Below are 221,294 nucleotides of genomic sequence, written 5' to 3' on the forward strand. Positions count from 1 at the left end.
ACAAACTGTCACACAATGTCGAGAGAACGAGACAGAATCCGGAAATTTCCATCAGGGGATGAAAAAAGAAAAAAAACTAAAGAAAATGGAAGAGTTTAATGCCTCTCTGAAAGGCTTGTTTGATAAATTTGTTCACCGATCCGACCGGGTCTCAAGCAGCCGTGGGGCCCCGCGTCGAGGCAAGCCAAATGATGATGAGGCAGGGGAAGGTATCCAGTATTTTGCTAATTGGAGAGTTAAAATTGGGCAAATAGACACCTGATCCGACCCGAAAAACCCAAAAAATTTTGCACGCGCTCCCCCCGCTCACGCGCGAGGGCTCCCCCCAGCCATTTCGCACAGGGCCTCGCAAATCTCCCAGGCGGCTCTGGTTGTATGTACAGGTGACTGGAAGTGGATAGTTGTCTTAATGTATCTTTCTCTGATTGAATTGTCTATTAAGTAATACATAGATTGTAGTGCTCCACGGGTGGCTAGTTTATCGATTTTTTTTTTCTTTTTTTTATTCAGAATTTTCTAAAGAACTCTAAAATAAATACATAAGTTTACTCATGAAGTTTGTGTAGGACAAATGTTCAAAGTCCTTTGGTAAAAAAGACGCAGTCCAAGACATAGCACTTCTATTAGATAACCCCAAAAATACAAAAATATCTATCTATCAGAGGAGTAAGTGATGGGTTTCTAAGAGAATGCCAAAGAACTGAATTGGGAATTCCCTGTTTCCCCACATCCTCTTAGTTAGACTTTGTATCTTAACCTCTGTTTCCAGGGAGGTTAAAGCTAAACATGGTTGTTAAGACTGAACAGGAGCCAGCAGGAGACCAGAGTGAGTGCTTTAATGCAAGGGCTTGTATCATTTGTTCACATTGTCCTTTACAGAATGCTTTGAGCGGTGAATCTTTGTTGAATGGGTCCAGAGTGGACATCTGGTTCTGCATCAGCTGAGTGCATGAGTGGGCCAGATCAGTCACTTATAAGCTCTGGTAATAGGGCCCAAATCGAGACACAGTGTTAGACGCTTTTAAAGTTTCTGGGAAACAAAGGACAAAGGAGCAGACTGGTGATCCAAGCCCTGAATGATGTGCAGGGAGGCAAGTAGACACAAAGACAGGCAGAGACACTGGCCGGGAAGCCGCAGCAGGTGACCTGAGGCCCAGACAACAAATGGTAAACATGTTGACAGAAACACAAGAATATATGGATGGATCAGGTAGAGGCTTGGGTGTGACTGAGGTGGCAGAGACAACAATATGGCTATGAAAGGAGACATGACCTGGGAAGATGATGGATCGTAGCTGTACATGATTATTGCCAGGAAACCGGACTGTCACGCCCAGAGACTCCAACAGAGACAGGGAGACGGGGGATAAACATTTATCCATTTATGAAGGAATTGGGGGAAAGGGGAGTCGGGAAGGGAAAAATAGCCTTGCAAACTCCTGCGGTCATGATAGGACAGAGGGATAATTCAGAAGAATGGCATGTGCATCTCCAGGCTGTTTGTCAAAGCTTATAGTGCAGATGGTGCTTATAAACCCAGGGTTAAAAATTGTAGAAATTACAGACTTTGCTGCATTATTATACTCAAATTATTCTCACTCGATTAATATGAATGATTAAAGTACTAGTTTTGCAAAGCACTTATGTAAAAAGGGGATCCTTCAATGTAATCACCTGCAAGGCATCGTCAACTATCAGAGCATTTATCATTACCACGTAAGTTGTTATGATTTGATCAAATTAAGCCCACATGTTTGGCAACATTTATCTAATATGTAAGCACAGTGTCAATGTTGGAGACACCTTTATTAAGCAAAATAACACACATGCTACTATTACTACCAGGTATCGGTTATACAGTTTTTTATTTGTTGGAATTGTTGGATGATTTAGTTGCTCAAATGTTGGTCCTTAGCTTTTACATATCTGCTTTGGTGATGGGAGGGTGCACAATGCCTTGCAACAGCTATGAAATAAAGTAGCCCCAACACTGCTGTGAGCAAGTATTTATCTATAAAGCCTGACATTTCGGTGGTACAAACATTCAAAAATGAAGACCAGCGCTCAATTTTTTTCATCTTGAACAAAATATAATTTCATGCTGGATTAACTACATATTGACCAGAAGTAAGAAAAAAAACAATATTCTGTGGGCAAAAATTGAAGACTGGAGGCTAAAAGATGTTCATCAATCCAGTGTGTTCCAACACTAGTGAAGGAGAAAAGAGGAAGAAGCAGAGAGCTGAAGGAAAGTGAGTCTAATTTTGACTTGTGACCTGAGGGGTGTCACATGCTTAATCTGGAGACATTACTTCTGACACTGCAGTCTACATTGGCGCACACATCTGCGATTAAATTCCTCTACTTTACATTTTAATTGCTTTAGTACCATGATAGTTCTGCATGTAGGAAAGACTTGTAGGTTTATGATAGTGGGAAAACCCAGCATAAACCGTATTATGAAAGTCTGAATATGGCTACAGCGAGGCCATGAACATAAACCAGCAATCATTCAAGCATTCAAAAGTGCATTGGAGTGGTCAACAAGTACAGAGCTGACTCAAGATCCTTGCAAGGCCATTCTCACCGAAATGTTTGTAATTCAAGTCAACCTTTCACAGACTTGACACTTCATCTGCTTTGCAACTGAGACAAAGGCGATGGCGAGAATTGATTGCCTGGGACATTAAATATCTTTAAGCAGTGTTTTTTCTTTTTTCAATCCAGGCCCTTAGCACCCACTGCCCTGGGACATACAGGGCTACTCCACCACACCTGGGTCAAATGAATTAGTGATTGGCAAACGTGCAGACCTTGATGGTAAGCCGATAGTAAGTCAGTCATTTGAATCAGGTGTGTAGGTGCAGATTCATAAAACATGCAGAGAAGTAGGTCCTTAGGACTGGCATTGAAGAGCACAATGTCATAAAGTGCTGTATATGCAGTTTTAGCACTTTCACCGATGGATAAAACATTTATATTTTAATGGGGAATGGCATGTAATAGCTTTTTGGAGCTTAAAAAGTGGTTCCATACACATAATTGGAAATCAGCTCTAAATTTCCATGTGATGCAGTATGTACACCACTCCTTATACCATACAGTGATTGCTGGCTCTGAAGCGTCTTGAAGTCTGACATTTATTGTTTTTACGAAGCCAAAATGTGAATTATTATAGTTCATTTCTTCATCCTGCCTTTGATTTTTTTTGTCCAAGACGAATCATTGAAAATGATGACCTCAGTATGAAAAGTGTATTGGGTGTTTTATCTTTGCACACTAAGCAAAGCGAATAAAAGGTATGAAATTATGAATAATTCAGAAGTGGAATGCTTGCCTGTTCACATGGTGTGAGACAAGAATTTGGGCATAAAATAGTCTGTTTCTGACAACAAAAAAATCACACTTGGGGAAGAAAAGATTGGGTCAATATTAGGTGGAGATGATTTTGTGTTTCCTTTATTCTAGAAAAAGAAGAGAAAACAAATTGCCTGAACATATCCCAGTATCCGGATGAAAAGAGATGATGGTGAGTTGCACTGCTTGGTTCATGAGCTCAAACTGCACTACAGTTGTTATAAGGAAGACTTCAGGATATCGGCTGGACAGCATGGTAAAGGAATCTCTATACTGTGTGTGTGTGTGTGTGTGTGTGTGTGTGTGTGTGTGTGTGTGTATATATAATATATAATATATATATATATATATATATATATATATATATATATATATATATATGTATGTGTGTGTGTGTGTGTGTACATATAATCATTATCAACAATTTTGGCTTATTCCCATAGTTTGCACATTGATTAAGCCTGATTTTGCACCGGATGCCCTTCCTGACGCAACCCTGCATGCACGGGGAGAAAATACATACATATATAATTCATTGTCTAAAAGTCCAATCAATTTTGTAAACAGTTGTGCACTGTGTGTCTTTGGTTCATACATTTTACTTGATAGGAGGGTGACCTTGGTCATATTGATTAGATTTGTTTCTTTTTAAAGTGAACCTTTGGAATAATCTACCTCCATTCATGACAAAAATGCAATAGCAGCCAGTGAAATTATGTTGTTATGATAGCTTGCATTCAATTGATATAGGTTTGGAAAATAACTATTAACTAATTCCTTCATGATACAAAGCAAACAAACAAAAAGGAGTGGTGTGAAAAGGACTCAGTGGTAAACAAAATAATATACAAATTGGTCTTAGCCTTGTTAATAGCGTATATATGCTTGACAGATTCATTATTTAAATCCCAAAAACAAGATTTTATATGGCACCCCTCTCCATCAGCAATTTACATACGCTTACAAAAGAAATCGAAAAGCATTGTGGTTGTTTTTTACCATAGTCTTTGATTTAAAATATAACATGTCACCCAATTTACATGCTCAACACATTACAAATAAATACAAAAAAGAAAGAAGTGGATAAATAAGTATAATTAAGAATAGTAATATATTATAACTAGAACAATCAACATCAAAATTAAATAGCCACACAGTTTGCACACAATAACTATATACATAAGCACATTTACATCGTGCAACTATGTACAAAACTATGTACAAAAAAGGCATTGTGCAGACCTTTAGTGGTGCTCTTTATTACTGCATCCACTAGAGTTGTATTTGCCTGATACTTTTATTGCACCCGGTAAAATCATTTGTAGTAATAATAATTGGGCATTGCCGTACATTTAAATCTATGTTGGCTTTTCCATTTCAAAAGTTAATGATAATGACTAGTTAAATTATATTGAATGTACATTTTTTCAGACTTTGTGGTAATTAGCATTTGTCTATATTGCATAATGGGCCGGCCGGCTCTGGCCCTACACACAACTACACGACTGCCAAAACGGTTCACGTTTCACTTGTATAAAAAGAAGTTGATCTCTGCAATCAAAAATAACACATCAGTTACATTCAACATTTTTGTTAACACCCCTTCTATTCATATAAAAAAAAATAAGTAAACTCATGTTCTTTGAAGAAAGTGTGCCATGCTCACTGTAGATAAATGTAGCAAAGTTAATGGTGATACATGAGTCTTCTCTTATTGCAGAGTAACATCCGTATACCTGTTCTGAATGAGGCTGTGCATGTCTTTGTCAGATGAATGTTCACATATAACCATTTTTTATATTCGCTGGATAGATTATTGACCATGATTGCCATGAGATGTTTTTAGCCTTGTAGCCATGAGATGTTATTGGTCTCGCTGTCCACTTTAATATCGGGGCACAGGGCGAGTATAACTGCTGTGGGATGGGACTGCAGCCAAAACCGGTGGAGCGTCATGGCTGTTTCACATCTCAAAAGGACATGTTTCGTTCTGAATAAGGGTCTTCAGAAAAAAATAAATAAATAAAACCTGTGTTGGGAAGTAAACCATGAGTCACTGATACAATCTTCCCGCTGTTTCCCAAACAGATGGAACAACACCATGGACCTTTTTTGCCCATTAGAAATATAATAAGGTTTACTTTCAGTATTTAGAGAAAATGACCTTAATTAAAAAGAATGCTTTTCCATTAATGATGAAAAACATGATGTTCTGAAATGCTAATCTTAAAAGGAAAGCATCTTACTAAGCTATGAACTCAATGTTTGTTGTGATCAACATCAAAGTTAGATTTGATAGAACACAAACTGAAATTAGTACTGGCTAAAAGAAATTAAAGGTGTTCTGATGTCCCATTTATCACACAGATTGTATGTGTTCTCTGAGGTAATCTCTAGATGCAGAGAATTAAAGTTCTAAGTTTTGTAAACTTTTTGTTAACAGTAAACTTGTAATTCCAAACAGGATAACATTGGAGCTTTCTATTTATCCGTCAGGGGCTTTGGCTCCTGTATATTAAGGTATAAGTACATTTAGTAATTTTCACTCAACACCACAAGGACAGAAGATAATCATTTCTCAGTTTCAGGACATAGACGAAATTAGACCTTTTTTATTGTGGGAGCTCCCAGCCAGCAGAACCATGTTTCCAGAACAAGGCATACATTTTTGACTATTCTCTAAGTCCTTTCTTCAAATGCAACATCTGTCCCTTTGCTTTTACTTGAACAGCTTTTAATTATTCATGCTTAGATTTAAGGTTGTGCGCACAGAGAGCTGACTGAATGCAAAATGTTCAAAATGACTGAATAAGCATACTAACTCTGAAGAAACATTCTTACTGAGCTGTCACTTTGCCAATCAGAAGGGGTGACCGTGATGACGGACTCAAACATTGTGGGATCTACTCAATTCATACATTTTAAACATTGGTGAGCTGGTGTTGAGTATAACCTCAGTTCTTAAAAAGTTGGGACGACATTAGAGGAGCCAACACATGTAACGAAGTGAAATGCTCAGCCTTTGCTATTTAGACAGGGTTCTTCTGTTACGGCTTTTAAGTGTCATCTCCTCAGCTTGGCCTGTGACACCTTATGAGTTGTTGACTTTTTCTATTGTTGTATTTTATATTTATTAGACATTTTAATCATATTTAATCCGATCTGATTTTATTGCTTTTTCATTATGTCTTATTATTTTGTCTGTTTTTATGTGTTTTGGTCCACTGTGGCTCTTTTAATGTGCGTTGGGACGACATTTGAGGGGAAATAAAATTTGGATAAAAATAAAGTTTGCCTGGATTTGATTGGACATGTAAAATAAATATTAATACAGAATGTGATCATTTTCAACTCTCATAAACCACACATTTTAATCATAACAAAACGTATCAAATGCTTAAAAGCTAATCGTTTATATGAAAACTATTAGTTTGTGTTGAATTTGATAGCGGCAACATAACTCAAAAAGGTTTGGACATGGATCATCGTTTACACGAGAAGCCAAAGAGCACTAAAGGGACTTACAATAACGTGGGGATGGAAGGCAACGTCTAAAACATGGAGGACAGGGGTCCTGAGGACCAGGGTCGAAGACCACTCGTTTAAGGTTTCTGTTGTTTTCGGCTTTCTTCTCTTTTTGTTCTCTTTTTGCTCCTCTGGTTTAGTTTGGTTTTATTATTTCCTGTTTTATTTTTTATTTACTTCCCTTGAAGAATCTTCCTGATCAATCGCAGCTGAGTCCCGTCGATGCCTGTAAGTGTGTGTGTATATTTGTCCTTCCTGTCCTCTCTGTTAGTTTGGATGTCAGCCCTTTGCTATTTGTTTGTTCTGATTAGTTCTTATGTTCATGTTGTTTTTGTTTTTTGAAATTCCTGCCTTCCACTGTCTTTTCTTTTTTTTTTTCAGATTAAAATCTGGTAAGACTTAATGGCATCTGTGGGAAGTAACCCCAGACCACAGAGACCCCATGCTGCAAGCAACGGGGTTTAAACTACATATTCATGTTCAGGACACCCTCAGGTGTTCTTTGTTCAGACCTTGGCTGGACTGAGCCTTTCGAAGCAAAAGGATGACCATCTCAGTATTAAGGAGGTGGTCATACGGTCATGGCTGATTGGTGTGTCCATATAAACGGGATGAATATATATGTGTCTTTATATTCAAAATGAAAGGAAGAAGACAAAAAGGTTTTGCTTGAAGGGTCTCAAAGGGAATCACAGAACTAAACCAAGCTTAGTTTTCTTTTTAAAGATCCCTAATAAATAGAATATAACACACTTACCTCCTCTAAATAACTGAGCAAATCAGAGTGTACTGCAACTCTCCACAAGTGTAAGACAATTTCAGCTTTCTTTTTATTTATTTAGGTACAATCTTTTTTTTCTCTCCATGTACTCCATGTTACTAGATTGATGTTCTCACAAAAATCTTTTTGATGGATTGCTGTCCTTCAGACGTCATGGACATAGCTCGATAATGACTTGACACATAGACATATAAAGACAGACACCATCACTTAACACAGTCTGAACGTGGCATCTGCTGCGTGTTAGCATGTTCACTTGTTCAGTTTGAGTCCCATGAATGTTGTAAGCCACAGTGGCAGTGCAGGGCCGCGTGCCCTCTGACTGCTCCTCGTTACCCCCTGGTTTCTACGGAGCTGACAGGCCAGATGGCCAGGGCTCTGAGTCGGGGCTTGGAGCTCACAAGGCCACGTCCAGAACTGCCACACAATGATAATAAAATGGAGGATTTATTAATAGCCTTCCCATCAAAGCTACGTCCAGTCAGCAGAATTTCATGTCCTCATCTTAATATCATTATCTTAAGCTAGAAGACCAGGCATATGTTTGAGCCCAGCTATTTATTCTTAGTGAACTGGCAGATTTCCAGATACTTGACTCGTACTACATATTAATACCTACAGTTTAGGAGGGTGTTTTGTTTTTTTTTTGTCGAAATTTTATGTCTTTTTAATCTCTCGCCCTTTTTTAAGAAGATTCAGGAAGCCAATCTTTTATCAGATACATTTTATAGTGGATAAGATAAATTTAGTTAGCTGTTTTTACTATCAGCCTGAGCTATTATTCATGTCTGTGGTTGCTCCATAGTTGTAAATGTCTTAAAGAGGCAATAACAGGTAAAGATGGTCAAATTTATGACGCTGTCACGTAGAGGTCACTGCTAGAGTTTGGGTTATAATCAAGCCTTTAAAGAGCATAAGCATTTAGTCTTAAGTTAAAGTTTTACTGTACGAAACACCATGTATACAGTCCACATATTCAGTTCTAACAATTTATCTTTAAATATTTTAAACATGTAGATCTTTTTTAGATTAAAAGGGGCACAGTGCGTCAGAAGTGAGTATATTATTGGAGCTATAAGTTATTAATTGAACCTGAAGTGAGCATAATTTTGGCAAACTCAATGTCACTCACGAGCTTCAAAACAGAGTTTTCCACTCAGATGCATCAATAATTGAAGACCTATACAAAAACTCCCCTTCATGTCTCCAGAGACGGGAGACAGCTTACCTTGAAATGAAGGGAATCATTGGCATGTAGCAGCCCCAGGTCAAACTCCATACGCACCACATTAATGAAGGGGAAGCCGATTGCTAATCACAATGTCCTTGACGCATGCACATCAACTTAAGGTATCTGTCTTCAGACAATTTAAAGAGAGATTCACAACCCAGCTGCCAGTTCGGTGAAGCTGTCTTTGGATTTTCTATTGCTTTTTTTTTGTTTTTTCTTCACTCTACCCCTTCCTGTTTGTACCATTCAGATGTTGATTTTCTGCTGTGGGGCAGTATTCAAAGCTAAAATCTTGGCTCATGGGGGAAAAAAAAACTGTTCCCAAATGTTCTAGCCACAAAATTGCAAGTTGATGTTCAATTTCACACTACATTAACATCTAGATATTGTATATGTGTTCAAGCTGGTTTGGATTTGAGCACAAAGTACTTTTTGAACCACCAGAGGTGTGACCATGTAGCAGTGTCAGTGCGAGGTGTATCTGGCCCATCCTTGTGGTGGAGAGTGAAATGTATATCATAGCTACTCAAAGTATTGCCATGATGTTTTTTTGTAGATACAGTACTTTTGGTCCCCTATGAATGCATATAAAATATAACTTATACCCCTACATTTTTATCACTCTGATATTTTGTACCATTAGTAAGTCAAAATGTTAGCTGATATATTATTGTATATACTTTAGTGATCAACAAATTATATTAAAGAGCTGGTTCCTCTCAGGTTTCATCATAAGATTAGTAGAGTTGCAACAATAGAAGGAAACCTATAAAAAACGCAGAATTGAAGCTGTTTCACAATGATACTGTAGGTGGATGGATTGCATCTGTCTTTGTTACACAAAAGGCCCACAGCGACTACTAAAAGCAAACATTTGCATATCTTTGCATAGCTTTGCAACTTACAAATTACATAGGACGTAACTTTCAGTAACTAAAACTGTCCATCTTTTCATTGGTTTTAACTTTTCTTCGGTTCTTTTCTTTTCACTTTTTTATCTTTTCATTCAGAAATCCCACAGAACAGAACAGGACACTCGACATGTTCCTGAGTGCAGCTCAGGACCCATTTTTATGATACCTCTGGGCTGTTTATCCATGTGCGTGCGTGTGTGTGTGCATGTGTGTGCATGTGTGTGCATGTGTGTGTGAGGAATGGCCATTTCTGAAGAGCCACTCTGAGGATTCTCTGTGCTGAGGATCAAGGGGGTGTGTGATATCTCCCTGAGGTATTTTTGCCAGAGCTAATATTACACTCAAGGTTCATCCTTCATCCCCAAACCAAAACAACCAAACATCCCAACAAGCAATCAAGACTGTGGGGGAAAGATGGGTGCACCTCTCTGTTGGTGTCCTTGTTGAAAATGTGGTGGTCAATATGCCACGATGCAGCGTTGATGTGAGAAGAGCCCAGTGTGGTGAACCACAGTATTTGATGCTTGCACCATACAGGGAACAGACCTTGTGTTGACTCTTTAGACTATCAAGACTTGGGAAATACCACAGCACTCTATAATACCATACACATCCAAATATAAGCATTATCTATCATTTTAGCTGCAACCATGTGTTATTTAACCTTATTTGCACAGATTGCTATATTCCATCCATCCATTTTCTCTGTTTGCTTTTTTGCTTCAGAATTGAGGGGTATGTTGTCAATAAAAACTGATTAAAGGTTTTTGGCACTCATGTCATCGGTCACATTGATGGTAGAGAATAAAGCCTCAGTCATTTTAAAAGACCCAATTTGAGTGCGCTTGTGTCTCATGCTTTATAATTTATATACTGTATGTCCGCGTGCAGTATAAAGAAACAGAATAAAACATGTGAAAATGTGACAGATGGCCTGGTCTCTTAGTTTGTTTAAATTCCCTCAGGCATGTTACATGTCCTCATGTCAATGGCCTCTGAGGAAGTTAAAGTCTTAAAGCGACACTACGTAACTTTTCCGCCTTAATATCATATTTCCAGAATCATTGTGATGGTACATCCACTTACAACAGGTTTAATGACACCTCTGTCATGGTCTGGGGGGGTCTGTATCGCCTTCACTGGCACTATGTAACTTTGAGGAGGATGATAGGAGCCCTGCCACACTAAAAAACTACAAATCTTTACGGCCTTGACTATTTTACGGCATACGTCACTTCCCCCTCCTTCCCGATTCGCAGTCGAGACGAAAATGGGCGGGGCGTGGAGCGAGAGCTCAGGAGAAGCTGGTAACCCGTTGCTGTGTTGTGGCTGCAGCAGCTCCACACAACAGACGTGGGGAAAAGATCGCTAATGGTTTAACTTTTCACCGGTTTCCTGCTCGGAGGCAGAACCACGCAGGCCAAGTATCTGATATAACAAAGTAAAAGAGTGAAAGAGTCGTCGGCTCGCTTGGATTGCGGCTGTAACGACCAAACATCTTCCACACAGTATCACAAACACTCACACAGACCGGGTCGGATCAAAACACGGGTTTTATTCGCCACTTCGCCAGCTAAACGCAGTTGCTAGCCAGCTCTCTGCGGTGCAATTAACCCCAATCTTCAGATAAAACTAGTTTGTTGAGGAAAAAATATTAACTCTTATTTGTAGCTGCAGAGGAAAAAAATTATCTCACGAGGAAAACAAAAATATTGCTCACGCCTCGGAGCCTCTTCAACATAATATAGCAGTCAAAAAAAAAGAAAAGAGAAGTAAGAGGGATACAAAACATGTACTGTATGTTGTACTATTATACAAATTTATTGAAACACATGGCGAGTCAAACATTTACCAAAGCAGCTCCCAAACACTCCTAAACAAGGTAGCCGGAGACGGTGGTTCTGCAGAACTGCGGCAGTAATCCCTTATAAAGAGTGGCGCTCCGACGAGGAGCTTCATTCTTTAGTAGGGATTTCATATGGATCCAGACCGTTAATAATCATTATTTTCTCCATATACCGCTCCCTGGCTTCCTTGTTTAAGGTATCCCGGTAAATTCCAGTTCCTTTCCAGCAGTTTAACATCTTTTTTTTGCGTTCCGTCTGTTCACTTGGTGAAACAGAAAAGCGTCCCGTCTTCTCTCATCAAAACAAATGCACGCGACGGGACAGGAGTTTTCCGGCAGTACGCGCTGGTGCTCATGGGAAACGTAGTGTTCTTTCTGGTAAAACACTACCGCTTTTGTCCAAAAGATGCCGCCAAACTCAGAAAAGCTGAAAGTTACGTTGTGCTGCTTTAATACCTCAAGAAAGTTCAAGTCTTTGGTTGAAGTCTTTTTACATTTCGTAAGCTGTGTTGCATGATGATTTATGGAGAGCATCTCTACAGATTTGACTATATGTGTCCTGGATATGTATATGAATCTCAAATATGAGAGGTGAGATCTACGTCTGCTCTGTTTTATGTTCATGAGTTTGACATCTGTTACGCGTTTTTTTTTACTCCACAAGTTTGAAGCACTGCTCCATATGTGTGGGGGTTTTTTTCTCTCTCCCCCATAATCCACTAAATAAGCCACATTGCGTCAGGTTCATTTTATTTATTTATGTATTTTCGTTTTATCTTTTTACCTTAAGCAGAATCCTTTTGCAGAGTTCAATCCTATTTTTTTAAATTTCAACTGCATTTTTTTTATCACTCTCCTTTTCATACAAAGAAAATTGTGTTTTATTGTTGTTTATTATTATTTATTTTGTTATGAAGTAACTATACGAAAACATGAGACGGAATGAAATCGGGAGGAAAAATGGACAAAGAAAACAAGACTAAGAGATGAGGGAGGATTAATCACTGCTGCCCCGCGGTCTTTTTTTCTAAACACTGAGTGTTTAATCTCCTGCGTCTGCCTTGCTGTAGTCGAGCCAAGATTAGAGCACTCTGTTTGCATTTCACCCAAACCCACGCAACATCACAGACCTCTCCCTAAAGCACATCAAAGTCAGAGTCTGAAGGATTTTAGTATCTCTTCAATATCTTGCTCACATAAACAAAACTGGCCTACGGTAGAAAGTTCATGATGTGTTGCTAGATATTTTAAATGATGAGGTAACTGAGTCAATGCACTAATAGAGCATTTCTGTACATTTAATATTTATTCACAGAATTGTTTTGGTCAGCTCAAGAATTGCTCACGTTTTTTGTTTTGTTTGGCGTTAACCTGTGTATTAAGTCTGACATGAGAGTAAACGGTAAATCACCCTCCATTATATTATGGGCAGTGTAAAACAGACTGCAGTAGGTTGAAATTGTCAAGTGTTCCATTAAACTGTAGATGAAGAGGGATTTTAGCAGCTTTTTCTTTTTTGTTACTGCTTACTTTTTAACAGAAAGTGCTTTATATTAGCTGAAACATATGACCATATGTTGAGTTACCGTGACTTCGTCTTGCCTGCAGGCCCTGGAAAATCTGTGGCAACTTAAATCCTTGAACTGCCTTTGCCTGAATCCAAATTTAATTGAGCAAATTATAGTCCCCTTTCAAGTAAAATTATGTAGCCTCATGTGGTTCACATTATTGTTTATACCAGCTCCAAAAACAGTTACTGCTCCATTCCAAAGCAAAGCTTTTTATGTTTCTGTTCAAGCAGCAGTCAAGGTCACTTCTGCATCTATTTAATGGCTTGTGGGAACCTTTTTTTAAAAACATTCACCTATAGTCAAGTATGAAATTATTTTAGTTATTGTGGCCAAAAGCTGCTGTGTCCTTGTATCAGTTCTTTTAAAGGTGATAAAAGCGTCTGCTAAATGTAGTGATCCATCAGAAACACCTGTACATATACTGGTGTCAAATGGACTGAAACTGTGTATTTTACAACTGATCATATTCACTGTTATAGAGGATTCATACTGGAACTTATATTCTGCCCTGTCAGGACAATGATGTGTCTATTTAAAAACAGCACAAAAGCAGAGACCGCCTTTGTTGTGACTACATAAGTTTGGACAGAGATTGACTGGACACTGGATCTTAAAGGCAGAGTTAACAAGTCTTAACAGTTTCTTACCCAGAATAGTATTTGTCACAATCAGTGAATATACCCTGACCTTCTGCTAGGTCTCTGCAAGTCTTCATATACAGCCTAATGTACTACCGCACCATTTCCAACTTCTAGCCTAACAGCCTTTTTCTTTGGCACATCAATCTCACAATCTAAACATTTGTTTTTCTCAAAAGCAAGATGAAAAGTGGACTCTTCTAACCACGGAACAGGTGTCCCCCGACTTGACGTTTATCTTTAAATGTTTGCCCAAACACCTGCCAGTAAACCATAAGTACTGTGTAAATATCGTTTGTCTTCCTCAGACTCCTCCAAAAGAGCTCCGACCAGTTAGGATGTTGACAAAGAACCTCTGAAGGAAGGTGCTGGGACATTTTTAGCCGATCCTCGTGTCACCATGGGAAGGTCTCTGTGGATTGGGCTTGCTTTAACTGCAGATTAGTATCAGGAGAGTTCGAAAGCCATGTGGACTCCTTACTGTGTTCTTGGAGCCTTTGTGAGCCATGATACAGGGCTCACTTCTGTTCTACTGGAGAAGGCTGATGCTGTAAGGGAGTGCTGTTGCCATATGGAACGTGATTTGGTCTTTAAAGCTGTTAATGCGAAATGTAAAGTTGTGAAAGCCAGGTTTTCCGTGTAGAATTTTCTTTGTTTGACAAGATGAGCAGTTACTCATTTCATTCGTGATTGGCGTTAATGTTAAGGCTGATTGATACAGCTTTTTCCTTCCGAAAGACAGTTTCAGGGTAATATTCTGGCTTCAGCAATGAAGCAGTGTTGAGTGTCAATGGTTTTCCAAAGTACTCCGGACTCCAGTAGCTATATATTGATCACTCTGGCATAATGGTTTCTCATGCAGTTCTAAATGAGGGCTCAAAGGTCATGTGCCTCCACAAGCGTTTTTCGGCCTTGGCTCTAATGCAGTGAGACTTCTTCATATTCTGTCAGCCTTTTTTTTTCCCATTTTATGCTGCACTACTCACATCTCTGCAGCAGGAGACTTTAGTATTTATTATGTTTAAATGAGTGCATTTCCCAAAATAGTTTTCGGCAGCTATTACTGTACCTGTCCCACCCAATGAACAGATTGTAGGAAACCTTGATGCATATGAATTAAAAGTTTGCATGTAAAGGTGCCATTGGCTTCCTAATTTCATGTTGACTTAGTTCAACGTTAGTGTAGCACTGGATGTAGAAAATAATTGATTACTGGTACACACCAGCTTAACCTTTTTCATCTTTTCATAAGCCTGTTTGAGAAAACCAAACTAGGCTGTAAATGTGGCAGATAGGGGTTGGCTGGTTGTGTCACTACCAGCTCTGAAAAGCAAACCTGTGCCCTTGGGTTTTGCATGAACAGACACCCAGAGACATTATCTGAATACTAATAATATATCACGGTTGGCCCAGGGACCACAATGGATAATGTCTCCTTGGTGAGGTCAACCTACTTGATAATAAAAACCTGCGATTCAATAATTAAATATATTTTGAAAACAATAAATCTAGAAATATAATTAAGATAGTGCCTTGGAATGTGACCATCAGCTGATCATAAATGAGGCTAAGGTTAGCCTAATATGACAATGAGAGTCTGTCAGTAATGACAATCTTAACCTTGATGTGCTCTTCTTAAAGTTAAATCAAGTCTGTGTGATTGCTCATATTGTAACCATATGTTAATCAGTTTCCGCTCTCTCTGCTTCTAGTTTTTCCTGCTCTGCCTGACATATAAAGGACAGTCTATTTTGAATCACACTGTATGGAATCACAACGTTATAAATGGTCATTTCTATTTATTTTAAGCACATTAGTACATTCCCCACTATTCTCCCAGGTGTTTATGTAAGCAGCTTAGGTGGTGTTCTCTCAGTTATTGCAGTTGTAATGCAGGAGGATCTACCTTAGCAGCTTATTGCTGTGAACTGGAGAAAACAAGTATTGGTTTCTTTGAAAAATGTTCCTCCTCGAAGAGAACTGGTTGTTGGCTGAGTTTTATCTTGCCTGTCATGATTGATGGGCTTCCTTTGTTACTTTCGTTAAAACCTCTGTTCTCTTTAGTTTTTTGGTTAATGTTCCAGAGATTATTTACCAATTGTTTTGTTAAATCTTAGATAATTCCATCCCTCTATCCATTTTCTATACCCTCTTTATCCTTTGCAGGGTCACGGGGGTTTGCCGGAGACTATCCCACAGGTGAGAGGCAGGGGTTCACCCTGGACAGGCCCCCTGTCTATCACAGGGCCACATATATCCAAACAACCAAACAAACTCACACCTACAGGCAATTTAGAACCACCAATTAAACTACTACGCATGTTTTTGGACTGTGGGAGGAAGCCGGAGTACCCGGAGGGAACCCACGCAAGCACAGGGAGAACATACAAACTACACACAGAAAGACCCTCCCGGGCCAGGGAGTCAAACCGGGAACCGTCTCGCTGTGAGGCAACAGTGCTAACCACCAAGCCACCGTGCTGCCCACATATAATTCCATGTATAGTGTTTCCAGTGAAACTTTGAGAAACATTTTTCCAATTTTTAATTTTGACAAATTCCAGTTTGGCTTTTCTATGATTTGCTTTCATTGATGGAGTCCTACTTGCGTCTTTGGTTCACCTCCTTTAAGTCCACCTCGGGTCAAACAGCGAAGGATACTGCAATCTGGCACTGACGTACATTGACCTTGGACTTCACCTCCAAGATCAAAGTGAGGATCAACCTTTACATAGTAATCATGAACTCCTTATATGGTGGCCCCTCGGTGGGGGATTACGCTAATTAATGGGAAGCATGAGCATGTTGCTAATTTCCACGTGACTGGCATTTTTGAATGTACTCACATGCAATCAAGCCTAAGTTTTATATTACCTTTGTGAATCCAGAATAGCTTTTTAGAAACGTTGTGTATATGCACTCAGACTTACAAAAATCTCACAAATGAGGCCCACTTTTGCAGAACTATTTAGTCATATCTAGCAGCTATTCCCAGCATTCCTTCCCAACTGCGTTGTGGGAACTACAGTGGTGACTAAAACTGCACAAAACTTTTTCAAGAACAATAGTTTGGTTATTCTGTCTTGTGCTCCAACATAAAAACTGCCCATGCAACATGATATACCCTGAGGGGAAAAAAAGGAGCCTGGATGGTCTGAATAGATAAATTGCTTGTATTAAGGTAAAGACACGACTATTTTTTATTTTCACACCATTCTACACTGACAAAACCATGGTTAAGGTCGTTCTATTGCAAATTTGCAAACACATACCCGTAAAGGCTACATGAGATAAACTTTAGGTTTTTGCAAAACTTTTAACTTCCGTTATCAAAAGATGACCTGACAGCATGTCAAAGAGCTTATGTCATGTCAGGAATCGTTGGTTCCCTATGTCCATAAGTTGTAATGGGTTTTAATTTAAGAGAGAAATGATGAAAGCTCATGACAATCAGCATTTTTTACATTGTGTTTGTTTTTTTTAACACTTTTAGTTTTTAGGTTTTTTGATGATACAAAAACAGAGGCCAAAACATGTCTCCAAGGGATCAAGTGGCACGTTTTCTTCCACAGTTGTATCTGTGCAGGTAATTTCCTTGTAGCCAAGCATTCCCACCACTTAATACATTTGGCACACTGAAGTGTTGGCCATACATGATTATGTTAATGCCATACATTTGAAACGTGGATTTTCATCTGTATTAAATGTTGCCAAGTGTCAGCCCACGCAAAAATGTTCCCCCTTGAGAAGGCTGTGTGTCTGTTCTGTCCCTGAAACAATCCACAGCCATCTCCTTCGTTTTCCCATCATAGTCAACACTGAAACCTTACAAGTTAAAATAATGACATGTTCTCCTTAGCAGGTTATGAAATAATGCCATTATTTCTGAGCCCATGGCATCTCTTAGGCTAAAGGTGTTCTTTGGTATTGGTACCTTGATGTTGTGGCCTGGCGGTGACACTAGAAGCTGCTGACAACAAATGTCCTTCTGCGAACAAGCAGCACTGATGTCGTAAATGGCCAGAGGGAAAGAGGCAGAAAGTCACAGGACTTAGAAATGTTAGATTTGGGTTTGAGATTAGTTTTGACTGCTCTTTTTTTTTCTTTCGTTTGGTTAGGTTAAACAGCAGAACACTATGATTAGGATTAGGCAACATGTAGAAAACTGACGCTATAGACATCCCATCAAGGTTTCTACACAGGAAACCAGTATGTACTGTAAGAGTGAAAATGAGCCCGATTGCACTTGAAATAAAGATTCAAATGACATAAATAACTAATTGCTAATATTTAAATATACAACTAAACTCTTCCACTTTTGGCTTTATTCTCATCCTGAGCTGAGATCTCCACAGTGGATCATTTGTTTCTGTCTTATCCTGCCTCTGCAGCATCCTCTTTCACCTCATCCAGAATTTCCTCTATGGACTTCCCCTTTTTTTGCCTTCCGGGCACCTTCATCTCAATGATCCTTCTACCGTACCAATGTATTCTCTCCGTCCCATTTATGTGTCCAAATCATCTTGATGTAGCCTCTCTTACTGTAATTTATCGCCAAGGTGTCCAACCCTGGCTGACTCTCTGATGTGCTCATTCCTGTTCATTCTACTATCTACTTCCTCTAATGCATTGATTTTCAGAGGAAAATAGTGGACTCTTTACCTTGTGTCATTTAGGTTTTTAGGTATTTAGGTACTATTTTATTTTTCTAAATATTAAAAAATGATTAAATAAAATAATGTTAATAATTGATAACAAATTTATAGAAAATAATTTCACAAATCTTTTTACAGAAGTAAGCTCAAATATTGTTTTTTTAGTAGTAATAATCATGACTTTTCAGTTTTACTGCAGTTTCTTTCATTACGTCTTTTCAGTTACAGGTTTAGACAAAGCACAACAATGTGACTGGATCTCAGTTTATTTCTATGTCTGAATCGACTGAGACAACTAAAAGTGATCATTATATGTCGCTGCCTGACACCTTGAGCTCCACTTCTATAAATTACTACAACCAAAAAAGTCATACTGTACATCTGGTAAAGTTACATGCATTTTGTAAAAGTCACAAAGGACAATTTTCAAAGTGGAGCATGTGAAGAAGTACTGCTTCAGTGAAAACCTTTCAGTCACATTCAAACTTGCTGACAGTGAGGATATTGTTAAATTCAGCAGTTTATCTCTGCAATCTCTCATATTAATGTGAGAAATAAAAAGGCAAAACTTTTAAGCAATCGAAAGTTTGATTTCTTTTTGGTGCAAAACCCATGACAGTGTTACATGAATGCACAGGGTTGCGTATTACTGTTTCTTACTAAGAAAACACTACTTCTAAACCTGGGAAAGAAAACTCAGTTGACTAATCACACATGCATATATACCACTGGTGCAATTTTGACCACAAAGTAGAAACTGTGCTTCAGATTTCCTTTTGGTTGGTGGGGCACTGCTGTTTCTGCATTTTTTGTCAGTTTATCTAATCGCTGCGCAGCAGCCATATATAAAACAGACACATGCAGTCCATTCTTTGCACACTTGATTTAGATTTTTTTATCTTATTTTTTCTTCCCCATTCTTAATAGTACTACTTTATCTGCCTAAATGGATGAGCTGCCACTGGCTGAGGCGTGCAGGGTAATCCCGGAAGGTGTGCAGTGTTTACAGTGCCTCATGCTGCAATTGAATATTACTAACATATCTTGACAAATAGATTTAAACCAGCAGGAAAATTGACCAGTAAACCTTAAGAGGTAAATTGAAATTGAAAGCAAATGAAGCAGACGAGCAAAAAAGCCCTCACTTCTCATGCTCGAGCTTGATGGCATCTTCTCCCTGTAGAGTAAATGCCTGAATGTTTGAGGCTCCACATAACCGAGTTTGTAACGATAACATCTGAACATCTGTTGTCATTTGTACTCTACGAGTGAAGTGCCATCATCATGACAATTTCAATGTTATATTTGCAGGGATCTCAAGTCTCCCCTGGAGCTGTGGCAGATATTATACAGCTGTTTGTGCAGCCTCCTGAGCAAAAAATGAAAATTGGTGAAGTTCTCCTTTAACTTTAAAAGTCACATTTAAATAAAGTGAATATCTTACGATGAGAAATAATTACAGGTGTGAGAGCTTTTTATTTAAAGGACATACTTTCGCTCTGTCATATAGATGGGTAACACTATGTTTTGCACATAATCATTACTCTTCAGCTCAAAGTTGCACAATAGAATTTATCTGCATGTGCACAAAACTAGCAGGAGAGATACGGTTTAGCTGATTCGCACACACCAGATAGCCTTGCTAGGACAGTCTCTGGGACTTTTCTTTATAATCCAATGAGAGTGAAGGACTCTAGGGAAAAGAAAAGAAACACAAATGCAAGTAAAAAATTGTGAAACTGCTGAAAATCGGGGTTGATGGGGGAAGGGTGGCATCCATTTCCAAACCGGGCCTGTTATTACCATCGGTGTCAAAATAGGATAGATTGGTTGGTGTGGAATGGAGAAGGCACAGGACAGCGTCATGCATGTTTCCATTCCCATCACTTTTCCATGCTTGTTTCATGCCGCACACCGGCTCAAACCCATCAGTGCATTATCATTCGAGTAGCTGCGGTCTGAGTCAAGGACGTGGGCTTATCAAGAGAATGAATTCCCAGCTTACAGCAATGAAACACAGATATGTTTCACCATCACCTTTCACAATAATCCATTATTTTAAATGTGTCACAAGGTTTTCCTAGCGCTTTCAGACGAAAAACTGGAGAACGGCACGCTCAGTGGAAAGAACATCAAAGTTATTTATGCACATGTACCTGCAATAATGTTGGGGGGGGGGGGGGGGGGGTCAGCATTTACATGGATGCAGATTTGGTAATGCAAAACGCAATTTTTATTTGATCATCTTGCTGGAGAGAGGTTGTTTGATGTAAGATGTATATTGGGTGCACTGGCGTTCCAGCTCTGTGGGTGGGAAATGCGTGTCTCTGCTTGCAACCAGTTTCACTCTGCAACAAGGCCCCCCCGCGCTATTAGACATGTAAATGTAAATTGCAGGTAGGTGGTTATGCTTTCCTGCCTCTCTAGCTGCGCCTGGTCCATATTGGAAGACTAGTGCCACCTAGTGCCTTCAAAGCCAAACTTTATCAACATGAGTATTTCATCTTACCAAAACTTATTTTCCTACTGGTAAATAGAATTTTTAATAGTACATGCTGCATTAATCACAGTATTCTACATTATAGTGCATATTTGCAGCTAATATATGTTTTCTGAATTACTGAAAAATGACCAGTTCATAAAGAGAGACAGAGTAGGTGTTGTACTTGCTTATGGTGCTAAATAAGCAGTAATGTCCGGGGTCATTGCTTCAGGTCTTGCATCCCTTCTGTCTTTATTTCTACCCAGACGTACAACAATTAGCTTGCTGTAAAGTTCATCCTTTTCATATTTGTGAGGTGAAGAAACCACTCAGCCATTCAGGGTTCGTCAGAGTAATTATGTTTTGGTGTACTCGCAGAAGTGACTCAAGAAAGAACAGCTGTATGCACCGTGGTGCAACTCAAGCACACTGAGCACATACAACTGCTCATTTAGAGTCCCTCTTCAAGTTACACTGGCTAAAATCAGAAGCTAAGACAGCTCACTGAAAAATTTGCAAAACCAATCCAGAAAAAGTTGGGATGATGTGAAAAATGGAGAAAGAAGTGCAATGATTGTTACACTTAAATCTCCAACTTTATTTCATTTGATAATGTACATCCATTTTTGCATTTCAGGCCTCCGGCACATTCCAACCGGTGCATCAAAACATTTCACCGCATTGAAATGCTGTCGTCCCTTCTCACAAAAGGCCTTCCAGCATGTGATGATGCGTTTCAGTTTTTTCTTAGAAACATGTCTAAAGCTGTGCAACACTAAGCTGCATTTTTGGTTTCAGGATTCTCCACACATTCTCTGTTGGGGACAGGTCAGGACTGCTGTCAGCGCCTCTCCAGTACGTCCTGTACCCTTCTGTTCCTCCTCAGCCATACATGTACCTGTGTCAAGTGTGCAGAATGTGGTTTTGCATTGTGTTGGTGTAGAATACAAAACCCTGGAAAGCATATCGTCTTGGAGGAAACAGTTGTTGCTCTAAAAGTTCTCTAAAATCTCGGTCTTCATTAGGCTCATGCTCATATAACAGACTTGTAAATTAATGAGCTCCATATATCATATTTCCACTATGTGATGGTCTATTCCAGATTCCTCTTCGTCAGGAGATACTGACGTCACCATTTCTGAGCTTAGTTCTTCCCTGCAAATCTGCAAAGGATTCCCTGTTGTAGCCTGTTGCACATGTGGTGATGCCAGCTGTTTCTTGATGATGATGAGGCACTGAAGCTATGGGTGTCCACTTCAGGCTGGGCCCAAGCCTTTATGCATGGAAACTGCTCCAGATTCCTTGAATCATTAAACGATTCCCCGAATTATTTAATAATCAGTCTTTCATTGAGGAAACAGTCTTCCTCATACTTTTTTTGACAAAGTGGAGATTCTCTGCTCATCTTTGCTCTTCGAAGACTTCATCACAACATCAACTTTTTTTTTATTTCACCTCCTTACTATCAATAAATTGCCCCTTGCCAGATAGATGTTTATTATCATTTTTATGTAAAAAAAAAAAGTTCAATATAGGTTCTAGTTTGCTTGTGGACATGTATCAAAAAATGAATTCAAGTATCTTTAAAAAGCTTCAAGATTGGGCAGAATTCAGAGGGGTTTTGTTACAGGACTGAATTATATGTGAATTAAATCCATTACTTATTGTTCAATCAAATAAAAGATTGAATTGTGCTTCTCGATGTCCACCAAGTTTAGATATTAAAAGTTTCAAATAATGTCCTTTTATGATAGAGCTTCGTAGCAATTCATCATTTTGCTCCAAAGGTTCCAGCCTGAAAACTCCTGAGTTGGTTTTGACAGAAACTATGGAGTACCATCCCTCCTCTGACTCCATCTCTCCCTCTTTCCATGTTTCTTATCATTCTCTTCAGCACACACTATAGCTGATGATGAATGGCTATGTTGCTGGAAGCCAAGATGGGTTTTTGCTGAGACCACACGAGTGCCACACTTTCAATATCTCTCCAGAAAGATTCATTACAGTAATTAAAGTTCTGTTTTTCTCACATTCTTCCACAGAAGTCGGTCCTCACAATCATCCCAGACTGGCAACAGAAGCTGAGCCTGCTGTAGTTCTGTTGGCACTGGGAGTGGGCGGCTAGACGGGTTTTCTATTTTTATCTAAGTGGACATCAGCAGCTTGGATAATCAACTCTGCCAGATTGCTCTGTGAGAAACAAATTGCTTCATTTAAGCACGAAAATTATTGAGCAAAAGGATGACAAACACAGCAGAGTGCATTTATCAAAGCTGTTTACATGAAACACAAATCACGGCTGCTGGATCCACTTGAAAAATTGCTTTGTTATAGTTACAATTTATCATAGACATGTTGTATTTACTAAAAGGAGAAAAAGGTTTGTCAGATGGTAGCCAAGATGGATTCAGTAAGTCAATTATTAAGCCTGAATGAAATTTCCTCACATGCGTCATGTGTCAAAGTATAATCAGACTCCCTGAATGTTGTGACCCGAACTAAAAAACAGCCTTTGCCTTTGTACCGCTTGATATACATTCAGATTCAATGTGTTATGTATTTGCAACCTGTTACTCGTACCAGCAGGCGACAAATTAAAATAATCTAAACAAAACGCTTGTTGAGGGATTTCTTCAGTTTTAAGAGGGAAAATCGTTTATAACGGCAGAATCACAAAATCGCAGATAGAATATATAGTGAATGTCACCAAAAGTATAAATGACAGAAAGAAAAATACTAACATTTGCAAGAAGATAAAGCTCACCAGAATGTCTCGGAGTGAACTGCAGTTAAATGAATAAAATTCCTTGCAAACGGTGGAGAGACAACCACTTTTTTATGCACGTGCAAGCACAAAGCTGCACCAGTCCAATGCAAGGCTTTAAAATAAAACCAAAACAGGTCCAGTGTGATCGCTTATTCCATTATGGCTGCTTGAAGTTCCATTAACCACACAATATGCGACTATCCCGGTATACCGGCACCATGACAATTGCTCGAAGCCATCTCAAATCAAAGATGATGGTTTAATCAGAGGCGCGTTTAGCATGCAACCCAATCTTACACAACTTCTCTATTCGTATTTTATGCACTTGGGAGATGATTATAAAACAAGTGAGAGGCTTTCGGTTTCTTCTACCTGCAACTGTCCTTGAGATTTTCCACAGGCTTTAACCCACAGCCCACACAGATTAGCACCCCGGAGCCTGAATCTATAAGACTGTACAGAGCAGGCTCAGGCGGCGGTAGAGACGCTGATGAAAGGAGACTGGAGGTCGAATGACAACTGAGCTGTGGACAATCTGATTTGGGTGCAGAGTTTCCTGATAGTTTGAAACAGTTCAACAAAAACTTAAACCTACAGTTTCCAATCAAACAAAATCACATCACTGTGCCTGGCTAACACTGAACAAAGTTCAGGCTCATGTGGAGAATATTTATGTTTACCAGTTATAAAACTCAACACTGACTGTGCGCTCCAGTATTTACCGAGAGAAGCAAACCGTTAGGGAATCGAATTCAAAGTTAAACATGAATGTGACGCAGTTAGCTCTCTCATATAACAGACATTTCTTAGGAGTTTCCCGCCATACTCTTCTCAGTGAGATTCCCATAAATTTTTTGGTTTTTTGGAGGTTTTTTTCCCCCCAAACAAAGGCTTACAGAATTGGCAAAAAGATGAAAGAATGAAGTCTGTGATTCACAGAGTGGTGTGTATGCTTGAGATTTCCACAGAAGTCGCTTCATTTCCCTGGAAGCAACATTAAATCCTATTCAGCCAGACCAGCCTTATTTTTTGAGGGATTTTAGTCCAAACTGGAACTTGGAACGAGCTCAGTTGTCCTTATCAGGATTTATTGGTTCTCTGCTTCATAGTTTTAAGGTGTAAGATGATAATCTTCTCATAAAAATCCAATTCATCATTCCAGCCTTCCCCAGATGGCACTAAATACACACTGTGCCAGTTCCGTACATACATATACTGTATTTCAGCCCGGCTTCCCTTTAGGATTGACGTGTTTTGGGATCTGCGTGGGAATGGAGTGGTTAATAAGATCCATATCGTTCCAGTTGTATTTGTGTTAAATTTTCACAAGAGAGAGCAATAATGCTGTTTGATAGCAGTCAAGCAGTCAGGCTGCCATGACAACCAGGTCTCACGGCAGTTCATAATACCGTCAAGATGTTTTATCGGTTGGATTGTGAGCACCAACATGAAAGTCCCAACAACACAACTGAGTGACAAATGCTTTTTAACCGGTGATGTCTTTAATGCCATGCCGGGACTGTATCCCAAACTGCTATCACAATGGGTTTGAAAATGAACATCTGTGTCCATGAAGAAGAGTCACCTGACTGCAAGTAGGGGCAGATTATTCAATACTGTAATATCGTATTAATGCATGATGTACTTTTTCAGTGGAACAATAGACATTATTGCAATAAATAAATAAATACCATCCAAATCTTCGTACCTCTCATGAACAAAACAAAAGTAGAACTGGTTATGAGATATTTAGGGCATGTATTCACAGTTTATGATCTCACCTGCGGGTTGTGACTGCAGCCCAGGTCCTCAAGCACGACTTTACCACTTGTGTGTCCGTTTCTGAGCTTCTCAAAACTTTCAATCCGTATAAAAGCAACTTGTTTTCATCAAAGTGTTATGGGCCTAAGGTGGGTACCAGCCTGACACAGCACAATTTGTCTCAGAAAATATTTGACACTCGGTAAGATTCTGTATCTCTCAGACCTGAGTTGGCTTTTCTATAAATTGCTTTTTGTGAGACAAGCTCAAAGCTCCATTACCCCCGGTGGAAAACCATCTCATAGAAGGAGTTGTCACCTCGAGGCTGATGTGCTCTCACGATCCACTGACAGCATTCACTCTCTCTTTCTCTCTGTCTCTGTTCTTCTATCTCCATTTTCCATCTCTGCGACCCTTTCCTTCTGCAGCCCGTTTATATCAAACTGCTCCAGCAGGCGTTTGTGGGTTTCAATCGATTTCAGGCGCATCTCTTCCCGTGGTTGTCAGCCCGTCAGTCCTTAGAGCACCCACTGCTGGAGGGAGAAGAGGCTGAATCCATTAGGGACACAAACTGATAGAATATCAAATTTTACATACAAGCCTGAGAAATACTCCATGACTGCAGCAGCAACTTCTCCTCATTGCTATTTTAAGAAAATACAAAAAACTCAGTTGACAGATCAAAAACTAAAACACACGACAAATGGTAAAAGAAGGTCAGTCAAGTTATTTCTTGCATAATATGTGACAATAAAAATGTAGTAATATCCAGCTTTATGTATTTGGTGGTGAAAGTCATGTGTGCTTGAAGCGTTGCACATGACTTTCATTTCTGAGAAACTGCTGAAATACAAAAAGTTACAAAGTTGTTGAAGCACTGTTGAATCCAAATGAAAAGTATTCTTAGTAGGCTGATAAGTTGGAAAAGAAAAACATTTCAGAAATCAATATTTTTTGAACATTTTTTTTTTGCTTTCTTTTGGTTTGAGTGGCAGATGTCATCCTTGAGTAACATTGACAAGCTAAACAATTGTAAACATCTTGCTTGAAAATAACTAATATGGCAGAAAATGGTAGAAAAAAGGAGTCTGCAGGTCATCTTGGTTCTCTCACAGCAAAGCAAGTCGGCCATGAATATCTGCAAAAGTGACGATCTGACACACCGTTCAAACTCACCAAGTATTGTCAGAGCTCAGCATTCCCAATCAGAGAGTCTTCCTGACAACCTTAGCTTTAATCCAGCATACTTTATATACCGGTGATACTTTATAAAAAACCAAAATCGAGACGTCAAATAACATTTTACAATTACAGCTTCTCCCTGTTGTGCTGAGTGTGCAGGCGATTAAAGGAAATAACCACATTTCCGCAGGATGGTTAACATTTTGCAATGTAAACACACTGAAGCTAATATTGAGCTATCACCGTGCTCATGCTATGAATTTTGGATGGTTGTTTTTGGAAAGAGTTGTCAGAGTTGTTAGCTCCTTAGTCAGCCAGAATCGGTGTCTCGTTAATAAAGCCCCAGAGGTAAACAAATACATTTTCTACTCTCATTAGGCCTGTTTCCACGCTGGTAGAGCAGGAGGATGCTGTTGGGTGAGGACATGTAGATCTCAAGGCAATAAATTAGACACAAGCTAACAATTAACAAGCCCTAGTGTTTAATGGACAGAATGCCATAATTTGAGCGCAGTCGGAGCGCTTGGTGAAAATGCAATTTAAATGCTGAAATTATGAATATTTGTAATAAGTGCTGTGGATTGTAGATGAACAATCAGTGGCAAAATCATAATTAGTGTGTAAGGTCAGAGAAATCAAACTGTTAACCGAGATGGAAAAAGGTGTTTGGCTAATCAGCAACTGATGAAAGTGGGAGAAAATGCTGCAAAAAAATCACGTGGAGGATTATATGCACGATGCCCCAACCCTTTCATTTGTTCAGTTGGTGCAGAGAAGCTTGAGATTTTCGGTTTGATTAGAGGATTATAACTAAAGGAGAGGGATCATGAAATGTATCCTTTGTAATTGGGTCCATTGGGTGAATGTTTCTAGAACAATAAACTAAGGTGGAAGAAGAAGTCAGGGTTACTGGGTGTAGATGTAAACCAAAGAGGAAAAGCCGCTCACACAATGGACAAACTGCATTTTACATGTTGCAGAAACAATATTAATGACCAAGAATCAATTCCACAAAGGATCCCCACCCTATATCTACCTATCTCTTGTAACGAGCAGGAAGTTAGAAAGTGTGATTCCCATTCTCTGTTCAGTCTGTCACCTCTCATTCTGCTGTCTGCTCTGAACGAGGCATCATTTCTTAAACATTTGTGTCTCTTTAAGTGTCTCCTGTTACTTTGCTTTGGTTTCTATATCTTCACCCTGGCCTCTCCTGTGTCGTGTCTGCTTTCCTATTGAAGCAAGATAAAGAGCAAAGTGGCCACATATGAAGCAGCAGCTGCAGTCTTGTCAGCCTGAATATGTTGTCTATGACCGTCCACTGGAGGCTGCATGACCTCTCTGAATGCAGGCTTTTCGCCAGTGTGAATGCACGGTGGACATGCTCTCCTTTATGTTGTTAGCCTGCACTGCCTCCTCCATTCACCTGACCGTGGCGTGCGGTTACAAGCACCTGATAGACAGAAGAGCATGAAGGAGCAGCCCCCGGGAATGTTAGGTGGTCACATGGGTCACAAGGACCTCGATGACCTCATTTATTTCTCTGTCATCAATGACGAAATTTTAATGGTCTTCTTTTGAGTAAGCTAGGTTTTTTTCTTTTTTTTTTTTTCGCGGCAGCATGAAAAGGGAGTTTTGTATCAAGATGTTATTAAATGTACAAACAGACTTGTAAAACTTTCCATTAGCTCATAAAATTAGGAATGTATTTATACACAAATTTGAAAGAAAGTAATTTTTCCCCCCAATAACTTCTGGAATTGGTTTTAAGGCTGACTTCAAATGCAAAGCTGTCTGTCAGCAACGGTTTAAAGACCTTTCCTCCCTGCACTCACCATGAAAGAACAAAAACCGCAGTGTGTGTAGTCCCAGTTCTGACTGTTCACACTCAAGGTGTCACAAGAATGTGCGTACTTTGATTACATCACCTCTGCACCATTAAAGTAGATGCAGATGGAGACTTGCGTTGATGTACAGCGCTGTGCAAAAGTCTCAGGCATCCCTAGTTGTTGTTTTCCCACAGTTTAAGTGACCAGACATATTCGACTTAAAATGACTTCAGGATAAAATGTGGTGATAATACTAGAGGTAGACACTCAGTTGCTGTGTTCACGCTGGGAAAAATAAATGAAGATGACTTTTTTTTTGTTTTAATCACTTAAAAATTATATTTTTAATCAAAGCAGTAGAGTTAGCTGTAATGTAACCTTTACACTATCGCTTTTGGATAGATTTTTTTTGGCACACTGTGGTCTAAGTATGCAAAAGCACTGTACACAACAAATACCAGCATCCTAAAACAAGGACAACAATTAACAAGAAAACAGCTCACGGATACTGCAAGCACAATGCCAACGGAAAAAGAACAAGTCAATTGAATTCACTTGCCAAACTACCAAAACACAAAATGAGAACTTGATTGACACGTTTTTGCCCACAAATGTGGACTGACGGGTTTAGGAGCTCATTTAAAGCCCCTGGACATCAGATTGGACATTAGTCTCAGTGCGATGTAGCTTGTTTGGAAGATGATCAATGATCAAAAAAATGATAAAAACAACACATAACAAGTCAGCTACATTATTAACATTATTGATTAATGCTGCTGAGTTCAGCATCGGCCTTCAGCATCTAGTTTCTCTTCATAGATCTCACCAGCAAATAAAAGCCCAGCTAAACTTAGCTCGGTCGTCTGCTTGATCCCTTCCTTCTTCCTTGTTCCTCCAGCCTGCTCATCTTTGGTTTCCTCTGCAGCGCTGCCCCAATGAGAGTAGCAACAGTGAGCCTGCTGGCTTCTTGTATGCAGGCAGAGGTGTCGACATTGGTGCGTCATTGTCGTAGAGTGAACCAGGTTGGACTACTAAGTCATGTTGTGCGCATTCAGCTGTGTAAGTGGTAGAGGCTTCATTCACCTTAATGTAAGTCAATGACTGTCATTTTAATTACAAGAATGACTAACTATGTGTACACTTTTTTATTTATGCTCTGGGAGCGAACCCTTCCTGCTGATGGTGCACCTCTGAGCTAGATGATGGTCACAAATGTGTGTTTACTTTACAGTCTGATAATGCTGCTTTGTATGATTAAAGAAGAACCGGCTGCGTGTCTGTCGCTGCTACGATGTAACCCCAGCAACCATTTACAGGAAAACAACTCAACCCAGTCAAACAAGTAGCGACATGAAACCTCACTAATGAGGAACTAGATGCACACATTTTAGGATTACCTCAGGGTGTGTTCATTTGTGCAATCTACAACTGAAAATGTATTATCAGGCTAACACCCATGAAAAAGAACTCATTTCAAACACATTTGATATTAATACGCTTTAATGCTGTGAACTAAAACACAAACAAACAGGAAATAAGCATATCATAGAAGGTGTTATTTAAGTTCTGCACATGCACATTTATATGTTTATCATGGAGTGAATGTTGGTCAGGCTGTTGTTCATTTACTTCAAAGTATCCTGGAGAAAAATGTCCCACTTATCTGGAATGAATGTGTCAAAGTTGCTCTGCAGTAGCACAGTATGGATGTGTGGGTTTCCAGCTGCAACACAGATCCAGCTTGGTGGTCATACAGTGACATCTAGTGTTCAATTTATGTACACATAAGTGGCTTTTGATATCAAATATTAAGTTAAATACCTCACAAAATTTAAGTTGTTCACATTTCCCCAATTGCATGAACTCCAGTTTTACATTATTTCTGTGTTCTATGAAGCTAATAACATCAAACCTGCTACACAGCCTGTGATCAGAGTGGATTTGATCTCTCTGGAGCTGTGAGAATAAGACATGGTAATTACAACTAAAGCTGTTACAGCAGCAATAAGGGGAGCTATAAACAGTTCATAAAAGAATGGTGGTGATTAAAATGAGGCTGAAGTCAAATATGAGATCTGTGCGATCAACTCATCGCTGGTAAGTCTTCAGGCCAGTTGGTGGTGCTGTCTGCCCACATTTGAAACCACTGCTTACAGTAAATCATGAATGACTGAATAATATCCATTAATCTTCCTGATAGATTCTGTTAGAAGGATGCAGCACTGGGTAATGAATATGCATATTTATGAGCTTCTTCACTCATGACTTAGATAATCCAGGCAATATAAATTGTGCATTTCCGTGCAGCCCGCTTGCCTGCCTTTCCTGGATTCCTCTGCAGGTCACCCTCAGCATGGAGCTCCGACTGCAAGACCTTTGACCCTGGTAATTTCCCACGGGGCTGTTCCAGCACAGAAGAGCGTACGGTATAGAAAATGGTAATTACCCGCGTCTCAGACAACCCACATATTATATTAACTACATCAACTGCAATTAACATATCACTGAAATAGTCTGGCGCTTTTGTGTTGTGGATTACTTATGTAACACGGTTTTATTGCAACTGAGAACACAAGAAATGGGAAAAAAGAGTGATGGCCTCTGGCAAAATAATGAAAAGTTAACATGATAGGCTGTATGCAAATTTTCCAAACATTTTTTATACATATGTTATCAATTATTTGAACAGTCTGTTAATCATTTATAATATAATGCCATGCTGGTTTTAAGGATACTACTTCTTTTAATATATAATTTGCAGCTTGTTCTGCCTGCTAAGCAAAACACAAAAACTGCAACCCCAGTTCAGTGTAAAGCATGACAGTTTGTGCGGTAAACAATACAGAAGTATCTTTGGACATTTTATGATTGTTGAATTTTTGACTCAGTAGGAATAAACTTTATTATGTATTTGTATTAATTGGATTATAAATGACTTTGTTGTGAGTTGGCACTAGTGAGTGAAGTGAACTGAATTTTATTCAACTTAATAGAAGATAAAGTTTTCTTATTTTCTGTGTTTTAAATGTTCATTTAATGATCCCAGTCTTATGACTGGTAATGCTTAAAGATGCTCTGTCTGATCCAGGTAGTAAAAGGTTTTATTTAAATCAGTTCATATACAGTATCTGATGATTTAAGAAGATTTGACAGTTCAACTTATGGAACAATAAAAAGTGACGACTGTAAATGAGTTCTGTGTCACACAAACATACAACTGTGGTCTATATTGCTGAGTGTATTTACGATCTTTGAATTTTAATATCAGGGTTTTCAGAAAGGAATAAAAACATGGTACGTGGACATGTCCTCTGATTGATCTATGATGACCTTTATATGATGGGATATCTGAACTATTCTCACACTGGTTTCCCCCAAGTCTAAACACGCCGTAACGATCTGCGTCTGCAGTCAGCCGTGTTAAATGCTTCTCTAGCTAGCGCAAAAGTCTGAATCCTCACGAGGTGCATTTCTTTCCTACACGCTCACAATCAGGCACATTGTGTAAAATAACTAACTTGAAGGGAGCTATATTTCATGGATGCGGTGGTTGAATTTTGTGTGCGTCATGTCTTTGCTATCATTCACCGTGTTGTGCAAAGTAACCTTTTTCATTGCATAGACACATTCTTATGTAAATATATAACATTTTTTTTTCCATGTAGGAAATTATATAAGATCTTTCCTTGAATCAAAGAATCACTTCAGTCTGCAGCAAGTGTCTTCAGTTGCCTAGCAACTCCAGCCCTGGTACGGACTAGAGCTGTGTGTAGCGTGGAGGTAAATCGGGGGGGCAATCTGATTTCAAAATAGGTTCAGTGTAGGCGTGGGGTCAAACTTTGTTGTAGCTTAAGGAGAGTTTTGTTTGTTGTTGTTTGTTTTTATTCTTCATGTGATGTTTGTCTTCGAGAAAATAATAAATAAATGCAGCTCAAAAAGGGAACTGTGCTTCAAAGTCTAAGGTCAACAAATCCGATCGTATCTAGAGAGGAGAAAGTAACGTTTCGCTGCCTTCCAAGTAAGTTGAGGCTCACAAATTCTCCCGAACAGTGAAATTATCCATGCTTGCCACCTGAGCTGCCAAGTCCCCAGGCAAGCTGTGGCTCTGTTGAAAACATGGAAATTTGCTTTGTGGACTGCAGCCATGTCCTTAGTCAGTGGTATGTATAATTGCAATGGTGGCTACACTCACATGTGAAATGCAAACGCCCACAGCAATTGTTCTTCTTCTCCCAGGTTTCCTGCTTCTTGTCCGTTACGCTTCACTAAAACAGCTCCACTTTGCCTTCAGCAAATCATCTTCTTTTTTGCACTGTTCCTTCTATTATTTATATATGTATGTGTATGTATATATATATATATATATATATATTTATCTATATACATATATATATATTCATACGTGTTTTCAATTAAGTTTCATGCGAGATTTCTACTCTGATAACTTATGAACATTGCATGTCAGGCTTCTAGAGGCAGGTTGGTTTGAACAGGAGTCCACATCCTGTACAAAAGCAATTTATTTTAAAAGTCTTATAACAACTTTTGAATCATTTTAACACCACGAATAGACAGAGAGTCGGGTTCAGACTCATGCAACCCCTCCACTGGAGATGATATGGGAATTTCCATAGGTTGTTGTGGTGTGCATCTCATTTCCTCCTAACAGGCTGCGATTTCTAGTCCTATGCAGTCTGTGAGACGGCATCTCAGGGTTTTGATAAAGAGAATAAAGAATGAGGGATTTTACTTTTACACTCATTCACCAAATATGTGGTCACAATATCTGTGCTGATGTCTTATCAAAAAATTACTGAATTTAAATGCTACCAGATATACTAAACCTTGTTATAAGGGGTTCGTTATGAGCATAGTTACATTTTGTAAAAGAATATTATTGCATAGTTGTACAACACTTCTGCTTCAATATTTCGAAAGGAAGTTATAAGTGATTTATCTGAATAATAATAATTCAAAAAAAATTAAAAAGCGCCATAAAGAAAATGCAAACTGAACACAGAACAGGCTCAGTTTGGCAGGCTTTTCTTTCAGCTACGCAGGGCTCCACTCTCCCACTGTGACGTAAAGTTAGAGCAGTAGGAAACAATTAGATGAAATGTACTGGTGTTTGTAGTGAAGCTTGACAGGTTAAGTCATTTGGTGTCATTAAACTGGGCCTCTTTTTTTGCTTTCTAAATTTCCTTTTCTTTCTGTCTTTTTTTTTTTTAAACTAAAGCTTTTTTCATGCATTTACGCTACTCTTCTCTTGCCCAGAAAAATCACTTTGTCACATAGTGACGCATCATTTCACTTGCTGAATTTTTAAAAAACTGGAACTGGAAATCCTTTCTCAGCATGCAATATCCATTAGGGAGAAAATTATTAATATGCATGCCATGAATTATGTATCGCTTAATGAAGAGAAATATGTGCCACTCCGGCCCTCACTGTTGTTACCAGACGATACTTTTTCTCTCAAGATTCCAGGTGTCTTTACAGCCTTCCGCATGGATAAGCTATAGTGGGAATATTTGATCACCCACAGTTGTGAAAGTGCCTTCATTCCCTCAGCTCTTGAAGATTCACGTCACAGTAGCCCCAGAAATCTTCTTCACAGACTTTGCTGAGATCGACATTGTTGCCTATTATTTCACTTCTTTTTTTTTCTCTGAAGGTTTCTTTTCTTCTTTTCTTTTTTTAAGTCTTTGAGCAGACACACATGAATAACTGATATCAAACCAAAACCTACAATCCATTTCTTTCCTCTTCTTGCCGCACCATGTCTTACTGAGGCGCCGCAGACAGCCAGTTCCAGGGGTTGAGAAACAATTTAAAACACAAGCAAAATGTAATCTGAAAAGACAGAAAACTATCATAGTGGACCAACAAATGCATTTATTCTATAGACGCTGAAAGTAACTCCAAAACATCAAGGGCATATATGTTTCTGTCAAATACAAACTGACATAGGTTATAACAGTCAAGGTTGGCTTTCCTGGGTCTTAGGTTATGAGTTTGTTTGTTGATGTGTTGTGCAGGAGGAGCAGATGGAGACTTTGCAGGTGGGAGAAAGCGGCTTCTGTTCCGTGTGGAAGCTGGGAGAGGAGGAGCTCTACGTCCGCTGCTCATATCCCATCCTCTACAGGGTTGCTAATATCGCAGTACTTAGGGTGATAAATGGACCTGCAAAGGGGACGCTAACCACGTTCATGGTTCAATGATTTGGTCACTCGGTTTTCTTCTCTTGTTAAACAGAATGGATGATAATTCTGGCAGGGATCACCGACAAAGTGGTGCTGACAAATCCTAGCGTATGTTTGTGTGGATGCAAGACACTTAGTGCGTGGCTTAATCTTTACTAAATTGCTTTTTAGCAGTATAAACAAAGGACTGTGCGTGTTTATTATCCATACTTTATATGATCTGATACACTATATGCAGTATTAAATGCCTACAGACGCGCAGATGCTGCCCTGTTACCACGGATAAAAGTAGATATTTATGCAGCTGGTTCTCTCTAACCGGCAGCTTTTATGGGGCACAAGGAGCACATAAATATGCACACATGTACATATGACTTTAATGCTTTTGGCTGTAGTGTTGTAAATATTTTTAACTTGATTGTACAATCTGCTGAAGTTTCATTCTGTGTCAGTATTACTCATATTCTGTCTTGGAGGACAATAAGTCATGGATTTTGTGTCTGAGCTGGCGTCATTTCATCCCGTCCTTTTTCTTATCCCCGCACCATCCTGCAAACCCTCACCTCGGTTTACTCATCTGCCTCTCTGTATTTTTTTTCCTCGCTTTGATAAATAATTGAGACACTACTCTTCTTCTGTATGTACTTTAATGCAATTTTTTTTACCAGCCTCGTAAATAAAATCTTCTCTCATAACGCTCCCTTCCTGCTGAGTTCAGAGTGCACAACACCACAGACACGGATTTCATGGCGATTCAATATTTATATAGAGTTCAAACATTATTTTCATAAAGTAGAAAATACAACTAGTGTGCCTAGCGTGACGCCCGTATTGCTAATTTTCAAAAACAACACAGTGGCTTTTTCTTCCTCTTCTTTTTGCACCTGATACATCCATTATTTTCAGACCAAAGCTTTTTAATGTGTTTTTTTTGCGTGGGATGTTGTTAAACAACACAGTGCACACCTACAACTCACAACATTTAGTGTAGTGTCTTGTTGGCAAAAGTTACCGCCTGCTCACCGGAGCCTCATTTATCGTACGCTCCAGGCAAGGAGCATTTCAAAGAGAGAGATTGTATTTGTAAGACACTTTTGCTGTGGCAAGTGTTAAATCTTTATTAGATTTGCACGGTATACATATAGTGTATATTCAAAACCTCTTCAAGAAAGGTATAAACTGCATCCCTTTAAATATTTAAACCCCCTCATCATAAATCACATTAAAGTTATTTGTATTATTTATGTGATATCTCAGTGTGCAGTCATTCAGTATTCAAAATGAATCCAATGTAGCTGGACAAGTTTGCTATTCTGTGACTTTTTTTTCTTTTTTTTTTGAGAAAGTACACAATTTAAACAAAAAAAGAAAAAGAGGGGGAAAAAAAGAAGAAAAAAAAAAAGCATAAAAAACCTCCTCAACCTTGTATGCTCTCATCTGGTCACAGCCCAGACATGAGACAACGTGCTAATTAGCTCCCTCTGTTAGGGGGGAGGGTGCCAAGAGTCCCCCGCTGTCATTACTACCAATAATAAAGGGAATATGACTGAGCTCTACAGTCATTTCTACAAACAACGCGATGACAATTATGCTACGGATGTCTGAATATCAGTGACTCCTGCCTGTGGTTCCTGTCATTTAGTGTTAAATCAGGAGTGAAATGCATGAAACCCCTACTTCAGACACCCCAGGAAATTCCCACAAGTACCCACAACGCCAATTCTCAGCAAAATTCTAGGAAGAAAGATTTGAAGAGGGGGGAATTTTTTTTTTTTACTTTTTTCTGCTTATTACAACTCAATGAAGACAATTTGACACAAAAGTGATTATGCATCCAGGCTTGGAAATGTGAAATGGGGGCACCAGTGGGACGAAGATAAACAGCCAGTGAAAAGTGATATTCTGTTGAAATTCAAATTCTGTGAGGGTTTTGTTCCAGAAGCATGCAGGGTGAAATTGGCCTTTAAACACATTGGCATACTAATGTCCTGAGGTGCCTCCACCCTCGGCCCGTTTACAATAACCATGGCATTAGAATTGACTCGTTGTTCACATGGCAATGCATACATTTGGATCTAATACACTTATCTATGCTCTAGTGTATCTGGGAGTGTGTGTAGGCTGCATGCACACGTGCCTTTGTCTGCGGATATGGACACAAAACACAGTGATTGATTTGATATGCACATAGTTTTTTTCCTCTTCTTTTCTTTCCCCTTTGATTGCCCCCCCAGTGAGGGACACACACATAAAATAAGACATAAATAAAACCTTAAGTGGTTAAAGCAAACACGCATGTGTATACGTATACACACATACAAGCTTAATTGAAAAAAACAGATGTGTCGGATACTTCATGCTGGAAGTGTTGATTTGGATCCCAGGATCTGTATGTGAAGCTTTGCATGCTAAATTTTCAACGGACTCATTTGTTCACTCTGACATTAACATCCATACCTTTTGATATATTTGCTATTTTACACCCAAGAGAAAAATTATAAATTAGATTAGCTAAAAAGAGTGCAAGTCAATGCTTTATACCCCGCAGTTCCACTAGACCAAACAGTCAAGCTGCGGTACATAAATGCAAATAAGTGACATTCATCAGTTGTGAGAATGTAATCACACGGTAAATAATGTGCAGTGCAGAAGTGATGCAGTGTAAACATCCACAATGTGGTGGTCAGTTGTTTTAGACAGTGAAGCTTCATTCTTTTTTGTCCTTATTTTTAGTAGCCACTGCAGAAGCTCGGTTTATCACAAATGAACTGTTCTCTTTTGCAGCTAAGACACTGACTTACCTGCAGTCTCGTCTGAAGTATTACAGGTGCTACACTTTCAACCTTCCAATAATAGTAATAATATAATCTAAATAAAAATGGTGTTGAGTTTCAAAGGGTAGATAACACCACTTAAATTGAAACACGCTGTTGCATTTCTTAAAATTCGGTGTATTTTATTATCTAGGAGAATGTAGAGGCAAGTATGCACTCACTGCTCCAGTTAATACTTTAATACTTAAAAAACTATTTTTTTCCCTTCATTTTCACAAGGAGGATGACCAGTTTCACACGATGCTAATCCACATGTTGAAACAGTTTATTTAGCTATTACTCCAGTATGTGTATATTTTGTATATTGCTTTTTCCAGTTATTTTTCTAGATAATTCAAATTTTGTCTTTTTATTTCTATTTTTATTTCATCAATTCTAAGAAATTCTAATTATGTTCTATCAATTAATGTTATTAAATCAAATATTTGCTTTGAAAGTTGTTCAATGAGCTGTTTCACAGCTTTAGCTCTGACACGGTGAGGTACTTAATATGTACTATAATATTTTGCTTTAAACAGTATATATATAAATCAATCAGGTGTCATACAGAACAGGATCTGTTGCTGGGTTTACGCTGCAGAGGCATACTTGTCTCAATGAGTCAGCTCTACGATTGGCATTTAGTTGAACTCCCTGCAGGATTTCAAGCAATAAATATGGAAATCCGAGCATGAGAGCCAAGCTCTTGTCTAGCGGTTTTTTGCCCATTGCACAGTTTACTCAAGTATCACTTTAGCACAAACAGACTAATAGCAAACAGTGAGATTGGGGTTTTCATGACTGGCAACTATACAACATGATTACTTGGCAAACATTTTAGACATAACAATTAAACCTTTCCAATTGGCACAGGCCATGTTTCACAGACTACTTTGTTTTTCGGTAATTATACATTACAAAAATGATAATTGGAACAATAAAATAACGTATGCACAACAGATTTTCCATATTAGAATTAGTTGTTCTTTTTAAAATACTTTTATCAGAGAAAGCCCATCAGAACCTGGGGAAATTGTTACAAGCATATCTGCACATCCCTTCGCCCAGCCTGCGGAGAGATAAAGGCCGTGACCAACCCTTTTCCATGATAATTGCATTAAAATGAATGCAATACGGCAAGGCCACAATGAAAACATTAGTATTAAAGGCATGCGTCTGCAGCTTGATTTAAACTCTATTTGCTTGACTCCCATGGGGAGCACCTGATTTTTGAGACCACAGGAGAAGATACGAAGTCGCAATCAGCCTCTGTCTGAGACCCAGCCGGCACAAGTTGGAAGGGTCTCAATATACCATAACTTTGTTCTGAGAGACAAACCTCAGATGTTTCTGATAATCTTATATGACAATATCTATCAATAACTGTGCAAAATATATCATTCTTTTCATTATTCGTTTTGTTGGCAGTTATGTATACATTTTGTACTTCTGTTTTAAATCCACCACGTTTCAAATGATGCACTCAGCCATGTCAATCTTGACTATTCTGATTTCAAAAATTGACATTCTGTGTGCGTACACTTTATTAAACGTCCTCTAGAATAAAAATCTGAAAATATTGAACTAAATGGGATATTAATGAAGTACAAGGTTATATCATTCTTCATCGTGTCAACGTTAGATCAGGCTGTAATTTGGCCTCGGTTCCAGGAGTTCACCTTTATGCAGTGCGTACATCTGCCCTATCTTTCTTTGTCGTCTGATCTACATGGGGTGAAATGACATGAAACATGCAAAGGAAGCGCTGAGTCGAGTTCTGCCAGTCTCTCTGGAGTAATCCTACAATTAGAGCAGTAATCAAGCTGGTAATGACTCAAAACGAAGCAGGAATTGCACCGGACATCTGTTACAGACAGAGCTGGCACAAGCATCCAACCGTAAACAACAGAAGCAAAACAGAAGATCCTGTAAAAGGTTTATCACAAAGTAACGATGTCAGTTTTGAATATCCCCCTTTCCTCTTTCGTGTGCATATGTATCGTTTCTCTGTAACTGACAATGTTCAGATTTCATGCAGTGAAACTGAACATTTTGTTATGTAACCTGTTTTTCTGCATGTATGTAATGTGAAAGAGAAGATAGGTGTGCAGCTGTTCATGATATGCCCAGAGTGCACGTTGACTGCATGCCTTTGTTTGCAAGAAGACATCTGGCCTGGGCATCCCGGCAAAGAGCAGCACATAAAAATAATAACATAAGCGGCCAAGATGTCAGACTTGACACATGGAACCAGAATCCATTAAAGATGATGGAGAGTCTTTGTGTCTTACTTTATCTTTAATATTACAAAGGAGGAGAAATGGGATGCAGTAGAGTTTATGTTTAGAGTCCACTCTGTCACAGTTCAGAATTTGAGGGCCATCAATTCCAAGCCACATTTTCTCCATCGCATCTGTTCATTTGAATACAATTCAAATGTTGCTATTGAAGTAAACATGGAAACACAGGTCAAAGACTCCCCTTTCCAGCAATATGTCCCGCAGACTCGCAGCAAGCAGTTTGAGCAAGACTTGGCTTGTTTTTGTGCATGACTATGATCGGATAATTTTGAGCTTGCATCCATGATCAAAGCGCAGATATCCTTTTATGAGATAGACCGGTGTGATTATGACTGTACCCTTCTGAAGAGGTAGGAATATATTTTGCATGCAGACTCCGGGCCACAGGAGGCAAGATGTCAACACAACACGGTTATAAAGCTCTCATTAGGTCAGGATCAATTGTGTTGCTGATAGAAAATGCAAGTCCTCACAAGCCCTCAGATCTGCATGACCTTACAGATCATTTTTGATATGGAAGTAGAAAAATAAAAAGGTGCTAATACACGGTGTGCTTTCAACCATGCAGAGTAAGTCAGGGACCAGACAACACATAACAGCAGCTGACTTTTCTCCATTTTCTGGTCAACATGATCAGATATACAAATACATACCCTCTACAGTAAGTGTGTGTATGTTTCGTTTAGAATGATTTGGAAATCTCATGAACCTGTATTTTAGTTGCAATAAAACATGTGAAAACATATAACATATTAAAAGTGAAGGGGTGTATAAATAGAGCAAAAAGGGTATTTTGAGTTTGATGGCAGCAACACATCTGAAAACTTCATGATGATGTTTACCATTGTTGTCCCGTTTATGTCTCATGTACGATTGGTGGCGCTCAACAATCCTGTAAATGTGATATTTGCATTTCACGATGGCCCGAATGTTTTCACTTGGTGAAAGGTCCTCGTTCAAAGAACAATACGGGGTTTAAAAAAGCCCAGATCTATTATTAGATGCTAAGGACTGTCAACTTTTTTGAAAGACCAAAACAATGGTACGTGAAGTACTTTCGACACACAGTGGAATACACTTGCAACAAAATAGCAATAAATTAGCCCTAGCAAACCTACTTAATAGGAGGGAGCTGAACTATATTAAAATCAATTGCTATTTTAAGCCTCAAAACTTAATATTGTTTTTCCACTTAATTAATTGTGTGGGTAGGATCCCTACAGACAAACCAAGGTTATTTTAACGTCGTATGTGGACTAAAAGTGTAGAAAAGCCCTGTTTATACAGGCATTTCTATCCAATTACTCTTATGCTATCATAAGTCTGTTCAAGTCGATACCAATGTCACACATAACGACTATCAACGGACCCAAAAGAAACCAAATTCATGGCCTCTGCTTCCACAGAAGTGGATCAGTACTTAGATATGTTTGACCTAAATAGGCAAATGAACCAAATTTACACTCTGTAGCATCTGGTAATAGACCGCGGTTTGTTTGAAGCATGTAACATTCCTTTAACCTGGATTTGTGGATGGTACTGCCAACTGTGGTCTTGGGATTTTCCCTAAGTGTTTCTGAGTCCGGGCAGTGATTTCTTTTATAGAATCACACCTGTTTTTGATATAGCGCTGCCTCAAGCATGACGATAACAGGCGTCCAATATTGATTTTTGGCCTTGTCCCATGAGCCCAGAAATATCTCAGGATACTGTAAATCTTTTGATGAGATCATGTATTATTCATTATTAGATGTTCAAAGTCCTTATGATATTACACAGAGGAATGTTTCACAATTTGTAGATGCAGTTTTTACAGATTGGTCAAACACTGTCCCTCTTTATTTCTAAAACTGTCTCACTAAGGTGCTCTTTTAAAACCCAGTCATGTCACTGATCTATCGCCAATTAACCTGATGAGTTCCAAGACACCCCTCCAGGTGTTTCCGCTTGGTATCATTTATCTTTCCAAGCTGTTCAGGACATCCCTTTATTTATTTATATATATATACATACATATATATATACATACATGTGTGTGTGTGTGTGTGTGTGTGTGTGTGTGTGTGTGTGTGTGTGTGTAGGGGAGGGTTGCCATTGAAATGTATCACAATTAACATTTCATGTTTTCTATTGGGAATAAAATATGGGTTCTGCATATTATTGCTGTTTTTATTTCCAGTCTCCCAGCTTTTTTTGACATTCCTGTTATAGATGCTCCAAAAGTACAGGGTTTATTTAAAGCCCTTAGCATCACAGCGGGAGTCACAAGGCGGTTGTTAGAATAACAAATGCCATTTTAAACTTTGCGTAAAATAGCTGAAGGCCTATTAATACAACACAAGAACACAAGTGCACTCTTAAAGGTAAAGCAGTAGGAGTTAAATAGTCTGAAAATAGTTAGAAAACACAAGTAGAAGTAAAGAAAGAGAAAAAAATGCTGATGTCTAGTAAACCAAGACAGGTAAAATTAGTCAACCAAATATTCTGATCTTAATCCAGACTGCATTTAAAAAAAAAAAAAAACAAAGCCTGCTCTCCAACCATCACTTTTCTTCAAATATGCTGTTGTATTTTCGGGGGTTCTGATATGGATAAAGGCTCTGAATTCAAATTAAATTGAAACAAAGCTGAGAGCACTGGATAGCGTAAAACACGCTTTGCCAAAATTCACTTTGCTTTCAATGATAATTCATCAACAACGTAATAAACGTCAGATGAACAGCCCCACTCTTACAATAAAACATGCTTCTAATAATTAGGAGATAGCAGAGTGCAGCGTGTTGCTTTTCTGTCTCGTGGTTTCCTCAGCAGGAGCTGTGTCTCTGCTGATTCGCCCCTCAGACTCCGACAGTGGGCATTATCAGGCTCTTCTGTCAACAAAAATTGTTTTTATAGTTTGATGGATTTCTTCAAGTAATTATATGTGGACTGAAAACTCACAGCAGTATTTTGGTAACATAATCACATGAGCAGAGATCCATTTTGATTAGAAAAAAAAATATCCATATACCAGAACATTTGGTGGTAGATTCATATTCTTTTGAGTTTTCTGAGCACTATTGCTTCTACAGGAAATTATTATTTTGCGTTTTGACATGAGGGTATTTAATTAATTGTTTGATATCAGTGTATAAAGAAAATTTCAGGTTTTTCAACAAAACATACTTGAGAAAAAGACCAACAGTTCAATAGCGCTGCCTAAGAGATCGATCAGCAGGTCAGGATTAGATGAAATCCGAAAACTATTTCACTTTCTAAGTACATTTTTCTCCTGCGACTAAACAATTTAGATAATATAGACTGATTGTGACAACATATTATGACTGCAGCAGAAGCAGACGCTGACTCATGAATACAAATCGTGCGCACGTGTGTAATACAAAAAGGTTTAAAAGCTTGATGTGTTGTGCAGGTATAATACTGCTCATAATACATTCACAATTATATTAGTTAATTCTGCAAATACCTGCAGTGGGAAAAGCCAAGGTTCATGTAGAGTAAACCATAAACAATAAGAGAACTCAAGATACAATTGAATACTAAGGGATATCAGGTTATTACCCTGCGTATCATCTTTTCTCATCTGTGTTTTCCCTCCCAGAGTCAGTGGATGAGATCCTTTACAAAGACGCTATCAAGGCGATACAAGCATATCTGCACTACCCCTAAAATGTATGATTCCTTTTGTTTGCTGCTGATATTATACTTTGTGGATATATAGCCATCAGAATGTCAGCTGTCCCTTTTCCCTGCGCCGCTGAGTCTCATATCCCACTGGCCTGTCTTGTTTATTTGTCCTTTCCATCTTGCATCTCCTATCCGACTATACAATATTTGACAGACTTTTGTTTTTCTGTGCATATTCTCCTTCACAGCTGTGCTTTTCCGCTGCTCTCCGCACTCTGTGGCCTGCAGTTAATGTTATGTTTCATGACTAATGTCATTATGTTTTAACGTGCATCATTTTATTGGAAAGTACAACGTCTCATCATGAACAGCGAGGGAGAGTGACTCAGTTTACATTTCATGTAAATACTGTTTCTCAGCTTGCTCTTTCTAAGGGGATAAAAGTATCCAAACATATGAGCAGTTTAGCCACAATACTACAAGATAATCAGCTTTTTAAAGATGTTTTATTTATCATAAAGTTTGTATGGGTACATCTAAAATCCCATACCAGTCCCAAGAAGCCTTTATACTTTTAAAATTTTAGATCATCCACAGTCTGCTGCTCTAATCATCATTCGTCTTCTTTCCATTCTTATATGTTCAAACCGATGTCATATTACTTTGCTTTTGCCAGTTTTCCCTGCTTTTGCACTTGTAATTATGAATCTGGTGAATCGAGATATTGCAAGCTTGAATAGTGTTTCGTCTGCTGAGATATTAATTTAGGCACCACTCACTGATTTGAGACTGTGATGCTCGCACTGACTCGTAACGCAAACACATGATCCCCAAGCATGCTTTTGAAGTAACCCATCGAGTTGCCTCAGGCACAACATTCCTCTATTTGTGAAAAAAGTTGCTAGCGAGGGCAGAAAAAAAACAACTTGTCCTTGCCACAACTAGAAATGGCTCTACTTGCACACCTAAGGACTCCACAAACATTGCATGGTTTGTTTGTGCACCTCGACAAGGGGAAGGCCACTGTCGAATACAGACGCGTTTTCAATCGTTTCGTGTCTGTGCGTCGTTCCGCACACCACATGATGAAATAAAATTAGCAGCGTATCATGTTTGAATGCCTTGCTCAAACTCAGCATGTGTTGCTCTCCATTCCCTTTTATATTTTCCACAGTGTGAGTTTTGAATGTCAGTCTGAAAAAATATGGTCTCAACTCCTTGCTGTTCAATAATTTAAAGATCTCGGCTCACAAGAGAAGCATTAACAGTCCTATTGATGCTGCTTTCTGTTCCAGGGGAAAACAATCTGATTTCAGCGATCATAAATAAAAATAAAATATATGGGAGGCTGCTGCTATTGCTAATTCTGAGTACTCTATTATACCTGTGCTAATTACTTACCATTACTTTTATTGTCACTACTTTCATCCCTTAATGTGTTGTTATTGCTCTTAAACAATCCAGAATTGCATTCTAGACATTTGGCGTGTAAATAGCTTTACTTCTACTGTGTCCCAATAGAACCCCCCACCCCCCATGTTACTTCAATTTGATGTCAGTTTTGACATCTATATTTACTGACAAATGTCTCACTTATAGATGAATAGTGCAGCTTAGAAAAGATGCATATAGTTTTTGAATTAGTATAAACATTAGTATAAACTATACTAGTACTATTAGTACTAACTATAATTAGTATAAACAAGTACAAAAACATTAAACCAGTATTTTTTCACAACAAAATGAATAGAGAATCAAAATACAGTATGAGGAGGGACTTCCCTCAGAAGCGAGCTCAGATGTAGGTCTTGTTAAATCCGATGTTTCCAATAATATCTACTCAGATTCCCTTATATTTAGCTCTAAGAGACGCAGGTTCCTGGATTTTCTGCTTGTATCTAAAAAGGGACTTGAAAAATATGAAGGTCATTAAAGTTTTGATTAAACAAGAAGACTAGGGGTGCTTACTGCGTGTGTATTACAAAATGTTGGCAGAGGGAACAGAAATTTGTGAAGGGGATAAACTATTTCATTTATTCACACGCTTTAGAGATGTATTCATTACAGCGTTTTCCATAATGCATTTTGATACCAAGCAATTCACAGACATTGGAGTCTGAGATGCATAACAAGATGTAAATGTTGGTTAGAATGTGCTTATTCCATATATCTGCTTGTCTGGCCACAGAGTATTTACATTGTGAAAGGATTTGAGATCATAGCTTTGAAAAGGAAAACAAGTTTTTTTCCCCCTGACTGTAATACTCTGTCTTGGCAGGCAGAACCAAAGCTCAACACCTGTGCTAGTGATACTGTATTCTGAGTGTTGCCCTTAAGGAAATACATGTGGAATAACCATGCTGAAGGTAAATGTAAATTATCCATCAGGGTGATTTAATATCCTTGCTTCCACATTATTCATCCATTTATTCATTTTTTTAAATAAATAAGTCAAGAAGTTTATGTTTAGCTCTAAATTAACCCACAACAGTGAAGCTCCATGACAGAAACTATGCTTTCAAAAGCTAAGGGTCGTTTAAAGATATGGGGCTCATTCTGTAATACAAAAGTAAGTATAAAGGAAAGCTAATTATATTAGGTCAGACAGGGACCTGGCATTTCTGGATCTCATTTGGACTGAATTGATATGAACGACTATACCTCCCAGCCAGCATGTCCGTGTGGCCCCATCTGGGTTAAAAGTGGGCTATTTAGGTACAGAGTGGAATTTGGCTAAGCCATGTTTTATTATTATGGGCCCCAAATGGGAAGCCTCTGTGGGGCTCATATATTGGCCCCATAAATGGATTGAATGGGCAATTTGGTAAGAGGGGGAATTGTGCAGGTCCCTAGTTTATTGTAACATACAAAGTCTTCATTTAAATGAACCACCTACAGTAGACACCAGGTAGACCCCACCACACAATCATATTTGAAGCCCACTACGGGGTCCACATAGTTTATAAAATCTGGTTGGGCTTGTTTCGTATTTTGTCTTTTTTTTTTTTCTTCTCTCAATCGGTGCGTCTGAAATGCCATACTAAACAGTATACCGGTATACTAAAAAGTATACTTAAGTTCGGCACACTTTTGAGTAAATATCAATAGTGTGCATTAATTTGGACGTACTATTCAGAGCGCACACGGCACTTCCTGCCGTTGGGAGGAAGTGACATGTCACAGCAGCAGTAGCAGCACCGCTCCACTATTTCCCGTTTATCCTGGCCAAAACAAGATGACATTATATAATATTATTATATACGAATATTATAATATTAATATTATATAATAATATTATTTAGTGTGGATTGATGGACACTAGCTAAGCAGAAATTTCCCACAATGCAATGCAGCGGTGTTTGGTTGCTAAGTGATACATTATGTCATAAGTATAATAATATTATTATATAATATTAATATTATAATATTCGTATATAATAATATTATATAATGTAAAGGAGCGGTGCTGCTACCGCTGCTGTGTCACGCCACTTCCTCCCAACGGCAGGAAGTGACGTGTGCGCTCTGAGTAGTACGTCCAAATTAATGCATACTACTGATATTTACTCAAAAGTGTGCCGAATTTAAGTATACTTTGTAGCATATACTGTTTAGTATGGCATTTCGGACGCACCGATATACGTATCACTTAGCAACCAAACACCGCTGCATTGCATTGTGGGAAGTTTCTGCTTAGCTAGTGTCCATCAATCCACACTAATACATTTCTCCGGATTGAGTATGGATAGCGCATACTATTGAGTACGTACTAATGTTTCGGACACACTAAAAAATCTCACATACTGTTTTTGCTACTCATTAGGGTGGAAGTATGAAATTTCGGATGCAGCCAAAGACTCCATTGAACAAGGAAACTAAATAAAAGCAATGGGTTCACTCACATTTGTGTCATATTATGTCACAATCCCACAAAATATATTGTTATAATTGCTCCTAAGTCGCTGCTCCACCTGTGAGGAAGTCGCCTCCTCCTCCTCACTCGTTAATTCTCTCCAGTCCTGTGGAAAAATCCCGAGGCTGCTCTCAGCTGTGATCTTTGTAAGCATCTCAACAGAATTTAATCCTCGTTTTTAAACTGTAGGTCCTAATATGATTAGTCTTTTTTTTTTTTAGACACAGTGGGAAAGGACAGTGAAGGATGTAATAAAATAATGTTATTTTTCTGGATAGTCAGAGAAGGCAGAGCAGATGGGCAGGACGGAGTTGGAAGGCATAAATCGCCAGCTCCTCTTCATGTGTGATGCGTGCGCCCTTGGTTACCTAGTAACTCTTCTCTCCATCTCCAGTCGGCGCTCACGAATACATCCACTCGGGATAGCGCGGCGCGCACCCGCGGAGCTCGCGTTGAGCCCAACAAGAGTCAAGGCAAAAGCGTCAAAACAGCACCAGGACGACAAGGAGAGCCTCCCCCTGGAAAAAAACACAGTAATAATACTAAAACGCGTGGGAGAAAAATCCGTGAATATGCCAGCGGAGAAAGGATAATGAGAGACCTTATTATCGCTGCAAAGGAGAACCATTCCCGAAAAAAAACCATACATGCAGCGTCCAGACCACACGGATATTTGGAGTACATAGGCTACAATCCAGACTGCAAGTGAAGAACACCCCCGAGGTGGCCAAACGTTGCCCCTGCTTTTTTTTTTTAATTTTTTTTTAATTTTTTTATTAATTTCCAGAAAGGCATGGGGGGATTTACACCTCGACAAGGCAGGTGAGTCATTTCATGATACTTGAGGCTGAGCAGCTCGGGAGGATGCGGGAGGATTGGACACATAGGCTTACTTGGATTGAAATTGGATGACTTGTGCTCGTGTTTTACCTTGAAAGATAAAGAGCTGTGTGTGTGCTGTAATGCAAAACTGACGCAGCGCTGCAACACTGTCCGGAACACTTTGGAAACGCGCTCGGATCGGAAGCGACTTGTGAACGGACTGGCCCGAGTCTGCTGGGCACAATGCGCTTTTGGATGCACATCTTTCTTTTTCTTTCTTGGACCCATATCGACATGTGGATCTTTTGAAAAAAAAAAAAAATTAAATAAATAAAAAAAATACCCCTGCGTCGCGAGCGTCCATGCAGCGGCCCCAAATGCCTCCGATAAATGTTCAGGACACTTGTTACTTGTTGAATTATGGTTCTGCGTTAAATCGACGCGTGCCCTACGCCGTAGGATTACGCGCACCGTGCAGTACGCATCGCCGCGTCCCCTACGCCGTAGGCTCTGCGTTGGTGTAACGCGGAACCATAAATCACCCTTCACTTGACCATAAAGACATCTTGTGTGGAGCAGTGACGCGCGGGCTCTCCGTCATCGCTCTCCCCCCGTAAGCAAGATGAAATAGGATGACTTGTTCGAGAAGCGGCAAGCCTGAAAGATCGGGAGAAATTTCTCGCGCAAGGTTGGGAAATAAATCCCCGCTTTTCTGAAAGGCGGTCATGCACCGCCAGTTTGTCTCCATCTGTGATGAGGAGCAGCAGGATAATCTGCCACAGGCATGGCCGATGTAGGAACTGCCCACCCCCTCCTTCTTTTCAAGTTTTGCCTCATGCACTAATGAGTAAATAATTTCCCTGCTCAATTTAAACCCTCAGCTAGTACGAGTAGGGTGTCTGCTTTCTTGTTAATTCCAAGATTGAGTCAATTCAAGAAGATTTGTATTCTTTTGAGTCATCAATCATTACCGTGCACATCTTTAACTGAAAACCGTGACTCCTAAAACATGGAGCTCTTCTCAATTCACAAGGACAGGGATCTTTTGACTTCCTCCATCTCTTTTGTTGTATATGGCTTCCACTTTTCGGGTCTTTAATCCCTCTAAAAGCTGCACAAATTGCTTTGAAGAGGAGTGTATTAATCACTGTAATGATCCCGCAGGCCTCATATATATGTCTGCTCGCCGACAATGTGACATTCCTGGGCACAAGGCGCAGCTTAGAAATGAGTGGTTTCATTGTAGTCGATGCAAGAAAGAATATTTAACAGACAGAGTTGAATTCCAAAGAGAAAAGAGGGAGTGAAAATGTCAAGCAAGAGTTGTCATAGTGATAAGTTGAATAAGCAATGTGCCTCCTGAGCCCCGAGCATTTATAGGAAATGATCTGACCTTTTTATTTGCCCTGTAGCACATATTTGATAAAAGAGGTTCTTAATTGAGGATAATAAAACACACATACGGACTTCCTTGGTTCTTCTTTGGCACACATTTAAAAATGAATTCATTAAACTTGATTAAGACTCCCTGTGTCTTTTGATTTTACAAACAAATGGTGTTAATGCAAATTATATGTGGCTCCACGGCATCATGTGAGGGATTATGCATGCTGCTGCTGTTGCTACTTGTTAATTCTCTCTCCGGCCCCTCCATGTTTGTATTCCAGCACTGCAAAATGCTATTTTTCAAGTTCCCTGCTGTTTTATTATCCACTCATCGCTCTTTTTCTGACATTTTTCTCAGATGCACTTGAGCTGCGTAACAATTATGGCGGCTTCATTTACAGCAAAACTGAGCTCTCGGTTTGAGCTGTGGGAGAGTAATTACAGAGAGCGCTTCTAGTTTAAAGTGTTCATTTGCTAGCCAGCTTATCTTGGAAATTTTGGGTCATCGAGAGGTGGTCAACACGCCGCCACTGACTCAGAGGCCTCCGAACACACGCGTCCATTTAATAACTGCAGTAGTCTGTTGTTTACCCATGTAAGTCTCCGAGCTGCTCAAGAAAAAGCTCCATGAGACTCTCTGTCTGCTGCAAAGGTCAGCGAGGCTTCATCCTGACCTGAAACGAATACACTGGAGTATGTCTTGGCCCAACTTAACATGGATAAGCCACTCATTGGTCTCTGGCCTGAGAGGCCTCTTGTTCTTTAGCCTTCAGCATCTCTTTCAGCACGCTCTTGTTATTGTTCTCCCAACCAGACACACAAAGAGAGGTTTGCGAGGGTGCCTGATCCTCTCTGTATATGCAGAAGTGGAGGCTGTGAAAGGTTATATGTGTTTTCTCATATTCTTTTCTGCGTTTGATGTGTTCTCGTGACGCAGCAGGGGCAAGAACTGAATAATTCCCAAAACGGTTACCTCTGACCTTCGAAAGAATATGTCCAATCACTGCCTATTTCTCCGGTGGAGGCAGAGCCGGCTGTCATTAACGCGCACCGCTTTCACCAATTGCAAAAGCCACAGGTACACAAAGAAGGGAGCGAGCAAGATAAAGGAAGCTTACAAACATCCACTCAAACCCACTTCTTTTAAATCATTCCAAGACCAGAGGTTTGTTAAGATTACACATTCTGTCTTTCACGTTTTGCCTCTTAAAATGTAAATAATTCAGAGCCGCTCAGGCTTTTTTTTTTTGGTTCCTTTAATACCGCTTCGTGTTAGCTGTGGTGTGGAGCTCTGAACAAGGACGAGGCGACAAGGAAACAGAATTCCAACTATGAATTAATGGTGATGAAACAACTGAACACTGGGGAGGTGCTTGATTGTGGCAAAGAATAAAAAAAAGTCACAGTCATGTATGTGTTGTTCAGTGCAGAAATCGCAATTGTTTAACGCGACCATCTCTGACTCTGGATGCATAACGCAGCGCTTTCCAGAAGTCTCCCGTTTGCTCTGCTTTCTTGGACTGAGAGAGGTTTTCCAACAGGTGAATTGGTTTTACCTTTCTTGTTGACCAAAGGCCCTTTTTCCATTATTTTAGTTCGAGTTGAACTCAACACAGAGTCCAGTCTCAAGAGAGAATGTGTTGCAGGATCTTTTGTTCACAGCTACAATACCTATTAATGTCACAGTCAATAATTATAAAGATGGAGGCAACAGATGCTGCAATTGTTGTCGTCTGCACGTCGGCGCTCATGTGAGGTTATGAGGACTGTGACGTCTGAATAATGAAATATGCAACTACCACGTCAGATATATTTTTTATCCCTGATCATGTGTATTTAAGTATCAAAGTGAAGAACTGCGACTGAAACGCAAGTAAAAAAAAAAAAAAGAGAGCATGGAATGGGTATTCAAGCTGCCTCTTGGGTGGAGGTGTCTGCACCTCCTTTGAACATGTAAACATTGTCATGTTCGCCATGTTTAAAAACCTCAACGTAATGACAGATCCAGCAAGATGGCAGCATGTAGGAATTCCTTTCACGATGTAGAACATCAAAGCTGTATATCATTAAGGAACTCAGTAAGGAAAACATATTTTTTAAGGCAAAACTGCCCTGTTTTGAACTGAGGACCAGTGCAGCTGCTTTATGTTCAGAGCTGGAGCTCAAACGTTCCACGAACAGGCAGGCAGTGGGGTTTGGCTTTTAAAGAGGAAAAGTTGTGACGCCAAAACAAGAGCATGATTGTAAAATAGTTTTCCTAATCTTTGAAGGCTTAAAATCAATTGAAGATTCAAATTCGAGTAGTTGCACAGCTGGGCTGAGCTCCCCAGTTGGCTCTCGCAGACGCGGTTGTGCTGCGACTAATGAAGGAGGATCAACTTGTCTCCTGATATTTACACACGAGGATGCACTTTGATCATCATTAAATCACACCTTTTGTGCCAACATCGCTCCCCCAAAAAAACGCCCAAAAACAGTCGAGACTGACAATTCTCTTGGTCACACCACTGTTATTTTGATAATGAAATTTAAAAATGGATATGGCATATTTGTTCAATCTGTAAAAGAGAAAAAAAAAGATAAAAGAGTCTTTGTGTAACTAACAAAGTGATATTGGCCCCAAGCACAAAGACATCCCTCAAGTGTACTTCACATAACATATTTAACAGACATATTACGTTGTTCGTGGCCCAAAAACATCTCCCCTGACTCGCAGGTTTCTCTGCCAAAGACCAATGTCTGCTTAGTAAACAAGATTCTTTTGGACATCACCATTCTAACTACAAAGCAGATGCCACACAGTATGTCTCCCCTCACTATCTGCCAGAAGTTATCCACTTATTAATTATTTATTAATTAGGCCATTTGCAGTCACAAACGCACCGTTGAAGCAAGCTGAGTTCAAACCAGAGGTTCAACCAAACTCTCGACAGCAGCGAGAGGATATTTCTTAATAGTTTTCCCTTCTTGAAGGAGACTTTTAAAAAAAAAAAAAAAGGAATCTCATGCAGCGAGGCATGGGGAGTAGAGGGAGGGATGCAGTCATAACAGGGGCCGACACAGCCTCACAAAGGCAAAGCTGCACTCCAGGCTTTACTGGCGCTTCATCTTGGGATATAGCTGATCTTGTTTCATTTGTGTTAAACATTATAACAACAAAAAAGATGAGCTGCAAGTTTCAGTCCACTGATCCAGTCTGAGACCCGTGTTTGTGTGCATAACTTTACTTTGGAAGCAGTTGCAGCTCCTTGTGAAGTTGAGACTGACTCGAGTCAGCGTCCGTGGGCTTGAGGTGTAACAATCTGCTGTCTGCGGTGTCTTGGGTTATGCGTAGGGCGGCCTTTCATGCTGGTTACATCACGGGAGGGGGGGGGTCATTTATTTGTGGGGAAGCAAAGAGGCCTCATAAGGTTTGTGAGCTGGTGGACTTAAATGGCCGTTGCATTTAACTCACGTTTGTTTTGTTTTCCATTCCCTGTTTCTTTACTTTACAAACACTGATTACCGATGACTGGTGTTATGATTTGCTCATAGCTGTTGTGAGATACACCTCTTCATCTCATTAACCCGGCTCCTTGGAAAATGCGCGGCGCCACTTACAGTCACATAAACGGGACGCTATGAGAAGTAAGCATCCTCTAAACGCCTATACATTAGACCTGCCGCCTCAATTCCCTTTTAAAATCAAAAAACATTGGCGGTAAACCTCATTCTCTTCTTACTGACTAAAGCTGAAAGGAGAACGCTCTGTCTGTTTGTTTTCAAAAAGTGCACCTTAATCCGCATGAGTCAAATTGCAATTTTTTCTTTCTTAATCCATCTTTAAAGTAAAATAAGTCACGGGGAGTCTACGCTTTTTAGTGACGATCGCCCAGAGAACTTTTATGTAAAATTCCCCCGTCAATTTTTTTTCTCTCTCCCCATTTTCTGAACATGGAATGAGTATCGTGTGGGTCCAGTAGTTCACGGAGACGAGGGGCCGTCTAATTCATGGGGTAAATTAGCAGAGATAAGGCCTGAGTCAGTACCTTCAGCCCACTACGGATCCCCTGGGGCGGGCTCTTAAGGAGCTTAGCGAAAGCCTGTCGTATGAAGACATGACATGGAGCCGTCTAAATGGGCTACGTTGGAGTGTCTTCCATCAACCTAATATTTACATGCGGGTCACTGTCGTTCAAGCTTTAATCCCATTCAGTTTATTCACTCTTGGTTATTAAATCAGTTTTAATGCAGCAATTGTGCATAAGAAAAGTAAACGATGGTGTATTTGTAAGTCGTGCACCAAACTGTCACAACACTCTGTAGACTCTTCTGTATAAAACCATGAGTCTGCGCCACCAAATCAATAATAAATGCTGGTTTACCCGTAGTAAAAGAACAAGGAAGAGCTCCTCCAGAGTCACTGGGTCACATTCACTGGGGAAACAATTAAAGGCTTCTTTGCGCTTCACACTGCTGCAGCTTTTTTTCCCCTTCTTCTCTTTTCGGCTTCATGCATTTCCCTTAATTTTTCCCCAGAGTACAGCAGCTTGTCTGTTCCGCTGTTGAAAAATTACAGACACCGGCCGCAAAGTCTTTTGCAGCCAGGACGACAAAAGGCCGTGTCAGGTCCTCGTGATGGATGCGGGGCCATGTGAAGTGGAAAGCAAAATGACGGATAGGACTCCAGTCTTGCGGGTGTGTGTTAACCTCATAATGCTGACAGATTACAGATTTAAATATTTTAAATCTCACAGAGCACATGCTGCTGGTGATGAAGAGAGTGGAAATGACTGCAGTAATGCGAGAGATTAATAGCGATCCTTCCTCGCTATCCCTCACGTGCAAATAGATTAACACACACTAACTTTACTTTGCTACCAGTTGCCCATCCTGGCCTCGCACACCTTCGCTCCACAAGTAGGTCTTCATCTTGAATTGCAGTTGCTTTGTTTTGTTTTGGAAATGGTATTTATTCAGATTTTTGTCTCTTTTCTTGTTAATTTTACTTTCTCCCCACTATATATACATGTGGAAAGTACACAGAGGACTTTAGGCATAGATTTGAGTTGGTTAAAGCTCTATTGCCTATTGAGGAGTGAGCCGCTGAGAAGTCTGAAGAATACCACATTGTGCGAGCTGCTGGTTTGACCCTGTATGGATTTTTCCTCTTTGTTAATTCTCTTTTTTCCCTTAGTTTTGAGGTTATGTAAGCTGGAGTGTTTCTTAATGCATTTTTAAAGCCTTCTCTCCGAAGACAGGGATATCATTCTGGAATAGGAGAAGTATAAAAACCTTTGTAATTTATAATTGTGTTTTTATGTGAAATAATAAAACACAAGCTCCTCCTTCAGGTCATTAAATCCCTCCGAGTCCCTCAACAGTATCACCGTGGAGATGTCCTTTGTGTCTTAGATTGTTGCTTTGTCTCTGCCGTTCCTGCTACATCCCCCATCACGTTGGCTGGAGGGATGTGAGTGAGTGAGTGAGTGAGTGAGTGAGTGAGTGAGTGAGTGAGTGAGTGAGTGAGTATCTGTGGTTCAGAACTGTGATGCATGTGCAAAGTGTCCCACTTAGGTGGGTGTGTCCACTCATCTTTTCAGGGTTACAGTTTGCATGCATGGCCCACATCAGGTGTAAGTCAGTGGTCAAATTCCTTTCTGTTTGTGTGTACTTGAAAGACGTCAATGCCATATCAAAAACAATTACCCAAGTCACTGCCACGTCAGAAACTCACATAACAGACAGCCGTGTCTTCGTTTGTGTTGAAAAGGGAGCTTTTGTTCTTTCTCTCTGTGGAGATGCGACTAAAGAATGTTACAAACATTTCAGTCAGAGCTCAGGAAATTGTCTTATCTTTTGAAAAGAGAAAAGAGGCAGAACATGTCCCCTTTAAGACCAAAACAACTTGATGAAAGAGTCAGTAAACAGGAAACAAATAAATCACATCTGATTTTTCGGTAGCACAGAATTTTGCGATGAGGAATCTTGTAAGATTTGTCTTTAAGAGAGCGAAAAACCCTCCACCTTAATACGTTGATAGTACCCTCATTAAGATTGGTTTATTTTGGTGCTTACATGGAGCCCTGCTCCCGACTCTTGTCTATTTATAACTCTTGCCAGCTTGGCAAAGCTTCCTGATAGCCGTTGAGAACAGAGAAATTCCTCCATCAAGCTCAGAGCCCATCTGTGCCCATATTTCTCCCAAAAGGAGCCATCCTCCACAATTACAGCTTTCTTCCAATGATACCATCATCATGCCATCCCTCTTTGTAAGAACAGGCTCCAGGAAATTGGCTTGATATTAATCTGACAAAATTATCAAGAAAGGACATTAGACTGAGGAACTTTTTGTGCATCGATTGTTTTAAAGGGAAGATGCAAACTTCTTCATGTTTATGTGACAGAAGATTTAGTTTAATGGTCAGATGAAATGTTGGGGGACATCTGGTGAACATTTACCACATAGAATTAGGATGAAAAGAAAGAGTATGGTGTATTTGACCTAATATACTCACTTTGATTTGCTGCAGCTCATTACAATGACACGGATCCAGAGTCACCTGAAAATCTGGGTCATTACAGAAATAGTCCTGTGACCATCCTCCCAGGATGGCAGCTCTTGATGAATTCATGGCTGTAGGTCACAATAAGAGTGAAAACATGAAGCAAAAGGAAGAGATTTTGGTTAGTTTCTCGATTTTAGCTTCTAAATTTAATACAAAATATATTATGACGACGTTAACGGGGAGTTTGGTTGTGTGGGTGAACACATGACTAGAGGTATCCCCGAGGCACTTTTCTGATCCTTTAAGTAGCACAGATTTGAGGGTTTTGCTAAAATGCCACAAATTATATGTTCCAAAGCTCATAATCTCATATTATTTGTTGAAAAACGCAACTATGTGGGATGTTAGTTGAACCTATCATTATATTAATGAGCTAAAAGTCACAGTCTCTTAATGATTATTATTTCTTCCAGTGGGAATGTGGACAGTCAGATGTGTGTTGCGGCTCACAGATCATTACAACAGGACGGCAGATTGGGAACAGAGTTGTCATCTTCCTTGTCGGCCCAGTCACCCGGGTCCTCTGTGAATTTCAGCACTGATTAGCCACAGGTGCTGACTGGCATAAGAGCGGCGGGCAGCGCAGTCGTGAAGCTGACGACTGAAATGATAGGATAGGAATGGTTTCCTAAGAGCAGTAGGACTGGAGAGGGGATCATGGAGGATGAGAGCAAGGACAGAAGGAAGAGGTTAGATTGAAAAGAAACAAGAAGAAAGTGGCCGGGGTTGGGGAAGGTAAGCTCAGATAAGCCGTCTGACAACTCAGCCCTGGGTTGGAGAAAGCCAGTTGAACAAAAAAAAAAAAATCTGCCAAGTTTGTTTTATTCATGTTTTCAACAACTACAGCTTTACTGTCTATTTTTTTTAAACCAATACGCCAACAACAAGTAGAATACAAATGCTGTTGAAGTGTATGTTAGAGTTCGTCTGCGCCCCCTCTTTTATGTGAAGATGTTTGACTGAAGCAGATCTCTGTGCCATATTGGAAGTTAGTAAATGATTCAACATTCTGGAAAAAAAAACAGAATTTACTGGCATTTTCTCTTCTCTTATGCTCTTTAATCACATGCCTTTTTGAATTCGAACCTGCTTCACACACATTTGATGCATCTAAAATTCAACAGAATGCCTATGGTGACAATAAACAATTGTTGCTGAAACTTTTTAGTTGCCTGGCACACAAGAGTTATTTGTGGCTGAAAAATAGCAATTTAACGGGATATTGAATTTCATTCTTTGAGACTCTTCTTAAAGACCGTGCGATTTCCAAAGTTTGAAATGAATTGTTTAAGCACAGCATAAGTTTGGGTGTTTCTACAGGCCACAAGGCATCAGAGCATGGAATATTTGAGGAGCTCTCACAGACAGGTCGCGCTATGTGACTGGATGTCGAAAAAATACCTAAAGGAAAGCTCACACAAACAAACATGCACACACACACACACTTTATCACCCAGAGACTCCTCGGGGTTGATTCTAATGATACCCATGTGATTTATGCAGCAGATCTGCCAACAGTGTGTAAAAAGTGACTCAAGTACTGACCTAATAAGCCATATCTTTGCCTTTGTTTCCAACCGTGCCTTTTTGAAAGAAGCACAAATGAGGAAACCTTATCACAAAGGATGTTGGAAATGTGACATATTTCCTCGGGCATGACTGTGTTGTGTCTCTATGGCCCACATTTCCTTCATATTGATGCTTTGCTGCACATGAATGACAAACAGCTTCATCACACGCAAAGCTCCTTGTTGTCAAATCCATTAGCAAAAGTCCAGAGAAGCCAAATGTACCTCTTTACGGTGCGAGAGAACTTGACGAAGTGAGTAAAATGAGAATTACGTTGTTGCCTTCTGAAACTTTTCACCCATGTAAAAACAAAATACTGCTAAAAATAAAAAGTGACCAAAACCACAAAGCGTGGATATACTGGTGAATGGCTCACAGAGGATATTTACGTAATCTTAGGGCACCAGGGCTGACTCAAACCAAATTCAAAGCTGCTGCTGAAAAGAGAGGCCCAAGGACAGTAGCACATTTTGTAAATCCCTGGTAGACACAGAAAGTTAAGACAAACAGTATTGCAATAAAACAAAACCCAACCCATTTATCTGAACATCCCACACAACCCCTGGCCCAGATTTACTGCCTTGGGCATCTGGAGGTCCCAAATCTTCTGGCAGCCATTGCTTCAGATATTGATAGTAAGAGCAAGAATCCCACCAAGGAATTCTGAGCTGGAGGGGCCTGTTTCCTAAAGCAGGAGCTGTCCCTGGAAGGATACGATATAAAACCTTATGAGCTATAATCGCATTACAAATTGGAATGCATTTTTTCTCATTGATTTTGTACTTTTTCTTTGAACTTGTCTTGCAACTATCTCCTGCTATATGGCATTAAGAGGTTATGGATTGCTTGACAAAGCCAGGTCTTTGATGAGCATTTGTACCCTCCGGAGACAGAATACAGCGGCTATTCCATTAAGAGTGAAATGCCTGCTTGGAAACAAATAAAAACAGGGCCTTTCTCATCATTAGATTTAAAGCGTTTAATCCTGCACAAAGGCATGGCTGCTTTAAAATGGAAAACCTGTTTTATTGTATCCATCACGTATGGATTTTCCTCCTGTAGTGTGTTTGCATGCCAGGTTGCTGATGCTGACCTCTGGAATTAGAGGCCAATCTTTGACATCATGCAGCTCTGTCGGGTATTGTAAGGGCAGATAAAAAAAAGTGATTTATGGACTCGAGGATTAGGTTTTGAAAGAGGTCCAGCACATAGATAGAAAAGAGCATTAATTGTTGTAAAAAAAAAAAAAAAAAAAGCTTTTTATTCTAGAAACCTACAGAATTGTTGTTTTGTGACGTCACGCAAGTGAGCTTTGAATGAAAGCTGGATCATGAAATTCTCCAAGACCTTATGAAACACTCCCACACCCAAACACGCACATATACACAAATAGACTCTTCAACACCTTCTGAGCTGCTGTTCACCACAGGCGTAAATATTGGTCATGTGGTGAAATGCCATTTTGGTTCAAAAAAGCTTTCAGTCTGTAAGGAAACATTCAGGAAGACCTTGTAGTCACACGACAGCTTACAGCTGACATGAAGGGGTTTTCATCGTCGTGCGTGCTCCTCGCACGAGCTTCAAGGCTCCTCAGCTACACAACAACAGCCTCGTTGTTCTGTCTCCTTTACATCCTTGCCTCATACAAGGAACATACAACCATACCATCTGTGAGACCCTGCTAGCTGCATTTGTGTCTGCGCAGTGCAGGCACAGAGGAATAGTTTTCTAAGTGTCACCGTTTAGGGCATGGCTTGGATTTCAGCAGAGCAATGAATAAATAATGCCCCCTCAAGTCTCATTTGATGTAGCGGGATCTGATCTGATATGACTTTTCATCCGAGCTATACCTCACATCCAGATGTTGAAGGAAGACCCCTTTCTTCCCTCAGGTTGCTAGCGCAACACGGAATGGGAGCTGTTTACACTTGTTCTGACAAAAATATTAAGGAGGGGTTTGAAAAGAGGCAGATAGGACAGATTGCTTTATGAGAGAAAGGAAAATGATTTGGAAAGGCTGCATTATGTGTGTGCAGATGCACGATGTGAAGTACGGGAGCGGATTCATCGCTCTGGGCTTTGTTGCTGCAAAGTGGGCACAGAATAGGAAGTGAGATTCCGTTGTAGCTCGCAGTGTGTGTTGTGTGCAGTTTTTGAGGAAGCGCAGACAACTCGAGGACAAATTTGCCCACAGTGTTTGGACATGGCCTACTTCTAAGTGTGCAGTCATTAATGCGCTCCTCTACTCTGCTTTAAGTACACAAATGAGATTTTAATTTATACCCATAGTCCTGTAGAGGATCAGTTCTGTGTTTTCATGCGAGTCCTGCTAAATACACATAAGATGCTGATTAAAATATCTCAGATTTTAGAAAATGGGGGCATGATGCTACATGCAAATGTATACGTGTGGGCTGCTGCCGTGTTCAGTCTTGAGTACCATCAATGAGATACAGTGTCTGAGGACCTACGTGTTTGATATGTATGCGGCCCACTCTTGTCATTTGGACTTTGTAGTGCCCGTGCGTGCTTGAGTAATGTCCTCCAGGAGACACTCTAAGTGCAACCTCATAGGGCTCAGGCGTCAGCAGTAATATCAAGGCGAACGCTTCTCTCCTCTTTTCTCCTCTGTGGGCAATGGCGTGGGGATATTACAGCATTAGAACGCATGAATTATAACCATATTGCTTGGTCAATGTCAGGGGACGTAGTCGAGCTCCCGGTATCGCTGTGGCATCGCTCACCAGCTACAAAAGAGGGCAAGGAGGATAATGAAACGTGTCTTTTGCACGCTGTCTGGTGACATATTTAAAACTGTTTAACCAAATAATAGTGTGGTGAATTATAATGCAACATTTTTCACAAACTGCTTCCAGTTTAACAAGGCCCTCGAGTTTGCTGTTGAGGCTACCGTGACTTCATAAAGTCAGGTACGGCTGAGTATTTTGTATCACAGTAAAAGGATCTGTGCCTTTTTCAAAGACGTGTGTGTGTGTGTGTGTGTGTGTGTGTGTGTGTGTGTGTGTGTGTGTGTGCGTGCGTGTGTGTGTGAAGGGGGAGAACCAACCAGTACAATAACAAAGAATGCATTACCTAATAGATTTGGCAGAAATGGAGAGTTCAGGGTGGTCTGATAAAGCTGGGTTATAGTACTTTAATCAATCGCGAAGAACACGAGCCAATTTAGGAAGAAGGCTGACATTCAAGATAGGCTTTCAGACAGGATTAGAAATGGTGAATAGAGAGTAAAACATATCTGCCAGGACGAGCTGAAAGGACTACTGCCAGGGGACAGTGTTCCCTCCTCCATGTGTGATATTGAGGCATGTCTCCCCTCTCCCCCCCTCCACAACCAACCCACCCCACCTATTTCCAGTGAATGCAGATGAGCACTCGTAACAAGACAGCAATGGTCGCTCCCATTGTTTACTCTTGCGTCAAGAAAGGGGCCCTGTCATTTAAAACGTCCCTCGGAGCTTATTCTCGTCTGTACTCTCAGGACTGGCTAATAATATCCAGAAAGTCAAAGTGAACAGACAACGAGCAAAGCAAGGGATCCGCGTTTCTAAACAGACAACTGCCACTGGTGGAAAAAGAGTTTGCTTGCTCCTCCCGTCTTCGTCAGATCTGTGTTATTAGGCCACGCTACATCTATTACGCCTGTTCATCACTGTGAGAGCTGAGACCTTGTTTGAATTTTGAAAGTGATTAGAATTTACAGGATATTTTACTCAAACCTTGCATCTTTTCTCCTCCCCCGTTGTTTAATGGCTTCCTGACGGGGAGAGCAGCTGTTGCTGTAGCTCCAGTCCCTCAGCTGGTACGGGATCAATGAGCAAAGCAGTCAGGGATTGCGATGGTGCTTGATAAGGGGATGGTTCAACTGTGGCGATTGATATCACCTCACTAATCCCTCTACATCTCCTCTAAATCCACCTGGCTCCGAATGAGCCTGTAATGTGATAAATTAAGGTTTAAATGCTCTAACCATATTTACATCTCCAAATGTAGATTATATTTGCAGTTAAGTGAAAGCAGTCAGGATTTATTCTAATATTTAGACAGCTTTCATTTGCATTCGTCTGTGTTCAGACTTGTTTGTGAGGCTGTAAGTACATTTCCTTTTGACCTTCTTCAGATCTGATCTTTTTCCCTGGAAAAACAGGCTTTCTCTGAAACGTCAAAGACTCCGCGTTATACTCCTTCTGAATATTAAAGTATGATTAATTTCTTAAACAGCCCTTATTAAGGGCTGATAAAGGCCATGCAGCACAGTGTGGGACTGTTTGCTCTTTGTTTATGCTGGAGATGAAGGTCACCCGCTCATTAGTGCAGCAGCATCTTTTTTGATGTTGTGATATACATAGTAATCAAATGTGGCTCACATCGCTAGTTAATGATGACCTTTAGTTAAAAGCACATCAAAGTTGGACTCTTTCAAAACTTAATAATGCTCCAATTAAATCCCTGGCTCCATGTACAATGGACAGAATTTATTTAATCTGCTGTCATTAAGCTACAGTGCCCTGTATATACCCTTTGTAATAGGACGCTCATCATCACAATCATGGGTCCATTAGTCTCTGATTTATACTGCTGCATGTGTACATGTCTTTTTAACATATATTTAACAGATGCTGTCTTGTTTTTTCCATTTTGTTGTGACCGAGGCAGACTTCTGTACATCCTGCCTTGCAGCTTTGTCTTCAGAAACCCTGCCTGTCACACAACAATACACTTTGGCACCTCTCACTTTTCTGCAACTCGCAGGCATTTGCATGTTAATAAGATCATTCCACCGCAGTGCTTTTAGCATTTGTGGAAAATCTGCAAGGAAGCCAAGTAGTACAATTCTTTGAAAGGAAACGTCAAAAAAGCTGTTGTCATGTGCATTGCTGCTCTTATGAACATGTGATTTTGGAAAATTGAAGAAAAAAAAAGAAAAGAAATCTTGGCTCATTTGTTTTTGTTTGTCAGTCACAATTACAGACTCTCAGGCAGATGAATCAGGACTGGTTAAAAAGTACAAGTAACATTTAAGTGCTCGTCTCAAGGGAAAAGTTGATGCTGCACATGATGAAGCGGATTTCTGTTACATAAACTACACGCTGTGATACTTTTAGATCTGAGCGATTTGATTAATTTATGTTCTTTTAGGATGTCCAGAGTCCCAGAACCACATTTTGCTTGAAAGTGGAATATCTCTCAGTGTGCATATTTCCGCTGTAAACATTAAGGCACCATTATTGGGCCATGAATTTTACAGGCAGCATTTGAGTCATGTCTCGGCTTCACATACGGAGGATTCTGTGAACCCTCCCATAGAGCTGATCTTTAAATTTTCACTAAGAACTGCAGCCTACTTCCCCAAAATTAAAGCTGTTATTTGATTAACAGCTACTGAGGTCATGGAAAGGCTCATGTCCTTCCTCGCAGTATTTGTCGTGCATGTGCACACCTATATTTACATGCACAGAGGCTACGCTTCACAGGTAAGCCTCGAAAAGTAATTTTATAGTAAATACATGAAAAAAAAAACTGAATTTTAACCTCTTTCATCAGAAAACATAACTCAGAATGCAGAAGAGAAAAGTGGTGAATTATGTTTCTCTGTTTCTGTAGGAAAAGGTGCATAGCAAGGCATTTTCCACAAGATGGTCAGCTCTTCAAAAATCCCTCCACTGAAGGGCTTTTGATGGTATCTTTATTTTTTAGTGTATTCTGTGGGAGATGCTGAATGTCTGAGCCAGTTGCAATATTTTTTTTCTTGCATCTCTCCTATGAAATATGAAGCTGACCATAGACACCAGTGCATTGTAAATTACCCATATAATCCTATTCTTTAGATGCGTATTGTAGGAAATTAATTTTAAATCACATTATCAATAGAAGTGCTCTTGCTTTTTTCTCAGTGGAAAAGCTTTTTAAAGCTCTATTTAAGCAAAATGAGTTACTCTAAATGCGTATCTGTATTTGATACTGGCCCTGCAGTTTTTAGACCAACAACTACATGGTTGCTTTAACCCAGAAGAGAAAAGTCAATAGTAGCCATATGAGCTGATTTTATAATGTGGTGTCAGTGAACTTGGAACTAAGACTGTGAGAGATCAACTCCCTTTTGTAATTACCAGCCAGACCTCAATTAACTCAGAGCAAACCTCCAGTTCAACTCTATACGTTTGTTAAGTGTTAATAGCTGCTTTAAGAAAAATGTTTCCCCACTCCCACATACCCTCGTTGATTCACAGCAATCAATGTTCAATATTTTTTATAGGGTCTTATACATTAATCTCAATGAAATAGTTCAAGCATTTTACTACAGAGTTTGAATATGAAATAGATTTATCCAAACAGATATCCTCAAAAATATAATCAATCACTGTAGATGTGTTTTCCAGCTGCCAGAGGGCTTCATTTAAAGCAACACTGAGACCAAAGCAAGCTGCAGGATTAATCGGCGATTCACCATTCAGGTGGTTGTCATAACCCCTGAAATATTTAAAAAATGTATTTCTATGCCGGTCCTGTTCAGGTTTTCTTGCACTTATCTGAATTTTATTAGGGACGTATCCCAGAAGGCTGAAAATCTATCCTCCTTTCCTCAGTAAGCCAGAAATTGATGTTTGTGCTGCCATGTTATACATGCTATCCTCACCGTGGAGCAGATGAGGGGGGCTGCATTACATATCGGCTCAATTCTCCTTGGTATGCTTGAGTGTATCCTACTCACCAGGTCCGAACAAGTAAACGCCCCCTTTAGTGGTGGAGCAAGACTTGACGAACAACCTGGGATGTTCAGTGAAGTTTGCATTTGTCACACGTGTCATGTTCTGCACAATTCTGATTGTCCCTGATACTCGACGAAATCATTGTTTTTAGCAGATATTTATGCAGCCCAGAGACTAGCTGTAAATCAAGTAAAAGCTGTGGAGAGGGGTTAGTTAGTTAGTTAGTTAGTTAGTTAGTTAGTTAGTTAGTTAGTTAGTTAGTTAGTTAGTTAGTTAGTTAGTTAGTTAGTTAGTTGGTTATCTTGGCTGATGGGGTTTGTTTTCAAGTCATGTGCTGCTCCAGTTTTGGTAAATGTTGATTTTGTTTTTCAAAGAACCATAATCAAATGAATAAAAAATACTTTTTTTCTTTTTTTTATTAAAAATGCAACATTCAACTGTATTGGAAAAAAATCAACATTGACCTTGCATATCGTTTGCAGTTTCTCCAAAACAGCAGCAACTCTGAAAAATAATTTGGCCCAGGTTGCTGGGTTGCTGTTTTTGATTAGAATCTCGTGAATTCTGTCTGCAGCATTTGGACTTCTTTCATTGACTGTGTTTACATGCAGTCAATAACCCTTTTAAAACCGGAATATCAGCAATAACTCGGTTTTGAACGGCCATGTAAACAGCAATAACCCCTTTGAATAACCCGAATTTGCTCATATTCCGGTTTTTAAAAACCCGAATATGACCCCTGGGTTACTCCTTTTATAACCCGAATATTCGGTCATGTATAGCCTAACGGGATATCCCGATCAAAAGGAACATGAATTTGTTTTCTGCGCATGTTCCACCGGCACGCACCTTTCATGACACCACGTGCATTCCGGTGACAGGCAGAGAGACGAGAGAATTAGGCTGATCTCCCCCACTTCATAACTCTCCCATCAGGGTCGCTACAATATGAACGTTTTGGCATTTGTAGACGGTAGAAAGTACCGGGATAGCGAGTCCCAAAAAGGTGAGCGAAAATTCATTTGGGGCAATAAAAAACCTAGGATCAGTCTAATGACCCTAATGAAACCAGAATCCATGGGAGGTCTTGGCCTCCCCAATCTCCAATATTATTTTTGGGCAGCCCAGTTAAGGAATCTGGTATCTTGGGCATTGGGGAGACAAGAGTCTCGGTGGGTCCAAATGGAGGCAAAGTTTTTCAAACCCCTGCCACTGGTCTCTCTTATATTTATGAATAAGTTTGAAAAAATAAAAAACATAGACAAATGTTTCTCTGTTTTTAATACCCTGTTAGCATGGAGAGATTGTAGGAAAAAAAAAAACAGTATTACCACCTGTACTTCAATTCATTCCACTATTTATCAAAATCCAGATCTGAATATTAAACATATCAACATAGGTGAATGGGCAAACTCTGCTTTAAAACAGTTTAAGGATTTATTTAATTTGAACATGCAATTAAAATCATTTATTGACTTAAAATCAGAATACAACATCCCTGACAAACACTTTTTTAAATATTTACAAATACGGAGCATTGTTCAATCACTTATCAAAGCAAATAAAATTCGACTTGGACTATCTGAAATAGAGGACATATTTATAACTTCAGACACAATTAAAGGAAAGATCAGTGAGTTTTATAATATTTTATCACAAGGAGGTTTGTCATCTTTCCAAACTTTAGTGAAGATATGGGAGAAGGAGTTGGGGATGGTCTTTGAAGAAAATACTTGGTTAAATATATGTGAAAATATACATTTTCCTTTTACTAGTAATACAATTAAAGAGGCTAATTTTAAATTTATTCACAAACTGTATTTAACTCCAATTAAAATGCATCTGCCGTGCTGCTGTTATTGTTGTTTGTTTTGAATTTGGATACAGGAAGAAGAAGTGGAAATGACGGGAATTGCGTCATGATGTTCTCTGTGTGTCGCTGTTTGATCGAGATATCCCAATTGATTAATTACCATGTATACAGGGATAACCCTGTTTGCTCACGCATGGAAACGGAATATTCCGAATGTTTCAGTAACCGGAATATTAGCAATAACCCGAATTTTGACTGCATGTAAACGTAGTCAATGCTAACGCCAGTGAGCAAATGCTGCTCGCTGAACCTTTGTTCTCAATGTCAGTATCTTTGATTTTTACCACTTTGCTTGTGTTAGCATAATCGAGTTAGATATTTTCAGTAAAGTGATAGTTTGTTAGAGTCGGATTATGTTTTTTGCCATATAGGTTTTGGTTGTTGTTTCTCCAAGGCCAGTTTCAACCTTGAAAGCTCAAATCTCACAGTGAATACAAGCTTTTCTGGTGGTACTGTGTTTAGCTATCTAGTAGCTGTGTTATAATGTGTTTACTGACCAGAAAAAGTTTTCACAACTGAAAATATGCGCCACTCACTGGTCACAGCTGATCAAACTCAGTGTGGTTACATGCACATCTAAATCAAGCTATGGGCAACAATCTAGCTACGGATTAAACTGGAGGTTCAGAGAGATCCAAGTATACATGCGTGAGAAGAGAATCAATTATTGAGTGAGGTGCGTTCGACTCCACAATGCTAGGTGGCTCCACAGGCACTTTTGCGTTCTTCCGGTTAGTTCTTAGTTGTTCGTTTTCTTCTTCTCCTACTATGTTGATATTCTGGTTTTCGCAGCTCGTCACTTCTAGAAGGTGGAGTCCTGGGCAGTCACTAGTTCGGCTAAGCGTGGGTTGCATATACATGCCGGAATAACTTGAATTAGGAATTAGGCACTAAAAGCTCAATCTCAAGAACTTCAATTTGGCCCGGCTAAGGTGTATACATGGCCTTTAAAACTTCGATATCAGTCGGATTGAGGCAAGAATTTCGACTTTCTGTTAGTGCATGAAAACGTACTGACTGATTAATTTCATATTTTGGTGGCGCATACCTAATTATTTTTATAACTCTGCGTCCTTATAAAATATATTTATGAGCTTTATCAGTCCTTGAATTACTTTGACACGTGGGTACACCGACATCTGCAGTTAAACGTAAACATCACCACGGTCATCATGGTGTATACGTTTTGACAGGTCTATGTTCTCTCACATCGCAGATAGGATGGTTGAACACTTACTGGAATCTGTGATCGCGGCAGCATATGTTTGAATCTGGGATTTGAATTTCTGCCCCATAACAGTGAGGTCTCTCCCTGCTGCGGGAATACATTTCTGCTTCTACACTACTCTGCCAACACAGAGCAGAGCAATATCTCTACATCTTACAGTCTCAATTAAGGGACCGTTTGGTGTGGGCTCTGTGAATGGACCATTTCACTCTGCACTATTGGTGTATTAATACTCTGAGAAGACTTTGAGAAGTTTTAATGGAGCGTTTGCAGTATTCTGCTAAATTATAGCAGGCTTTGAAAGTTTGCTGCCAGTTTACGAGGTCTTAAAGTCTCTGTGGTACTAATTTACTTGTTGTAGACTAAAAGCCGGTCACAAAATTGTTATATTTAATTTTGCAAATCTAATGTCAAACTGACACAATGACACATACCAGCTGACTGTTACGATATTGCTGTGAGCAAGATAGTGACATGGGCTCATGAGTATCGTGGAAGATCACTGTCACTCAACACAGTCTGTCAGCGCTTCCAGACATGTAACCTGAGACTGTATTACTCAACTTATAAATCAAATCTCACCAGAGACTGCTGAGTTATCGGCACACTAACTCATCTCAGATGTGCTGAAAGCAAGTGGAGACGTGTACTGTGGTCACAAACATCCATGTTTCAGCTTTCTTGGGAAAACAAATAATGGGTTCTATGTCCCGTCCAGAATGTATCCCGCTTCCCACTCAGCGACGGCTGGGAATAGATGAAGAGGATGGATGGATGGATGGATGGATGGATGGATGGATGGATGGATGGATGGATGGATGGATGGATGGATGGATGGATGGATGGATGGATGGATGGATGGATGGATGGATGGATGGATGGATGGATGGGTGGGTGGGTGGGTGTGTTGGTGGGTTGTGGGCACCAAAGATGAAAAAGCCATCCACACTGTCTTGCACATGTGTGACGATACTGCTGATGCAGAGGGAAATGTATGTATTAAGGCAACTACAAACGCATGGAGTGCTGCTGGGTGTAAAAAAAGAGTATACTTCAGGTGCTCTTCGGCATGGGGATCCAAAAGATTCAAAAACAAATTAGAAAAACCGAGGCACTCAAGAAGTTAGAAAAATATAAAAGGCCTTTATTAAATGCCGGCATTTTAACTTTTTCTAGGCATTTTAACTTTTTCTAAGCCATGATCTAATAAATCTTCTAATTTGAAAAAAAAAATGTTCCTCTTAACCTTGCATTTGTCTCCTTGTGGCCCTTGTTGGAGGGATGTTACAGTTACAGAACATACATGAATAGAATGTGTTGCTTTTTAGAAAACTTCACAACTATTCAGGATGTGGTGTTTTTTAACTAAATAAAAAGGCTGGGTGTAGCTGAAGTATGCACTAATCAATGCCACTGGAAAAGATGAATGTTCGAACCATTTAGCCGTTGTCATTTATTATATATTTCAAAGGAGACCAGAGTGGTGAAATTACCATTTATTTAAAAAAAGACTGAGTAATTCTTCAGAATTCCTAACAGTACCACATTTCTGTAATAACGTTGACATCCAGTGAAAATGTGTAATAAATCATGTAAAATGTGTAACACCAACCACTCCTAAAATTTGAATTAGGCTTGTTTTATGGTAAGTGAGTTAGTCCTTTCTGAATGCTTCCCAGAAGGCATACTCACCTCCTGCCCTTTGGTTAGCTCCTTTTTGGAGTTTCATTGGCACTTTGATAGAGACTCTACCAAGAGAACAAAATCCCACACCGCACACGGCATATGTGGGAGCGTCGATCATGAGTGTGCCATGTGTAAAGCCCTCATTTGTTTACATATGCCTCGATCAGAGATGAACCCAATACTGGCCCCTGTGGTTTCTAAAAGAATCCCTGTGGGCTACTTGAGTGATTAGCTGCTCTGAGTGTTTTTTTTCCAGTGGAAGTGTGTAGTGGGACTCTGGATGGATCAATATGAGTTAGGATGATGAACTGTCAGGGGCATTTTTTATATGCGAGATCCTTTGGTGCTTTTTCCATTTAAACAAGTCAGCTGGCTTTGATTAATATGCTAGTAAACTTACATATTGTTTCCCGCATCGTACTGTTTCCCAAATTGGATCAGACACTCAGAGGCATGCACACACATTCAGTAAAAATGGAGACAATATATAGATATAAGAATGGGGCCAGCAGCCTCTCCTTGCAGCTTTAAGGCTTCTAGATCAAATCTGTCCCTATCATTTTAGTCACAAAGAGCAAACAGTTGTTTCAAGCACTGTCAGCAGTTAAAAGAGAGGCCATTATTTATTTGCTGTGCAGCCACAGAATTCATCTCAACATGTACTCACCTGGAATCTGTCTTTATTTGGCCTGCCAAGCTTACCTCCCTGGGTTTTCTTGGCCAGTAATGATACCCATGACAGCCTTTATCCAGCGGCCAAAAGATGGGACGGAGACACATGGCTTAGCAGGCGGCCACAGCAGCAGTGTCATCATCATTGCTCACTATTTCCTCTTTTGCCTTTTTGAATATGTGTCAGCCGCGCCACTGTAATTAGTTCTTAGAAAGTGCTGCTTCTCTTCTTGTCCTTGATTTATTGCCAAATCTTTTAAGAAATAATGACTGCATACGCTCCGTGTCTGATGAAATAACCAAAAGAAAGGACGAGTAGACCTTCGTTCCTCACTGTTTCAGTGACATAGCCTCTCAAAAGGGCTCCTTATGGAGTTTGGCGTTGATATTATTTAAATTCTTATTTCTAAAACATGCCAATCGCCTTGATCTAATATGGTATAGTATTGTTTATCAAGCTCAGGAGCTTATGGGAATAATGTGGCTTGAAGGGCTGATGTACGTATGCGCGTACATTCCCTATTGATTTTGCTGAATGGAGGTACATTATTTCCTGTTTGAAATAACCATTTATAAGCGTGCAATTTACAGACGTGTTTCTCATATTATTTAGTGGTACACAGGCACCAGAGGGCCGTTGTCTCATAAGCAAAGCTTGCCTCAAAATGGAGGCTCTGCATTGATATAGATGGGTGTTTTTCCAGAGCACAACTGGGGGCTGAAGACATCAAATTAAATTTTTCCCTCAGCCTCTTACATTTAAATCAGCACAGTATGTGACTGAGTACATTGCTTTTTTTTTTTTTTTTCATTTCAGTTTTTGAGCTGTTTTTTTTTCTTCTCCAGCTTCATGTCTCATATCCTCTCTGATAATGATGCATTCTGTCCTGGTAAGAGTGTAACAGGCCCAGACTCAGCTGCATTCAGTGATTACACTCTCAGGTCAGGATGTCCTGCTTCTTTTGAAGTTCCATGTTCCCGAGGACTAATGCAGTTTTGTGAATGCTTTTGTTGCAGACTTGTTACTATAATAACAGAGTGTGGAGAGTCAGATGCTACATCTGCTCAGAACTCTTATTGGTTGCTATTTTTTATATCAGAGTCCATTCAGCCTCTCTCTAAGGGACGTTGGGGGTGTGGGAGTACATTTGGCTCTGTGCTCTGACTTTTATTGCAGTGCAGAGATCTCTCTTCTGTGGGAGAACAAAGGTTCATGTAAGTATGACATAGGCTTGGGCTGAAATAAGGAGGAATGGAACTCATGTGTTCTATGGAATCAATAAGGAAACAACTCACGTGTTTCTCTGGTGGGGTCATTTTAAATAATGATGAATAAGAACTGGATTAACAAAATTTAACATGTCCCATTAATCAGAGCCAACAGAATTGAGGAGGAGGATGTTTAATGGCATGTACATGGTGGAGTGCCGTCCTGCATTAAGGCCTAATAACCTGACTTAGAGTCAGCACAGTGCCTCTCTCTCCTCCTCCCTCCCCATCCCCAGCTTCTATCACCCCAGTTGTATTTATTATGGGCTGCAAGGCCACGGTGATGAGACAATCAATATTTCTGGGATGATGAGGGAGAACTCATGCGGTCTCTCCCTCTCGCTGTTCCTCCCTTGGCAATGCTTCAGCAGGTAGAGAGATCAAAGCAGAGAGGACCTCTGAGATGGTGCTGGAGAATAGACTGATGAAGTCCTCTGTGCCGCATGTCCTCTAAACACACACACTCCATCACAATGCCTTATGTCCTTGGTATGTCCTGATTAAAAAAGTTTGACCGACGTATTTTATCTTGAGTGGGATTAGCGTTATCGCATGCACGTTGCTGCTGTTGCTGTAGATCTGAACAGAAATTATATCATTTAAAGCTATAATGGAACACCAAGCGTATATAAACTTGTATATTTATAGATTCATCGTGGAAATATATGAAGACCCACATCTTTTACTGTTCAGAGGATCAATATTTGGAGCTCCCAACATTCAGAATTCATAAAGCTCAAGTGTGATAGAGTTTTATTGGACTTGAAACTGTTTTGGAAAAGTGCTGGCCTCACCCCTTGGTGTTTTCTAGGTTTGGTCAGGATACTATTTTATGGGATATGGGATGGGTGGCATTTACAACTGACTACAGCAAACTAGATTACGCAGCGCAGCAGGTTCTGGTCCTGTCAGATTTGGACTTGCATAGCAATGTAAAAGCATGTTTCTAGGAACTCTTAACTATTACATTTACTACATTTAATTACATTACTCCTAAGCCAACAAGAGAGTCAGTGTTTGCTACGACTGTTTTACGTGGCAACTGAAGCAGCGTTAGTGTGCCAGCTAGCTGTTTGTTTACACTGTTCCTGATAGCATTGAAGTAGCTTATTGGGTTGAACTGATTTTCAATTTGATGCAGTTGTGCTGCCATGCTAGGTGAGATTACAAGGGCCTGTTTGCCAGACTGACTTTGTCTTCTCATCTCTCAATTTAAAGTGTTTTCACATAGCAGAGGTTTTTGGCATTTTTTTCTTCATCGCAGTCTTTCAGCTGAAGTAAACCGGAGCATTAGCATAGGTGATGTACTGGTGCCTGAGAGTGTTATCTGCTCGTGGCATGCTGAGATTATATTATGTGATTATGTCGGCATTGTAATTCTCTAATAAAAAACAGAATTGCAAATCAGTAAATGGTCATTTACTTACACATAATAGCTGTTTTGTTTCAGATGGTTACTTATATTTTTGTTTTATTAAGAAAGGTTTCCAGTGATTGTTCCTGACATATAACACAATAAGTCCTTATGGGCAAAATATGACCCAAGCTTAGTGTCCCTACAGGCAGCTAAGGAAATATATCACATCTCAGATTTAAATGGCCATGTAGGTTATATGCCTATAGCTTGATATGCATCCCCATTAATCCTTTAACGGTAACTACTGATTCCTATTCAGGGCCCCAGGGATCTGCTGGAGCTAAGTTCTCATCGGACAGGGATACACTCTGGACAGGTCATGAGCAGGGCCAAACAGAGACAAACAACCACATACACTGACCCTGGTTTCACATCCTACATCTAGAAAGGTGTAGGGTTTTGAAACAAGCCATAGGGCCTCCCAGTTCAAAGTTGCTTATTAAACTGCTATTTCACGCAGTTGGTTAGCGCTACGTCCAATCAGAGCAACAAATAAGGTGAAATATTCAGAGATAACATGTCACTGGGAGAGTGTGTTGTGTAGACGAGTAAATCAAACTTTTGCCTTAGCCTGTCAGCAAAACAGCAAATACTATGCATCTTTGCAAAGGAATGATTTAAGTGTTGTCTTCTGTTTAGTTTTCCAAGAAAAAGTCAGGATCTTTTACTGTCAACACCAAAACCGATTCAAATGGCCATTATTTCTGAGCTGCAGCCTTCCCATGACTTGTGGGCATATTTAATGAGCTCTAACGGATGGTGGGTAGATATACCTGCGATGCAATTTAAATTTGCCAGCGGTATGTTAAGATTTCTTGGCTAACACACACGTGTTTGGACTGTGGGAGCAAGCCAATTTCCCAAATTATTGGAATGCTGACAACATACCAAAGTCAAAAACAATGATTGTTTTTCAGATTGTTTTTGAGACGTTTTTCAAAAAAAATTGCGACAGGAAATCGTTTCACATCTGTGTTGCAACAACTTTGGAAGTGTTGGAAGCTGAGCTGACTAATTGGTGCAGCTTTGAAATCAAATTGATTTGTCGTTCTTGATTTATATAAAATTGAGCTGCCCCATGGCTCAGGGCCATTTTTGTCTCTTTTGTCCTGTCATAATGGACCACATGTTTTTAGGTGACGGGTCTGAGTAGCACTCAGACGCCGACAAGGAGCCATGCTTTTTTAAGTTGTGCAGAATGATGTTTGGCATTGGCTTCTTGAACTAATCAATGGCATCTCTGAAAAATACATTATTTAGATGGCAGAAAATGTTGCTCTAACAACAGTATATATCATTCAGCATTAATCATACCTTCACAGAAATTGAAGTTATTCATGTGCTAATGCACTCCCCTCACCATCACAGATGCTAGTTTTTGAACTGTGAGCTGATAACAAATGTGATGGTTCCTCTTCTCTTTAGCCTGGAGGAAGTTGCTTTTTCCTCAAAGAATTTCAATTTTTGATTTATCAAACCCCAGGAGATATTTCTCCTTTGCCTCAGCCCTTCCTAACTGAGCTCGAGACCAGAGAAGATAGAGCATGTCTGGATTTTATTAATATATGCCTTTTTATTTGCATATTAGAGATTTTTACCTGCATTTGTGATGACAGTATTCACTGATGATAATTTTCAGAAGTGGTCTTGAGCCTTTGCAGTGATTTCCAATACAGAATAAGGATGTTTTTAATATAGCATAGCCTAAGGGAATGCAAGACCAACATTCAGTATTGGTTTCCTGCCGCTTCTCTAAGTTGTGAATATACATTTCTATGAATTATCTTAGTCATTTAGTTAGATTATGTACTATTGACAGTTAAATCCCCACTTAATTTCAATTGTGCATTAAGAAACCCCTTTCTCAAGTTGTTGAAGTGTTTGGCCATGCTGCCTGTGACGGATTGTTTTGGCCCTCCATATTTCTATTCCTGAAAGACACGGGCTCTGTGGAATGTTCTGTTTTTGATGACAAATTACTGACCTTCTTCCAATTTAAGTCAATTAAATGTGGAATTTTCCACCAGAGGATTATTTCTTTATATAATATACAGCAATATATTAATATATAATTGATTTATATCTGACAGTGTTACAGAAGGGACAGGCTGCAAAGACCCTTTGAAATGTCTACAGATTGTTTTGACTTTTCAGAGTCCCGTAAAATTGAGCTCACAATTTTTTATACCAATCTTGAAAAGCTCTGAAATGTAGATGTTTAAAGGAAGCAACGTTATCAAACAAACAAGAAAAAAAAAACATCAGAAAAGGACTGAAGGCTGTCCGTCCATTGTCTACACCTGCTCATTCCTATTTAGGGTCACGAGGATCTGCTGGAGCATGTCCCAGTTCTCTTTGGGCAAAAGGCAGGGGTTAACCCAGTGCAAGTCAGCATTCTATTGCAGGGCCCCTCAGACAAACAACCACTCACACTCACAATTAGAGCCATCATTTAATCTGATGTTTGTTTGCAGGAGGAAGCCACATCTTCCATGCAAGCATGAGGCAACGTACCAAATACACAGAAAGGCCCTCGCTGGCATTTGAACCATGAACCTTTTTGTTGTGAGGCAACAATGTTAGCCGCTACCAACTGGGATAATTGATTTTTTATTAGTTATTATTTATAGCTTTAGTAGCACAGTATTGTTAGTTATTACTTAATAGTTAATGACATAACTGATATATTAGTTAATGATATAACTTTTTAATAATATAATACATTATCTGATTAACATACATTACATTTCCATTGTGTAATTGACAAAAATGGTGTTGAATGAAATCCTGACATTTCTGAGACATCAACCTAGTTTATTTTATTTTTTTGGTTGCAGTTTTTGAGCTATAGCTTACTGTCTAGCTTTATTCAACAGTCAGATCAGAAGGTCGATCAGCTATCTGCTCAACCAGAGGGTTGATAGTTTGATCACTGGACTACTCATTTGCATCTGTGTTCTGAGTTAATATGACTTGTAGTGTAAAAGGGCTGTGAGTGGCCAACAAGACTCAAAAAGTACCTTTTAAATGTGGATAATTCGCCATTTTAAAGAATAAACCCAGCTCAAATGTGGCATTAAAGTTGCTATGTGATTTTCTAACGTCTAAACATTAAGATGAATATCAGCAATTTATATTCTGTAAAGATAACACAATTCCTCATTGCCTTTCCTTGGACCAGTCACTCAGCCATCTTTGTCTTTTGTGCACGTCTGAATAGCAAGAGCCTGAGCTTGCCAACACACGCTGTAATTAACAGAGAACAGTGGTCTGGACGTGTGCAGAGGTGTGGATATGTTCTTGTGTGGTGTAGAATACAAGGGCAATAAATCAATAGGGAAATCAAGACTTATTTCTTCAGCTTTTTCTACTTTTTTCTAAACTGCTTTTCTTCTGTGATTCACACTGTAAGACCTATAAACACGGCACTTGAACTGAAGAGAGATTCAAGATAGGGCTGCAACTAACGACTATTTTAATAGTCGACTAGTCACCGACTATTGAAATAATTAGTCGACTATTTGGATAATTAGTAATTTTTTTTAAATTTAGTATGAGGTTTCTTTAATTATGTGGCAAATGATAATAAACACAAGAAAGATGGGTACTAGAGCCCTGCACGTTTTCTTCATCCTGCTCCTGCCCGCTCCCGCTGCATTTCTGACCATTACCGCCTGCACCCGCAACGTTTATATCCCCTCCCGCCCGCTCCTGCAAAACTCAGAGAATTTATGCCCGCACGTCGCACAATAACAGAGTATGTAGTATGTCCTTTTCAAGCCTTGTGGCCCATAGAGCCGGTGTTTATCTCCGGTTTCTGTGGCGCAAACGAACAGGTGGTAACCACCCCCAGGATAGGACGCTAGTCTATAGCTGGATACTTCCCCTAGCAAAGCTAGGTACCCATTCATACACCTGGGTGAATGAGGAAAGCCGAGAGTAAAGCATCTTTCCCAAGGATGCACAAAGTGACGAACCCACAACCTTCGGATCATGAGCCCGAAGCCCCAACCACTAGGCCACTCCGCTCACTCGCACAATAACAGAGATGCATTGATTTTGTGTCTTCTCCCATCCCGCAATAGAAATGTCCCAGACAAATTTATCTGATTTAACATTAACATGATCATTGTGGAGCTTGATGGATAATTGACAGTTCATAGGCCACCTGACCGAAAGTTAGATGCAAATCCATCATTGTCATCATCACACAAGCTTTTTCGCCTTTCGCGCACGCATCAATTATGATTGAGGTTATGCCAACGAGAGTAGGCTGTGAGTGGCTCAAATAACACTAATAAATAACATGAAATAAACAAAGTTAACGAATGAAACAAATTAATTTAGCAAATGAATCGCTTGGCCATTACATTGCTGTGGAGGGAGAGAATGTTGCTGACCGACTGCGGTCCCAATCCCGTGTCTCTCTTCTAAGATTAATTTGAAATACTTTTGTCAGGCACAGTCGGGCATAACGTTAAAGCTCTCTTTTAAAGCCAAAATAAGCTTAATATCTTACCAAGGCGAGTCCGTTTCGTTCAACACTCCAACGTGCATTCTCTTCAAATGCTCGTGCATTACCGACGTCCTCCCGTGAAAAGCAAGGTCGGCTTTGCAAACTTTGCAAGTAATCTTTTTATTCGCCGTATCAAGGCTAAAATGCTCCCAAACTTTTGAAGTTTTATTATGTGCAGCTGCTGTACAGGACGCCATCGTGTTTTACCCACTACCGCTCAGCAGAGATGCTATTGTGCATGCGCAACTCTCGGCAAAGATTGTATTGAAGTGAGATGTCTCACTCCATTGGAAAAACAAGTCTGGCAACAATTGTTGCCAGACAATTCCATTGTCGACAATTTTGATTATCGATTTTTGTCAACAACGTTGACTAATCGTTGCAGCCCTAATTCAAGATCCAGGGTTGTATCTGTAAGCAGTCTTCAAAAATTGTGCCTTTGTTGGCCTTTTAAGGTCAAATCTACATTGTGCAGATGTGGAGATTTTAGCACCGTCTCTAAAATGAGCACACATCTTTTTAAGGGACTCGTTTTTATGCCATTATGAATTATGCCTTTAATAGGGTTGAAATATTTTCAAACATTGTATTCACTTTTCACCTTATTTGAAAAATGGAACAACATAATATTTATGTTGGTGGTAATTAATGTCAGGCTTTTGCATTAATGGCAGCGACTTTGAGTGTAGGGTTTTGAGGGTCTTATCTTAATTAAGCTATGTTCTCATTAAGTGTTTTCACTTTAGCAAAGCATAGAAATGCTGTTTTATTGGGTATGTTATGTGCATTTAATGTACAAAGATAGGAAGAAATGAAATATAATTCCTAATACCTTTGAACAAGAGGATGTGGCAGCAAAGTCTGAGGATTTTTGGGCTCTGCTACAGGAATCCCACTGAGCAGATCCCTGGGAGCTCTGTCAGTTTGACTTCTCTGAATCCTTTGCCAGCCTTTGGCCCCCAGCAATTCATGCCTTTTAGTCCCTAGATTGGATATGGGTATTTTTTCATGTACTGTAACGTAGCAGCTCCAGGAGTCTCTTAGCAGTGCTGTTCACCTTAAATATTCCATTTACTCACGTATCCCTGAAGTTGAGCTCATCTGCAGTGCTAACAAAATATATGAATGCACTGTATATGAAATGAGGGCTTTGATGCCCAACTAAGCTCATATATTCCACCAGCAGGTAATCTGCTGATCCAGAGCTGCAGCAGATCAGAATAGCTGTTTTGCGATAACAGCCCCTCCAGGAACGTCAGGATTGCTTTCTCTCACTGGTTAGGGGCTCTCCAACGGCTGTTGATACATTATAAATCATTTACACAGTCATTTTGGAATGCAATATCCTCCCCCAAATGCAGCCCTTTCTTCTCCAAAGTTATTAGAGCAAGAGCTGCAGTAGGCATACCAGGCAGAGCCTAAGCCACAGAAATTGAAAATTGATCAGGCAGTATGGGAGGTGTTGTTCCTGGCACCACCGATTCACCCTGAGATTGTTGATTAGCATTTACTGTAGAGAACTGTCAGGGAAGGCACCTGTGCAGCCTGCAGCTACATCTCCCTCGGCCCGCTCTCCTGTTCATCCCAGAGTGTGATTGCTCGTAAGAGCAAAGACGACAGATGAAATTTAATTTCCAACATGTTCATTTTTACACCAAAGGGGGATGAAGGACAAATGACCCATGACATCGAACAGGACATGAAATTCATAACGTGTTATTATGGTTCTGTGAGCTACTTCTGCAGCATGGTTTAAGTGCTGCATTGCCTGTAAATACATGTATTGCTATTCCATCACTGATAATATAAACATCAGCCATTAAAGCAGAGAATAATTACCTGCTGACAGTTGATGCCTTTTCCATTTCAATTGTCCTATTAGCATCATTAGGCACATCTTGAGAAGATGCTCTACAGTTAATTGCGGTACAGATTGATGATAGCACTGAGAGCTCTGTCATGTTTATGTGAGCTGCTTTATGTCATGACAGAAAAGGACTCCACTAGTCAATAAAAATGACTGACGAAAAATGGTGGGTTGTCAAGGAACTGTCATTAATTTTCCTGTCCTCTTCCTTTGCAGCACTGGATAGGAGATCTGACAAGCGCAGAGAGGACAGTGAGTGAGGACCTTGCTGCAGAGAGGACTCGGGCGACTGTCACTGTTTCGGCTGGTGGGCTTCAATATCACAGCTGATGACTGTCCCTCAGGAAGCCAGAGTACAGGGCTTAGTGGCAAGCCTGCGTGTTTGCTGAGGGGCGTGCCCCGGCTTGTATGTTGGTCACCTGCACTCGCTCTCGCTCACAGGGACCATGTGGTTTTCTCCAAGGAGAAACCGTTTCCCTTCACAGAACTGCCACGGCATCCACAAGTGCACGAGTTTCAGCGTGTCTTTGTGGGTGTTGAGTTTTTGCTGGTGCTTTTTGGCGGGGAGAGGTCAACACTACCACCCCACTGTGAACACGCAGTATGGGAAACTCCGAGGGGTTAGAGTGCCCCTGCCCAGTGAGATCCTGGGGCCGGTCGACCAGTATCTGGGGGTCCCGTACGCGGCCCCACCTGTGGGAGAGAAACGCTTCATGCCCCCGGAGCCTCCTTCTTCCTGGTCAGGGATCAAGAACGCCACCCACTTTGCTCCCGTCTGCCCCCAAAATATACACAATGCTGTGCCAGAGATCATGATGCCAATCTGGTTCACCTTCAACCTGGATATAGTTACCACATACATACAGGATCAACATGAGGATTGTCTTTACCTAAACATCTATGTTCCAACAGAGGATGGTGAGTGTGTCGCGTATGAAGGAAAACCTCTTCTCCTCTCTTCTCCTGTCTCTGCTTCCCACTCCTGTCTTTTCTCTAAAACTTTGTGTCATTTTTGTTTTTTGCGCAGAGCATGACCTGTTGTCTGGAGCATGCTGTGTCCGTGTCCTTCATCTCAACCTTCCATCTAGTCTAGAACTTTCATTTAGTCTTTTCATCAACTCTCCCCTTCCATGCCACTGTTAGAAGTTCCTCTTTTGATGAAATAACTTCCTAATAAGGTTCAATAAAAAAAAACACAAAAAAAAACAAAAACAAATGAAATCTCATCCTGCAAGAGACAAATTGGAAATACTTGGCGCACCTTTCTACCCTCACTGTCTTGACTGTTCTGGGGATTTTAGCGATAGTAGCCTGCCTCATAAGTGAATGATCTCCTGTAGGGTTGGTGAAATATTCTGTCTGGTACATGAGAGGCCTGTGGCTTCAGCCTGACCTATGTAAGACCCTTTACTCTTCCTTCTTTATTCAGTTTGTCTTGCACAAAATGCAATAATAGACCAGGTTTTGTGCAAAAGACAAATTCAGATTGGCTTTATGGAGATTAATAGTCCTCAAAGTTTTGGATTTCTTAATATTGACTCTTTAAATGCCCCCACTTTAAGAAAAGCCACACAGGAAAATTGGGGTTGAAATGTTGAGTGCTCCAAAATTCTTAAGAGCAACGTCAAGTAACAATTTATTTTATATATATATATGTATATATATATGTGTATATATATATATATATATATATAACAAAAATCAAAATCTAACCTTTCTGTGTGGCTATAATGGGTCTTAAATAGAAGTGCATGTGAATATGGGCTTCTTGTGTCTCAAGGTGCAGCAAATTCATTCCACCATCCTGGAATATTTCTGCAGCAACACCCCAGATACTTACTCAACAGGTCCTCTGTTGTTCTTGTTGTTGATGAAGACTGGGAGGGTGGGAGGAGGTGGGAAAAAAGGAGAAGATGGGGTCTGACTCAGTCTCAGCTGTTGCATGTCACATTGGATTTCTTCCAGAGCGCTCTGTTATTTTGTAGTTTTTTCATTCATTTTACAGTCAAAAGAATATCCAAGGAATGTGCGAGGAAACCCAACAAGAAAATATGTAGAAAAGGAGGTATGTAAAAAAAAAAGAGAAAAGAGTGCCAACATGGAGCGAAAGGGAAGGATTTGAAAGAGTGAAAGAGTGAAGTGAGAGATGGGATGCTTCCTTCCAAAGCCGCCAATATCACCATCCACCAACTCCAAAATCAAACTGCTAATTGGGATGATTATGGGACTTGTGAGATCGACCATGACGTAAGCGTGAGAAATGAGTGAGTGCAGTGTTATGGCATGTGTGTCTCCGTGTGTGTGTATGCGAGTGTGTGTACATGCTGTAATATTGTTTTACAGAGAACATTCAAGTCAAGGGGTGACAAAGCAAGTCCTTGAATAAATAATGGAAAAATAGATTTTAATGTCTGTGGTGAGATTTTTAACAACATTGTGTCGATTGTTCACATATATATATATATTTTTCTTTATTTAAAGTAAGACAATTATTGATTAAGTCAGAAGCACGAGTACTACTTCGAACAAAGTAACATTTTCCTTGATATACAAAAGTATGTTTCATCCTGCTTTAAAAGCTGTTGCGCCAGCAGCTCATTGAGAGCAATTATGAAATACAAACGCTGAAAGTGCCAAGGCCTGAACCTTTGATCTAACTTAAACTGAAAAACCTGGATGCCAGGCTGTCTCGCAAATTTCTAACTCCTTATTGTTCAGATTATAGGTTGGAGAGATTTTATTCGAATAGCAACTTTCATCCGTACAGAAATTTCTCAAGCGCAAGCTAGTTTCATTAGCAACAGACAAATCACCAGGACTAACCAAAGAAGGTTAATTTTCTGTGTGCCTGAAGGCAACTGTAATTTTTAAGATTATGATCCTGAGCGAGTCTCGTGTCACAGTAAAGAATCATTTTTAGTTGGTAGACCTCTGCTGTTGATTTCCACAGAGGCAAGAGGCAACGATTGCCCTCGCTATGTAAATCTGTACCTTCTGCTTTGGTAAACCAATTTTGTTTGAGACAGACTGGCCCTTCAGGCACTTCTGCTTCTGAATTAGTCCCAGATGTGGAATATGCACAGAAATATCTATTTAATATTCCCCTCCCAGCTGGAATTTTTCAATTATCTTTCTAAGGTTTTGTAATGAGAAAATGGTTTATCATGAGTTTCATATGTTGGTTTTCTGACATGTTATTGTGAAGAGGTTGCTCCGTAGCTTCTCTGTTACTGTAAATTCAAAGTTGTTTTATTTTCCTTTTATTTTTTGCACTTTTTTAAGTGTTCTGCTAATCATGGCTTATGTTAAGTTATTTTTCCTCTGAAGCAACATGTGGAAGCAGTATGTGGAAAAACTAAGTATACCCTTAAAGCGGTTCCATAGCAATTAAGAAGTTAAGTATCAGCCATATGCTGCCAATCAAATATACTTGATTAATTAATCCTCAGCAGGTGTGAGCACATGTTAAAAAAAGGGGGAAAAAAGGCAAGCTCTTGAAGAACTTGGGTTTGTGTTAACACAATCCCAAAGAGGAAAGACATCAGCAATGATCTTAGAGAAGCAACTGCTGCTGCCTATAGATGTGGGAGTTATGAGGCCATTTTTTAAGAATTTGGTGCATACCAATCTGTTTTTCCAAAAAGTAGACATTCTAGCAAGGTTACCTGAGAGTCAAACTGTTCAATATTCAGAAAACTAAAATAAGGAGGAAGAAGAAAAGAAAATGTAACATGTTAAATGTCAAGTTTCTGACAGCAAAGTTAAAAAAGGACGTCAAAAGTATAGCTTGTTTGGAAGGATTGCCATAAGAAAGCATCCTTTTAAAAAGAACATGGCAGTAAGGTTTGGGTCTGCGAGGTTTCCTCTGAACATGACTTCTGGAAAAATGTTCTTGGGACATAAGAGGTTATAATGCAGAGTGTTACATTTGGTGAAAGTGAGACACATCAGCAGAAACACTTCAGTCCAACCATCAAGTTAAATGTGGGATAATTTGTCTGATGGCAAAAGCTTGGCTGAGATTGGGTTATGCAATAATACTACGATCCTAAACATACCATCAAATCTACAACATAATACCTGAGGAAGAGAAGAATGGAGGTGGTCCAATGTCCCACTCCAAGTGCAACCCTGTAGTGAGACCGTAATAGTGCCGTGCATAAGTGAATACATCAATTAACTGAAGCAGCATTGTAAAGAAAATCAGGTCAGAAGTCCTCCAGGACAACATGAGAGTCATACAGCAAAACTATTAAATCAAGTTATTCACGCTAAAATGGGTTGTACGAGTCATGGGATGAACTTAGTCTTTCACACATTCCTTCTGCATGTTGCCTTAGTTTTTGTTAAATACATAATAGGATAATGTGTCATGTGTATACCTGAGGTGTAAGACCTGGTAAGATGTTTTTTTTGTCTTTGTTTCAGAGTGTCCCTTTTTACAACTGTACCCAGTGTGTGTGTGTGTGTGTGTGTGTGTGTGTGTGTGTGTGTGTGTGTGTGTGTGTGTGTGTGTGTGTGTGTGTGTGTGTGTGTGTGTGTGTGTGTGTGTGTGTATACATGTGTTTGTGTCTGTATCACACATACAGACTGGTGACAGGTTTAACAACCTTAAGTTAAGGTTAGAGGTTACCGTATGCACCTTATTAGCTTCAAGACACTTTGGCGTCAAATTCTACGGCATTACTTCATAAGGTTCCCTTAGTGAGGGGTTTGATTACGGCTGTTGAGAACGATCCAAAATCATTATAGGCAGCATTTGGTGTAGGATTATTGTGTGCTCCAAAACATTATACGTATGTCATATTTTTGCTTCATAATAAAGTCCATGAAATTCTAAATCATTTCGTGACCCCTTGTGCACTATTGACGGGGACATTTACACACTGGTCAAGACAGAAATGTCAAATCAAAGTTCATGGGGAATCACTTACCCATGGAGAACAAATAAATCCAAACCATTCTGGTAACAGCCTTCTCACAGCACAGCAGATTCAACAGTAGATCTGCTCTCGGCTTAAACTGGTATTTTGATTTGTCACCTATCTGTATAACATGTAGACACACAAGGTGGTGTTTTTTTCTTTTCTTGTTTGTTTATAATTTCAACCTGTATAACGCAGAGTCATCCACACTGTGCATATTCAGTGCAAATATCAACTGTATTAACTAGTTTTAAAGTCAGTAAACTGGTAAAGTTACAGATTATCTTTATTTCTTCATAAAGATCTGGCAGGATTGTTGCTCAACAACTTTTTGCAGTTGTGACCGAAGCAGACATGCACATTTGTTGCAGGATGTGGCCAAATAAATTAGTACATTTAATGAATGCAGATAAATAAATGCACCCACACACAACACATATATATTTTTTTGCATTTATATACAGTATATCAAGAATCTTAATGTTCTGTTGTTTTTTACTGAATAGATTCAGTAGCGATTATGTCCACTATAGCAAAAAATGTTATTCAAAGACAAGTGACCTATTCTTTTGCTTATGTCCCATCACCTACCCGTGATCTCCCAGCATTTAGTGGTCAAGGTCATAGGATCTAAAGTGCAACATCAGCATCGCTGCCCGCTACTCTGTCCCTACAAGGTGGCCGTCCAGCAAGAACATAGAGCATGGAGTAGTGTCAGAGCTGGAGACACTGGAGCCTTGGTTATATCACTCAGGCTTTTTCTCTGCTCTGAGTGAATGGAGTGAAGAGAGGAGTAATGATGTGCAGGGGCTCAGCTAAGCACTACTCAGCCTTAGAGTGCTAGATTGGCTCAAGATGGGTCAATTCTTTACAGGACAAACCCATTCTGGGTTAGTCTTTCTCTTTAAAAGAGGTTTACATTGTTAAATTGACTGACTAACTTTAAAAACAATCAGTGAAATCCCATCCTTTTGATGAGACTGTCACTGAGGGAGAATTTGGTGATAATATGCACTCAGTGCAGCGCATGCATCCTGTTTATATAATATGAACATCGCTTTCTGCAGGGTTTTACAGCATGTCTCTTTCACTGCTTGTAACTTGCTTGTAAAACCTGTCCTTAGAGACCCTCTCACTGATCTCGCTGAGTAACAGTGCTTCTGAGAGACACTCCGAGATCGACCTTCCTGCCTCCTAAATTCATCCCTCATCATGAGTCTATTTGAGATAAGTGCAGCAGAATCTCTTGTATGTTTTGGCTTGATTTGGACTTCTCAACTATCATTCCCATGCAGCCCTCACAGGCAGCGGGCTGCCGTTTATTACGCAGCTCAGTGCCAGTGCTGAACGTACCCATCAGCTGCCAAACCTTTAGATTAACTTACGCCAGCAGAAACACTGGACATATTTGCTTCTTTCCACGTGACCTCCAGATGTTAGAGAGCTGTGAAAACCTCAGAAGAGTCCCAATCCTGGTTAGACTGTGTCAGGGCCATGGCAGACAGTAACACACCATGCTAATCCCGTTGGTTGGCCGACTCAGCTCTGCCTCGGGGAGGGAGGGGCCGCTCCCCGACTGCTGCAGAGGAAATCTGTACGCCAAGCAGACAGGGGCTAAAACTTTCCAAGAAAACAAGAACAACAAGTGGAATATGTGATTTGAAAACAGAGCAGGTCCCCCATACAGCCACCACCAACCTTTTTATTTTACGGAAAATTATTCCTAGCATCCCATTCTATTATTTTTTTCTGGGACCACGGTGAGGAAAGGCCTTAGCAGGCAGATCTAATCACACTGACTTGACATGCAAGACGTGACCAAAGCAGGAAGTTCCCATTCATCTATTCAGAGGGCTCCTGCTGCTACGCTGTCCAGCCTCCACGGTCAGTTCAATCAATCTGTTCCCTTCTTTGTTTATCCCAAATTAAAAGGAATGGTGGACGCAGCTTGTGGAGTTCGGAAGCCCGTTTAATGAGGAAAACACAATTTGTCACTTATCTCTTGTTCAAAAACCACTGGTTTCTTCAGACCCTTAAGTTTCCCTTTCCATAGAATACTTTTTTTTTTTTACATCTGTGTGCATGCTTTGCTGCATGATGTACACTTTCTCTAAAAAAAATCAAAATAAAAAAAAATCACCCTGTCGTATTTGATATCTTAAAAAATAAAGAACATTTATTTGACACTTGTCATACATTTGGATTAATGCACCTGTCAGTGGGTTTTCAGAGATAAAGAGGTTAAGTGTACCCTGTGGACTCTCCTTGTCAGCAAGCATTTCTCACAAAAAATTCTAACTTATATCCTAGAGATCTAAGAAGCTTTTTTTTCTTATAAAACATTTGTAAATCAGATTCCAAAATATTTTAAAATCCTGCGGTGTTTGAATGTCTGTGGTTGCGATCTTTGGCGTTGCTGCTATTGCCGGTGCTCCATCACACTTTTCAGTCCGTTGTCACCAAAAACTGCCACCGGAACCGGTGTGTTTGGTTCCCTCAGTTGTCAGGAGCCTGCAGCTTCTGGTAAATTGTCTCTCCGTTATCAAGCAAAGGGCACACTGAAAGGCAACTTGACTGCATTTTATTTTTATTTTTTACGTTGGGAACAGCTGAAGCGCAGTGTGAGTTTTGGCTGTCCTTTACTGCGGGATTACAGCCTCCTTAACCTTTTAGCTACTTTCTCCACCATTCTCTCATGTGCCTCTCCCAAGCTGTTTCTTAACCTCTGTGCTGGGAGACAGATTGAGAGAGATGAGGACGGACAGACAGACAGAAAGACACAGAGGAGAGAGAAGAACTCAAAGACTCAGGACAAAATCCAGACACTGAAAAAAAGAGAAATGGCCACCGGAGTATCAGAGACTGAATATAACAGCTCTAAATTGTCAAGGCTGCAACATTTCACATTTCACCAAGTCCCTTTCCACATCCTGACCTTTCTGATATTTAACTCCAAGGCCCATCTATTGTCAGAGAACCTTTTTCCAGCAAAAGGAAAGGCAGTTAACATTCAACCCTTCCACAATGTATTGAGTGAAATGTGGATTCAGTCAAGAATCCTCTGGAGTCGGAAGCACTCTGCATGTATTTATGTGCGTGTGAGAGTTTGGTTTCCCGTCTACGTCTGTTTATTCATGTAAAGCTCTACAGCCTACTACAAGAATGTATTCTGTTTGAAACTTCATCCTAGTGAAATGTTCAGTTCAATACTGTTTACGTAACAAATGAGTCAAAAGGTCCTGGTTTAAATTGCTGTGTGGAGTTAGTACATTTTGCCCATGTCTTCGTGGGTTTTCTTCGGGTACTCCGGTATCCTCCCCACACTTTGAAAACTGGCATATCAGGTTAATTGATGATTCTAAATTGACTCTAGGAGTGATTGTCCAGGGTTGTTTTTCTGCCTCTGTGTGGCTCTGTGATGAACTGGAGACCCAACCAAGGCGTTCCCGACCACCCCTTTTCACCAGAAGACAACTGGGATAACTCCAACCCTGACCCTGAACAGGATGGAGTGAATGGATGAATGTTGCCCATCACTTTATAATGAGCCTATTGATTCATTGTCCAAATCTCTAACTGGGCTCATTTATACCACAGTTATCATTTTGCTGTGCCGAAGAAAAACAAAACTGGCAATTATTATTATTTCAATTTTGAAAGAATGCATAAAACCCTTTTTTGTGTAACAAAGTCAAAGAAATATTTAAAAATTAAATTATATAATCTTAAAACTATTTTTCACTTTTGCATAAGCTGCGGTTTACAATTATTTTACCTTTTTCCAATAACTGATGCAATGACTAAATATGCAGCCTTGCAAACCAATAAGCTCTTATTTAAAACAAAAAATATGAATCTAAGCTTCAAATCTTCACAGACACGAAATTGTGTTTGCATCCGCAGCTCATATTGCATTGCATGTTCTGTAAACTGCATTATTCATTGTAATGCAGAACTGATGAACAGACCGAACAAGGTCACTGTACTCACCGCGTCATAAAAAAATATTCAAAATGCTTCTCCACTTCAGAAAATAAATGTACTCAGTAAATGTCATGACACTGTGCCTTTTACATTATGCATTCCAGTGTATTGCATCTACCATATCAATTAACAGGAAGGCAGAGGAGAAGGGAGGTTAGGAAAAGAGGGAATCAGAAGTGAACAGATGGATTCATGCACACATTAGAATAAAGCATCAGCATACACGGCACATATACAATATAAGATACATCCAGATAGTGCATGATGCATGGAAGACTGACAGTGGATAAAATGGAGGGAGACAAGATTCAAAGTGTTTACTGTATTACAGCTTAGTTGGCATGCTGTGTGCGCACAAGGTTATAATAGAAAGGAGATCAGTGGGGCAGAAAACTATGTCTGCCTAAAAAATATGCTACTTAACACCCTCATTTGTAATTATTAGAAAATCCCTACTGATCATGAATCCTCGGGCCGTTAAATTCCTTAAAAAATAAGATCATAATATGCTCGAGGATAGTAGCCTAAGTGAGGGGAGATCTTTAAATGTCTAATATGGACTGAGAGCAGAGGTTCCACGAGAAAACTATGTTTAATTGTCTTTTAATTGGCGCTAGTAGCAGTGATTTTGATATCAGACAAAGGCCAGACCTATCTCTGTTAATAAAACACTATCCTGGGAAGACATCTCATCCTGTTGTAATAATGGATGAATTGGTAAGTTCCTCGTTACTTAGTCTTATGTGATTCGCTATTGATTCACATTCATACTGGCTTAGTGATTGCACAAGAGGAAAAGTCAACCTAAAGCATGAAATGCTGTTCAAGACGGAAATCTGAAGTGACAGGGCGCTAGATATACGTATAGCGAATAACTGCAAAAATACCACACTTCCTTACAGACTTGTCCGAAGATGATAGTTGGTTGAGCAGCTGGATTGATCAACCTGCTAACTAGTATTGATGTATCTATATCTCAAGACCTTTAGGCTGCCCTAGGGCAATAAAAGCACACGCACACAAACAAAAAAACGATGTAAAAAGGAAAGTTGGTGAAGAAAGACTGTAGAGATGTTGTGTGAAATGTAACTAATTTACTTCTCAGCTGCTCTGAATTTGTTATTATATTGGGAGATAAGCTACATATTTGACAGCTAATTCACGTAATTACAAACACTTCTTGTTCAGTCTGAGTTCACCGTCTTACACTTGTTAGTGCTGACCTTAGATCTGCACTGGCCTCGGTGCTCAACTCACATTGCACTTTATCTGGTGTTATGAATAATGCCATTATGTGAGCTCCTGCTACAATTAGCTGAGCCTTGTGAAAACCTTACGGTGTTAAACTTATCTCTGCCTGCAGCTTCAGACAGCGGCCCTATTGTTCAGAAAATACAGAACACGTTATAGGCATGGTCCTCTTAAGACTAAAAATATGTATCAAAACATTAATCATTAGTGGTTCTCAAGACAGCTGTGACACTCAGTCTACTAACTACTGTCTCCATTTTTATGCAATCTAAGCAGTGTAGTTATGTTAATATTATATAATTACAATAATTGCTCAGTGGATTTCAGTTATGGCATCCATATAGACCTTTTTTTTTATCTTTTTTATTTTATATTTGAGATTCTGCAAACAGCCACAATCATTTTTGCCAGCATGTTATCATTTTGATCTCATCACAAACATGCGGTAATGATTTTATTATACAAGCGCTGCCTCACCTCAAGAACGTGGCGCACTCTCTCACCCACACAGGTGGCCGTGACTCTCAGAATTGCACGTTTGCCAGCTTGACTCTGCGTCAGCAGCGTGATACGATTATTTAGGAAGCGTTTCATCAGGGTAGGCACCAATGTGCTGCAAACTTTTTATGGATTTTTTTGCACTTAGATTGGAGAGTAAAGCCATTTTCTGCTCAAACTCAGCAGAGTTTGGTTATTAGGTATTTCTTTCAACATTAGTACTTCATTACCCAACCTCTCTGGTGCAGGTTAACACTCAGCACCAGTACCAGTTCATCCTTGTGTGCATATTACATTTATTTATAGTACTACCCTTGCTGGAACACATGGATGCACTTACTACTATAAAGGACCAAAACACTATGCAAGGGCAACATATTCCCTCCGGTTAGGGGCAAACAAGCAGACACAATGTTGGTGATTTATATATATCTGACATCACTGACGTTATACACAATCTTGAAATGTATTCATTTACATAAGGCTCCCTGGAATTCAGCGTCCTTCATTTGTATTTGTGTGTAGTTTAAATCCTATATGTATGTTATATTTTCAAGACCTTCTTAAAAAAAGTGTCAGAAATGACTATTATATATTTCAGTATTTATTATTATTAACTGGCTATACATTTATATGGGTTTTTTCATTGTCTCATTAATTGACTCACAAGACATGAATCTTTTATTGTAAGGGTAACATTTTAAATACAATAACACAATTCATAAAATCTTGCTTCAAAACACAATAAATCCCAAGGACCAGCTCCAGAAGTCACAGTAATATGCTTTGACTGTTACTATTTGCAACAATCCTCAAGCACTTGCATTTTTTTTCCCTTGATGAATCAGAAAGTGTTTTCTGAAAATGTCACTGGTGTATGACTCTGCCTCCAATTTGCAAAAATAAGTTAATTCCTGCTAGCTGATCCCCCTCCCCCTTTTTTTTAAGTGTTTTTTTAGGTTGTTCCATGTATGTGCTGTTCTAATGATTTTTGTCTCTGTTATTGTTAATCTGGCTGTGTGCAAATATGAAATTTTGTTATGAAAATGTATTCAGATGAACTTTATTTTTCTTAAACTCACATGTGGTTTTAATTACTGCTCTCATTTGAATGACTCTTTTCCCATCTGTTTTGCCCAACATGCTATTTTGAATTGTCCTGCTCCTCTCTATGTCTCTCCTTGCTTCAATAACAGGGGCCCATGCAAAAAAACAGGGCGAGGAGTTATCGGATAACGACGGTGATGAAGATGAAGGTATTTTCCGTGGTGAACAGAGATGGTGCATGATTTACTTCTAAAAACATCACTGTTTTATGGCCATTTATGGATTTTGTTTGACCTTTGATTTTTCCAATTACAAATGCAATCATCAAGCATCCTTGTCTCATCACAGTCCTATAAGAGCAATGTTTCAAAAAGCATGTGAGTTAATGTGATCACCACTGTTCCTACAGACATCTACATTCAGTGGATGAAGAGTTTTTGACTTAAGAACAAAATGACACCTGTTATCTGTTAAGATAACCACGTCTAGATTGAATCAGTTTTTATCTCATACACTGGCTGGAGGAAGTGTCACTACAAGGGCAGGGGCAGTAGTCAAAGCTCCTTTTTAAGGTGTGGCCGGCAACTGTGTTGGTGGCGATAATGGCAGAGGGAAGGAGAAGCAGCAGTGTAATATCAGCCTGTTCACCAGGTCTGCTGGCAGATTTAGATGAGCAGCGGCAGTTCAGGAGTGCTGCTGAAGAGGATTAGAGATGAGAGGTGTAGAAAATGAGAAGTTGCTGCTCAGCAATCGCATTGTTCACTTTCCATATTTATCTTGGGATATTCCTGGCTCAGGGTGGATCTCTGCCGAGATTAGAAAGAGAGACGCTTCTTGTGCTGCAACAGAAACGGCTTAACTCCCTGAATCTAAATCAAACCCTTGATATCGCCCCGCCCTTATCTTCTTTCGCAACCGTAGGGCAGGTGATGCAAGTATGATGTTAGGTATCTAGATAACTCAATTTTTGCTGCCTTTGTTTATTATAGACATATTGGATTTTCACATTATGTGTACAAGATTTAATTGCATGTCTGGCACAAACAAGGATATATGAGATTTTCATGTAGTAGGCGAGCCTAAGCTTGACAGTAAATGTTACTTGTCTTATGTGCTAGTCCAAATTGTTTTTGTTCCTGTTTTTGTGTCTTAAAACCTAACAATTTACTGGATTTTATTAGAAAAACCTTAAACCATAATAGTTTCTTTACAATTTTTCAAGCGCTTGTTGGGAAGCCCCACTCCTTTTTGCCAGTGGGCGCTTGTCTTAAAAAGAAGCCTCATGTTGCCCTTGATCACAGACCAGGAAGTGTTGCCATGACACCACTTTGACACACAGGTGTTTCCTTATTCAAGCCCAAGGCAAGGTGTTGCAACTAAAGGCAAACTGCCTTCAGTCCCTGACTCGACCGTGTCCCTGTGTGCAGGTTTGTCCTCCTCCAAGCAAGCTCTTGTGCGTCAATATGTTGCCCCTAAGTCCGTTTAAAATTGCTGACAAGTGCCAATCCTGTTGTCTGGCGAGATTTTGCATGCATACACAGTGGCTCGGTCTCCAAGCTGTTGTGCTAGACGAGCCTCAGTGAAAATGTGACAAGTCTATTCTTTACTGAGCGCAACTAATGCTGTTTACAGAGCATCACCGAAGAAGCACATTACAGTCCCAGCAGCATCTCTGCCACAGCACTGTAGCTAATGCATGTGTGACAGCATTGGCCATCAGTTGCTAAACATGATCCAGAAGATTTTCATTGTTCTGGGGAATCTGTTTAACTGTTATGGTGAGAAATTTCATACCCCTTTCTTCTGCATTTCCCCCAACAGAGAGCTTTTACCTCAGCGAAAAAGAAAAAAGGAAATCTTTTTCTCACTGAAGGATGTTCACTGCATGATGCAACTATTGTTTTCACAAGTAGCTGTACTATTACTGCAGATGATAGCAATCACCCTGTCTGTAGTAAATGAACTGCATGCATCACCAATGAAAGTTAAAGGACAAATCAATCCCAAGCATGAGCAATATATGCTTCCCACCTTCCCCCCTTTAGCTGGTGCACTTCTTATCCACATATCCCCACTCAGATTGGAGAGCTATACGGTCTTGTCTAGTTTCTCTGCGTAACCCCCTGCATCTCTCAGTCTGTTCATCCCAGAATTACCATGCTGTCTCTGTTGGCTGTCTGTCTATCCTTGGCTAATTTGCTCCCTACGTCCAATACATATCAACTGCCGTCCTCCCTGGTGTAACCTCCCAGACACAGCCTTACATTCTAATCCCAATAAATATTGCGTCAATAGAAGGCTCCTATTGTTGCCAAGGATATGCAGCATAAGTAATCGAGGGGTGATAAGTAAATTAACAATAAAAAGGTTTGGGGAACGAACAATAAAAACATTCAACTTAGACAAAAACAAGCTAAATATAAATGAGAAGGAATAAAATATTTTTCCATTTTGTATATGCCTTAATGCTCCTGAGGCGCTGCCTCTTTGACTTTGTGTGTCTCGCTGTCTGTCCCTTTGTGTGCGCTCCTGTCTGTCTGAGCAACAGTCGAGCCCCCGGCACCCCAGAGAGCATTCAGATTCCACACAACGTTCTCTCAAGCAATACAGTCGTGTGGGCCAAGTTGCTGTGATTTACACCAGCCCACAATCAAGACTCAATTTTACAGACGCCGTTGTTGCACTGTAAAAGCGAGTTCAAGCTTTCAATCACCTTCCTGCCATTTTCAGATAAAAGTGGGCATGTAAATAGCGGAAGGGAGTCTGCGTAGGAGCTAAATCTCCCAGGTGGAACATGGCGGTGGTGTTGTGGTACTGTGCCCGGTGATAGGCAGTGAGAAGCAGCCAACCACACTCCACCTCCAGAGTGTCTCGCACCACTTGCTGGCCCAGCCCACTTCCACTGATGAAAAATAGATGCCTGTGCGCGTCTGCCGTTTGGCATTTGGAGTCTCTAAGAAATGCTTTCACCCAGTACGAGTGTGCTCTTGCACACGCATGTTCGCATACAAAATGTCTGTTTCCAGGCTTTAGAAGCAAGCATGAAGAAAACACACACACACACACATACCCACACAGACTTACCCCCACCCTCAGAAACACTTTCCATCGTTGCCGTGCCAGAGAGCAGAGCTGTGCTCCACCTGCCCGGGTATTACCATTAATTCCATTGCGCAGGCCTGGCTGGATCCCTATCCAGCAAAGCCCTTAGCTCAGACGGCCAGCCCGGTGAGTGGTAAATCGACAGCGGGGGCAATTCATACACCATCCTCTCCCTTCTGCCACTACTCTATTCTCTGTGATGTGGCAGAAATGAGGAACCATGCCCCCTCAAAGCCCGTTTATTCAGAGATCCTTGGGATGCTGCAACCCTACTTCTTTCCAAGATAAGCATTTCTGCTAATGACTCAGTCACCCAGCATCATTTTAGCAATTTCAAAGGATAGGAGAGTAAGTCTCTCACTGTCTTCAATTATTTTTTCTCCTGTGCCCTCTATGTTTGAGTGGCATGAAATAATTGGGAGAAAAAATTGTTAAACAAACGACTTGTAGAAAATCTAGGAAATGGAGCAGGAAAGTGCTTTGCTGTGATATTTCAAATCTTGCTATATACAATGTAACAGCATGTCTTCAGGCTTTTGGGTTTGTCGGTGTGCTCCCGTTAACCCCTTGAGGGGTTTTGCACACTGTAACATCAGCCTTTGTGAACTGATTAGCAAGCGTTCAAAAGAGTATAAAGGGGTTTTCCTCTTTCAGGAATCAAGATGCTGTCTATGAATCTCAGGGATGACAGCATCTCTCTAACGGCCTTGTGTCTTACCTCTCATCCAACTCAGCCAGTGGCTATCCACATCCCTCTCTCCTCTATAGCCTCACAAACACACTGTCTGCCCTGCTGCCAGCATCATATTTAACACACTAACACAGCAGCCAAGGAGCAAGAAGTCCCCTTCTTTCAAAGGTTATTCCTCTCATTACATTTACTGTAGCGATGTCTGTATTCATGAATGCCCACAGATCTCACTTTTATACGTTATGCCCACCTGCATACTCTGATTTTCTTAAATACAGGCAGAGCTGACATACCTCAGTTACTCAGAAGTGTCAGGTCTGCAGGGGATCACTGTGGAGTCTGACATACTTCAGCTGTAGAGCACTCTTTTTTTTCTGTACATGCTTTCACTTCTGATGAGGTGTAGGCTTCTCCTGTACACTGCTCTGACTAAAAGATTCCATATAAAAAATACATAATAAGATAGCATCAAATAATTATTGGTGACGTGACAATACTGGAAACTCTCAGCATTCTTACCAAATAAAGGAGACACATTACAACTAAGGTTGTGTCGTTCCATGCTTTTGAACTCTACACTTCATACATGTCAGTGTAGGTTACTGCTTTCAAAGCTGTTAGCTGTCCTTCCATTTATAAAACACCAAATGACAGACCTAGCGCTACAGTACATTTTAAAAGGGAGATGGTCCAGTATTATGTCGGGCTCTTAGCTGTCAGCTGCTTTTAAGATTCTTCCCTCGCTAAAGAAACCAGCTTCCTTCACTAAAACCTCCTCAGACAAAGGAGATTGGCAATGCTGCTCTGGGTTTTTCAGGATGTAAAAGGGCTCCAAGTTGGTTTTTCACTTTGCTTTTTGGCGTGACGTAAGATGTTGGTGCCTGTGTGGGCAGCGATCTTGGAAACTGCTGAGAAAGGAACATAGTTGATGATTGAGTGAGATATTTGTTTATTATCGTCCATCATGGACAATCAGAGCAACTAAGTTGAACCACATAATGACCTCAAATGCTTAATTAAGCCAGTTGGGAAAGAGAGTGATACCATAGCAACACCTATCTTTTTTATTAGTTTTCACACCATAGCTGCCTGTATACTGTAGCACGCTGCCTGGTTGCCATTGCCACAAACACAGCTTGATGCCCAGCTTGAAGCCTGGCAGAAGGGTTTTTTCTTATTGTTATCTTGAGAATCTTGCAAGAATCCAGCTGCTTCACAAGGTAAGTGCTTGGTGGTTCTGAATGTCTATGCCAAACTTTTAATACATAAAAACTGCTATGCAATAGCTTTGCTAATTTCTTTGCTTCGCCTTTTGACTTTGAAAGTTTTATTCTTTGAAATAGATGTTTTGTTTCTGTGTTTCCCTCTCTTTTTTGTATTTTACACTATAATGCCTTGCCATACAGTGCAAGTTTATTTGTCCATGCATTAAAGGAATATCAAGCAGACATTCAGATGGATGCTGTGATTCAGTCTCCAATATGATTTGCTCTAGTCACACTGCCTGTTTTATAAGGGTCTCTTCATATAAATGATATGCACTTCTTAAATATGAATATAGCCGGTAATGGACTTATCATGAGTGAACTGTGAAGCTTGGCTTGACGCAAGCACTAAAGTGGGATGCATGTCACGTCCTGACACTTCAGGACATTGTCACCCTTCCTCCCCCACCTCAGACCTCACTGATAGCTGCTGACAGCCACCATGTTTCCCCAAGTGTTGACACAGTGAATGCCACTGACACTTATCTCCACTCGCTTTTGTCCTGTCCCACTTCGCAGTGTCAAGGCCGGTTCTGGGGCACTCAATGTCAGATATATGACTGACTGCCTTCAATGCAGTAAAAGGCAAAGGGCAAAAATAAAAAAAAGGTGGAGGTACAGGTGAAGAGAGAAATAAGAAAGTGGAGGAGCGAGGGAGCGCTCCAAGCCCTCCTGGTTGGATTCACTTGCAGCAGCAACCCTTAGGGTCTCAGCTCAGGCTTGAATTATGCCTCCCTCTGACACTCCAATCAGTCCAGAGGCACTGGGAGGCACTTTTGAAAGGTTGTGCCCCTCAGTCCTTTCAAAAATTTATGTCCTGTGATATATTTGTAGGTCTGACTGTCCCCAATGTCCAAACTAAAATCATCTGATTTATTTATTCACTGGGCTGTTGTCTGTTAATTTTTTCTTATTGCAATGCTGTTATTTGCTCCTTGTAGAATAAGGTCTGGGAGCGTATGAGCGTTTGTCACTGTATAACAGGTGCTGCATGATCCCATTAGTCTGTCTCTGAGAAAAAAGTATGGGAAAGAGCTAATGTGGTAATGCCTGTCAACTTTTTTTATGCTCAGCTCATTCCTCTTTGCACATCACTTTGCATTTGCACTTCCATCATTCACAGTTTAATGTATTGTTTCTCTGCAAAACATACAAGTTTGTCATGTTTATATACATTCAACTCATTCTGCATGTTGTTTAAATGAAGATATACACATTTCTGAATTAATAAATGTATTTCTGTTTTTTTTCCACCACAATTTTGTGCTGAACCTCGACTATAAATACATGTGTTGATGTAATGATGTTTTTGCCTCAGGGAAGTAGTGAATCAGGAAGCAAGTTTCGAGCTAGCAACTTAGTCACCTGTTTCGTCAGATTAAGCCACACAGTTAATTATTAAGCACCAATCTGATTTCTTGCCGCCCAGATGCAGACGAAGAAAAATACATATTTTTTCTCCGTCGGCCAAAATCCAATTGGACTATGTTGCATGTACACCTTCATCAAACAACACAATAAGTGTCAGTGGAAACTGTACATCATATCTGTGTGATGCCTCCCACATCAGACTGACTCAGTAAATAGATTAGAACAAGTGGAGCTACAGTGTTTTGTATCTCTCTCCCAAAGGGTTTTAACTGTTGTCATGGCGACACAATGTGAATCAACAAAAGAGGTGACTGATAACATTGACATGACTAATCTCTTTTTTTTTCTTATTTCTGCCCCCTGTTCCTCGGTCTCTCTTCCTCTCTGCCATTCTCTTTGTATCTGTGGCCCATTTGTTTGAATAGCTTCCGTAGGGTATCGTTTTGCTGCCTACCCGCCCATCAATCCCCACTCCCCCCAGCCCTCCACTCCCCCAGACTGTACTTTTCATCCACTCTCACCCCATGCACCCCCTCCTCTTGTCTAAGATAAGTGTGTGCTGTATAGAGAAGTGTCAGCTTTAAATCACATCTCACTGTGTAGCCTCCTCAGATACCAGCCAGATAAAGGAAGTCATAAATAAGTCCACATCATATACAAGTTATTGCTATGCTTTTAAACCTAACTGGGCTATGAATAATAAAGGGATTTTTTTTTTTTTTTAAAACGAACCCTTTACTATCCGGGTTACAGGAAAAGGTGTGCTTACAAACTGCATTCACATTGCTGTCCTTTATATGGCAGCGGGATATACTGTATGATGAGGCCTATGAAGTGTGTTGCTTATTATTAACTGTTGTTGGGGATTTTGAATTTTTGGCTCTCAGTCACCATAGCGACCATGACACAATGCCACTCTTTTAAATCTGAGCTCACTGCTTTCTTCATCTTTTTTCCCTGCTCTTTTATATTTTTTCTTCTCTGTCTTTATTCATGTATTGCCTTTTCATGTTTCCTCCTTCCTCCATCCCTTCCCACCTTACATCCTTTATATCTATCTCTTTTTCTCTGTCTTCCATAACTCTACCTCCTCCTACCCCTTCTCATTCTCACCACTCTCGGGGTTTAGGATGTACCAACAGGGAGTTGGACAGAGATGGAGGGAAGGCAGGAGAGAAACAGGGAGAGACAGGAGAGAGTCTGTGAGTGAAAGGGATACAAAGTGAGGGGAGGAGGCGAGAAGCTACTCAGAACGCAGGGGAGCAGTAGTGAAAATGAGAGAGAGAGTTTCTTGTCTTGTCTCCTAGCTTGAGCTAGCCAGTCAGTAATTCAGTATATTCCTCAGACAGAGGCTTTTTTCTTCCCCCTACCTCTGTATGTGCTTTATCTGGCTGGAGTGTCGCCCCAGCTGGGTATCAAACCATGCTCAGCAGTAAAATAAACAACACTTTTACCAAAACTGAAACAGAAATCCAAGTCCAAGCAGGACTGTGCAAATAGATTGTTTCAGCATGATAGGATGGCGTGAAAAGGAAGTGCAAAGTAGCATTGGGTAATTAGCTAGTGTGCTTTCCCCTATCACTGTCAGGCCAGATTAGCCTTTTCCCTGTTAGGGATGTGTCAGAGTACCTCTCTCTTTATTCCCCCTAATGGTTTTCTGTGTGTCTATATTAGGAAGAGGCTCTGCTCCTAGGAGGCAACTAGATACAACCCTAACAGTTTGGTGAATGTGAGATAAATGATCAGCCACATTTTCGGCTGTAATGACCTATTACTGTTATACAATTGAACTAGAGTGGACATTAATTTGTGTCTCATAGAGCAGATTTCATAGAATAATCCATCCCTTTCCATGGGTAGGCCAGCAGGCTGTATGATTACAGCTGGTATCTGGGAGGAGATTGTCACCTTGTCTGTTTGTTGCCACCATGTGCTGTAACTGCTGTATGTGAATCTGAGCTGACCATTGATTCGAGTGGGTGGACGACAATGTGAATGTGTTAATGATGGCCACTCTTACAGACATACGAGACACTGGAGCCAAGCCGGTGATGGTCTACATCCATGGAGGATCCTATATGGAGGGGACAGGCAACATGATCGATGGGAGCGTCCTGGCCAGCTATGGAAATGTCATCGTTATCACTCTCAACTACCGTGTTGGAGTCCTCGGTAGGCGTATTTTCCTCTTTTCTCTTTTTTCCCTTCAATTACTCCTTCAAGGACATTTTTCTGGGCCATTTTTATAGGGCACCTGGGTTTAATGAGCACAGCTGATTGCCACATCCACTTTAAATAGGGCAAATGGAAAAGACAAGACTGCAAAAAGATGGGCTGGTTCTGTTCCTTCTTGATGATGCAGCGCTCGCATATGCAGTTTATGGGTGCTCAAGTATCAAAATCACAGTAATTGAGTCTGCTGCATGTGGGCTTGTTGTTGTGGCTGGCATTTGGAATAAATTGAAAAATTATTGTAATGAAGTTTAAAAAATGATGAGATGGGCGTGATGCTGGAGAGACAGAGGGGAGATGAAGGGTCTGTTACTGAGACTGAGAGGTTCTTCCTCAGTTGCGGTCGGTTGCAGATTGACTCCCACAGCTGAATCTTCTTTTAGACATGCGTGTGTGTGTGTGTGTGTGTGTGTGTGTGTGTGTGTGTGTGTGTGTGTGTGTGTGTGTGTGTGTGTGTGTGTGTGTGTGTGTGTGTGTGTGTGTGTGTGTGTGTGTGTGTGTGTGATTGGGTGGGTGTAGGGGAGTCAGGGGGAGGGGTGTGCAGAGAAGGAAAGAAAGAGAGTGCAAAAGTGAGCGACAGAGCTCCATGGAAACAGCTGCAGTAACACAAAATGGAGTTTGTTGGTGCTTTATCCCGGCTTTATACCTTTTCCATCCATCTCTGTGACACAGTTGTTCTCCCTCCATACTTCTCTTTTATATTTAGAGTGGTTAAGGACAAATGACGTAGTTTGAATAAAAAAATAAATACATTTGACCTTGATCATTGACGGTTTGGATGTTACTTCAGTTTCAACCCAGTTTGTTCATAGCTGTTAACATAAAGGATAACTAGATTTATTCTGTGTTTCTTAAGACATAATAAACCTTGTAAAAAGCAGCAGTTTTGTTGGGGTTTCGTGTCCTTTTTCAAGTACTTCTCAGTCAACTGGTTAATTGTCTGCAATTTGAGGACCTTTTTAACCCTGTCCAAATTGTACAAAGAGCTTTACAATGTGCTTTTACTGTAGTCACCCATTCACACAAATGGTTCAATTTATATAAATGCAATCTAATCTATACATATTACAAAAGGATGGCAATTTGGGTTTCATCAACATGTGTCTAGTTGAAAGACATTGTGTAAATATACACCCCCCCCCCCCCCGTACTCACTGTACAGTTCAGTGCACTACTACTTAGTCTCTATATAGGGGGGTTCTAAGTTGGGAATAATAAACAGAACTAATCAGCAGATGCTTCTAGGTTTTATCACCATGAAAATAAATTGTATATCGCCACCAACAGATGTACTAACTATCAGCTGTATGCAATTTTTTATAACACTTTGTCGGATATATTATATAGAGGATTTACAATTGTCACTTCATACGTAGGTCACATAACTGGACTGCCTGCATGGCACATTATCCAACTTTCTTTTTTTTTTTTTTTTTAATTTTGCATGAGTACAGTGCCTCTGTGCCTGTACTTGGCCCAATAACCAGTACTCTGCCTGTCTGTGGCTGTGATTTCTAGAGCTCTGCTAATCTGTGTCTAGACTTGGATCGGTTCAATGGTCTTCCCTCTTCTCAGAATTGCTGTGATCTTATTAAAAGGGAGTGTCATTTAGCATTCATTTGAACACCCCCATATTCATAAAGCTGTTGACAACCAGTGATCGTCCATTTCCAAAGCCTAGTTACAGATCCACTTGACACACTGAGAACAAATGCTCACAGTCAATCATAAATTATGCTTTAGTCAACAGAGGTATTTGTGCAATTATGGAACACTTAAAATTTATAGTACAAAAATATATCAAGTTAAGAGGAATAAAGATGACAAACTGGCTAATCATGGTAGATGCATAAAAAAAATCCAATCCAAGTTTGTAAAGAAGATAGAATCAGTTGCACAAAAAGAAACTGTCACCCAACCCCCCTGAGGTTGAGAACTATCCATCGGTCTCCCTTCTACACTTCCTCTCCAAGGCTACCGAACAGGGGTCTCAAACGTCCTCAAACAAAATTTCCATCTCGATTTCAGCCAGTCTGGTTTCAGAAGTGGCCACTTTGCTGAGACATCTTTATTGTCTTGGACAGAACCACCACAAGAGCAATGAGAACTCAGTGCTTAACCTTCTGGACCTATCAGCTGTCTTTGTTATATTTAACAACAGCATATTGCTATCTATAGTTTCAAATATGGGTATTGCTGACATATCACATTCTTGGTTCTGATCCTACCTCCGTTAAAGTGTTATGGCAAGGACAAATGTCCTCATCCCATTGCCTCTCCACAGGTGGGCCCCAAAAGTGGGTGCTTGGGCCACTTCTCTGCACACCACATCACTGGACTATCGCTGCTATGCTGATGATACGCAATTGTATGCAATTATTAGTGCTGTCAAACGATTAAAATGCAGTCCTAGCCATTTACATCCACTTGGACATTCGCCAGCCTCTCTGTCACAGACGTGCGCATGTGTGGGCTGCTCTCCTCAAGTTTGTTTGGGGAAGAGTGTTGCTGTGGCAACATAAATTGCTAACATCTTTGCTGCCAACGTTAGCTGTGGCTGCCCTTGCAACCGGGTGTTTGCGTTTATGTGGCTAAACTTGAGCTGCTTCAGTGGTAAGCAAAGTCCTTACCAAAAAGAACTAGGGATGCAAATTATCGATTATTTCATTAATTGATAGTTGATAACCTTATCGATCGATCATCGATTAGTTGATAAGCGGCGTTTTTCCCCCATCTGAGATACAAACATAATTTTTTTTGCTTATATAAAATACAAAGGACATTTTAATGTATTCCTTAATCAAATATTTATTTGATACAAAAGTAACAAAAAGACATTTTTGTACCACAAGGAATATAATATAAAGTGCACTTCAAGGCTATTAGTAGTAGCAGCAGCCATAATAGTGTAATTTGTGTCAAGCAAATTTTAAGTTCTAGTTACGTTTTAAGTTAGAGTTTTGGCAGTGTTCAAAATAAAATTATGAGACCTGCTGTATTGGAGCACATTTTCTTTTAGTTAAAACTGTAGCGGGGACGGATGTTTAGAGAAACCTATGTATGTACCGGGTGAAGGCTGATTTATGGTTCCGCGTTACAACGACGCAGCATACCGGAGAACAACCAGAAGAATATAGAGTGGATTAAAAATAAAAGTTAAGCACAGAGCTACATGTGTCTCCCGTCTGGGCCATTGCAGACTCATTGCCTGAGCATGATATTACTAAAACCAAACATATCCGCCGTCTCTTTCTTCTGTGCGCGCCGCGGCGGCAGCGTGTTGTGTCGCATTAAATGTGGTCCGGGCGTAATACCAGCTGGTGAAATTAAACGAAAAAAAAAAATAAATAAATAAATAGATTAATTGTAATCGTTAATTTTAATCGGGTAATTTCATAACGGCAATTAATCGAAAATCGATTAATTATTAACATCCCTAAAAAGAACACAAATAATTCTAGCTTTATGAATCGTGCCGTCGGGGCGTTTTATAAATCTAAATTCCCCATTCACTGGACCAACAACTTTCACATGCTCCTCCATTTTCACCTCTCTTCTCCGCTACTCCCCGTTCCTCCTGATGCCTGTCCAGCTACATTAGAGTCTACCAGCGGATGCTAAACACGCCCAAACGCAGCGACAGCGAATCAATGTCCACTTCAAGGTGTGACTGACCATTGTTTTCCACCCCTAATAACTCAAGGACAATAAACCCGCCGCACAAACACAGATTTCAAAATAAAGGCAACTCGCAAACAGAAAAAGTAGAGTTAGAGAAAATAGTTTAAGTGATTAAAAAACATAATGCACTAAATATGCCTGGAATTAATTAATTGCAATTAACGTGCTTATTTGAGACCCCTAGCAATTATACCTGTCATTCCTGCCAGATGACTCCATTGTCCCGTTGTTCTGCCAATCCTTGCTCCCTGCCGTGAAATGCTACTTTGTGGTTCTGCGCATGCGCACAGTCGATTTTCAAAGTTTGCATCATTTCTTGCACGATGTAAATTTGATAATATGGGATGTTGAGTATTTGATCCTTCAAAATACACTACCCATGACATGAATTGCATTACACTTTGTGAACATTATACGATAAAGAGAAAAAAACAACAATTCTATTGCTTTATTTGATATTGATTCAGTCATTGGCCTTTATTTAACCAGGCAGGTCATTAAGAACACATTCTTATTTACGATGACGGCCTGGCAAGGGACAAGGATCACTGGGGAAAAGGAAGTGGGCTATGGAGTAAAACACAGTAAAATTGTAGCTCTACAAAGGTAGAAAACCATTAGGTAGCATATTTTGGCAAAGCAGCAGAAATTGGCAGAACACCGGCACAAATCTCAGCTTGCCTCTCCAACTTATCTGCATGGATGAAGGAACACTACTTTCATCTTAGCTTATCTAAAACTAAACTTCTGGTTATTCCTGCTTATCATTTGCTCAACCACAATATCAACATAAATATTGCCTCTACTGCCGTTGCTCCTACCCTGGTAGCAAAAAACATGAATGTGATTAAAGATTGTCATTTATCGTTCTCTGGCCACATTGCCGCTGACTCCGCTCAGTAGCGTATTTTTCTTCTAAAGCCCGCGGCGCAGGTGTGTTTTTTCGAGAGAAGAACATAGTTATGAGTAGTTGTTATCACTCTTTTTTCTTCTGGAAAAGATTCTTATAAACCGACATGCCACCATCGATTATATTTGAGAACTGTAGCGGGGAGACTGTTTCAATAAGAATGCAAAACACAATGCACAATGCAAATCCGTGAAGCAGCGAGACCATGAAAGGTGAACCACGTTATAGCAAGGGATTACTGTATCTACACAAAGGCCAGTATGCAGTGGCTGATCTGGTCTTTAATCAACCCGAGAGGGCACATGTCTGCTTGGACCATCACTGGCTAAGTGTGTCTGCTTTAATCAAATAAAAATTGCTGACACTTGCTCACGAAGTGACTTCAGAATCCACACCGGCTTATCTAAACTCAATTTTAAAGGCTTGTGCCCCTTCTTAGGCCTTGCGCTTGTAGGTGCCATATACATAATTGATGTAACATCTGGTATTTCCGTTTGGTGGTGTTTCAATTTTTAATCTTTACATGGTTATTGTATTTTGGTCATGCCATGTTTAGTCGCTAATAAGAGCCTGCACCTTTAAGAAAGTAATCAGAATGGAGAGGAGCTCACAATTTTTCTGACTGTGTCAGGTGTGTTTAAAGTGTTTATGACTTCGACGAACTGAGGAAAAAGGTCTGCCTGTTTGGAAAGCAGTGTACGATAGGACGTACTTTATCCTTTTTGTATTTTGTGTTCAATAAAGCACAAAAGACGAACTTCCGTTGAGAACACTTTTATTTTGGAACGCGCATTAACCATAAGCTCTGGTGGAATCAGGTTTTATTAGAGAGTCTGCAATAGCGCTCATCACAAAAAGATCAACGGGCTTTGTCCTGTCCCTCATACAAGGTGATCTCAGGCAACACTGTTGTCTGTGGTTACCCAATGGTGAAACAAACTACCAGTTGCTACAAAAGCAGGATCTTCCCTCTTTCTTTTAAAGAAGCTCTTGAAAAGCCTCCTTGTCCAAGAACAACTCCTATCCTAGCGGCTATATCTCACTATCCTTTTAGCACACATCTGCAAGCTCTCTTAACTGCACTTACTCTGCAATTTACTGTGTTTACGATAGCTTGATTGTTTTCTTCAGCTGTAAGTCACTTTGAACAAAAGCACCTGCTAAGTGTATTGTAAAGTAACATCATGAAATATAACTGCTTTTGCACAAATATTTACAGAAGCTGGATGGTTTTGTACTGACTCAGGTCTGATAAATAACTTGCATTAATGCCTTTTGTTATTTGTGGTGGGAAATGCGTAAAAGGGTGCTGAAGTGTCAGAAGTTTATTTAAAAGTGCCAATAAATGTATTACCTGTGGCTACATTTTTAAAGGGCCAGCAGTCGGTCAGCAATTACAAATGACTGAGCTACATCTGGTTTTAGTTAAACAGATAAAGTATTTAGTAGAAGTAATTGATTGTCAATATGTGTATTTTTATGGGATTTGTTTGCAGCATAAAGAATATTGAATAGCTCCAGATTCATCCTTAAAAGAGCAACCTGCCACATCTTACGGCTCAGACAGCTCCACAGGGCAAGCGTAAGAGGGTGACTGAAGAGTGCTGCTTCATCCTCCAGGACATTGAGATGATTGCTGTGGGTGAATGGCAGAGGCACAACTACATTCATCCTTGCACTCTCTTTTTGATGGAGATGAGAGTGCTACGGCCTATCGATTTTGTCATTAGGACTGCTTGCGTTGAATACGTTGTGTTTTCCTCTGTCATTTTTTTTGTGGAGTATCCTTTTGAATGTTTGAGTCGGTTTCAGGGTGGGAAAATAGTCAGAGGACTGGCTGAGCAGGCTGCCTCCTGCTCCTGCTGCGGGTTTAAAGCCGAGCATAAGAGCGTAATGCAGATTCATGGCCATATTTCTTTCATGGCACTTCAATTATGAGTCAGATGTTTCCTCTCGGCTGCCACGTTTTGCCAAATGTCATTCTACATGCATGCAAACACACCGACAAACACCACATTCCAATGCAGTGAGCACTTCAACACAAGCACACTAAGATTCACATCTATGGGCAGAGTCAGTGAAATGAAGCAAAAACGAGTCAAACACGTAATACACACACCCAGACACGCACAAATGCACACACTCAAACATATGCACACTCAAAGGCACAAATACAGTTCACAAAGCAGCTCATGTGGTGAGATCCCCAGCAGTCATTCTGACCAATGAGCAGCGAAGACGTGATGCATGTACTTGAGTGATAATGTCCATCGCTCTTGCACGGTCTGATAATCTCCCCACGGTACGACTTTAAACTGTTATTAAACCAAAAAAAAATAAAAAATCAAAGCCAGAGAGAAAACAGACCACGATGTTCCAATAAACACAAAACTGTGTGAAGCTGTGAACCGAAGAAATATGACAAAATTGGCATTTTATGTTTTCATTTTATAACTGTGGTTATTATTTTTGATTGATAATGTCTGTCTGCATCAGTGTCTGGATTAATCTAGTCCAAACAGAATTAAGTAGGCTAGATTAAGTGTTTGTAGTGGCTGCATTCAGCTGAATTCAGCTCCACATGCATAATATTACATCACAAGACATCCAGATGAGAGTAATACCCTCAGGTTTGCTTCTCTTTACAACATCTCTACAGATTCTGTGCAGAAAAAGAAAAATCTGTTTCATGTAGAAATATGGAAATAACACATAAATAGATTAATATTAATGAAATAATGAAAGCCTGTTTAATTAGGCTGCTTAAAGGGATGAGGGAATAATGGAGACAGAGAATTAGACAAGATAATGAGTTTAAAGTGAAAGCAGACAAGGCAACTCAAACTATGCTTTCTGACACTAATGTAGCACTCCCACCATCCCCGGGCAATCTGGATATCTCATTATTATTGCAGTAAACACATTTGAAATACATACAACACTGAATATTTAACTAATCTCACAGAAACAATTGGCCTAGACTATTAGACAACAGCAGCTCAGCTTGACGAATCTGCTGTGTTGCTTTAACATGGAGACTTAGAAACATTTCTTCAATAAATTTGCACTACCAAAATAGAACCAATCGGCAATTATCATAAATTATGAAGAATGTTCTGTCTTATTTGTTGATTTAGTTTTCATGATACCATCTTTGCTACAATATACACTGCCATCAAGTTTAATAACACCTATATTTCCTATATATGTCCTATAATTTTTACATAAAAGTAAGCTATCCATGTCCAGTGAATGACCCGCAATAGCACAAAGTTAAGTGTTTAACTGCCAGAAGTCAAAAATAAAAAAGTTTAGATCATCAAAAACTGAAAAGGGATGTACATTTCAAAATATTACAAAAAATGGCTTTTACAGGGAATACGATATGGGTTAACCAATTACAGCAATGGAAATTAAAATGGACATGTTTCAGTGTTTTTGATTTTATCTGAAGTGCTGAAACAATTAATTCTTGCCTTAGAGACAATCATAAACTCAAAAAAACAGATGGATGTGTTGTTGTATTTAGATGCAAAATAGACACTGCATGCCCAAGTGTTGCAAACTCTGTGGTCCGACACTTTCTTTTTATAATATTTTTATCCCCTGATTTTTTTCCCCATTTTATCACCCAGTGCTCCTACCTAAGTCAGTCCTGGGCATTGCTCCCTCTACCAACCCAGGGAGGGCCCTGCACTGAGCTTAGGTCTCCTCCTTAAAGGGAAAGTTCGGTTTTTTACAACCTGGACCTTATTTCTGGCATTTTTTATGGTTGTATACTCACCCAGAGGTGTTTGGTGTCATTTGGAGTCCTTCGGAAGATATTAGGAGTTTTTTGCGAGCCGCTTCTCCATATAACGGTAGTGCATAGGGCACTCGCGGGACACAGACGATGCAGCGTCTAAATAACACATGATTGCCGCGAAACTCTTCATTTCTTTTATGAATCACTAGATCTGCTTCCAGGACCTGTTGTAACATTGTGGCGCTGTCTGTGTAATAAATAAAATAAATAAATCCGTTTGTAAACAAGACCTCTGAACTCATGACGTCATCTCTGTGCGCGCGTCCCAGACACAGCTCCGTGTACAGCTGGAGTTCGCTACTGTTAGTTTACTGATAGTTATTTGAAACATGTCTGAATATTTGTCAAATTCTGAGGTTGTGGACGACGACTTCGAATATGATGGACGTCCTTACCGTTTTGAGCCGGAGTATACGGCTGAAGAGCTCACTGAACGGAGGACAGAGTGCGCGCACAGAGATGACGTCATGAGTTCAGAGGTCTTGTTTACAAACGATTTATTTATTTTATTTATTACACAGACAGCGCCACAATGTTACAACAGGTCCTGGAAGCAGATCTAGTGATTCATAAAAGAAATGAAGAGTTTCGCGGCAATCATGTGTTATTTAGACGCTGCATCGTCTGTGTCCCGCTAGTGCCCTATGCGCTACCGTTATATGGAGAAGCGGCTCGCAAAAAACTCCTAATATCTTCCGAAGGACTCCAAATGACACCAAACCCCTCTGGGTGAGTATACAACCATAAAAAATGCCAGAAATAAGGTCCAGGTTGTAAAAAACCGAACTTTCCCTTTAACCTGAGGAGTGAGCAGGCTTCTTTTCCCCAGACAGGGTGGGGCTTCTCTGGCCGGATGTAGCACGTGGAAGGATCACATTATTCCGGCCAGATCCTCCCCACCCCATCTAGCGCCCCGGTTGGCCAGAGGGGGCATGTATAGCCCAGGACTGTTGCATGTTTTTGTGAGGGTAGCTCACATTAGCTACCCAAGGGAACACGGGGAGAACATGCAAACTCTACACAGAAAGGCCCTTTCGCCAACCCCACCCACAGTGTGGGTGCTGAAATCATGGGGGAACTAAACATGCACTCAGCACCCACAACCCAGGACCTTCTTGCTGTGAGACGGCTGCATGGTCTGAGACTTTCTTTTGGGATTTCAAATACCCACGTCGTACGTAGGGATTGCCTTTGATTGGTTAGTCTGCCGTAGACTAAAGGGGCTGCACATGTTCATGAGGACGACAGGTCATGATGCCACCACCCAAACCAATGGAAAACTACAAAATATACACGGTATAGTGAAAAGATTACTGCATAGACACCATGTTCATTTTAAAACAAAGGTTTCCAACTGACAACTTTCATTAGGGCTTGATCATGCGTGGCTTGATTTCTGGGCTTGTCATTCTTGAAATCAATAAGCTTTGTTTATTGTAGCTTGGTTCGGCACTTTCAGGAGAAACCCCTGTCCTCCATGGACAGCTTGTAGAAATACAACCTATCAGAAGACGCTTAAGACTAAAGCTGATGTTGAAGTAATCTCGAGAAGACAAAATTGGCTGAAAAAAGGCTATCTGATTGAAACCTGAAGCTAACAATGCCAACAGGTGTTCCAGTGTCTGCTGAGCTCTCACATAAACTCTTTGTAAAATAAGTGTTGCAAAATACTGTGTTGCTATACCCACGTAAGCATTCTTTGGACAGCATTGTACTGCTATTATAAAGGTGAAATAATTATCAGTCGAAACCAAGCAGACTGTTATAGCCCTTGAAAGTGGAAGGAATCTCCAACAGAGAAATTAAAAAGACTGTCAAAAAATCAACCAGTGCAGATTCCTAAACCATCAAAAAGTACTTGGAAACTGGAGGTCACTGACTTTAAGAAGTCTGACAGACTCAAAGCCACAACACAATCAGAAAACACGTTTCTGAGACTCAACAGCACAGGACAATGGCTTCAAGCACACCTATACACTGCTTCCAGTAAACAACTCTCAGTTCCAATTGTTAGCAGAAGAACGAGAACTGCAGTTACTATCGATTAACAAAAAAATGTTAAGTGGTAGTAAGAAAATCACTTTCTAAAATGTCAAAATAAGAAAAAGTGTCCTGTCTGGTCCCACCAAGCATCCCCCAGTGGACTTCTGGAGACTCAAAGATTTGTGGACTGATTAAAGGTATAGTCTGCAATCGTATTCAAAAACATTTATTGTTATACTGGGTGAAATGGTCCTTCCATCCTGAGAGTAGCCAGTGAATAATGTGTTCAGAAAAAGGAAATCAAAAAATCTGACCTCTCTGACAGCTTTAATACTGTAAAAACTCTAACCAATCGGTTTATTTGCGCTCCGAATGGCACGGATTGGTCAGAGGACCAGAGGCTTGGCAGGGGGGAAAGAACCAATCAGATGCCTTCATTTTAAGTCCTGCCCACGCCCCCCTCCGTCCCATGCGCGCACTCGTCACGTCTCTCTGCTTCAAGCCTGCCTCCAGCCCCAGTGTCCGCTTCCCACGGGTCGTCCTCGGCTCAGAGTGTCCCAGTGTAACCCCCCCCCCCCTGTGGCAGACCCCCAGTAGCGGAGCGCCGGTGCGGGTTGCGGTGGCTGCGGTGCTGCGGTGCCCTGCAGGCTCTGGAGGCACTGCTACGCCGTAGGGTACAGCGTAGCCTACGGCGTAGTGTACGCGGCGACGCGCACCATTCTGCGTTGGTGGAACGTGGAACCATAAATCAGCCTATGCCGTAGGCTCTGCGTTGGTGTAACGCGGAACCATAAATCAGCCTTCAGTGTGTGCTCTGTGTGCTGTTCTGAACTTCTCTGTTGTGCTCATTTTGCTGGGACGTCGGGTCACAACTTTTGTGGTATGCGTTCATTGTTGTGTCTAAAAATGATGCGCAGTGCCCACCCAATCAGAAACGGTACATATATTCTGTGATATTTTTTTATATTTATAAAAAAATAAAATTATAAAAAAATAAAGGATCCCCATAACTTTGATTGGGTGGGCAGGACGCACGTTTGGGTGGGCACAGCCCACCCCTGCCCCCTCCCTAAAACCGACCTCGCTTACAGGTGAATGAGACATGGGGTAGTTTTGTTGAAAATGTGCTGTCCAAAATGTCCTGGAAAACTCGACTCCTGCAAATGCGCGTTTCCCAAAGTTTGTGGGGGCGTGGCTTTGGACGGAGCGCTGACGGGAGGGCGAGGAGGGGGTGGGGCTTAGAGGAGGTGCCATTTTCAAATCTTGCTAGCTCTCCAAAATCAGGGACCATACATTTAAATAGAATCATACAGTTAAAAACTTGAGATTTTTGTACACCATCAAACTGGGGAAAAGATTACCAGTCAGTGTGGGACGCCAACTTTCAAACATGGAGCAGTAGGCGATCGTTTGGAGTTGGTTGGTTGCTCAATAATGACCCAAAACCCAGTTGCAAGACTAGTCTTTTTTTCCCCATATTGTCTCACATTTTTCCTATATAATGAATTTTTAATTTACCATTTGTTTGTTGCCAATTTTGTCAGGACAGGAGAAAGTGTATCTTGTCTATTATATATTTAAGTTCAGTTGTATTAAGATGTTGGACATGTGAACACAAGTACACAGAAAGGAAGAGAGGGAAGTTGAAGCTCAGGTGAAATTCTAAGGAGATAAGGAGGTGCACATGAAGGAGAGGCGTACAGACTGTGTTCAAGGACTCTGATGTGTCGAATCACCGGCACTCACGTTCCAATTAAATAGGAGTCTTCTTTCTTATCTAGTGCAGTTCTATCACCCCCTGCAGCTCTTAGCCCTATGCTGCTGTGATGGTAATTATTGCTTCAAAGGTTGGACCTCAATTTTCCTCAGGCCCATTTGCAAACTTTAATATTTCAGCCTCTCTAGATGAATGAGAATTCATTTCAGATCTTATCTTTAATTACATATTGACCCACCACAGTAAGATTATTGCCAGATGAAAAACTGAGTGCAGAGTTTTACTCCATCCAGACTGTCCTGTTAGGACTCGTCTGACTCTGCTCGGGTCAGCGGCCTGACGGGCCGGTTTTGTTTACCAAAAACAAACAGCGTTTGGATTTCTGCTCATTGATCTGTGTGCAGGCATGTGCACCCGATGTGCGTGCACGTGCCTCGTTTCTGGACCTCTCTAATGATGTGTAATGAGTCCCAGTCAGAGGGGAGTATCTTGTATCACTGCTCTTTACAAATATAATTACTCACTGACTCTCCAGAGCATGTCAATTTCTCGATCCATTGGGGGGGCGAGGGGGTGGGGGGTGGGGACTTAATTAGTAGTTTCCAAATGCATTAGAAATTAACAAAGGCTGCCTCACTTGCCAAAACCCAAGGTGAGACTCTTCCTTTAGCCAATCACGCTATAGAGGAGAATGGTTAGGAACAGTTTGTACTTGTGGAGAGTTTCTCTTCTGACGGGGTTTGTTTGTGACCTTTGATGTTTATCTTCCATATCTCGCCAATCACAGCCTTTTTATGGTGCAGTCATCACAGCTGTGGACCGCCCAAACACTCTGCTCAAGTTATCCAGGCCTCAAAAAGAATAGTTTTAGATCCAATCTAAATAACCTCAACCACTCTACGGGCATATGTGAAAGCAGCACCTTCATCGCTGAAGCGGCAGTGCAAGTGATTTAGCATTGATTTGTTCAATTGCCTGTTATTTTGTGTGCTGTATGCAACTCTGTCCTTGTCTGTTATGCCTCTCTCTTCAACTTAAGTTAATGTGTGTTCGTAAATTCAGCCTAGAACTTGGAATGAGAAGTTATTTCAAGCTTTATTTGACCAACATTATAAGGTAAAATGTGGTCTACAGCTCAACTTTGTGTAAATGTTTTCACTGCAGAATGACAGCTGAACTCCATTGAGGGTTGAGCTGCACCTTTATTCTTGGTATCCTGACCCCAACACTATACTTTGCTGTATGTTAGTTCAATAGTAATACTGTAAGATTTTATATATCTGCTATAAAGCCTTATAGTACACTCACACTCATAGTGCAGCTACAACAAAAGTGTGATTTTTTTTTTTTATTATTACACTTATGAGATTTTACTGTTGATACAGAAATATGCAATATATATTTTGATAAATTGGTTGGGTGATTTTATATGCTGTTTATTTTGTTCACATTGAAAAGCTACAACATCAAAACAACAACCCTGACCCGTTTTGTCATGGATGGAAGACCTTTTTGGGGGTGTCCTGCGATGTTGGAGGCTATAGTGTTTCCAGCAGATCGACGGGTGGTGAGATGGGATTTTCCTTGGATCAGTTAGTTTTTGTAATTTTTTTTTTGAGTAAATAAGGATCTAAAGAGTTTGAGGATTCAGTCAACACCTCTATTTTTTTTTGTTGTTCTCCTTGAAATGTCCTCAGGCTGCTTGCACAATTGCATTGCATGCTTCTGCTGCTCTTGGGGAATCTTGGGTATGAAATTGACAGTTTAAACAAAAACTCTGTCTGCTTGGTTTAGTCTGTCAGTTTGCGTCTTATTTGTTATATCAGATGTCTGGGATGTCAAGTCTTTCGGAGTTACTACGGAGTGCAATTCAACATGACAACCTCCTGTGTGGCGGGGGTAAGTTGACTTAAAATAAACCCTTCCCATAACACGAGCCTCCCTGGGTATGTGTTCCTAGACTCAGTCCTTTTGGTTAGCATCTGATGCATGCGCTCTGCACAGAGCAAATTCTCAAACAGTAAGTGGAAGAAAAACAAAGACAGCAAAGTGAGTGCTGTTTGTCTTTTATTATCAGGAGGGGAGTTGAGATAGATATTTACATCTTTTCATTGCCAATTGGATAAATTCATCCAAATTAAGCAGAGAACAACACATTTATTCATCCTATTAATGTCAGGGAGTGAGGAATTGAAGTAATGGTTTTCATGCTCCAGTCTGCAGCTTGTTGATGCCATTCTTCTACAAATCACTGCCAGGAAATTGACTCTTAAGGCACAGTGTTAGACACACCGCTATAAACGTCTTATTCTGCAAAACAGGGCCAAGAAAGGGCACATTGTTTCTAGGTGTCTGGATTTTCCGTTTTCACAAGAGGATGTTTGTTCTCTTGCATGACATTCTTGAAGTATTGATGTAAACTGAAAAGGGATCATGCAGAGTGGGGCTAAGCTCACAACAAATGTGGGAATGTTTGATGTCAAGCAGCATTTTTACAACAGGTGGATCACCTTTTTTTATGATGATTTCGAGATTTTTAATTGTTAAGTGAAAGGTTTTGACATCACTGACCATTTCTGCTGTACTTTTGAAATCTAAGTTGAAGCACAGCACTAAATTTGATTGGTACATATATTAAAAGTGTCACATACACTCACCAGGCACTTTATTAGTTACACCTGCCCAACTGCTCGTTAACTCAAATTTTTAATCAGCCAATCACATGGCAGCAACTCAATTTAGGCATGTAGACATGGTCAATACGATCTGCTGCAGTTCAAACCAGGCATCAGAACGGGGAAGAAAGGTTATTTAAGTGACTTTGAACGTGGCATGGTTGTTAGTGCAAGACGAGCTGGTTGAGTATTTCAGAAAATGCCGATATACTGGGATTTTCACATGCACAAATGCCTTGTTAGTGCCAGAGGTCAGAGGAAACGGACCAGACTGGTTTGAGCTCATAAAAAGGCAACAGAAACTAAAATAACCACTTGTTAACTTACGACAGAGACATGCAGAAGAGCATCTCTGAAGTCTGAACGTACAACACGTCGAACCTTGAGGCGGATGGGCTACAGCAGCAGAAGAGCACACTCCTGTCAGCTAAGAACAGGAAACTGAGGCTACAGTTCACAAAGGCTCACCAAAACTGGACAACAGCAGATTGGAAAAACGTTGCCTGGTCTGATGAGTCTCGATTTCTGCTGTGACATTCGGAGGGTAGGGTCAGAATTTGGCGTCAGCAACATGAAAGCATGAATCCACCCTGCCTTGTATCAATGGTTCAGGCAGGTAGTGGTGGTGTAATGGTGTGGGGGATATTTTCCTGGCACACTTTGGGGCCGTTAGTACCAATTGATCATGCCGCTGAATGTAGTCTAGTAGTGGAGGATTTAATCACATTCCGCTGTTTCCTTTAAACCATTCCTTTCATCCAATATTTTGCTGGAGTATAATATGAGACGGATATCACACAATAGACACTGTCTCACACTTACAGTTTAAAACCCTGTTTCACAGCAGGAATCTTGTTTTTTATAGCTTGAAAAAGACAAGCTTAATAGATTTAGATGAGAACCTCTGACTCACTGCTTAACTCACTGAATGTGAGTCATAATTTCCAAAATTTGCAGCATTGGACTTCTATAACGACAAGTCAAAATGTCTGTGTTCACATTTTTATACAATTGCACAAATAGATACTTATACAAAAAAGGAAGTCGAGTTGAAAGGATGAAGAAATGTTCAGGTGAAATCTCTTGATTAAAGGTTTTTAAAACACCATGAGACATTTCAAGTTCATCTACTTAAAAGGAGGCCTACTTTCCCTAACCGATTTGTCTTCAACACCTAAGCTTAGCCTTTTGATTTATGTACCTAAACCTAATCAAACAATAGACAAAAAGCAAAAATATAAAAGGTACTGGATTCAATGGGAAACAAATTACAAATTACTGCTTTGCTAAAAGTCCCACAAACTGCTCTTAAACTAAAGTCCTATATCTAATTAATCTAATCAGTATATCTAGATGTTTTCCTGTCCCAGGATATAAATAAATACATTTTTATTTCTATTCAGTAAGACTTTATTATTCCCTTAAGGGAAATTACATACAATTGAAGATAATGTTTACTGGCAGTTTGAATAACTGCCATGAAACAATGTTGTAAATTCCTACTGGTCCCGGAAAATTACATAAAGAATTTAAGTGTATAATAATTAACATTTACATATTTTAACATGTAATCAATGTTCCATATTTGTGTAGCTAATCACAAATGTCAAATGTGAAACATGTGAAAACTGCACACATAAGTGAACATATATGAAGGGTGGCACAATCCTGAGGTGGCTGGCATCAGGAAAGCCCTCAGGTGTGTGTTCTCACGATACTTACAGTATGTGGGTTTTCTTTGTGTACACTAGCTTCCTCCCAGAGTCCTAAAGCATGCTTAGATTGATAAGTGATTCTAAAAACCTGTGCAGAACATACCCCGCCTATCTCCCTATATCCCATCCCTTCCTTACTCCCTTTGTGGTGTGGAAACGTAACATCTTCTGATCAACTTAACTATGGGTGGACTCCACTTTTGTCAGCTAAGAAAGGGTCTGTAGACAGCTGGGTAGCCCTTTATGGGTTGTGAGGGACCCAAGCATCAATTGTAACTTCCGTCTGGACTTGAACCAGGAACAAACAAAAATTGCAGTTTATTGTCTGACCACTGGGGGCTGGCCCCAAAAATGGCTCAATCTCATATTTATAAACTAGGGGCTTGGATAGTTGACTGGTGGCCAGTTTATGGGCTCAAATTAATGCCATAAGTATTTTGTATCTGTAAATAAACCTTGTACTTGTAGAAATATTTTGTGCGTGTGCAAAAAATGTTTGTACTTGCAAAAAATATTTGTACTTGTAGAAATATTTTGTGCGTGTGCAAAAAATATTTGTACTTGCAAAACATATTTTTACTTTTTACAAAGCTACAAACTTTTTTTACAAAGCTACAAACTTTTTACAAAGCTACAAACTTTTTTTTTACAAACGCTACAAACTTTTTTTTCAAAAGCTACAAACTTTTTTTACAACTACGAGTTATGGCACTGTTTTGACGTGCCAAAACTAAGAGCCAATCAGCGATCTTTGGCACGGGTTTCAAAGCGTTTCTGGATAACCAATCAGATCATTGCATCGCCTACTGACGTCGCCGCCATATTGGTTGTGGCAAGACTGGGCTGCAAACTAATACAAGTAAATGGACTTATTTTCATAAAGCACCTTTCTACAAAGAAATTTACGTTTTACGTCTCATTTACTCATTAACACACGCACTAATATACTTGGGAAACAGTTAGGCACCAAATATGATATATTTAATTTTCTCAGACGGCAAAAATAAGAACTTTATTGATCCCACATAGGAGTAATTCATGTTATATCAGCTATAGAGAACAAGGTAGTGCCGAAAAACAATATATATCCCCCCTCACAAAAATAGAGACATATTTTTTTATCAACAAAACAAATAAAAAAAATTCAAATAACAAAGTAACACATTTGAACCATTTTTCAGACAATAAAATAACAATAAAATGTAATGTAACGTGTAAAAATGTAAAATATGCTTTGTTAATGAGAAAATATGTTTCTCTATTTTTCTTATTTTTGTGAGGGGGGAATATATATTGTTTTTCGGCACTACCTTGTTCTCTATAGCTGATATAACATGAATTACTCCTATGTGGGATCAATAAAGTTCTTATTTTTGCCGTCTGAGAAAATTAAATATATTATATTTGGTGCCTAACTGTTTCCCAAGTATATTAGTGCGTGTGTGAATGAATAAATGAGACGTAAAACGTAAATTTCTTTGTGGAAAGGTGCTTTATGAAAATAAGTCCATTTACTTTACTTTACTTTACAAAGATCGCTGATTGGCTCTTAGTTTTGGCACGTCAAAACAGTGCCATAACTCGTAGTTGTAAAAAAAGTTTGTAGCTTTTGAAAAAAAGTTTGTACCGTTTGTAAAAAAAGTTTGTAGCTTTGTAAAAAAAGTTTGTAGCTTTGTAAAAGGTTTGTAGCTTTGTATCTACAAGTACAAATACGTTTTGCAAGTACAAATATATTTTGCAAGTACAAATATATTTTGCACACGCACAAAATATTTCTACAAGTACAAATATTTTTTTCACACGCACAAAATATTTTTACAAGTACAAATATTTTTTGCAAGTACAAATATTTTTTGCACACGCACAAAATATTTCTACAAGTACAAAGTTTATTTACAGATACAAAATACTTATGGCATTAATTTGAGCCCATACCAGTTTAGCCAATGGCTAGCTATCATCACTTCCTCCTCAGTCATCTTGGCTCAGCAGCCGGCATTTGTGCTAACCCAGCATCAGCTAAACACAGTCGTTATTTCTGCTGCAAACGTTCACTGCCAACTCCACAGCTCCACTGGCGTGCATCATTTGAAGGAGTCCGGGAGCCATAGCTAACCATGATTGACATGAGGTGGGCATATACAACCCATTTGCAAATATAGAGCTTCACTGTATGATGAAAAAGAGGCTTCTTCTTGAGAAAATCTGGGTGATTTCACGGAAAGTTTGTCCAGTCTTTGGAGTCTAGGAAGGACCACAAAAGGAGGAATGACTTTCAGATGCTGTTGTGCCACATTTCCAAATTGTATACTTTTGCGCAGTTTGAAGCAAACAGTTATTAAGAAACATTTCCAAAATGCATAGTTGTTGTGTTGCCATGCTTTTCAGTTGTTCGTTTCAGACCATTAGTCCTGCAAACATGATGCCCTGCCAACACTGATATGAATTAATGACAGCACTGACTGTTGTCACATAACTTGGTGGTGCTGCGTTTGGGATAGAGTGAAAAAACCAACTGTGAACACAATTGAAAAATGATTCACCACAGGTGTGCACCAACAGATGAAAAAAATGACCTGAAACAATGTAGATAGCTCAAAACTGCTTATTCGAAACCAGACATGCAGGATTGCAATCATAGATGTAATCAAACTCTGAAAGCTACAGACTGGATATCACAGGTATAAATATATATTTATATTCTTTTTTTCCTTTTAACACCCACCATCTGATTACTTTTTAGCTCACAGTTTTAGAGAATTAATTTGTTTTAATCTGGTCTCATTACTGCATGTGGCTCAAAATCACGAATTCAAAAAGTTACCTGCTTCTTTAGTGCAATGTCTGCTTTTCAGCTGCTCTTTGAGTATCACCTCTGACCACACTATAACAATTAGTTGTACTATGATTTATAACTGAAAACACTGGACACAATATTTCTTTCTTTATTTCCACGTGGCTCCTTTTAAACCAGCTTTCTGATTTTGCCGCCCATCCAAAATAGATGAAATACAGTTAACTGGTTGATATATGGACTACTGTTTTCTTTTTCTTTTTTTTTTTCAAAGTCTAGCCACCTGCTCAGAATCATCATAACAAGCGTGTACGCAGATGTTCTACACTAAATTAACAAGTTTCCCCTTGCTGATGTGACTTGAACTCAGAAATGCTTGTGCATTGGTAATGAGAGTTTGCCCTTGCCCTTCACCCCAGAACAAGTGGAAGCAGGAAAAAAAAGCTCATTATGTTCCATAAGCCTTGCATTTTGGAAAACGGTGACATTAAGAATTAATTTGTATAGTAGAGAAGTGGTTTTCACTATGTAAAAGAAGGCCTAGCTGTAACACTGTTTAGAGATGAAAACAAGGTGGGATGATTGCAGTATTTTCACCAAAACAGTAAATATGCATTACAAAGACATCAAAGTGGTAACCTGACAATTGCTTTCATCTGGTCAAGGGGTCCGCACTAGCATCTCATGTAAAAATGGAGCACTTCACACGAAGAAGGCAAAATGAAATGCACAGATGGAGCAACAGCTCACCGAGGGAAAATGTCAACCTCGTGTCAGTGTTTGTGGCTGAGATGCTTTATTGCTTAAAGTCTGACCTTTACCGTTACTGATGGAAGATGTGCTTCTTATAAAGCTTTCATTTGCAGACGAAACATGAATAAACATTATTCCTATTCAGTTAAATATGGCACAAAAAATATTATTTAAAAAGAAAAAATAAATTCTCCTCCAAAATGTCACGTCAGTCATACAGTTAACTAGTAAGATATGAAATTTGCATGTGCACTTCTGTACATCAGATTTAATATTGATGCTAAGACTGATGAAACTTTTATTTTCATGTTTTCAATCCATCCATCCATCCATATACCGCTTATCCGTTACCGGGGGACAGCAGTCTTAGCAGAAAGGCCCAGACTTCCCTAACCCCAGACACTTCCTCCAGCTCTTCCCAGGCCAGCCGAGAGACATAGTCTCTCCAGCGTGTCCTGGGTCTTCCCCAGGTCTACTCCCGGTGGGACATGCCTGGAAAACCTCTCTAGGGAGGCATCCGGGAGGATCCGATACAGATGCCAAAGCCACCTCAGCTGACTCCTCTCGAGCAGCGGCTCGACTCCGAGCTCCTCCCGAGTGACCGAGCTTCTCTCTAAGGGAGCGTCCAGCCACGCTCCGGAGGAAACTCACCTCGGCCGCTTGTATTGGCGATCTTGTCCTTTCGGTATCTCAGGGTCTTGTTCATGTTTTCAAGTTGTTCTTAATTTCACTATATATTTTGGCAGGAACAAAGGGTAAAATAGGTCGCCCACATCCAGTAGCTCAACAGGTGCTGGTCTCAAAGCACAGATCCAGGAAAAAACAAGAGAGGAGACCGCACACTTGAGGGTGAAGAATAGCAAAATGCGCTTGAAACGTTACGACGTATTGATGTGCTAAATAAATCTGCACTAGGGAGCAAAAGTGTGCGGTCTCCTCACTTGTTTTTTCCTACTATATATTTTGGCAACATTAAATCACACTAATTACCACTCCAGCTACTTATCTCTTATGCACTACAAGTGCAGCATTATGTGTTTCTAATATTGTGATTCCGCTGATCCTTAACCTGTGGTTTGCCGGCCTGAGACAATAAACCCATGAATCCCAGGCTTCCCCCTTTGCTTTCAAGGCAAGATGCCCTCTTGACAGCCATATCAGTAAATCCCAGAATATATTCACATCAACTGGTGCCTTTGCTTGACCTGCTAGTCTTTGACTTGTTTAGGCTGGTTTATTGCTCGGTGCTTGGAAAATAACCTTGGTTTCTCATGGATATAAATTGAAGGTCTCCTCAACCTTTAATGTCATTGCATAGCATATTATCGACATAACATGCTCTGGAATGTGGTGGTATACATACTGCTTCTAGAGTTATTGTAAATGACATAAATCCAGGACTAAAGGTTGTGAACACTTTTGTCTAAATTCTAATAAAACAGTAAATAGGTCACTGCGTTGGTCTAAAAAATGCAAAATCATTCATATTACTAAGCTCTAGTCAATTTAGGGGAAAAACTACTCTGGAAAAAAAGAATGCCGTCTGGATAATGGGAAGTGCAAATTAGTCTCCTCTTTCTCCGCTGAGATATTGACAAAGAGGCCCAAAATCAATTAAATGAAAACAGTACATATCTCTGTATGAAGTCTTTGAACAAATATTCTGTCAGGAGATGACACCAGAGAGATATATTATACATCCAAAGGTGAATATTTGTATTTCTAAGACTTTTATAACTTTAGTCTGTTCCCTGCTTGTATTGAGCTTCTTGTTTATGTTGCCTGAAAGATCTATCTGGGGTGATTCATTGCTTGAATGCTTTGTTTTGCTTTATGCTCTGCTCTAGGAGGGAGTGAGGGGTTCCTAATGGCAGCACAGCTTTTTCTTCTAAGTGCATTTGTCCTTGAAGGATTTTTAACTTCACATCTAAAAAAAAAACAAAAAAAACCCACACAAGCTCTTCTTCTTCCTTAGGGCAAAGCCTGTGCAGGTAAACTGCCTTATCGAACAGAAGCCAGCATGTACACCGTCCAGATGAGCCCAGTGCGGCATCTTTCATCATTCTAGAGAGAGGGGGAAAAAAAGTATTTGTAAAGCTAAAACTCCCCCTTCTTCAGTTGTTTACTCCCTCTTCAGCAGCATTATGAAAGGAAGATTTCAGTGCAGGTTAAGATTTGTCCATCATAAGGTGTGTCGTTAAACATGAGTGATGTGTGTGAAGTCGTAAATATCGGCCATGCAGGTAGAGGTACTGGCTTCTTGTCTTGTAGAGGCATTAATCATTGCAGCGACCAAGACTAACCACCAAGGTCAGCAGTCCTCGCTTGTGTGGGAAACGCTTTCCACAGCTGCCATCATAAAGCGTTGCGGCAGAGGGGCAACAGAGGCAGGACTCTGGGGGGAGCGAGGACGACGTTGGAAATACAAGGTGAAAGTATAGGTAGACAAACAGGGAGGCAAATCGTTTGAATTGGTGATGGACGAGAGGTGTCTTAGGTAAAGTGTGGTGCTCTGGGTGGCAGTGAGAGAAATTGCTAAGTAAATGTAGTAGGTGGATATTTAAGGATAATGGATTAAAGTGGGCAATGAAGTTGTTGGGTGGTGCGCTAATTAATGCCATGTGTTGCACTGGTGCAGTGGGTGGAACTGTACAATCAGAAGGAACAAGGATGAGAGGGACAGTGTGTGAACGAAGTCGGCTCCTTTTAATCACGCCCCTCACGTTGGAGTTTAGCAATATTAAAATAGGACAGAGGCAAATTACGCCTGTTCAGGGAGAATCGTGACTGCTTGGAGCTTGAACATGATAAAGGTGTTTTTAATTCTGCACCATACAGAGAGCCAGATATCAAATGTAACGCTTGTACTTAAAACAAAGTATTTACAAAAGGATTAAAGGTGAATAGGTGGCAATATACTTTTTTTATTCAGGTTATATAACATCTTACAAGTATCACCTCGCCTCGCTGAGAGCTAATTTTACTGAAGGTGATATGTGATTGTGTGTATAGTGTAAGAAAGGAAATTTGTCAAAGTGTGGGAGGACATTTCCACTGAACTACTATGGAGAAAATACAATCGTTTTTCTCCTGTGGTGTGAGACAGAGGTTCAATATGCCTTTACATTCTGTAATCAAAGGAGCCATGGCTGCCGTCCAACTTAGTCCAACTTCATCTCCTTCACTATTTAGTAGCCCTGATTGGTATCAAATAGAGCCATGTGGGGTTTTCCACCATATCCTATGGCCATCCTTTCTCGTCAGCAACAGAAAAGATACTCTGGAGAGAAATGTTGAGAATTAGAGGATGCTGGAATGGCTGAAAGGCTTTGTTTTTGCCAGCCAATGTACACAAACACATATATATATATATACTTAAAAAAAAGTGTTGAATAATTTTATTTTGTGAGGAAACAGTAGAGAAAGAATTCACAGTCTTGCAGCCAAAGAAGTTATCATAAGTCGCTATCAGAATTTTCTAATATCAGAGTAAGAAATGACCTACGTGAGCTTTTTAATAACCTCAAAGACCTGGCTGGCAAAACTGCTCCTAAACCGTTCAATCAAGGTCAGGCACAGATTTCTGCCAAAGCTGGTATTTTTATGGTGTGATACCTGCAAGTAATGTGATGTGGCCTTGATTTTGGTCTAGTAATCCACAGATCCTCACTGGAATATTAGGATGTTATAATAGCGCTAACAAGGGAAGATTTTGCACCACAGTAATAGGCCATTTTAAAACATCTCAACATTATTAGAAATGTGTCTGTGTATGTTTATTTGTGTTTGTTGAACAGTGTTGGATAATGCTACTTTTAAAAGTAGCTAATTAGACACTCCCCTTAAAAAATAACTAGTTACATTACTGCGTGGTGGAAAAAAAGGATTTAATTAAGAGCATTACCAAATGTGAATACCTTTTGGCAATTCCTTGTGCATTTTTGTGTCAATGAGTAGAGTGAGTGAAGAGTAAAAAGTTTTTATGAGTAAAGAATCTACTGTCTCTTCACTGCATAAGCTATCTTTGGTTCATAGTCTGAAACTCTACGGGCCTGTAACTGGAGTTATTAAATGGTAAGGAGCGTTAAGGGACCAACATGTTGTTAATTTAAGCAGTTTTGACTCAGAACAGAATACGTTTGTAGCAAAATGGCAATTAATAAAAGCTCAGAGGATAATATAGCTACTTTAAAATAAACTGTTATTTATAAGCCTCTGACAAAACTCAAAAATGTAATTTGACATAAGTTATAGTGAATATGGGGTCCCTACAGACAAACCAGGGTAATTTTAACTTTGTATGTATCATTGTACGGGTAGCTCAGTGGGTCGAGCGGGTGCTCCGTATACAGCGGCTATTGCCGGAGCAGGTTAGAATCCCACCCAGTTGCTCTTACTGTGTGCCTATTACTGAATATTGCATGACATCCAGTAGTTCATTTGTAAGAACAAATAACAAGGTGCCAGGGAATGAAATGAAATGCCTGTGAAACAGTCCTTTTCATACACTCAGTTAAAATTGCCTTTGTCTGTCATTCACTTTAGTACAATGACATTTTTTAATCTTGTCACAGGCTTAAACTTTATTCTAAAGTATGTTAGTAGCCCCCAGGGTGAACATTAATTGCCATTTTGCTGCAAATATATATTCTGCTTCTATAACTGCTTTGATTCATGTTGATTTGGTCGCTCCTCAAAAGGTTTTTTTTTTTACTAATGCTCTTACATAAAAGGGAGGGATACAGTTGATACTGGTTGCTTATCTATCATACAATCAACAGCATGTTCATTCCTTCACAGTGGAAACTTCAGCTGACTTGAAGCTCGGTGCAGCATCACTGATGTTGTGAAGCTGAACTTGCTTTGCCTGGAGGGGCATCGTCAAAAATAAAGTCTTTTTTTTTTTGCTGCTGACAGATAGTTATTATATACTGTAGTAGGCAAAATTTCACCATAATGTTGCTCTCAACCTCTTTCACCTAAAAACTAACAACAAAATGAGAACTTCCACAAGCAGAAATGGTAAAATGTAAACGGTAACAGATTTATTAATTAAGCGTGATGCATGATTTCCCAGTAAATAAATAGGAAATAAATTCAGCTTTTGGGTTGGTGTTTTGCTTGCATGTGTTTCAATGCATGCAAGACACGCAGCCCCCTACCGCCACCTCCCCTTTTTCTGGAAAAAAATACAATTTTATTCAGTGCACAAGCTGCAACGTTCTGCTTTCTCTGTCTTTATCATTTAATTTGATTTGTAATGTTCATCTGAGGATTAAATATGTTTTTCAAGAGTTTGGGTTTCCAGCAATGGAGCTTCAAGGGTAATGACAAAAATGATTTGTATAATGATATATACTGAACCCATAATGTTATTAGAATTTGTGATTTGTGGAAGTTTAATTGAATTTATTTAGATTTAGTCCATTTACATATTAAGAGTTCAGTTGATTCACAACACACATCACAGATAACATGCATGTACAGTTTTTAATTTATGAGAAAAAAAGGAACAGGGATAAAAATAATTTATTTTTACACCGAGTCCTGTTGAACATTCTTTTTCTTTTAACAGTGTCCACCTTGTGCTGATTTTCAGGAAATGTGCATAAGGTACCTAATCAATGGCAGGGCTTAATTGAGATTAGTTCAGAGAAAAGAAAAAAAGCTTTGTTCCTCACAGGCGAAAAAAGTTCAATAGATCCTTTAATATAGCATGCGAAACTGAAGTGAGTGTACAGTAAGACTCTGAGAAATGCCAGTTTTGAATCATAGGAAAGAAATGTGTTGATGAATCCTGAATATTTTGTAGTTTAAGGTGCTCACTGATATTTCCACCACAGATCTGCCTGTCAAAGCCATGCTGGGCTTATGGGGCATCGTCTCTGTTCTTCTTCATAATATTTTTCATTTTTCATATTTATTTTTCATAGCACAGTCGCTGCAGTTGAATATCCACATTCTCCTCTGAGATATGAGTGTATTACTGAAAATCCACAGCCTCACTAGCATACTCTGTACTAAGAACCTTCCTCACGTATCCCAGGGTCTCATCTGTTTCCATTTTGTTTACACAAATGTGAGTCTAGCAGAGTTTTCCCAATATTAAATTGTATTAGTTTCTGTCATCACAATACTGACATAGCAGGCTAATAAAAGCATCAGTGAAAAGTGAGGTGCCTGTTAGCTTCTTTTGCGAATGCTTCGCTGCAGAGTAGCACCTCTCATCTGGTTGGGAGGATTGTGGGTCCTGCTGCCGTATAATGGCCAGGAGCCCATGTGAGTTGTGACCCCCATGCCACTTGGCCTTTAGAGTCGCTGGCTGCATGCTGGGAAGTTGACCTTTTATCATTAACCCTGCTGCGTGCCTGTCATTTGAAGTCTTTATTATTCACGCTTCCCTTTGGGTACGTTGTATACCAGGGAGCATGAAGAAGTAGCTCTGCTACTTAGATATTTACACTCAGCAAATACACTACTAGTTTTCTGTTGAGACAAGCAAAGGATTTCAAGGAAGAAAAAAATATATGTATGTGTTTGTGTGTGTGTATACATATATTGTTAGATATATACATATCTGACATTTCCATCCAGTTATACCGTCTTTCAAGACGCATCAAAAGACCAGCAGAAATAATGGTCATGTTATAACGTATTTTGCAAAATGCCTTCGTCTTTTCACACCTACAAAGATTAGCATTAGAACATATGATGCACAACAAAACTATACCTTCATGATTACTATATAATTAATTTACTTGATCAATGTTTCTTTTTATATAGCATTTCTTCTGTGGTTTGACTCTGAACTTTCAAACCCAGCCAGACCAGAACCACATAGGATGGCTGAGGCACCGTTGATATTCTTTGGGCATTCGTGTTTATCCAAAGCACTGTTAATCACCAGGGTTTATAATTAACTTGGTTTGAAATGCTTTAAAACATGTTCAGACACTTCTGAACGACAGCTGTTTGATTGGACACATTCCTGCTTCCATCCTGCTTGCAGGTGATAAGAGCAGCGTCTGCAAAAGGAGTCAGCAGGGATGGGGTTTTTTTTTGTTTTTTTTTAAAGTGTGGTTCGTCTGTGTGTTATCAGAACAAGTCAATCCACATTGTACAGCTTCCCTATGATATTATTCACGACTGCTTTTTAGCCAGATCCCACATCCATTACATCTTTGCCACAACTATTTTCATTATCACCTGGCTCTGCCACTTGCCTTCAATCAGCCCCATTCTGCTGTGTGCAGAAGTCAGCAGTCCTCACACAAAAAAGTAATCCACTGCCTTTACTGATGGGTTGTGATAGAGCTCTCATCATTTTCAGGGCTGCGACGGATGCAGAATGTAGCAAACGGGCTGTTGACACCCCACTTCTGCTCTGTCAACTATTCCTTTGGAACACAACACTGTCTGAATGAATCCTATCAAATTATCTGATTACATTAATCAATTACAGGGTTTTAATGCAGCTATCACCAAGTCATTTGTAAGAGATGTGAAATACCAACCTTGTAGCTGGAGCCAAACGACACTGCTTGGCTCTGCATACTGTTTGTGTGTGGACTTGTTTGTTGTCCTGTTGAAGCCCAGCTTTGCATTCCCTATTACATAAAAGTTAGCCAGAGGACAAATTACAAAAGGCTTTCACCTTGCAGAATTTTCAATTATTAAAACCATAGCAGAAGAATGCTATTCAGATTACAAATGGGAAAATTACAAATGTATGCCCCCCCTCCCCACCCCCACCTTCCAACAAACCCCTCCCCCTCTGTACCCTGTCTGCATCAATTGAACAAGCCAGCATGATATTTGACGGCCTGTGAGCTCCAATTATTAGAGCGATATTATGGCTGTGGTAAGTCCGGATACTCCAGCGGAATTCCAATGGTGTTTGGGAGCTGTTGTTGGCGTTAGTCCTTCAGGGGCTGCAGAAGGGCATGCAGCTCAATAACTCAATTCCTAACAATTAGCCCTTGACATATACCACAAAAAACAATAAAATAACTCCTGTGGATAATGTATTTTAAAGTATAGACACCATTGTTTCAATGGGCTGAACAGCATTGATGGTCCACAAGTTGCAGTTGTGTTTACTAAGCTTAATGTTGTTGGAACCAGAGTTGAAAGGTATGGAGTTCTCCATATTTCAGCTGTTTAAAGGGCTTTTATGTTTGACCACTTCCACTCTGTACTGGAGGAAAAAAGTCTCACTCATTTTCAACAGCACAAGTAAAACATATTAGATGGTACAGTCCTTATCATTTTCAATTACAACTGTATTAAGCTATAATCAAAACGACCTCAGGATCTGGAGGCAGATCTTATTTAAGAGGCCACAACCTCCCCTTCCCTCCTCAAAGCGTGCAGACCTTGCGGAGTGACCTTGGACCAGGGCCGACTCTGCTGCATCTGATGTTATTAAATTGTTCAGGGAGGAGAAAGGTTAAAAAAGCATACACAGTCCAGCTCACCTTAGCTTCCGTCTCTGGTGCACTCTCAAGGGGATACGAAGAGCAAATAGAGTTGTCTGGGAGTGTCTGTCTTTTGTGTTCAAGCGTACGCAAGATGAACGCACACGTCCATGTACAGTATGCTTGTCTGTGCAGCCATCTGACGTACACCCGGCACACTGTCACGAGAGTCAAGTGGCATTTGGTGCTGTCTTCTCTGGGGAGAACTTGTATCCTTCAGGGAATCAGTCACAATCTCCTCTGGGTCCTTATGGGCCATGCGCCGGGGTCTGATTGCAAAGAGGTCATAGCTTTGTGAGGGAAGCCCCTGGAGGCCAGTGCGAACAATTAGAAATATGTGTTTCTGGGTCAGTGGAGCACAGTTACAAGTCTGATAATACCTTTCTATTTCCTGACAGTGGAAACAGAAGAAGTGGCTTTACTCTGGCTTTTGTGTGATTTATGTTGTGAAATCTCACTATGCTTGCCGCTGTGTTTGAATTGATTTATACTTGTAATATACCTTAGATTTTCAAGCTTTTACTTTATACTGTATATTCTATATATATATATATATATATATATATATATATATATATATATATATATATATATATATATATATATATATATATATATATATATACATATATATATATACTGAATCTTTCTCTCACAATGTCTATTAGTCAGTAGTAGCCTGTGATAGAAAACAATGGCAGTATACATGCAAATGAATGTGCAGCAACACAGCTAAAAGTAAGCCAAGCTAAAGTATACATGACCAACTTTTCACATATGCTTACAATAGCATGTGCAATACAAATGCAAGTAATCTATCCTGGAAAACTGGCCCCAGCGTTCCATAAATACTTGATGAATGTAAAAATACAGCTTTTACAGACTACACAAAGGGGGCATGTGAAATTTACTTTGCTCCTCATGTGACGCTGCTCCTGGCTGCTTGCTTCAGAGGTGAATGGCCATGAGTATATACTGTACCCCCCTTTCAGGGAGCATATCTGCTGTTTAATATGGTACTAAACAAGTTAATAATGCTTGACAGGGAAAGAAATTGATACGGATTGCTGAGTGTCAGAGATTTAATGACACAGATCGTATTAGTTGAACTGCTAAAAGTATCAGACCATAACTTGAATTCAAACTTTAAGCTGTGTTGCTCCTGAGTTATAAAAGGTTCCAAGTAATCCTTTGGGTTGAAACATCAAGATCGCCATAACTGGATTTACAAGATAGCCACCCAACAACAACAAATAAAGAGCAAGCTTCCCCTTCCGCTACTTTCTTTTTTTTTATAAATATCAAAGGCATTGGGCAGCAGGACATAAGCTGTTCTCCTAACTCATGTCTCCAGCTGTTATGTATGAGTGAGAACATGCCACAATATGAATTGTCACAAGTGGTATGAGGGCAGCATCAAAGCAGCGTATCTTCTAACTCAATCTGTTTACAGAGTTGTATCACACCGATCAAACCTGACGGTACACCTCCACCCATTTAGACCTGAATTATGCTTCAGTTATCTCTGCAGCCTTTCAGGCGGCTTCCGAGTGCATCCTGTAGTGATGTGGCGTCTGCTTCTGCCATTTGATTACATGCACGTCCTAAGTTAATGTTTCATTCAGAAGGATTGTATAAAATGCTGAATGTATGCTTTTAAACCCTGTACTTGGCATCAAGTGTAAACCCTTGTTTACAATAGCACTGGGATTAAAATGAAAACGTCAGACTAAGAATCGGTGGAGAATAGCTAGTTGGGAAGGGGGTGAGGTGGGGGACGCAGGTCCAATCTTTTAAATTAATAGAAAGTCAGAATTTCATATATATCAGGGTCCCGTGTCGGGGTCCCATGCAATTTGCTGGTGGAACCCCTGTTTTAATCCCTATTTCTCTTCATGTTGTAAAAAGATAAATTAGATTCCTGTGGAGCCAATTTAACTGAATGAAGCCGCTTATAAAGGTCATACTTACATTTCATTTGAACTTGATAGACACTCCAATACAAAATATTTTCTGTTTGCCTAAATTACCGGCAGACTATTTCAAATTTAATAAGACCAAATATCCATTCATTATTCTTGATCCCTTGTCATCCAGAAGCAATACATGTGGCAAGAGCAGAACTGCAGGTACAGCATTCACTATATGTATGGCTTTTTCCCAAATTAAACCTGCAATCCATGTGTGGCCACTGAGCTACATCCTTAAATTAAATATTGAATGAATTGCATGGGTAATTATGAAGTATGCTCATAAGTGGGACTAATGCTTCGGCTGGTTTAATTAGCACAGGAGCCTTCCACTAAAGTCTTCCCCCCATGCCAATACAAAATTAAGGATTCTCAGGCCAAAAGAGATAAGGCTCAACCTGAGAGCTCAGTGTGCTTTAAACCTGCTGCCATGTGCTGTTACAGGTGCTTTACTAAAGCTGCAGGTTTTTTAGAGATTGCACAAACCTGATTCTTTAAAGTTCACTTCACCCGTCAAACACAAGAGGAAGGTGTTGTCATCAGCATACCGTGCGTGTCTTTATTATACAACGTGGGGCATTAACAGATATTGTTAGGAATTCTATTGCAGCACAGCCCTTTGCTGGATACAAGTGAAGGAATAGATGCAGGAATGGAGAAGGAGCAGATTTAATCCACACAATTGGCTTCATTTCTGCTCTGCACCTGCTAGCTGTTTGCTGCTATGTTGTCATAGAGCCAGAGGGCTGCTGCAGCACTGACTGAAACAAGATGTCCCACTAATAAGATTCAGAATCCTTCCTTCCATTAGAGCGTGCCTGTTTCTCTCCCATTACTGGCATTGTTGCAGGGGGGTTGATAACCCACCCTTGCAACCTATAGGCAAACTGCCCCTGAAGGATATGGAATAAACTCACAAAGTGTGTCAGTTCAGAGATAGAAAGGAGTTCCGAAATGAGCGGCAATGCCCATCCAGGCTGAGGCCAGACTGAGGAGAGGTGACAGTGGCCTTGACTGCCCAGAAACACCACAAAGCAATCTGTATAATGAGCAGTTTCCCCTCTGACTGAGATGGCTTGTCATTCTGTTCATACGTCGTAGCTCGATACATCCTCCGCTACTCTGCTCAGCCCTCACAAGCCTGAGGGAAGAGGAGAAGACAGTGGGGATAACATAAAGTGTTCACCAGGGGGAGAAATAATAAGTACTGCATATTAAATGAAATAAGTTATCACATTCATACAGTTGTTGAGATGATATAATTGCAATTATAAAGTAACCAGGTTAAGTAAAATGTGAGCATTTAGCATTTGAATTATTGCATTCTTTGTATTTTCTGTGCTAACACAATTGCTCAACCAGATTTTTTTCAGAAATTGGTTTATTCGTGTGCTTTGTGTTCAAGAAATATCTGAGCTCCTTTGTTTACATGCCTGCTTAGAACTGAATGTACGGAAAGCTTTCATGAAGAATGCAGCCCAGCTTGTAACATACAAACTCATAAATTTCTGTTTTGAAATTAAGTCCCCCACAAAAGAAAGAACTAAAAAAAACTCAATTAAGTGAAGATCTCTGTCGGGGATTGCTTCAAATTAAGTAAGAGGAAAGCTCAATAATCTGGAGCATATACTGTGGCATTTTTCATCTAATAATTGTCACAGACGTCCTTGTATGGCGAATGCTCAGCCGATGGAGAGGGAGGAGAGCGGCGCTTCTGTGGTGCGGGTCATGTACGAGTACAGTGACTATTTCTCCAGACAACATCCCATCTCATTCTTGCTTTGTCAGCACGCTCTTTAAAGCAGGGATGTCGTCTTTAATCAAATTACCTGCAGGAGCTGCTTCTCTTTTTATTAATTTATTGAGGGCTGGTGGGGGTCGGGGTGTATGAAGGAGCATGGAGTATCTCCCTTGGGATGAGTGTGTTTGTGCTCTGAAACGTGAACCGGAGAAGGCTGAGCTAACAGAAGCTGACAGTGGCAACCGCCCTAGCGCTCAGCTGTGAGAGGACCAGTCGGCTTTTTCATTCGAGCCTCATTAGGGAAACATTGAGAAGAGTCATCTGAGGCTCGGAGACAGGAGCTGGGTCTGGTGCCGCTGCCTTTCGCAGGAAAGCGGATCAGGTTTGACTGTAGATGTCAAGAGTTTGAGACTGAGAAGCTGTTATGTTAAGCATTGGTGGTGGATCCGGTTACATCCTTTTACATAGAAGGATGCTGATTTAGCGGGGTCGATGAACCGTGTATGATATATTTGTGGCATAATCATATAACTCTAAGGTTAAAAACACTAATCTAATTGTACATCAAGGCAGATTTTTTTCAATTAAGATGCACATGCAGTTAACAATCTGTGACAATGGCACTGGCAGCTCAATTAACAACAAAAAAGGAGGTTGCAGCATCACCATCCCATTTCCTCCTCAACATTTTCCCTTCCCTTTGACCCACTGGCTCTCAGGTGTACAGTGTCTCTGGGCAGCCTATAGGGCATTCAGGAGCAAAGCCAGAGTGACATTTTATCTGAAGGTAGCTCCTGTGGGGTCTGAGCCATGCTGCCGAAACTGTCAGGGAAATTTCAGCGCAACAAAAAGGGAGACAAAAGCCAAACAAACAGAGTCCTCCTACCATCTCCCACTGCCAAGCATTGCAGAGGAGCACAGAGAGGCGTCCCCTGAGATTGCAAAAAGTTGGACATGAGACTGAGAGCAAGATTCAACCTTTTTGTTGTTGATGAAACCTACTTCTTTAGAGCTGCAAGATTGGATGGAAGAAGTGTGAAGGGAAATGAAAAAGGGCTCACTTCAGATCATGGAAACCCTTACTTGAAATGAAACCACCATATCTACTGAAGGGAAGACAATGATGAAAATGTTTTTATATTTTTGTAAGACAAGCCTCTTTTATGTAATACATGCCCTTTGTGCTATGTGCAGTGACACATGATAACCATCCTCCCTCAATTTTAGAATGGTTACAGAAATCACAGTCTTTGCACTTTTCTGGGAGCGAGAGAATCGACACGTTTCATCAACAAAGGAATTTGTGAGGTGTAGCCACACAAGCACCCTCACGAGGTTTAAGGTCAAACATTTTTACATGTGTAGGAAATTAGCAGCTTTAGAAACAGTGCCGACTTTTAATGTCAACACCAAATCTATTCAGTGTTGGAAAACATTGTTAACAAGCCACATAACCACAGATTAACATTCACTTGGTGTGATACCTTTTCACAGAGTAGGTGACCCTCCACTTTTGATTGCAGAATTAAAATTAGTGCCCTTGATCCGTGCTCACAGAGGGATCCTTGTAAAACAACACTTGTTGTATTTCTACAGCATCATGTGATGTTTAATTTTATTTCAATTCAGTTCGTCAACCTCAAATTCTTTCTCAATTAGAAAGAACACGAGTTTTGGCATGTAGAGTTTAATGTCATAAACCTTTTTATATCACATAATAACATTCATGAACTTCAAGACCTCCTTAATAATGAGATCTCTAAGGTGGACATTTGGTTTAAAGTAAATAAACTTTCTCTTAATATTAAGAAAACAAATTGTATATTATTTTTTTTCAATAAAAAACGAATAAATATGGAAAATGTGGCCTTTCAGATCGAAATAAATGATGAAGAAATAAAGAGAGTAAACTCTACAAAGTTCCTTGGGGTCCTCATTGATGACTGTCTAAATTTTAAATGTCATATAGATCACCTTGTGGAAAAACTATCTAAATATGTTGGTCTGTTTTTCAAACTGAGACACCTGCTTCCACGCTCTGCCCTTCTCATTCTTTATAAAACTTTGTTTGAACCACATTTAAATTACTGTAATATTATTTGGTGTAATACTTATCCCAGTCATCTAAAAAAAATAGAAGTTTTACAGAAAAAAATTATCCGTGCCATCTCCTGGACTGAATTTAATTCACCTACTCGCCACCTGTTTGCCCACTATGGTATTCTTCGCCTTAAAGAATATAACTACTTACATAATGCTTGTACAATATATCAGTTGGTCTCAGGTTTGAATCCCAGACTAAACTCAACTCATCCCATCTCCGTTCCCCAGCACAGCCACAATACGAGACATAAACACCTTATTATAGGGAAAAAACGTAAACTTGTGGGAGTGTTGTGTGTCGGAGACCACAGATCTGGAAAGAGTTGAATGATTCAAACGCCAGTTAAAGAAACAATTGTTAAGCTCATATATATAAATGTACAATTCGGGACCACAAAATGTTTCATGTTAAAGCAGCACAATGTAACTTTCAGCTTTTGTTGAGTTTGGCGGCTCCTTTGGACAAAAGCGGTAGTGCTTTACCAGTAGTGTGGAAGGGTTCCTACCATCCACCTCAAAGTTACATAGTGCCAGTGAAGGTGATACAGACCCCTCAGACCATGACAGAGGTGTCATTAAACCTGTTGGAAGTTGATCTACCATCACAATGACTCTGGAAATATGATATTAAGGTGGAAAAGTTACATTGTGCTGCTTTAATTGTTTGTAATGTGATATGTTGTAATGTAAGTGATAGTTTAGTATAATGTGCATGATGTATTGTTAAGTGTGTATATAAGTGTAAGTGCATGTATGTATTCCTGTCTACTGTATTTATGTTCATTGGCTCCTACCATAAGCTTTTGATAGCTACTCCAGGAGACCAATTTACATGTGTGAGTGTGAATAAATCAAATCAAATCAAAATCAAAAAAATCAAATCAAAATCCCCACTTATTAGGCAAACATCAAGATATCGGGGGTGATGAAATGGCACAACACAGGCAGGATTTATTTATGTATTTGTAGTCACATGTCAACTCTTTCAGCTCTTACATATGACAGTGCATGACATACTACATTGTTTCAATACTTACATCAATACTACATCAAAAACCGGAGTAGTGTCCATGGTTACCCTGCGATAGCCCATCATTAATAGTTTGTTGAACCGCTTTTAGTCACAATACATAATAGGACACTTTTCTGCATGACCTCATTAGTCTCTCACATTGTTGCGCTCTTCTGTATGATGTTGCTTCAGTCTATTGAGATTTGAGTGCAATCTTGACACAGCATTTCAGTTGTGTTCAGGTTGGAAATTTGAACAAGACTTTGCACAAGCATCGGTTCTTTTCTTTGATCAGTCATTCTGGTGTAGATTTGCTGGCATGCTTTGGATCATTGTCCCATTGCATGACCCAATTTCAGCCAATCCTTAGTTATCGGACAGATGGCTTCCCATTTGACTCCAGAATACTGATATAAAGAGCAGTTCATGGTCAGCTAAATGGGTGTCATTTACGGGTCCTGTGGCTGCAAATCAAGCTCAAATCATTACCCCTCCAACCTCGTATTTCACAGTCAGTATGAGGTGTTTTTGTAGAACTACTGTGTTCTGTTTTGTGCATTGCAGCAAAATATTTCTACTTCTTTTCCACCTGTTCAAAGCATATTTACACAGAAGTCTTTTGGTTTGCTCATATGTAACCATGCAGCCTTTCTCAACAGCTGTCATTTTTTCAGTCTTTTTTCTAATTGTACTAACATGAACTTAAGCATTTATCTTACTGAAAGCAGCTGAAAGCAGTTTTCCACTTCAGTTAGTGATCTGACGCTACAATAACTACATGCATTTCACTATAATTATTTCAACTGATAGTTTTACTGTGATTTCAAGGCTCCGAACTCATCACTGTTCATAGATGTTTGGGCACTGAGATATTAGGATGGGCGACAACTTAACCCCCTGTTCTGATTCTTAGAGTCTACAGATTCATGCTGAGTAACTGGCTAGGTGTATGCATTCACTTTTGTAAAATTCTCTCTTGTGAAATGAGTCTGGTACCCTTCCCATTCACAGGTCTTTCCACTGGGATAGAACAATCAAGATGACTGCAAAATTGCTAATAATCCCATGGAGCAAAGCCAACAACCGGCATTCCTACTCCACTGCACACTGTTTTGGATGGCTTTTGATTACAATAGTTTGGTTGTTTATTTTGCCTACACCACATGCTTTGTTTCTCTTCTTATGCCTATCCGATGCCACCAAGAAGCAGTTTCTTCTGCATCTGTTGGAATAAAAGTTGAATGCAGAGTAACCAGACCAATTCACTTTATTGAAGAGGAAGAGATGCTGAGGTGGTGGCAGGATATTTTAGCAGGAAGCTTGGCAGTTGTACAAATATTGGCACAGCAGAGATTGGCAGTATTTTGCTCGTTTAAATAGGCCGATGAAGTAGTGAGTGTAATTAGAATAGAACATGTAGAAAGGCTATATGCAAGTGCACTGATGCTCATGTAGTGTACCTGAACCAGCTCATGGGCATCACAACATTTGTTAGTAATCTTTCTGACAGCAGATTGATGGACTCCAAATTGTTTGGAAATTACCTTATAACCCGTACAAGATTGATGAGCAGCAACAATTGCTTTGCTAAGAACAGTGCTGATAATTATTCTCTTTGGCATTGTGTTAACACACAGCTGAATGGTCCAGACAAGATAACTGCCAAAACCTCTGCTTTTACAGAGATAGTCACACTCCTTGATGATCAGTTAATCAAATTCATTTGATTATGCAGAATCTGGTTGCTACTTACTCTTAATTTCTGTGAAAGCAATAAGGATGTACTTAGCTGCTCATGAGGTGCTTCTGCACTATAGGATTAAAAAAAACAATAAAAAAACAGCTAATTAATGACACCATGTCATACGATATGTATAATTTTTTATCTAAGATTGTATTTACCTTGTTTGGAAATCCAATGAATACCCTTTAATTGATTTTCTCATGATACATCTAGTTTGGTGCTCATATACTTGCACCAGTGTTACACCTTTGGACCACCGGCTGCGAGGAACGCACCGCGTCAGTGCCAAGAATACTGGTGATGAAATAGCCGTTCGTTGTGGGGGTGATTCATCTCACCAAACGAAACAATGTAAGTGCCATATTTAAATGACCACTGTGAGTTTTGTTTAGTTACAGCAGCAAAGAGTAGAACCGTAAAATCTAAATTTAAGTTTGAGCAAAGATGAAATAAATTGTCTCCTTGCTGTCTGGTTGTCAGCTGAGGTGCAAGAGAAGGGGCTACTAGGATATTGATGGCGGAAGATTGCATGAAGTCCATCCGGGCCTCCAAACAAGACTTTTAGGGCCGTGATCGGCATCTGCACTTACTGAAATTAATTTTCCAATGTTGTTGTTGTTTTGAGGAATTTTGCACTTGTTTTACGGATTTCCTGGTTCTGCTTTGGTGAAGTAATCAACGGTGTGGTGTCCTGGCTCTTCAGCAATCTCCGGCCAGTGGAAAAGCAAGCCAGTTCTATGTAGAATCTGTTTGGAAGTGGGTCTAGCACCAGCCTAGCACTAAGCACCGAACTGGAGTCGGTTGAAAAACCCAAATAGAGAGAACGACAGATGGAAGATTTTGAGTCCTTGGTGCTGAAAACAGAGCTGACCTTACAGTTGAGTTCTCTTTGAGTGTTATTTTTTAGGACTTGATAGATTAAAAAGGGTGTACCCTATTTTCACATGACTGTGTGAAGCCGGCCTTAACAACAAGCTTAATCAAAATAACACATTTTAAACCTTTTCCTAAAGGTAAAAAGATTATCTCCTTTCCATATCCATACTAGATACTGGTTTTACAAGAGAGGAATGTGGTAATAGAAGGCTTTGCCTCCCATTACACTTCTGGAAGCTCTAGGAACTACAAGTAGGTCAGTCAGAGAGCAAAATGCTCTTTTGACAAAATATGGAACTATGAATTCTTTAAGATGCACAGGAGCTCGGTCATTAGGAGATTTATTTGTGGGCAGAAGGATTTTAAATTCTACTTTAGATTAAACAGGCGGCCAATGAAGAGAAGCTTAAATTGGAGAAATATGATCTCTGTTAATTCTCGTCAGAACTTTCGCTGCAGAATTTTGGATCAGCTGGAGACTTTTCAAAGAATCTTTGAAAATTCCTTATCATTTCTCCTGATAATAACCAGTCGTGGTAGTCTGTTCACGGAAGCACGATTGCGAAGACTATTTTTTTCCAAATCACCCTGAGACAGGATGCTACTTATTTTGCCAATATTACGCGTATGACAGAAGGTGGTTTCTTTAAAGTGCTTTAAATGTGTGAAGGGTTTGTATTAGCTGTGTGGCACCATGAATCCCCACTCCCACTCAACTCTATAGGGTGGTATTAACCTCCTAATGCTTTCACAGGCAGATGAAGAGATACCAACTGCTGATGTTAAGCTTGAACTGGAGCCACAGCCCCAGGAAGCTGTGATCAAATCCCCAACTTAGCGCTCCACTGTGCACTGCCTAGCCCTTTTCAGTAGCACATTACCCAGGCTGCCCCAGCTTATAGCAAACAGAATCCTCTTTTGCCATTCTTATGGTGTGACGAGGATGAAGATCACAGCATAGAGAGGCAGAGATCAGATAGGGAAGAAAGGGTGAGAAGGCAGAAAGCAAAAAAGAAAAGACGCAGGACTGGGTCTAGTGATTGAGAGCTACTTTGACATGGAAGACTTGGAGGAAAGTCCATACTTTGTCCAGTGTCAAAAGTCACCGAGTACAGGAAGAAGTTGAAAACAAGATTCAATGCCTCTTGTTAGCAGAATCACCCCTGAGAAACGACTTAACACTTCTTTTACAAGTGAACAGACACTTCAAAATCAACCCTAGTTCATTGGTTAGCAGTGTCAGGCTTTTAAGAACTAGACAATAAAAAGCTTGTGAAAAAGTCGGACCTTTTATACCTGAGTTCACTTTGTCAGAGCTGCTAGTCACTCTGCTGGCAGGTACATATTTTGTACCTTTATTTTCACAACACAGGCTGGGTGCATTAATACTGGTCCAAATGACTGCTTACCTCCCCCATGTTCTGGCATTCAATCAAGTTAATACTGTGGGAAATGCACAGGCAGCACTCAGTCTTCAGTTCATAAATGCTCCCAGACTCTGCTGGTTCTCACTGTCTAGCTTTGTGACCATATTTAGTCAGTACAGTTTGTTGATAATATGCATTGTAATGAATGACTGGTTGCTGGGAGAAAAAGCAGAAGTGCTGTCTTGATTGAGTTAGATTAATTGAAGATGCTCAGCTGTATTCTTACAGTTCAGCACATCGTGTTAGAAAACCATGGGCTGAAGCGCTGGAGGGGGTGTATTTTTTGGCCAATGTGTATGTGTTTGTGCATGTGTAACCTGCAGATTCTGGGTTTGCTAGGTTGTTGTGCGAAGAACTAATTGAAATGAGAGGCGATGTGCAAGTCTCAGCCAACATGGCCGGTCCATTTGTCAGGGTGACATCACTGCGCTCACACCCCATCCATCTCTGAGCGGCGCCCTGGAATCATGCTCCTCCTGGTGATTAATATCCATACCTCCATCACTGCACTGCATAACCACCACCAACACCAGCACCCCCGCTCTCACGCTGCCCCACACATCCACAACTGCAAACAAACAAACACTCACACACACTGCTGGAAGCCGACCTCTCCACTTGTGCACACAGTGGTTGTGCACTTGCCCATGCTGACTGCCGTGCCCAGTTCAGTGTTTCATAAACACATGGTTGCAGCCAGAAGCCAAACAGACTAAACTTTCCTATTGTTTCAAATGTAAACAGTCCTTGTGCCTTGTTAGGTATCAGTTGTTCTTTCTTGTTTTATGTTTTCTTTCAGTATGTGGTGAAATAGTGATTTAAATTCAGCAAATATTTTTGACCTCATCAATTCATGTAGGAAGGAAAACCAACACTTTGATTGCTAAAACGTTTTTTATAAGTTTTCATTTAGATTTATGCCCATATCAATTGTCATAATGTCTTTGTAACAATTGTATTTTTTCATTCATGATATTCAGTATACAGGTTTAATCCTGCTGAATTGTTGCAGTATTATGTAGAGTTAGACCTGCTACAATCTTAAACTCGAGGAAATAATTTATGTGTCGTGTCAGTTGGACCTTCAGCCATTGAAGTGGTTTTAAGTCATGATTACATTTTGCTGTCTCACTACTGTCTTAGAGAAGCTTAAAGGTTAAGGACACTATATTTCTACCATAATCATCAATGCTTTAATGTGTCCATATATACTTTATGATCTCCTTTCTCAGGTGCTTTTTCCAAGTTTCCTTTCACTGGAGACATTCATTAATAAAAGATGTTGCACATAAGCCCCTTGCAAACGTGTACTCGTTTTCCTACAAATAATGGCATTTGTTGGATTTACTTCTGAAAGAAGCTTTTGTATATAAAGTCACAGAGTACCAGATTAGCTAAATTAAAATAATTCGCAAAATGATAAATTAAACTCAATACCACAAGTGAAATAAAACCTTTGCAAATAGGAAGCCAGTAAAAATCCTTTATTGCAATGTTTCATTCCTCCTCAAAAGTGATTAAATTAAAAGCAATCATGTATATACATTTATTTTCCTTCAACATATGACAGAATAGAGCAATAAAAGTACAGAAATAAAATATTGTGTGTTTACTTGACAGATTTGTTGGCACTCCCAAAATTACATCATTGTATCACGTTTATTCATGTTTCAAACTAAATGTTTAATTATCATTTGTATCACAAATGTCTTCAATATTTTTATCAGCCATTTATCCAATTTTAAGGAAAAACTTTGTCACTGCACAATCTGGTATGATTGGGCATCCTCCTGAAATTAGTGAAGGAGAGATCTGTCTGAGAAATTCAGGAAGAAAATTATAAACAAGCATATTATTAAGAAGTATAAAGTCCACGGGACTGTAGCCAAGCTATAAACCAGGAAATGGAACCCCGGACTGATCAAAAGGATAGTCTGGAGCCAAGGAAAACATCTAATGAAATTCAGGCTGAACTCCAAGGTCGGGGTATGTCACTGTCTGATCACATCATCTTTCGCCTTTTGAACAACAATGGGCTCAGTGAAAGAAGACCCAGGAGGACTCTGCTATTAAAAGAAAAACACTGAATTTGCTAAAATGCATGTTGACAAACCACAAAAGTGCTCGTTGGACTGATTAAATGACTCTGGAGCTTCTTTTTTGGCAAGTCACATCAGGTGTGTGTTCACAGAGGGAAAACAAAGCTTTCAAAGAAAAGAACATGTTACCTACTGTGAAACATGGGTGGGGGGCTTGCTTATGTTTTTGAGCTGCTGTGCTGTGTCTGGATCAATAGGCTTTTAATCTGTGCAGGACATCATTAAGTCTCAAAGACTAAACTGAACTATTTTGCCCCAGTGTCAAGGATCTCAGTGTCAGTTAGAGGTTGTGGATCCTCAAAGAGGAAAATAGTCTAAAACACAGATAAATGCACCCAAGAATGGCTGATAAAAGAAAATTGGACCGCTTTTAAATGCCCCTTTATGAGTCCTGATGGAATCCCTAATAGACATTGATGGGAAGATCTGAAAAATGTGTGAAGGCGGCGCCCTTCAAATCTGAGACAGCTGGAGCAGCTTGTTCAGGAAGAGTGCACCAAAGCACCTCCTGGCAGAGGCAGGAGTCGAACTGAAAGCTACAAAGATCACTTGCTCTGGTCGTCGCTGTTGAAGGCTGTGAAACAGACATGGTATCATTTTTGAACATACAGTTTTAATTAGGTTTATTATGTAAAATATTCAGTGGAATCAAAAATACAGAAGCACGATCTGAGTTTTGTGAAGCATGATTAAATACTGGCGGTTGCCATTAATTTTTGGCTGTTTTACATTATGTCAGACATAATTGTGGATTTTTTTTTTCTTTGTGGGGTTCCAACAAATGTGTCCACATCTGTACTCGATCCCACAGAGAATGCTGCTTCTGAACAGCTGGAAACGCATTGTTTGTAGTCTAAGCGCTTTTTCTAACGCTTGAAAACATTGCCATGAAAGACATTCGCAAAATATAGTCTTCAAACGAAGAATGAGCAGCTGTCATGCACTATGCAACCAACAAATCAGAGCAGCTCGGGCCTCTAAGGAAGATGACCTTTAATGTAGAGGCACTACGACGGTCTGTCAGACAGAAGGTGACAGTAACACTAGAATATGTAAACATGTTCCTGTAGGCCCCTAAATGCATTCATCAACCTGTGAATGAACGAAAAAAAATGTATCAATCCCTGAGAGGAAGTTATGTTGTTGCAGAAAAAGTAAGACCTGTAAAGAGTCATTGTACAAGGTTGAAACTGTGGATGGGGATGGTCTCCTGGAAGATCTCAAAACAAACGGTCTCCTGAAGAAATCTCTGGCAGAAAAAACTCCAGTTATGAAACTTTTGCAGCATAGTCTTTGTAAAATAAGCTTTGGGGGCTTCAGGGCAGGACTGTACTTGAGGACTCTGCAACCTTCTTTGTCAGTTTGTAACGTTTCTGTAAGAGACTGGCTGATGCTGCCGCCCTACAAAGATCAAACTGCAATCTCAACCACGTGTTCATCAAAAAACGAAATGTTCTTCTGTTTCTTCTGTTTCTTTACAATAATAATAAGAAGAAGCTGCATACCTTTTAAGCCAGTAATCAAACTGAGACAAATCTGTAGACCTTGTGAATTTACTTAACCGAAAGGTCAGATAAATTTGTTTGACTTGTTCTGCTAATCAGAGACTAAGTGACTGGACTAAGTGAGCATGTAAGAAGTTGAATAGTTATTTAAAGTATCAGGGACATGAGCACAGTTCATTCTTGTCTAGAAAGACATTTTCAAACGGCGTGATGCCTGGAACTTAAAATCCCTGGAAACAACATTACTTGTGTCAAAAACACAGTCAGACCAAAGACCAAAAACAATCAAAAGTAAAGGATATGATGGTCCACTTAAAGGTATTGTGACATGAAAAACACATTTTTCTTGATTTTTTGTGTTTTGTTGGGTGTCTTGACATCAATTACACCCAAAAAACAACGAACTTTTAACATTCAGTGTATTGTGTGCTTTCTGGGATTTTCGGCATAACTATGCAAAAACGGCTCATCTGGTTTGCTGGCGGGTCGTTACGTATAGACCCGCTAGATCACCGCCCCCTCCACCCAGCTCCCTGCCTCCTCTCCTCTCCAGCGCACCATAAAGGCTGATTTATGGTTCCGCGTTACACCGACGCAGAGCCTACGGCGTAGGGTTACGCGGCGACGCGCAACGTACGCTGAACCCTACGGCGTAGGGCTCTGCGTCGATTTAACGCAGAACCATAAATCAGGCTTAACACGGAGCTGTTTAGTGTTTAGAGCCTCTTCTGTTCTCATCACCGGAGGACAACTGCTAAGAAGACCTGCGGCCACTGCTAGACTTAAGATAAGGGGACACTGCTGCTTGCATGCCTTTATTTTTATGATTGTTTGTGCTCCGGTGTGCGCGCGTGTGTGTGGAGACGTCAGAAGTGTGTAGCAGTTGGGTTGGAGGAGGTTTGGAGGAGGAGCGGTGCAATGATTGACAGGAAAGGGGGAAAAGGAAGCGTTTTTCACGGCGCAAAAAAACACCGTCATAAAAAGCCAGGAATGGAGTACTGGAGTGAAGTTTTTCTTGTTACACCCTTTTAGACACATTTGAGGGATGTTGGCCAAGACTTTTAATAGTGTTAAAAGCATGTTAAAAATGATGTCACAATACCTTTAACAAAGGTTTTCAATACAAGAAAGTCTTTCAAAATAGGAAACATTGGAAACCAGGAAGCAGACTTAACCAGACTTATCCAAGTCATTAGTACATTGTATTTGATTATGGAGAACCACAGGGGTGCATGGCATGTGACGTTTTGGCTGTACTCAGCAGCAACAATAAATGAAACCTTTACTATAAATAAATAGTGATAAATATTGTTCAAGTTGAAGCGAATAATGAAGTCCATGACACGACTATACAACAAAAGTGTCAAACAATATCAGTGAGGTCACGCTCAGATTTGACAGGGGATAGAAAAACTTGACAGCACATATAAATCACATATAAATCACATCAGCTCCTAAACTGTGTGGCACACGGTTTTCTTATTATTCATATTATTTCCAGGAAAAACACAGCAAAGCACAGCCTGCATTAATGTCGTTTGCTATCTCTTTTGTGTCAATCCATTCATGGTTTAGGGAAAAAAAAAACAGTCATAGCCATGAGCTATAGTGAACTTTTAATTATTGCGACATAGCTAGGAAAATTACATGTAGAATAACATGTCAAAAAGAAAAAAGGAAAAAGAAAAAAAGTGTAAAATTCCCCTTGACTCACCTCCAAGCAGTCTTTGGCACTGATAGGGCCTTTGAAGTTCGTCTCTGGTGATGTCCTCTTTCACTATTGGCAGCATGTCATTACACTGTTGTAGACTCATGCAGAAGTATGAATAAATTTCATTCTCAAAAGAAGTCACCTAGGTGTACTCTTCTAACTCGTCTTCAGGATTTGGTGAAGCTGCACAGTTCTGTCCTTCATATTCTAGTCTTTCTATCAGGAATGTTTAGAGGTTATGCAACATTAACAGAACGATAATGCTCTCAATTTTATGCTTATAGTCATAATGGTTATTGTTTGTTTTTTTAATCATTTACCATTCCAGGTGATGTCTGTGGATTGCCGTATTCAAATATGGTGTAGAGCAGAATTTACCTATCCACGTAGAAAAAAGAAACAATCTCTTCTCGCAGTGACTTGTAGCCAAAAATGTAATATCCATCTCGAGACAAATAAACGTCCCTCATTCGGTACCAGAGTGTCAAACTCAAGGAAAAGCTGTTCATCTAACTGGCTGAAGCAAATCAAAGTTAAAGTTGTCCAGGTTTTAGAGATGAACAAAGACGGGTTTTACAGTATCGAGAATAAAAGCTGTAGCTGTTTGTTTTGCAAGTTCTCCCGTGGAAGGGTCAACCAAAACTAAGCTCATTAGAACCAGCTAGCAGAGTTATGCCAACCTGAGGAGAAGAGGAGTTGGGCTTTGAAGATTCTCCAAACGATGACCTTTTTCTCCTACTCTGCTCCACTGATGTGTTTTGATAAGTTGGGCTCTGATCATTTCCGTAGCTTCATGGCACATCACTGCACACTGTGCTGCCACACTTTCTCTCCATAGCCTCAAAATTACATCATCCAAGCTTGTATGCCACGTTGTCTTTGAAGTAGTTCAGTCACAGGCCAACATTTGAGACAGAGCACCTTGAAGATGTTTCATTTTAAACAAAGGATTGTGATCCTATGATTTTTTTCTTCTCCCCTTTTTTTTTCGGTGAAGGCAAATTTCTATTAATGAAGCGTCGCACCACAATGTGAGTTCTTTCAAGTGGAACCAAAGTGCAGCTTAGGTTCACAGTTGTGACTTTCAAACACCAATTTCTTCCTCTTCTCCTCTGGAAGCATGTGGGCCTGCCCGCACCTCGGCTTTGAGATGCAAAGCTCCTCTTTATGTAAAAGCATTTCTATGTCTGTGAGAATCCTCTGTCCGTGCTATTACATGATAGGAAAGACGTTGAGAGCTGCCGAGAAAAAGGGACAATGCCAAATAGTGGGAGAAAAACTGAGGTATATAGGGAGAAGAGTGAAAGAAAATGAGAGGAGGAAGACAGAAAACATGGCAGAATGATGCAGTGAAGGCAGAGACGGCAGGAGGGGGCTGATGAAAGGCAAAGCAGGGCTACAGAACTGAAGACTGGTTGACGCTAAACTCGACATGTGATTGATTGAGTGGTGCTGAGATGTCAGGGGTCATACATATGCAACCTGCTCATTTGTATCTGCTGCAGGAGCTCCCTTTCACCAGAGCCCTTGAATATTGTCGCCTGACAACCGGTACACATTGCACAATCAGATTAAGCAATCCTAAAGTCACATGCGGGACAACAACCAGCTGCCACATGCACCGCCCGCTCTGACTTCCAGTATCTGTTTGTCATCCCCGCCTGCCATCGCAGGCTCTTGTCCTTTTGCAGCAGATCTGGATTTTAGGGGCTCAAATATGTCAGATGAGCTGCAGTGTTTGTACCGCACAGACCCCCCCCCCCCCCCACCGCCTTGACTTTTCTTTTTTCTTTTTTTTCTCTTCTTTTTTTTATTGCTTAGTCGCACACAAACCACATTTTCCAAGTGAGTGGCTCAGTGTGTGTACAGCACCGTATGCATAATGCTCCGTCGTCAGCATCAGCCAGCCTGCTTTCTCCACACAATGTGATCACAGTGTTCATGTTGCATCTCAGTGACATTGGGGGCAAGTGAGGTGAATGATGAAGTGGATATATCTGTTGTTATTTTCCTTTTTTTTTCTCTCAGTCTTTGGTGTGTTAATGTTTCCAGCGAAGGCGACCTGCAGTGAAGTGACTGTGCTATCATTCAGTTTGAATTCTCTTGTGTCGAGGAGCAGGCCCTGGAAACATCTGGTGACTTTGTTGCCGTCGGAGGCAGTGTGATATTTGGTTTAATTATTAACTCCTGATGAAGCCAGCAGAAATCAGGGGCTCATGCATAAATTCTGTCAAACCATTTCTGGTTTGATGAAGTTATCATGTTATATTTATTAATATAGAACTTGTAATTCGCCGGAGGAATGATCAGGAAGAGTGCAGCTTTATTTCCCCCATGTCTAAATTTTCGTTTCCACTAGAAACAAGGATGTGGTGTCGAGTAAAATGGCCTTCTGTGTTCAGGCTGCAATAAAGAGGCTTTCATGTGGTTGCACTTGTCTCTATCTCTCTCAGCCTCCTGCTCTCAGATCAGTTTGTGCTCCAGCCATTCTGCTGGCTGGTGAGCTGTAAACAAGAGCTGCACAATGATCCAAGTGCCATTCACCTTCGTTCAGAACCACGCCCCATCCCCTTCATTCAATCTACTTCTTTTTCTTCTTTTTTTTCAAACTGGTCAGTGTGCAGAAGTCCTCACCCCCCACCCCCCACCCCCCAAAAAAGATGAAAATTTTATGGGACCGCGGGGTATGCCCCTTGCTCATCGGGAGTCTGACACACAGGCCCTTTTATGTGAGTGTGTGGAGGGTGGCCCCTTCCAGCCTCTGCTTCTTATCCACACCCGAGAGGCTCCCATTCAAGCCAGGCCTGGCTCGGGGGAAGTTGGAGCTCTTTTGTAGTGGAGGATTCTTAGTGGGGGCTGTCAAGGCTGTGACTGTGTGGGCTTTTATTTCTCTAGAAAAGAGAAGGGGGGAAAGAGATAGACGGAGAAGCCAAGAGGGAGCTGGGAGGGAGGGGTGGAACCAGAGGAGAGTGTGGACACAGACGGCCTTGTTAACAGGCTCCCTCAAAGATGGAGAGGATGACTGGGAGAAAGAAACGGGACATGATGATCCAAAGCAAGAATGAGTTCATCAGAAAGCCAAAAAACTTCTTCTCGGTTGCGTCACCATTGTTATTCCCATCCGCCTGCTTCGCCTCCTTGTCCTCCCCTCTACTTCTTCTTCTTATCAATTCCCTGCATCTGCCCCAACCTAAATGCACTCTTCAGTTCGATAACAAGATTTTGCCCTCCTCTCCAACCCCGTCCCCCGACCCCTCCTCCCCCCTTTCTCACCTTCCGTCATTAGTTTACACACATTCCATTATCTGGGAGGCCAGGCTAAGAGAGATGTCTGGAGTCACAGCGATCATTATCATCGCCTCTTTCCGCTACACGGTGAGTTATAGCCCCACCGTATAGGAAACAGAAATTTAAATCATAATCGATAGAGCAATATCAGTGTTGAGAAGCATGGCTAAAGGAAATCACTAGCTCGTCTCAGGCCGAGATGGCGGCACGCACATATTGATGGGATATGATTAAGCAGCAAAATACATTATGTGGCGTCATGCTCATTGTGAGTTTGTTTATTTAGGACAACAAACTCCCTCACCGTCATATGGTCACTGCAGGGATTGGAAAATTAGGTACAAGAAGGCAGTGTTGCTGTAGAGTCTCTGATGGCTGCGTTTGTCCACAAAACAACCGTTTCCAAACAAAAGCACAAAAGTTTCAAAATGATTGACATTTGCAAGACTCTGAAACCATCCCTTAACAAATTGTTGTTTACATTTTGTAAACCTGCCAAAAAAGTGATGCAGAACTTGAACGTGTGTAGGATGTTTACAGAGCCATGTCTGAGTCTCACGTTGTCCAATAACGTTCAAGGATGTTCAAACCTGTCTGTCACAGTTGGTTATGGTGGGACATGAAAAAGGTTTAAATATTGATAAGTACATCAGTAAATACGTGGTTACTGGCTGAAGTCATCTCCCGTGAAAAGTCCACAATAGTCCCATTTTCATTACACCTTTTCGTAGAATAAAAGCGAAAAAGCGATAATGGTATCGTGGCAGGGAGTCAGTGTTTGCATTGAACAGCATTTTTCTCTGTATGAGTGTAACTCCACTAGTTCTCTCTCCATGACTCTTCATATCTCATCCTGCAAGATAAACACTATTATCTCAAAATGTATGCACTTTTATTTTGACACAATAACATTTAACGCATATGAACAAATGTACACAGCATGTGAGGCTTTTGTGATGATAAATTGTGGAAGTCGGGGGGCACAGGGTTTGAATTGGCGTCCCCTGGACCCTGGGTATCGGTTTAGTACTATCTTTGCACTTCTACATGGTGGCTGCAGCTCAGAGAGACACGATGCTGTCTTGCTGTGTACATTATCTAACCCTCTGGTTATGTTAATTTGACGTGGGATGCAATAGTCCTTGCAGGCGGACAATGTGCTCATCACGCACACACACACAATGTTTGGTCCGGCAAGGACGATGCAAGGAGACAGGTGTGACCTGACCTGACTCTGACCAAATCACAGTCACTGCTGCCACTCCAGCTGGGATCAGAGTAGAATCTGTGAGTCTCTGTGCTGCCGTAAGGAGATAATGCCAGGTCATACAACATAAAAAACATCACTGTTGAGGGAGCGCAGTTTTAAGAAATTATAACAAAAAAAAATACATCATGTAATCAGCCGGTACAAATGAGGGCTCTAACATGCTGAGAAAGTTCACAGAATAACTGTTATTAACTGACACAGTGTATTTGTGTGGAGAAGATTCTGTCCTGCAAATTTAACGTCTAATCCAGCTAACATGTGGAGACAGGCTTGATGCTGTATTTGGAAATCATTGTCTCAACCACTGAGACAAATTCAAAAGTCATCCTTTGACATGACCTTTGCAGAGCTTATATAACCTGTTTTCTTGACAGAGCTTATGAAATACATTTTGCATTTGGTATAAATAATTCAAGAAGGCTGACTTAAATAAATCCATCCATCACTGGACATACTTCATCCTCTTCAGGGTCGTGGGGCAGGTGTCCACCCCCGCCGTCTATTGGAGGCCAGGATCATGGCACCACTCACAGAGCACGCAAACCTGTGAGACTGTTGTTTGTGCCACCGTCATTCATCAGCTCATATAAAAGATAATTTGCTCAATGATTTGAACAATTAAATGCTTCTCGTTAAGCACCTAGTTTGGGTTTCCAATTTTAACTGGATTTCAGAGTTGAGTGGCGCGGTCAAGTACACGACCAGCCAGACAAATCAGCTCACAAACACTTCAGCTCCGGTGAGCCCCAAATCCCTGGGTCATGTACAGGTGTGAGATGTGAACGGAATGAGTGTTCACTGCACATCACGGTCCAGCTGCCACCAAAGCCCACGCAGGGATGATCTGAATGAAATCATCTGCTAAGTCTGGGAATATATACAGTAGTTCAGTCCATGAGCGAGGAGATGCGTACAGTAGTCTCAGTAAACCTGTTCTCCAGCCTGAAATCTGGAGATAATGCACTGGCGACCATCTCCTCCAGCATGCAGTATATACACAAAACCCAAAAAAGAGCATGAGTGTCAACACAAAGACATGCGAGATGTAAAAATAGAAATAGCCATGCATGGAAACGATGACTTTACGGCATTGCTTTCCAAAGCAAATACTTTCTGTCACCTTTCCAATTAAAACATAACCAGGAGCGATGGTGCATTTTTAAATGGTGCCTGCAGCAAGTCTTGTTTAAGATACTGAATTCTGCTGTACATTTTAAAGACCGTTTTCTTTTTGAGATATGAATGAATCAGCACAGCTAAACAAAAAGTCACACAGGAATATAGCGATGAGCAGCTTCTTATTAGGACAGCCAAAGAACCAGCCGTAATAATTCACATTTTTGTCATGTAGTAGGCCCTGATACTCTGCTGCCAAATGACTACTGTTTGAATTATCATTGCAATTATGCTTACAGTTGTACAGAATTCCCTTTGCATGCAGGTCCCGTGACATTTCTCAAACCATCTGACATATACTTGGTGAAGTGTGAACCATTTTGCAAATGAGGGTTATTTTGGAGGAGTCACATCTTCACAATGTCTCTTCCATGCACCCTGGAGGAGGTTGTAAAAGCTGTCTTCCTTTAGGGAAGACGGAAAACAAGGAGTAGCTGATAGATAAAAAGAAAAGGAAAAGCTCTTGAGTTGGATCCGTCCGTTCTCCTCTTTCTGTCTATGTCTGTCTCTGTTCCTCTGCCTGTCTCTTTCACCTTCTCTCCGCTTGTGCCCTGCTGCTCTGTCATCCTCAGGGATGCATTTGAAGGAGACCATCTGTTGATCCATTTGTCTCCTTGTTTGCTTCCCGTGCTACAAACTCTCTACTAGCGACGAAGAGGCCTGGCTTTTTCCCCGCCCATCTTTTTTTGTCAGGGCCGGCAGGCCATCAGGCGGAGGTTGGACATTACCAGTGCCCGCTCCTGTAAACAATACAGCTAAAAAGAAAGATCAAAATATGGCTTTTTTTCTTTCTTTTTTTAATATATATTTTTTTTTTTAACATACATCTTTATTGACACTTGGAACCTAAATGATGCGCATAAAATATATAAATATTAGTATGTGCTTGATTTGGAAAAGCAGTTTCCATGTCAATGCAGCAGATGTTTGTTTTGCATATGGTCATCTCCGCCCATCTCTTCAAGCAAAAGGCCAGGGGCCTCATCTATAAAGCTTGCTTGCGCAGAAAAAGCGCCTGAAAGTTGCGGAAGCCGTCATCTACGCAAAGCCTCGGATCTAAAAAGAAAAAACTAACCGAAAAATCTGCGGATCCCTACGGCAACCCTGACCCTCCCGTAAGAATCTACTTAAGACACGGGGAACTGGCGATGCAGGCAGTGAGGTGGTGAAATGAAGCCAGATTCATGTCATACTCTTAATAATGTCATCACATATCACAATATATATCAGACTTATAATAAAGTAGTGATAACGGAGCAGGCGGCGGGGGGGGGGCGGGGATGGCTGCCGCTCCGAGCCCACTACTCCACGCCGAAGAGGAAAAAAGAAAGTGTTCTGATTAAAATAAGGAAAGTTGGACAATATAACCGTCCCGCCGTCCCGACTGTCTTGATGATTTGCTGAGCCTACCGTTAGTTTTTAAACTGTAAAAAGTGGGGGGGGGGGACACGACACAAATACATGATTTTGAAAAGTGGGGGGGGGCATGTCCCCCCTGTCCCCAGTGGAAATTGCGTCGTGTCACTAACGGGCAGCAACGGCGTGCTGCCACTCACTCGCTTTATTTTATACTATTTATATACTTTTTCCACTTTTACTGTGACCACCAAATAATCTCGTTTCACTGTCCTCCACATCTACCACAACATCTAGATCTCAGATCTCAGTGAAATTCAGTGGCACGGTGGCTCGACACGTTCATTCATTCTGACGCCAAACAGGCTGCAGGAAACCACTGCGCATGCTCAGCAGGCTCATTCATATGCAAAAACATACCATTTTTGGTATGAAGTGGGCGTGTAGAGGGCGGGATATGAGGCGGATTCACCTGCGCAACCTTCCAGCTGGACTGTGATTTATAAAGAGAACATTACGTGCAAGTGTGCGTGCACGCAGTTTTATAGATCCAGATTTTTTTTTGCGCCCGCCATTTTCGGCTTTTGGGTGTACGTGCACTTTTAGTATGAATTCTACGCATTCCATTTTAAATGAGGCCCCAGGACTCCAGCAAACATTTGTAAGGCTTCCACAGTCACTGTCTTGTTCCTTTTGAGTGTGAGTGACATCGTGCTCTGTAAAATCTAATTATTTATCTATCTATTTCTGCTGCTTGTCTGTGCTTGCGGTGAAAAGTTGAAAGTAACTCCACTTTTGAACCTTTAGCTCAGGCACCCACCAGTCAGATTCCTTGGCTGATCGCATTTGTGATCTCATGACACGTCGCTCAGATGCTGTTCACGTCTGTGTTCATCCTGTGAAACTAATCAAATCAAACTAAATTCCTATTATTATTTAATGATGCTGCGGTATACAGTAACTGCATATAATGAAAGGTTAAATTAGACAAATATAAATTCAGGATTCACAAAGAACATATATGTAGTTGCAATTAGCGTTATTCACGTTGACATCTGCAGTTCCTGACCCTGTTTCTTATCCTGCTTCTTGTTCGTAAAGTACTGTACATACCATAAACAACTAATGGCCCGTGGCAAACTGCTTTTTAATCTACGCTTATCTTAAGGGAGCAGTGACCTCTGAGAAAAGAAACAGATTAAAACATCTCTTTTATCATTTGAGCATTGCTGTTAATACTAAACAGGCTGGTCTATCCATAAAGTAGTGGAGGTCTTGTTAGAAATGTTAGGAGCACTGCTGATGGACCATCACTGGAGGGTTGCGAACATCAACACATTAATGCTCGTGAAATAGACTGGACGTTTGGTTTCCGTGCATTTCCCGACTGTCACCTCGTATGCATGTTCAGGGATCTGATGGACGCTGGGTACACCATGGGGACTTCAGGGATTGCTCGCCTTTGATCGTCTCCCACCACTCTCAATTACCCATCATTCAGCAGGATTTAGGCCCCCGAGAGCAGCATGGAGAGGGTGGTGTGTAACATGCATTCTGGTGTACCCAAGTGGGGCTTGCTGTACGAGTCGGCCCTTATGTGGAAGATTACACTGATATGGGAGAAAATGAACATGCATGGTGCAGGTTTGGAAAGGATCAGAGTATGGGGGCACTGCTGCTTGTCAGAGAATATTGAAATATGACAGAAGAAGACAGTAAGAGTGATTGTAAATCTCATTATCCTGTCTTTTTTTTGTGCTCCGTCCAAAATATTTCCATTGATGTGCAGCGTTTTCCTCAGAACTGCTCAATACAAAGTCTTTTTTTTATTGGTCCTCACCCTGGGAGACAAGCCATTGATTTCCCATAAGGTGCAGATGACATGTGGTCACATGTACTCCTATTTTATAACCATGTGATCTAATAAGTAGTGATTTTACTGCCCTTGCCACCTGGAGGGATGGTTCCTGTGACAAACTGAAAATGGTGTTGATCACTGTGGATAACCTTTAACTTTTTTTTTCTTTGAATCAAGCAAAATACTCTCTATAATAATGTGATTCCTTGTATTTCTTGTCTTTGTACGCGACAGGTTTCCTCAGTACAGGTGACCAGGCTGCCAAAGGGAACTACGGGCTGTTGGATCAGATCCAGGCTTTAAGGTGGATCAGCGAGAACATCGGCTTCTTCGGAGGAGATTCCAACCGCATCACTGTGTTTGGTTCTGGGATTGGAGCTTCCTGCGTCAGCCTGCTAACCCTCTCCCACCACTCTGAAGGTACAGAACACCAAGGAAATGGGATGGGTGGAGCTCATGTCAGTCTGTAGATGTACATTAGAGACTGGTGGTGCAGGTTGCCAGTTACAGAGAATTGGATTCTACTGTAAAGTACAGCCCAACACATTTTTAATAAGCAGATATCCATCCATCCATCTATCCATTTTCTATACCCGTTTTATCCTGTACAGGGTTACAGGGGTCTGCTGGAGCCAATCCCAGCTCATTACAGGCGGGAGGCAGGGGTTCACCCTGGAGTAAAAAGCTGATATTTGCTTTGAAATTACATTGATTGTTAGTATCTCCAAAAATGTCATATTTAAATCTACATTTGGATCTTGATATACTCTGGTTATATGCTGGTTTCCACATCTGCTTCTCTGCAGTATTAAGCCAGAACATTATAGGTTTGAAAGCAAGATTAAACAGCAAGAAAGCAGCTACATTCAAGCCAAATAATGCAAACACTTTCACTGTGTCCTCTTTCTAAGTTATGCTGTTTATCTCCAGGCTACCTTGATGTTGCCTCATGCTGATTTACTGCCCATCTTGGCCAAGTCCTCAATGCTAAATGTAGCATGCAGGCTTGACTTGGACATGCAATACGTATCCCTCATTCTTGTGCTTCTCTAATGCATCACTGAATTAAGATGGAACTTCACTGTACATGTGTAGGTTCTTGCGAAAAGCGCTTTGGCTCTTAAAAAAGAACTATTGCTTTGAGATTCATACGTGAACGTTAAACTCCAGATGCATCCCCATAGAACTAAATGATCCATGCATCATCTTTAAACTGAAATGATTAATCAGATATTCCTCCATCCATTAGAAAGTTGGCTCCTTTACCTGCATATCTCTCATAGCTTTATGTACTCTATTTTAAGTTGTTATTGTTCAGTAGTGGTCTGCAGTGGTCCTATTCCACATGAATATTACTGAGTAGATCTACACTGCTTTGAACACACATTATTTTTGGTATTTTTTTATTGTTTTTCTACATTCTTTGAAATTGAGGAAATTGCTCCTCAAATAAATCGAAGTCTTGTGCTGGAGATTGTTGTGGGCAGGAAGCTATTAAGTGGTGCACCCACAGCAACTGTTCACAGGAACATGTGACAATGAAAACACAGACTGTTTTGTTGTTATTCTAGCAAAAATCTAAATTCCAGGATGTTTGATGTTTAGTCCAATCAGAATTTGAAGGAGGCATTTGGAGCAGATTTTCTTCGGGGCCCATTACAGTGCCAAGGATTTGTGATGTGTTTCGCATTCTGCAATTTGCATTAAAGTGTTACTAATTGCCTTGATTTCTTCTGATGAATGACGACTGCTTTTGGATTGAATTTTTACCATAGATGCCTTTTTTATTGATACTCCATAATTCTATGCTCCGTGTAGCATGATATTATACTGCTAGTGAAACCATCTCCTCTTCCTCCCAGTAAATTGGATATTACCGGCTCTGTTTTTTTCCCCTGAATGGAAATGTATGCTCCACTGATGGGTTAAAAAAAATGAGCAAGTAAAACTTGAAGGATCCTAGGAAATTGAAACAGGAGGCCTTCTATCACGGCAGGACTCTTGCTGCGAACGTTACCATTGGCAATCAGATTTCAAACAGACTCTCGGAGCACAGATTTTTATAATTATAGAAAGTTGAGGACTGGAGTGGGCTGCAGGATGTGACAGGAAATCCGAGTGAAGAAATGTGTTATTGCACCTGCTTTCAAAGCCTTCATTGCAGCAAAAACTGGTGGGATGCTCTTGTTGCCAAGACAACACCACAAATAAGAAAAGAATCAAAGAGTAGGGATTTGCATAGTGGTAAAAATGAAGTAAAATCTTAAAATTATTTTATTACTTTTGCAAGAGGCCCTTCTGGTTTCAGAAGGATTTTTAATCTGTGTCAGCACACTGGTACCTCTGAAAGGACCATTTTTATAGTTTTCTACTTTGTCTTTGTTAGCATAATCAGCACAAAAGCAGAGACAACCAAGAGGCTTCTTATGAAAGAAAAAAAACCATTGTATTTTAATCAACTAGGCTTTTACCTCCTCAATAGCTTGCCCTTCAGCTACTTTTAGTGATCTGTTAAACAATTTGACCTCCCAAAGCAGAAAGAAGAAACATGTTATTGATGTTATCTCTCCCACTAAAGGTCAAAGTTATATCGGTAAAAATAGAGAAGTCAAGTGGCATAAAAAAAAGTCCAGGTACATTGTTATGGTCGATGAAAAAAGAGAGGCTTCACATCTACAGTCCGCAAACCATCAGTCCAGAGCACTGATATCTGGCATTATCATGTACACATATTATTTAAAGTTGCTGACAGAGTGACCAACCCAAAATAATCAGTCTCTCCTGAGCTAATGCCCACCAAGTCTTACAATAACTTGTAATTTACTACAACATATTCTAAACATATGACAACCGTCTGCATTTCTACTGCTGGCAAAATAAATATGCCACTTGTGCCTCCATACGATACTGCTCTCCTTAAATTAATACATTTTCACAGCTTAGATCATGCAACTGTTACATACATTCTTGAAGTTATTAAACCTTTTCCAAAAAATACAAAATAAATTGTCACAGTAATGAGTATCTATACCAGCCTTGAATGTATTAATGTTTGAAAAGGTTGAAAGGTTGCCTGCCAGCAATTCAAAACATTTTCCATTGAAAATAATTATATTGATGAAAAGAATAGCTTTCACAAATCTCAAATCTGGTTTACGACCCCACCACAACACAAATTCCACTCGCAAAAGCTTTAAATTATAATCATGTGAAGTGCAACTAGTCAAAAATGAATTGTTGGTGTTTCTAAATCTGCCTGCTGCAACTGGTCACGTTGAGCATCGACTATTATGTGACAGACCTTAAAACCGGATTGAACTTCACCGTACAAAGATGCCTCAAGTCCTATTAAAAGAGAGACATGGTTTTGGAGTAAATGGAAATAAGGAATACAAATAAAATACATGTGGGGTGTGTTAATGGTCAATTCTCTGGCTTCATTAATTCAATATATTTGCACTGTTTGGTTCAGTTTATGCAGATGACACATGGAGATATGTCACCATGTGACTTAAATCCTTTTCCAACCACTGAACAGGAACACAGAAGAAATCAATATATTTACTTTCTATCTGAACTGAACAAAGAAATGCAGTACTTATGTTAAGTACTTAAGTACTGTACTTATGTTTGGCCCCGAACAATGAAGATGAAGTATCAGTGCTTCAATCCATGTTCATAAAGTTTACAAAAATGCCAGAATATGTCTTTGCAACATCCTGGATCAGAGCCTTCAGTTAAATAGCCATATAAAAACAATGCCAGAGTTTTCCTGCACCGAAAGAGAAGAGAGCCTTACAACAACCCTCAAATTACTACACTTGCTCGCTGTGTGACAAAGACTAGATTTTAGAATCCACTGGTGGATTATTGAGTACTAAGTGGTGTCTGGCTCTCTCATTGTTTGTATCTTATGAGGTACCCAACACCAATTTCTAAAAACATTTTTAGTATACTAATGGCCCTTTTCCACTAGTACCTACTCAGCACGCTTCTACTCGCCACGCCCCCGTCTTGCGCTTTTCCACTACAGGCCGAGGCGGGTGGAGCCATGCCAAGCAGAGTCGGCCCTGTATCTGACGTCGTCACACTACAGGCCACCGATTGGTCGGGGGGCGGGGCCGTCAGACGTTTGAATCAGGAAGCGGGAGTCAGCGCGAGAGCGACTCGCGGCTCGCAGTGATTTTATTATACAGCACAAACGTCTGTTTGGTGATCCAGCTCTGAGGTGCAGATGTTCATAAACCTGGTGGCTGAGGAGAGAATTAAAAAAAGGGATGTAGACGGGCGATAAGGAACAATCAGATCCACCAGGAGCTCTGTTTTACTCTCAGCCGCTCGCGGCTCCAGCTGATTTTCTGATCAGCGCCGACACAAACAAAGTAGTGCTGGGCGGTATGACCAAAAATGTATATCACGGTATTTTTCAAAATTATATCGGTTTCACGGTATATCACGGTATTTTTTTTTTTCATGCACAACTGGGTGTTGTGCACATTTTCTAATGATTTGGAAAGGAATTGCTGCAGTAAATTGGCTTAGAATGGCCTATTTTACTGTCATGAGGAGGAAATATTGTAGAAAAACATTAATGTCCACACTAGTATAAATACAGGTTTGCATATAATTGCAATAAACACCGGTATTCGGTATGGACCGGTATACCGCCCAGCACTAAAACAAAGGAGTTGCGCAATCGAGTACGTCACAGCAGCTTCACCCCAACCCGCCCACTTCTCACCTGGCTGTGGAAAAACAAACGAGGACAAAGCGGGTGGAGGCGGTACGAGGCGGGCAAGCCGTCCCGAGCCGGGGCGCGCTGAGTAGGTACTAGTGGAAAAGTGCCATAAGTATTACACCAGAGTCAAACAGAAAATCAGTGAAAAACTGTTAACACCTCTGCTCTTTTAGAGGTACTCGCACTTGCTGGTGATCAATTAATCACGTGCATTTGATTATCAGCATCTGAAATATTGAGACATTGCAACTTTTTGGAAGGGTTCTTCTTGAATAGATAATGAGTCTACAGTGTTAATGTGCTGAGGTTGAATTTAGGCAAAAGAGTTGTTTTTGTTGTTGTTATCTCAGAATTCTCTTTTCATGTAACTGTATGTAAAACATAGATTTTCTTCGTATAGGAAATGTGCTGTACACACAAGTTATCTTGTTTTTCACTTTGATTAGATGGAACTTAGTCAAGAAATCAATATGTAAACAATTAACCACAGCCGAAAACAATTTAGTTTTTGCCCCAATTAGTGCTAAATTAAAAAAATTAAATAAAAATGTTTTCCTTTTACCTGAAAATGTAGGTAGTGCTATCGTGTGAATGCAAGACATTCTGAAGTTAAATAAGGTTATACCGGATAATATTCACATGCATGTGCACTCACGCAAACAATTTCCTTCACACCTTAAACTCGGATGCAGAATAATGAAACCCCAGTGAAGAAAAGAAGCAGAAATCAATGATGACACACTGTTCTCAAGCTCCCTGGTGTGTTGGTGTATTTAATGATAGTATTCATGCTCTTACTGTACACAGTCTGTCATCACTCCCTGCGCAGACTCTCCATCTAACAGACTCTTTTTATGCCTATTGGTGGCAGTGTGACAACTTATTTCAGATGCTCCATACTCATCCTGAAGCTTATTTAATAAGTTGAGGCCTCCTATATCATCCCAGCCCTTCGGCCTCTCTCTTTGATTGCCTGCTCCTCTGGCCTGGCCTTGGTGGTGTCCCTACGTGGGCGGGCTGAGGGCTCCCATCGCAGGGTACATCCATCACATAGCCTCTCCCTTTTGGCCTGTTTGGGGGCTTTTTTGGACGTCCTCTCACGAGGGCTTGATTTTTTTTAATTTTTTTTAAACTGGTCCCTGGCATGTCCCCTCCATCTACTCTCATCCTTACTGCATCTATCTATCTCCCTCCTTCCACTAACAGTGAAAGCATGCAGAGGACACATGCTGCGTCTCCAGTGTCTCTCTTCCTTCCCCTCTCTCCCTGGGGTTCTGCTTCCTAGACTTCAGCATATGTGTTGTGTTGCTATTAATAAGATGGCTTCCTAGTCTGCTATGTGGCAAGCAATCGAGCCGCACATCTGAGACTGAGGAAGCAGAATGGTCATTAAAAGCATGGTGTCTCTCCGCAGGAGAGTGTTTTTGACCAGCTTATTAAATTGTAACTCAACAGTTGTGTTCCTACGGAGGGAGATCTCTGTCCCCATCTTCATTTTCTCCAGCTTCAAACAGAGAACAGCAAAAGGAGTTCACAAGCAAGGACAGTAGCCAGTCCCACGTGTTATCTATCTGGCATCGCTCAAGCACTAATTGAACATGCAGACTTAGCTTTTTCCCTATCTCCTAATAATCGCTATGATTTAAATAGTGAGATGGCGTCCTCGTGCATGTAGAGAATACCAATTAGCCAATCATGTATCTTTGAGAGCATGCATCAAACGGAGTTTACACTTTAAAATTTAATACTGCGCACACACGTGTGTCCATATCAGTATGTGTGCATCCCATCTCTGCAGATTTGTGCATGCATAGATGTCTTTTCACAGAGCACACATGAGGGAAGGGCTAGTTTTCGAGGCGCTGAAGGTCATTTGGTCCCCCCCCCCTCCCCCCCTCTCTTCCTGTAAGCAATCAAGATAAAAGCTCTGCTTCTAAGGAAGTGCTTCCCTTATAATGGAATGTCTTGAGCATTAAAGACAGCTAGTGTGGAGGATCCTTCATGCCAATGTCAGCTTTCATTTTTATTAAGACTTCTGGGTTATTGAGGACCATAAATACGCATGTTAAATGCTTGGGTTTTATAGCAGCAGTGCAAGGTGTACCGTGACTTTTTAATTCATTTTTAAAAAAAGAAACCACCTGAACCATGACTATTGAGATCCCGGTGGGATTAAGGTTGAGTTTTAAGTAGAAGATGTGTTTTTGAAGCCAAATTATGGGAAGGATGTCACATGTAAGAGCCAGCGGTGTTCCCTGTCTTTTTGTCTTTAGGTCTGAACATTTTAAGGGTGTGAGGATGTGATTAAGAGAAGAAATGTATCTTTGTTACAACAGAAAGCGTCATGAAGTTCCAGACATACTGAAGATTTCTTTTTTTCTTTTCTCAAATCAATTCTTGATTGTGAACTTCAATTATGGCTGATGTTCATTTGCTGTTGAGTTTCTGGCAAGAGTTTATAATTCATGTCCTTTTTAGGAGGAAGTGAGCAGAACTCATTGGAAATAGTGTGATTTATTATTTCCAGCGAATTCCACTTCTGATGGAGTGGGAAGGTATTGCTTTTCGGTTAGAGTGCTGTTCCTCTTGTGTAAAAATGGCAAAAGGATTATTTATTCCATGACCTTTTTTATAAATGATTTTGAAGCATGTGGACCGGTGAGTCATCCGAAATCAAAATGGCCAAGACAGAAAAGAAGAACCCAAACTGAATCTGTTGTAACTTTAATGCTTGGATTGGTTCAAATACTTACTTTTAAATATTCTGCTTGACATAAATTGTCTTTGGAGACATACTATTTATCTGATTGATTCCACAGTATTTTGGTTTTGTCTTGGCCTTTTCAGTTGTCAAATCAGTGCAAATGTGTTGTTTTTGGCGTGTGTTTATCTGATGGAGATATAAGGGAAGGAAATAAGACTGTCAATCTCACCTCTTTTCTGGGATTCAAAGCCTGTGTTTTTGAGCACCCGACTTCTGCGCTGACAGCCATTTACCATGTACATGCAGCTTTGTGGTTGCCTTTAGAGCAAAGCCCACAAACATCTATGCGATGGGAATTGCAAGGATGTATTGGATCTTGAAAAATCGTGCACACTTTCCTCGCTGTATCTCAAGATATGACACACAATCCGGGGGTTATTATAAAGGCTTCTTCAAAATAATATATCCTGGAGAGTGGAGAAGGAGGCCAACATGCGCTAAGAGTCTGTGAGGGTTACATTACTTCTGTAACTAAAACGTTACACCTTGCTATGACCTTTGAGGAAAAACATGTGTGAGTTCCTTTTATTAAATACGATGTTCTCATTATTAAGAGCCCTACAGGCCTGCGCTCCTTAATGGTTGTGTATTCAGCACTCACCGTGCTGAGGTGCTTTCAAAACTCAACTTCATTTCTGCAGGCTCAGGTGTCCATCACCTGTCAAGTTTAAGCACCACATAAAGGGGCCTTGCCAGAGTTTGAATATGAATTTAAGCCACTGAAAAAGATAGCTGCATAACCTGAACCCTGAAATGTTATTTATACGTGATGCAGCTGCCATTGTTGTGCAAATGCCTCGTGCTTGAAAGAAACCGGGGACAATTGTAGATGTTGAATAGACCCCATTTCCAAGGTGTCAAAGGCATTCAGCAAGTCAACACTGTAAAGTTACCTGTGTGCCGTGGGCAACAGAATACCTGTATCTGGAAGCTTGATTTGGTTGTTTGCTGAAGGGTGTCTGTGCATCTCAGGGTGTGAAAAAGTCCTATACGACATGAGAGAATGGGGACATGCCTTGTCAGGTGCTGTATTCTTCCACAGCGATTGACAAGGGAGATAATTAAACCACGGGGATGCCATCTCTGCAGAGCAAGAACGCTTGTATTTATTTACGCTGACTACTTGGCTTTGTTGTCTGCGATCATTGTGGGAAAAAAAACCAACTGCTTTTAACAACTGGCTTATGTGGCATTTTTCAGTCACTGTTTGAACAATACTGTCATTAACATAATATGCCAGAGCAGAATTTCTTCATTCTTACGGAACAAAAATGGACGACTAGTCACTAACGAAAAGGTATTACTCTCTTTTGAACTCAAAAGAAATTGAAAATGGCCTAATTCGGGGAAGCAAATTGTTTTTTTTCACATCACCACTCAGCGGCGTAAAAAGAAAATGAAGCCAAAAGTTATGTTGAACAGAGAAGGAAAAGAGGCTCTGCGCCATAATGTGAAGTGGGAGGGGCCTTCTTAGGGTAAAGATGAAGCTTCTGAGGTCAGACAGCCCGTTTGAGGTTAACGCTCTGGGAAATAATATCCAATTGGACTGTCCATCAGAGAGAGGCAGCTTTCCCTGTCCCCTGGCAGAGGGGAGGAATGAAGAATTGACAAATGGTCCTAAAACAGTGAAGGCAGTTTATTCAGGCACTCCAGGCATCAGTCTATCTCAGCTTGCAGCAGGTAGTTGAGCCTATAAAGCATGGAGTTATAGGTGTTAAAGAGACAAGCAGTGGGTCAGAGAAAAAAAGGCAAGGGGATAATTGATTACTTTAGTAAATCCATGCCTCCATCAACCAAGGTAATAGTTCAGAGCATTGCATATAGCTGTAGCCCAGATCCACGATTTCATGAATGAACTTCAGCAGCTTGAGCGACATGTGGCACATTGTCTGAGCAATATTCTCCAAAACAATACGAGACCCATCTGGTGATGTATCGCCGAGATTGCTTTTTGAATCTAATTGCTACTGATGAACGAGGTGACAACGGCAAAATGGCAAAATATGTAATCTGTGAGGACCTGCAATCCCCTCTGAAGATGCTGATAAGTCATTAGTTCAGGTAGATTCAATCTATAAATCGGTCTTGATAAATCATTGTCAATGGTGCATTCAAACCCGTCCTAATGAATAGTGACAGTACTGAGGGGGGAACTGCAGCTCCTGGCTGTGCCCTGATGTTCTTTGATCCTGTTAGGCTTTGGATCACTTAAACCGATAGGAGCATCTTATTGCACTCAAATTGTCTCGTCTGTTTCCTCTCATGATTGGTCTAATGACTTGATGGAGGTTTCTGTCTGTCTGTCCATTTTCCTCCTACACTCATCCTCAGCCCAGCGCTTTAATCTCCCAGGCATTTTCTCGCGCTCCTTTTTTCTGTGTTTCTCATAGCAGTGTCTTTCTTTTTGCAGTACCCACCCTCCCCCACGTCTCTCTTTCGTCTTCTCACCGTGTCTCCCTCTCTCTGCCTCAGTCTTTCTCTGGCACCGGTGTAAAGCATCCATTATGGAGCGATGCATGGGTGTCTGTGCGAGTGGGAGAGAGGGACTTGGCACTCCTCCTGCCCCACCTGCAGAGGAAGCACTGACAGCTGAGCACTGGGGGCAAACCCCCCCGCCTTCTCCTCCTTCTCCTCCTCCTCCTCCTCCGCCCCACTCCTCATCTCTGCTGACCTTCCTCCTCCGCTCACACCTTCTCCGTCTCTCGCTTTCCCCGCAACTCTTTATTCCTGTTGTTGCACACACATTGACCCGATTTCTGCCAACACATTATGTTCCCTCATGCTATTTTTGCACGTAATTATGCCCATCTGTGTTTTTTTGTTGTTTTTCTCCTATCGCCCCCATCACTGCTTCTGAAAATGCTTTCTTATTCTCATGATTGTCTTTATCCATTAGGCATTCCGGACCAGGCAACAAGCCTGGATAGATGTGTCATTAAAGAGAGCATTGTTTGCGTGTTTGTCCGCCAGACGAACAACTCTGGTGTAATTAGCTGAACTTTCCCCTTTTTGTGATGACCACGAGTTTGCCTGTTGCTGCAAACAGCTAACCCCTGCGGTTAGCTAGGTCAGCCCTCTGGTGCCCGTGCATCTGTTTATCTCCGCCCAGAAAAAAGGGAAAAAAGTGTTCAGTGTTTCTGTGTGAGTAACAGATGGAGTCTGTTTGGAGCCGCTCCGACGGCGCACCATGCTTGGGAGCACCAACACATTCTTTGCCAGTTTCACAGGTTTGCATAACGTGATTTATATGCATCTTCTGTAGGGGGAGAGAAACATCACCAAGTGCTTCAAGCCGTTTAAGAGGATGTTTCTGCATCTTTGAAATCATTTTGAAATAGAAACCGTACATCTACTGAGCAATTACACGAGGACAAACATTTGCTCACTGCAAGACTAGGCTTCCAGGAACGTACGCACCTTTCTATTTACAAGAACTCCTGCTTTCAGGAAAGATGATTAGGAGGGAAAATATATGTCTTTAATGTGTGATGTGAAGTGTCTAACAGGAAAAACATCAGTCCAAATAATCTGCAGTGGGACCAAGCTTGGGGAATTCCCTTGCTGAGAGTGTACGAGGTCCCAGTGCGATACAGAGTGGCACTCATGCACCATCTGGATTCCTGCCTCTGACATTATGTGCTTCAAGTGTACGCTGTAACTGTCCAGCATGTGTACACGCAGCTACAGCTTGTGACTTTCACTTGCAAGATGCAGCCAGCGGATCAGTCTATTCTGTGCAGTGTAAATGCATTAGCCTCAGCTGTTAAATTAGCATATTCAGAGCACAATGAAATCCCCAATGAGCAGAACTTCAGCAAAACATGCTGACAAGCAGAAACCGCTACTATAAAAGGGCCAACATAGTGCAACCTGACAAAAAAGACTAAATCTTTAGCTCTCAAGCCCACATCGCTGTAATAGATTTTTCGTTTCCGAGAGGCAACATAAGCCAAAGATCCTTTTCAGCAGTAAAAGAGATAAACTCACCGAATCAAATGCAACTGTTAGAGAACAATATAGCCAATGTTCTATTTCACCGCTTAAAGAGCGTTTCCTTGGGTCGAGAAGTTACGTGCTGATGGCTTTAGAGGTAAAATCTCATTGCAAAGGTTCAGCAAGACAGATTTTGTGACCTTCTGCTGGGTGAACTAAGATATTTTTTGCAGTGTATCCATTTAGACTTAAGGCCTCATTTTAAAAACAGTGAGAGTGAGAGTGCACTTCAGGCTGGTTTTAAGTTAACTTCTGATGGTGTGTACTTTTGATTTATAAAACATGCCAATCATATAAAAAAACTTGAAGGTTCTTAAAGCAGAATTGAAACTTTGAATAGTATGAATGATCTTCAGTTCCTTTTGATGTTCAGTGAGACGTGGTTCAAATAGTTTGGCTAGAAAATGATGAACCGTGTGAAACACTGTGATCCACCTGTAGTGACCACTTAAATTTTTTTGATTATCAGAGAAGAAAGGTTTGCTCACTGCACCACGAACCGGCTGATACCAGATCCAGTCCCAAGTTTGAAGTGACTTTAGTGATGGGGATACCAACAGAGCAGATACTACTCTCCTCTGCAGAGACAGGGCACATAAACGAGCTCACCAGTCAGGACAGCGAATGCTAGATTTACTCCTACCTGAATACTTTCATTCCTTGGGCCTCGGGGGCAGATTAGGAATGGGCGATATTTTACCGTTCATGATATACCGTCAAAAAAATTCCTCACGATAAGAATTTGTCATCTCGTGGTAAAAACGATAAATTCGCGTTTATGATGTTTTTGTGTAAAGCTGATTTTTGGAAGGAAGGAAGGAAGGAAGGAAGGAAGGAAGGAAGGAAGGAAGGAAGGAAGGAAGGAAGGAAGGAAGGAAGGAAGGAAGGAAGGAAGGAAGGAAGGAAGGAAGGAAGGAAGGAAGGAAGGAAGGAAGGAACGAACGAAGGAACGAAGGAAAGGAAGGGAGAAAAGAGGAAGGGAGAAAAGAGGAAGGGAAGAAGGAAGGAGAGAGCAAGAGGAAAGAAGGAAGGAAGGGAAAAAAGAGAAAGAAAGAAAGAAAGAAAGAAAGAAAGAAAGAAAGAAAGAAAGAAAGAAAGAAAGAAAGAAAGAAAGAAAGAAAGAAAGAAAGAAAGAAAGAAAGAAAGAAAGAAAGAAAGAAAGAAAGAAAGAAAGAAAGAAAAATTCCCGTTGATGATGTTTTTGTGTAACAAACATGGCGGATCTGAGAGCGAGATACATTTTTTAGTCCATACCGCCCATCCCTAGGGCAGATTTAGATACGTGCAAGATGGGCAGCATCTTGTATGGGGCAAGGCGAACATGCAAAAAGAAGAAAGTGTCACTAACTTTTTCTTTTTTGCTGGCAATTTGTGCAACTTTTGAGTTATATCATTGTGCTGATATCCTGTAAGTCAAAAATAGAAAGTGTGCTCTTATGTCCTTCTAGATTGTTAACTAGACACTGCCCAGCTGATTGATGAGAGTGACAGCTGACAAGACAGGCTTCCTGTCAGACAGCTTCCAAACTTGGAGGAGAAGTGAGATATCAAGTGGGCGATGCATAACGCATCTGTGGTAGATTGGAAAACTAACAAGGGAGCTAGTCCGTTTCAAAATGTCGGTTTCAAAACAAAACGGATCTGCATGTCAGGTCCGTGTCAAGACCTGACTCAAGACTTCTTGACCAACATTACGCCACCGTAACCTCATCCGTGCATTCTCACTGATGTTAAAACTATGCATTTTAGTGCTACATATAAATAAACAAATAAAATGAATACATTACTCCAAATGACCGCTCACAGCTCAACGAGTCTACATGTGCACGGATACACAGATGCAGGACTTCACAGACGGGAGGACCTGCTTATGTAGGAGTTTTAACACCCTCCGCCATATCAGTCCTAAATGAAATTTCTGCCTGAATTCCTGCCATTTTCGACCATTTATGTGTGTAGGTGCGTGCAGCTTCTAAGCGTATTTGTGTAGCACAAAAGTGTATGTCTGTCGACACATTATTTGCTCTATACTTGCGTATAATTTTTCTTTCTTTCTTCTGCTGTGCAGACAAGTTTTTCCCCCTGAAACAGCACTGTCTGTAAGACTGTCTAATAATGTGGCTGTATATCATTCACACCTTTTTAGCAAAATCCCAAGCAGGGTGAGAAGTATAAATAATACATTAATGCAGCTCTGAGGTTACTGTGTACTGCGAGTGATTTGTGTATGCCATTATCATCTGCCCACAAGCAAATGCCCATAAAAAATTGCCAACGTGTACATCATTAACAGATTGGAGGCTAAACTTAGAGCTACAATTTGACTCTTAAAAAGAAAAAGGCCCTCCTGGGTTAGCTCAAGGCTCCCGACAACAGAATGCATCTGTAGACACCAAGGTTGTGGAGAATAAATCCACTGAGGTGCTATCCCTATATTGTCAGAGTAATTTAGTGAATTTCCCCGTGTGGGAATTTATTATCTTCTGTCAGAAATGTACACATGGTGAAAGTTATAAGCTTTGTCCAATGAAATGACCTGGAAAGAAAAATATAGAGTAGTTTCAGAGTTTTAATTCTTGTAGCGCAGAAATTTTTGATCCAACTTTTAGATCTTCCTGTGTGACTGCTGCAATAAACCTTCCTGTCTGGACAGCGTAATGGGATTTCTGGCCTGTTTTTTTTTTCTTCTTCATAAAAACTGAGGAAAATTTAGCACTTTTTTTCTTTATTACATTTATTTAGTTGATTTTAGACACAACTGCTGATGTCGAGAATCATTACATTGAATAACTTTTCACCAAAATTAACAAATACACTGGACGTCACGACAATAACTAAAGATGCCACATTGACATAATATTTACATTATGGGTCTCCACCTTCTGGTTTAGGTGTTTTAGAGATTCTTAGGTTTTACTTAAGGTGCTCAATATATAATTTAAGATGGAAAAAAAGAAACTACTTAAAAACAATGATAATATAACAGCTCTAAAGGGACATGGGAAAGGCTAAATGTGCCTTGAATGTTGATGGTAGCTGCAGAAAGCACCAAGGAAGTGTTAGCGGACGAACCGCAGCAGTAGCCACTTAAACACAGAGATTGTTGTGTAAAGACCCACTGGAGATCCCTCTTCCTTTCCATTCTCCAGCTGTGTGTTCATACTGATCCCACAAAGGCACAATATAATCTCCCCAGCAGAGGTGTTTATGGCTAGAACGACGCCCTGCGCGGGTGTCTCTGCCGGCGCCCCCCCACCCCCACCCAGAGTGGCAGAGTGGGTTCTCTTGGCTGTTATAAACTTTGATCAACATGGCAGTAATTGGACAACAGAAACAAACCGCAGAAGCCACTGCAGGCACCAGGAGGACGTCTGCTGGCTCGGGGGCTGGATAGGGCTGCCCTAGCTCACTCGTGCAACACACGCACTTACACGTAAAGAAATGTTCATTATACTGCATAAGCAACTGTGATGTAAATCAGTACCATATACAGTTATAACAAAAGAAAAATAACTAGATAGTATAATAACAAATAAATGCATTCAAAAATATATACATTTTTTTATTTAAAAAAATCTTCTCAGCCTTCCACATGACTCAGCACAATAAAATAAAAAGTCACTGCTCTGCAGAAATAATTCCACACAGAAGCATCTAGTAATTCACTATTTTAACAAGAAACACACAAGGTGAGAAACACAAATGAAATATACTGTACACCCTAACCCTTCTTCTTTTCCTTGATGCAAAATCCTCAAGTGCATCGTCATATGAATTTTTTCTCAGCTATGGAATGATAATATATCCATTCATAAAAAGATGATGCTCTATACTGTTCTTCTTTGTTCATTTTCCTTCTTCTTGTTTCTTCTTCTTTCATTTTTTTTTCTTTAAATCGGGCACCTGAAAGCTTAACCCTTTTTACTTCTCTGCTTCTGTTTTGACAGTTTAGGGTCAAAACATTCCCCAACACCATCAACCCGTGGTCAGGACTGATGTAAAAGCAATTAACCTTGGATAGGAGATTCACTTGTATTACATTAGTTATAATAGTGTTATAGTAGTTTAAGTTTATTCACACACACACACAGAATCACGTTCACATGGTACATAGCTATGAGTTAGACAAAAGAAAGTGTGTGAAACTGTTGTCAAGTAAAGTATTCACATTTTTTAGGACATTTGCTTTGCCACAGAATGACATGACTTGACGTCCAGATGAGCACATCTACAAATAAATATTCCAAGAGTCGTACCAGCCTCCAGGGAATGCCCCCCTGGGCAGTTGCCCATGTCGCTCAGATCAGGATCCGCCTCTGCTCCCCAGTCTGTGCCTTCACAATGTAATCCGAAGACAGTTCCTTTCCTTTACTTCGTGGTTCACAGAAAAGTTCCAGATATATCTGGTAACTGGCTGCTTTATTTAGTCAGTGCTGGATGAAATACGCGGCTGTCACGCGCGAGCCACAGTTGCCCTAAAACCCTGTGGTTACATCACATTTGTGATGGGAGACACAGGCTGGGCTGTAGCAGGAGGGAGATGCTCGACCGACTTAAGCAGGTGGTTGCTCGTCCTGATTGCCCATGCTTGGGTATTAAATCTCTAAAATAAAACTTTATTTGATCGTTAATTTATTCATGTGTGGGTTGAAAGAGATATGATTCTGGCTTCAAGGTATTTCTCCTAAATTATACAGCACTGATAGGTGAAATGTGGTCTACACCAAGACTTTTTTGCAAAGCATTGATTGTCTCACATGACATGCCGTAAATAACATACAATGTGCTGTATACTTCCAACAAGAAGACGTTGTAAAGCGGGCAGTTGAAGAAATAAATCTAAAGTAATACTGTGAGATTACTGCTGCAGCTCAGTAAGCTCAAGTGCTCTGCATTTATCCATAACACTGAAAATGTTGGATATTTTTGCATTAATTTAAGCTTTGACTATATTTAATCCACAGGCAGAATGTCCCCCTATACTTTATCAGTCACGTAATCTTTCGGTGGTCCTGTCTCTAAACCAGTGAGTCATATTGCTCAAAGAAGCCGTGCCAATATGGAAAACTCATTTGCATAGTCACTTCTCTTACTTCCACTTCCTGTGATATCAGGACTTAATGTAAATGTTCAATCAACTTCTTCAAATAGGTGTTGAACAAACATTCACTTTTTATCCAATTTTGAGCAATACGCTTTTTTTTCTTTTAGCTCCTCTTCAGAAGAAAAATGTGCACTTGACTATATCAGAAAGCCAGGCTTTGCTTTGTTGAATGAGAGGCAAGAATAGGAACTTTGGCTGTGAAACAAAATGCACGATGTCACACACACACACTAGTATATACAAGGTAACAAATGCAGATGAACTAAAACTGTAAAAGGTGTCCTCTTCTCTCAAAGCTATTCATGATGAACAGTTGAATTTTCAACACGATGGGAAATGTTGCTGCACGAGTTCTGAACAAGGAAGATTTTCACACCTAGTGATTTCACTTGGATAATTGCAGAAAATCTCAGTGAAGACTCTTGAAACTTGACACCTGTCGCTCTTCATTCAAATCATTCAACTTCATCTGCAAGGTTTATGTGAAGGTGACTCAGGGTCTCAATGAGAGAGTTTTTTATGCCAAACTCGACAGGCAAATAAGACGGAGTGCTTCTTGTTATCCAAATGTGTGGCATTTTATTTTTATAATGTGGAAAAGACAATGCCCGTTGTTCACGTGAAGGCTGTTTGGAGAGCATGTATCCTCCTCAGCATTATGGATGTTGACAAACCCATATGGTATCTCACTAATCTTGATCGATGGCCACCACCGTGAATGCTACTCACACTGTAGAAGATAATCAAATGTAACAGTGCAACATTTTACCAAAAATCATCACTCTAATCTGTTTATCATCCATCATAGAATGCAAAAAAACATTATTGTTCCTGCCATTTTTCCAGTCAGGAAAAAAAAAGACTGCAAAGGAGCATTTGCTTTCAAAGCACACACCAGCACAGAATGCATATAAAGATGCGTGCGCTCACCCTGTGTGCTATTCTTGGTCTTCCCCTCAGATTTATTATCTAATTGAAGCCGTGGTTGTCCAATCATTTATGTTACCCTCCACACATTTTTTTTGTTGTTTTTTTGGGGGGGAAGATTGTTAATGACTGAGATTCCCTGTCTTCATATATGTGGCTGTTCTGCACCTTGTCCCGGGACGCCTGCTCATCAGTGAGGGCTTCATTAGCTGACAAGGGGAGGGGGCTGCAGAGACAGAACAGCTGTTTAGCTAACCATTTTCTTTGTTGGCCAGCCTTCCCCGTATGCCTAACTGCCTAACTCTGTCTCTTAGCCACTGATAGATTGCTCATTAGAAGAGGAGAGGGATGTGTGAAACAGTGCCACTATGCCACAGAAAGAGCTTTTGCCACTTCTCTCCACAGAGTAAAGCTTCCTTTAGATCAGCTATATTGTTGCAGTGCATGTTGCCCTCTGAGCTGAACTCACAGGGAAAGAGAAGGATGTATAACTGAGTCCTTTAAGACAACCAGTTGTACCTGTCATACAATCACCCTTTATGATATACATTCTGTTGAGATAAAGTTAGCTCATTGTGTTTTGAGTGTGAATGTGTGTGCGTGTCTCTCCCTTTCTTTGTCTTTTTTTTTCTTTCTTCAAATTACCCCCAAGCAGTACGATGTTAAATTATTCAAACACTGTAGATTGTATTGCTATAATTTGTCAGGAACCCAAAAGCACAAGTCTATTTCCCTGTGTCAAAACTGATGAAGCTGGCAAGGAGGAGGGAGAGCTGCAACATCAGAGGTGTTACTGTGAATATCTGATGCCATTTATTGGAACAGCTGCAGATCAGAGCCTGAAGCTTCCCCACTCACAAAAAGAATCCCTGGCAAAAAAGAAACGGCTGACTTGTGACTGATTAATATTTGAACATGAAATGATGTTGTCATGGAAGTACTTGACTGTAGTGACACAGGTCAGACACTAACATTGTCCATACATGCACACTTCATTATGGTACTAGTTGCCAAGTTATACCGATGCACGCTACATGATATTTCCCTAAAGAATGGTCGACAACATTTACTTTTTAAAGAGAGAAAAAGTGTAAAATTACTTAGGGCTATTTCAGGGATTACTTCTGAGTAAAGATTTTCATTATGAATATGAAAATGAATTTGTTTGAGTTCTTTGATATATGAAAGTCAGCACTCATTACTCTGATTGAGATACTTTATTCTTTCTAAGCACTTCTATTCTAGATTTGCTGGTGTGCTCGTAATCTTTGTCCAGATGCACAACCCAATTGTGTCCAAGTTTTAGCTGTTGGACAGATGGCCTCACATTTAGCTCTGGAGTACTTTGGTCTGCAGGGGAGTTCATGGTCGACTCAATGACAACAAGGTCCCAAATCCCATAATCCTGTAGATTCAAAGCAAACCCAAATGATCACACTCCCACCTCTGTGTTTGAGGGTTGGTATGAGGTGTTTGTGGCAATATTTTGTGTTTGCTTTTATCCAAATGCAATTCTATTCAACATAATTCAGTAATACTTAATTAATCACCAGAGGGAAATTATAATGCAAAGCATTAATGCCACCTTAGTCTTATTTGTCCATAGAAAGTTTTGTGGTTTGTTGGTCTGCAACTTTACATTCACGCCAAGGTGCCGTGGTCTTTTTAAATAGAAGAGTCTTTCTCCTGCTATCCTTCCAAACGAGACATGAATGTTAGTGTTTCTTTTAATGTATTGTCATGAACTTTAACATTTAACACGCTAACTAAAGACTGTTTGGTCTGGGATGTAGCTAATGTTCCCCTAATTGGATGGTGTTGCTAAAACATCTGCTTCCAACAAGATTGGCAGCTGTCTTGGATGTTTTCCATCAGTGAGTAGTCTTTCTCGCTGTAGAATCCAGGTTACTTATCAATGATCTTTGCTGATGTCTTTCCATCTTGGCATTATGTAAATTCACACCAGAATGCACCAGACCAACAAAAACTTTTATAAAGGTCTGCAGACCTGCGGATGGTCATTTAATCAAGTGTATTTTATTATCAACACAAGACTGCTAATAAACCTCTGAATTCAAATTGATGCAATACGGTAATTCTTTTTTGTGTGTTGTTTTTTTTTTGTTTTGTTTGTTTGTTTGTTTTTTATCTGTATCTTTTTCTTTTAATTGAAGACAATTCATCAGGTTTTTTCACCACACAGTATTTTTCATTTTCACCCCCTGCATTCAAACCATTTGACAAATTAAAGTTGTCTTTTATAACCCATAGTCATTGATGTTTGGTTTCATGTTTGATGTTTAAAAAGCCACATTGTTTCTTTGAGGATTAGGATTTTGGACAGTATGGTGGCTTGGTGGTTAGGACTAATGCTGCAGAGCAAGAAAGTTCCTGGTTTAAATCCCGGCTTTCGTTGGGTTCTCCAGTTTCTGATGTCTCCTATAGACCAAAAACATACATATTAGACTAACTGGTGAATCTCAACTCCCTGCAGGAGTGAGTTTTACCTTGGACGGTCGTTTGTCTGTATTCGTGGCCCCGTGATGGACTGGTGGCTGGTGACTTGTCCAAGGTGTACCCCTGTCTCCTGAAGACAGCTGGGATAGGCTCCAGCGGTTCCCTGAGACCGTGAATAGGAATAAACAAGTGCAGCTAATGGATGGATGGTTTAGGATTTTAAAATGCAATGCAGAGAATGTGCCAATGTTAGCTGACAGATTTAATACTAATGGCAACAGGTTCGAATATCTGGGGCTAAGATATCCGTCAAGTGTTGTGACATTGGCTGCTGTTTGAATATGTGTTTGCTTGACATTGAGAAAGTAAAGAGTGCCAGCATGCAGCCTTTCTGATGGACAAGCACACTCATTCTCTCTTGCACACATAAGCTATCACCACAGACTCTCATCAATACTGCTCAAACACATACGTACATGCACAAACAGTGGGATATACATTTTGAGCACACAGTGTGGCAGGTCCAGAACTCTGAGACCCCCCCCCCAACCACACACACACACAATTCCCTGCTCACTTCACACACAGTCTATGTGTACATCTAAGGCCACATATTCACCATCTCCAGGGTATTTCATGTGGCTACAGATGTGTGCCTACCGGCACTGACAGCAAAAAGCAAAACAGAGAAGGGAATGTGGAGGACATTATGGAAATGGAGGGATTGCAGTGAAAAGCATGTTACTGTGATGAAAATGACATAAACATGAAGATGGAAACCGTGCACTCTCTTACATAGCCAAGATATGTTTTCTTTCCTCTTTTTATTTCCTCTTCTCCGCTGCCTACAGATGAGTTTTAATGTAAAGGACTGATAATCTGAAATGTGACTGCTGAGGTGGAAAGAAAGGCAGGCATTGAATGCCTTTCTTACCTCAGTGCGGCAGTCGCACAGCTCCACGAGCGGCACGAAAAGTTCACCGGAATACAGATGGATGCGTACGCGAAAGGATCCAGGCAGCATGCGCAAACGAGATGGCGGCGGCGAGCATGGGTTGCTTGCTTACACATACACACACGCACACTCTCTGACACGCAAATAAATAGTGAATGAAGCTGCCACGATGGAAACTCACCATAGCTCAGCTCACAGCTCTTTGCCCTTGTGCCGAGACCTCGGCCTGTCACTCTGTGTTTTACTTCCTGCACCAGTGCTCCACTGTAAGCAGCCAACACAATTTGGGGTATTGAGGTGGTGGAAAAATACTTATCTGGTCTATTCAGGGGCTGACAGGAGGGACTAGACAACTGCTGTGAAGGGAAATGTACAGTAAAGTATAAATACACCGTTATGAAATTGCAGGGTTTTAGAATATAAAGACAGAAATAGCAACACCACGAATGTCAGACATCTTTATTGCAATATTTCAGCACACAGAATTACAGAGAAAAAGATCCATATACATTAATTGGGACTATTGGAACTATTTCAAATAAATGAGAGCCGCATAGATAATGAGGTTAGAGAATGGGAAGATAAAGACATGGCTCAGAGGCTGAATTTCTAATTTATTTAGAAAAAACAATCAAAAGCTTGTTTTTAAGACATTCAAGGCCTGTTTAAAATAGGAATTAGATGCCATAATAGGTCCCTTTTAAGCTTATTTTTCAGCAGTCTGTAAAACGATAACTCCGATTTCTTGCTAAATCTGAGTACAGTCGATCGCACAACAGCTCTTTCCCATTTTAGACGTTTTGCAGTTGCTCAAACTGAAGGTTTACACTGCCACTCAGTCTTTCTGCCACTCAGTCTTTCTGCCACTCAGTGGGAGAAACCCGCTGTGAAGTCGCATCTGTGACGTCATGCGCGTTCCCTCTATACAAAAAGTATATGAAATGTTACCAGCGGCCACACTTTTTGTAAATAAGTATCTTTTAACTTTACATATCTATACTTATTCCATCTCACCCTTCTTATCAAAAAATTTCAATCTCCTTGAGATTGTGTCGGGGTCTCCTGTGCAACGCTCTTTTTAGGTTATTCCAAAGGTTTTTGACTGGATCGAGGTCTGGGCGCTGAATTTGAGCTCCCTTTTCTTCAATCATGTCTCAGTTGATTATGACGTGTGATTTGTGTCATAGTCGTGTTGGAATATGAAATTCTTCTTCATTGTGACCTTTTTGACAGAGCACGCATGGTTTTGTGCCAAACTATCTTTGTGTTTTGGAGCTATTCATCAAAGAGAGGCAGCCTTTGACCATGATACTACTGCTACCATGCCTCACAGTCTGTATGGTGTTTCTTGGCTGATGCTCTGCATTGGCTTTAGGCAAGGCAAGGCAAGGCAAGTTTATTTGTATAGCACAATTCAACACAAGGTAATTCAAAGTGCTTTACATTGACATTAAAAGCGGCAAGGCATAATTAGACAGTAAATAATTCGACATAATTAGACAGTAAATAACAAATATGATTGAATAAGATGATAAGAAAAGAAGTAAAATAATAAAAAAAGCACAAGCTGTTAAAAATAAGGGCAGTAGAGTACAGCAGGTAAGTTTAATTTAGGAGTACGCTTGAGTAAACAGTAATGTTTTTAACCCTGATTTAAAGGAGCTGACAGTTGGAGCAGACCTCAGGTCTACAGAAGTTTGTTCCACCGGTGAGGAGCAGAATAACTGAACGCTGCCTCACCTTGCTTGGTTCTGGTTCTTGGGACAAACAACAAACCAGATCCAGAAGACCTAAGGTGTCTGGGAGCTTCATAGGGAACTAACAGATCAACCATGTATTTTGGTCCAAGACCATTCAGTGCTTTGTAGACCAGCAGTAAGATTTTAAACTCTATCCTTTAACTCACTGGAAGCCAGTGTAGTGATTTCATGACCGGTGTAATATGGTCCAGTTTCCTGGTGTTTGTAAGGACTCTGGCGGCGTTATGGATCAGCTGCAGCTGCCTGATAGATTTCTTGTTAAGGCCTGTAAAGATGCCATTGCAATAATCCAACCTACTGAAAATGAATGCATGAATAAGTTTTTCCATGTCTTGTTTAGACAGAATCCCCTTAATTCTAGCAATGTTTTTCAGGTTTAGTCCGAACAAGTCTTTTAGATTTAAGGCCAAAAACTTCTGCCTTTGTCTCATCAGACCATCAAACACTTCCAGACGTTTTGAAGTGACTGAATATTTTTGTTTGCTTCCATTTTGCCACCCTACCCCACCGCTCAGACTGATACTGTAGCCTCCCTGATAGGTTTCCTCCTCCTTCTCTCATTAGCTTTGAAGGGTCAGTCCTACCTTTGTAATGTCTCTGCGGTGCCACATTTTCTCCTCATATTGACGGTGCTTTTGACAGTTCTCCATAGTACATTCAGTATCATCAATATTCTTTTATATCCTTTTTCTGACTGGTACCATACAAATATTTTTTTAAATTTAACTTTTTGTTTTCTTAACATGTCCCTAATTATTAAATATTTCGGTTTTGCCCCTTGCAGCTTTGTTTGTTGGAAGATCACATTAAAGATGTGACAATTCTGACATTTATGTTTTTGTAATTTCTATCATTGTATTATAACAGCCTGAAATGTCATAACGGTGGGACTTTTAACAGACCTTTTATATCCTCTATATGTAGAGCAGTCAGAAATTACATTTATGCTGTTGCAAACATTAAGAACCTTGTTGTTCCTCATTCTTTTAAAATGTGTTAAATGTAGGCGGCGTGATGGATATTAATTACATGTCCATTACAATCTTTGACACCTTCAATTTGTTATCAGTTGACTTCACCAATGATTGAAATTAACTGTCACTTATCTATATCAAGCGAGCTATCTCCATGCTTTATTGCCTTCATTACAGTGTTCAGTCCTTAAATTAAATGGTATCCTCGTACGGTCGGAGAATGCTAATACTCAGGATGGGTGCCATGGGGACTTTATCTTTGCAAAGTTGGTAAATATCAAAGTAAATGTCATCACCAGTATCAAATACCTAACAAGCAGACACCTTACGAGGAGCACAAATGTGAATTGGACTGCAGGAAATAGGACTGCAGGCATATCATGATGTCCTGAAGTTCATGTATATTTGATGGGGCCTGCCAGATGTGGCCTTGAATGTGTGGATGTGTATCAGCAAACAATCTCTCACTGAGCTCAAAGAAATTAGATTTCATCTCAGGCCCAAAATCTAATACACAAGTTTATATTTACTCACAGTTGCAGAGCATCATGAGCCAATATGACCCTATAGTGGTGCGGCTGAACTGCGCAAAATGCAGTTAAATGAAAGTGCTTTGAGCAAACTGTTCTGAAAGGCAATGACACTGTGTAGCTCCATGTAGCTGTCTTGAAGTGTAGTGTTTTTCTATTTAATGGGCAAAAAATGTAAAAAAAATATCATAAGCGCATACAACTAACAAAAGCACATTGGTAAATGTCGCAGTTGTTCAAGGCTTTCTTGGCGAAACACTTCTGGCTTTAGTCTGAATGATGTCTCCCAGGAGTGTTACGGCGGTGTTCAGTTTCAACCTCAAATGTGAGATCTGTGTCTAACTTATATGACTTAGCGATTTCTGGGTGAAATTTAATTCTTTTAAAACACAATCTGAAATCATTTCAAAGCCTTTGTATAGAGCTTGAGAACAGCACCTTTTTGAGATGAAATGCTTGCGTGAGTCACCCAATACATTAAGATCCTTGCATCTCTCCCACAATGAATGCAAAGTCACAGTTAGCATGCAGAGGGTTATTTTGCTAAGCAGAGAGCCTCTGCCTGCACTGAATACTCTTCAGGGACAAAAGCAGACACTGAGCACTTTTGAATGTCTTATCAGCTTCTTCGTTTCATTTCTTTCCTCTCCTCTCTTATCCTCCCATGACCTCCTCTTTATTCCTTCCTTCTCTTTTCATCTGAAACACAATGAGGATAGATGTCGGCAGCTTAGTTCATCCATATATCTGTCGATTTGTTTGTCTTGCCAAAATATATTTGCTACTTCTTCGTAGTGTAGACAGATGTGTAGTCAGCAAGCTTTTGTGGAGAGGAGGCAGAATTGAAGGATTTCAGACGGATGAACACTCTGGTCAACATACTGCTACTAAAATCAACATCTTCAGCAGCTCACTGTATGTCTTAATTAAAAATGAAACATTTCATTGGATTTATGGAGACTGGTTCTGCAGCAGACTGATCCCCAGTAGCCTGAATGCTTCGTTCAGATAGGCTGCACTGATAGTTCTTAATAGTTGGGATTTTCCAGTTGACTTAATTTGCTCGAGGAGCCATCGCTGCCAGTGGAACTTTTCCAAGCCATTTTTTTCCCCAACAGAACATGTCATAACCCAATTGTCTCAATGTCCACTTACAGTAAGTGGCCATGGTGGCTAAAGAGCCTGCCACAGTAATTGACTCAACAGGAGTTTACAATATAATACATGAGGCAGGAAAGGCGGATGTGTAGGGCTCTCAAGGGATGGGCTGTTGCGGCAGACTTGCCATCTTTCCATCGCGTTTCCCTGCGGACTTCTCGCATACAAAACCAGATGTACGCAAATAGAAATATACAAGGGCACATGCTCAATAAAATGCCGCCTTCCTCAGAGCAGGTAATCTCACAGTCATGTGCCAGGATCACGTTCGGAAGTCGCATACCGTCCTACACCCAAGTTCTTCTCTTGATCTGCAATGTGAGCCCAAGGATAAGCATGGGGAGAGATGAGAGGGAGACTCACATCCATCCTATTTTTGTCCACTGTTTGCACGGTGTGCTGCCTTGAATTAAACCAATCCTGTTTGGCCTCTGGCTGCAGGGCCGCTGGCACAACAGGCTGAGCAGGGAGGAGTGGTGTCAGACATTGTGAGAGGGGAACAAACAGAGTGACATAGGCACAGCTAGAAGAATATGTTTACTCCGCTGGAGTCAGCACCCAGCCTGGCACGTTCATGCATGGTATGATAGTTAATCAGCTCAGACGCCGCTGCTGGTGTGACCACTGACCCTAAAATGTATCCGTAATAGGGGGACGTCTTTCTAATAAGAAAAAGGACTGTGATGTCTGGAGGGGAGCGGGAATGATGTCACTTCCAGGGGAGTTTTCCCCACTTCCACCCACCCTCTAGGGCATCCTCTTGTTCAGGATCATTAATTGTGGTTTAGATTAAAAGAGCTGCTGATGTTCCTGGTCAGGCTGTTGCCCACTAGGTGCTGTGTGTGCTGCTTAATGAGCTTCCCATACGCTACTTCGGTGTGCGTGAGTGTGTGTGTGTCCTGTGATAGTATTTGTGTGGGTGGTTTGCATAGCTTATACGCCTCTAGGAGTTATCTGTGAAAGCTAGAGTAGGATTTTGTTTCCCCGCGGGAGTCAAGGGATGTTTGAGAGGATGCACACGTGTAGCAAACATGTTTGAGCTCTGTTTTCACCAACAAAATGAACATTGTGCATTTGCAAGCTGCAATCAGATCAGGGACACACTTTTCTTTCTGAAACAGCCTTTAAGCAAGTGGGTTTTGGAAGTCAGTGAAAAGGGCCAGAGTAAGCAGAAAGCTGCCACCCACCTCTTCCTTTTAGATGAGCTGTGTGTATCCGTCTCAGTTTCACCTCCATACCCCTTTAGCCAACAGCTAATTTGTCTCTGCAAGACTTGGGCACTTACAGTAAAGGCCCCTACTCTCCCTATTTCTTTATCTGTCACTCCCTCTTTACTTCTTTTCCTCCCCCCAGGGGGAATGGACAACGCTTATGATAATGTATCTGTCACAGATGCAACTGTGCCCCTTGCTGTGGTTTTCTTTGGCCCAAAAGTGAGTTTCAGTGATCCCATCTGGCCCTAATAGACGCAATGTTGCCAAGAGTAGATGCTTCCCGTCCTTTCACGTTTCATGGCTGAATTGTTATATTTGTGTGCGACTTATATCTTTGATCCTCTCATGCTACACATGTATTACATGTAGTTATTCGTTATGGAACTTTGCTTCCACTCTTCGTCTTTGGTCGTCACTGCATATGCAAAAATGAACCAAGCTTTGCGGGCTGCTTGCTCTGCATACGGGATGTAAACTATGGCGCATATATTTAGAAACAACAAGAATCGGATGTTTTCCACCGCTACTACACAGAGCCCGCTTACACAATTCTCCAGTGAGAACCTCTTTCCGTTGGAGCTAAAGGCACTAATCATTTCTTCTCACTACACTGATCTGAAATCTATTTGTGGACGCAGTAGGAGAAGAGAGGGGGAAATCAGAAAACATCTTTAACAACTTGTCTCATCTAATGAGATTAACAGAGCTGCTTACAGAGTGATGACACAGAGATACACACAGATAACCCCGTGATAACTCATTACTCCCCGCATTTTCACATCGGCAGCCAGTCAGAGCTCACTGGCGGTGCGTGTTGGTGTGTGTGCACGCGGCTATCTGGCCAATCGCAGCAGCGCACCAGTGTGGAGCTAGCTTGGTGAATTCTGCCTGGAACGCTGTGGCACAGACAGAGAGAGAGAGAAGGAGAGAGGGAGCACTGGAAGGACACAGAGATAACGTTCTCTGCTTTTCAGAGGCTGCAGTGTTGTGACACATGCATGAGTGCAAATGGAAAAATTCACCATGCAGGCTCTCTGTTTCTACTGGTGTGGCAGGGTGGCTGTGAAGGGGAAATGAAATAAATAAATTCAGTGTGTACACAGGCACAGATAATATCCAGATGACACAGTAAACAACTCAATGAATAGGCTAGTTGCTTTAAGTGTGGGGGAGATCACACTGTAGGGGATTGGTGAGCCATTTCTCCCTGCCCATGTTGAAACTATCTATTCTATCTTAGACAAGAACACTTCCTTGGGAATAGTTAAATTGTTGCATAAATTGCATTTCTTAGAGAATATCAGGGACAAAAAAAGCACAGTGTGATTTGTTTAATCCATTAAACACATTCACACATGCTCTTCTGGGTTCTGGAAAATACAGCAAAGTGCTTAAAAGCTGCCCTAACCTTCATTGAAGAGTTATAAGAGATGTTATTTAGCCAGAGGTAAGTGAGTGGTTATATATGTATTTATGCTTATGCTTCTCTCTGTGGACGCCGTAACTTAATCACATGGGATGCTTGAGTAAAGGGCAGCATTATCCGGCTGAAATTACCAGATCTACTGGATTTTTCTGCACTGGAAAATACAGCACAGTTGTCAAAAAGTTGAAACAATCAAGAAAGATGTATTTGAATTTTCAGCTTCATCTGCTTTGCTGTGAACAACAACAACACACACATATATTTTCAGTTTCAGTTTCAGTTTATTTTTATTTGTTAGAGAGGGACAACGTACATTAAGAAAACATTTTATAAAATAAAATGTAAATGTACCCAATTGTAGCCAAAAGGCTAGTTTACATTGGCAGTCCCCCTGCCAGAAATAATAGGCTAGTACCTAGTAAAAAAGATTAAAACACAAGTACAAACACATCAGCAATAACATATAACATATATAATTCAACCCTTACAATATACACAGTTCATCCCCACATCGATACCCCAATGTTCACATATTTGATTATCGATCAACCAATTCCTAAGATTATATTTGCACACAAACACAATAATTTCAGATATCCCAAATAAGTAAGGTAATATTTACTGATCTTTTTGTCCTTGTTTTAATCGGGACTATTTATTATTTATTTTTCCTTTTTTCTTTTCTTACTGGTTCTTTGTTTTTTCATATATTTTCTTTTTGTGTTTTGTGTTTGCTTCTTTTTTGGGTGGAAATGCTAGAAAGCATTTGTTATAGAAAGTGTAAATAATAATAATGTGAAGGTTAAAGGGTAGGCATTTATAAGCTCAGAGTTTCAGCCTATTCCTTTTCGATCTAAATGATTAAACGACATGTTATGAATGAGTGTACCATACTGAGCACATGATCGAAATAAATAAATAAATAAAAAAAATAAGTAAGCTCCACCCACACCAATTCAAAAGCCAAATTAGGTTCTGAGAATTAGTCCACAATTACTGTTGCACTCAGGTGTGGTACGCTTGCATGCGATTGGCAGCCAGATTGATGACTTCAAGGTGGGGCGCTGGCCCCGTTGTGCGGTGATACAGCCAGAGGAAGGTCAGTGTGCGTGATTATGAGGCTTGGAGTGCGTGGTATTGACCAGTGGATGTCACTTTGTGATTAGTAGGAGATATCACACTTGCTGGGCTCAGATACTTATCGATCCTCAGGTCCGGGTTCTGCCTGTCAATGGGCTCATTTTTATCCTTCTCACCTCTTCTCCTCTCGCCTCCTCCACTTTTTGCTCAAGACATTCCCTGCTCCCTCCCCCCTCTCCTTCAGTATTAACTCCATCTCTCCCCTCCCTCCTGTCGCTCTCCTCTCCTTTTTCTTCCCTCTCTCTCCCCCCACTTCTGTTCTACTTTCCCCATTCCCTCTCTCTCTTCCAACCATCCTCTCTCTCATGGATCAAACTCTTTATCTGGCCTAAGCCACGGCCCCCAGACAGGCAGACAGTCTGAGCAGAGGCTAGATCAAGAGACCAACCGCTTCAAACAACATTACATAGAGCTGGCATGAAGCATGTCCCAACACTAATAAATGAAAACACTGGCCCTTCACATACTGTCTTTTCTGGACATGATGAAATCCAAGCAGGGTAGTCCCCCCCCGTTTCAAACCCTGCTGCTCTTCACTTAAATAACACTTCAACCCCTCCTGGGAAGTAAGACAGGATGATTTTTTTTTTCTCTGCAACTAACCGGAAACAGTTAAAACCTGTGTTTGGATCAGTGCAATAGGAAAATGTATTTTCTTTGGCAGCTTTCCTGTCGGACCAGTTGTTATGGAACTGCTCCAGATTAGATACGCTTTAGAGGAAACATATGAAGATGAGTTCCAAAAATATCTGCGGTAAGAAAGGTGGACGAAACCCAAGACCGAATGTAATCATTTTACTAGTAGATGTTGTACTCGGGGCCATTTTATGGCATTTTTCATTTTTAACGTCTAAAGCAAGCAGGTGCTGTTTTAGGACTGCCAGAACAATGTGAAATTACTCGTGGATTAATGCATGATCAGACCAGAGGCACTTATGTTTAAGTGGATGCAGCCTGTAGGCTGTAGCCATGGAGACAGCAGCTTTAACCCTACGCTCTAAGACTGCCAGTGGCCGAGGACATAGAATTAGGCAGATTTCATGAGTATTCATATTCCTTTTTTATTTCACACATGGAATTAAAACGCATCTAACTCATAATACCTGTAACACTATGCTCTCCTGAAATGAGATGAGAGGGAAAGCACACTGAAAAAGAAAGGACAAAATAAGAGCTTTAGTGAAATGCAGCAAGAGAGGCAGAGCAACATTTATTGAGTGTGTCCAACTGAGTGCTAGCCTAGTTTGCCAGTAGATGGAGAGAAATGTTTGCCACAGAGGGGGCTCTGCATAGTCCACAGGTCTGTGGAGATTTGCTTACAGTGAAGAGATGGTGAAGGTAAGATGGCTCAGAGGATTCAAGCTCCGCTGAACGCAGGCTTATGTCTAATAATCAGCAGGGAGGGACTCAGCGTGGACCCTCGGAAAAAGAAGATTCGATACAGAGGGAGAAAAAATAGAGCAGAGGAAAAGATTGAAGGACAGGAAAAAGATGAAGTACAGTAGTTGTGTTGGAGAGGGGGGAAAAAGAAACAAAACAGTGAAATACATGTCCCCGTGGCTGCGTTATTTCTCTCTTGTGATGGTTTTTATGTGCATGCGAAGAATTTTGAAAAGATTCGCTCTCTTTACATATTTTTCCCCTGATAACTGTTAAACTCAGGAGGGATATTGATAGAAAAATGAATCACTGACCCATAAAACGAGACGTGGTCAGTCCAAACATTCAAGGTGACCTAACCAAAATCAAACAAACATTATTGTATCTTTATTTAATTTTTTTTCCCCCCTTATGAATGACTTTGCAGTGATTTTTCAGGATTTGTTTTACAGTCTCTGCTGACAAAACCCACCGCTTGTTGCAAGCTGCTCTGCATTTAAAGGGACAATCTTTTATGGTGCTAACTAATTTCATTCCCAGCAGAACATCCTGGTCCATTAGTACAACACTGAACCCCCCCACAAGCCCGTAGAGTGGTTGCCACATCATGTTACTCACTCAACAGTGATGCATTGCTGGCTCATTAGCTTCAGCACTTATCCATACTGCTGTTGTCAAAACATGGCCTAAACATGTTTGTTTGAGCCTCTGGCTGTGTGACTCTAACCAACGCAGTGGTCATCATACCCCCAAGGTCAAGCCTTCTGTCCCCCCACCCCTCTCTATCGTCTGTGAATTATCTCCACAAGCCACTCCAGCAAGCCGGGGCCTAAACGCATGCCCATTTAAAGGGTGTCTGGCGCGGGGGCAGCGCGGTCGAGGTCAGCAAACCGCAACGCAGAGGCGTCTGTAGGCCCGACGCAACAGCATCCAAGCAGGAGGCCAATGAGTGATTACCTTGGAGCTCTGCTCATAATTCAGTGTGACCTCAATCTGCCTCCGACGCTGCGGTTTGATGGATTTGCTTGCAGTTTGGGCGTCGGGTTCTTGCATGTCAAACACTGGCGGATAACAATAGGGCTATCTGATGCCTTTACGAAATAAAACAAGCCAGATATGAATGTGACACACTTGTTGATGGCTTTGCATCAAGTGCCTTCTGTTTAATTCATATTGATATTGAGTGAGGGCTCATTCAGCGCATGGATGTCAGGGTAAGACAAAACACTGTCACAAGCAGTTAACCCCCATCACAGAGAAGCCTGTCGTATATCAGTCGATTCATCATTTCTGTGTCTTATCAATCAAAGTCAGCATCAATACGTGGGCACATATGCACTCCCATGCATGCGCACTTTGCAGCGTGGACCATTAGTGGATTCCCTTGGTGGGTGATGAAGCCCTTGCTCTTCCCTCGTCTCTCTCTGACCTTCCCCAGTGAGCTTCCTATCGCAGTGGGGTTCATCACACAGAGCTCTAATACATATTTATCGGCCCGCTGACAGCTCATGTGCACTGGATTTATTTGTTTCTCCACAAACAATAGTAAAACCTCTATCACTCTTACTGCCTTTCATCAACCAAAGCGGAGATAAATCTAGCTGTGTCAACCTGGCTTTAGCCCCCTCCACAGCTGGCCATCTGTTGGTTTGGGTGCAGTTGGAAGTGGGACCGGGTCCAATTACGTTCAAGCCGCTTTCTTCAGTTACAGCAAACGGATTCGATCTGTGTGTGTCTGTCAAATTGCCTTGGCAATCGAGGGGAGCTTCTCTGCTGAAAGCCGTTTTCCAACAGCAACTTCTGATCAAAGACGTTCCGAAAGTGGCTGTGGCATCGCTGGGAGGTATTTGGATTCAGGGCCGACTCCCCGCACCATGCCTGCCTCTGTTTGCAGAGCGCAATTTCAGTTGAGATGTGAGAGGCAGTGCCACTAAAGAGTATTGGGAGGGAAGGGAGTGGAGAAGAGGAAGAGAGGGGAGGGATGGCAGGATTACCCCGCCGCCCCCCCCCCAGCACCCCTGCCTCCGAGCGGCCATCTTTCATCTTGCGTCTGCCCCTCTAATGCTTTCAAGTGAGTGAAACCCTTGACATCTGCTTCCGCTCCCTGGGACATGACACAGGCCGCCGTCCTGCCGAGACACACAACCACAGGACAGCATGGAGGGCAGCGCCCGGGCAGGGCAGCTGAGAGCTGATCATCTCATCCATGAAGAAAGAAACACATGATGCAGAAACGAAATGATCTTATGCTCTGAGCATAAAAATGAAAAAAGAAAAAATAGATACGTCGCAATGACCTGAAACCGATCAAGAGGCTTGCAATCAGAAAGTGTGATTTCTTCAGTTAGACCGGAAAAAAAGCAGGATATTAATTATGATCACATACTTCGCTAAGAAATGCATACTTTTACTTTGGAAAGATGATTCCCCTCCAACTTTCAATTTTTTTTTTGATCAAATTTCAGTTTTTTTACCATTGGAAAAATTTACTTTAGAAAAATACAACCGTGCTCATATTTTTCAAGAATTTTGGTTCCCATTATTCTCAAACTGGATAATTTTTCCAAAGGGGACCAATGAGTATCTTTATTTTTTTTCGAACTTGTGCCTTAGGTATGTATGTTTGTATGTATATATGGATATATATATATATATATATATATATATATATATATATATATATATATATATATATATATATATATATATAGTTTGATATCGCTGTTGCTGCCATTATATATTTTTTTTTTTTTTTTTTTTTTTTTTTTTATATTTATTTAATTTTGTTCTCCCTTAATGTATGTTTTTTTTCCCCTAGGGTAATTATGGGGAGGGTAGGAATGTGGGTATAATAGAAATCATGCATGTGAAAATGTGAATTGTGAAAATTATTGTGAAATAAAAAGATATTAAAAAAAAAAAAAAAGAAAGTGTGGCTTATAGCAGCAACCAGACACGCCACGGAAAACATTTCCCAGTTTGATCACCCCAACACATTATTTCTACTCACTACTTGAGAAAATAGATGTAAATAGCTCTGTAAATAAACACTTAATCATCACCAAGAAGAAATAAGCTCCCCACCACCTCGTATTAAGACTACCAAAGTGATATATTTGGCACTTAAGTCAGCTGTTTATCTCATAAACACAAAGATCTCAAAACAGCCACCCACGCTGACGCTGAAATATCACAAACTGAGCATCCGCCCCAATGTGTTTGTCTGCTTGTCTTTGTCGTCTTTATGCAGGCTCATCTAATGGAATGTTTTTTCTCTCTCTCTCTTTTTCAAATTTGTATCCATGCACTGCATTTTTGGCAGCTTTTCATCTGCAGCGGTTTGGACTATCTAAGACGAGTTCAATGGTATCCCTTGACTCAAGTGGTAGTGCAATGAGCATTAAAGCAGCGTGGTCAAATAGTTGGAGCTTTGACTCTGATTTTCTCTGAGATTAGTTAAATGGCACTTGTAAATATGAAAGGCATATCAGAGGGGAAGGAGAATGGAGACAAGGATAGCCAGATAGGTCAACGGTGAGAGGGAAAATGTGTGCCTTTCCTTTCCTTTTCAGTGAGGAGCCTTTTTTTTGTAAAGGACACTCAAATTAATTTCTTCTATTGTAAAAAAAATGTTGTGATTTTTTTTTTTTTCCTTGGAGTGAAAATGCATTTGGGGTTTCTTTTAAACCTGCACAGCAACTGAAAAATGTAATTTTATTCACTGGAGTGCTCCATTATCCTGCAGATTTGTGTGGCATGCTTTTTGAACCTTGTCCCTTTTAAAGCTCACCCACACACCAAACGAGGTAGATAAAAAGAGGTAGATTCACATAATACATGTTCTGTTGATTCTTAGCTCAACATGCGCTTATTTTTTGTCATATTTAAGCCACAGACAGTGGTATCCTGTTCAGTTATGAGTTTTATTGTGCTCCACTGTCCTACCAGATAAATGCATGCTGCTCACTTCCTCCTGAAAATGTGGAATATGAGTCTAATTTTATTTATAGGAATCCACCCATCATCTTTTGTTGAATTTGGCAACCTAAGTTCCTAAGTCACTTTTGTACAGACTCACCCGGCACTTTAAAACCTAATTTTGTACATTTCCGGTCTACATTTTATTTCACTGTTTATACTTTTTATTGTTTATACATTTCATTTTATTTTATCTCTTATATATTTGTTTTTATATTTGTATTGTGTTGCACCAATCCCCATAACAAATTCCTCGTGTGAAAACTTGACAATAAACCCTTTTCTGATTCTGATTCGGATTTAAGATAAGAGAGCAAATTATGCGTTATGAACTGTGCACACTTTGGCGTGTTTGTGTGTGTAATGGTTACAATGGTTTTAGAGGCATCTGTGTGTATAATAGTGATGTTTGAGATTCATCCAATTTCAGCTACATTAAAAAAGACATTATAATGGGGGAGGGAGGGAAGACTTAAATCAGACTGCTGCCTTTCACACAAAGAGAGGACGTAAACTTTATGGGGGAGATATGTTTGCCATTTTTGATGCGTCTCTCTGTTTGCAAGAAAGCCTGTTGACCCACACTGGCAGCATCTGCTCCAAAAGCATGCAGTATTATTTCCAAGGGAGCATAAAGCCATGGAGGAAGAGGGGATGCCAGGGAGAGGGCTGAGGCCTCCCTCTGTCTGGGAGCTTGTCTGTGAGACCAGGCCATCTGCACATTCATTATCACAGCAATGATTCCATTATTGTTCTGTGGCAACAAGGACTTGTTCTGTCTGGCCTTTGTTATTCGTGTCTTCCGTGTAACTGACTGACAGGCTGCATTGGACCACGGCAGCAGCAAAATGTACAAGTATCATGTAAGATAGTGATTAACTGAGTTATTGTTCTTAATAATGACACATTAAACACCATCCTATCTCTTCTTCCTGTATCCTTGTGCAGGTCTGTTCCACAGAGCCATCATTCAGAGCGGGTCAGCCCTCTCCAGCTGGGCGGTAAACTACCAGCCTGTCAAGTATACACGTCTCCTGGCGGAGAAGGTGGGCTGTAATGTCCTGGACACATCAGACATGGTGGACTGTCTGAGGAAGAAGAGCTCCAGGGAGCTGGTGGAGCAGGACATACAACCCGCCAGGTACCACGTGGCCTTTGGACCTGTAATCGATGGCGACGTTATTCCCGATGACCCCGAGATTCTAATGGAGCAGGGCGAATTCCTCAACTACGATATCATGCTGGGGGTCAACCAGGGCGAGGGGCTTCGCTTTGTGGAGAATGTGGTGGATTCGGAGGACGGCGTGTCTGGAAACGACTTTGATTTCTCCGTTTCTGACTTCGTGGACAGTTTGTACGGGTACCCAGAGGGAAAGGACACACTGAGGGAGACCATTAAATTCATGTACACGGACTGGGCAGACAGGGACAACCCAGAGACCAGGAGGAAAACGCTGGTGGCCTTGTTTACTGACCACCAGTGGGTGGAGCCATCGGTGGTGACCGCTGATCTCCACGCTCGCTACGGTTCACCCACATATTTCTACGCCTTCTACCACCACTGCCAGAGCCTGATGAAGCCTGCCTGGTCAGACGCCGCCCATGGGGATGAGGTGCCCTATGTGTTTGGAATTCCTATGATCGGTCCCACTGACCTTTTCCCTTGTAACTTCTCCAAGAATGATGTCATGCTGAGTGCTGTGGTCATGACCTACTGGACCAACTTTGCCAAAACTGGGTGAGTAAAAGTATATAGTTATATGTTCAAATACCAGAGTCCCCAGTTAGACATATATTTTTTATTTATTTATTTATTTATTTCAGATCCCCATCTTCCTGGGGTCCAACAGTACAAATATACATTTCTAAAAAACTTTTACAGTACAATATAAAATGTTAGTTAAACAGAATAAAACAAAGTAGATAACAAGTACAAAGAACAACAACTAAAAAGAAAAACAACAAAAAACAAAAACTAAAGATAATAAGAAGCAGAAAACAATGAAAAAAAAGAAAATTAATTTTCGTAAATGAAAAAACGAAAATGAAAAAAACAAATAACAACCAAAAACAGATAGATTAAAGATAAATCCAAGTGCAATTAAAGATAAATAAGTGCATACTAAATGAGGCAAATACAAAAACAAAAAAACGGCTAAAACCATTAGACACGATCTAAAACAACCAGTTTCTTTTGAACTTCCTTTCTTAGTTTCCTCTTGAAGCCAACTCTGCCACTAGTTGAAATAAGATTTTCTGGAAGTCTATTCCAGTAAGTAACTGCCCTGGGGCCTCATTTAAAATGGACTGCGTAGGAGTCATACTAGAAGTGCACTAACGTTCAAAAGCCGAAAATGCCGGGCGCAAAAAAAAATCCGGATCAATAAAACCATGTGCACGCAGATTTGCACGCAACGTTCCTTTATGAATCACAGACCTGCGCAGCTGAATCCGCCTCTAATCCCGCCCTCTACACGCCCATAAATGCATATGGATGAGCCTACTGAGCATGCACAGTGGCTTCCTCCAGTCTGTTTGGCGTCAGAATGAATTAGAAGTAGCCACCGTGACACTGACTTTCACGGAGACAGAGATGTTGTAGATTATGTGGAGGACAGGAAAATCACATTATTTGGTGGTCACAGTAAAAGTTAGAATAACTATATAAATAGTATACAATAAAATAAAGCGAGTGAGTGGCAGCACGCCGTTGCTGCGCTAAACGCCGTGAGTTCCCCGGCGCAACAGGGACACACACACACACGTCCCCCCGTCTTTTCAAAATCATGTTTTTTTTCCCCTTACTTTTTACAGTTTAAAAACTAACGGTAGGCTCAGCCTTAAATTGCAAATTATCACTGTATAAAAGCGATACGAAAACGACCCCGCAGCCCCGCTTCACCCCTGCTCCCCCTCCTCCTCTCCCGTCTCCCCTCAGAGCTGCTCAGGGCGGGTTTATGGTTCTGCGTCACCAACGCAGAGCCTACGGCGTAGGTGCGCGTCGCTGCGTACCCTACGTCGTTTTAACGCGGGACCCTAATTTAGGCACCATACACCTGTTTCACGCGCGCGTAAAACTCATATATATGAAAAAAAATCTGAGTCCCTTTAGGGGCTCCGTGGGGCTCCCTAAACGCAGCCCCTCATTTGTTCTGTCCTAAAGCGGGTGAAGAAGAGGCTGCAGCTCCAGCAGCACCAGAGTCCTGACTGACTGAGCTTCACACACAGAGGACACGATCAGCGCTATTTTATTTTATTTTATTATTTTAAGTGTGATATATGTTGTGATGTGTGATGACATTATTAAGAGTATGACATGAATCTGGCTTCATTTCACCACCTCAAGCCCTGCCTCACCAGTTCCCCGTGTCTTAAGTAAATTCTTACGGGAGGGTCCGAGTTGCCGTAAAGATAAGCAGATTTTTCGGTTAGTTTTTTCTTTTTAGATCCGAGGATTTGCGTAGAAGGTGGCTTCCGCAACTTTCAGGCGCTTTTTCTGCGCAAGCAAGCTTTATAGATGAGGCCCCTGTACATTACTGTTCTTTTTAGTGCATGGGTTTTAGGTTTGGGCAGGGTGAAATGACCTCTCATGGCATGTCTAGTATGATAGCTGTGGCTATCATTAGCAAGAAGCAACTGAGAAAAGAGATAATTTGGTGTATAACATGTGTAAATATTTTTTAAAAACAGTATCAGGCTACATGCTAGTCTAGCTATATAGAGATGTTGATGTGTTTTCTTTGTCTTTGTTTGTAGTGCGTAACTAGGTAAACAAACACAATGCACAGTGCAGAGAGAGATATCCGTATGCTGTTGAGTTTCAAAGCTTTATCAATTAGTTTGACTAAAATTATTGCGATCTCAAAGGAAACTTCCAGTGTTTAAAACCCTTTTTCCCAATATTTGTGTGTAAATTGTTGGTACAAAGAAATTACAGTTTGATCGATAGTGAAACGGATCACCATGACCATACGCAGAGCGATTTAATAACCCGGAATGATACTGCACACCAAAGGGCTTGTATTTGCTATTCATAGGCTCAGACTGTTGCTATAAGCATGTGAAAGGACTCTGCTGAAGTCTCACTGAAGGAAAAAACCATCCTCTGAAACCTCGTGGGAGGAGAGATATGAGTGAGAGATGAGTGAGAGGTATCTGCCCCTGGAAGACTGAAGTAATGTTCCAGAGTCGGGAGAACAAACTGTAAAGAGAGGATCTCTAAAAGCAAACAGTGGTACATGTTTGTGTTTTTCCAAAGAGTGGCAATAAACTGGGACATGCTAAAGTTGTCATCGAGCTACAAAAGGATGTAAATGCTTCCATCTGTATGACCAGGATGACTACTGTCAATCAACCAGGAAAGGAAATGGGGCACAAAAGTGCACTTTCCTTTAAGAAAAATGTTGCTTCAAGAACACAAAGACCCTCAACTGTCTGCGTGGAGGCTGTCTTAAGCTTCACACGTCTCTGACTGTTCCTCCACATTCCCCTCATCTTCTGTTTGATTTATACAGGTTCTTCCTCTTCCCGCGGCTCAAATAAATAGAGACATCCTTCAAATTCAAGTGTCCTTTCCAAATATATAGAATGTGATAGAAATACAAATAAATGAATAATGAAAAAACTATCTTGGCATGTGGAAACACCATAATGCTATGCACACGTAGGATCGCTGTAATAATCAATAGTCAGGTTTGATTACAGTAATTGGGACTTCTCTTTGTGAACCTTTTTTCTTGGACACAGCACAGACACTGTAAGGCATGGGAGAAATGAAGGGGAGATAAGAAAAATGTAAAAAAAAAAATTGCTGTCCTGACAGCTTCCATTAATAATATTAGACTTTAAAACCTTTTACTTTTCCAAATGTAATTTCTCCATTCAGCAGCAGTTGTTTGGGTGTCACCAATTGGGATCTTCCATGATCTTGATTCAAGATGTGTTCAGTTGTGGGCCGCTCGGTGGCGCAGTGGGTTAAGCAGCGGCTCATATACTGAGGCTACAGTCCTCCTCCTGCAGCGGTAGCGGGTTCGAATCCAGCCCGCGCACCTTTGCTGCGTGTCTTCTCCGTTCTCTCTCTCTCTACCCCTTTCCAGTCTGCATCTCAATAAAGGGCCACTAGAGCCCAAAAAAAATCTTAAAAAAAAAAAAAAAATGTGTTCAGTTGTTAAGATGTTTTTCAAAGAAAATAACATCCATTTGGAAAAAAAGCAGAAATATTTTGTAGATCCTTAACTAATATTTTAAGTTGTTCCGCAAGAAAAAAAATGCTAACTTGTTCCTTTAAGTGTTAAAATGAAATAAACTCTCACTAAATTAGTGACTCACTAAATACGTATACGTATATATATATACCGTATTTTCTGGACTATAAGCCGCACCTGTATATAAGCCGCACCCACTTTTATTTAAAAAAAAAGATATGCAAGCCGCAGATATTTATGTTGTTAGATTAGATATTTACTACAAGTACAGAACGATTTTGAACTGTAAATGATGTACATGTTTGTACCTAAATAGATCTTTCCTAAGAGTGTCTTTTAATACGGCAGCAACTTTGCTGATTAAAACGGGACAGAACCAAGAGAAAATAACCGGTATTTATTTATCTATTTATCTGTTTGAAATCTGCTTCTACCTACTTCTATCTGCTAAAGAAGAAGTAGCGTATTCTTCTTTGCATTTATTTTGTCTTAGTTTTTATTCTAATTCCGGTTAGAGCGCCCCGAGTGGTGGAAGAAAAATCCACAGAATAGCCGCACCTTTGTATAAGCCGCATGGTTCAAAACCTAGGAAAAAAGTAGCGGCTTATAGTCCAGAAAATACGGTATATGTATATATATATATATATATATATATATATATATATATATATATAGAGAGAGAGAGAGAGAGAGAGAGAGAGAGAGAGAGAGAGAGAGAGAGAGAGAGAGAGAGAGAGAGAGAGAGAGAGAGAGAGAGAGAGAGAGAGAGAGAGAGAGAGATAGAGAGATAGATAGATAGATAGATAGATAGATAGATAGATAGATAGATAGATAGATAGATAGATAGATAGATAGATAGATAGATAGATAGTTGAGTAATAATAGCAAACGTATAATGAAGTTCTCACTTTTTGAAGTCAATAATTGAAGAGTTTTTTTCATCCAGCCGACTGTGACCTTGACTTACGGCCAACTCATTGAGATACTCTGGGCACCTGCTGCACTGATGGCTATATGCATCAGCGAACCTTCACTTCTTTTGCTGTCCAATATTTACCTCCCACTATTATTAATATACCTGCAGCACAATTCAACAGCAGTGAGTAATACAATGTTGGGAGTCTAATTTCACAAGTACAAAATTAAAAATGCTCATAAATTGGAATGGAACATTTCTAATCCCTTTTTCATCCCAGACATTTTTGATGTTGTGGCTCTAAGAGTATAAATATTTTTCAGTGATCCCAGGGTTCTTTGATGACAGCAGTACTTGAAATGTAGTAGAATTAGTGACCACAACATTAACGACATGCCAAGTTATAAATAGAAAGTCAGAGAGGAATCTCATCTCAACCCTCTTAAAAACACTTCTGTGCAGCAGCCTAGAAGGAGCAAGAAAGGGGCAGCACTAAAGGGGATTGTAAAGAACAAAAAAGTCTGTTTTAAACAGAGACATTTTTTTTTTAGAGGTGTTTACTTGTCTGGTCTTTCTGGGTCTCAGTCTGAGAACCTGAGATATTGGATCTGAGAAAAATGTAATGTTCCTGTAGACCGCATGCTGTTCGTGCTTGAGCGTCGGTTTGGGTTGGGTATGTGTGCATGGTTGTCCGCACACCCTCTTTTGACTCTTAAGAGTAGACATGTCAAATCTTAAAATAAAAAAAAAATAGCATCTGGTTATACAGGTATAATAACAAATACACATCTGGTCCTTGGCAGGTCTTATAATGACATGAGTTTAATCGCAAATGAACAAACAACATGTGACAATAAACCATGCCATTATTTATATAAAGTCTCACACACACAGCCTCTTGCATTTGCTTGTTTCTAAGTGCAGTTGATTCACCTCCTCGGAGTGGGTGTCCCACACCAAGTTCATTGCAGGTTCAGACTGTGCAATTCTCAAGGACATTTACAAAACACAAGAACCACATCTCAAACGCTACAGGCCTCAGTCGGCATGTTAATGTTAAAATTCATGGCAGTGCAATCTGAGAAAGACTTAACAAGTTAAGCTTATTCGGAAGTATTGTCAGGAGACGCGCTTCTCTTTAAAAGAGAATGTGGCAGCACAAATTTGATTTATAAAGATGCATCGCAATAAAACACAAGACTCCTGGAAAACTGGCATTTGGACAGACAAGACCAAAGTAAAGATTTAAAGATTATACATACATATATATACATATATATATATATATATATATATATATATATATATATATATATATATATATATATATATATATATATATATATATATATATATATATATATATATATATATATATATGCGTGTGTGTATGTGTATACATACTGTATATATATATTTATATAAATATATATAAAATATATATATAATCTTTATCATAGGGATCTGTGAGACCATCTGTCAAACAGTTAAACCTTGGCCAACATTGAATCATGCAACAGCGAAGTGACCCTACATGCACAAGCAAATCCACATGAGAAAGACTGAAAAAGAACAGAATCAGTGTTTTACAGTGACCTAGCCAAAACCCAAACCTCATCCTGATTAAAATGCTGTAGTGGGACTTCAAGAAACCTGTGCATAAATAATTGTAGCCTAGAAGCAACTTGGTTAAATAAATAAATGAAGAGGGTCAAAATTCCTCAGAATTGACGAGAAAGATTGATATTGCTGCTAAAGGTGGTTCTGTAACATGTTGAATTATGGAGTGTACTTAGTGTTTTTGACATTTTTTTATGTTCTGATATGTAAAACCTTTGAATTTAACAGAAGGTGATATCTTTGATTTATGCCTCACAAAACCGTGTGTGTTTGTGTGCCTGCGTGTGTGTTTGACTTTGGTTGAGTATTCTGTCTGTGCTCCATTTTACTGGGGCCCAAAAGACACAAAGACTTATCAGGGAGGCATATCAAACTCTTGCCCTCGGCGGTATTGATTCCTTCAGCCCGGGTCCAGTCGATCACTCGTGGCCTGGGTGACTTGCTCCCCACCATGCTCAATTTCACCCCCACCCATCACGGAACCGGACCATTTTGTGTGAACTACTAGTAATCATTTCTAACAACTTAAATTTAATTTGACATTCCCTGTTACCAGAGAAGTATTGATCCCCATCCTGAATAGGATGCCGGCTGAAATCTTGTTCTGTTTTTATCTGTCTCTACATCATCTGCCGTCCAATAAGATGGAATTTATTTCCAGTCATCTGGCTCCAAGAACCTTGAACTGCTAATGGCAGACATGTGTAGATGGACCGATACGGGCGGTTTTGGTTCCTCAAGGAAGCAGTAACGTTTATCAGTGATGCTCAGATAAAACAGCAGCCTCGTCTGCCTAGCAGCCACCTTTTGCCAACACATACTGTACAACTTTAGGGATGCAGATTAAACTCATTAGTTATCCTTAAACAAAAATATGCGCTGTTGCGAGAAAAGACAATGTGATTCATTATAATTAGAAAAGGTTTAAGCCTCAAACTATTAATGCATGCTGCTTATGTTCAATCCCGATTCCAGTAATGCTGTGATGCTGTGTAAAATGTAAATGAAAACAGAATGCAATGCTTTCCAAATCACATAAACCCATATTTTATTCATAACAGAACATGGAAAGCATATCCTATGTTGAAAATGAGACGCTGTACCATTTCATGAAGAATGTGAGTTAATTTTGAATTTGATGGCAGCAACACATCTCAAAAAAGTTGAAGCGTGTGCAACAAAGGTTGGGAAATTAAGTGGTGCAAAAGAATAAACAGGTAAAGGAACATCTTGCAACTAGTTAGTTTAATTGGCTCCAGGTCAGTGATGTGTTGGAGTATAAAAGGGGCACTTTTTGAGTCTCTTAGCAGTAGAAATGGGGAGAGGTTTTCCAATTTGCAAGAAACTTTGTCTAAAAATTGTAAAGCACTTTCAGAATAAAGTTCTTCAGTGTAAAGTTGTACATAATACAATAGAATGGTCCTCAGAATCTCCGTTTCTCTGTGAGCACAGGGAAAGGCCAACAATTAGTATTGCATGCCTGTAATCTTCAGGTTCTCAGGTGGCGCTGCATGGAGGTCACTCGGGCTCAGGAACGTTTCCAAAGATCACTGTCTGGGAGCAAAGTTCACGTTGCCGTACACACGTGCAGGTTAAAGCTTTAGCTACATAATCCACCATGATCCCAAAACACTGCTGCCTGCTTCTTTGGACAAAAGCTCATTTTAAAACAGACTGAGCGTTCAGACAAATCTAAATCTGAAACTATTAACAGCACACGCTCCGGATCAAAGAAGAGAGGGAGCGTCCAGCCTGTTATCCGCACTCAGGTCAGAAGTCAGCAGCTGTGATGGTATGAAGTTGGCAAATCTGAAAAGGAAACATCAGTGCTGAGAGAGCAGTGTATCTTTTTTTCAGGGAAGGTCTTACATCTTTCTGCAAGGCGGTGTTAAACCACATACTGCAGGCATTACCAAACCGTGCCTTTGCAGGGGAAGACAAGTGCTGAATTCATCTGTTGTCAGCCCAAACCTTTCAATAATTGAAAGCATTTTGCGCATCATAAAAGGAAAAAGACCCATGACTGTTGAGCAGCTTGAGCTCAATAACAGACAGTCGTTAAGAAGATGGCATGTGTCATTTTCTTTTGTAAAAGAGAAAATCTTTTGATAAGTGTTGCAGCCATCAAAATTATAATTAAATTATTTATTACTTACCCTGGTACATTTGCTCAATTTCAGTATTGGATATGTTCTTTGTATGACTTCCCGAGATTTGCAAATCCTTGCATTTAGTTTTTCTTTACATTTTACATAGTGTCCCAACCTTTTGGAGCTGGGGTTGCACTGAACCCGTCTGAACCTGGATCTTGTGGTTTTCAGTCATATTAGTTCTGATGGCGGCCTGTCTGTACATCTACAAAAGCTCACATTTAACACAATACCACAGGCAGTGAGTCACCTGTCAACCTAACCCGGCCTGCATCCTGGCAAGCTGCTGAAGCAGAAAAGCCACGTCGCTTTTTATCGTTGACCTCATGTCAGTTTTGTGGATTTCCATGTCAGTGATTGATTAAGATTAGGAGCATAACAGCAGGAGGATAAACTGGTTCCAGATCTATGCTCGCTGGTGTTCTGGGAAGTATTCATCATATGGTGTGTCGTCTTAGCGGGATTCCAGACAAAAGGATTACAGGAAAACCACAATTAGACACTCAGATGGTAAAGAGCTGGGATTAGATGCTGGCATATTTTTTTTTTTTAAAAGGAAACCTCAGTGTGCTGCTGTAGAAGGTTAATTTTTTCCCAGCTTGTGAAAAGGAATCTACCATCAGCACTTTGGAGGGGGTGAAAATGGGAAACATTTCCCACAGATATTCAAGTATATATGTGTATATACGGTATATGCTGTATAAAAACACTTTGCCGAACTGGATCTTCCTCTTGTGGAAATACAGTACTTTTAATTAACACCCAGCTGAATTCTCTTGGCTTTTTGTGCCTGTCCGACAGCTATCTCACTTCTGTCTGTAAAGCAGCTCATACTCCCCTTCCAGATGTTGGTAATGAATTGACCTAGTTTGCACTTACTGCCCGTGTCTAAATGGGCTGCAGAAACGTGTGACACCGTGTCCAGACACTTGGACTGCATGTCAACAGTGTATCATAGCAGCAGCACCCACCCACCCCCGCCCAAAAGCTCTTCATGTCCCCGGTTCGCATGTGCCATTTTTGCAGGGCAAATCCCTTCCCCGTGCCCTTTTTTTTTTTCCTTTTTTCCCCCAGTGTCAGTGAAGCATAAAAGCATACAGAGAGTGCACACTGTCAAATCTTCTTACTGTGCGTACATGTGTGCATTTAAACTATGACGCCGTTCTTTCATGAGAGTCAGGAATATTTCAGAGGCTGCAGATTTACTCAGCTGCAAGTTATTTTTATGGCTCCAGTATTTGTTTTACTATTGACAAGCTCAACTGAGCTGCACTTTATTGGAACAACAACTTTTCCTGAACTGCATCTCTGAAAGTTGTGCCACAAGGCCACGAGCTTCGACTTTGACGGCCTTTCAAACACAAATGCAGGCGCACAAACATTTCAGAAGAGACAGAGAGATGAAAGTCCCCGACAACATCAATCGGTATATATCATTAGTGTTATAAATGTTTTGAGCCATCTTCCCACTTGTTTTTTTTTCTTCCGTGCAGCCTGCTGCCGGCTGGTGCTCCCTCTCCTGCTCTCTCCGTGTGAGCTGTGCCACATACTGTGCAGGGTCTTGCTAAGTCATTAGAGAGCAGAGTACTGTCATGTTTTGATTTTTTTTCCCCTCTGTTTCTTCCACTGTTCCTCCAGCCCCCTCTCTCATTATCCTGCAAAAAAAATCTATCCGTGTATTACATTCACAACATGAGCTAAAATATGCAGTATAGATTGGTTTAGTGACAATGCCTGCCGACCAAACAAAAGTAATGACACTGTGTCTTTAGAGCAGTTGAGCAGCCTACACTATGATTTACAACACTGCTAGTTGATTTTTCCTCAGCTTTCCTCCCACTTGTCAAACACCCTTTCTATGTAGGATTAACAAAGCTTATACATCAGCTGTTTCCCCCATCTGACCTCATTCGGGCACAGTTTTAGCCCGTCTTTCTTGCTCCAGCGGTTACATCACTCATCAATGACCTTCCAGCTCGTCCTTTCTTCGGATCATCGTCCGTTCTCTGTAATCGTTCATTTGGGGCATCTAAACCTGTGCCAACACTATGGGAATATTTTGCGTTGTGGAGAGGCTCACCTCCCTCGGCAGCCACCTACCTACTCCATTAAACAGGCACTCACTTGATAGGAGATTTGTAGCCAATATCCTGATTTGCATTAGAGAAAGTAAGGAAGTGGCGTGGCTTGTTAAGGGGACGGCATGCCATTGATCGGTATCCATGCTCTGCGCTGAATGTAATGAGAGAAGGGAAACAGGGGTGAGGAAGAAGAGGAAACTCACAGGTCTGCAGTCATGCATCCTGGTTGTCAGACTGAAGCTGGATATATGAAATATAAATAGTTATATGGAAATTAGAAGAAGATAACGGCTCCAACCAACAGTCAAACAAATTGATGACTTTCATAATAAAGAGTGATCCGAGAGCGGTGTCCTAACTCGTGCACACACCCCCCAAAGTCACAGCACCTCACCCCGCATCACTTAACCGGCTCAACCGAAGGCTGCCATTAAATATGAACCCCGCATCACTCAGCCGCTGTCCTCTGTGAGTAACCACATTAAGAGTAAGAACAGTCCACCCTGATGGGGCTCGGAGCTGAAGTCACAGCACTTCAAGACTCCGGGCGGGATTATACGGACCGTTTTTCACAGAACACAAGGAAAGTTGTTTTTGCAGAGTTGGAGTGGAAATTAAAATTAGCTTCATACTTTGTGTTACCTGGTAGGTAGATAAACAACTCTAGGGGATGAATTGGTTACACAAGAGTGACAATACCAAAGGAAAACAATCCTTGCATATTTTACAGCTTAGCTAAATCAGTGCTGCTGAATTCATGCGTGTCCGTTGTTTTATATTGAGGATATTACTCAGATCGGGATTTACAGACCTTGAGTGCAGTGAAAATAGATTCTTGTCTTCAGCCTTGGGGCACCTAAACGTGTCTTTTCAGATTTGGTGATGGCTAGGTCTATGATCATTCATGCGCTTCAAATTACATCAGGATGAAAAGGGGAAGGAGGTATATGGGAAATGAAAGAGAAAGAAAATGATATTCATTCTTTCCCCTTATCTACCTTTTATATCAATGCTTGCAGACAGGGCTTAGAATAGGTAATGAGCCCGCGTCGCACTCCGCCACATGTGTAGGTATAGCCAAGAGGCAAGTGTGTGTGTCTTATAGAAGAGCTGAAAGCTTGTTCTCATATCGGGCAGCCAGGCCAGTTTCATCAACAGAGTATGAATGTCTTTGTGAAACATGCCATGTCTTTGGGTTCAAGAGCTGCATTTCTGTGGTCAAAGGGGTCAGTGTGTCAGGATGTCTCACAAATGCAGCGCAAACAAACACAGAGACAGGAGATGAAGTACCCATTCACAGATTTGCCGTCAATCCCGGATGCGAGCTCTCGGCAGCACTAAAACACGCTCGGTGAGCCAAGGTTAGCCGGGGTCAACAGGTTATCTGCGTTGGGAGGGCAGCGGAGCCTGAGGAAGAGGTGAAGGCGGTGGTTTATAGAATCACAGCCATATGAACACATCACAAGACATCTGAGAGGCCATTAAAACGCCTGCTTTTATGGGTGTAGTAATCCCTCTCCTCTGCCTGCAGTCCAGCTACAGCTTGAGTGACCCTCCAGATAAGGTGTGAGGTCTAACTGGGGCCGGCGGCGCTCAGAGACTAACAGGACCACAGGCTTCACTTCCACACCACAGTCACAACATGGAGTTTAATGTAGAGCTGAATGCAGGACGGCAGAACCACCAGCTTTTAGAGATTTGCCACCTGAAATGATGAATGTGAAATGATCTGATGGCAGAAAATAGAAGTTCAAGGAGTCGGCTAAAATCTCATCCTACTAGGGCTGCACGATTCTGGACAAAATGAGAATCACGATTTTTTTGCTTAGAATTGAGATCACGATTCTCTCACGATTTTTTTCCAATATAACATTTATTGCACTTATTACTTTAACTTTGCAACAGCTGAACAAAAATATAATAACAATAAACATCTCTTGTCTTCTTTACACAAACCTTTGAATAATTTAAACAATAATAACAATTTTGAACAATATTTGTTCTTCCCTGAGTTGAACACCCTTTCAGAAAGGGGACTTGTAACAGATCCTGTAGTTCTGAGGCAACAAATTATTCCTCTGGCTGGGATGAACCCCCCATTGCCTTTTGCTGCTATTAAGAAGCTGCCGATACAAAAGGTAAACGTTACAAAAAATATGATGGTGCCTGATAAAAGACTGGCATCAACTTTGTAACAGCTGACATTGAACATAAAAACAATAAACATCCCAAAAAAAAAAAAAAAAATTTAATCGTCGTCATTTGGAAATGAGATTGCGTTCAAGCATGAATCGAGATCGCGTTTTTTTTTTTGTTTTTTGTTTTTTTTTTAAGATTTTTTTTTGGGCTCTAGTGGCCCTTTATTGGAGATGCAGACTGGAAAGGGGTAGAGAGAGAGAACGGGGGAGACGCGCAGCAAAGGTGCGCGGGCTGGATTCGAACCCGCAACCGCTGCAGGAGGAGGACTATAGCCTCAGTATATGGGCCGCCGCTTAACCTACTGCGCCACCGAGCGGCCCGAGATCGCGATTTTTTTAACGATTAATCGTGCAGCCCTACATCCTACCCAACCCACTTAGATCTCCAGCTAGAAGCCTTCTGAGCAGTGGCTTCTTAGATTAAGGCCCATCCTCCTTAACTAAAGAACAGCAAAAGCATCGTCCTTTGTTCACAAACAAAGAGCTCAGGGCGGAAATAGAATAATTCTTTATATTAGAAAACATTTTGATTATTATTTCTTGCCCGAAGCAGTGACGTTTTTAAGCCATTTTTTTTAACAACTTCTACAGGTAAAAATAAAATGTATCTGCGACTGTTGTCATAAAGAGAAAGTACTACTTTACATTATGTAAATTATTGATGTTCTCGTGTCCTTGTATGCATACCGAGAGGAGATAAAAGCTACTGTACATTCCTGTTCACCTTGTTTAATGCTCCTGTTCCAGTGCAATGCACTGTCGGGGGAACCTTGGCTCCTGGTTATTCCACGGACGTCACCTCACCATGCTCCACCTCACTAAAATGTTGCTACAAATCAATGCGTTCGGCTGCACTAAAATTTAAAAAAAGACAAGTGAAATATATCTTGAAACTTGTTGCTGAACTGTGCATTGTAGAGATGTTTTGAGGATATTTACCGTTACAACCGTTTCTGCACCGTTGCAGCTCCATTTTAGCAGTTATGAAGAGCGCGGCAGCACAGTGCTCGGGAAACTGCTCAGAGTGAATCTGATCACATTGCATCACACAAGACCGTTCAGTGAGCCCACACAGAAATACTGTAAAAGTGTTCTGTGCACTGAGTAGGAGAGCCAGAGTTCAGGTCGATCCCTCCGACTCTGCAGCGCCGTGCAGGACTTCAAAGCCACGCAGCACCCCAAAAGTTGAGCAACCGTGGAAGAAACTATTTAAAGGAATGTAGCGTGTTTACTATTGACATTGCAACAATTACCCAAGCATATGTGTGTAATTAGATAAGGCAGCCAGTTGTTCTCTAATACGGCAAATCAAATTAGCTAAAGATGCCACATTGATTTCTTTGTGTTCCCTAAATTATTCATCTTCACTTGCCCTGAATCAGCCAGCCAGCCACCCACCGAAGAGCTTTTCTAACTCCACTGCACCACTGCTCCCTCACTCCCTGCACACACTGATTGTTTGGCCAGATCTTTCTAAATACCTTCGCAGTCATTTTGCCATCACAATTCAGCTAATTGACCCCCTTGAAAAGGGAGCATTTGCCGGGCTGTGGAAATGCAGAATTCCCATTAACTGAGAAAGCTCTGAACTCCATTACTGCTGTCATGCATTTATGTGAGAGAGACAGAGGGTGAGGGGAAGTTTGTTTTGCATGCCTGTGTGATGGCATGCACGACACTGCTGTAAGAATTCACGAAGCACACTTGCTGCAGACAGCTATGTCTCATTCTGCTCCATTGACATCCTGCTCACTGGCATGTTGTGCGTGGGGGGATCAATATGACCTTACCTCCACCACCCGCTTCTTTGAAACTTAATTACTGATATTCAGCTACAAAGTCATCATAGTCTGGCCGTCAATATTCATCGGGGATCGTTACGGGCCTAATAAAAGAGGTTATTTACGGGCTGCTGTGCTGACACCAGCCCAGGTCCGGAGATTCAGCCCCAGTCATCTCAATTTGCTTTGCCTCTCCCTCTCTCCCTCTCCCAGAAGCACTGACCTGAAAAATAAAAATTGACAGCAGAGAAACGAACAGGAGGGAGCGTAGAGGGTGAATTTTTCTGGCAAGGCTTTTAATTCTCTTGGCCATATTCAGAGGTTTTCGACCTGTGCCCAAAAGAAAAAAAATGAAAAGAGGGAGAAAAAAAAGAAAAGAAGACTAAATTTGAACTGTGCTTATAACAAACGCCGCATTCAGACCCACAGAGTGAAGCTTTCCAAGAAAAAGCACATTTTTACTGCTTACTGTTCCAACATAAGTTATTGTATTTTCCAAGGCTGCTCCAACTCGGATCTCTCCACAGAAAGTCATTCAGTCCATGCCAGAGTACACCCACACCTGCTATTCTGCAGCAACAAAAAAAAGTGTGTGATTCTCGGAGATTGCTATATGTTAATTTATTCGATATATCGATAGCTTCACTGTAATTGAAATGGTTGGCTGTTTGAGGAATTGTGTGGGAAACTGAAAAGGGAAACAGTGAACCCTGTAGATCAAAAGAAGTACTGCATCCAGAAAAATCTCAGCCTAATCTCCGTCTCACACACACTCACAAGTCATGTGTGTCAAGTCTGAATGGTGGAAACAGCCTTATAAATCCTTATAAATATATATATATATATATATATATATATATATATATATATATATATATATATATATATATATATATATATATATATATATATACATATATATATATATATATATATATATATATATGCACACACACATACACACACACACATTGCTTCACATCACTGTCATCATCAATATGGTCCACCCTATATCATTGCACTGGAGGCTGGTGCACACTCTTCTATCTTCCCTGAGCAATTAGCAGAGGGGCTCCACCGGCGTTAGATTATCAAGAACAAGATGCCTCCTGACGTGAGCCCTAAAGCCTACTGACTTATTCATATGTGTTTACTTAAAAGCCTCTACCCTGGTTTTTGTAGGGTGGGCTGGCACAGAATTGAAATAAGACGAACATCTGCAGAGAGACGGGATAGTAGATGAGACAGAGAGGCACATTACGTCAACAAAGAGGTGGCTGAAAGGAGAGAGGGAGAGGAGTAAAGCTTAGGAAAATAGGAGGATGTGAGAATAAGAGTCAGTTGATACTAAAGCATACACACTTGGATCAATTTTCAACTGCAGACGTTGGCTGGTTCATGCAGGTTTGTGCTTTTTCTGTGGTGGAGATCAATAAAATCACCACTTGCTGAAATCTGCTCTTGCCAAAATATAAAGCAACTCATTCTGTGAGGTTTTCTTTTTATTATGAAGATTCTCATTGTTGTTGAGCCATGAATAATTAAATCTGCTGTTAAGATTGTATCTAATACTGTTTTGCATCTTTTTCATCTTGTCTGCAGAGATCCCAACAAACCAGTCCCCCAAGACACCAAGTTCATCCACACCAAGGCCAACCGTTTCGAAGAGGTGGCCTGGTCCAAGTACAACCCCCAGGACCAGCTTTACCTGCATATCGGCCTCAAGCCACGTGTGCGTGACCACTACCGTGCCACCAAAGTGGCCTTCTGGAAACACCTAGTGCCCCATCTGTACAATCTCCACGACATGTTCCACTACACGTCCACCACCACCAAAGTGCCGCCCCCAGAGACCACGCAGAACAGCTTGTCCACCAAGAGGCCCAATGGAAAAAACTGGCCGTTCAACACCAAACGCCCCCCCATGTCACCGGCCTACAACAGTGAGGATAAAGACTCCTGGAGTGATGACGAGGAGACGGGGCCGCTCGTAGTGGAGAACCCGCGGGATTACTCCACCGAGCTCAGCGTCACCATCGCAGTAGGAGCCTCGCTGCTGTTTCTCAACGTCCTGGCTTTCGCAGCGCTCTACTATCGCAAGGACAAGCGCCGGCAGGACTCTGGTCACGGGCAACCCAGCCCGCAGCGCCAGACCACCTCCAATGACATTGGTCACCACGCGCCGGAGGAGGAGATCATGTCGCTGCAGATGAACCAGACCCACCATGAGTGTGAGGCAGGGAACAGCAATGAAGGGGCGCTGCGCCTGGCCTCGCTCCCCGACTACACGCTCACGCTGCGGCGCTCTCCGGACGACATTCCCCTCATGACCCCCAACACCATCACCATGATCCCTAATTCTCTGGTGGGCATGCCCAACCTGCATCCTTACAACACCTTCACAACTGGCTTCAACTCCACCGGCCTGCCGCACTCCCACTCAACCACCCGCGTATAGCTTTAAGGAGGCCAGGGGGCAGATCGTGCAGGCGGGGAAGGAGGAGGCGGTGGCGGAGTGGTGGAGGAGGAGCAGGGGGATGAAGGAAAGGAGGAGAGGATTGTGTTTTATAAATATCACGGCGGGGAGGGCAAGAGTCGGATTAAAACATGTGGAGATTTAACTAGACTTTTACTAAGAGGAGAGTTGCTCAGAGCTCTCTGTGGATGTCAAGTTGTGCAGAGCTGCCAAAATTAAACTGCTTCCCTTCTCCTAACAAGGAGAGGTGGTCTTTCTGCAGTGTTTTTTTTTCTAAAATAATTATTTTAAAAGCCTTTTTAAGCAGACTGAGGAGATATCAACACTTTTTTTTCTTGAATTCATAACAAAAACAAAGAGAAGTGCTTTTTATTTCCCATCCTGCAGGAGACACATCTGGAACAGTGGTCTCTTCATCGATATACGTGAAATGTTTTTACTTGCTTCTTTGTTTTCTTTTATGTTTCAATGCCTTACAGAGCTTGTTGTTTTTTTGTCATTATTTCTACTCCCTGAGATTATTCCATGTGGAGTGTGCTACGAGCAGAAGAGACTCAAATATCAGAGACGGGATACAAGATGGGAGTGCAGAGGATGTGCAGATGTAGAGATTTTTAATACATTTTGGAATTATTTTTTTTCCTGTTGCACACCGATACAACAGCCACACAAATTGTGTGTTTAGGTTTTTTTGTTATTTTGGGGTTTTTTTTAGCTTGTATAGATATTACTTGTGTGGGACAGCTCTTGCCAAGAGGTGAGACAGCAGAGATAAATACTATGTTGCTGTGATTGTTTTGTTTCGAGAAAAAAAAAAGTGCATCTTTTATAGCCAATTTATTGGTCTCCACACAATGCGCACGTACACATGCTGCTTTCAGCACCAGTGTGTTTGTGTGCATGTGAGAAGGAGCTCTCATTCCCTACGTGTGAGTGCAGTCAAGAGGCTGATGTAGAGGAAGGTGCACATTGTCGGAACTAGCCAATGCAGGAGTCGGGAGCGAGAGTGTATGCGTGTGTGAGGGAATGTGCGTGTGCATCCGTTCACCAGGTTTTTTTTTGGTTTTTCTTTGTTTTTGTGCTTTTTTTGTAGTTTTATATAGTACTTTTTCTTTCTTTTCGTTGATTTTTGGGCTTGGAGTTGGGGAGAGGGAGTAAGTTCTCATGTTGCTGATTTTGGTTCACCATAAGTAGTGTTTCTGCTGCGTCTCTAGGTGTCTGTCTTTGCAACATAGCACTTTTTATTTTATTTCAAGAGTTATATACAGTATGTCTAATTTTGCTTAAAGATTACAAAATAAAATCTATAATTTTATGTGTAAGACAAAAAAAAGCTAAAGATTCAAATGAACTAACTGATATGATTCCATTGACTTTGTAAGAGCTCAAAAGCAGACAGTGGCCTGTTTGCACTGACTAAACCTACATCAGTGCGCACTTGTATTTCTTTGAATATATATATAAATATGGGAATACATACATATATGTATAGGGCTTCTATGGAGATATCATTCCCTCTTACAAAACATTTAAAACACTGTTCAGACTGAAAAGCACCAACACAAACATTTTCTGTGTATTATTGTCGTCATTTAAAAACATACCAGGCCAAGAACCTTTGAGGTGTCTTTGTAAGAGCTCTATATCTATATTTATGTATAAAATATTTAATATTTATTTATGTATACCAGATGCATACATGCTGATTGTGCCATGTGCCAAATGGAAACTGTAAAAAAATGGAGAATATAAAGTTTCACTAAACTTTTTCCTCTCTATATCAAAGTTCTTTTGCTCCCTATTTATGACTTTTTATTATTTCCATGTAAATGAAAAAGGAATATTCTTGCAACAAGTGAAAATCTTCCCACAAGACGTCCACTCTGCTCCCTATCCTCTTTTCTCCTTCTCCTTATCCACCTTCTCCCGTTTTCCCTCACTGAAACCTTGAGGAAAACAGGCTAACAGCTCGGGGGCCTATTTTGGTGCATAACTCCAGATTTTACTGTAATTCATGCAAAGCAGCGCTGCAGTGATAGGAGATTTTGGAAAGATTGCCTTGATGCACTCGCACCGCTTCGTATTATATGTTAATCTCAGGGAGAAACTTGGAGTCATTGATTCTGCGAGTAAAACTGACAATTTTCATCTTGTATCCTGGTGCAACACAGATTGTTTCCTGCGTCACAGCGAAGTGCCGTAATGCGACCTGACTAGTGATCCTAGATCAATGGTGCAATTTTTAGACACCTCTTTTACCATAGGCCTCAACGTTTTTATGAAGTATGTCGTTACAGCTTCCCCTGGTATTTAATGATTGGGGAAGCAGCAAAGCGAGAAGCGTACTCCGGTCCACTCATCACTGATCCTGTCAGTGGCAGAAAGAGACAAAGGGTCATTTTAGGGAAATCACTCAGAGATTTATCTATATGACTCATCTTGTTTTTTCTCATCCGGCCTTATTTGGAGTTCATTTCCTGATAAACACCTCAAGCTGAGACACAGCTACAAAGAACGACACAAGCTGTTGGTTCTACAAAAAAAATCTGCGTGAAAATTAGGACGTCTACCACGTATTCTTCTATCACCAGCATCAGCATGGAATTATAGAACATACAAGTAAAACAATTCAAACATTTTTAAAAGAAATCAGATTTTAATCGTCAAAGTTTTGTCAAATGGAGACGTCGGCTCCCAAACGGATCAAATGGAGATGCATGAATTGATATACTATCCAAAAGTGTTATCAAAATACTCTTTATAGTGTCCTACCACTGTTGGTGGTATTTTCTTTTGAAAAGATTCTCTGTGTAACAGGGTGATCGTCTTGCTATGCTTGGAATGGAGGAAATGATATGTGAAAGGACAAATACACACTCATTGTCAGTCAAGCACTCCATTTATACGCAGCTTTTCAGCGTATTTCCTTTTCCTTCAAGTTGTATTGCTTTCACCCGTCACTCACTGCTCTGTTGGCATTATTTCATGCATAAAAGACTGTTTTGTTGGATTGTTGGACAGGTGGCCATAAAAGCAGCTGCTGGTTGTGTGAATAAGCAGCTGTGTTATAAAGGAAACATGTTATGCCCTTTTAAGACACCTTGACACACTTTCACACACACTTTCTTTAAGTATCAACGAAATGCCATGATGTGACATTTTGGTCAAAATACCACAATGACACGGTACCACAATTTCCTTCTCTTGCTACTCTATTCAGCTCCACCTCTGTCTGCCGAGGAAATCCTCCTCTTTTTAGGCTTCTGTGCACTTGAAATCTTTGACTGAATTGACTTTATGACCTTATGAGAAATTGCAGTAGCAAAACTGAGAGCTTTGACAATAATGCACTCAACTGAAAAATACTTCTGTGGTCCAGGTGGGGAAAATACAAGCCCACCCAACCCCCCAGATGGAAATCTGACATTAGATCCGGATGGCACTAAATTGTAGTTACTGCAGGTTCTTGTCACATGTAGGCTGAATAACTCCTTTTATGTATCCGCTTTTATTAAACCTTTAGGCTAAGGTAAAGATCTGTTTCTGCTGTTGGCTGCTTCACACCAATGTTCACAATTATATTTTTGTAATGGTAATACACTTTTGATGATGCATTAATCAACTCAACTTAAGAAGTTAACTTCCAACTTCTGACCAGAAAAAAAAAGCCAAACAAAATTTCTTAATTGGAAAATAAAAATCTGTTTCAAAAGTGCTTGTGGAGCATAATTAGCTAATTTAGCCCTTAATTCAAGCTAATTATATAGTTGATGATGAGACTTTGTTGTTCATAGCGAAGAAAAATAAAAGAACAAGAGTTTTAACTTTGTGCTTCTTATGTTCGACTAAATGCAGTTTATGAAGCTGAAGTTGTAAATAAACACGGTCAGGATGGAGAATTATACTGAGCTGTTTTTTTTTAGGTGAAGATTACTTCAGACAACCACGTCAATGTTCTCATATATGTTAAAGCTGATTAGTGTCATAAAATGCTCACTTTAAGAAATCATTACAGCTCAGATGTAATTTTAAATGCTGTTAGCGCCACAAAGAAAATGCAACAAACCTCTCAGTCATTACTGATTCAATGGTTTATGAGCAGATGGTCTGCTGATGAAAGCAGTATTTTTATTTTATTTTTTTTTATCAAGTGCTCCATGCACTGAATCCATTGTCAAAAGTACAGAGCCTCAAAGAAAGGATATGAATCAAAGTGTTCTTGCTTGTAGTGGCAAGAGGTCGTTTCCAAAGGCTAATGACACACACATACAATGGCACAGAGCTAAAATGAAGCTATGAATTTTCAGAGGGGAGACACGTAATGGGAGGGCAGCTTGTATCTTGGCATATAATTTCCCGTACGGTGTTAAAGCAGAGCAGATGTCTCTGAATATTGGCGGAGGAAGACCCGGTGGCCTCAGAGACACAGTTTGGGATAAGAGGCCCCGTGAAGAGCTACATAATTAAGTGCTAGAGCGAAGGGGAAGACCGTGGAAACTGCAGTGGTGCGATGCAGCACGAGAAAACGAGGCCACACTCATTCTGCGGTACATGACCATTTGATGAAATTAGCCAAAACTTCCTTCAACAATAATCACAAGCAAAGGGGGTAAAAAAAAATAGAAAAATACAATAGCTGAAGATTTAAGAGCAAGACTTGGTGCAGTGGAGATTCATTTGCAGCTCAGTGAGTGTGTTTCCAAACTGACATCGTTCAAGGATGGGCTTGGATACTCCGGTGGGCTTTGTGAATGGCTCGACAGCACTGAAGACAAATCCAGTCCAGGAAATGGATGTGCCAAATTACATAGTGCCACCCGCTGGGAGAGAGCCACAGGTGTGTGGGTTTCCGTGTGTGTGTGTACTGTACTGAGCATGTGTATTTCCACTGTAGAGGAAGTGTTAACTATATTTTCCCTCACTTTCTTCATCATGTCTCTTTTCCCATGTCTTATCACCTTTGCTTTTTTTCCCTCCTTTGTATGTGCACAAATGTTGTTTTTTTTTCTTGTTTTGTGCACTCACTAGCAGCCCTACCTCTGCTCCACAGAGACATGACTTTCACGCTTCCTCTTTCTGCCACTTTGTAAGTCGCACACTCTGAGTTGCTCACTCACTTTCAGTCATTTCCAGTTTAGATCTCTCAGGTTTGTGTTTGTAAGCGAACAAAGAAACGCGACCGAGGAGCAGAGTAAAGTGAAGTCGCTGATCCAAAACTCTTGTACCTGTAAATTCAACTACTTTGATTTTCTCCAGAGCGTCATCACCAGTCTCAAGAAGAATGGTAGTCCATGTGGCAAGATTGGAATAAAGAAAAGAAGAAAAACAAACTTGGTGATTACATTGTTACATATTTTTTATTATTTTTATATTGGCACATACTATAGGCTACTACATTGTTATTACATAACAGACCCTGCCTCTGCCAATGATGTTTTGGATTCTAACCTAAGATTTAGTCATCTGAGCCAAGATCTACGGTGCTCTTGATCTCTTCAAATGTAAACTCCTTTTTAAACTCAATAGGAAAATAACATCTCATGCAGTTCTCCACGCTCATCCGTTCTCAGCTCTGTGGTCACACTTCTGTTCAAGATTGATATACGAATATCCACATCCCCAATCAGGAGAGCAAACATTGCCTCGAAGGCCTGGTTCTGTAAACATCTCAATACCAATTCCCAACTATGTATTTTAATTAAAGCACAAAATCCAGTTAATTGCACTGCAAACAAATCTGTATTTCCTTATATTATTTTGGTTGTCGTAGTTTTAGCACTGTTATTTTTCACAGATTTTTCACAGGTCTACATAAGTATTAATGTTCATATATATATATATATATATATATATATATATATATATATATATATATATATATATATATAGACCTGGCCAAGACAGTTGCATCAATACACATGTTACATTACAAATACAGAAAATACAGAAGACAGCCATCATAGACAAACAAGCAGAGCACAGGATTTAGCCTCAATTAGAGCAGTTACATCTCCCTTGAAATAGATTTAAATTCACCCAAAGTGATTACTTTCGACATTTTCTAATCCTTCTGAAGGTTATTCCAGAATAACAGGGCAGCGTATCTCAAAGCTTTTTTTCCCAGGCTCTGTTTTCACACTCGGGATCGACATCAAGAAGGAACTTTGTGAGTGAAGGGCATAATGATGATTACAAACCATTCATTCACAGAGATATAATGGGAGCAGTCCAAGAATACGTTTATATATAACCAATGTGAGTACCTGTGAACATACAAAGACACAACTATCGCTTACAGAATATCAACACACTTCTTATTGTTGAAATGTGAGGCCACCTGCCTGACGCCGCATGTTCGACTGAAACTGGGTCATGAAACAAAACGACGATCCCAAACACACCAGCAAACCTACAACTGAGTGGCTGAAATAAGAAAAGGAATCAAGGTGTTGGATTGTGGGAGGATGTTAAGATGAATATCTGATAGGCCAAAGCCCCTCCCACAACAATGTCAGAGACAGATTACACAATATAGACACTGCTGGTGAAAGTGCTTCTACAAGTTATTCTCTTAAGTATTTCAAGATGCTCAAACGTTTTGGATCAGTTATTGTTAAATACATAATGGCATGGTGTAATACATGAAGGGTTACTGGTCATCTCAGGTTGCATTCATCAGGTTTTAAGACCTAGTGAGGATAGAGATGATTTTTAAAAAAGATATGTATTTATTGAATTATGTCATAGTATGTAAAACTTTACAATTAAAAGAGGGTGCACTTGCTCTTTCATATGACTAAATCATATTTGAATACATTGCCTTTCATATTTTCAGTTAAAAACAGCGTTTAAAAGCAGCATAAAAGCATTTTTTGCCATTGTTTTGTTCAGTGGGTCGCCCTCAAGGCACGGAGGTCCAAGATATTCTCATTTTCTCTGCCAGCATTACGTTCGTGATTCTCTAAGATGCCTCTGCTATAATTAGCGCTGTAGTTCTATGAACCTGTTTGTTGATGTGTGAAATATTATCATAAGGCAATGCAGACCTGTGGCAAGAGTCAACAGGAAACTGTGGGAACAAGAAAATGTTTTCATAAAGTCAACAAACATTCATGCGAATAAAACTAAAACTGAAATTTTAACTAGCAAAGAGTCGGCTGTGCTGCTTTAATTGATAACTATATAATTGAATTGTGAATGAATAAGTAATGTTCCATAATGGTTTAAATTTTAACAGTCTATCAACTTTTTGGAAAAGGATATGGTTGGCGAATTTAATCTTGTTGTTTCTCTTCCGACAATTCTCCCCAGCACACCACAACCGAATGATTTTTATCAAGCTCTCAAGTGTTATGTAACCGTGGCCAGATGAAACATATGCCTTTGTGCCATTGACCTCACTGCTGTCCAAAGACTATTAAAGACAACAAGCCAGACAAGTGCACTGGGTGAGATATTATTTAATTACAACAAACACGAACAGTGTAATTCTTCCCTCGTAGCTCCTAAAACCAGCAAAGCGAGGAGGCAGATTTGCATGTTCAATGACACCAGCTCAATTTGAAGTTCGAGTCCAGAAAAATGCTGTGACAGAGTTGCAAAAACAGGCAAAATGGTGTTTTGACAGCTTTTTGGACAATGATGGCATTCTGGGGCACAGCGATGTAAGCTTTGCCTGCAACCCGGGATGTGCTACTAAGATTTATTATTCTATTTTATTTATTTATTTGTCCTTTTTTATGCATCTTTGGGTGAACAAAACGGTGGCAGCAGAGCAACAGTGGAACAAGATCACATGTATTGTAGTATTCAGCATTAATAGGGGCTAGTTTGACTTTTGCATAGGTCCAGTAAACAAGAATAGTCACATATAGTTCATCTAGTACAAGCATTCTCACCTGCCCCCGGCCCAAAGCTGCTTGTAGACTACATAATGATCTGCTCTCTGTAAGATAGATGGCCCTGAGCTCCCTCTCAGGCTGCTGGGACTTAAATCTGTACATTCCCTCTGGGTGAGAAAAGCAACACTTTTCAGCCTTAAGAGCATCCATCCATATCCTGGTTGGGAAACTGTTTGATGGCTAATTTTTTTTTGCAGTGTTCTGGTCCAGGTGTGACGGTAGGATAGGTAAAGACATGTTTTTGGCACCAGGATATTTATCATTTGCAGTGCTATCTACAGTATATGGCATATTTAGATCTATGTTGCCAAGTCAAGCTACTGAGCCCATGCCTGTCACTGTCTTCCAGTTGCATCAGCGGGAGTTCACCATCAGGTGGCAGTCCACTAATACCGCTCCCAATTCTGGGTTACTGGTGGAAAAGGAGAGTTGCATCATTGGACCTTGGTTTCAGATCTCAGAAGCCAGGTTTCTTCTTAAATAATTTTGACCATATTACCATGACTTTCATTTCATTCATGCATGCGTGAAGGTTCTGCTCATCCAGCTTCAGGTCGTGGGGTCAGCAGCCTCGGCAGAGGAAGCCCAGACCCGCCGCTCCCCCGCCACCTCCTCTGTCTCCTCTGAAGGAATAGAGAAGCGTTCCCAAATCAGCCGAGACTTTCAGTGCCACCAATTTGATCTGTATTGCTAATCCAGGCTACCAGGCATATCAAAGATCTCTCAGATCAAATACACTGTCACTGACATGGATATCTAAGCTTTCTTGGAAAAGAAAAAGGGCTGCTTTTTTCTTGTGAAATACTAATAAACTTACTTTGAAGTTAAGCCTGTTTTAACCCTCAGAGGCACTGAACTTCATTTGTCAGGAAAAGCATGAATTTCATTCCTTTTTAGTTGATTCTTTTTCTGAAATATTGAATATGTTTTACATAAAGTCACATTTTTACCCAAGATGGTTCAGATGTACTTAATACTTAATCGTGTAGTTTATTAAGCATCTGAAATCATGAAAGTATCAAAATTCTTCTGACAGAGCAATCCCGGTAATGGGTCTGTAACGTAATGGGCATCACTTCTCAGAAGATGGTCCTTTGGCTTCCAGTGTGCATAATATACAATGGAAATAAATGCATTTTCATATTGCATATTTTAAAACTATTTAAAGATGCTGCTTCTTGGACAGACATCAGCTGACTAGCTGGAAAGAAATGTTTTAATTCTAAAGAGTAGATAAATAAAATGAATCAAAACAGAGGAACACATAGAAATAACAACTTCTAATGCCTCTTGGATCTTAAAAATCACGTGCATCCCTGTTCAACAGCTCTCCCGAAACTGCTAACAGGCTCAGAACATTTTCACAGCTGTCCAGGTGCCCCCGAGACCTCCCGGTGTGAGCCACAGGGCCCTAGCTTGCTACTTTACAACACTTTCTGTTTTTGGCCCACTGGGCAGCCAACGGCATTTGATAAAAACATGTTCGCTGTCACCTCTAGTCACACGTTCACATCTTCTTACGCCATTTTGGCCCCTTTCCCTCTTTACGTCATCCAACAAAATAGAAATGTAACACTTTTTGACCTTCTTCAAGTTTCTGATGCCTTCTTGAATTCCTATAATGTTTCCAATTGAACAGAATCGAAAGAGGAAGGGGGAAGTTGCATCAACAAACCCCCAGTCCGCCGTGATGTAATGGTTCATTTACAGTCCAGAAGGCTGGATGATTCACATTCCTTTGGACTGGAACTGGTTTCCTCTCCCATACGCTGAGACAGTAGCTGAAGAACAAAACAGGAAGCGACATGGTTATAGTTTGGGATTTGGATTTACGTAAGAGCAGCCATAAAAATCCAAGCAAATCATTAAAAATGTGCTGCTGAAGCAATGACTTTGAAATAAGGAAGTCATTTTACTGAGTATCGATTTTTCTTTTTTTCTTATTGAGCTGGGTATTGTTTGGTAAAACTATTTTAGTTTAAGAGGTAAGCAGATTTCATAGTAATGTATATAATACAGGAAAAAACATTTTTATTGTGTTCAATTTCAGTGCTTCAATATAAACTTTTAACATTGATTTTGCATCCCATAGACTAAAAGTTTTGTTTAGGGAACAGAAATCTTTTGTTACTTAAACAAGTCTAAGAGACTGCAGCTGTGGGAGTGATAACGGCCAAATGCCAACAATATTTGGCTCGGAGTCCAATTTTTGAAATTATAATTTGATTCAAGATCTTTACTCGATTTATAATGCTTTTAAAACCTGTTATACCTGGGAGGCCCTGGCACAGGGGGCAAATGTCATCTAAGAACATACGCTTGAGATCAGGCCGGGCGTAAAGGGTTCAACATCGCTCTGTGCATTAAAAGTAAAACTAGACCTGATATCAGAGAAAGGTATATGAATAGTTTGTAAACTTGTTATATTTTAATAGTTTCATAAAAGATGCAAAAAGTGATTATGATACCAATATTTTTCGATAAATAAAATTAAATGAGGCTAGATAGGATATTTAATTAAAAACATAAACTCCATTGCAAAATTAAATGTGTTTTTAACACTCACAAAAATGTATAAACAAGGTTCCATACCGTACTGTGTGACAGATGCATGGACCGTCATACTGACAGGACACTCATCATCCGATACAATGCAATACAATACACTTTATTGTCCCCTTAGGGAAATTTATATTGGATTCCAAAGTACTCCACACATCGCACAAGGACAACAATGAAAACAACACACCCTGCATAAACAAAACTAAAAACAGCACTCAATAAAAGTATTTCACACAGCACCTAAGGCAGCAATTAAAAAGCAATAATCACTAAAGTACATGCAAATGTCCATAGAAACCACAAAAAACCATACACAATACAGATATTGCACACACGCCCGCTAGAGACATAATGAAACCATGAAAAATTCCTTCAATATCACACAGTCTTTAAAAGTTTGATAGAAATAGGAATAATGGGACTTCTAAAACGGCTTAATTTGCAGGAGGTGGATCTGTACACCTGATTGTCCAGTTTGGTCTTCAGCTGAATAGTGAGGTTCCCATATTAGTCTAGACGGATTTCAGAAAAAAGGCCTTTTATAAGAAGTAAGGAGCATTTATGGATACAAGTCGGGAACCGGCCTACCTTACATATTTCAAGGGTGCTGAGTCCAAAAAAACCAGTACCCGAGTGAAATTTTGAGTTTTTTACCTTCTAATTTGCATATTAAAATGGCCGCCAAATTGCCCATCTTGCACAGTTATTGGACCATTTCCTCCTATTTTTTTTGTAAGTAGGCAATCAAGATGAGGAAATTAAGTTTCTAGATTGATAGTCAGAGTAACTTTTATTTAATATTTATGTCGGCCTTTAAAAATGACACAAATAATGCTTAATTTCACCTTAAAAGTTGGTATTTTGCATATATATATATATACATAAAAAGGCACTGAGCCTCCACTATATCCTTGCTCCGACCCTAGACTATAGATCTAGACACTTAATTCATCATCTTCGAATGCCTACTTACAAAAAAACTTGGGGAAAATGGTCCAACGACTGAGCAAGACAGGCAGTTTGGCGGCCATTTTGATATGCAAATTAGAAGGTCAAAAACTCAAAATTTTGCTCGGGTACCGTTTTTTTTTGATTCAGCACCCTTGAAATATGTAAAGTAGGCCGGTTCCCGACTTGTACCCATAAATGCTCCTTACATTCACTTTTTGGGTACATCCCGTCTGGTCTATATCAGGCTCTCGTATAACGGACCAAACTCTCCAGCGTGGCCTGAGAGAACAAAAACATAATCACTGGATCCATACCGCACATCCTGACCCTTCGCAAAAAATCAGTCTTTATTGCAGGCAAGCACACAAACCGCCCACATGAAAGCTCCGGCTGAGGGTGTTGTCCTAGTGCACCCCGAGGTGCCTGTGTGTGCACACCTGGTCAATATGTGTGCTGTGTATGACCACGGGACTCTGTTTTTATATGTCTGTTAAATTTGTGGTGTTCTCAGTATCAACAACACAGTTGTTTGACATATGATTATATACTAAAGTGTATCAGAAATCTGAGCCTTTATTGTCAGCCCCGCTGTTCCGCTGTATAGGTTTCAGCATCAAACAGGCGACTGATGTATTTTTCTCCTCAGTCGTAATTTGCTAGAAGTTTGTTAACGTTGCACAGCGTATGCCGGTCAGCAGATGGACTCTAAACTCATTTAATTCCTTTCAACTCCGGGTGATAGCAGATGGTGTGAGCCTTGATATCTGTCCATAATGAATGAGTCACGTCCGACTTCTTCTTCCCTGAGAACGTTATAGGATTCAAAGTGAGCACAAACGCTCGCCCTCACTGAAGACAGGGCTGAATTTATTCTGAATTTATTACCACTCCCAATTGATTACAGACTTTGAAAGCAAACAGAAAGATCGTTTACACGCCAGCATTCTCGGAAGTTAATAGAATAACAGACTCTGGCGAAGGTCAGTAGCGACTAGCTCATCCCAGCATCCTCATCAAAGGTAAAGGATCATCAATTTGGTGCAGCGAGCCATCTTTGCCAAATAAAAAAGATTCATTTTTTCCCAGTATTTCAATTTATTTCTGAATGTTAGAAAATAAGAAATCTGATTTTTACATGAATCTGTTTTTCTAACACTGTCCTATTGGTTTTCATTGCACAATGGTTTATTTCTGTGTAGCCTCCATGTCTTTTATTCAACATTACATAATGAGTTTGTAGTGCACTAGGAGGTGAAAAATGATGTTCAAACTTCAAACAGCTCCTACCAAATGGCTGATTATTACATATACGGAACAAAGGACCATTTCAATGCAGCTTAGCTGTCTGTAGTGGTGTCCAGGGCCGAGTCCTTTGAAAGCTGGCGTTTTCACAAAGTCTGTCCCATTTTGAAGGCTCCACTGAACGCCATATGCAAATGCATCGTTCCTCTCTTGGGTTGAAGACTGCATTAGTTGGATTCTTCATGAACTGGCACATTTCAAGATTTACTGGGTGATCGTGATAACAGGTACTGGGGAATGTGATTTAGTGTGCAACAAAACATTCCTGTACCTGTTGAGGATTATGTTTTTTTAGATGAACGCATTAGTCTCCTCTGCCTTCGAGAGCTAAGGAAAATAATGTTAATAGACCGAGGCACCTGGAAATCTGAAGCTTTGGAAATAATCAGCTTAGAAACAAGACCTTAGCAATCTGATCTTCTGCACTCACTGCAGCTCAACTTACATCATACTTATAAATAAAGCAATGAATACCCTCACTTTCAAACTAAAGAGAACTGGAGAGTTGGAGGTTCCCAATAAGATGGTATTGATTTTATTGGTTGTTTGTACTTAATATTTTGTTCCCGGGTTCACTGTAGTGAAAAAAGAAGAAGAAAAGTCAAACGGGACGTGAACTCGACATGGTTGAGTTTTCATGGACTTGAATGTCACTTTCAAAGTCTAATTCAAACACTAGGATTAATTGCACAGTGAACCTGAATGTATTTACTTTGCTGCTTAAGAGGTATTTGTTTATACAGTCTGTTGTGTGGAACAAACTTACTTAAACATTTCAATTTGTTTCAGGGAGCAGGCAGCAGACTGCAAGGTTCATAAAACTGATTGAGGGAATGATGAATTATTCACCAGTATAAAAATAGGCTCCATGGAGGAAAGGCAGCAATAGTTTATGCGTAAGACCTCCGGTTAACACGGGTGTTCTGGAGGTTACTGCCAGGCTGGCCCTGTTACCAGACAGAGCTCCTGTAGGTGCGGGTTAGGGTGGGATCGTTTTCTCAGGGCACTGCCCCCTAATACTCCCAGATGAGGGTCCATAATCCCCAGCTCTGCAGTCTTAAAAGGCCAGATGAGGAGTAGCTGTGTGTTGAGCAGCGTCTGTGCATACACTGACTGCACTCATCCATGCCAGTGTGTGAGAGACTCCCTTATGATGATAGTGCTCTTTTTAGGTCCTATTTCACCTACTCAGTATTTTCCACGCAGAGTATTCAAACTAATTAAATGCAACAGAAAGGCTCGAGCCGGGATTCAAACCAGGATCCTGCTTGCCGTGATTGAACAATGTGAACCGGCTCTGTTTGTTTCTGTCATTCTGGTGTGTTTGTCACATTTATCTTTTAACAAAAAAAACTGGTCATTATGAGCAAAGTGATTGATTCTAGGAGGGTTCTAGAGGATTCTGTCCTGCTCTAACACATTATCTTTTACTAGTTCCTCACGTTTGCTTTACTATATCAGCAAGAATGATTACTTTTCTGTGGTTTTCTTGGATTTGGTTTGAACAGTTCTGGAGACTGACTGGTGGAGTTAGACCTTCAAACACACACAGATATAACCAAATCCTTATGTCAGTTTCACATATTGCTGTGAGACAGTACATATGAAATCATTTCCATGCCCACGTTTCAAACCAATGTGAGCAGTAGTCGAGTTGAGGGAGGATGAGGGGGGATGGCATCCCCCCTGAAATATAAACGGTCCAAATCATCCCCCCTGTAAAACTGCCATCCCCCTTTCCATCCCTTATGTCATTTCATCAATGAATGAAGAGTTATCACCAGAAAAATAACAATACAAAAATAACTTATTTCACAATTTTCACCTGTTTCAAGTACATTTTCACTTGAAATAATTAGATCTGCCAGTGGGACAAGATTTATCTTCTTATTACAAGCAAAAAAATCTTGTTCCACTGGCAGATTTTTCTACTTGTTTCAAGTGAAAATCTACTTGAAACAGGTGAAAATTGTTGTTTTTTCCAGTGATGAGTCTTGTTTTAAGTGTAATACGATTTTTTTTACTAAAATGAGACATTGTAACTAGAAATAAGACAAATATTCTTGTTAAGATTTTGAGTTTTTGCAGTGATCCATTTTAGTTATCCTGTGAAGGAAAGAGGCATGTTGATAAGTTCAGAAAACGTTTTTTTATTGTTGTGTTTTGATGTATTTGATGTAAGCCCAGTGGATATTTAAAGCTTACAGAAGGCTGCATTTAACTGCTGCTATGTCATTCCTGCAGTATTTCTGCAGGTGTTTTGGTCAGTGCTATTATTTGTAATATATTATATTATTTGTAATCAACACAAATTATCTGTTCCCATATGATAAAATCCACCATCCCCCCTGATTTTTTTTTACAACTCGAGTACTGAATGTGAGACTGTGCACTACCGAAGCTTCAGTGGATCCAGCCGGCGTTTTACACGGGTTGAGTCAAAAACGTTTTTTTTACAGTGTTTCTGGCTCATGTGAGGGCCTCACAAGATTTAAAAGGCTGGGTTACACTGTATGAAAAGCGGCTTACAATTGTGGGAAGACAAATGAGAAACCTCGGAAAAATTGCATGCTTTTTTTAAATAACTGTAACCGGAATATGTGTAATTTACAATGTCTATAAATACACATTGATGGCTGATGGAACGTGTTCTTCTTTCAGCTTAATTT

The 221,294-nt window shown here is 40.4% G+C and overlaps 1 protein-coding gene across 3 annotated transcripts; it reads left to right on the top strand.

Annotated features, from left to right (window-relative positions):
• Positions 1-47,821: 47,821 nt before the first annotated feature.
• On the top strand, positions 47,822-207,673 carry nlgn3a (neuroligin 3a). 3 transcript variants are annotated; one of them, XM_061725054.1, is made up of 7 exons: positions 47,822-48,214; positions 79,190-79,891; positions 90,828-90,887; positions 99,130-99,279; positions 153,220-153,405; positions 188,432-189,221; positions 205,036-207,673. In XM_061725054.1, the coding sequence occupies exons 2-7, from the start codon at positions 79,420-79,422 to the stop codon at positions 205,889-205,891; spliced, it is 2,514 nt and encodes an 837-aa protein (XP_061581038.1). In that variant the 5' UTR covers positions 47,822-48,214; positions 79,190-79,419; the 3' UTR covers positions 205,892-207,673. The 3 variants fall into 3 exon arrangements, with proteins under 3 accessions (XP_061581038.1, XP_061581039.1, XP_061581040.1); XM_061725055.1 differs by lacking the exon at positions 90,828-90,887; XM_061725056.1 differs by lacking the exons at positions 47,822-48,214; positions 79,190-79,891 and adding an exon at positions 80,923-81,038.
• Positions 207,674-221,294: the final 13,621 nt, after the last annotated feature.

The sequence above is a fragment of the Cololabis saira genome, chromosome 7 (assembly GCF_033807715.1).
Source record: "Cololabis saira isolate AMF1-May2022 chromosome 7, fColSai1.1, whole genome shotgun sequence".
Lineage (NCBI taxonomy): Eukaryota > Metazoa > Chordata > Actinopteri > Beloniformes > Belonidae > Cololabis > Cololabis saira.

Coding starts and splice junctions, on each gene's coding strand:
- nlgn3a (XM_061725054.1), top strand. CDS start 79,420: ATGTGGTTTTCTCCAAGGAGAAACCGTTTCCCTTCACAGAACTGCCAC. Junction 79,892..90,827: donor CTATGTTCCAACAGAGGATG/GTGAGTGTGTCG, acceptor CTTCAATAACAG/GGGCCCATGCAAAAAAACAG. Junction 90,888..99,129: donor CGACGGTGATGAAGATGAAG/GTATTTTCCGTG, acceptor CCACTCTTACAG/ACATACGAGACACTGGAGCC.